The following is a 288,358-nucleotide window of genomic DNA, read 5'->3' on the forward strand; positions in this document are numbered from 1 at the left end:
TTTCCCCCCACCATTTGGGACGTACTGGGGATGTAGGTTAATTGGGTGCAAATTGGGCTCATGGGCCGAAATGGCCTGTTACTGTGCTGTATGTCTAAACTTAAAGATAATAAAGATGGAGTTGGATTATACTTTTATATGCAGATCAAAAGATTAAATTTTGGGGACAGTCTTGTTTGTTGATTGTTTGCTGAAGCCATAGTCCCCTCTTCCATAAAGAAATTCCACAAAATATTAAAAATGGGCACATTAAAGCTGGTCATATCAGAAATTAACTAAACTACTTCTCCTCCCATTATCAAAATGTGATCAGGACATCCAGAATCTGTCCTTCAAAAACTAGTGTTGGCAACTTTTAGTTGCAAGTACATTCGTTCTAAATTGACCATTAACCTTAAACTTTGGGATCCATCTTCATTTCCAACGTCACAGATTAATTTTTTCTTTTCCTTCAAGCGTTTCACTAACCAATCACTAAGCAACTTGTAATGCCCAGATCTCCGCCTTTAAGAAAGTGGACAAAGTTATCCCCAGTTAGTGGGCCCATAGCAAAAAACAACGACCCTCTTTGGTGCACTTAAATGTAAATGGGATTTTGTTTACATGAAATGGGTGCTTACTTGTATCTATTCTCAAGTATTTTCCATGCTCTTTAAGAAAAGACAAATTGGGGTAATTACCAATCAGAATCAGGGCCATTGAGATACTCAGAACAATTTTCCTTCCTGAAGTAGTTTGAATAATGCATTTCATATCTGATAGAAAAGAAACAAGGTATGTTTTGAGAGTTTGTGATATAGCACTCCTTGCACATCTTGCAATAAACCTTGTGATACTCTGGATAAAGCTTCATTGAAAGCTGCTTGAAGATCAAGGCTGGGTCGGTTAAACTTCGGAATGCATGAATAACAGGGATATTGTGACAGTAAGCACACAATACTGCATCTGCTGCAGTCAGCCCTGCACAAATAATGAGAACAGGATCTGATGCTTGATTGACTCTTCAGCTTTTGATGACTGATTCAAAGGCTGAGATGCTGTGAAATACACTGTTTAGCAGGTAAATCATAGGTGCCTGTTGCTAAGACAACATTTTCGACATGAAGGCAAAAAGGCATATGTGAACCATCTCCATTTCTCTGATACCCTCTGACTTCCCAGAGGCCAGGAAGAAATCCATTTAACATAGAAGGGAGCTGATACGTCGTGCTATCTATTTTGACACTCTTTGGCATTTTGGCTTTCACACACTTCTGATTTTGCTGCAACCTTGAGACAGAAGTGACACAAGTATTGTCAATTAAGTTTTTCTGAAGTCCCATAATTTTAACATAGTCTTTATAATTTGAAGCAACTTCTTCAGGAGTTGCTCTATCATTTGTCAGGTTTCTGTGGAAAAAATGTTTTATAAAATATAAATTATTATTAGATCATCAACCATAGCTGCATCTATAATTAGTCCATCAATTGGTACATAATAAAATGAAATTATTTCAGTGATTCATGAACAGTTAATGCAGTCCAATTTATTAACTTCCTTATTTTGTTTTGCAACAATACATTTGGCTATATACTCATTGGTTGCAAATAGCCTGTTTTGGTCATTCAAATACCCAGGAACATAAGGTAGCAAACAAAACCAGATCTACTACAGCCTCTGACCTTCATCCACTTTACGAGAGGTGCCTGCTGCAAGAAAACAGTCGATATCATTAAAAGATCCCATCACCCTGGTCCAGGGTCAGCATCAAGGGGGAGCATCTCCCAGATGAGGTGCTGTCCCATACAGTTTGGCCGTCAGGACCCCCACACCCCCCCCTCCAATTGACAGGTCACCTCCAGCACCACCACCCCCCACCACACTAAACGAGCCCCCCTCAAATAAAATCCCTAATGCCCTCCCTAACATATGTTCTGGCATTGACACTGTCCTGGTCACAATGTCTTCTCACTGCTACTGTTGGGGAGAAGGTACAGAAGCCTGAAAACTAACACCTCTAGGTTCACAAACAGTTTTCCCCCCCTAACAGCTATCAATCTCTTGAACTTAAGTTCACTAATTGTTGATTCCTACGACAGCACAAAAGCACCGTCTACGCTATTGCAAATTCCTTTTTTGTACGAGAATTACTGTGAATACATATCTCTCTATCTTGTGTATTTATTTTCTCATTTAATGTAGTTTACTATCATAATTTTCCTTTGCAAGTACTTATTCAGTTGCAGCAAGGATTTTGGTGCATATGTACATTGTACAATATGTATGACAACAAACTAATTATTACTAGATCCATTATTATTTAAAAAATAAGAGACTTAAAACTTCTGAACATTCAAGGGTATAAGTAGTTAGACAACAGCATTTCCTCTGAATATTTCATGCCTAATTTTAAAAGCATAACCCTATTCAGGATAGAAGAAAAATGCTGAGGGTAAAACAACATTGGAAGTCTCCAATGGTAAAAACACTCTAATTTAGTTAAATTATTGGCATATTTAAACTTATTACAACCTTTTTCCAAATAATGATAGTCCAGTCTTCCTCATCATCACAGGCTATTGGTTCTCAATCTTCTTCTCGTGTGTTGGGCATGAACAGTGACTGCCTAACCAAACAGTTAAAGATTGGCAATGGCATCGAAATCAAAACATTGACCAAGTTGTGGAGGAAATCTCATATTGTGCCAGCTGCTCTTGTTTGGGAGATGCCACTGAAGGAACAGATTGGAGCAATGGGGGACATTGATAAGGGAATGAATTTCATCAATACCTTGTCACTTCTGAGGCATTTTTTTAATGTAATTTCCAAGTCATGCTCATTTAATTTCAATGCATATGGTTTTGCATAAGGTACTGTGAGAGATGGGAAAATTGATCTAAAATTATGAACATGGAAGAAACTAAAGTTCATCAGTAAATGGCTGTAACCAGTACAAACAGGATAAGCTTGGGGGTTAGGATGCAGGAAAGCAGAGTCAGCACGATTAACATAAGAATCTTCTAGTCTTTGTGACAAGACCATAAGACTAAGATAAGGAGTGGTAAGGAACAATAGAATGTAGGAATTTGAGGTAGTCTGGATCAGATAAGGGTCTCCTAGCCCTGGACAGAAGTACCAAGTCCTACATATCTAATTAGCTAACCATACACAGATTTATACATATGAAATTAGCCAACCCTAGATAGAATGAGTCAACTCTGCATATCAAGAGACTGTAGCCCCGAGAATCAGGAAGGTGTGAATAAGGACAATAACATGAAGGGACACCGACAGGATACCCCCTGGTCCTCCAAGTATACTGAAATTGCACGTAGGCAGGCAGGATTGCCTAATGCCAAACCTCTCCAGCAGGAGGCAGAAGAATGTAAGGGGGAGGGTATTCCTATACTGAAATCAACTGTATAAAAGTTGGGTGAGCCCCAGTGTATGTGTGTATTCCCAGGGTAAGGGGAAGCACCCAACTTTGCATTGTTGTAGTAATAAATGTTCTTTGTTCTCAATTTTTGTCTCGAGCAATTTCTTTAAAGGTACTTTAATTTCTAACAGTACCTTCACCAAACTCATAAGTTTAGCTGACAAATCTTGTTCAAATGGATATGGTTGAAAGTCTACACTTCTGTAAACATAACCTAGTATATTGCATGAAAGAGCACATAATAAATATTTTCACCAGAGTTCTGATCACCAGGATGGACAAGGCTTTACAAAAAGCACGGTGAAAAATTACATAACCATTAGTAACAGTAAAGATATTTAGAGTAATAGAGATCAGACCTTTTGGCCCGACACATCCATGCGAATCAAACTGTCCAGCTGAGCTACATTTGGCCAGTATTCCTCCAAAGTTTTCCTATCCATGTATCTGTCTAAATGCCTTTAAACTTTGTATTTCCAGCGGCTCAAAATTCCTATGGCACTCATTCTACAAACCCAACAACCTCTGGATTAAAAAAAAGTTACCCCCTCTGGTGCCTTTTAAATTTTTCCCCTCTGACCTCAACCCAATGGCCTTGCCTACCTTAAACCAGATTCCCCTTTTCTGGGAACAAATGCATTCTCCTTGGTTATGCCTCATGGTTTCATACACCTCCACAAGATCCCTCCTCAGCCTCCTATGCTCCAGAGAAAGAAGTCCCAGCCTCATCCACGTTAACGAGGATGATTCTAGGAATGAAAAGATTATCCTATGAGGTATGTTTGACAGGTTTTGGCCTGTATTTGTTGGAATTTAGGAGAATGGGAGTTGGTGGGGGGGGAGTTGCTGTCGTCTAACTACTTATACCCTTGAATGTTCAGAAGTTTTAAGTCTCTGATTTTTGAAAATAATAATGTGTTGTATAGATGTATGGACTGGCCATTCTGAACCTACCTGACCTTCCCTAACCCCTCCCTTAGCTCCTCCCCAGATTTCCCAATTAAGGCTGGCATGCCCAGACTTGCCCCATCTTGTTTCTGTACCTGGATCCTGGTCAAGTAGTGTATCAGTAATGCTCAGGTTTTTGGTCATTAAAGCCATTTAATTATTGTGTGCACCATAGGGGGAACATCTCATTGAAACATTTCAAATGATGAAAGGCATAGACAGGATAGTGTTAGAAATAGAAGTACCTTTAAAGAAATTGCTCGAGACAAAAATTGAGAACAAAGAACATTTATTACAGCAACAATGCAAAGTTGGGTGCTTCCCCTTAACCTGGGAATACACACATATACTGGGGCTCACCCAACTTTTATACAGTTGATTTCAGTATAGGAATACCCTCCCCCTTACATTCTTCTGCCTCCTGCTGGAGAGGTTTGGCATTAGGCAATCCTGCCTGCCTACGTGCAATTTCAGTATACTTGGAGGACCAGGGGGTATCCTGTCGGTGTCCCTTCATGTTATTGTCCTGATTCACACCTTCCTGATTCTCGGGGCTACAGTCTCTTGATATGCAGAGTTGGCTCATCCTGTCTAGGGTTGGCTAATTTAATATGTATAAATCTGTGTAAGGTTAGCTAACTAGATATGTAGGACTTGGTACTTCTGTCCAGGGCTAGGAGACTCTTATCTGATCCAGACTACCTCAACTTCCTACATTCTATTGTTCCTTACCACTCCTTATCTTAGTCTTATGGTCTTGTCACAAAGACTAGAAGATTCTTATGTTAATCGTGCTGACTCTGCTTTCCTGCATCCTAATCCCCAAGTTCATCCTGTTTGTACTGGCTACAGCCATTAACTGATGTATGAATTTTAGTTTCCTTCATGTTCATAATTTTAGATCAGTTTTCCCATCTCTCACAATAGAAAGGTATTTTCCTTTGGTGGTAGAGTTTAAGACAAAAGGACACAACTTCAGGATTGAAAGGCATCCGCTTAGAACAGAAATGCATAGGAATTTCTTCAGCAGAATGTGGTAAATCTGTGGAATTTGTTACCACAGGCTGTTGTGGAGGCCAGATCATTGGGAGTATTTAAGACAGCGATTGTTAGGTTCATGATTAGCCAGGGCATCAAAGGTTATGGGGAGGAGGCCAGGCAGTCAGGCTGAGTGGGAGAATGGACCATCTCATGATTGAATGGTGGGGCAGACTCGATGGCTTAATAGCCTTTTTCTGCTCCTATGTTTTATGGTCTTAATTAGCCTATCCTTATAAATCAAGCCCTCCAGTCCTGATAACATACTCATGAATATTTCCTGCACCTTTTCCAGCTTATTGACATCTTTCCTATGGTTGAGGGATCAGAACTGAACATAATAGTTTTTTTTATTTTATTTTTCACACTATAAACCACATTGATCAAGATACACACATTTTCCCTCTTGAACATATACAATGTCGTTTTCTCCCCCCCCCACTCCCCTCCCTCCCTCCCCTCCCATTCATTTAAAGTTCAGAAAATAAGATACATTAAACCCATCAAACAATGTTCACTCAATAAAAACAAACAAGAAATTCCACTGAGTCAGTTCTTTTCATTCTCTTCTCCTTCTGTCATTTTAGGTGGTAGATGTCCCCGGTAGGTTTTCTCTATTATGTTTCATGTATGGCTCCCATATTTGTTCAAATATTGTAATGTTATTTCTTAAATTATATGTTATTTTTTCTAATGGAATACATTTATTCATTTCTATATACCATTGTTGTATTCTCAAGTTATCTTCTAATTTCCAGGCTGACATAATACATTTTTTTGCTACAGCTAGGGCTATCATAACAAATCTTTTTTGTGCACCATCCAAACAAATCCAAATTCTTTGTTTTTTTATGTTACTTAGGAGGAAGATCTCTGGGTTTTTTGGTATATTGCTTTTTGTGATTTAATTTAATATCTGGTTTAGATCTTCCCAAAATTTTTTCACTTTCTCACATGTCCATATTGCATGAATTGATGTTCCCATTTCCTTTTTATGGTTGTTAGAAATTAAAGTACCTTTAAAGAAATTGCTCGAGACAAAAATTGAGAACAAAGAACATTTATTACTACAACAATGCAAAGTTGGGTGCTTCCCCTTACCCTGGGAATACCCACACATACTGGGGCTCACCCAACTTTTATACAGTCAATTTCAGTATCAGAATGCCCTCCCCCTTACATTCTTCTGCCCCCCTGGATGGGTTTGGCATAGGTAATCTTTCCTGCCTACGTGCAGTTTCAGTACACTTGGAGGACCAGGGGGTATCCTGTGGGTGCCCCATCATGTCATTGTCCTTATTCACACCTTCCTGATTCTCTGGGCTACAGTCTCTTGATATGCAGAGTTGACTCATTCTATCTAGGGTTGGCTAATTTCATATGTATAAATCTGTGTATGGTTAGCTAATTAGAAATGTATGACTTGGTACTTCTGTCCAGGGCTAGGAGACCCTTATCTGATCCAGACTACCTCAACTTCCTACATTCTATTGTACCTTACCATTCCTTATCTTAGTCCTATGGTCTTGTCACAAAGACTAGAAGATTCTTATGTTAATCGTGCTGACTCTGCTTTCCTGCATCCTAAGCCCCAAGCTTATCCTGTTTGAACTGGTTACAGCCATTTTACTGATGAACTTTAGTTTCTTCCATGTTCATAATTTTAGGTCAATTTTCCCATCTCTCACAATCCTCACTTTTCTTTTAGATCAGTAATACTGATCTTTCACCATGATCAGTGTTACTGATCTTTGGTTACTAGTGTCAGTGTGACTGATCCCCCCCCCTTTCCTCACTTCTTTTAGATCAGTAACACTGATCTTTCAAGTGTAAGGTGTAGCTTTACCCAGCTGGTCAATAACCGAATTGTAATGTCTGTGTAAAGTCTTTAGGTAGGGGAGCACCATGAAGGTCAGAATAGCGAGTCCAGCTGCTTATTAGGGTTTCGAGTATCAGGCTCCAGTTCTCAGTAAAGAGTCTAGTCCATCCCATACGTTGAAATATTGAAGCAGTGTCTTTGAAGCACACGACTTTTGTAAGCGTTGTCCCGACGAAGTCTGTGAGAGACGCTGCCTTCAGCAGCGAACGAGTAGTAGTCTGTGAGAAGCGCTGCCTTCAGCAGCGAACGAGTAGCAGTCTGTGAGAAGCGCTGCCTTCAGCAGCGAACGAGTAGCAGTCTGTGAGAAGCGCTGCCTTCAGCAGCGAACGAGTAGCAGTAGTCAGGCGGTTCCGTTGAATTGTGGCTAGTATCTAATGTCCTCTTCAGCCCCGAACCCTAGGGCCACCGATCTCCGAAGGCTGTTTGGAGCCTGATATTAAAGTGTCAAGCAGCTCACGTTGTTGGAAACTGGTGCTCCCCTTCACGGGGTGATGAAAAGTGACCAAGCTGGGGGGGGATTGTTTCTTGTGAGTTAACTGTGTGTTGCAGCTTGTCTGCTAACATTAGCATATGTATCATTGAACTTGGGAGTTGCAGCCTGTCTGTGTACATTAGCATATGTATTAACTCTCTCTCTCTCTGTTACATGTACAATCCTGACTACCATTCTGTCTGTCTTTGTCCCACCATGTCCTTTGTGCTATCGCTTCAAAACTCCTGTCTTTAATACCTGTGTAGGCTAAGATACAAATTAGATGTACTCCACTAAAGCTGTTCAGTTCCCCTGGTCCGTATTGGAATCCCTTGTTAACCCATATCCCACTATGACTATACATTAAATCTATGCCCTGTCTACATTCTAAAGGAGCACAATTGTAACCTCTGCTGCCCCTATTCCAGGGGGACTTAAAACATTAACGAACAATATTCCAAAAAATGAGTAAAACAACAATGAAAGTAAAACCCATTGAAAGCAGCAATAAAATATAACAATAACTGAATAAACAACAATAAATGTAAAGCTCATTGAAAACAGCAATAAAATACAACAATAACTGAATAAACCACAAAAAATGTAAAGCTCATTGAAAACAGCAATAAAATACAACAATAACTGAATAAACCACAATAAATGTAAAGCTCATTGAAAACAGCAATAAAATACAACAATAACTGAATAAACCACAATAAATGTAAAGCTCATTGAAAACAGCAATAAAATACAACAATAACTGAATAAACCACAAAAAATGTAAAGCTCATTTGAATCTGTGTGTCGTGATGTTGTGGTTCAGAAGCTGGTTCAATTCTTTGAATGTGGGTCCAGCCTTTCTCTCTTGTTCTTACTGCGGTGTCTGTAATTAAAAGTACACAGAAGGGACCATCCCAGGCAGGTTTTGGTTGATCCTCTTGCCATGCTTTTACATATAACCAATCACTAGATTTTAATAAAATGAATAACAATCTGACTTTCCTTTGTGTTAGTGTAAAAATTGTAAAATGAAACACAAACCATATTTGCATGGGTTTTGAATATGTTAGACCTTATTAAAATGCAGTTGGAGCTGCTTGTCTGTATGGGGCACAACCCTCCAATTTGTTAGAGTGAATAAATAACAGACATTGCAGCACAAGAGCCCCTGCAAAGAACTTGAAACATATTCAACCTTTAGTTCTGCCTTAAGTAAAATGCCTTGTGCCACAGCTCACAGGAGCTGGCCTTATTTAAAACAGTCTGTAAAACAGGCACCAAAAAAAGTTAAAAGATGTTCTTATGAAGATTGCACACACAATCATTTAAGTACAGGCTAGTTTCTATTATATTCCACTTAAAAGTTCTGCTGCATGAATCCTGGAGCTTGTGGAGTCATTATTGAATCAAGAAATATTGGTGCCATGCCAATCTCATTCTAACATGCCAATTTCTCCAGTCCTTAAGTCAAGATGTACTGAATAGCATCTGGTACAAGATCTGTGAGTTCTTAATGATATTATTATTCCTATGCGCCCAATTGTTCTGAACGATGCCACCAATTTAAATCATATTCCACCTATTGCAGTACTCACACACCACCATAGACCAGTTCGCAGGTTTATTTCTCCATTAAGCTGAATCCACTCGCGCAGGGTTTACCTCCGTGATCATTTACAATGTAACTTCCGCACTACCGGATTTAAATATAAACCTGATGAATGGGGGAAAGTTATCATGAATTAAATAACAGCGGCAATACAGAGAAATTGTGCTGAGGCATTAATTTCACTCCAGAGGAAAATGCACCAGAGAAATGATTAAACTTATAGGAATCCCCATAGGAATCCCCAGAGGTATCTTTATTCTCCAGAGGTGGGTGATCTTTAAACTCACGGACCTTGACTGCTGAATGTGTAGAAGAAATGTATTAAATGTGTTGATAGGGCTCCATACCTCTAACTGCAAGACAAGAGCCTGAAGCCTCAATTTCAAGTGCCACAGTGCACTTAAAGGGACATGCACACTCCCCCTTCAACTGGCTGATCCAGCCACTTTACACATCAGATCCTTTCTTTATCTCACATACACTTAAAGTTAAGATGTATAGAACTCACCCTATTTGCGCAAACATTTCTCCCTGCAAATGTTATAACATCACTCAACTCTCAGGTACTCCCTGTGCAAAATCACATTTAAATACAATTTATTTCATAAATTGGAATTAACTGGTAGTTAAATTCGCTAATTCTACAGTATTGAAAAATGATCCTTTATGACATTTAAATTTTAGCATGAATTTTAATCAATATTGGTCAGTGACTGAAGTGGGAAGTCGTGATTTATGAAATTATCTCTGGTCTCTACTCTCCCACTCCCTGCACTTCTCCCAACATTCAGGAGCTGGCACACAGTCCCTGCCTTTTTTCATGTTACTCATCTACTATTCCTTTAACTGCTTGCATCAAAATGTTAGCCTTTGCTTTCTGCTTATCCTCAGATGTCTGGACAAATGCTTTTTGTGTGATCTGTAGAAGCTGGGTTATTCCCTGCTCATGCCAATTTTCTGTCTTTTGTAATTTTCTCCTAATGTCTGGGGCTGAGTTGGTAACAAAACCTGTTAGTACCAATTGTTCCCCTGCTGGGGATTCTATGTCGAGACCCCCATATTGTATATATATTTGGTCCCAAAAATTGGTCTAACTGTTCGGCACATCCCTGGGGATCTTCTATCAGGGAGGTCAGTTCTTTCTTAAAGTTACACACTTCAGTACTGGTCAGGGGCACATTTACGAAACCGAGACCCTCTCCCATGGGAACTTCCCGCAGTGGTCTCATCCAATTGGTTTCTGGCTTATTAGGTCTGGGTTCCTGCTCCCTGGGAAATGAATCAAAGGGTTCTGCCCTTTCTTCCTGAAGAGTCTCACGCTGTTCTGAATTAAAGTTACCTCTCTCTCCTGCCAACAGAGGTGGTAATCGAGTGCTTTGTGAGCAAGTTATCATACCACTCCTGCTCTCTTCTCTCTTCTCTAGTGGTGGGGGAGGTGGGGAAGGTGCAGAAGGGTAGGTCATAGGAGGGGAAGGAAAGATAGGAGCCGGCATAGGAGTAACATAGGGTGGAGGGAGGGAATGTAACACATCCCAACCCTGTGATTCAGGGACAAAAGGTTCCTCCTCTCTCTTATCCCTGGATTCTTTCTCATTCAAAACCAGCTGTTCAATGGATCCCTTGAGCCAGCAGGCTGCATATTCCCTGCTCTCAACATTGTCTTTCTGGTTTTGATAGAGCCATAGGTTCAAAGCTTTACACATCCATTCATCCTCGGATCCGAATTTTGGCCAGTACACGGAGCTCCCTTTAACCGGGTATTTAACCCATTCATTACAACAATACCTGACCATCGTCAGTTTGTCTTTACCGCGGGTCTTTCCTGTGCCCCACTCAGATAACATCAACCCAAGCGGGCTGTACGTAGCTATCTGGTGGTCACGTCCTGTGTCAGGACTCTCATCTTTACTGCCCGCCATTCCCATGCTTAGGAACAAGTAAAATACTCTTACCGAGTTCTAGCAGTACTGCTCTAGCGCGCGTCCTTCCGCCGTTTGTTCTCAATGCCTCTTCTCGGATATCACTCGCTTCTTCCACTGACCAGCCACCCGTCGCCCGTGAGTCCAGCTGAATCAGCCGGGGTGCACCTACTCTCGTCGTCGGGGCACTCTGTCAGTGGAGGGAGTGTGATCCCGGACAAACCCCCATTTGTTAGAAATTAAAGTACCTTTAAAGAAATTGCTCGAGACAAAAATTGAGAACAAAGAACATTTATTACTACAACAATGCAAAGTTGGGTGCTTCCCCTTACCCTGGGAATACCCACACATACTGGGGCTCACCCAACTTTTATACAGTCAATTTCAGTATCAGAATGCCCTCCCCCTTACATTCTTCTGCCCCCCTGGATGGGTTTGGCATAGGTAATCCTTCCTGCCTACGTGCAGTTTCAGTACACTTGGAGGACCAGGGGGTATCCTGTGGGTGCCCCATCATGTCATTGTCCTTATTCACACCTTCCTGATTCTCTGGGCTACAGTCTCTTGATATGCAGAGTTGACTCATTCTATCTAGGGTTGGCTAATTTCATATGTATAAATCTGTGTATGGTTAGCTAATTAGAAATGTATGACTTGGTACTTCTGTCCAGGGCTAGGAGACCCTTATCTGATCCAGACTACCTCAACTTCCTACATTCTATTGTACCTTACCATTCCTTATCTTAGTCCTATGGTCTTGTCACAAAGACTAGAAGATTCTTATGTTAATCGTGCTGACTCTGCTTTCCTGCATCCTAAGCCCCAAGCTTATCCTGTTTGAACTGGTTACAGCCATTTTACTGATGAACTTTAGTTTCTTCCATGTTCATAATTTTAGGTCAATTTTCCCATCTCTCACATGGTGAAAACATCTGTCAGATACTGTTGGGTCCCATTTATTTAACTTTTGAGGTGTAATATATAGCCTATGTATCCAGTTATATTGTATCATACGTAACCTCGTATTTATTGTATTTCTCATAGTTCCTGAGCATAACTTCTCCCATGTTTCCTTCTTTATCTTTATGTTTAGATCTTGTTCCCATTTTTGTTTAGTTTTACCATTTGTTTCCTCATTCTCCTTTTCTTGTAGTTTAATATGCATGTTTGTTACAAATTTTTTGATTATCATTGTGTCTGTAATCACATATTCAAAATTACTTCCCTCTGGTAACCTCAGACTGCTTCCCAATTTGTCCTTCAAGTAGGATTTCAGTTGGTAGTATGCCAACACTGTATCGTGAGTTACACTTATCCTTCATTTGTTCAAAGGATAATAATTTATTTCCCGAAAAGCAATTTTCTATTCCTTTGATCCCTTTTTTCTCCCATTCTCTAAAGGAAAGGTTATCTATTGTAAAAGGGATTAGCTGATTTTGCATCAGTATTAGTTTTGGTAGTTGGTAATTTGTTTTATTCCTTTCTACATGAATCTTCTTCCAAATATTGAGCAGATGATGTAATACTGGAGAATTCCTACGTTGTACCAGTTTTTCATCCCATTTATATAATATATGTTCAGGTATCTTCTCCCCTATTTTATCTAGTTCTAATCTAGTCCAATCTGGCTTTTCCCTTGTTTGATAAAAATCTGATAGCTATCTTAATTATGCGGCTCTATAATAATTTTTAAAGTTTGGCAGTTGTAAGCCTCCTTGTTTATACCATTCTGTTAATTTATCTAGTGCTATCCTCGGTTTCCCCCCTTTCCATAAAAATTTCCTTATTATTTTCTTTAACTCCTTGAAGAATTTCTCTGTCAAGTGTATTGGCAATGCCTGAAATAGGTATTGTATCCTTGGGAAAATGTTCATTTTAATACAGTTTATCCTTCCTATTAGTGTTAGTGGTAAGTCTTTCCAATGCTCTAAGTCGTCCTGTAATTTTTTCATTAGTGGATAATAATTGAGTTTATATAGATGGCCGAGGTTTTTATTTATTTGTATACCTAGGTATCACATTGCTTGCGTTTGCCATCTGAATGGTGATTCTTTCTTAAATTTTGGGAAATCCGCATTATTCATTGGCATTGCTTCACTTTTATTTGCGTTAATCTTGTACCCCGACACTTCTCCATATTCCTTCAATTTCTTATGTAATTCTTTTATTGATATTTCTGGTTCTGTTAAGTATACTATAACTTCATCTGCAAATAAACTGATTTTATATTCCTTGTCTTTTATTTTTATCCATTTTATTTTATTTTCTGTTCTTATCAGTTCTGCCAGTGGTTCTATGGCTAACATGAACAATAAGGGCGATAGTGGGCATCCCTGCCTTGTTGATCTGCTTAAGTTAAACTGTTTTGATGTATATCCATTTACTGCCACTTTCGCCATGGCCCCTTATATAATGCTTTAATCCAATTAATATATTTCTCTGGTAAGCTGAATTTTTGTAGTACTTTGAATAAATAATTCCATTCTACTCTGTCAAAGGCCTTCTCTGCGTCTAAAGCAACCGCTACTGTTGGAGCTTTATTTCCTTCTACTGCATGAATTAAGTTAATAAATTTACAAATATTGTCTGTTGTTCGTCTTTTTTTAATAAATCCAGTTTGGTCTAGATTTACTATTTTTGGTACATAGTCGGCTAATCTGTTTGCTAATAGTTTAGCTATTATCTTATAATCTGTGTTAGGTAAAGATATTGGTCTATATGACGCTGGTGCGAGTGGATCTTTCCCTGTCTTTGGTATTACTGTAATTATTGCTGTTTTGCATGGCTCTGGTAAGCTTTGTGTTTTATCAATCTGGTTGATTACTTCCAGAGGGGAGGAATTAATAAATCTTTAAATGTTTTATAGAATTCTATTGGGAATCCATCCTCTCCTGGTGTTTTATTATTCGGTAGTTTTTTTTATTATCTCTTGTATTTCTACTATTTCAAATGGTTCTGTTAATTTATTTTGTTCCTCTGTTTATAATTTCGGTAGTTCAATTTTAGTTAAAAATTAATCTATTTTGTCTTCTTTCCCTTCGTTTTCAGTTTGAATTCTCTGAAGTTTTCATTAATCTCCGTTGGATTATATGTGATTTGCTTGTCTTTTTTCCTTGATGCCAATACCATTCTCTTAGTTTGTTCTGTCTTAAGCTGCCACGCTAGAATTTTGTGCGTTTTTTCTCCTAGTTCATAATATTTCTGTTTTGTCTTCATTATGTTCTTCTCCACCTTATATGTTTGTAGTGTTTCATATTTTATTTTTTAATCTGCCAATTCTCTTCTTTTAGTTGTGTCTTCCTTCATTGCTAATTCTTTTTCTATATTTGCTATTTCCCTTTCCAACTGCTCTACTTCCTGATTGTAGTCCTTCTTCATCTTGGTTACATAACTTATTATTTGCCCTCTGATGAACGCTTTCATTGCGTCCCATAGTATAAACTTATCTTTCACTGATTCCGTATTTATTTCAAAGTACATTTTAATTTGTCGTTCATGAATTCTCTAAAATCCTGCCTTTTAAGTAGCATGGAGTTTAATCTCCATCTATACATTCTTGGAGGGATGTCCTCTAACTCTATTGTCAATATCAGGAGTGAGTGGTCCGATAATATTCTAGCTTTCTATTCTGTTTTCCTAACTCTGTCTTGCATGCGAGCTGATAACAGGAATAGGTCTATTCTTGAGTATGTTTTATGTCTACCCGAATAATATGAATATTCCTTTTCCTTTGGGTGTTGTTTCCTCCATATATCCAAAAGTTGCATTTCTTGCATCGATATAATTATAAATTTGGTTACTTTGTTCTTTCTGTTAATTTTTTTCCCAGTTTTATCCATGTTTGAATCCAAATTAAGGTTGAAATCCCCTCCTATTAGTATGTTCCCTTGCGTGTCTGCTATCTTCAAAAAAATATCTTGCATAAATTTTTGATCTTCTTCGTTTGGTGAATATACATTGAGTAAATTCCAAAACTCCGAATATATCTGACATTTTATCATTACATATCTCCCTGCTGGATCTATTATTTCCTCTTCTATTTTAATTGGTACATTTTTACTGATTAATATAGCTACTCCTCTAGCTTTTGAATTATATGACGCTGCTGTTACATGTCCTATACAATCTCTCTTTAATTTCTTGCGCTCCACTTCAGTTAAGTGTGTTTCTTGTACGAATGCTATATCAATTTTTTCTTTTTTCAGTAAATTTAGCAGTTTCTTCCTTTTGATTTGGTTATGTATTCCATTAATATTTCTTCTTCTTTGGCTTGGTTTCGCGGACGAAGATTTATGGAGGGGGTAAAAGTCCACGTCAGCTGCAGGCTCGTTTGTGGCTGACAAGTCCGATGCGGGACAGGCAGACACGGTTGCAGCGGTTGCAGGGGAAAATTGGTGGGTTGGGGTTGGGTGTTTGGTTTTTCCTCCTTTGCCTTTTGTCAGTGAGGTGGGCTCTGTGGTCTTCTTCAAAGGAGGTTGCTGCCCGCCAAACTGTGAGGCGCCAAGATGCACGGTTTGAGGCGATATCAGCCCACTGGCGGTTGTCAATGTGGCAGGCACCAAGAGATTTCTTTAGGCAGTCCTTGTACCTTTTCTTTGGTGCACCTCTGTCACGATGGCCAGTGGAGAGCTCGCCATATAACACGATCTTGGGAAGGCGATGGTCCTCCATTCTGGAGACGTGACCCACCCAGCGCAGCTGGATCTTCAGCAGCGTGGACTCGATGCTGTCGACCTCTGCCATCTCGAGTACTTCGACGTTAGGGATGAAAGCGCTCCAATGAATGTTGAGGATGGAGCGGAGACAACGCTGGTGGAAGCGTTCTAGGAGCCATAGGTGATGCTGGTAGAGGACCCATGATTCGGAGCCGAACAGGAGTGTGGGTATGACAACGGCTTTGTATACGCTTATCTTTGTGAGGTTTTTCAGTTGGTTGTTTTTCCAGACTCTTTTGTGTAGTCTTCCAAAGGCACTATTTGCCTTGGCGAGTCTGTTGTCTATCTCGTTGTCGATCCTTGCATCTGATGAAATGGTGCAGCTGAGATAGGTAAACTGGTTGACCGTTTTGAGTTTTGTGTGCCCGATGGAGATGTGGGGGGGCTGGTAGTCATGGTGGGGAACTGGCTGATGGAGGACTTCAGTTTTAAAGTCATATAGTTCAACATAGCCATTTCATACTTTGTTTATCTTTCCTTTCCGTTTCCTCATCATCACTTTTCCTTCTTATCCATTTCTGCTTTCTTTTTTTGAACATTTTATAAGATAACATTTCTAAAACTTCAAACATTTCCCTTATTCTCCTATCTAAAATTTCTTTAACCCCACTATCCCATCCCCTTCCTGAGTTGCCCTTTATCCCTTGTCGGGCAACCATATCTCCCCTCTCCATTTGGATTTGCGAATTCACTTGCAAGCGTCAACTGATTTCGCAGTGACCGTAACTCTTCCCCACCCAGCCTCCCCCAGAAAAGATTTTAATTTTCATATACGACAAAGGTCACTCTCTTAATACCCCCATACTTCCTTTCTTCCCTTTCTTTCCCTTCTTAGTTCTTACCTATATTCTATTTTATATATATATATATATATATATATATATATATACCTACATACACACCTACATATAGATGTGGTCATTTTTGTTCTTGTTACATATCTTCCTCTCTCTGTCTGTTTTGTAGTTGTTCTGCAAATTTTCTTGCTTCCTCCGGATCCAGAATATTCTATTTTGCTGCCCTGGAATAACTATTTTAAGTACCGCTGGATACTTTAGCATAAATTTATATCCTTTTTTCCATAGGATCGTTTTTGCTGCATTAAACTCCTTCCTCTTCTTCAGGAGTTCAAAACTTATATCTGGATAGAAAAAAATTTTTTGACATTTGTATTCCAGTGGTTTTTTGTCTTCTATTTTCCTCATTGCTTTCTCCAATATATTTTCTCTTGTTGTATATCTTAAGAATTTTACTAGAATGGATCTTGGTTTTTGTTGTGGTTGTGGTTTAGGGGCTAATGTTCTGTGTGCCCTTTCTATTTCCATTTCTTCCTGTAGTTCTGGTCTTCCTAGGACCCTGGGGATCCATTCTTTTATAAATTCTCTCATATTCTTGCCTTCTTCATCTTCCTTAAGGCCCACTATCTTTATATTGTTTCTTCTACTATAATTTTCCATTATATCTATCTTCTGAGCTAACAGCTCTTGTGTCTCTTTAACTTTTTTATCAGATTCTTCTAATTTCTTTTTTAAGTCCTCTACTTCCATTTCTACGGCTGTTTCTCGTTCTTCCACCTAGTCCACTCTTTTTCCTATATCTGACATGATCATCTCTAATCTATTCATTTTTTCTTCTGTACTTTTTACTCTCACTGAATTCTTGTAATTGCCATTCTTTTACTGATTCCATATATTCTTTAAACAAAAATATATCCATTGTCTTGCCCTTCCCTTCATCTTCCATTTCTCTGTGTTCTTCCTCTTCTTCTTCTGAGTCCATTCCAGGATCTGTGACCTTTGCCTCTGTCTCTTCTGGTTTTCTTGTTGGTTTGTTTGTTTTATTTTGTTGGGTATTTTTGGTCTTCTTATTTTTATTTGAAGTGTCTAGCTGCTGGTCTTCTTCCTCTGGGTTGGTCATCTGTTGTTTCTTTGATTTCTTTTTACTCTCTTCTTTCTTGCTCTCGTTATTTTCTGTGTCTTCCTCTTGCTGTTTTGTTGTGGCTGTCATTCTCAGCTGTGGAGATCGACTCCTCAGCTGGTCCCCCCTCCCGTCAGTGTTATTTTTGTCTTGCGCATCGCGCATGCGCGACTCCTCGTGCATGCGCGGTTGCGCACTTTTGCTTGGCTCCGTGAGCCATTTTTGTAGTCCCGAGTTCAGGGTTTCAACTGACGTTAGGGAGCAGGCTTCTCTCTCCGCGGTGGGCCTCCTCGGACACGTAAGGCCTTCACCTTCTTCTTCTCTTCTTCCCGTTGCTTTTGACTTTTCTTTTTTCTCTGCCATTTTCTCCACACCTTTACTTTCACTTTATTTTGGTTTTTGTGTTTGTGCCATCGTTTTTTCACTGTCTTTATTTTACTTTTCTGGGGAGGGCTGGAGTTCCCCGACCAGCCACTATTCCATCACGTGACTCCTCGAACATAATAGTTGAAGTGTGGTTTCACATCTTCTCTCGCAGCTTAACATGACATCCCAATACTGCATTCAATGCCCTGAATGATGCCTTCTTCATTACTTTGCCTGTGTTAACATTTTAGGGTACTATGTAGCTGTACCCTACCTCCTTCTATAATGCTCTCCGCAGCCTCCCCATTTACTATGTATTCATGCCCTAGTTTAACTTAACAAAATGCACTACCTCACACTTCTCAGAGTTAAATTCCGTAATTTTTAAGTTTCATAGTTAAAATTTCATAAACAAAAGATTTGTAAAGTGTATCTATGGAAGTTAATCCTTTCCATTGCCACATTTGATTGAATGCAGGAGGAAATAAAGCAAGGTAATTCATTTCACATGAGTTGAAAAATGATCTACCCTCTGGGAGTATTAGCATGCCAAGGGCATCACAAAGTTACTGCAAATTGGGAAAGAATATACTGTATTGTTTCTTTGATGCAGCTACCATTAAATGAACCAATAGTTGGAAGGGCTTTGACCACGGATCTTTCCCCATTCAAAATTACACGGCTCCTGCAGACAGAAGATTCAACTAGTAGTGGAAAAGGGAGAACAGTTCCATGGTGACAGATTTTCTGAAACATTTTGGCCCCTGGTGTTGAATGAAAGCAGTACCCATGAACTGAACTTCACTCACCAGGCCTAGACATGTCAACATCTCCTTTCTATCAACCCATTTTCCAGAGTCCTTGAGCCATAGTGAGACCAGGTTCCCTTTACCTATCTAAGCCAGTTATGATATTGTATACCTATCAAATCTGCTCTCAACCTTTCTTTGCATCAACGAGTCCCCGGATGCGCTGTCCAGAGGCACTTGTGCCATCCTTAACCACACATCCCAGTTGCGGAGCATGCACAATGAGCTGGGCCACCCAGGGGTTGCTTGACTGTTTCACTTCATTAAAACCCAAAACCTCCCATTTTCGGTAGAGGAAGTGAGGTCAGTGAACAAGAGCTGCCCCATCTGTGCGGAATGCAAACCGCAATTTTACCGACCAGACAAAGCCACCCTGATAAAAGCTACCAAACCTTTTGAGAACCTCAGTCTCGATTTTGAAGGCCCGCTCCTGTCCAATAATAGAAATGTCGATTTCCTAAACCTGATAGATGAATATTCCCGTTTCCCCTTCGCAATCCCGTGTTCTGATGTATCAGCAGCCAATGATATAAATTGCCTCCATCCCATCTTCAGCATATTTGGGTACCCGAACTACATACACACAGACAGGGGAGCTGCATTCATGAGCGCGGAAGTACAGCAGTACCTGCATGAGAGAGGGATTCAGGGGGAATGGACGTCGAAAGGGAAAATGCCACTATCTGTAAAACTGTCCTCTTGACTTTAAAACCAAAAGACCTGCCAGTTACTAGATGGCAAGAAGTGTTGCCAGAAGCTCTACACTCTATACGTTCTTTGTTGTGTGCTGCCACTAACATGACCCCACATGACCAAATCTTTTCTTTCACAAGGAAAGCCACGACGGGCACAGTGCTGCCTAAATGGATGATGACACTGGGACTGATTCTCCTCCGGAAGCACTGCAGACCCCACAAAGCGGACCCGCTGGTGGATCAAGTGGAGTTGAGGCACACGAACCCTCAGTATGCCTTCGTCACATTCCCAGATGGAAGAAAAGACTCGGTGACCACCAGGGATCTCACACCAGCTGGATGTGTGAACAACGTGGAGGAAACACAGATGTCTACGGATCAACAGGGAGCGCAGCAGGAGTCACTAGAACAGTCATCCATCAAGTCACCCCAGAGGACTATACCACCCACCTGGAAATCAGGACCCTGGGTACACCCACCCCACAAAATATCACCACCCTAGACTTGATGGCAGGACCTAATCCCATACAAGAGGATCCCCAGCCCACACGGCCATCTAGTACTTCCCACTCTCACACCTCCACCAAGAAAAGACCGCACTCCCCCACCCCTATCCACTATCGAGGAGGTCCAGAAGGGCACGGAAGCCATGTAAAATGTTGGACTTATGAACTTACAAACAAGGGAAGGAGGACAGGGCGGGGCAGGGGGAATAACAATTTTTTTAAAGGGGGGGTGAATATGGTGATATGTAATTACACCACTAGGTCACCAGGGGTCATCCCGGTGACCTTGTCTATAAAGCAGTCCAGAGCTACAGTCTCGCCTTCCGGGTTCGTCTTGCAGAGAGACAAGACCTCTCAGTGCACATATTAGTTTATTAAAGCTGTCTTATACTCACACTGCTGGTGTGATTATTGTCAGTACACCGTCAATGATCATAGGCACCGCCATCTTAGGCCCAGACCCTGCGGATTCACTTTTTAAAAAATAAACCACTGTCAGCTTTTTTAACACGCCACTTAAAGCTTGAACGGTGGTGGGACTGAGAGGTAGAACCCTGCAGAGGAGTGCTGTGTCTCCTCAATCTCCGCTCCAATGGCAGTGCTGCCATTTCAGCGCCTCCGACACAGCCTCCATTTTTTATTTGCATCTTCACCTTGCAACTGACAAACCTACCTCTATTTTACAATCATTAATTGTCACTATTTTGGCTCAAAATATAACTGGATAGCTTTTTATAAATGTGTGGGGGTGTGGGCAGTGGAAGAAACACAGCCACCATGTTGAGGGTCGTTAACGACTGTTTTTATTCAAATTCCGCGCGTCCCTATAAGGGCAGCATGAGCTCAGTCACCTGGTGCATTGTGACATCACAATCACTGCCCAGGGTGGGCGCTGGAAGGGATGCCGGAGTCAGAGAGAAACCTCTGATGACGCCATTTCCCCACGGCTGCCCCGCCACATGGCGATACAAGCGGGGTCACTTCACCATGAGGATGTGTACCGCCACAAAGGTACCTTTATTTCAATCTTTTCTTTCAAATTAACAGCACATTAACAGGCCCTTTCAGCCCAGGGGCCCGTGCCACCCAATTATACCCAAATGACCAACAATCCCATATGTTTTGAATGGTGGGAGGAAACTACAGCACAGGGGGAAATCCCACGCAGACATAGGGAGAATGTACAAACTCATTATAGATAGCATGGGCTATGAACCCTGATCCTGGTTGCTGGAACTGTAACAGCGTTGCGCTAACCGCTACGCTAATGATGGCGCTTTTTTTTAAAAAAAACATTGCCGTACCTTACTTTTCCTTCTAACAACATAGACCATGAAGAAAAATGACAAAAGTGGAAATATTACAATCTGGCTTTAAACATTTGCAGTCAGAAGGAATTTTCTTTTATATCTATGTTTCCAAGAAGTAATATCCTCATCAAATTCTGGAATATGGATCATCCAGAGACCTGGAAGAACCTTTAAATTAAATATTTGTATTTTTGTTTAAAGTTAACAGCAAGTTCATTTCCTGAAAAGGGTACATTTTGCCATCTACAGAATTATCTAGAGAAATACTATTATCAATCATAAAAATAAAATTTGCCAGTAATATTTAGTAGGTCAGGATGTATCTGTGGAGAAAGAAACTGTTATATTCCAGAGTGATAAGACTTCAAGCAGTTACTTTGAAATGAGGAACAATACTTGAAGTGAGAACAGGAAACAATATGGAAATTCTGGCATACTTGAGTTTTAATTAGTTTCATTGATGAGAAAGTTAAAGATGGACTGAAAGCAAAAGTTCTTCGACAAATGAAATCACATATTCCTCCTGAATAGTCTTAAACCTCAGGATACGAACATTTGTTTTTCCAACTTGAGGTAACTTCCCCACTCCATTCTGATTCCACTATTTCCATCTCTTCTTTACCTATTGTAAAAAAAAATCACCCCTCTAATTGTTAAAATCACACCCCCCCCTCCCCCCACCCCAGTAAAGAGTTCAGACCTAATATGTTGACTGACCTCTTCTACTCTACCTGATCCTGTCTCACCAGCCGAGTTCCTCTGGCAATTCTTTGTCCTCCAATAAAAGTTTCGATGCCAGAGTATCAAATTCAATTGTTAACTTTCTTTCTGACTTTGGAGAAGCTGCTGACCTACTGAATATGTCAGACATTTTGTGTTTTTATTTCAAATTTCCATCATTTGCAATGATTTGCTTTTGTGCTCGCTCTTCTTGGCAAATATTTTACAACTTATTTATTCCTCCATTTACCATTGGTCCAGTCTTTCATCTTCAAACCTGGTAACTCCGTTCAATTGTTCAGACTAATTGTTAGCATGGATCCTTTCATCATCTAAAAACACAGAAAACAGATGTAAAATGTTGATGTCCTTCCACTGCATGAACATAACTTTCTCTATAACACCTTACTCTGCACGTGTTTTATTTTGGATTTAGGTATGGGTTGACTTGCCTGCATAGTTTTTTCACCCAACTGTATGTCAATAGAGGTAACAATAAACAATTAAATCAAAACAACAAAAAAAGTAGATCAAATAAATTATGCAAATATTCATTCTGATTCCAAGCCTGAGTTTTAGAAGCCTAGTTGAAAGATGAAGGAGGCAAGGACATGTACTGAACATTAAGAAGTTATGAGTGTTACAATAGGAGACTATTTTATGGAAAATATAGGGAAAACGATGAGAAAGAGGAGTGGGGGTAACACTAAAATTTTGTCGCTTTCTGATGTTCCAAAGACAGCATGGTCACAAATGTTAATAGATGAAGAACCATTTCAGTATTGAACCACTAAAGGGAGAAACTAATAGCTGCTAAAGGTATCAGGGATGGAAGGAAATCAAGGAGCTATATTCAGTATCCCTTCTGACATACTCCCTCGTATATGCAATGGAAATGTAACAGAATGTTAGTAACTTTGAGTCCTGGAATTTCTCAGCAGTTTCAATTCATCAGAGTGGAGCATTCACTTTTCTAAAACATAGGATTCAATCTTGGATAAAAGGACTGCATATTTCTGCTTTAATTTTCATTGTCTGATTGTAGAACATCATAATGCAATGATTGTAACATTCTATTGCAAGGGAGCATAATGTAACGCTCAGAGCAGCAGCAATTCCACATGTGTACATTCTCCATACATGATTACGACTGCAAGCACATAAAGAACTTGAGGATTTATAGATCATAAATCAATGAAATTGTAGAATAGATGTTGAAAGATTGATGAGGAAAGAGGATATATTCAAACAAAAAAACTAAACAACCATCTGTTAACCACTTAAATCTGTATTGATGTTTTAGTTGCTCATAGTCTCCTCATTTAATGAAATGGGTGTGTGAGAACCAGTGTTAGTCAATCTAAGATTATTTTCCATATTTTCTAATCCCTACTTCTGTGCCATTCTCCTGGCTTGGATCTCCAAACTGATCAAGATGCATCATTTCAGCTATTTAGTATTTTAGACATTCCAAGGTTATGAAAAACACTATTATATGAAGCTTTTTTTTTAATCAATGCTGTTCAAACAGAATCATCAAACTTGTGGATGGTACAACAAGAGTTGGCCTCATTGGCAACAATGAGGAGTCGGCTTACAGAGAGGAGGTTGGGAGGCTTGACAAATGGTACAAAAGCAACAATCTGGACAAGGCAAAGGAGATGATGGACTTCAGGAGGATTAAGATCTATCACTCTCCACTGCACATCAATAGCTCCTTGGTGTGCATGTAATTAATAACTTATTCTGGACCTACCACACCTTGTCATTACTCCAAAATGTGCTGCAGTGCCTACATTTCCTAAGGAGGTTGAAGAGGGCAAGGCCTCCATCTTAACAACAATTTATAGGACTACATTTGTCCAATTTTGCTGCAGTATTGTGGCATGGTAGCTACAAAGCATCAAACCAGAGTCAATGCAGAGGATCGTCAAAATGAATGATAAGATCTCTTGGATCTCCCTTTCAATTATTGACAATATTAACCAGGATCAGAGCTTAAATAGGGCCCCTTGAGGAGGCCCACTATCCATCACAAATGATCTTTGCCTTGTCTCCATCAGGAAGGAGGTCAATTAAAATCAGGACTACCAGGCTGAGAAATAGCACCTTCCCACAAGCTGTGAGATTGATGCAACGTAGGTCTTATTTCAATGAAATGAGTGAATTATAACAAAATATTTATTCTTTTTTATTTGTATTATGTGTGTATGCTTCTGGACTATGGTCCAGAGAAGTGCGGTTTTGTCTGGTTGTTTATGTACAGTCAGATGATAATGAAATTGAACTTGACAAAGCCTTCAGTTAACACAGAAATGATGGATGAACTCAGCTGTTCTTTTCAGCATTTATAAGAAACCACAATATTTTGTTGATGTTTTGGCCCTGAGCCTTTCTTCAAGGAAAAATCAAAAAAAGGCAGAAGCAGGATACAGCAGAAAGTCTCAAAATTCAAACAATGGGTGAGGAATCCAGACCAATAAAGGTGTTAATTGGATACGATAAAGGACTAGGTAGAATTTATCATGTCTGTGCAAAAGGAGACCCTTCAGCTACCCTCTGGAATTTTATCCTCAAGTATACCTGCACTCTATTTATGTGACCTCTGTATGAAGTTCTCGAGGTGTTTTAATTCATAAAATTTTATTTACATTTGCCCCCACTCCAATCTAAGCAGGATCTTCCTCATTCACATTAATAACAAAAGTATATCTAATTATCTTTGAAAGGCCACAAAATATTATGGTATTTACACAAGTTACTTACATGCATGCACCACCAGATGGTCCTTTACCCAGTACAAGATGAGGAATACTGTTGTGCTTTTCCAGCTTCCACTGTAGGACTGAAGCGTAATCAAACATAAAGTCTGCTTCAGGATGAAGGAGGGTATCAAAGAGAAGTGCCACAGGATTCGATGACCTGTCTTGAAGACCTTCAGAAAGATATTCCAAATCCTGAAAAAAGTAAAGAAATATCACGAACATGTAAAGATTCTTCTTGCACAACAGCATTTTAATTCAGACAGTAATAGATCTTTATCCTATTACATTTGATAAATATGGACTATTCTCATGAATCTTAAATTTTTCCTTCTTTGAGGATTGGTTTACAGACCTGCTTCAGCCATCAAGGAATGTATTATGGGATAACTAATGTTATGAAATAAGTTAATAAAAATATATCTTAAAAAGAGTCAAATTGAACTTTAGTTATCAGGTCACATTTCACAAACAAAAATCTCATTTTCCATGCAAGGATTGACTGTGTTTACAGTTGGCTTTGCAGAGACAATAGTATTAAGTTAAATATTGAGAGTTTCACAAGTAGGTGTTAATGGACCAGCATGTTTGAACAGTGTCCAGGCTAAAGAATGGAGAACACTTTTGCTTTTAAACTGGTGTCAGAGTTTTAAATGTCTGGCTGAAAGTTGCTGTCCTAAGAGGGGCCACGTGGTTTTGCAAACAGAGAGAAAACATCCATTGTTTTTGGAGAGTATTCTGCAACAGTTTGTGTGAAGGCTGCAAGTTGGCAGATCTGCTGCATGACCCCATTTCAAAACAGGTTTTGAGTTCAGAGTTCAGCCTATTCTAAATCTCTGTAGTCAATTGCAGAGGTTGTGGCTGGTTATTGTGTTCCTCCTGAAATAAGGAGAAAGAACTCCTTGTGGTAACCTGGAAGAAGTGGTTATTTTTTGGAAAAACCCAAGGAAGGGAAAGTTTCTTCAGTAAGACACTTCAGTTGCTGATTGAAGGAGATAAGTTTGCGTGTCCAACAAACAACAAAAAGCTCTCTGAAACCAACAAAGACCTTCCTGGGTGGTAACAACTTAAGTTAAAGCACCAGAGCCTGGTGAATATAATAAATGTTTAATTCTGTGCTCAGTATGGAAGATTGCCTGATTCCAGTGAACTTGGAGAAGTGAAAAGTGAATGATTGGTCAGTGAAAAAAAATTTTCCTGAACACAAATATCACATAGTGAAGAGCACCTCTGTGGCCTTTCCCCTCAATAAGTGTACTGTTTTGGATACTGTTGGGCAGAGGAGGGAGTGCAGTGGGGAGTCAATCTACCAGGAGATGGCAAGAATAGGAAGTTCTGGCAGATGAATGTGTGGCAGAAGAGTTGGTGCTGGGGCAGGGGGTTCAGATTTTGGATCATTCTAATCTCTTCTGGGGAAGGTGTGATCTATACAAAAAAGGCTGGCTGCATCCAAACTGGAGAGAGACCAATATCCAGGGGTGCAGTGCTGCCAGACGGAGCGCTGTTCCGACACCTCATGGGGCAGCTCCAGGCACCTCCTTGTCACCATTTCTGGTGAGCTCTGGCACACAAAAAATTAGCACTACACCCCTGACAATATAGTGGCAGAGAAGTTTACTGGAGCAGTTGGGGAGAATTTAAATTATTTGCTGGGAGATGAGAGCCAAAGTGTGAGTGCAGAGAATAGAGCAGAAGGGGGAAAGAATGGTGCAATGTGTTGTGGTTTTGTGAGGAGGGACAGGCAGGGGAGGAAGTACAAATATATACAGTTGGACAGTTTGATAGGTGTCTATTTCAATGCAAGGAATATTAGGTCAGGATGTGGAATTATGATGTTGTGGCCATTACAGACTTGGGTGGCAGAAGGACAGGATTGAGAGATTTTAAAAGGGATAGGAGGAGAGATAAAAAAGGGGGAGGAGAAGCATTCCTGGTCAGGGATAGTATCATAGCCATAGATAGGGAGGGCACTCTGGAGGGAATGTCTCCAGAATTAGTGAGGGTGGCAGTCAGAAATAGGAAGGGAGCAATCACTATATTGGAAGTGGTCTTTAGGCCCCAAAATAGCTCTCGGGATATTGAGAAACAGATAAGTAGCCAGATTTTGGAATGCTGCAGAGACAACAGGGTTGTTGTTATGGGAGACTTCAACTTCTCAAATATTGACTGGCCCCTCCTGACTGCAAGAGGGATAGATGGGGCATAATTTGTCAGCCATATTCAAGTAGGATTCTGACACAGTATGTGGACAAGTCGTGAGAAGAGATGCCATACCGGATATAGTACTAGATAAAGAACCTGGTCAGGTGACAGATCTCTTGGTGGGAGAGCATTTCAGTGACCACAACTCCCTGAGCTTTAGTATAGCCATGAAGGAGGATAAAAGCAGACAAAAATCAGAAAGTTTTTGAATTAATTATGATGGGATGAGGCAGAAACTATAAAATGAGGAACAGATATTCATGGGAGAAAGCACAGAAGTAATGTGGAGGATGTTTAGGGACCACTGCGTGGGGTTCAGGGTAGGTTTGTTCCACAGAGACAGAAAAGATAGTAGGAAAAGGGGACTGTGGTTGACAAAACAGGTGAGGCAGCTAATTAGGAGGAAGAAGAAAGGATACTTTAGATTTAGGAAGCAAAAAAAAAGCAGGAAGGGCTCATGAGAATTATATCGCAGCTAGGAAGGAACTTAAGGATGTAAGAGAGCTTGAAGGGAGCACAAGACCACCTTGGAAATGAGAATCAGAATTTATTGTCATGAACAAGTCATGAAATTTGGTGTTTTGCGGCAGCATCTTAGAGCAGGGGTGTCAAACTCAAATTCAAGGAGGGCCAAAATTAAAAACTTGGACTAAGTCGAGGGCCGAACTAAATATTTATTGAAAATTTTCAACAACATCTGCATGTTTTCTCTTCTTTCAACATATGTAATGTTAAACTTTAGGATATAACTTTAGGAGGATAATGTTACAGATCAGGAGTAGGTAGCTCAAGTTCACCCTTTGCTTGACCTGAGGGAAACATATTTGGTCCCTGTGGAGATGTAGTCAGCATTCACAGGCTGTGTCCATTTTGGCCTGCATCAGGACTCAGCATTTCCTGCTCACTCCTCAGGCTCTAGGCCTCTATTCACCCTCGACCCACCATCCCTCTACCTGACCAGTCCTTTACCCAACCTCTACTCACCCCTCACTCAACTCGCTCTGCCTCTACCCACCCCATGCTATACACACCCCTCTACTGCCTCTCCCCTCAACCTGTTCCTCCCTCTACCCGTCTCTCACCCTCTAATCACCCCTCCCCTACTCGCCCTGCCCCTCCCCTTTTACCTCTTCCCTATCCATCCCTCCTTCCATTCATCCCTCCCTCTAACTGCCCCTCGCACCACCATAACTTCCCCTGCCCATTACTCCTCACCTACACCCTCTGCCCACCCCGGCTTACCCACCCACTCAGGCCCAGCGCGCTGCTGATCAGCCTTTGCGGACAGCCACCATCTCTCTCTTCACATGCAGGGCCAAACCAGCCGTCCCTGGGGTCCGCGCGGGTGCAAGCGCTGAAGGCCGTGGCGACCGGGAGAAGTGAGCTCGCGCTGTGGAAGGGCCGTCCGGTGCCAGTCGCGCGGGGCTCGCGCTGCCCGGGGGCCGTGCACAGCCTGCCATGTCCGTCGCGCCAACAGGAAATCACAGGCACTCGCCCATCCGCCGCACCGCTTGACAGGTGGGAGAAGTGACTGGTTATGCGGGGAGCCTTCCAGCCGGCTTGCCGGCTGATGACATCGACAGACTTCTCATGTTACAATTTCTCGTGTTACAATGGGGAAGGATGTGCAATGAAGGGGGAGGATGGTGGGGGTGACATTACCAAAAAACAGCATCGGCTCTCGCTGCAGGGAGGGCCACCTCTAATACATTTTTGAAATGATCTTGCTGGGCCAGAGTTTGACATGTGTGTCTTAGAGCAAACATTAGGAGTCCTCATGCAAGATGTGTTAAAGATCAAACTCCAGGTTGAGACAATAGGGAAGAAGGCAAATGTAATGTTGGCATTCATATCTAGAGGAATACGAGACAAGAGCAGGGATGAGATGTTGAGATTTTATAGTGCAACACAGAATATTGTGAGCAGTTTTGGTCTCCTCATTTAATAAAGGGAGTCCTTGCGTTAGAGAAAGTTCAGAGGTGGTTCACAAGGGTGATCAGCTCATGACGAAATGTTATGACAAAATAACCGGATGGGCCAAATGGCCACCTTCTGCTCCAATATCTTATGGTCTAAACTAATTTAATTAAACCTATTACTGTAATAAGTGACTTGCAATAGTGCAGGCTGTCCATGTTTTGTGTACTGTGCAAGGGAAAATTGAAATTCTGATAGATATCAGAAAGAAATGGTTCTTGAACCCAAAAGTCAAGGTTTTCAGGCTTCTGCCCTTCTGCCATAGATAGCGGCCAGGGTGGTAGGGATCCTTTATGATTTTTTAACTACTAACCAAGTCTCTTCAATAGTTAAATTTCTGTGAATACTGTGAGAGTATATAAAGGTGTTTGGGAGATAAATTGGGAAAGGTTTGTTAGAGCAGGTCACACACAAACACTTTAAAACAGAATTTTTGCAGGAGCTTTTGCAAGAGAGCTCAGACTCATGATGGACTATTATTTGCAAAAGGCAACAAATGTAACAACAGGCAGTAGCAGCTCTGTTTGGAAAAGAGCATTTACTGACTGGAAAGTTATGTGATCTTTGCAGGCAGAGAGGAGAAAAAAACAGGCCCTGCTCTCAGAAAGGAAAAGAGAGAGGGAGAGAAAATAGACACAAGAAGCTTTCAGGTGCATTCTCCGCCAAGAAAGCACCTGCAGAAGCAAATGCAGACCTGTGGAATGGTTGTTCAGGTGGCAGTCCTGAAAGTGCTGCGCTGCCATCTGAAAGGGACAGCTGCAGGAGAGGCATCTCAGAGCACACTCCAGCTCCTGTCCCGTGCCAGCTGCCCCAGCCCCAATGTCCTGCATCAGGGGGTAGGAGTAGCGGGGAGGGGGGTTGTCAGGCGCTCACCAGCTGATTGTTATTAGCCCACCCCTTAGCAGCCGCTTTCAGGCAGCTGCATTTAGGTGCCTGGGGGGGACTTCAATGCTCTGGCGATTATCCCTCTTGGAGGAGAGTTTGGAAAATGCACCTCTTGCTCTTTCAGGTGGCCTCCCGACAGCCACATAGGGGTAGAATATGAGGCTTTACGTCGGGGTATTCTGGCCACCTGAAAGAGCCTACAGACTTCAGTTCCAGAGGGACAAACTGGCAAGCTTTGGAAGACACCTGGTCAAAGGAGAGGACTGGCTGTCCGGTATTTCCCTTGGAATAAGAGAAACAGAAAGGCACTCTGTGGTGACCTGAAACAAGAAAAACTCTCTCTGAAAACCAACAAGAACCCTTCTGAGTGGTAACCATTTACCTGTTAAGCACCAAAGCCTGGTGAACTTTGTTAATGTTAACTTCTGTGCACAGTACAAGAATTGCCTCCAACCAGTGAGATTGGACTGTGCACCAAAGAACTTTGCTGAACTTACACACATGTGTGCTTAACATTAGAAGGGGCTTAAGTAGATTAAGTGAGTAAATAGAGATGAGTTTAAGTTTGATTTTATTTTCATGTTCAAAGATAATTAAAAGCATCTTTTGTTTAAGTAACCCTTTGTCATGGTGCATATCTATTACTGCTGGGTTTTGGGGTCCTCTGGACTCGTAACAATATCCAATATACCAGCGCTTGTAATTCCCCGCCCCCCAAAATCGCTTTCCCTGTTCTGATGAATTAGCTTTAACCTCAAAATATGAATTACTTCTCCTTCTATAAATTCTGCCAGTCTTACTGACTATTTCTAGTGATTTCTGCATTTATCCCCACGTGAAATTGAATAGTGCAGATTGACCTTTTTGAAATCAATATATTTAAAATCCAGTAATCTAAGACAAAATCATATGTCAAGCTGGTTAGGTTAAAATTAATCTTACAATATTTATCATTAAGAGTTACTTAGCAAATTAAACAGAAAACCTCATTCCTAAATTTACTGTGTTTAAAGACAAAAACCATATGAAAAGTTTCCAGGTCTAAAAATAATGGATTTGAAACAATGGCCCAGGTCATTCTTAATCCAACTGATTCCCCATATTCAGTCTTCATGTCCAGCCCATACTCAGCCTTGGGACAAAGCTGCTGACAACCTGTCCTACACACATGTCCTGCACAGCAACATATAGTTAGCCATTCAGGGAACCCATTGTGATGCACTGCTCTGATGACTCATGGTCAAAAACATTTCTTCTTCTTTGGCTTGGCTTCGCGGACGAAGATTTATGGAGGGGTTAAAAGTCCACGTCAGCTGCAGGCTCGTTTGTGGCTGACAAGTCCGATGCGGGACAGGCAGACACGATTGCAGCGGTTGCAAGGGAAAATTGGTTGGTTGGGGTTGGGTGTTGGGTTTTTCCTCCTTTGCCTTTTGTCAGTGAGGTGGGCTCTGCGGTCTTCTTCAAAGGAGGTTGCTGCCCGCCAAACTGTGAGGCGCCAAGATGCACGGTTTGAGGCGTTATCAGCCCACTGGCGGTGGTCAATGTGGCAGGCACCAAGAGATTTCTTTAGGCAGTCCTTGTACCTTTTCTTTGGTGCACCTCTGTCACGGTGGCCAGTGGAAAGCTCGCCATATAACACGATCTTGGGAAGGCGATGGTCCTCCATTCTGGAGACGTGACCCATCCAGCGCAGCTGGATCTTCAGCAGCGTGGACTCGAAAACATTTAAAAACAATTAAAATTGCCTTCTCACTACTTCTGCAGAAGGCTGGCAGAGCTATTTCTATGCTTTGGGTTCTGGACCAGGATTGGAAAACCAATGTTTTAACAAAGTGTAATTATGTTAACACTGATCCAAAGCCAACTCTCTTGATTGCAAGCACACAGAGATCATACAGTTCTTTTTTCACTTTAAAATGATTCATAGCTAGTGAATGACTTTACATTTACAGGGAGCAAAACGGATTAGCTAATTAATTACACCTCACAAGGACCCACAAGCAACAATGATATAAATAGCTTGGTAATGTTTCACGATAAAGACATTATGCTTCAACGAAATGTCATATGTCAGAATCAAAATCTATTGTCATGAACATGTCATAAAATTTGTTGTTTTGTGGCAGCATCACCGATACAAATATTCATTACAGGTGCAAATGTTAAATCTGCAAATTACATTTAAAAATAAATAAATCAGTGCCAAAAAAGGAGAAAGTGAGGTAGTGTCTGTGGGTCATTGTCCATTCAGAAATCTGATGGTAAAGTGGAAGTAGCTGATCCTGTGCCATTGGGTGTTTGTCTTTAGGCTCATGTATCTCCTTGCTGATGGTAGCAGAGTGAAGAGGGCATCCATCCTGTACCATATAAACTAGAGGTCCACAATATGGCAATCTTGAAACCAAGGTGTTTAACATAAAGGATAAAGAGAGCCCGTTGCAATCGTTGTACTAAATAACAGCTTTCTCTTCATTTGCACAATATGGGCATTGCAACCTACATTTACATCCAAACTCTCATTGATCTGGTGTAGGTGGTATTGAACAAATCATTCTCTCCTTTACACCAGTACCTTCTTGCATGTGAACAATGCTTCTGGCAGGATTAAAATGATAGTACATGTGCAAAAGGCAAAGAAAAAAAACTTACCAATAATGATAACAGGTACATTAAGTAAAAGATCTCCAAGGAGAGTGGTTTCTTCCAGTAGTGGCTCTGTCCCCTGGCTGGAGCAATAATGGAGCCATAGTTCTTCCACCACTTGCACAATCAAGCTTCACAAGTTGTAATTCTGTAACAATTCAAACCAAATGAAGTTTTTTAAAAAAAACGACACAGTAAATTGGTGTAATTTTTTTCTTACATTATATTTTAAATACACTTGTGAACTGTGTTTCAAAAAGTGCACCATTAAGTGAAATTAATTTATATTTTCAACATATACTTTTCTCAAAGGTTACTGCTTATAGATTTATATCAGCAGAGGTGATGAACGAACCAGAGTAAAAGTAAATCTCCTGAACTTAAAAGAAGGAAGTCACATGACTTGTGAAGCTTGATTGTGCAAATGGGAGAAGAACTATGGCTCCATTATTGCCCCAGCCAGAGGACCGTGCCACTATTGGAAGAAGCCACTCTCCTTGGAGATCTTTCACTTAATGTACCTGTCATCATTATTCATACTTTTTTCTTTGCCTTTTGAACATGTACTATCATTTTAATTCTGCCAGAAGCATTGTTCACAAGCAAGAAAGTACTGGTGTAGGGGAGAGGATGATTTGTTCAATACTACCTACTCAAGGTAAATGAGAATTGGGATATAAATGTAGGTTGCAATGGCCATATTGTGCAAATGAAGTCAACATATTGAATGTGCCTGAACCCAAATCCTAGCTTCTGATTTTTCTAATCATATAACTTGCTTCATTGTTCACTTGCATTAATCAGTTTCATTGAGCTGTGACAGGAAGAGAGAGTCAATATTATATCTTTTGAGACAAAGGATTGAATTTCTAAATTTACAGCACAAAATTATATTAGTATGTCTTTTTAGTGATGAAAGGCTAAAGAAAACATTAAAAGAGGCCATATTTCACTGTTAATTACTTCCCTCACTTTTCCTTGCCAGTAACCATTCAGTAATCTGCCATTGGATTCAATGGTGATGTGGATGACAGTTTTCTGGAACCATCTTGCTAATGTGATCATGGATAATATATGCAGTGCTTGTTTGTATCAGATCAACTATTAAGGTTGTTAAAAGAACCAGTGGATCTTTTATTGAAAACTGCAAGATCATATTTATCTGTGCTGCTGTTCTACAAGGACAGGAAATAGTAAAGTAGCTTTTAAATTTACTTTAATTTTCAAACACATTTTGGAAATATAGATAGAAAATAGTTAGTTATTCAGATACAACCTCCAATTGTCAACAATTTTCCATTCATTTTGCATTTATCAAGTTCTCATTTCTCTTTATTTTCAAAGTGTTATCTTCAATTTCCAGTTTGCTTTCTTTCAGTTTCCATTAATAACAATAACTTGTAAAATCATCTTTCACATTAAACCACTATTCGTGCATCAATTCATATGGAAAATTAAGACTTGGTGGTACTTTACCAAGTAGAAGCTGAGTGGTGTCTTGGCCAATATTCTTCCCTCCATAATCAGCACCAAAAATAGCACAACCAAAATATTCTTTTTACTGGTCTTTCACCTTATTCCTTTGTTTGAAGATGCCATGTTTGTCTACACACAATAATCACTGCAGTCCAAGCAGGTTTTTGGTAAAATACCAAGACATTTTTGAGAGATGTGATAAATTATCTAAAATCCAGGTTTTCAAGGGAAAGTATTATGAAGAGAATACAAGGCAAAATATTTGACGTTTCTAAATTGAAAAGCACTGTGAAAAATTTAGACAGCATGGGTTTAATTTATGGGTAATTAAAATAAGATGAAAACACTCAAGATAAAAAATCATGGAGAAAAAATAAATTGAGAATGAGAATAAGCAGATACACTTTTTAAAATATTGAAAACATATTTGTATTTTAGTATATATCCAGTTAGTATACTCATAATTAGAAAGGTCTGTTGATCAAAAACCACTGCACAAAATGTAAAGATCCAAAAATCAATAATTTTTAGAGAATAAATCCATTTATTTTAAAAAGATGACACAAATTTTGGAGAAGCTGAACCTGTTCCTGTGGAGTCTGGTTGCTCCAGTGGTATTCATCTGCTTTTTCTAAAGCGATTCCATGACTACGCCTGGATTCAAATAGCAGCTGGCACCACACCAAGTTTCTTTCTTTGTGCCACGATGTGACCCAATAGAACATTTTTTTTTTGCATTAACTAAAATCACATTTAGAAATAATGAATAAACATCAGCCATGCAAAATAATAAACGAGACAGCTTTGGAAGATTTTAAAGAAATCCAGAAAGAGCGCAGCCAGTAAGAAATGACGTCTGCAATAAGGTGATTAAACTGACCTGATCGATTGGAGTTATTGTGCTACCAAAGCTGAGGCTCTTGGACAACTGTAGCACTTGTACAAAGTGTAATGGGCTGGCGAAGGGTTAAACTCGGCCCCTCCTGCAGTGAAGAATCTTCATTCTTCGCACCGGCTGAGAGATGGTCTGGACCCAGCTGGGTCTGTACAGGGAGAAAGCCGAAACGTTTCTCCGAGTGTTCTGCTTCACCTTTTCATTGTGACATGGTTGGAGGCGGGGCTCGGATGTAATTTGTGCAGAGCCCACTGTTTAAAATATTCAGCCCAAAGTCAAGAAACCACGAATATTCCAATGATTAACAACAGGAGCAATGGGAACGTTGACACCCATTTTTTAAAAAAAAAAGAAACAAGTCATCAGGTATCTGGCTCCCATTTGAGTAACTTTTAAAAGTTCTGGAGAGTAGATTAATATAACCTGTGCCCCAATCCGAATAAGCAATAACAACACTGCATTTATCTGCTGCTTTCAAAGTGTTATGAGATCCCGAAATGGCTCACAGCAAAAGGAAATTAAAGCCCTTTTCACACTTGCATCCCACTAAATTGACCATTCAGTGTCCTGGGATAGGAATGGGGGTTTGGATTTTCACACTTGACCACTCCTAACTGGGATACTGAATGCTTTCACACTTGCAAGGAGACATCCTTGGGGTTAGGACTGTTCTACCTTCTACTGGTGAGGTCATGACGCATGGAGTGATGGTGGTCTTGCCCTAAGTCCTGATCAATGTATTATGATCTTATACTTGAACAAAATTAATCATGCCTAATTATAACATAAGTGCAGTTTAAGCCCTTCAGCCCCTGTAGTTGTTGTGCCAACCTATATAAACCTTTATAAGGAACTGTGGGACAGTGCTAGCAATAAATAGTAATAGCAGAGAATTTTTAATCAGGGTGGGAAAGTTGGTAGCACTATAGCCCTCAATTTATACAGTGTGGGAAAGTTTGTAGCACTATAGCACATAATTTGTATAATGAGGGAAAGTCAGTAGCACTATCCCATACAATTTAAGCAGCGTGGGAAAGTTGGCCGCACTATCGCATACAATTTATAAATACTGTGGGAAAAAGTGATGGTGGACCTGCTCTCCCAGAATTCCATGTGGCAGAGAAAGGGCTGTATGCCCGGCTGCATACATGGAGTATTCATTGAGGGGGTTTCCCCTGCTGCACGGCATTCTGGGAAGTCAGGTCCGCCATTGTTTTTTTCCCATATGCTTTATAAATTGTGCACTATAGCGCAATCAATTTTCCCACACTGTTTTAAAATTGTCCACTATTGCTATTTATTGCTCTTTATTGCTATTTATTTCCTCTCTCTCTCCAACTATTTATTTCCTCCCCACTGCAACTTTCCCATAGAAAAGTTTATACCTTCATTTTTAATTGTTTCTTCCTGCACTCATGCAAAAAACTTGGGTAATTTCAATCCCACAATGCAATTACCCATTTCACAACACTGATTGCAACACTGGTGTCTGCAGGCGCCGGAGATTGTACTAGGGGATGAGGAAAACAATCCCCGGTGTGAAATGATGTCATCTGGTGCCAGCATTGAGCTGATTTTGCTTTCATGGTTGCCAGTTTAAAGGTCGATTGACGTTTGATTCCTGGGATCACTTGCCAGTGTGAAAGGGGCTTAAGATAGCTAACCAAAGCATGTCAGATAAGAATTTATTTTAAAATTATATAGATGAGGGGGTTAAGGAAGCAACACACAAAAGCACTGGAGAAATTTGGCAGGTAAAGTAGCATCTATAGGAAGTAAAGGTTAATGAACATTTCTGGCCCAAGCCCATCGTTCAAGGACCCATCAGTTAACGAAAGGACTTTCAAGATGCAGTGACAAAAACTGAGCCCTGAAGGTGATTCGAATGCTGAATAAGATGGGCATTGGAGTTCATCGTCAGCAATTTATTTATAAGATCATAGAATTGTCCAGCATATGACAAGCCCTTTGGAAATTGTTCCCAAACTGATCTTTATGTTGACCTATACTAATCCCATTTCCATGCATTAACTTCATCTTCCACTGTGTCCTTGCTCATTAAATGCCTGTCCACATGCTGCTTTAATGTTATACCTACCTTTAACATCTCCTCTGGCAATTCGTTCAAGGTACTAACTGCCTCTCAGATGCCCTTTAAATATTCTCCCTTTCATCTTAAACTGATTCTATCTAGTTTTAGTCATCCTCTACCCTGTAATACAGACACTCTATATCTATGCCTTCCATACTGTTATAAAGCTTGATCATGTCATTGCACAGCCTCTTTCATTCCAAGAAAACAAACACAGATGGTCTAATCTCCCCTAACTTAAACCCTCCAATCCAAACAACATTTCTGTGGATCTCTTATGTACACCCTCTATCTTCATCACATCCTCCTATAATGTGGGGATCAGAACTGAATAATATGTAACTAAATCATGTGATTGAGAACTTAATGATGTAATGTGTTGGTATGCCTCATTGGTAGAATAGAACAAAATTCATACCCTTGTTTTGAAATGTGGGTGTCTTACTAAAATTATTATACCAATGGTCCAGTTGGTGTAAAGGGTCCCAAAATACATCACCAGTGGCAACGGGCTGTTTTAAATTACTAATGTGGATTAGGACTTGGAAATGTTATCATAAAGAAAATATTTGTTGTATCTCCAGGGAATAGCTCTTCTGTTATGCTTGTCATAAGGATCTAAGAAAACTTACTGTGAATGAAGGGAAATGGCAGAAAATTATCTTCTTTTCTTTGGCTTGGCTTCGCAGACGAAGATTTATGGAGGGTTAAATGTCCACGTCAGCTACAGGCTCGTTTGTGGCTGACAAGTCCGATGCGGGACAGGCAGACACGGTTGCAGCAGTTGCAGGGGAAAATTTGTTGGTTGGGGTTGGGTGTTGGGTTTTTCCTCCTTTATCTTTTGTCAGTGAGGAAAATTATATATTTGTACAAATACCACAGGTGGTACAAAAAATAAACAGTAAATATTTTGCTGCTGGAGTTGATTGAGTGGCAAAAAGTTGGCCATGATAATAATAATCTCTTATTTGGTGTCATAATATCGATTGCATCCACCCATAGTCATAAGTTGCCAATATGGAAGAGAGTATTCTGACTTGGGTGTCAATGGAAGGTTGGGAGAACATGAGTTAATTTTAGCATGAGTTACACTGGACACCAAATTTTTTTCGAAAGGTTTGCTTCCTAAAAAACTGGGGATTATGATAGACAACTTAAAGATGAACACAAAAATAATTTCAAATTTGCTGTATTACATAGGAAAATGGAAAACATTAACTTTTCTTGAATTTAATTACATAATAATGCTGCCACATTGCATGAGTTCAGTTGACCTAAAAATGTTTTACCACTGATTTTCATTTGTACTGAGTATCTTGTACCATCTCATGTCCCTAAACTCCTTATTTCTGTTACCATCTAATACCCTGGTGAAGGTTGTTGCTTTGCTAAAAGCCAAATTCTTCAAATAAGATTTTAACATGTTGACATGGCAACTCTGTGTTTTATGTCTCAGATCAGGTGTTCAAACTATGTAGTTGACTTCATTCACCTTTGACTCATACAGGCCTGATTAGAATTTGTTGGGAACAGGATTAAACTTTATCCCCTGGTTAAAAAGTTCTCACTCTAGCTTTTTGTTTATCACACCAGTCTTTCATTTTACCTTGAGCCATTTTCAAACGTTTTACAGACATTCTGCAAATGATCTTTAAACTTTGAAGCATAATCTAACAAATTCAACCCCACATCCTCATTAGTCCATTGTTCCTTCATCAACTCTAAAGATCCTCTAACCTGATGTTCAAAACACCAGGTCAAAGAACTCTCTTATTGCAAACAAAAACAAATGAACACCCTCATCCCTGTCCTTCTCATTCTCAAAAGAAAAGGTCCTCATCATAGTCTTTAGGGGCGAATGTAACCTCTCCTTGAGATTCTGGATGATATGCAGATGACGTGATTTGGTTAGCTCCAAATTTATGAACTATCTGCTGAAACAGCCCTAACATGAAATTACTTACCTGGTCTGACTGAATCTCTTTGGGCAAACCAACTAAAGTGAAAAAAATTATAATAATGGACTAAGGGAATTAGAGGAGCAAATTTGTAAGGAGATAGCATATATGAATAATGTGATTATAGAAAAACCCAACACCCAACCCCAACCAACCAATTTTCCCCTGCAACCGCTGCAACCGTGTCTGCCTGTCCCGCATCGGACTTGTCAGCCACAAACGAGCCTGCAGCTGATGTGGACTTTTTACCCCCTCCATAAATCTTCGTCCGCGAAGCCAAGCCAAAGATTATAGGAGATTTTAACTTTCCACACATTGATTGGGATGCACATTGTGTAAAAGGGCTGGATGGATTGGAATTTGTCAAATGTGTTCAGGAAAGTTTTCTAAATCAATACATAGAAGAACTGACTAGAGAGGGGGCTTTATTGGATCTCCTATTTGGGAACGAGGTAGGTCAGGTGACAGAGGTTTGTGTTGGGGAACACTTTGGGTCCTGTGAACATAATACTATTAGTTTTAGGTTAATAATGGAGAAAGATAGGGCTGCATCTAAGGTTGAGATTCTTGATTGGAATAAGGCAAATTTTGAGGAGATGCAAAAGGATTTAGAGGATGTGATTTGGGTCAATTTATTTTCAGGGAATGATGTAACAGATAAATGGAGGCTATTAAAAGGGGAAATTTTCAGAGTAGAGTCGGTATGTCCCTGTGAGGATTAAGGAAAGGTTAGAAAATATAGGGAGCCTTGGTTTTCTGAGAAAATTGAGAATTTGGTTTGGAAGACGAGGGATGTGTCCAACAGGTGTAGACAGCAGGGACTAGATGATGTGCTTAACGAATATAAGGAGTTTTTAAAAAATCTTAAGAGAGAAATTAAGGAGATATGAGGCTGCTTTGGCAGGCAGGGTAAAATTAAACTCAAAGGGTTCCTACAGGTACATTAAAAGTAAAAGAATAGTGAGGGATAAAATTGGGCCCCTTGAGGATCAGAGAGGTAGGCGATGTGAGGAGTCAGAAGAGATGGGAGAAATTTTAAATTATTATTTTTTTTCTTCAGTATTCACTAAGGAAAGAAATATTGAGCCAGGTGAAGTTAAAAAATCTGCTAGTGAAGTCAAGGATAACATACAGATCAATGATGAGGTAGTATTGGGTATTTTACAGAGAATAAAGGAGTATAAATCTCTGGGTCCTGACAAGATATTCCCTAGGACCCTGAGGGAGGTTAGTGTACAAATAGTGGGGGCTTTGACAGAAATATTTAAAATATCACTGACCACGAGGGAGATGCCAGAGGATTGGAGGGTAGCTCATGTTGTTCCATGGTTTAAAAAAAGACTCCAAAGGTAAACCTGATAATTATAGGCCAGTGAGTCTGACCTCAGTGGTGCATAAATTAATGGAGAGTGTACTTCGAGATGGTATTACAATTATTTGAAAAGACATGGAATGATTAAGAGTTAGTCAACATGGTTTTTTATGTGGTAGACCATGTTGAACAAATATAGAGTTTTTTTGAGGTTACTAAGAAGGTTGACAAGGGGAAGGCTGTGGATGTGGTCTATGTGGACTTTAGTAAGGCCTTTGATAAGGTTTGCATAAGAGGTTAGTTAGGAAGGTTCAAACATTAGGTAGAAGAAGAAGTGAAATGAATTCAACAATATTTGGAGGGGAGATGCCAGAGAGTAGTGGTGGAAAATTGTTTGTCCAATTGGAGGCCGGTGACTAGTGGAGTGCCACAGGGATTGGTACTGGGTCCATTGTTGTTTGTCATATATATTAATGATCTAGATGATAGGGTGCTAAATTGCATTAGTAAGTATGCAGATGATATGAAGATTGGTGGTGTTGTGGACAGTGAAGAAGGTTATTAAATCTTGCAGAGGGATATAGGTCAGTGAAAAGGGTGGGCTGAAAGATGGCAGATGGAGTTTAATATTGATAAATGTAAAGTGCCACATTTTGGAAGGACTAATCAGCAATGGTCATACACGTTAGATGGTAGGTAATTGAGGAGTGCAGTAAAACAAATGGATTTAGGAATTCTGGTACATAATTCTCTGAAAGTGGAGTCACATGTAGATTGGGTGGTGAAGAAACCATTTGGCATGTTAGCCTGCATAAATCAGAATATTGAATACAGGAGTTGGAGTGTCATGTTGAAGTTGTATAAGGCATTGGTGAGGCTAAATTTGGAATATTGTGTGCAGTTTTGGTTGCCAAATTATTAAGAAGGATATTAACAGAATAGAGAGAGGGTAATGGAGATTTACAAGAATGTTGCCTGGGTTTCAGGGTTTAAGTTACAGGGAAAGGTTGAGCAGGCTGGGACTTTATTCCCTGGAGAGTAGAAGATTGAGGGATGATTGATAAAGGTATTTAAAATTATGAGGGGGACAGATGAAGTCAATGTGGATGGGCTTTTTCTATTGAAAGTCGGGGAGATTCAAACAAGAGGACATGGATTGAGATTGAAAGGGGAAAAGTTTAGGGGAAATATGAGGGGGAATTTCTTCATTCAGAGGGTGGTGGGAGTGTGGACTGAGCTTCTGGCCAAAATGGTAGATGTGGGTTTGATTTTAATATTTAAGGATAGGTTTATGGACAAGAGAGGTGTGGAGGGTGATGGGCTGGGTGCGGGTCAATAGGAATAGATGGAAGAAGGTGTTCAGCATGGACTAGAAGGGCCGAACTGGCCTGTTTCTGAGCTGTTAATTGTATATGGTTACCCATCTCATTCCCCTTCCCCCCCCCCAACTGCTGGCATATATATATAAGGGATGTTTGAGCATGCCTTCATTAATTAGTCCATATCTTGATCTTCAGGTGTTCAATGCTATTAACCTTACTATATTATTTAAACCTTTTCGGGGCAGTTAATTATATCCTTAAACCAGTATGATTCAAATAATGTTGCCATATTTACAAACACGTCATATTTCTTTCTAAGATTATAAGTTTATCTTTTCTGGGGGAATGTCTTTGCATTTCCACATTGCAGCAAGTAATAAGTAGGGGGGGCGGTGGTCGGACTCCCATGTTACAGCTATACATTTTCTGGCTACTGCTAGTGCAATCCTGATGAACTGTATTTGATATTTTAATCTCTCAGAGCTCTTGATACAGTTTTTAGCTTTAATATTTCTAAGTGATATTGCTTCTGGAAACCTGGAGGCTGTACACATGACAGTTAACAAATATTGATTCCCAGTTTTTGTCTTGGGCAATGGGCCACCACAAACCACAATAACTTTAGGAAAGGGTTTGTTAAAAGCAGGAATGGGTTGTAAAGGAGCCACTGGGGGATCCTAATTACCGACAAACTGACAAAGGAGACAGGTCACACATCTTTTCTTAAACCTGGCCAGTAAAATTGTTTCATAATTTTATACATAGTTTTCCTTACACCAAGATGACTGCCCAAGGGCAAGTTATGGGCCAAGGTTAAAATTTCATCCCTATAGGCTTTAGGAACTGCAGCCTGGTGAACAACTACCCATTCTACACTGGCAAGGATATCAGGTGGTCTCCATGTCCTTATCAACATACCTTCCTTGAAATAATATCCAATTGGCACTTCCTTAATTTTATCATCAGAGAGAGCCTTATCTCTCACATCAATAAGATCAGGATCTCTGTTCTATAAACTCTTTTCAGGATAACGACAAATCCTTACTCTCAGGTTTAACACCAGAACTCTGGTCCAAAAAAAGAAAGATGTAAAGTCTTTGGCAGGTCATTACAACCTGAGTGCTGTTTTGCACTATCACAGATTCCGATCCCTTTTAAATCAGTCTGCACAGCACTATCTGTACTGGTGAGCTTTTACCTCATAGCTCAAGTCACTGCGCAGGCTGGATATATATCAGAATCTTTGTCTCATCAACAACTGGCTTAGCTGTCAACCTCACCGCAGGGACAACTTTACCCTCTGCAAGGACATTTTCTCATAACAGCGAGACATCCTCGACGGGTAAACATGATCAGATCCCTATCGTAACTGGTTCATCAACTAATTCAAATTTCAACATTATCCTATGCAGAGGTATCAACTCTGGATCATCCCCCAAACCTTGAATCAAATTTATTTCACCTGCGGCAATCTTATCGCTAAACTCCAAAACATTGTCCAATACAAGTGTCTGGGCAGCCCCAGCATTTCAAAGGATTTTCATTGTCACTTGAAACCAGACCCTTTGACATCCTTCTACGCTCCAAAGATAAAAAGACCCAGCTCTGCTAATAAGACCTCATAAGACTTATTTTAAAATCCAGGCAATATTCTTGTAAATCTCCTCTGCATCCTCTCCATAGCTTCCACATGATGAGGAGACCAGAACTGAAAACAACACTTTAAGTGTGATCTCACCAGAGATTTGTAGATTTGCAAAATGATCTCTTGACTCTTGAACTCAATCCCCCTATTAATGAAGCCCAACATCCCATAGGCCTTCTAAGCTATCCTATCAACCTGCCTGGTGACTCTGTTAATTAATTGACCATTAACACTGTACTCAGCTTTCTGGTTTGTCTTTCCAAAATGCACCACCTCACATTTACCTGGATTGAACTGAATCTGCCACTTTTCTGCCAATTCTAAATCCTGTCTATATCTTTTTATAATCTATGACAAACTTCAGCACCATCCACAACTCCTCCAACTTTTGTACCATCTGAAAACTTACTGACCCATCCTTCTACTTCTTCATCTAGTCATTTATAAAAATCACAGAGAGCAGGGGTCCCAGAACAGATCCTTGTGGAACTCCACTCATTACTGACCTCCAGGAAGAATATTTTTCTTTCACTACTACTCTCTTCTTTCTACATACAAGCCCATTTTTATCCATACAGCTAAGGTTTCATGGATCCAATGCCTGATGGCTTTCAGAACGGGTCTCTTGTCGAATGCCTTACCAAAAACCATATATAACACATCTACCACCCTATCCTCATCAATTTATTTTGCTCCCTCCTCAAAAAACTCAATTAGGCTTGTGAGATACAACCTTCCCTTCACAAAGCCATGCTGACTTCTTCTCCAAATGCTCATAGATCTAATCCTTAAGAATCCTCTCCAATAGTTTGCACACCACAGAAGTAATACTCCCTGGTCTATAATTCCTCGGATTATGACCTTTTTTAAACAAGTGGACTATATTTAAACCTCTGGCACCTCCACATTGACTAAAAAGGACTCAAAGATCATAGCCACTGCTCCAACTATTTCTTCCTTCACTTCCCACAGCAACCTGGGGTATATCATATCTGGCCCCAGGGACCTATCAAACTTAATGTTTGTAAGAAGATCAAACACTTCCTCTTCATTAATCTCAACATCGTCCAGCATACAAGCCTGTTCTATTCTAACCTCACCCTGATCAAGGTTCTTTTCGCTTATGAATACTAAACGAAATAATTAATTTAGAACCTCCCAACGTGCTCCACCTCCTGGAACATGTTGCCTTCTTTGTCCTTTAACTGCTGCACCTTAAGTCTTGTCATCCTTTTGTTCTTCCCAAATGCATAGCACTCCTTGGGGTTTCCTTAATCCTACATTCCAAGGCCTTCTTGTGCCCCCTTCAACTTCTCCTAAATTCTTTCTTAAGCTCCTTTGTGTCTACCATATACTTCTCATGACCTATTCCTGTTTCCTGTTTCCTATATCTAATGCGTGCTTCTTTCTGCCTCTTGACCAGCTGCCTTATCTATTTCCTCAACCACGGTTCCTTTTTCCTCCCATTTTATCTCTGTCTCAATGGGACAAACCTATCCTGAACCCAGCACAAATGGCCCGTAAACTTCCATCACCACCCTAGAATATCTGTTTCCAATTTACTCTAACTAGTTCCGGCCTCATTCCATCATAATTAGCCCTTCCCCAATTAAGTACATTCCCATTTTATCTGCCTTTATCCTTTTACATTGCTCTGCTAAAGCACAAGGAGTTGTGGTCACTCTCACCAAAATGCTTCCCACTGAGAGGTCTGCCACCTGACCAGATTCACAACTCAGAATTAGATCCAGTATGGACTCTCGTCTTATTGGCTGGTTCACATACAGTGTTAGGAATCCTTCTTGAACACACCTGACAAATTCAATCCCATTTATACTTCTTTCAGCCAGGAAGCGCCAGTCATTACTCTGGAAGTTGAAGTTTCCCATAACAACAACCCTATTATTTCCACACCATTCCAAAATGTGCCTGCTTATCTGCTCCTCAGTGTCCCATGGGCTATTTGGGGGCCTATAGACCACTCCCAGCACAGTGATTGCTCCCTTCCTATTTCTGTCTTCCACCCACATTCTCTCAGTAGACACTCCCTCTGCAGTGTCTTTCCTTTCTATAGACATGATTCTATCCCTGACCAGTAATTCTACTCCCTCCACTCTGTTACTTCCCATACTATTTCTTTTAAAATACCTAAACCCTGGTACCTGCACCAGCCAATCCTACCCTTCCTCCAGCCAAGTCTCTGTAATGGCCATAACATCATGGTTCCACATACTGATCCTTTATTCCTAATATTTCTAGCATTGAATTAGACACATTTCCAACCCTCCAACTGTCTACATTTATGTTTCATCCCCTGCCTGTCTTTCCTCACAAACTCAGAACACATAGTATCATGCTTTTAACTTTCTGTCCTATTCTCTCCACTCACATTCTCATTTCCACCCCCCTGCCAAACTAGTTTAAAGCCTCCCCAACAGCTCTAGCAATCCTGCCCACCAGAATATTGGTCCCTATCCAGTTCAGGTGTTGCCTGTCCTTTTTGTACCGGTCAGACCTTCCCCAGAAGAGATTTCAATGATCCACAAATCTGAACTCCTGTCCCTGCACCAACTCTTCAGCCATTTATTCGGTCACAACTTCCTATTCCTACCCTCTCTGATGCATGGCATTGGCAGCAATCCTGAGATTACCACCCTTGAGGCCCTGCTTTTTAACTCTTTCCTAATTCCCTATTTTCAACTTCAGAATCTCATCTCTACTCCTATTATGTCATTGGTCTGCACGTGGACCATGACATCTTGCTGCTCACCCTCCCCCTCCAGAATGCTGTAAATTTGATCACAGACGTTCCTGACCCTGGTACTTGGGAGGCAACATACCATCTGGGAGCCTCAATCTTTTTCACAGAACCTCTTATCTCCCCCCCCCTTTCCATTCTAGCCGAGGAGCCAGTCTCTGTGACCAGTACAACTTGTCGTATGTAGATCGCCCCCTCCCCCCCCCACAACAGTATCCAAAATGGTATTCATATAGCCTACACCCTCAGTACGCTTTTAAAGGGTGGGAGGAAACTGGAGCCCCCAGAGAAAACCCACGCAGACACGGGAAGAACATACAAACTCCTTACAGATAGCATAGGATTCAAACCCAGGTCCAGTCCCGATCGCTGGTGCTGTAATGGCATTGTGCTAATTGCTGCATTAACAATACAGACAATCATTAATTCTTGGGAATCAGGCAAATCTGAATGATAATCAAAGGTTGTCCTCTTTTGTAGTCTTCACCACCTTCACAGCCCTTGAGCAGAATGCCTTTATTATCCTCCCCTTCATATTGAGGTTTACACTCAGATTGCTATTTTTCTGGTAGATCGTCATGAGTGATCTTGTCAGGAATCCTGAACTCCAGAATATTTCACTTTCATGTTTATTGGTCAAGATACTCTAACATCTCAAATGCAATGCTCATATTCATTTTGAGAGGAATAGAATATAAAAGCAGATATATAATATTGAGGCTTTATAAGGCATTGGTCAGACTGCACAGAATATTGTGAACAGTTGAAGGAAGGTTGTGCTGGCAGAGTGATTTACAAGAATAATCCCTGGAATGAAAGAGTTATCATATGGCCCTTGGAATGCACTTGCTGCAGTTTATAAGAATGAGAGGGGATATGGTAGATGTGGAGAGAATATTGTTATGAGCCCAGAGGACCCCAAAATCCAGCAGCAATAGATATTCACCAAGCCAAATGGTTACTTAAACAAAAGTTGCTTTTAATTATTTTTAAACATGAAAACAGAATCACACTTTAACTTATCACTATTGACCTAACTAACCTAACTTAACCCCCTTCTAATTCTAAGCATAGTGTATGTAAGTTCAGAAAAGTACTTTGATTCACAGTCCAGTCTCACTTCTCATTCCTCCAAGTTGGCTGCAGACAATTCTTATACTGTGCACAGAATTTAACATTTATGAAGTTCACCAGGCTTTGGTGCTTGAAAGGTAAATGGTTACCACTCAGGAAGGTTCATGTCAGTTTTCAGAGAGATTTGTTGTTTGCTGGACACTCACAACTGATTCCATGTAACCAGCCGCTTCAGTCTCTTGCCGAAAAAACTTGCCCCATCAGGGTTTTCCAGATTATAACCTTTCTTTCAGGTCACCACAGAGTTCCTTTTTGTTTCTCTTATTTCAAATGAAACATTAGGCACCAAGTCCTCTCCTGTATGAACCACAAGGGCTTTGACCAGGCTGAACTAAGCACTCACAACCTGTCTTCCAAATGGGGTATTTCCACAAGCTTTCCAGCTTGTCCTGTTCTAGTCCCAGCTGCTGCTGCTGGCTGTAGCACTGAAGAACTGAATTCTCATTCTCTCTCTCTGAGAAAAAGCCTGTTTTTTTCTCTCTACTTACAAATCCACATGAGCCTCTTAGAACAGCAAGTTCCACTCTAGACAGCCTGCGGCTCCGATGAGTTCTTTCATCTGTTGCCTTTTTGTAAACAACAATCCATTAGTAAAGTCTCTTGGGCGCTCTACAAAACTTTTGCAAAGGGTCTCGGACTGTCTAGCATGAGCAGAGCTCCAGTATTTTAAATAAGATCTGTTTTAACGTATTTGTATGTGACCTATACTAAAAAAAAAACCTGCCCCAATTTATCTCCGAAAAACATACCTATAATCTGTCACAATATTCCCTAAGGTAGGGATCAGAGTGTACAGCCTCAGAATACAAAAATGTCCCTTTGGAACAGATATGAGGAGGAATTTTTTTTTTACATAGCTGGTGATGAATCTGGAATTTGTTGCCAGTGACAGCTGAGGAGGCCAAGTGATTGAGTGTATTTAAGATAGAGGGAGATAAATTCATGATTTGGAAGAGAATCAAGATTTATGGGAGCACCAGAGTGAATAGGGTTTAAAAGAATAGTAAATCAGCCATGATAGGAAGCAGGGCAGACTCAGTGGGTCAAATGGCCTAATTCTGCTGCTGTACCACCACCAGTGGGCTGATATTGCCTCCAACCGTGCATCTTGGCGCCTCACAGTTTGGCGGGCAGCAACCTCCTTTGAAGTAGACCGCAGAGCCCACCTCACTGACAAAAGGCAAAGGAGGAAAAACCCAACACCCAACCCCAACCAACCAATTTTCCCCTGCAGCCGCTGCAACCGTGTCTGCCTGTCCCGCATCGGACTTGTCAGCCACAAACGAGCCTGCAGCTGACGTGGACTTTTAACCCCTCCATAAATCTTCGTCCGCGAAGCCAAGCCAAAAGAAGAAGATGTTATGGTCCAACATTGTGAATAGAGAAAGAATGTGGATACAGGCAAATCTAATGAAGGATGCTACCTTCTGCTTGTTAGTGTACTTTGGGATTGATATTATTCACTACAAATGAATTTTGAAGAGGGGAAGAAATCCACATCCATTCGGGCTAAGATTAAAAGTTGTTGTTGATTGTTTTGACATGTCATTGGGAACTATGTCATAGAGTTGAATGTGTGCCTCATGGATTGAGGGACCTTCGGTGTTGAGGGCCAATGGCCATGCCAAGGATTAGGCTTAGAACTTTGTCAGGGACCAAGGCAAGAGAGTGGGATATCAACCAGGGGAACTGGGACAGAGAGAGGAGTACAGATTAGGGCATGGAGTTGAGGACAATGATCAGTAGAGTATTAGGAGGGAACGTGTTTGTAGATCCAGGTTTCATCACTGGAGAAAGGCTGATTTTGGAATTGGCCTGTTTGGATGTCTGGGGAGAGGAGAATATTAATTGCCTGGGAATCAAAACTCAGGGCAAGGGATTCAGTGGTACCTTGCTGCCGTGACCTCAGTGAGACTGCGGGAGAGAGAATGATAGGTGGAGCAGGTTGCTTCAGAATCTATTTGAAGGAAAGTGAAGATAGGAATGGAATCATTACTGTAGGATGAACAGTAAATATGGGGCTTATAAAAGGTACTAATATGGCACCCCATTCTCTTAAATTCCAGTGAATACAGGCCAAGAATTGTCAAAGGTTTTCATATGACAATCCTTTCATTCATTGAATCACCCTCTGAGCGCTCTCTAACATCAGTGCATCCTTTTTTTTTAATTTTTATTTGTAATTTTACAGACTAAAAGTTTACAAACATCACAGGGGATCACTCCTCCCCTTTTACAGATCAGCTTATATCAAGCCCTTATTTCCCCCACTTCGCTTCCTCCCTCCACCACCTCCCAACCTCCTCCCACCCCAACCTTAACAAAGAAAAACATATATCAACTACTAAAGTTGACAATGTAAATACACTTTAAAACAAAAGGGGGCAGGAGGGGTGCTGGTCATGCCTTTGATTTATTTCCTTATTCTTGACATTTCCAGGCTTATCTAGCCTGCTTGTCATTTCTTCAAAGAATTCCAATAGGATTATCAAGGAAAACATGCTGGCTTTGGCCTATCTTGTCATGCGGCTCTACGTAATCTACCTGACAAATCCAATGTCAGGCTAATTGGTCTTTAATTTCCTTTCTGCTGCCTCCCTTCCTTCTTCAAGAGTGGGATGACATTTGTAATTTCTAGTCCTCTGGAACCATACTAGAATTTATGGATTCCTGAGAGAATGCCTCCATGATCTCTAATTCTTTCAGAAACCAAGGGTGCAATCCAACTGGTATGGAAGACCTATCCACCCTTAGACCATTCAGGTTTCTGAGCACCTTCTCTCTTGAAATATTAACTGTACTCACTCCTTCCAGAGATCAGGACAGGTAGAAGACGGTCACAGGAAGCTGAAGAACAGTTACAGGACTTACTCAACAGATTGGGAGGTGTTCAAGGACTTAGTTGAGGATCTGAATGATAGGACCAGTACTGTCACAGACTTTATCATAACAGCTGTGGATGAGTGTGTTCCCCCCAACTTGTTCAGGGTTTTCCCCAACCAAATGCCCTGGATGGACAATGAAATCCAGAACCTGCTGAGAGCCAGATCACAGGGACAGAAGGAGCAGCTATGACCTTAGGAAAGCCATCTTCCAGTCGAAATGGAGTTTCTGGATGAAAGTGGAAAACCTGACAGCTGTGGCAAAGCTTCATTCCCAGATGAACTCAATTCATTCTATGCTCAATTCGACCACAAGAACAGTAAAGAACCATGTCCTCTGATGATCCTCTCCTGTCAATAACCAAGGATGATGTGCGGGCTGTCTTCAGGAAAGTGAATCCGAGGAGTGCATCTGGTTCAGACGAGTACCCGGCTGAGTATTAAAAATCTGTACTGACCAACTGACCAACGTATTCATGGATATCTTCAACATCTCACTCAGCCAGAGCATCGTACCCACCTGTTTCAATCAGGTATCAATCATACTGCTGCACAAGAAGAGCGTGGTATCCTGTCTAAATGATAATCGACCAGTGGAGCTCACAAGAACAGTGATAAAGTGTTTTTAGGCTGGTGATGAAGCATATCAGCTCCTGTCTAAGCAGTAACATTGATCCATTCCAGTTTGCCTATCATAGCAACAGGTCTACGGAGGTTGCCATCTCACTGGCTCTACACAAAACCCTGGAACATCTAGACAGCAAAGGTGCATACATCGGGATGTTCTTTATTGACTAAAGTTGGGCATTTAACAACATCACCCACTCAAAATTGATCAGCAAACTCTAAGACCTGGGACTCAATACCCCACTGTGTAATTGGATCATGGATTCCTCACCTCCAGACCATAATCAGTTGGATTGGTAAGAACATCTCCACAACCTCTTTCAGTAACGGAGCACCACAGGGTTGTGTTCTTTGTCCCCTGCTCTACCCACTTTACATCTACGACTGTATGCTTTGCTATAACAACAACACCATGTACAAATTTGCTGACGATACCACTCTAGTGGTGTTGTATAAAAAGGTGTAATGAGTCAGCATAAAAGAAGGAGATTAAAACCTTGGCTATTTTTGGAATGAGTGGAACAATGGACAATTTTGACTCCATCTCAATCCCACGTGGTGCTTTTGCTTCCCTCATTGCTAAGAGGTTCCTTTTGCTGCAGTGAAAACCATACACGCATATACAATGGTTATTAGATTTGATGGCATCCCTTTCTCTAGAGAAAATCAGATGTTCATCTACTAAAACAAGTATATTTTTTCTTTCTTTGGGGTTCTTTTTTCAATTATTTTCAAAATTTATAGATAAATTATTTTTGGTCTTTATTAATTTTTTTTCTTTTCCATTTCCTTTCTTTTCTGAACATATTAATATTGAAATTAGTAACTGACACCTGACTTTGACAGTAATCACTCATATTGTGGTTCGAAATTTGATTAATTATAGACTTTTTTCTTTTCCTTTTTTTAATCAATAACATGGATCATACGTATCTTGTTCAATGTTATCTGTAATTTTAATTTACTGTTGCCTGAACATAATATTAAATGTATCTATGTATCTGATATTATTTTTTTCAAAAAAGCAATAAAAAGATTGAAAAAAATAACTTGGTTGAATGGTGCACCAGCAATAATATCGCATTCAATATAATCAAAACCAATGAGCCGATTGTTGGCTTCAGGAAGGGAAAGCCAGAGGTGCACAATCCAATGATCATTGGGGGATTAGAGGTGGAGAGGGTGTCTTGGGTAAACTTGTACCTCTCATTTTGTTCGTTTTAGATTGGTCACAGTGTTTGAGCTACCGAAAGAAAATAGACACACACACTCCAAGAGCAGTTCAGTTTATACAAGTCTTTATTACTAAATAGCTAGCTGAATTCACACTACAATATGCAAGCCCTTCCCAATTATACTTATGAACGCGTGGACTGGTCCCAACTGCCAAAGCGAGGCAACGACTGCACACTTGTAGTAGGTTGTCGGGGCGCCGGTAGCAACTTCTCCACCTCCCTCGACCAGGACGTTAGCTGGACTCTTGAAGTTCTTCTTCTTGCTGAGAGATGTTGCCACCTCTTGGAGAGCCTCAAACACAGCAGTGGGACCATGGCTTATATTTCCCAAAAGTTGTTTACTTCAGATCTTATCTCTTTGAACAAATGATTTAATTATCTTCAAGGTCTCCTGACAATCTGTGACCAACAAAAGAAAACTGCATCTCTGGCCCTCATGGTGAAAGTTGGATAATGTCTACTAAATATGCATCCTGGGCCTCATGGTGTAAATTAGATTATGTCTGGTGATTCTAAAAAACAAGCAGGTTCTCAGCCTTGCAGAAGCAAAGGCTGCAAAAGTAAAAAACACGGTTTAAATCTTCCATTACAGAGGGTGGGCAAATTTAATTTCTTGGTAGTCACTATCTTGGAGGTTCTTTCCTGGACCCAACACACTGATGGCATCGTGAAGAAAGCATGTCAGTGCCTCTACCTCCTCTGGAGTTTGTGAAGATTTGGAATAATATCAGAAACCTGGAAAACTTTCTACAGATGTGTGGTGGAAAGTGTGCTAACTGGCTGGATCACAGTCTGGTATGAGGACACCAATACCTCTGAACGTAAAGCCCTACAAAAGGTAATGGACACAGCCCAGGCCATCACAGGCACCATCGAGAACATCAACAGCAGTGGCTTTCAACCTTTTTCTTTCCACTCATATACCACTTTACATAACCCCTATGCCATAAGTGCTCTGTGATTAGTAAGGGTTTGCTTAAGGTGGTATGTGAGTGGAAAGGGAAGGTTGAGAATCACTGCTCAATTGTTACTGAAATATTTTGCTTGAGAAAAATTGTCATTGGTCCATTTCCTTTGGAGTTATGAAACTGTGCACATAACGAGCCAATTAGATACAATTAAAACAGTGGTTTTCAACCTTTTTCTTTCCACTCACATTCAACCTTAAGCAATCCCTTACTTATCACAGAGCACTTATGGCACAAGGAATACTTAAAGTCTTATGTGAGTGGAAATAAAAAGGTTGAGAACCATTGATCTACAGAGAATGCTGCCATCGGAGAGCAGCAGCAATTGTCATGCATCCACATGATCTAGCACACGCTCTGTTCCCAATGCTACCATCAGAAAAGAGGTATAGGTGCCATAAGACTCGCACCACCAGGTTCAGGAACAGCTGCTACCCCTCCTCCATCAGACTCCTCAACAATAAACTCAAACAGGGACTCATTTAAGGACACTTTTTTTGAACTTTATTGTTTTTTTATCAGTTTGTTCGTTGTGTACAATTTTTTTGCACTACCAATATATAGTAATTCTGTCTCACCCGCAGGGAAAAGAATCAGAGTTGTTTGAGATGTACTCTGACAATAAATCTGCAAACTGATACTCTTCAGCATCTGGCACTTGCTAATGTCTTTCAAAGTGAAGACTGATGCAAAATACTTATTTAATTCTTCTGCCATCTCCTTTGCTCCCATTGTTATTTCTCCAGTCATATTCTAGTGGTCCTATTTCAACTCTCACCTCTCTTTTACTCTTTACATACACGAAGAACCTTTTGTATCCTCCTTGATATTATTAGTTAGCCGACTTTCATACTTCATCTTTTCCCTCCTTATGAGATTTTAAATTACCTTCTCCAACTTTTTTAATACTTGCCATTGTCTATCTTCCCACTAACCTTTGCTTCTTTGTATACACTCTCTTTTGCTTTTGCATTGGCTTTGACTTCTCTTGTCAGCCTCTGTTGAGACATTTTTCCATTTGAATATTTCCTTTTTTATGGTATGCAATAACCCTGCACCACCCTGCCATCTCATTTCTTGCTGAAACTCCATCTTTTGCTGTTCTGCCATCTTCCCTCTAATGCCACTTTAATTCCCTTTACTCCACTGAAATACCGATACATCTGACTTTAGTTTCTCCTTGTTAAATCTCCAATTGAACTCATTCATTTAGTGATCACTGCCCCCTATGGTTCTTTTATTCTAAGCTCTCTATTCACCTCTGGTGCATTTCCCAACACCAGATCCAGTAGAACAATTCCCCTTGTGGGCTTGTCAACAAGCTACTCTAAAAAGCCATCTTGTAGACATTTTACAAATTCTCTCTTGAGATTCAGTCCCAACCTGTTTTTCCCAATCTATTTGCATGTTAAAATCCCCCATGACTATCATAACATTGCCCTTCAGACATGCCTTTTTTATTTGCTGTTATAATTTGTTTCCACATCCTGGTTACTGTTTGAAGATCTGTATATAACAGCCAGAAGTGTCTTTTGATCCTTGCTATTTCGTCACTCAATCCACAATGATTCTGTATCTTCTGATCTTATATCAGCCATTTCTAATGATTTAATGTTGTTCCTTGCCAACAGACCCATGCAACACCCTCTGATTACCTGCCTATCCTGTAGACACACTGGTCATTAAGCTCCCAATGACATCTACCCTTTAGCACGACTCCGTGATGACCACAACGTCATACCTGCCAATGTGTAGCAGTTCACAAGGTCATCCATTTTATTTTTTATGCTGCATGCATTTAAATACAAAACCTTATTTGTTACTTTTGACTCTGTGTCTCTGTTGCATTGCAACTCATCCCATTGTCTGCAATTTTTCCCTTTCTCTCTCTCCGTCCACACAATCTCCCAACCAGTTGTCCCTACTTTCTCTGCCTCTTCACTTTGGTTCTCACCCCATTGCAAATCTAGTGTAACTGCCCCCCCTCCCGCATCTGCACAGATGAGGCAACATACTATACTAGAGTCAAACATGAAAGTCTGCAAACACATTGATTGAAGGAAAAAGACTATGTTGCAGAAATTCAGCAGGTCAAACAACGTTCTTTATGTAGCAAAGATAAAGATACATACCCAGTGTTATATAGTCAGAATAATGTGAACTATTTTGTAATCGCGGAAGAATACACTCTTTTCACTGGAGTGCACCACTGTGGGACATATGTATCTGTATATGATTGTGTGTGAACAGTTTTTCTGAGATGGTGGAAGGCATTAGTAAGTAAAGTCTCTTCTGTTATTTGAATCTTGCATCTCTAAGTTATTTAAGGAACCTTCCAAGTAACTCAAAGACATAACACCCAACATTTTGGTTCTGAGCCCTTTGTCAAGGTATGACGAATATGTAGGCAAGTGTCTGTATAAAAAATATAGGTGGAGAGGCAAGGAGAGGAGAACAAGGTCACTAGCAAGAGGTAATAAATGTTTAAGGGAGGGTGGGCACAACAGCAAACAGGGGAGGGGGATGGCTGTGTGAATAGAGTAGGAAGGGGGTAGAGATTTGTAGGATAAGAGACAGAGGGATAGGGACGAGATGCGAGAACAAGGAGTTGTCTTGCAAAATACGGAGAATTCGATGTTAATGACGTCTGATTGGAGAGTGCCCAGATGGAATATTAGGTGTTTCTCCTCCAATTCACGGGTGGCCTTCATTTGGCAGTGCATGAGGCTATAGGCAGATCATTGGCATGGGAATGGGGCACATAACTGAAATGGTTACCCACTGGGAGATCCCTATCATTAATGTGGGCAGACTGAAGGTGCTCAGTGAGGGAGTCTCCCAGTCTGTGTTCAGTCTGTCTGATGTAGAGAAGGCCACAATGGGAGCACCGGATGCAGTAGATCATTCCTCCCGATTCACAAGTGAAATGTTGCTTGGAAGGACTGCTTGGGGTCCTGATTGGTGGTGAGCAAGGAGGTGTGGGTGCATGTAGCCTTTTCTACATCTTTCCACCTCATCATCACTAATGTGGAGTGAAGTCCACCCCTCTTCCAAATGTCAAAAATCACCTCCTTAGTCTTGCTGACATTGAGGGAGATGTTGATGTCCTGGCACTAAGCCACAAGTCCTTCTATCTTCTTCTGTGCTCTGTCTCATCATTGTTAGAGATCCTACATGTGACGGCTATGTCATCTGTAAATTTACAGATGGTATTAAAAGAGTTAGACATTTAGACATACAGGCATATAGCACGGTAAAAGGCCCTATTGGCCCACAAGCCTACGTTACCCAATCACACCCAATTGTCCTGTAATCCCTGAAATGTTTTTGAAGGGTGGGATAAAACTAGAGCACAGAGGAAACCCATGTAGACATGGAATTACATACAAACCCCTTGCAGGCAGGAGAGGATTCGAACCTGGGTCACTGGCACTGGCACTGTAATGTTGCGCTAACTGCTATGCTATCTGTACTGCACAGTCCTGGGTATTCCAAGAGAATGGTAGAGGAATGAGCATACAGCCTTGCAGAACCTTGCCTTTGATAGAGGGGGAATTGTTGACAATCCTCACTGATTGTGGCCTGCGAGATAGAAAGTCGTGCAGAATGGTGCTGATACTAAAATCACATTGTTTGGAGATTAATGTATTTGTCCTATTGTGTTGAAAGCAGAGCTTTAATTGATAAATTATAGTCTGATATAGGGGTCCTTGTCCAAGTGTTTTAGGTCTGAGTGTAGGGCCAAAGAGATGGCATCTGCCATGGACCTGTTGCAGCAATATGTGAATTGGAGTGAGCCAAGGATGGCTGTTAATGAGAGCCATGTGTGACTACTCAAAGCACTTCATGATTAAATAATGGAGTTATTTAAGATTGTGATTCATTCTTCTTGGAGTGTGTGCCTGTGTGTGCATGTGCACATCAGCTGTGATAGTTCCAAGAAGCAGTTTTTAGGACAAGTATTTTTCCTGGCACTGTTTCAAGAAATAGAACAAGTCGGCACTACCTGCCTGCCACTCGTGCTTCACTTCTGCTCCAACAAACCTGCTGTGGAGTTTGTGTCTCGTCCTCCCAACATCATCCACTGTGATGTGAACATCCATGTGTGTAAAGAATAGAGCATGCTCCTTGGTCTGTACTGCCTAGCTATAAGCTACTTCATCAGAGAGAATCTCCACATTCTCAATCAGTGCCACTGTGCCTTAGTAGAACTGGAGCCCTTGTGTCAATTAATGGAGAAATAGATTGGCATCTGATCTGATCAGCATTGCACAAATATTGCCGATGCCTCCTCTTGGCTTCACCCCCGTCAGTCCCAATATAAACCCCGTTTTCCCGCCTTATCTCCGATTTACTTGAAGACTATTGTAGATTCTGGCCATTAGTTGTAAGCTATTAAAAGCAGGTTTGTGTTCCTCACAAGTCTTTGAGTGCTATCGATCACGTTACTATTTTATTAACTTACATTTGAAGATGGGATGAAAGCCCTATTGAAGCCAGGCATGCTCCAGGTTGACTCTCTGTCCCGAAGCATTAGAAGAATTCACCTACTGGTTGGAGTGCTTCCAGTCCTACATAGCAGCCACCCAAGAATTCTTCCACTCCGATGGCCTCCGGAGATGAGCCCTCCTCTCTCGATTTTCCCCCCAAGGGATTCGTGATCATCAGGAACTGCTCGACATACAAAATGGCCATCGAAGGCCTGAAGGTCCACTACATGAGGCCCCAAAATGACATGCTGATGAGAAACCAACTCTCACAATGACGGCAAAGACTGGTTGAATCGCTGGACAACTACATCCTGGAGCTATGAATGCAGATGAGTAAGTGCCACTATGAAGCGGTCTCAGCATAGGTGAGGGAAGAAGAGCAAGTATGCGATACACTCATGGCTGGAGTGAGTTTGAGCCACATGAGGCAATGATGACTAGAATTGGGGAATAAGGACCTTGCCAGTACCCTCAGTCTGGTGAAATCCCTCGAACAGGCCCAACTGGGAATGGACCACCTTGCTAACAAAAGGGGTACCTTCTCGGAAAGCCAGGCCTGTGGAGCACAGCTGTCACAGATACCAACTGCCGTGGCCACATTCCACCGGGAGTGCTACTTCTGTGGACAAGACAAACATCCCCGTGCCAAATGCCCTGTAAAAGACTCCATGTGTTCAGGATGCCATAAGAGGGGACACTGGGCAAAAGTCTGTTTGGCAAAGGGGAACCCTAGGAAGGCTACTGCATGCACAGCCCCCAAACAATCGAAGAGGTGCGGGCCCAGCAATAGCTCATGGAGAGCCCAGGTGGTAGTCATGTGAAGGGGAGAAAAGGCACTCTGAGCTGGTCTGTCTGGCTTCAGCAGAGCTCCAGTATTTTAAATGAGATCTGTTTTGAAGTGTTTGTATGGAACCTACACTAAAAAAAAATCCTGCCACTCTTTAACTCCCAAAATCATATCCATACACAATAATAAAACACAACATATTCTGTCACAGGTGGAGGACGGTGTCATTGGCCCAGACCCCAAGCATATGTACCCTTTCTTAAACCTCCCTATACCAACGACCATGAAAACAATAATGAGGTGCCTGGACTTCTTCTTATACTATGCCCAGTGGGTACCTCATTATGCTGACAAAGTCTGCCCCCTCTTAAAATCCACCTCCTTCCCATTATTAGCAGAAGCCCAGGTGGCTTTTAACTACATCAGGAGCTATATCACGAAAGCCACCATATACGAAAATGCACCATTCCAGGTGGAGACGATGCCTCCGATGTAGCTCTAGCCGCAACCCTTAACCAGGCAGGCAGACTGGTAGCTTACTTTTCCCACACCTTGCAAGGCCATGAGCTGCGAAACCCGTCTGTGGAGAAGGAGGCTCAAGCTATTGAGGAGGCCATCAGGCACTGGAGGCATTACCCGGCCAGCAGGAAATTCACTCTGCTCACTGATCAGCGATCTGTAGCTTTCATGTTCAATAATAGAAACAAGGGCAAAATAAAGAATGACAAGATCACGAGGTGGAGAATCAAACTCTCCACCTATAACTATGAGATAGTGTATAGGTCAGGTACACTCAAAGAACCTCCAGGTGCCCTATCTTGAGGAAGCACCAGCCAGTTGTGGTCACTTCACGATGAGCTCTGCCACCCGGGCATCACCAACATGGCCCACTTCGTCAAGACACGCAATCTGCCCTTCTCTATTGAAGACATCAGGGAGATGATTGGATTATGCCACGTCTGCGTTGAGTGCAAACTGCACTTCTAACACCCTGATAAAGTGCATCTAATAAAAGCTTCCCACCCCTTTGAATGACTCAGCATTGATTTCAAAGGGACCCTACCTTCCACCAACGGAAACGTGTACTTTCTTAACCTTATCGATAAGTACTCGTGTCTTCCGCTAGCCATCCCCTGTCCACTGCCACAGTCATCTGAGCTCTGCACTCCATTTTCATCATGCTCGGATATCCCAGCTCCATTCATAGCGAATGGGCTCATAGGTTATGAGTAAAGAGCTACACTAGTACCTGCTCGCAAGAGACACCGCCTCGAGCAGGATGATTAGCTGCAATCCCCAGGGGAATGGACAAGTTGAAAAGGAGAACACAATGGTTTGGAAGGCAGTAAAATTGGCCCTCCCGTCGAAAGGCATTCCAGACTTACATTGGCAAGAGGTTCTGCACACTGCACTGCATTCCATTAGATTGCTTCTCAGGACCGCAACCGATGCGACTCCTCACGAACTAATGTTTGCATTCCCGAGGAAATTTATGTTGGGGATCATTCTTCCAGTATGGCTAATGACCCCAGGACCTGTCCTACTGAAAAAGCACGCGAGGAGAAACAAACTGGACCTGCTGGTCGAGAAAGTGCACCTACTGCACGCAAATCCAATGGACACTTATGTGGCATACCCGGATGGTAGGGATGACATCAGAGATCTGGCACCTTCAGGAACTGAGGTCCTGAACCTCCAAATACCCCACACAGGGTTCCGGATGACATGGTTCCAATGGAGCTTCCATTGGATCCGGGATCCCTGAGTCCCACTATCCAAGAACCATAGGAGGCACAGGATGTTCTGGAAGAGCAAAGTCCACCAGTACTAAGGTGCTTGACCAGAATAGCCAGGCCCCCTGACAGACTCAACTTGTAAATAATTGTAAAAAGTTGTGTTGCTGAACATGGTCTCTGTTTTCGCACATAGGTTCTTTGCTGTAGGAAGGGATGAATGCAGTGAAATGAAATTCACTGTCTGTGTGTAGAGTAGGCAGCCGACTCCTCCTCTTGGCTCTGCCCTTGTTTGTCCCAATATAAACCCTATTTTCCAGCCTTAACTCTGATTTACCTGTAGAAACCAGCCATTAGTTGTAAGCTAATAAAAGTGCGATTATGCTCCTCTCAAGTCTCCGAGTACCATCGATCATGTTACATAGATTCTTCTTCAACCTGCGTTGTTCTCCATTTTAAGAACAATCTTCCTGCTGATTGAATATTCGTGCTGTATATTGCTCATCAGAATTTTAAAAAAATACATCTTTCAATTTTAACATAACATAACAATTACAGCACGGAAACAGGCCATTAGGCCCTTCTAGTCCGCACCGAACCAAACACCCCTCTCTAGTCCCACCTCCCTGCACAATGCCCATAACCCTCCATCTTCTTCTCATCCATATACCTGTCCAACCTTTTCTTAAATAATACAATTGACTCCGCCGCCACTATTTCTCCCGGAAGCTCATTCCACATGGCTACCACTCTCTGAGTAAAGAAGTTCCCCCTTATGTTACCTCTAAACCTCTGCCCCTTAATTCTTAACTCATGTCCTCTTGTTTTAATCTTTCCTCCTCTTAACGGAAATAGTCTATCCACATCCATTCTGTCTATCGCTTTCATAATCTTAAATACTTCTATCAAATCCCCTCTCAACCTTCTACGCTCCAAAGAATAAAGACCTAATCTGTCCAATCTCTCCCTATACTCTAGATGCTTAAACCCAGGTAACATTCTGGTAAACCTTCTCTGCACTCTCTCCACTCTGTTTATATCCTTCCTATAATTAGGTGACCAGAACTGCACACAGAACTCCAAATTAGGCCGCACCAACGTCTTATACAATCTCAACATCACCTCCCAACTCCTATATTCCATGCAATGATTGATAAAGGCCAGCATACTAAAAGCCTTCTTCACCACCCTATTCACGTGAGTTTCTACCTTCAGGGAACGATATACCATTACTCCTAACTCTTTCTGCTCTTCTGTATTCATCAATGCTCTCCCATTTACCACGTATGTCCTGTTCTGATTCTTCTTACCAAAATAAAGCACCTCACACTTATCAGCATTAAATTCCATCTGCCATTTTTCAGCCCACTTTTCTAAGCAGCCCAAATCCCTCTGCAATCCTTGAAAACCTTCTTCATTATCCACTATTCCACCTATCTTAGTATCGTCTGCATATTTACTAATCCAATTCACCACCCCATCATCTAGATCATTAATGTATATAACGAACAACAATGGGCCCAATACAGATCCTTGAGGCACACCACTAGTCACCGGCCTCCAACCTGACAGACAATTATCCACTACCACTCTCTGGCCTCTCCCTTTCAGCCAATGTTCAATCCATTTGACTATCTCAAAATTTATACCTAAAGACTGCCCCTTCCTGGAGAGTCACGTGATGGAGTAGTGGCCGGACGGTGAACTCCAGCCCTCTCCAGAAAAGTCGGGAAAAACAAGAGAAAATACAAAGGCACAGAAATACAAGTTAAAGAAAAGTGAGTATAAAGGTGGAAAGAAGATGGAGACAAAAGGAGAAAAATCAAAATCAACGGAAAGAAGAGAGGAAGAGAAGACAACGGAGGAAAAAGGTGAAGGCCTTACCTGTCCGAAGAGGCCCGCTGTGGAGAGAAGACCCCACTACCTCAGGTCGGTAGAAAAAGAACTACAACAATGGCTCACATAGCCGAGTAAAAGTGCGCAACCGCGCATGCGCGACTCCTCGCGCATGCGCGATGCGCATGAAAAAAAACACACCGACGGGAGGGGGGACCAGCTGGGGAGTCGATCTCCACAGCCGGCAACGACAGCTGCAGAACACCTGCAGCAAGAAGAGACCACAGAAGACAATGGAAACAAGAAAGAAGAGGAGGAAAGGGCAGCAAAGAAACAACAGATGGCCAACCTAGAGGAAGAAGAAGAGGAAGAATACAGTGAAATAGATAAAGGGAAAGGCAAGGTAAAGGATATACTTGCTCTTGTTAGAGGATACATGGAGTCATTTAAAGAATGGCAAACACAGGAATTCAATGATTTAAGAAGAAGAATAAACAACACAGAAAAGAAAATAAATAAAATGGATATGACCTTAACAGAAATGGGGAAAAAAATGGACAAGATGGAAGAGCGGGCAGTAGCAGCAGAAATGGAGGTAGAAGACTTAAAAAAGAAATTGGAGGAATCTAATAAAAAAACTAAAGAGACACAAGAATTACTAGCCCAAAAAATAGATATAATGGAAAATTATAACAGAAGAAATAACATAAAGATAGTGGGCCTTAAGGAAGATGAAGAAGGCAAGAATATGAGGGAGTTTATAAAAGAATGGATCCCTAAGGCCCTAGGATGTCCAGAACTACAGCAAGAAATGGAAATAGAAAGGGCACATAGAGCATTGGCCCCTAAACCACAACCACAACAAAAACCAAGATCTATTGTAGTAAAATTCCTAAGATATACTACAAGAGAAAAGGTACTGGAGAAGACAATGGAAAAAGTAAGAGAGGGCAACAAACCACTGGAGTATAAAGGGCAAAAAATCTTCATTTATCCAGATATAAGCTTTGAACTCCTAAAGAAGAGAAAAGAGTTCAATACAGCAAAAGCGATTTTATGGAAGAAAGGATATAAATTTACACTGAAGCATCCTGCGGTATTGAAAATATTTATTCCAGGACAACAAAACAGACTATTCTCGGATCCAGAAGAAGCACGAAAATTTGCAGAACAATTACAAAAATAGACTGAGGGATGAAGACGGGTAATGAGAGCAAAAATTATCACGATTGATATGTATGTGGGTAAAGACAAAAATAGACTGAGGGATGAAGACGGGTAAGGAGGGTAAAAATGACCACGATTGATATGTATGCGGGTAAAGAGGTATAAGAGTGAATAGAGACAATGGGCATATGTGAAAGTATCTGTAATTAGAGGAAAACATAGAGAGTATAGACAAGAATTAATAAGGGAAGGTAATGGAATAGAGAGAATAAGGAGGGAATTAAAAGAGTGACCTTTGTGACATATAAAAAGCGAAATCTTTTCTGGGGGGGGCTGGGTGGGGGAAAAGAGCGGTCACTGCAAAATCAGTTGACGCTTGCGAGTGGATTCGCAAATCCAAATGGAGAGGGGAGATGTGGTTGTCCGACAAGGGATAAAGGGCAACTCAGGAGGGGAAGGGGAGATTGGGGATAAAGAAGATAGAAATAGGAGAATAAGGAAAATGTTGGATGTTGTAGGAATGTTGTCTGGTAAAGAGTTGAAAATAAGAAAACAGAAATGGAAAAGGAGGAAAGGTAATGATGGAAAAATGGAAAGAGAAGATAAACAAAATATAAAATGGCTACGCTGAACTATATGACTCTAAATATTAATGGAATACATAACCAAATTAAAAGGAAGAAACTACTAAATTTACTGAAAAAGGAAAAAATAGATATAGCATTTGTCCAAGAAACACACTTAACTGAATTGGAGCACAAGAAATTAAAGAGAGATTGGGTAGGACATGTAACAGCAGCATCGTATAATTCAAAAGCAAGAGGAGTGGCTATATTAATTAGCAAAAATGTGCCATTTAAAATAGAAGAGGAAATAATAGATCCAGCAGGGAGATATGTTATGATAAAATGTCAGATATATTCAGAGCTTTGGAATCTACTTAATATATATTCACCTAACGAAGAAGATCAAAGGTTTATGCAAGATATCTTTTTGAAGGTAGCTAATACGCAAGGGAACATACTAATAGGAGGGGATTTCAATCTGAATTTGGATCCAAATATGGATAAAACGGGGAAAAAAATTAACAGGAAGAACAAAGTAACCAAATTTATAATTAAATCAATGCAAGAAATGAAACTTGTGGACATATGGAGGAAACAAAACCCAAAAGAAAAGGAATACTCACACTACTCGACTAGACATAAAACATACTCAAGGATAGACCTATTCCTGTTATCAGCCCACATTCAAGGGAGAGTTAGGAAAACGGAATATAAAGCTAGACTATTATCGGACCACTCACCCCTGTTATTGGCAATAGAGCTAGAGGACATCCCTCCAAGAATGTATAGATGGAGATTAAACCCCATGCTACTTAAAAGACAGGATTTTAGAGAATTTATTGAAAAACAATTAAAAATGTACTTTGAAGTAAATACGGAATCAGTGGAAGATAAGTTTATACTATGGGACGCAATGAAAGCATTCATTAGAGGGCAAATAATAAGTTATGCAACCAAGATGAAGAAGGACTATAATCAGGAAACAGAGCAGTTGGAAAGGGAAATAATAAACATAGAAAAAAAATTAGCAATAAAGGAAGATACAACCAAAAGAAGAGAATTGGCGGATAAAAAAATAAAATATGAAACATTACAAACATATAAGGTGGAGAAGAATATAATGAAGACAAAACAGAAATATTATGAACTAGGTGAAAAAACACACAAAATCTTAGCATGGCAGCTTAAGACAGAGCAAACTAAGAAAATGGTATTGGCAACAAGGAAAAAAGACAAACAAATTACATATAATCCAAAAGAAATTAAGGAAAACTTCAGAGAATTCTATGAACAATTATACCGAACCGAAAACGAAGGGAAAGAAGGGAAAATAGATGAATTTTTGACTAAAATTGAACTACCAAAACTACAAATAGAGGAACAAAATAAATTAACAGAACCATTTGGAACAGTAGAAATACAAGAGATAATAAAAAATTTACCAAATAATAAGACACCAGGAGAGGATGGACTCCCAATAGAATTCTACAAAACATTTAAAGACCTAATAATACCGCCCCTCCTGGATGTAATCAACCAGATTGATGAGACACAAAACTTACCAGATTCATGTAAAACAGCAATAATTACAGTGATACTAAAACAAGGGAAAGATCCACTCTCACCAGCGTCATATAGACCAATATCTCTGCTAAACACAGATTATAAGATAATAGCTAAACTATTAGTGAACAGATTAGCAGAACAGGTACCGAAAATGGTAAATTTAGACCAAACTGGATTTATCAAAAAAAGACGCACAACAGACAATATTTGTAAATTTATTAACTTAATTCATGCAGTAGAAGGAAATAAAGCACCGGCAGTAGCAGTTGCTTTAGACGCAGAGAAGGCCTTCGACAGAGTAGAATGGAATTACTTGTTCAAAGTATTGCAAAAATTCAGTTTACCGGAGAAGTATATTAATTGGATTAAAGCATTATATAAGGGACCGTTAGCGAAAGTGACAGTAAATGGACATGTATCAAAGCAATTTAACTTAAGCAGGTCAACGCGGCAGGGATGCCCACTATCACCATTATTGTTTGCGCTAGCTATAGAACCACTAGCAGAATCGATAAGAAGAGATAATAATATAAAAGGAATAAAAATAAAAGACAGGGAATATAAAATCAGTCTGTTTGCGGATGATGTGATAGTGTACTTAACAGAACCAGAACTATCAATAAAAGAACTATATAAGAAATTGAAGGAATATGGAGAAGTGTCGGGATACAAGATAAACGTAAATAAAAGTGAAGCAATGCCTATGAATAACGCGGATTTCTCAAAATTTAAGGAGGAATCCCCATTCAGATGGCAAACGCAGGCAATAAGATACCTAGGTGTGCAAATAAACAAAAATCTAGGCCAATTATATAAACTCAATTACAATCCACTAATGAAAAAATTACAGGACGATTTAGAGCATTGGAAAGAGCTACCACTAACACTGATAGGAAGGATAAACTGTATTAAAATGAACATTTTTCCAAGGATACTATACTTATTTCAGGCATTGCCAATACAACTGACAGAAAAATTCTTCAAAGAGTTAAAGAAAATAATAAGGAGATTTTTATGGAGAGGGGGGAAACCGAGGATAGCACTAGATAAATTAACAGAATGGTATAAACAAGGAGGCTTACAATTGCCAAACTTCAAAAATTATTATAGAGCCGCACAATTAAGGTACCTATCAGATTTTTATCAAACAAGGGAAAAACCAGACTGGACGAGACTAGAATTAGATAAAATAGGGGAAAAGATACCTGAACACATATTATATAAATGGGACGAAAAATTGGTACAACATAGAACTTCTCCAGTATTACACCATCTCCTCAATATATGGAAGAAGATTCATGTAGAAAGAAATAAAATAAATTACCAAATACCAAAACTAATATTGACGCAAAATAAGCTACTCCCTTTTACAATAGACAACCTTGCCTTTAGAAAATGGGAAAAAAAACGGATTAAAAGAATAGAAAATTGTTTTTCAGGAAGTAGATTCTTATCCTTTGAACAAATGAGAGATAAGTACAATATAACTGGAGATACAGCGCTGGCATATTACCAACTGAGATCCTACTTGAAAGATAAATTAGGAAGCAACTTGAGTTTACCAGAGGGAAGTAACCTTGAATATGTGATTACAGATACAATGTTAATCAAAAGATTTATAAAAAATATGTATATTAAACTGCAAGAAAAGGAGAATGAGGAAACAAATGGTAAAACTAAACAAAAATGGGAACAAGATTTAAATATAAAGATAAAAAAGGAAACATGGGAGAAGTTATGCTCTGGAACGATGAGAAATACAATAAATACGAGGCTGCGTATGATACAATATAATTGGTTACACAGACTATACATTACACCGCAAAAGTTAAATAAATGGGACCCAACAGTATCTGATAGATGTTTTCGATGTAAAAAAGAAAGGGGAACAACAATTCATGCAATCTGGACATGTGAGAGAGTAGAAAAATTTTGGGATGATCTCAATCAGATATTAAATAAAATAACAGAAAACAATATACCAAAGAATCCAGAGATCTTTCTCCTAAGTAACATAAAAAATAAAGAATTTGGAATTGACTTGGAAGATGCACAAAAAAGATTTGTCAAGATAGCCCTAGCCGTAGCAAAAAAATGTATTATGTCAACCTGGAAATTGGAAGATAATTTGAAAATACAACAATGGTATATAGAAATGAATAAATGTATTCCATTAGAAAAAATAACATATAGTTTAAGAAATAATATTGAAATATTCGAACAAGTATGGGAGCCTTACATTAAATACAATAGCGAAAACCTACCGGGAACAAACATTACCTAAGTTGATGGAAGGAGAAGAAAAGAAAAGAATGGACTCAGTAGAATTTCTGGTGTATTTTTGTTGAATGACAACATTGTCTAACTGAATTAATGCAACCTAGATTGTATACCTAAAATGGATGAGGGGGGGGGTGGGGGGGTGGCTTGGGAGGAGGGAGGGGGGAGGGAGAAAAAGTCACTGTAAATGTGTGGAAAAGAAAAAGTGTATATCATGGCTATTGTGATTTATGGTGTGAAAAATAAAAAAGTTAAAAAAAAAAGACTGCACCTTCCTAACTAACCTTCCATGTGGTACCTTATCGAAGGCCTTACTGAAGTCCATTTTGACAACATCCACTGCGCTACCCTCATCCACATTCCTAGTCACCTCTTCAAAAAATTCAATCAGATTGGTCAAACATGACCTTCCTCCCACAAATCCATGTTGAGTGCTCCTGATCAGACCCTGTCTATCCAGATGCTTATAAGTACTATCTCTAAGAATTTTCTCCATTAATTTACCTACCACAGACATCAAACTTACAGGCCGATAGTTGCCAGGCTTCCTCCTTGAACCCTTTTTAAATAACGGAACCACATGCGCAATGCGCCAATCCTCCGGCACTATCCCCATATCTAATGACATTTGGAAAATTACCGCCAGAGCCTCTGCTATTTCCTCCTTCACTTCTCTCAATGTCCTGGGGAAGATCCCGTCTGGTCCCGGAGACTTATCCACCTTTATATTCTTCAAAAGCCCTAAAACTACATCTTTTGTAATCTCTATATTCCCCATATTTACCCAATTTGCTTTTTTTATCTCACATCTCCCAATATCCTTCTCCTTAGAAACTGTTCAATATCTCCCCCATTTCTCTAGGCTCCACACACAGTTTTCCACTCTGATTCTCTAAGGGACCAATTTTGTCTCTAGCTTTCCTTTTACCATTAACATATTTGTAGAACTCTTTTGGATTAGTTTTCACCCTGCTTGCCATAGTTTCCTCGTACCTTCTTTTAGCTTTCCTAATTCCTCTCTTAAGATTCCTCTTACATTCAATGTATCTTTCAAACGTCTCCTTAACTCCATGCTTCTTATATCTAATGTACGCCTCCCTTTTTCTTCGAACCAAGTTTCCAATATTCCTTGAAAACCACGGCTCTCTCAAACCTTTTGCCCCTCCTTTTAACCTAACAAGAACATAAGGCTTTTGCACTCTCAAAATCTGATCTTTAAAAGACTTCCATCTCTCTACTACATCCTGCCCATAAAACAAATTGTCCCAATGCACACCTTGCAAGTCCTTTCGCATCTCCTCAAATCTAGCTTTTCCCCAATCAAAAACCTCAACACTTGGCCCTGACTTCTCTCTTTCCATAATGACATTGAAACTGATGGCATTATGATCACTGGACCCGAAGTGCTCGCCAACACTAACCTCCGTCACTTGACCCATCCCATTTGCCAACAGTAGATCTAACACTGCTCCTTCTCTGGTTGGCACCTCTACATATTGTTGTAAAAAACTATCTTGCACACATTTCACAAACTCTAACCCATCCAGTCCTTTCACAGAATGTGTTTCCCAATCTATATGTGGAAAATTAAAATCTCCCATAATTACAACCCTGTGCTTATCACAAATATCTACTATCTCCCTACAGATTTGCTCCTCTAGGTCTCAGTCCCCTCCGGTGGTCTATAATACACCCCTACAAGTGTAACCTCTCCTTTCCTACTCCTCAGTTCCACCCAAATAGCCTCCGTGGATGTGCCCTCTAATCTATCCTTCCTAGGCACCGCTGTAATATTTTCCCTGACAAGCAATGCAACCCCACCTCCTCTTGCCCCTCCGACTCTATCACACCTAAAACAACGAAACCCAGGGATATTCAGCTGCCAATCACATCCCTCCTGCAACCATATCTCTCTAATCGCTACCACATCATACTTCCAAGTATCAATCCACACCTTCAGCTCATCCACCTTTTTTACAATACTCCTGGCATTAAAATATATGAATTTCAGAGATTTCCCAATTTTTAATCCCTGTTTTCCCTCATCTTTAATAACAACATTATTTACTTTTCCTGCCAATTGCCCTTCATCTTCTTCCAGAGCATTTCCCTTCTCTATCACCTGCCAATATTCAAATACTTACTACAAACTTTCTTTGTTTGCATTCTAACCTTCTCCTTACTGCTCTACTATTTTGTTCCCTCCCCCCAACCATTCTAGTTTAAAGGATCCTGAGTAGCCCTAGCAAATACCTCTGCCAGGATTCTGGTCCCCCTGGGATTTAAGTGTAACCCGTCCTTACTATACAGGTCACATCTTCCCCAAAAAAGGTCCCAGTGATCCAGAAACTTGAAACCCTGCCCCTTACTCCACCCCTTCAGCCACGTGTTAATCCTCCACCTCATTCTATTTCTATTCACACTGTCACGTGGCACAGGGAGTAATCCAGAGATTACCCCCTTTGTGGTCCTTCTTTTTAACTCCCTACCTAACTGCCTGTACTCACTTTTTAGGACCTCTTCTCTATTTCCCCCTATGTCATTGATACCTACATGTACCACGACCTCTGGCTCCTGTCCCTCCCACTTTAGGATATCCGGGACACGAGCAGCAACATCCCGGACCCTGGCACCAGGGAGGCAAACCACCATCCGGTTCTCCTTGCTGTGTCCGCAGAATCCCCTATCCGTCCTCTTAACTATGGAGTCTCCTTCCATAATTGCCCTCCTCTTCCTTTCCCTCCCTTTCTGAGCTACAGGGGCCGACCTCGTGCCAGAGGCACAGCCACTGTCGCTCCCCCCAACCTTGATGTCCCCCTCAACAGTGCTCAAAGAGGCGTACTTATTGCTGAGGGTTACATTCACAGGGCTCCTCTCTGGCACCTTACGTTTTTTTGTCCCTCTCCTAACAGTTACCCACCTTTCCTCCTCCCGTGGCCCTGGCGTAGCCACCTGGCTGTAACTCCTGTCTATGACTTCCTCTGTTTCCCTAACCAGCCTGAGGTCATCGAGCTGCAGCTCTAGTTCCCTAACACGGTCCCTGAGAATCTGCAGATATGGACATCCGGGAGTCTGGAAGACTCCAGGACCTCCCACATCTGGCACTCCCGACAACACACAGCCCTAACACTCATCCCTTACCCCAATGAAGTAATAATAAAGACTATCTTAGCTTTCTCTCCACCTGCTTTCGCCGAAGCCTGATGAGCCAAAGCCTGGAAGTCCCACTCCTTCACTGGGCCACTCACTCCAAATGAGGGTGCAATTTTCAGGAAGCATTTCAATAAAAGTAGTTTTGCAATGGGCAAAACCCACTGGATGATGGCCCGAATATTTATTCTAATAGTTTAAAAAAATCATAAAAAGCAGAAAACAACTTCACTTTTCTGCATTTGACAAGGAGCAGCAAATTGTAATTATGCAGATTTTCACCATTTCACCATTTCACCTGGGAAGTTGCAAAGTACTCAGTTCCCAGGGGCAGGAAAGAGGAAATGGACACATAAGCTTATGACTGAGGTTTCCTCCACCACAACACTTTCGCAAAATTTTTGGGGCTTCCCAAATCAATCAAACAGCTATGTATTTGCTGTAGATACAAACTCAGTTTAGCTCGGAAATTGTGCTCCACATCAGTGGATGCATAGGTTGGTGCAATTGTGTAAAGAGGAGACAATTTTTGTCATTACCCAAGTGCATCAAATGTTGATCCCTAAAGAGGTCCAAGACCTCAAAACTGAGATACTAGGCCTAATCCTCCACTTCCAGCCTCAGACAAGTCTGGTGGCTTGAAGCATTTGTTAGGGAAGTGCAGTATAATCAGGATTTGCTGGAAGAGATAAAAGGAAGAATATTGCAAACAGTTTTGTGTGAATGGAGAGTGATTTGGTGGTCTGAGAGTAAATGTTACTAAATGGACACTAAATGATGTCTAGCTTGTTGCACAACAAATGGTTCCAAATCTGCAGTGCTCTGCCGGAGGTTGGGATGGTAGAGCGAAGAGAGCTACAAGAGAAACAATCGTGAAATTCAAGAGAACCAGATAAGTACTTGAAATGTTTTTCAAGAATGTGGGTAGCAGTGTGGGATGAGCAGGGTTGATTGAGTACCTGATGCACCATCAATGACTCCAAAAGACTGAAGTTGAACAAACTGATAGGCTTTTATTTGCTATAGAACAAAGGCATATTCACAGGCTGGTTATACCTGTGGCCTCTCCCAGAGGCTCTTGAATAAAGGTGACTATTCCACAGCCCCCTCCCCAGTGCAGGGCAGTCAACCACAAATAAAAGCCTATCAATCTTTTGGAGTCATTGATGGTGCATCAATTTTATTTGGTATAGTTTTATAATGGAGCAGATCCTGAAGCCAGAAAAGCTGGAAATCGATCCTCAATCTCCTGAGGCATCTATCAACTTCAAACTCTGGCTACGCTATTTCGAGGCATTCCTGCAGGCATCTTCAACCATCGTGGAGTCAGAGAATGGCAAATTATAGGTACTGCACTCCTGAGTCAGCTCCTTGGTGTACTCGATGATCAGGAATGCCACATCATATCAGGAAGGGCCAGTACCTGTGAAGCAAAGCCTATGCCAGACACCACCTGGTGACCTGAAAGCAGCAATCCGTGGAGTCAAACACCGAGTGCCTTTGGGCCTTGCGATCCCCTGGAAGAGCCTGTGAATGTAAGGCTGCGAGTCCTGAGGGCCACCATCTTGGGGTGCCATTTTCGGGACTCAGCAGCGCCACATGCAGCCATGGGGACCGCCAGCTTGGACACTATTATCTTTCATATCAGCATGCGATCTCTCCACTGTAGCAACGAGCAACGCTCCGACACTGGCCTCCATCACACTCAACCAGGACAGCCCTCATCAAGTCAATTATAGATATTCAGGTAAACGACCACATGACGAGTTGCCTATTCAATAGTGGGAGCACAGAGAGCTTCTTTCATCCCGCCTTGGAGCAGCACTACTCCCTTATGGTAAAGCCAATAAACCAAAATGTCTCTTTGGCCTCAAAATACATTCGGCTACTGTGTAGTGACTCTAACTGTTAGAATCACTACACAGTAGCTGTTTACCTGAATATTCATAATTGACCTGATGAGGTGATAGTTTGCTGAACCTTTTCAGAGGTTAGTCAGGAATCCAATAACAGGTGGAATAGTAGTACTGTGGTTACAGTTCTGGATTAATAACTCAAAGGCTTGGAATAATGAACAAGCGAAAGAGAATCCTCCCAAAGTCACTGTATGTCCATGGATTCACCTCCAGCACTTCTGCAGTCTCCGCTGCCAAACAGACTTCAGTCCAAACCATCAGCAATCCGAGATCCTGACCTGAACTTTCAGCACAATCAAGAAGTCCTCAGTTATTTGGCACTGTCTCGCATCCCAATTCCGATACCTGGTACCCTTTCAGCCAATCTCCAGCAGTCTGCCACCTGGTACAACTTATTTGACCACCGTTGCCAATAGTACACACCCTGCGTGGGTTCCTCACCTTGAGTCACCAATAGCCTGCCGCCTATGTGTTCTTCAGCCTCAGACAACCTTGCTGGTCAGCCACTGTGGTCAGCATCCTATGGGTCATCTCCTCTGCTTCTCCTTCTCAAAAGGGAAATGATCTCCCCATTTTCTCTTTACCTGCTCCAGTCCTCTGCTTCCCTGGAGTCTAAACTCCTCATGGCCGCTGCTGTATATAGGTGCCACCATCTTGGGCCCAATCATAGACCAGAGTACAGAAGCCAGTACTGTAGCTGTGGAATTTGAATTCAGATTTATTATCTAGAATTTAAAAGGAGATAGCAGTGACTATAAAATTATTGAAATATTTACCAACTTCCTTAAGAGGAGGAAATCTGTAACCCATCCTACTTTGATTTGTACGTGACTCTGGAACCCATTACGGCGTGCATTGATTCTTGAGTGGCCAGGTTTAAGAGTAATCTGGAGTGGGGTGATAAATGCCGGCCTTACGAGGAGAATATAGAATATAGCAGCACACCCTTTGGCCCATGATGTGATGACCTATATAAATGAATTCCACAGGAATTTCATCCTTCTCAATCTCACAACCCGTAACATTCTAGTTCTCTTGCATCCAAGTGCTATCTAACAGTCTTTTAAATTACTTATTTTACCAGTCTCCACTACCATCCCAAGAAATGATTCCAGGCACCCACCACTCTAATTTAAAAAAAAATCTTTACGATTATGTCTCCCCTAAAAATTTTCTCCCCCCCAGCCCACCCCTTCATCCTTTGGTATTTGCTATTTTCACCCCAGGAAAATGATGCTGGCTATCATCCCTATCTATCCCTTTCTTAATCTTCTATATCTCCTTCAAATCACCTCTCATCTTTTGTTGCTTCAACCTTGCCTCATAAAACGTGTTCTCCAATCCAGACAACATTTTCATAAATCTCTAAAGCTTCCACGTCCTTCCACATCATTCAGAAAGGAAGGAAGCATGGAAGCCTTACTTTGTGGACACTTGTGAATTATTTAGAAAGACAGGGATTAATTAGGACTAGTCAACACAGCTTTGTACAAAGTAGACCATGTTTAACAAATCTTATAGAGTTTTTCGAGGAGGTTACTAAGAAGATGAATGAGGGCTGTGGATGTTGTCTCTGTGGACTTTAGTAAGGTCTTTGACAAGGTTCCGCATAAGAGGTTATTTGGGAAGGGTCAAGCATTAGATATTAATGTTGAAGTAGTGAAATAGATTCAACAATGTTTGGATGGGAGATGCCAGAGAGTAGTTGTGGATAATTGTTTGTCCAATTTGGGGCTGGTGACTAGTGGAGTGCTTCAGGGATCGCCACTGGGTCCATTGTCGTTTGTCATATATATTCATGATCTGGATGATAGGGTGGTAAATTGGATTAGAAAATATGCAGATGATAAGAAGATTGGTGGTGTTGTGGACAGTGAAGAAGGCCAGTGAGAAGGGTGGGCTGAAAGATGGTAGATGGAGTTTAATATTGATAAATGTGAGGTGCTACATTTTGGTAAGACTCATCAGCAAAGGTTATACACATTAAATGGTAAGTAATTGAGTGCAGTAGAACAAAGGGGTTTAGGAATTCTGGTACATAATTCTCTCAAAGTGGAGTCACATATAGGTAGGGTGGTGAAGAAAGCATTTGGTGCGTTGAGCTTCATAAATCAGAGTATTGAATACAGGAGTTGGGATGTCATGTTGATGAGGCCAAATTTGGAATACTATGTGCAGTTTTGGTCACAGAATTATAGGAAGGATATAAACAGAATAGAGATAGTGAGGAGGAGATTTACAAAAATGTTTCCTGGGTTTTAGGGTTTGAGATACAGGGAAGGGTTGAGCAGGCTGGGGCTTTATTCCCTGGAGCATAGAAGATTGAGGGGAAATTTGATAGAGGTATTTAAAAGTGTGTGGGGGACATATAGAGTCAATGTGGACAGGCTTTTTCCATTGAGAGTGGGGGAGATTCAAACAAGAGGTCATGGATTGAGATTGAAGGGGGAAAAGTTTAGAAGAAACATGAGGGGGAATTTCTTCACTCAGAGGGTGGGTGGGAGTGTGGAATGACCTTCCGGCCAAAGTGATAGATGCAGGTTCGATTTTAATATTTAATGAAAAGTTGGATGGGTATATGGACAAGAGAGGTGTGGAGAGTTATGGGACAGATGCGGGTCAATGGGACGAGGTGGGTTAGAAGGACTGAACTAGCCTGTTTCAGTCTTGTAATTGTTATATGGTTATATAATTATATGGTTATATAGAACTGGCTTGCCAGAGAAGGCAGATACTGGTTGTAGATGGTTTATATTTTGCATGGAGATTGGTGACCAGTAGTATTCCACAGTGATCTGTTCTGGGCTCCCTCCTCTTGTGATTTTGAGTGAACACATTCTTTTCTCCTCTGAGCGATAAAGGATGATGGGTGACCTGATAGAGGGGTACAAGATGAGAGGCATTGATCATGTGAATGGCCATAGGCTTTTCCTTGGGACTGAAATAGCTAACACGAGGAGTCATAGTTTTAATGTGCTTGGGAATAATTACAGTTGGTAAGAAATAGATTTTTCATATAGAGAGTGGTGTGTGGATGGAATTGTACTGCCAGCAATGATGGTACAGGCAAGTACAATAGGATCTATGAAGAGAAGTTTACATAGATATATAGAACTGAGAAAAAATGGAGGGTTACACAGTAGGAAAATTTTTAGACAGTTGTTGGGGTGGGTTGTTAGGTTAGTACAACACTATGAGCTGAAAGGCCTGTACTGTGCTGTAGATTTCTGCGTTCTATTTTTCCTGTGATGAGGAGACCAGAACTGAACATAATACTCTAACGAAAGTTTTAAAGAGCAGCAACATTATCTTGCAGCTTTTGAACTTAATTTCCTGACTAATGGCATCCAGAATCCCTTATACCTTGTTAAATATACCATCAACTTGTGTGGCAAATTTGAGAGATCTATGAACATGGATTCCAAGATCCCTATATTTCTTCACACTAATAAGAATCTTGTTATTAACCATGAATTCTGCTTTCAAGTTTGACCTTCCAAAGCACATCACTTCACTCTTATCTGGATTGAGCTCTCTACCACTTCTCTGCCCAAGTCAGCATGTTGTAACCTCTGTCAACATTCAGTGCTATCCACAACACCTTCAACCTTAATGACATTTGCAAACTCATTGACTCATCCCTCTTCTTTTTGTTTAAGTCATTTACGAAGATCAGCGGTCTCGGAACATATCCCTGCAGAATGCCACTAGTCACTGACCTCCAAGCAGAAGTGATGCCCATATTTTGAAATATGAGTTCAGCCAAGGTGGTGTGGAGTCAATTATATACCAAACCAGCAGATTTGCTTTCCCGATGAACATTAAGTGGATTTTCAATATTAGCTTTTAAAAGAAGAATCCCTTTTAAGTGTATTAACTGGTATTTGTCTCTCAGCCAATAATCCATATTGTTTGGTGCAGTTTTAGTTACTGAAGCACAGTGCTACTGTACTCTTAAAACATTAACCCTATCCATATTAGCACCATTCCCACTCACTGTAACTTTCTGGTCTCCAGTCCTTCCCAGTAGTAAACAGAAGGTTCCATTGCCTGGTGGCACACCGAAGCTCACAAAAGACTGCAATTATAAGACTGTTTCAACCTCTTCCTCTGCTTTCTATCCAAGGGCATGTCAGAAAATTGGCCTGGAGGTGAACTACAGAGAACTGATTGTTCAGCCAAATTAGCAGCTTTTGACCTCACAGTGGCAGTACACTTCCATGTTTCATAACTGATTTAATTGGACTGAGAAGGACATTGAGAATCTAACTATGGTCGTGTGTTAGATTCAGAGTTAACCTAACCTTTCATAGAGTCTTGCAGAATTAGCATCAATGAGTTATGTGTTTAGTTTCATATTATTCTTTGGAGAATTTAGCAGAGTTTAAGTCACCTTAGCATAGCGAACATAGAACATTGAACATTGCCCTTCACCCTATGATTGTGTGCTAACCTACATAAACCCACTTAACAATCTAAACCTTCGCAACCTCACCGATAACCCTCTATTTTTCTTTCATCCATGTACCTGTCTAAGAGTGTTTTAAATGTCATTATTTTACCAGGAAGAGATGCAGTTGCATCAGTAGACATTATCCAACTTCCACCATGAGGCCAAGAGATGCAGTTGTCTTTTGTTGGTCGCAAACTGGCAGGAGACCTTGAAGATAATTAAATCATTTGTTCAAAGAGATAAGATCTAAAGTAAACAACTTTTGGGTAAGCCATGGTCCCACTGCTGAAATTTGAGACTCTCCAAGAGGTGGCAACATCTCTCAGCAAGAAGAAGAACTTCAAGATTCCAAACCAATGTCCCGGTCCGGGGAGGTGGAGAAGCTGCTACCGGCACCCAGACAACCTACTACAAGTGTGCAGTCGTCGCCTCGCTTTGGCAGTTGGGACCAATCCAGGCATTGATAAGTATAATTGGGAAGGGCTTGCACATTGTAGTGTGAATTCAACTTTAGATTTAGTAATAAAGACTTGTATAAACTGAACTGCTCTCGGTGTGTGTCTATTTTCTTTCGGTAACTCAAACACTGTGACCAATCTAAAACGACAAGACAATTGGCGTAGTCAGCAGGATTGGTTTCAAGATGTTTCGCCGAAAGAAGGAGGTGAGCCCTGAGCAGTTCTTGATTCCGGGATGGACTTCCAAAGACGATGGGTTTGGCATGTTGGCCAATACCCTGTCTTTGTTGGGGCCACCCCTCAGTTGGGATGAGAATTTAGATCTCTCAAATGCGCCTCTGGGAGAGCGGGTTGCTGCTCCCCTTCAAGAAAGTAAATTTCCTGTTAAAAAGGGGATGCTGACGGACGGTTTTTGGCTGCTGGCCACAGCCTTACACCACTCTGTTCAGCGTGAAGCAGAATCAGTTCAGCGAGAAGTAGAATCTCAGCGTAAGAGAGAGCAACTAGTGGAGGAGCTAGAATCCCTGCGACAACGCTGTTCCATGATGAGTGAGATTGTTTGCACCAGTCAGGACCGAGCCAAAGAATGGGAGGATAAGCATGTTCAAATGATCTGTCGTAATATTAAACTCCAGCAGCAGCTCTGTGCAGATAAAGAAAGGCATGGACTAGAGCCCAATCCACATCGTATTCGTGCCATGATAAGGAATGATGACGATCCTGATGTAATTGATGAATGGGACGGGAATAACTGGAAAGATGACCATGGTAATAATGCAGATACTCTTCAGCATGTGCCTAACATACTGCCCTCTCCACCTGCTGTTCACGCCCGCCCCATAAGACAGCAGATTTCCCAAACAGATGAAAGGGGGGATGATGTAAGGGAAGAGATTGAAGGGATAGATATCCCGATCTCCCAAGAGGACCCAGGGAAAATACCCGAACCTCTGCTTATGCTCTATGGCACCCCCCCTCTACGGGATAGCCTAGGCCTCGTCCCGTCCTGGGCCAAAGTGGGAGCAGAGGTCAAGAGCAGTCAATGATCCGTGACTTCTCTATAAAAGAGCTGGCTGCCATTGGAGATCGATTTAGGCAAAAGGCGGGAGAAACTCTGACAGCCTGGCTCCTGCGTGTTTGGGAGCAAGGAGGGGGGTCATGTATATTTAACCCCTGAGGAATTGTTGGGATTAGGAACATTGTCTACTGATATCCGGGTCACTGCTGAGCTGCGGGGTAGAGGGAGAGAGATGGATTACTTACTTGCCACTCTAGGGGATGCCCTGCTATGAGTATACCCATCACCATTAGATTGGGATTTACATTTGCAGAACAATTGGAGAACCCCAGAGGAGGGTATAGCAGTAATTCGTCAACAGGCCCTGGCCTCTGCCTTGTATGCAGGGCGTTTGAGGCTGTGGGTACATGGGGGGAGTCCTGATGAAGAGATATTCGTGCCCGGAATGCATACCAGATTGGTTTGTCCCACCCAACCCACTACACGGGGGCTGGTTCTGTCTGTAACTAGTCCACTAATTGGGCACCCTGTGTCTGAGGCGGTGCACGCCTTATCTGGGCTTCGAGAATTAGAGTTGGGAGGTAAAATCCACTCACGTACAACCCAGGTTAAATCAGACAAGCAGGATGAAAAGAGAGGGGCTGCTACTAATAACGGACCGACAAGAAAGAACCTTTTTCTAAACTTGTTAAAGTTAGGCGTACCTAAAAGTGATATTGATGGGAAACCTACTGTGGTCCTTTATGCCCTTTATAAGAGAAAAGCAGGGGAACATCATCCCCAGCTGTTGAGTCCTCCTGGCCCAGCTGTGCCTTCTGCTCTTACTGCTGCTCCCGTTGAGCCAGCTTCTCTTGCTCCAGTTATCCGTGATGAAATACAAAAATGGTTAAAAAGGCTCTTATGGATAATAGTGGCATGTGGGCCTGGAAGCCCCCGAACCCTACTAAAGCATGAGGATGTGGGCAGGGCCCCCGTGTCAACTCCATTGAGATACGGTGGATACACGGGGACCCACGGCCCTAAATACTGTTAACAGTCCATTGGGGTGGGGATAATGACCGCCAATATTTGGCCTTGGTCGATACCGGTGCAGAGCACTCGGTGATTCCGGGTAACCCTGACCTCTGGACTGGACCAACATTTCGAATAGAGGGGACGGGAGGAGCGATCACCATGGCGAAGGAAATAAAAGTCTGCGCCACGGTGGGTGATGGCCCTTCCCCTATATGGTTACATGCCCTGGTGGCTGCCACTGACGAGTGTATCCTGGGTATTAATATGTTGGCTAGTACGGCCCTTAATGCTAGCCAAGGGGGATTTGCATTTGGAATTCGGACTATTACTAAAAGACTAGTGGTGGGTCGGGCTAAGTGGGATCCTGTGATGGTGCCTCTTCCCCCCCCCCAAAAACCAATATGCATTCCACAATATCACCTCCCTGGGGGGCAGGAAGAGATTACTGCCATCATCGATGCTCTGCAAGAAGAAGGAGTAGTGAGCCCTGTTTGGCCGGTCCAGAAGCCGGATGGCTCCTGGAGAATGACGGTTGACTATCATTTTTTGAACAAACATGCCCCACCACTTGCTTCGGCAGTTCCGGACATTGTTACTCTTATTGAAAACATTGCTACTGGGAACTCAGGAACATGTTATGCTGTCATTGATCTCGCTAATGCCTTCTTCAGTATTCTTATAGCTGAGGTCTCACAGGATCAGTTCACCTTTACCTGGAAGGGGCGCCAGTATACCTTCACCCGCCTCCCTCAGGGCTATGTACACTCTCCTACTATTTGCCACAGCCCAATTGCCCGTGATTTGGAGACGGTTCCAGTATTGCCTTCCCTCTCAATTCACCATTATATTGATGATGTGATGATCCAAGGGGCCATGGAAGAGATGGTAGAGGAGGGTATGGAAAGTGTTCAAAATACCCTGATGCAAAGAGGGTGGTCCATTAACCCCGCCAAGGTACAGGGCCCGTCCCAGACAGTTATCTTCCTTGGAATTCAACGGCATGCTGGAGAACAGGTGGTTCCCGATAAAGTTCGCAATAAGATCGCAGACTTGGCCACTCCTACTAACAAAAAAGAGACCCAGCGTTTCCTGGGGTTATTGGGATACTGGCGACACGATATTCCACACTTGGCATTGCTTTTACGTCCTCTGTATAAGGTTACCCAAAAGAAAACAGACTTTGTATGGGGTGACGATCAGGAAAGGGTGTTCCAGTCTGCCAAACAGGCTATTCTTCAGGCCCTGCCCATTGCTCCCCGCATCCCAGATACCCCTACCAACTACAGGTCTCCGTTACTGATGAGGTGGCATCCTGGAGCCTCTGGCAGAAACAAGAGGGCTGCCGAGTCCCACTGGGATTCTGGTCACGTACCATGCCCGAGGCTGCCACTCATTATTCTGCTTTTGAACAACAGTTACTGGCCTGTTACTGGGCCCTGCTGGAGACGGAAAGAATGACAGGTGATGCAGATGTTCAATTGCGACCTGCACTTCCAATAATGAACTGGGTCCTGGCTAATGATGCTAATCTAAAGATCGGGAGGGCTCAGCAGTCTTCTGTTGATAAAAGGAAGTGGTATACTCAGAGTCATGCAACCAGAGGGCCTGAAAGGGTGGGCCGCATACACAAACAGGTGGCTGATCTTCCATCTCGTCATGAGTGTGATAGTACAGATCTATCACCAATGTACATAGTGTATATAGTTACTGTATCTAGACTGTGCTTACAGCGATTGGCTGAGAGTTAAGCCACACCTATTGTTTGGGCCTTAAAGGGTTGTGTCCCTAGCCAGGTCGGATCATTCCGGACTGGTCGGCCACCTGTGAAGAGCTCCGGTCTTTTGCTAATAAAAGCCTTGGTTTGGATCAACAAGTCTTTGGTTCTTTCGACGAGCTCTACAATTTTATTAGCAAAAAGAATTTTTTTTGAAAGGGATGGAGCGTTTAACTCGGCCAGAAAAACTTGATATCGACCCACAGTCAGCTACAGCCTTCAAAGCCTTTAAGTTCTGGCTGCTGAACTTTGAAAACTTCCTGAGATTCATTCAGGTAGAGGAGGATAACCAGCGTCTAACAGCATTGCTGTCTATGGTGTCCTTGAGAGTCTACGAGAACATCCAGGATGAGACCACTTACACCGCAGCCATAAAGGTACTGAAGGAACTGTATGATCAACCGGTGAACAGAGTTCATGCCCGGCTCATGCTTGCGTCGAGGAAACAACAGCCCGGCGAGTCCAGCAGGGCATATTTACAAGTATTAAAGGCATTGGGCAAGGACTGTAACTGTGTGGACAAAACTGCTGCCGAGATCACTAGCGACCTCGTCCGGGATGCCTATGTGGCCGGGCTCCGATCAAACGAAGTGAGGCTGCGTTTGCTCGAACAAGGGGAAGAAAAACTAGAGGACGTGGCCCGGATTGCAATCACAATGGAGGATGCAGCCTTAAAGTCCACCGAGCTCTCTAGGGACTGGACCCCTCGTTCTGATGTGAGTAAAGTGCCCTTCTACCCTACCCCTGACGGCCTGTCGGCTGCTGCTACCCTGCCCCGTGCGAACCCGAAATGTTATTTCTGCGGGAGGGACAAGCACAGCAGGTCCCAGTGCCCAGCAAGAAAAGCCAGGTGCCAGAAGTGCCTTAAAAAGGGCCACTTTGCTGCAGTCTGTAGGTCTAAAATGGCCGCCAGCAAACACAGTGCCTCGTGTGAAGCTCAACCGCCACTATCCCATTCAAACTCTTCTTCCCCAGAGCTCTCGTCCAATGAGAGCGAGGGCTCCCCTGCACGGCAACGCCTGACGTCACGGAGACGCCGAACCCGGAAGGGGCAACCCACCGTCGCAACCATGGTGATGGCCTGCCTCTCGCCCCCGTGCGGAACACTTGACACTACCGCCGCTGCTGCCGCCGCCACAGCCACCCCCGGGGCCGACGCTACCGCCGCTGCTGCCGCCGCCACGGACACCCCCGGGGCCGACGCTACCGCCGCTGCTGCCGCCGCCACAGCCACCCCCGGGGCCGACGCTATCGCCGCTGCTGCCGCCGCCGCCACAGACACCCCCGGGGCCGACGCTACCGCCGCTGCTGCCGCCGCCACGGACACCTCCGGGGCCGACGCTACAGCCGCTGCTGCCGCCGCCACGGACACCCCCGGGGCCGACGCTACCGCCGCTGCTGCTGCCGCCACAGACACCCCCGGGGCCGACGCTACCGCCGCCGCAGCCACCCCCGCGGCCAACCAGGTGCTCACCCTAGCGTCCATCGCTGACGACCGCCAGGGCCCGACCACCGATCACGAGCAACTACAAACCCCACTACTTACCATTCACCTGCCACAACAGCACTTCCGGGAGGTTCTCCAACCTTCTCCTCGAGCGTTGACTACGTCATCCCGTTGCGTGACGTCATCCCGTTGTGTGACGTCATCCCGTTGCGTGGCGTCATCGCGCAAAACTCGCCTGTCAACTGCTTCAATAACATTAAACCAGCAATGCTCTCATCCCCTCACCAGAGCAATGGAACTGATTAAAGTGCATGGACACTACACCAATTGCTTATTTGACTCTGGGTCAACTGACAGTTTTATCCAGCCAGATCTGGCCCTCCGTTGGGGACTTGACATTATCCCCACTACCCAGAGGATCTCATTAGCGACGAGGTCGCACTCGACTGGGATAAAGGGGTATTGCATCGCCACGCTGGAAGTACAGGGCGTGACGGTCACCCACTTTAAATTATTCGTCCTTCCCCAATTGTGCGCCCCAGTGTTGCTGGGATTAGACTTCCAGTGTCAGTTCCAAACGGTGTCCCTACACTTTGGGGGACCCCACGCCCCCCTCTCGGTCTGCCATCGCCCCACTCCCGAAGCACCCGAGCAACCCGCCCCCGTGCCCCGGGGCCAATCCTGCGGCCTTTCCACACTCCGGATTGCCCCGCCAGCACTCTTCGCAAACCTCACCCCTGGCTGGAAGCCTGTGGCCACCAAAAGTCGGCAATATAGTTACGAAAACAGGCAATTCATTAGGAGTGAGGTGCGTAGATTGCTGGATGAGGGCATCATCGAACCCAGTTCAAGCCCCTGGAGAGCCCAGGTGGTGGTTGTCAAGAATGGGGAAAAACTACGGATGGTGGTCGACTATAGCCAGACCATTAACCGCTTCACACTCCTGGATGCGTACCCCCTGCCACGCATCACGGATGTGGTGAACCAGATCGCCCAGTACCGCATTTTCTCCACTATTGACCTACGTTCGGCCTACCACCAGCTCCCGATCCGCTGCGAGGACCGACCATTCACGGCCTTTGAAGCGAATGGGCGGCTATATCAATTTCTCAGGGTACCATTAGGGGTCACAAATGGTGTCGCGGTCTTCCAGCGGGAAATGGACAGGATGGTGGACCAGAACGGGCTAACCGCTACCTTCCCGTATCTGGACAATATCACCATCTGTGGCCACGACATGCAGGACCATGACGCCAACCTAGACAAATTTCTTCAAACTGCCCGTCAGCTAAACCTGACTTACAATTTGGACAAGTGTGTTTTCCGGACCACACGACTCGCTATTCTAGGTTGTGTGGTGGAAAACGGGATAGTCATGCCAGATCCTGACCGCATGCGTCCCTTAATGGACTTACCCCCCCCACATACCCAGAAAGCTCTCAAACGCTGCCTGGGCCTTTTCTCTTATTACGCCCAATGGGTTCCAAACTACGCCGACAAGGCACGTCCTCTTATCAAGACCACCTCTTTTCCCCTCTCGACCGAAGCCACAGCGGCTTTCGATCGAATCAAATCTGACATCGCTGCTGCGACGCTGCACGCGATCGATGAGTCTGTCCCGTTTCAAGTCGAGAGCGATGCATCCGACTTCGCCCTGGCAGCCACCTTGAACCAGGCCGGTCGGCCTGTAGCCTTCTTCTCCAGAACCCTCCAGGGTCCGGAGAGTAGACACTCCTCGATCGAGAAGGAGGCCCAGGCCATAGTTGAAGCGGTACGTCGTTGGAGACATTACCTCGCTGGGAGGCGCTTTACACTGTTGACTGATCAACGCGCGGTCTCCTTCATGTTCAGCAACACCCAGCGTGGTAAGATAAAAAACGACAAAATCGCCAGATGGAGAATCGAACTCTCCACCTTTAACTATGACATCCTGTACCGGCCTGGTAAGCTCAACGACCCGCCTGACGCGCTCTCCAGGGGGACGTGCGCCAGCATACAGATGGACAGACTACGGAAACTCCATGAGGCGCTCTGTCATCCAGGGGTCACTAGGTTTGCTCACTTTGTCAAGGCGCGCAACTTACCCTACACAGTTGAGGAGATCCGCTCCATGACCCGAGCCTGTTCGGTGTGCGCCGAATGCAAGCCCCACTTCTTCCGTCCGGATAACTCCCACGTCATCAAAGCCACCCGCCCCTTCGAGCGTCTTAGCGTAGACTTTAAGGGACCCCTACCGTCGACCAACCGTAATACCTACATCCTTACGGCCATCGACGAATACTCCCGCTTCCCATTCGCTGTGGCCTGCCCAGACACCACTGCCACCTCAGTGATACAGGCCCTTCACAGTATTTTCACCATCTTCGGGTACCCCAATTCCATCCACAGTGATAGGGGGTCCTCATTCATGAGTGCAGAGCTGCAACAGTACCTTCTGGAGTGTGGTATTGCTTCAAGCAGGACCACGAGCTATAACCCACGCGGTAATGGCCAGGTCGAGAGGGAGAATGCCACCATATGGAGAGCGGTTACACTGGCTCTCCGGTCTAAAGGTCTCCCCACCTCTCACTGGCAGGAGGTTCTCACTAGTGCCTTACACTCCATCCGCTCCCTCCTATGTACTGCAACAAATGCCACCCCCCACGAAAGGATGTTCCTTTTCCCGAGGAAATCCGAATCGGGAACCACTGTACCGGCATGGCTCACCGTCCCTGGCCCCGTCCTTTTGCGACGCCACGTCCGGCACTCAAAGAACGACCCCTTGGTCGACCGAGTGACTCTACTCCACGCGAACCCACATTACGCATACGTGGAGTTCCCAGACGGGCGGGAGGACACTGTTTCGGTGCGGGACCTAGCTCAGGACGCGGTAGACCCAGCAAACCCCCCAACTCCTTATGCTCCAGGCCCCGTGCCGCAACAGAAGGACCAACAGCACCCCAATGACTCAGGCCACCCTGCCGACAAAACGACTGGGGAATTGAGTGACGGAGCAGTCGCACCCGATGAGCCCGCTGGTGACACCACTCCAGCGACCCCAATCCCGGCACCACGGCGGTCACGCCGGATGGTCAGACCCCCTGACCGCTACAGTCCTTGACCTACCCCTTCCTTTTCATTCTCTCCCTCGTTTTTGTTTTTTTTTTCCCGGGTCAATTCTCCAAGAAGGGGTGAATGTGATAGTACAGATCTATCACCAATGTACATAGTGTATATAGTTACTGTATCTAGACTGTGCTTACAGCGATTGGCTGAGAGCTAAGCCACACCTATTGTTTGGGCCTTAAAGGGTTGTGTCCCTAGCCAGGTCGGATCATTCCGGACTGGTCGGCCACCTGTGAAGAGCTCCGGTCTTTTGCTAATAAAAGCCTTGGTTTGGATCAACAAGTCTTTGGTTCTTTCGACGAGCTCTACAATGAGGACGTTAAACCCGCCATGCCTCCTCCTTTACTCCCTTCACCAGTTCAATGGGGTAAACCATATGATTTGCTCACTCCAGCAGAACAAGAGGATGCCTGGTTTACTGATGGTAGCAGCCGGTGGGTGCAAGGAAAGCAGAAGTGGAAGGCAGTGACTTACCATCCCAGGTCGGGAACTCACTTATTGGAGGAGGGGGTTGGTGGCTCCAGTCAGTATGCTGAGTTGAAGGTGGTCACTTTACCACTAGACCCCCATGATCACCCTCTTCGCCTGTTTACCGATTCCTGGGCTGTGGCTAATGGACTAGTGGTATGGATGCCTGATTGGAAAAAGAACAACTGGCTGATACATGACCGCCCAGTATGGGCAAACAGTTGTGGCATCTGTTGTGGGATGCTTCCCATCATCGTGAGATAACCGTATATCACGTTGACGCCCATACCAATGCGTCGACGAACATGGCACAACATAATGCAATAGCAGATCAGCTTGCCACAATCAGCCATGCCGATACTGTCCCCCTGGCTCGATGGGCACATGAACAGAGTGGCCATTTGGGGGAGAAGGGATCAGCTATGTGGGCCCATAAACATGCCGTACCCATCCATCACGTCAATGTCCGCATGGTCGTGCGGACATGCCCAGAATGCCAGCTTGTAAAGTCCCGCACCGTTCCTCCTGGTCCACATGGCCGAATAAGATGGGGAGCTCGCTCAGCTGCAGTCTGGCAAATTGATTACATAGGCTATGCCAGACTGTATGGGTTAACGTTACGTCCTAGTAATGGTTGAGACCTTTTCTGGCCTGGTTTTTTCTTTTCCCACCAAAACAGCTGACCAAGCTAGCACTATCCAAGGACTAAACCATTTAATTTCTCGTTATGATGTACTAGAGGAAATTCAGTCTGATAATGGCTCACACTTCTCCGGGAAGGCAATCTGTGATTGGGCAACTGACAAGAGTATCTTATGGGTCCACCATATTCCTTATTACCCACAGGCTGCCGGGTTAGTTGAACGAATGAATGGCTTACTGAAGGAACAAATTCGTTTGTTAACACCACTGAGGACCCTAAAGGGGTGGTGCCATGTGCTGAAGCAGGCAGTCGACAATTTGAATCATCGCCCTTTGAAGGGAGGTACACCTTTCCACTGACTTCTTCACGCTTCTGAACTACAGCCTATTCCAGAGGAAAAACAGTCATTGCCCCCCATTCCCGAGCCAAAAAATGCCGGACAAAAGGGATGGGTGGCACCACCAGGTAGTGGCCATCCTGTAAAAGGGGTAATAGTGACGCCTGCCCAGGGTAACACTCAGTGGGTAGCTATTGAGGGACAGGATGGTTTAGTTTGTTTAAATACTGAATGCTTATGACATCATGAGTCACATATGTCAGGCTTCTTTGTTCCAGGTCCTCCGTATTGCACTCCTGCTGATCTGGATTAACCACTGCTTTGATGCCAGCAATTGGATTTGTAATGTCGAGGACGTTCCGAGGGAGTTGCCCGTGGGGGACACGGCCCGATGTATCCACTAATATATCTGATATTGTTAAGTATGTTTCAAAATTTGTTGGTGAGCTTCAGTGTCTGGGTATTGTGGCCCACAAGAATAGTTTGAATCCTTTTTCATGGTTAGCTGGTACATTTGGGGGATTGGGCCACTGTGACCAATCTAAAACGAACAAAGTGAGAGGTACAAGTTTACCCAAGACAGATGTCATTGATCTCGCTAATGCCTTCTTCAGTATTCTTATAGCTGAGGTCTCACAGGATCAGTTCACCTTTACCTGGAAGGGGCGCCAGTATACCTTCACCCGCCTCCCTCAGGGTTATGTACACTCTCCCACTATTTGCCACAGCCTAATTGCCCGTGATTTCGAGGCGGTGCCAGTATCGTCTTCTCTCTCGATTCACCATTATATTGATGATGTAATGATCCAAGGAGCCATGGAGGAGATGGTTCAGGAAGGTATGGAGAGTGTCCAAGATACCCTGATGCAAAGAGGGTGGGCTATTAACCCCGCCAAGGTACAGGGCCCGTCCCAGATGGCTATTTTCCTTGGAATTCAGTGGCATGCTGGAGAACAGGTGGTTCCCAATAAAGTTCACAATAAGATCACAGTCTTGGCCACTCCTACTAGCAAAAGAGAGATCCAGCGTTTCCTAGGGTTATCGGGATACTGGCGACGCCATATTCCACACTTGCCATTGCTTTTACTTCCTCTATACAAGATGACCCGAAATAAAGCAGACTTTTTTTGGTTAACAATCAGGAAAGGGCGTTCCAGCCTGCCAAACAGGCTATTCTTTAGGCCCTGCCCATTGCTCCCCACATCCCAGATATCCCCTACGAACTACAGGTCTCCGTTACTGATGATGTAGCCTCCTGGAGCCTCTGGCAGAAACAAGAGGGCCGCCGAGTCCTGCTGGGCTTCTGGTCACGAACCATGCCCAATGCTGCCACTTGTTATTCTGCTTTTGAACAACAGTTACTGGCTTGTTACTGGGCCCTGCTGGAGACTGAAAGAATGACAGGCGATGCAGATGTTCAGTTGTGACCTGCATTTCCAATAATGAACTGGGTCCTGGCTAATGATGCTAATCTAAAGATCGCATGGGCTCAAGTCTTCTATTGTTAAATGGAAGTGGAATATTCAGAGTCGTGCAACCAGAGGGCCTGAAGTGGTTGGCCGCATACACAAACAGGTGGCTGATCTTCCATCTCGTCATGAGGACGTTGAACCCGCCTTGCCTCCTCCCTTAGCCCCTTCACCAGTTCAGTGGGGTAAACCATATGATTTGCTCACTCTAGCAGAACAAGAGGATGCCTGGTTTACTGATGGTAGCAGCCGGTGGGTGCAAGGAAAGCAGAAGTGGAAGGCAGTGGCTTACCATCCCAGGTCGGGAACTCACTTATTGGAGGAGGGGGTTGGTGGCTCCAGTCAGTATGCTGAGTTGAAGGTGGTCACTTTACCACTAGACCCCCATGATCACCCTCTTCGCCTGTTTACCGATTCCTGGGCTGTGGCTAATGGACTAGTGGTATGGATGCCTGATTGGCAAAAGAACAACTGGCTGATACATGACCTCCCAGTATGGGGCAAACAGTTATGGCAGCTGTTGTGGGATGCTTCCCACCATCGTGAGATAACCGTATATCACATTGACGCCCATACCAATGCGATGACGAACATGGCACAACATAAAGCAGTAGCAGATCAGCTTGCTACTATCAGCTGTGCCGATACCGTCCTCCTGGATCAATGGGCACATGAACAGAGTGGCCACTTGGGGGAGAAAGGATCATCTATGTGGGCCAGTACACATGCCTTACCCGTCCATCACGACGATGTCTGCATGGTCGTGCGTACATGCCCAGTATGTCAGCTTGTGAAGTCCCGCATCGTTCCTCCTGGTCCACATGGCCGACTAATATGGGGAGCTCGCTCAGCTGCACTCTGGCAAATTGATTACATAGGCCCCATGCCAGACTGTATGGGTAAACATTATGTCGTAGTAATGGTTGAGACCTTTTCTGGCCTGGTTTTTGCTTTTCCCACCAAGACGGCTGACCAAGCTAGCACTATCCAAGGTCTAAACCATTTAATTTCTCATTATAAATGTAACAGAGGAAATTCAATCTGATAATGGCTCGCACTTCTCCAGAAAGGCAATCTGTGATTGGGCAACTGACAATGGTATCTTATGGGTTCACCATACTCCTTATTACCTGCAGGCTGCCGGGTTAGTTGAACGAATGAACGGCTTACTGAAGGAACAAATTTGATTATTAACACCACTGGGGACCCTGAAGGGGTGGTGCCATGTGCTGCAGCAGGCAGTCGACAATTTGAACCATCGGCCTTTAAAGAGAGATACACCTTTCCACCGACTTCTTCACGCTTCTGAACTATAGCCTATTCCAGACGAAAAACAGTCATTGCCCTCCATTCCCGAGCCAAAGAATGCCGGACAAAAGGTATGGGTGGCACCACCCCTCCTGTAAAAGGGGAAATAGTGACACCTGCCCAGGGTAACACTCCGTGGGTAGCTATTGAGGGACAAGATGGAAATACTGAATGCTTACGGCATCGTGAGTGACATATGTCAGGCTTCTTTGTTCCAGGTCCTCCGTCTTGTACTCCTGCTGATCTGGCTTAACGGCTGCTTTGGTGCCAGCAATTGGATTTGTAATGTCGAGGACATTCCGAGGGAGTTGCCCGTGGGGGACACGGCCCGATGTATCCACTAATATATCTGATATTGTTCAGCATGTTTCAAAATCTGTTGGTGAGCTTCAGTGTCTGGGTATTGTGGCCCACAAGGATAGTTTGAATTCTTTTTCATGGTTAAATGGTCATTTGTGGGATTGGACCACAATATTCTCCGTTGGTTGCTCGCATTAATGCTTATTTTTGTGATTATTGTAGTTTTGGTTTCTCTTTTTCGCTCCTTCTGTACTTAAATGCTTGTTATGTCTCTTAAGTAACAGGCTGCGACCAAGGGGTGGAAGGTAATGGAGGATTTAGACCAGCTTATGCAAGAATATATACATGTGAATCAGATGACATAATCTAAATTCCACCATGGGGCCCAGGTATGCAGTTGTCTTTTGTTGGTTGCAGACTGTCAGGAGACTTGAAGATAAGCGAACCATTTATTCAAAGTGATAAGCTATGAATGAACAATTTTTGGGTAATATAAGCCATGGTCCCGCTGCTGAAGTTTGAGACTCTCTGAGGGGCGGAAACATCTTTCAGCAAGAAGAAGAACTTCTAGAGTCCAACCAACATTCCGGTTGGGGGAGGTGGAGAAGCTGCTACCGGCGCCCAGACAACCTACTACAAGTGTGCGGTCGTTGCCTTGCTTCGGCAGTTGGGACCAGTCCAGGCGTTGATAAGTATAATTGGGAAGGGCTTGCATATTGTAGTTTGAATTCAGATTTAGATTTAGTAATAAAGATTTGTATAAACTGAAGTGCTCTCGGCGTGTGTCTCTGTTTTCTTTCAGTAGCTCCAACACTGAACAAAGTGTGAGGTACAAGTTTACCCAGGACAACTTGTCATCTCACCTCTTTTGTCAACCACAGTTTTCTTATCTATCATCTTTTCCCTGTCTCAGTGGGATAAATCTATTCAGAACCCCATGCAAATAGTATCAAAGCATCCTCCAAATTACTTCTGTGCTTTTCCCCAAGAACATCAATTCCCAATTTACTTTCCCCAGTTCCTGCCAGATCCTTCCCCAATTTATCACTTTACCATTTTGTCTCATCCTCTTTTTGTCCATGGCTATGCTAAAGTCAGGGGGTTGTGGTCACTGTCACCGAAATGCTCCCCGATTGGGTGCTTTATCAAATGACCAGGTTCATTACACAGTACAAGATCTAATATGGCTTCTCCTCTAGTCTGCTTGTCTACATACTGTGTCAGGAATCCTTCTTGGACACACTTATCCAATCCCTCTTGAAGTGAGGAGGCACCAGTCAATATTAGGAAACTTGAAAACTCCTAACAACCCTGTTACTTTTGCACCATTCCACAATCTGTCTACTCTCAAATAACTCTCAATAGAGTGATTGCTCTCTTACTGTTTTTGACTTCTGCAATAATACTTCCTCCAAAACCTCACAAAAAAAAAGTATGTTTAAAAATGGACTCAATCAAACAAGAACAATTGCAAAATAAGAGGAAATTATGTTCATAGAGAGTAAGATTTGGGGAAATATCACCAGGAAAGGATAGCAAAGAATTTGGAGGTCCAAGCATTTAAAGAAATAGTGAAGAAACTGTTAGGGTTGAGGCGCTTGTGGTTGGAACTGAAAGTTTGTTAGAGGTAACTTTATTTTCTAACACACTGGGCGTTGTTTAAAGAATTCATGAGCAAAGGTTTAATCCTCGATTTGCGCGACACTTTTTTCCATTATGAATGTTGAAGCACAACATCAAAATTACAAAAATATTAAAATAGTAAAGACAAACTCAGACTTTTAGAATTAATGAACAAAATTAGTTATGCAAATACCTTTCCTTGTACTACCACACTCCGACAGAGAATCATGATTAATAGGCTTTAATCACCTTAAAGTGTCAGCACAACTTGCATGTTGCTGGCCCAATTCCAAGGCAGGTACTGAGGGAGGGATTTGGGCATAACCAGTCTTAATGGGAATATCTGGGAGGGAGGAGTCACCGGTTCAGGTGGGCAGCGCAGCGAATACAGCACATACATACATCTATAAACATAGTGATAGCACCACACACCTTCTCCTGTTTAAGCTGACTTCCCTCTCCCTGGTTAGGAATAAAAGACCTACTATCTCCAGATGTGTATAGTTATTTAAAGAGATCACTGACGATCTGTAACCAAATTTATATTTCTTTTTGTGGCCCACATCTACTGTAAATTTTGATCAACCCCTCAGTTACATTTGCCAGCACAGCATTTTTAGCATTTGTTGTATCTTGAACCAAAGATAAGTTTTACATAACCGAGAAAAGGAAATTGGTAGAAATTAGCAGTGAAAGACTTGGAAAAAAAAACTTGCAAAGAAGTAGAAAATAGATTTTGAGAGAACATTTGATTGTACTATCAATATAAATGCATGTATATTCAAGAAATGTGAACAGCCTATGGGGCATCAAGAGAATTAAGATGGGGAATTAATATTAGAAAGCAAGGAAGAGGCAGGCACATTAAACATTATTTTTTGCATTGGTCTTCATCAGGGAGAACACTGTATACCTTATGATGACAAAGATGGGCTAATTTCAAATAACATTGAAACACCTCTAAACATCACTGGATCGTACACTATTCCTAAATTCCACAATCACTTCCTTGGTCTTGGTGACATTAAGTATGAGGTTGTTGTTAATTCACCATTTAGCAAATTTTCAGTCTCCCTCCTGTATGTTGATTCAACATTTACTTTTTATAGCCCAGATCAGTGTTATAATTGGCAAATTTGTTGTTGGTTTTGTGCCAAACCAAATAGTCATAAGTGTAAACCAAGTAGAACAGGAAGATAAATATGCAGCCCTGTGCTGCTCCAGTACTAATGGAGATTGTAGAGGAGATGTTCTTACCAATCCTCATTGACTGTGTGAGAGATCAGTAACACTGATCTTTTTGAGAGATCAGTATCACTGATCTAAAAGAGAAGTGAGGATTGTGAGAGGTGAGGAAACTTGACATGAAAATATGAAAGATGGGGAAACTAGTACAGACACATGGAATGATGGATTAAGCCAGTATGAACAGGCTAAGCATGGAAATTAGGATGCAGGAAGCAGAGTCAGCCTATGCAAGATAAGAACCTTCTAGTCTTTTCGACGATCAGTGAGCCCACCGTATGAATAAAATAAGGAGAGCCAAGGAATAATAGAATGTAGGAAGTAGAGGTAGTCTGGGTGAGATAAGGGTCTCCTAGCCCTAGAAAGAAGTACCAAGTTCTACATATATAATTAGCAAGCCTTACACAGATTTATCAAGTTATGTATATTAAATTAGTAAACCCTAGACAGGATTAGCGAACTCTACATATGAAGAGACTGTAGCTCTGAGAGTCAGAAAGGTGTGAATGGGGACAAGGGCAAGGTTGTGAATAAGGACAATGAGGATAATGACATGAGAAGACACCGACAGGATACCCCCTGGTCCTCCAAGTGCACAGAAACAGCACGTAGGCAGGCAGAATGACCTAATGCCAAACCTCTCCAGCAGGCAGAAGAATGTAAGGGGGAGGGTATTCCTATACTGAAATTCACTGTATAAAAGTTGAGTGAGCCCCAGTGTATGTGTGTATTCCCATGGTAAGGGGAAGCACCCAACTTTGCACTGTTGTTTAATAAATGTTCTTTGTTCTCAATTTTTGTCTCGAGCAATTTCTGCGAAGGTACATCTATTTCTAACAACTGGGATCTGGAGGTGAGGTGAGGATCCAATTACACTGTGGGATATTGAGGCCCAGATCTTGGAGTTTGCTGATCAGTTTTGAGGGGGCGATGGTGTTGAATGCCAAAATGTAGTCGATAAAGTGTGTCCTGATATATGCGTCTTTGCTGTCCAGGTGTTCCAAGACTTTGTGTGGAGCTGGTGAGATGGCTACTGTTGTAGACCTGTTGCTGTTTAGATTCATGTCACTGCTTTGACAGGAGCTGATATGCTTCAACACCAGAGTAGTTTGCAGGAAATTAGTTGGGAGAATAAGATTGATGGGATTTTTTGAGAGATGGCCCCCTATGTTAAATGAAATATGTTTGAATTTGGTTGAAATACACAGCTGAAACAAAAAGAGGATGTCCTGTTTTTAATCCAATCTATTATTGATTCTTCTGCATTTGACACTGCCACAGCATGGAGAAACAAATTAAACTGAATATAAAAATGCTTTAAAATATAATGGAAAAGTACAAATAATTTTGTCTTATCTGGTTCCTGCGTCTTTTTTATTCCCTCTCACTCCATTGATCCGTTCTTTTGCTGTTGTTTTATTCTTGTTGTTTTTAATTTTCTCTCCTTTTTTGCTTCTTAACTTAATTGAAAATTATTGTTCTGCATCTGTATTCTGAAATTATCTTGTTGCATTAACGCAGTGGTTTTCAAACTTTTTCTTTCCACCCACATCCCACCTTAAGCAATCCTTTACTAATCACAGAGCACTGATGGCATAGGGAATACTTAAAGTGGGATGTGAGCGGAAAGTAAAAGGTTGGGAACCACTGCATTAATGAGATAAAGCTTTCTTTGTTTTTGACAAGCAAGCTTGCTTTCTACACAAGCCCACAGGATTCTTTAATGCAACATTAATTCTAATTTACAAAAGGCAGTGAAGCAACAATATCAACTGAAATAAGCAGGAGTGATCAAACTGCATTACTGAGGTTCTAAAACAAAAAAACAATGTGATTTAAACGTCAAGGAGTTTAGTTTTTCCTGAGCAAATGAAAATATGATTGACTCAGGTTAGATAGGTGGCTTTTTGTTTGTGATGGCATTACTTATCAGACCACATTCTGGCCCCGGGCACTTTTCATCATAAATATTATAAAAAAACTTCAAACTAATGCTGAATTAGGAGGGAATTAGAAGTGTCCTGATATAATTGAGCATTTTTACCAGGCTCCGTTGAATGAAAAAAACCACACAGTAGAGCAATGGTTCTCAACCTTTTTTTTCGCCTTTTTTTGCGAATCACTGCAGTAGAGTGATCAAGGGTAGTCAGATGGAATCTACATTTTATGTCAAAAGTGCAAGTCATTTAAAAAAAATTTTAAAAGAAATTGAGGTTGATACAGCTACACGCAAAACCTTAAATTCATAGATAGGAACTGAAATATATTTTGTATAAATTGGAATACGGAAGTCTTTAGATGCTGTGATTATAGTAAAAATACAGAAATAATGGAGGAACTTAGCAGGTCTTGCAGTGTCCATAGGAGGCAAAGATATATTACCAATGTTTCAAACCTATGCCCTTCTTCCCATATCTTGAAGAAGACCTCAGGCTCAAAAAGTTGGTAATATATCTTTACCTCCTATGAACGCTGAAAGACCTGCTGAGTTCCTTCAGTATTTCTGTGCTTTTACTCTACACCTGTTATCCAGAATTCAAGCAACCAGCAGCCTCAACCAACTGGCTAAAAAAGAGGAAAATTAAAATAAATAAGAATAAAATAATATGTAAAAAGTATGCAAGTTTAAAATTGAAAAAGTAAATGTTCTCTGAGGTAACTTTGGTGAAGATGTGAGCAAATAATTAGCCTTGGGTCATGCTTTGCTCGCAACATCTGTTTGAAGTTGTGTGAAACACCAATGGAAAAACAGCTGCTTGATACCACTCGCAGTTGGGGTGACACTCTTAAAATGTTTCCTTATCCCTGCTTAGTGAGAGTTGCCCCTGTCAGAGGCTTTATCTGTAAACTTGAGGGAGGGGAACTAATTATCACAAATGTTATTGTTCATCTTTCGGGTGGCTCTGTGGATGGGTGGAACCTGCAGATGCAGCGACAGTGAAATGCTTTCAAAGAATGTGACTGAAAATAAAATAAAATGCTTTAAGTTTTATATATTTATTGAAGTGAAGTTTGTTGAGCCTAAGTACAGTATTATATTTTTGTCTTTTAAACTGTTTATTATTGCAGGTTGCAGTGAACTGAGATTCACTAGTGGTGTGTTATACTGATGACTGGTTCCACCTCCCAACTCCACCTCCATCTATGCAAATATAACTCTGGTTTCTCACCTAAACCCTGAGCCACTCTGAAGACCACTGTATGACCTGCCCTCAGTTATAAGCTAATAAAAGCATATGTTCTCCCTCCAGTCGTGAGAGCTTTTATTCATGCTACACAGGTAATAGCAAGTCTCAAGCAACCAGAAAATGCACATCTTTGACATCTACCAATCTCCAGAGGTGCTGGATACCAGGAATTTTACTGTATTTTCTATAATAGATGCTTTTCTTGCTTGGAGTCTCATGGTTTGATTGACTGTAAACCCTTCGACCAAACAAAACACATTCCCTCTGGGTCTGATAAATGTGAGTAAATACATAATAACTCATCTTTGTTTTTTTCTCCCGTTACAATTGAAGGTATTCTTAAATTTGTACTCCAAAGCTCAGAAATTTAGCCCATTTGTGCACATGCATTTAGGAGTAAATTTCACATAAAAGCTGATTTTTGAGAGATGGTGTCACCGCAGTGATCATTTCCAGGACCATTAGTATCCATCAGAAAATAAGCCCGGACTCATCTTTATGCAACTCCCATGAGCCTGGTTCACATCCTCAGCTAATAATACCATGCATAGCATGACTGTTTTTGTAATTACAGGACTGAATTGCTGCATAAATGGCCTCAAATTGGTGCCTATAGTTTATTAGACTCAAAGAAAACCCATGCAAATCTTCTAACAGATCATCGTGGACTTCACTCATGCCACAAGCCAGACTCGCATCCTGATTTACATCGATGAGGTGGTGATGGAACGTTTACGGGACTTTAAATTCCTTGGCATCCATATATCTGAAGATCTCACTTGTTCCTTGAATTCTTCAAATCTGATTAAAAAGGCGCAACAGCATCTTTATTTCTGAGGATCATGAGGAAGATCCACCTCTGTCCTAGGATATTGTTGGATTTCTATAGATTTACAATTTAGAGTGTGTTAACATATGGTATTTCAAGGTGGTGCAGGAATTGTATGGCACAAGATCACAAGGGCACTCCAGCGGGTAGTGAAAACTGGCCAAAGGTTATTGGAATCCAATTGCCTACCTTCAAAAACATCTATAGTGAAAGATGCAAGAAACATTATCTCAAATGCAACACACCTGAATCACGATTATTTACACTTCTCCCATCAGGCAGATGCTACAGGAGTCTTGGATCGCGCACTAGTGGGCTCAAGAAGAGCGTTTTTTTAATGAAGCTTAGACTATGTGAATCACGGCGCTGAGTGGTACGGCATCATATCACGGCGCTGAGTGGTATGGCACTCATATAACGGCGCTGAATGATACGGCATCATATCACGGCACTGAGTGATACGGCATCATATCATGGTGCTGAGTGGTACGGCACTCATATAACGGCACTGAGTGGTACGGCATCATATCATGGCGCTGAGTGGTACGGCACTCATATTGTAAAATCAGTACTCTTTAAGTTTCTTCTTGGTTTTAATTGAACAGATTTTATTGTATTGCATATAGCACTATTTTTTAACTTCCAGCCAATGCAGATGTATTTCATTGACTGGTTTACTGGCACAATGACTATAAAGTGAATCATCATCATTAAAGAGACATGAATTAAGTCGTTCCAGGTGTAACATCAATAATCAATACAGAGCCTTTGCTCGACCTTGCTTTTCATTGCAGACCAATGGCAATGAGGAATGTAGTACGTCTGTGTCTTGCAACTCTGTGCAAGATGCAATGATGTTTGCCAGACTAACCATATTTCACCGTCACATGGAACTGGATTGTATTCATCCTATGCACATTGGACATTGCTGATTCCACTTTCTCCAACTTTTTTCAATGCTAGACACAGAGCAGCCTTTTCTGCAGCTAGTTTGAAATTATCATGAAGCGTGGCTATTTAAAATGTGGCTATCCTCCCAATGGTCATTTCAACAATGATGTAGAAACGATGAGCTCTGCATACAATACCAATCACACCATTCTTATTTTAGCAAAGGACTGCTTCCAATGCATTTTCAGGAGATTTGTAAGCACTTGCTACAAGATTTATTAACATTTCATGATCAATTTCTGTCGATAAGGAGAACATTCTTTCCACAAAATTGCTGGTCAAACTCAGATCATACAGCATTAATAGAAATATCCAATTTTGCAGTCATTGTTGTCTTTAATACGACTGAAAATGTTTAGCATAATGTAGTTAATTCACAATTACTCATTGTTAAAACATTGTTTAAAGAACATATATTTTGTAAACTTAATTATTCTGTTTTTTTATATAAAAGCTGTAGGTGCATGGAATGCATTGCTAGGGGTGATGGTGGATGCTGGTACACCAGGGACATTTAAAAGATTCTTGGATAGGCACATGGATGTAAGAAAAGTAGAGGGTCATGAGGTAGGGAGGGTTTATTTTTATGGAGTAGGTTCTCATGGATGGGCATGTCATGGGGTGAAGGTTCTAAATATCCATTTAGTTCCTCTGCCATCTGCTTATTAGTCCCAGGGATTTTAGACTATTTTTGGAACTATCCCAACAATAGTGTTTTTCACAAGAAGCTTATAAGTAACCTGAATTGAAGGAATTGGCATTGCAATTCATCCGTTTAAAATCAAATTTCACAATTTACAGCTTCTATGAGTAGTATTTTATTGAACTGATTACAGATATCATATAGTTAACTGGTAACACATGACACAGCAAAGAACAGGTTAATGGACTCTGTAGTGAACTTGGATTCACTAGAAGTGTGCTGTACTGATGACTGGTCCCGCCTCCTGGCTCCTCCCCCTGGGGTCCGTATTTTCTTTTCTTTGGCTTGGCTTCGCGGACGAAGATTTATGGAGGGGGTAAAAAGTCCACGTCAGCTGCAGGCTCGTTTGTGGCTGACAAGTCCGATGCGGGACAGGCAGACACGATTGCAGCGGTTGCAGGGGAAAATTGGTGGGTTGGGGTTGGGTGTTGGGTTTTTCCTCCTTTGCCTTTTGTCAGTGAGGTAGGCTCTGCGGTCTTCTTCAAAGGAGGCTGCTGCCCGCCAAACTGTGAGGCGCCAAGATGCACGGTTTGAGGCGATATCAGCCCACTGGCGGTGGTCAATGTGGCAGGCACCAAGAGATTTCTTTAGGCAGTCCTTGTACCTTTTCTTTGGTGCACCTCTGTCATGGTGGCCAGTGGAGAGCTCGCCATATAACACGATCTTGGGAAGGCGATGGTCCTCCATTCTGGAGACGTGACCCATCCAGCGCAGCTGGATCTTCAGCAGCGTGGACTCGATGCTGTCGACCTCTGCCATCTCGAGTACTTCGACGTTAGGGATGTAAGCGCTCCAATGGATGTTGAGGATGGAGCGGAGACAACGCTGGTGGAAGCGTTCTAGGAGCCGTAGGTGGTGCCAGTAGAGGACCCATGATTCGGAGCCGAACAGGAGTGTGGGTATGACAACGGCTCTGTATACGCTTATCTTTGTGAGGTTTTTCAGTTGGTTGTTTTTCCAGACTCTTTTGTGTAGTCTTCCAAAGGCGCTATTTGCCTTGGCGAGTCTGTTGTCTATCTCATTGTCGATCCTTGCATCTGATGAAATGGTGCAGCCGAGATAGGTAAACTGGTTGACCGTTTTGAGTTTTGTGTGCCCGATGGAGATGTGGGGGGGCTGGTAATCATGGTGGGGAGCTGGCTGATGGAGGACCTCAGTTTTCTTCAGGCTGACTTCCAAGCCAAACATTTTGGCAGTTTCCGCAAAGCAGGACGTCAAGCGCTGAAGAGCTGGCTCTGAATGGGCAACTAAAGCGGCATCGTCTGCAAAGAGTAGTTCACGCACAAGTTTCTCTTGTGTCTTGGTGTGAGCTTGCAGGCGCCTCAGATTGAAGAGATTGCCATCCGTGCGGTACCGGATGTAAACAGCGTCTTAATTGTTGGGGTCTTTCATGGCTTGGTTCAGCATCATGCTGAAGAAGATTGAAAAGAGGGTTGGTGCCAGAACACAGCCTTGCTTCATGCCATTGTTAATGGAGAAGGGTTCAGAGAGCTCATTGCTGTATCTGACCCGACCTTGTTGGTTTTCGTGCAGTTGGATAATCATGTTGAGGAACTTTGGGGGACATCCGATGCGCTCTAGTATTTGCCAAAGCCCTTTCCTGCTCACGGTGTCGAAGGCTTTGGTGAGGTCAACAAAGGTGATGTAGAGTCCTTTGTTTTGTTCTCTGCACTTTTCTTGGAGCTGTCTGAGGGCAAAGACCATGTCAGTGGTTCCTCTGTTTGCGCGAAAGCCGCACTGTGATTCTGGGAGAATATTCTCGGCGACACTAGGTATTATTCTATTTAGTAGAATCCTAGCGAAGATTTTGCCTGCAATGGAGAGCAACGTGATTCCCCTGTAGTTTGAGCAGTCTGATTTCTCGCCTTTGTTTTTGTACAGGGTGATGATGGTGGCATCACGAAGATCCTGAGGCAGTTTACCTTGGTCCCAACAAAGCTTGAAAAACTCATGCAGTTTAGTATAATCCTGGTTTCCCGCCTAAACCCAGAATCCCTCTAAAGCCTGTTCATGAACCCTACATGTGATGTAAGCTAAAAGAAGTGTTTGTTCTCCCACCAGTCGAGTGTGAACTTCTATCTACACTACAATTTTATTAGCTTACAAACAAGGATGGAGGTGTTGCTCAAGTCCAGTATGCTGTTAATAGACCCCCAGTCCTCTGACAAGGCTGAGAAGTTCCATATTGGCTAGGCTGCTTCCAGGCCTACCTGAAGACGACCAGGGATGTCTTCCATACAGACAACCTCTGGAGGTCAGCGCGCATCTCAAGGGTAGGGACAAAAGGGTACAGAGTCGTCCGAGACTGCCCGATGTATGAGGTCGCCATCGAGGGGCTGAAGGCCTGCTATATGAAGACCTTGAACAAGATCCTAGTGAGGCACCGGCTTGCTCTACGCTGCCAACGGCCTGAAGAGTCGATTGATGACCTCATGCTGGATCTGCGAATGCTGGCTAAGAAATGCAGGCATGAGGCCACTTTGGGCCGAGTCCAGGAAGATTAACAGATCTTGGACACTCTGGTCGCAGGGATCCACTCGAGGTATATGAGGCAATGACTGGTCAAGTCAGGAAGGAAGGACTTTGCAAGCCACATCGGGCTGGCCAAATCACTGGAGCAGGCCAGTCTCGAGAACGACGACCTTGAGGCCAGCAAACGCGCACTTGAGTGAGCACCTCCAAGGACCAGCTGCTCCCGCTACAGTGGCCCCCGCTCTAACAGCTACAGCTTCCCAAGCCCCAGAGTGCTTTTTCTGTGGCAAGGGACAGCACCCCAATGCCGCTGCCCAGCCAAAGACTTGGTGTGCTCCAGCTGTGGTAAGAAGGGACATTGGGCAAGGGTCTGCAATGTGAAGGGAGGTCCAGGGAAGCCCACAGCCTGTACTGCTTCTGGATCCGATTCCATCCCCAAGCTTCTGCCCTGGACTTGCCTGAGATTGCCTGCTGTGCAACCCAGCACCTACGTAAATGGCATGAAAAGGCTCGGTGACCATCTTGCAGTGGCCTGATTTTGAATTCGGCGCCATCATCATCAGAGGAGGAAGGAGGGTGGCCATCTTGCTGCGCCATGAGATCGCCACCATCTTACCTGCACAGATCAACTCAGGACAGAGGGCAGCATTCGAGGGAAGTACACAGCATCTCCAGCAACCTGGCATTGTTGGTCTTCAAGCAGAATAGACCTAGATGGCCATGTTGAACTATATGAGTATAAATATTAATGGAATACATAACCAAATCAAAAGGAAGAGGCTATTAAATTTACTGAAAAAGGATAAAATATATATAGCATTCATGCAGGAAATGCATCTAACTGAAGTGGAACATAATACATTAAGGAGAGACTGGGTAGGGCACATAACAGCAGCATCATATAATTCAAAAACCAGAGGTGTAGCTATATTAGAAACATAGAAGATAGGAGCAGGAGTAGGTCATTCGGCCCTTTGTGCCTGCTCCTCCATTCAATGAGATCATGGCTAATCAATAAAAATGTACCAATCAAAATAGAGGAGGAAATAATAGATCCAGCAGGGAGGTATGTAATGATAAAGTGTCAGATATATTCAGAATTCTGGAATTTGCTCAATATATATGCACCTAATGAAGAGGATCAAAAGTTTATGCAAGATTTTTTTGAAGATTGTAGGTACACAGAGGAATATATTGATAGGAGGGGATTTTAATCTTAATTTTGACCCAAAGGTGGATGAAACTGGACAAAAGACTAGCAAAAAGAACAAAGTAGCCAAATTTATGGTTAAATCAATGCAGGAAATGCAACTTTTGGATATATGGAGGAGGAAACACCCAAAGGAGAAGGAATACTCATATTATTTGAGTAGACATAAAACATACTCAAGGATTGACTTGTTCCTGTTGTCAGCCCATATCCAAGGGAGAGTTAGGAAAACAGAATATAAAGCTAGATTGCTATCTGATCATTCACCCCTGTTATTAGCAATAGAACTGGAGGACATCCCACCAAGAACATATAGATGGAGATTAAACTCCATGCTACTTAAAAGACAGGAATTAAGAGAATTTATTGAACGCCAAATTAAAATGTACTTTGAAATAAATACAGAACCAGTGAAAGACAAATTTATACTATGGGATGCAATGAAAGCGTTCATCAGAGGGCAGATAATAAGTTATGTAACTAAGATGAAAAAGGACTACAATCGGGAAATAGAACAGTTCGAAAGGGAAATAGTAAGTACAGAAAAAGAACTAGCAACAAGGGAAGATACAACAAAAAGAAGAGAATTGGCGGACAAAAAAAATAAAATATGAAACTACAAATGTATAAGGTGGAGAAGAACATAATGAAAATAAAGCAGAAGTATTACGAGCTAGGAGAAAAAAAACATACAAAATACTAGCCTGGCAACTTAAAACAGAACAAGCTAAAAGAATTGTATTGGCATCAAGGAAAAAGGACAAACAAATTATATAAAACCCAACAGATATCACTGAAAACTTAAAGGAATTCTATGAACAATTATACCGAACTGAGAATGAAGGGAAATAAGACAAAATAGATGAGTTTTTAGCTAAAATTGAACTACCGAAATTGCAAGAAGAGGAGCAAAACAAATTGATAAAACCATTTGAAATAGAGGAAATACAGGATATATTAAAAAATCTGCTGAACAATTAAATGCCTAGAGAGGATGGACTCCCAATAGAATTCTATAAAGCATTTAAAGAGTTATTAACAACAGAGCCGTTGTCATACCCACACTCCTGTTCGGCTCCGAATCATGGGTCCTCTACCGGCACCACCTACAGCTCCTAGAACGCTTCCACCAGCGTTGTCTCCGCTCCATCCTCAACATCCATTGGAGCGCTTTCATCCCTAACGTCGAAGTACTTGAGATGGCAGAGGTCGACAGCATCGAGTCCACGCTGCTGAAGATCCAGCTGCGCTGGATGGGTAACGTCTCCAGAATGGAGGACCATCGCCTTCCCAAGATCGTGTTATATGGCGAGCTCTCCACTGGCCACTGTGACAGAGGTGCACCAAAGAAAAGGTACAAGGACTGCCTAAAGAAATCTCTTGGTGCCTGCCACATTGACCACCGCCAGTGGGCTGATAACGCCTCAAACCGTGCATCTTGGCGCCTCACAGTTTGGCGGGCACCAACCTCCTTTGAAGAAGACCGCAGAGCCCACCTCACTGACAAAAGGCAAAGGAGGAAAAACCCAACACCCAACCCCAACCAACCAATTTTCCCCTGCAACCGCTGCAACCGTGTCTGCCTGTCCTGCATCGGACTTGTCAGCCACAAACGAGCCTGCAGCTGACGTGGACTTTTTACCCCCTCCATAAATCTTTGTCCGCGAAGCCAAGCCAAAGAAATTCCTCCTCTCCTGGAAGTAATGAACCAGAGAGAAGAAACACAAAACTTTCCAGATTCACATAAAACAGCAATAATTACAGTAATACCAAAGATGGGGAAAGATCCACTAACACCAGCATCATATAGACCAATATCTCTACTTAATTCAGATTATAAGATAATAGCAAAACTATTAGCAAACAGATTGGCCGACTGTGTACCAAAAATAGTAAAACTAGATCAAACTGGATTTATTAAGAAAAGACGAACAACGGACAATGTCTGTAAGTTCATTAATTTAATCCATGCAGAACAAAGAAATAAGATACCAACAGTGGCTGTTGCTTTAGACGCAGAGAAATCCTTTGACAGGGTAGAATGGAATTATTTATTCAAAGTATTACAGAGGTTCAACCTACCAGAAAAATATATTAATTGGATTAAAGCATTATATAAGGGATCATTGGCGAAGGTGACAGTAAATGGATATGTATCGAACCAATTTAAATTAAGTAGGTCAACTAGGCAGGGATGTCCACTATCTCCCTCACTGTTCACTTTAGCAATAGAACCATTGGCAGAACTGATTAGAACAGAAAATAAAAAGGATAAAAATAAAGGAGAAGGAATATAAAATCAGTTTATTTGCAGATGACATCATAGTATACTGAACAGAACCAGAAATAGCAATAAAAGAACTAAATAAGAAATTGAAGGAATATGGAGAAATATCAGGGTACAAGATCAATGCAAATAAAAGTGAAGCGATGCCAATGAATAATGAGGATTACACAGAGTTTAAAAAAGAATCACCATTTAAATGGCAAACATAAGCAATCCAATACCTAGGTATTAGATTAGATAATAATTTAGGCCACCTACACAAATTAAATTATCAGCCATTAATGAAGAAATTACAGGATGACTTAGAACATTGGAAAGAATTCCCACTAACATTGAAGGGGAGGGTAAATTGCATTAAAATGAATGTCTTCCCAAAGATACAATACCTATTTCAATTGTTACAAATTATTTGAAAAAATTTGGGAACCGTACATGGAACACAACAGAGAGGGCTTACCGTGGACCTCCACCCGCTAAAATAATAAAATGAGAAGAAGACAAAATGACCTCACCCAGTGTGTAAAAGTAGATGACACAATTTTCTTGTTTATTTTCATTGTGTGATGACATTGTTTAATGGTTTTATTGTATTGTATATGTTGAATGTTTAATGGGTTTGGGGGGGTGGGAAGGAGGGAGGGAAGGTAGGGGGTGGGGGAAAAGGGGAAGAAAATGCCACTGTGTATATTTAAGAGGGAAATGTTTGTATGTATTTTGATTGATATGGTTCATAGTATGAAAAATAAATTTAAAAAAAAACAGAATAGACCTCACCAGCTCAGCAACTTGATGGTGACAGTGAAGGTAAACAGACATTCGACCAAGTGCCTGATTGACACAGGCTCCACGAAAGTTTCATAGACTCATAGACTGTGCAAAAATATAACTTAAAAATGTACCTATTTAATTATCAAATCTTCCTAGCATCCCAGTCCCATTCGGCACGTATACAGAAACATTGTATAGTTTATCAGTCATTTGAAGGTGGGGAATTTTGAAAATTTCACATGTACATTTTAGATGAATTGTGTGCTCCAGTATTGTTGGGTCTAGACTTCCTGTGTCACCTTTAAAGCGTGACCTTGGAATTTTCTGGTCCCCTTCCCCCAGTAACGGTTCAGAAGAGAGAGCCCTCGAAACCAGGAAACACTTGCAGCCTCTCCACGCTGAACATTGACACCCCCACCCACCCCCATTCCCAAACCTTTCTGCTGACTGTAAACCCATCACCACCAAGAGCAGGAGGTACAGCGTGGTAGATAGGGAATTTATAAAGACAGAGACCCACCTGTGTTGTAAGCTAATAAAAGTGTTTGTTCTCCTTCCTGACGAGTGTGAGCTTTTATCCTCACTACACACTCTGATATTATTCCTGTGGTTTCTCAGACTGCTTGGTAGGATATGATTTTATTGCTGTGTTGTAAATTCATTTTGTTTGCATGCATTGATTCTACCTTTGGAATGTGGTTTTAATAGCTTCAGATGTTATTGACCCACAGTCAAAATGCAAATACCTTGCATTTTTTCAAAATCCATAGAGCTCTGCGTTCGACTTCATTCGTGGTCTAGGTTGGCAGAGGACTTGAAAGTGAACACAGTGCTCCACTACTGTGTAACAAAGGCCTTTCAAATCAGATCTTCCTGAAACCATGGATCCAACCTGTGAATAGTAAATCAGGGAATTTACAACATAAATAAATAAAAAACTACACAGCCATAGTTGGTGTATTATGTACTGATCTGGTTATCACCCTCAAGAAGGATGTGACTGCACAGGAGAGGGTGCAAAGGAGATCTAGAAGGCTGGAGAATTTTAACTACAGCCTGCCAGGCTGTGTTTGTTTTCTTTGGAGCAACAATTGAAAGTAAACAAGACAAGTAGAATTATGACAGGATGAATGAGAATTAAAGAACATTGATTTAAGTTAATTGTCAGGATTATACTGAAAAACATCAAGTACTTGCTGCCTGAACAGGTGCTTAAAACAAAAACTTTCCGTTTTTAACAAGTAACTTTGTGAATTACTGCAGCCTGCAAGACTGTAGAGTGGGAGCGAAGAATGGGTATTAAACAAAAATAATGGCTGCTTTGGACAGAATGGGCCTTATGCCAAAATCACATCTTCTGTGTGTTAAACTTGAATGGTTTGATTTCTATGACTTTCATTTCTAGTGCAAATATAAGGGTAAAACTATTATGAAAAGTGGTCACCAAAATCTGATATAGTTTTATGATCAGTTATTCCAAATGGCACATTAATATTTTAAAGCAAAACAGATGAATTATCAAAGCTATTCCAAGTACTAGTGTAAGAGAATCAATGCAGGTTTGTAAAAATCAGATTCTTTATTACAATATGCACTGGAGATACAGTGAAGAACTTAGTTTTGCATGTTATCCAGGAATCTCAAAAAGTAGCCATGTTTCATCGCCTTTGACAGATATTTCGTTGATGACACCATAGAGAATCTGGATGGATGAATGGTGTACAAAAATATTGTTCATGTGGTTTTTAAAAGAATTTGACTGAAAAACAAAAATTTCCAAACAGAAATTAAAGGAAATGTCTTAAGATCACAAAAGTAAGATGTGGTCATTTTAATTTTAATGTAATTATTTAAATCAAATACAGCATGGTAACAACCACCACCCCCCCCCCCCCACCCCTACTCAACCCATGAGGCCATGCCCTCCAAATACACCTATGTGATTAATTAATTCACTAACTGCATGGGTCTTTGTAATGTGGGAGGAAATCAGTGCTCACTGAGGAAATCCACGTGGACACGGTGATGGTAGAGAGCAGTTTTCTTGAAGGACAGTGTTGGGATAGTTCATGAACTGGATATTGGAATACAGAGGAAAATTTCAAATTGAAGGTATGTTAAAATGAAATTTGAATGTTATGATGTTAGATTAGCATAATGGGTGGGTAGGTGGTAGATGAAACATTTTGGCAGAAAGGATGTGAAGGCCACCGAGATAATGGTATAGGAACAAAGGGATCATAGATGTTTGTCTGCATACATCTTTGTTGGAAGGACAGGATGAGAGAGAAATTAGCATGAACTTCACAGATAGAAGTACACAATTGAACTATTCTGGTCCCCATACTTTGAGAAAGATATAAAGATCGTTGAAAGAGTGCAGAGATTATCTACTAGAATGCTTCTAGGGATGAAATATTTTAGCTGTAAAGTGAAGCCCAAAAAGCTAGCATTGCACTTTCTGAGACGAGGGGAGTTGAGGGAGATGTAATAGTAGAGAACACTATTAAAGATAGTTTAGAAAAGGGAAAGTGGTCATTAGATGTTAATACATCAATTTAGGAGCACTGATTTAAAGCTTTTAGTAAAATCTCGAGGAAATGAAAAGGAACCAAGTAGCAGTTTGATAAAAAAAATGTTGTTTTGGCTATGGTGGAATTGGAGAGAATCAATATTTCTGATAGGAATTGGATAGGCATAAGAGGGAAATAAATGTTTTACCTTATGGGATGAAGCAGGAGAATGGGGCTGACAAGATTGTTTTACAGAGAGGCAATATGGCTTTGATAGGCTGAACGATCTCCTGTGTTGTAAAGAACCCATTGTTTCTCGACAAATATATTCCACAGACATCCAGAAGCCCCATTACCAGAGGATGGAGATTGGAGTTATTTTTAAGGATGTTCGTTCATTATGAGTTTGTGTATGAGAATTTATTGTCATATACTGTACATAAGTACAATGCTCAGAAGTAACAAAATTCTTGCTGCAGCCATGCAGGTATGTAACAAAAACCACCTCCAAACTTCCCTTAGCTTGGGCAAGGGAGACAATCTGTGAACTGAGATTGCTGGCTCTTTCAAAGGGGTGAGGCTTGCCAGCTCTAGTTCAATATATTTCTGGAAATGCCCTGGTGTGGCTTTGTGGTTCCAGCTGGACTGTCCCCACCCACACTCCTGCCTTTAATTTCCCAATCTGTTCATAATTCCCCTGTCAATCTGAAAACCTAATCTAGTTGGATGAATTTTGGCTCCAAGCTGAACAGCCTTTGTTCCCCATTTCCAATACTAAAGTATTTAGAGCAATAAAAGATTCTCTCCTCTCCAATGAATATTTAACAATACTGTGAATTGTCTCCTCAACTACTAAATATGCTCTCCCAATAAATTAGTGAATTGAACAAAATCGCAAAGACCATGCTCTCCTAAAATGGAACTAAGAAGGCTACTTGATCCTTCAGTTCATTCAAATTGCCAGTGAGAGCATTTAGAAAAAGGTTGGTGACTCATAAGCTTCTTAGGAATTAAGAGTGAATAACATTCATGTGAGTATTGGAAACTCCCTACAAACACTCACTGGTAAATGATGCATCAGCTGCTTAAAGGAAGGTAGTTTTATTTTGTGCATATAATCATGCAAATTTTATACAAATATGGTTTTAGTTTTAAACTTTTATCTCAAACATAAATATTGAAAGAAACTACTGTTATAAATAAAATGGTGTAACTCTTAATATTTAAACAGGAAATGCAAGGAATAAGTAACATTTTAGGAATTTATTCATCATCTCACTTGTCAGTCGCCCACACATCAACATGGGCAGCCTAGCAATTAGTGTAACGCCATTACAGCACCAGGGATCAGGACAGGGGTTCAAATCCCACACTGTTTGCAAGGAGCTGGTACTCGTAAGGGTTTTCCCTGGGGGCTCCAATTTCCTCCCACTGTTCAAAATGTACTGAGTGTTAGAACCATAGAACATTACAACACAGAAAACAGGCCATCAATCCCTTTTAGTCTGTTGACCACAACTCCGCTAGTCCCCTTGGCTTGTTCCCATTCCATAACCCTCCAGACCTCTCCCATCCATGTATCTATTCTTAAAACTCAAAATCGAGCCCACATTCACCACATCAGATGGCACACACAATCTCTGAGTGAAGAACTTTCTCCTAATGTCTTCCCTAAACCTTTCCCCTTTCAGTTTAAAATTATGACCTCTTGTATTTATCTCCCCCAATCTAAGTGGAAAAAACCTACTCACATTCACTCTGTCTATACCTCTTGTAAACCTCTATCAAATATCCCCTCATTCTTCTTCTCTCGAAGGAATAAGGTCCTAACCTGTTTAATCTTTCCCTGTAACTCAACTCCTGAAGACCTGGCAACATCCAGTAAATCTTCTCTGCACTCTTTCAATCCTATTAACATCCTTCCTAGGCGATCAGAACTACACACAGTATTACAAATCTGGCCTCACCAATGTCTTAAACAACTTCAACATAACATCCTAACTCCTACACTCAGGACTTTGATTTATAAAGGCCAAGATGCCAAAAGCTTTCTTTACAACCCTGTCCATCTGTGACACCACCTTCAGGGAACAATGTAACAATATTCACAGATCTCTTTGCTCCTCTGCACTCCTCAGCGTCCCATCATTTATTGTGTATGTCTTATTTTGTTTTGCCCTTCCAAAATGCAACACTTCACAATTGTCTGCATTAAGCTCCATTTGCCATTTTTTGGCCCATTCTCCCAGTTGGTTCAGATCTCTCTATAAGCTTTGAAAATCTTCCTCGCTGTGCACAACACCTTCTATCTTTGTGCCATTAGAAAACTTGCTGATCCAATTTACCATGTTATCATCCATATCATTGATAGAGACAACAAAAAAACAATGGTCCCAACACAGATCTCTGAGGCCCACCACTAGTCACAGACCTCCAGTCTGTCTTAACCTTCTGAACTAACTTTCCATATGGGACCTTGTCAAAGGCTTTACAAAAGTCCATGTAGACAACATCCACAACTTTTCCTGCTTGGTAAAAACTCTACAAGATTTGTCAAACATGACCTTCCATGCACAATGCCATGTTGACTGTCCTTAATCAGCCTATGGCTATCCAAATACTTGTATATTCTATCTGTCAGAACTCCTTATGATAATTTACCTACTAGTGACGTCAGGCTCATGGCTTATAATTACCTGGTTTATTTTTTGAGCCAGTATTAAACAATAGGACATGAGCTATCTCCAATCCTCTGACACCTCACCCATGGCTCAGGACATTTTAAATATATCTGCCAGGCCCCCTGCAATTTCTACACTAGTCTCCCTCAAGGTCCAAGGGAATATTGTATCTGGCCCGGGGGATATATCTACCTTTATTCACTGTAAGGCAGCAAGAACCTCCTCCTCCTTAATCTCCATATGTTTCATCATGCCTCTGTTTGTTTCCCTTCCTTCCTTATGCACTATACCTGAGTTTCCTGAGTAAATACTGATGAAAAAAAATACCGTTCAAAATCTCCCCCATTTCATGAGGCTCCACACATAGTTGAAAACTCTGATCCTCTAGGGGACCAATTTTGTCCCTTACTATCTTTTTACTCTTGTAGAAACCCTTTGGATTTACCTTCACATCATCTGCCAAAACAACATCATGACTTCTTTTTGCCTTCCTGATTTCCTTCTTAAGTATTTCCTAGCATTTTCTGTACTCTTCAAGTACCTCACTAGCTCCTTGTTGCCTATACCTGCTGTACACTTCCCTCTTCTGAACCAGATCACCCATATGCCATGAAAACCAGGGTTTCCTATGCTTGTTAACTTTGCCTTAAATCCTAACAGGAACATGCAAACACTGTACTCTAAAACTCACCTTTGAAGGCCTTCCACCTACTTAACATACCCTTGCCAGAAAGCAACATATGCTAATCCACTCTTTATAGATCCTTTCTCATATCCACAAAATTTGTCTTCCTCCAATTTAGAAACCCAACCCAAGGACCATAAATAACTTCAAGCTCATGACATTATGGTCACTGGACCAAAAATATTTGCCTACATCTGTCACCTGACCTGATTGTTCCCTCATAAGAGATCAAGTACTCCATCTTCTCTCATTGTAACCTCTATATATTTATTTAGAATATTTTCCTGAACACATTTGACAAACTCCAAGCCATCTAGCCCTTTTACAGTATGGGAGTCCCAGTCAATATTTGGAAAGATAAAATCTCATACTATCACAACTTTCTGCTTCTTCCATCAATCTACTATCTCTCTACAGGTTTACACCTCCAATTCTGTCTGATTTTTGGCAGTCTATAATACAAATCCATCAGTGTGGTCACACCTTCCCTGTTCAACTCTACCCACATGACCTCTGTAGACAAACCCTCCTGGGGGTCCTGACTTTGCACAGCTGAAATATTTCCCCTGACTAGCAATGCCACCCCTTCCCCTTTCTTTTCTACCCCACTATCATGTCTGAAGCAATGAAACTCCAGAACATTAAAATGCCAGTCCTGCCCCTCCTGTAAACAAGTCTCACTTTTAGCAATAATGTCATAATCACACGTCAATCCATGCCCTAAGCTTGTCAGCCTTTCTAACAATACGCTTTGCGTTAAAATTAAATAGACCTGAGAAAATTTCTATCAAGTACAAACCTTTGATTTCTGTCTATACATGCAGTCCTTGCATGATCTTTACATTAACTGCTCTAACATTCTGGTTCCCCTCCCCCTGCAAATCTAGATTAAACCCATCAGGCCAACATTAACAAACCTACCTGCAAGGATATTAATTCCCTTCCAGGTCAGATGCAATCCGCACCATCGGTACAAATTCCACCTTCCCATGAATAGAGCCCAATGATCTAGAAACATGAAGCCCTCCCTACTACACCATGTTTCCAGCCACATGTTAAGCTGCCTTATCCTCCTATTTCTAACCTCTCCAGCACGTGGCATAGGAAGCAATCCTGAGATCACTACCCTGGAGGGGGCCTCTTCTTCAACCTAGTGCCTAACTCCCTGAACTCTCCTTGCAGGACCTCCTCATCCTTCCTCCCCTAAGTCATTGTTCCCTACATGGACCATGATATCTGGCTGATTACCCTCCCACCTTGACCTGAGATATCCTGGACACCGGCACCAGGGAGGCAACATCCAGGATTCACGATCTCCTCCACAGAACCTCTCATCTGTCTTCCTAACTATGGAATCCCCTATCATTATAGCTTGCCTCTTTCTCCCACTTCCCTTCTTAGCCACAGCACCTGACTCCATGTCAGAGACCTGATTGCCATGACTTGTTCCTGGTAGGTCATCCTCCTCAACAGTATCCAAAATAGTATACTTGTTTTTCAGAGGGGTGCCCACCTAGGTGGAGGGGGGGTGCTGCTCTGTCTGTTCCCTCCCCCTGCATTAACTGTAACCCATCTGCCCTCTTCCTGACTCCTAGGTGTAATAGTGTCCCTGTAACTCCTATCTATCACACCTTCTGCCTCCTGTGACGGGCCCAGAGAACCCCAAAATCCAGCAGCGATAGAAATTCACCAAGACAAATGGTTACTTAAACAAAAGTTATTTTTAATGTTCTTTAAACATTAAAACTTTAACTTATTACTATTACTTATTACTATTACTTATTACTTAACCCCCTTCTAATTCTAAGTGCACGTGTATGCAATGTGTGTACAAGTTCAGAAAAGTTATTTGATTCACAGTCCAATCTCACTTCTCATTCCTCCAAGTTCACTGATATCAGACAATTCTTATACTGTGAACAGAATTTAACATTTATGAATGTTCACCAGGCTTTGGTGCTTGAAAGGTAAATGGTTACCACTCAGGAAGGTTTTTGTTGGTTTTCAGACAGATTTATTGCTCATTGGACAGACACAAACTGATTCCTTCCAATTAGCCATTTTAGGGTCTTGCCAAAGAAACTTGCCGCTCATCAGAGTTTTCCAGATGATAATCTCTTTCTTTCAGGTCACCACAGATTTCCTTTCCTGTTTCCCTTATCTCAGGCGAAACATTATACAACCAGCCATCTCCTCAGGGGGTTTGAACAGGTTGAACTAAGAACTCACAACCCATCTTCAAAATAGGGTTTTCAAACAAGCTTCCAAAAGTCACTGCAGAAAACCAGCACTCTCTTTCTCTCACACTTAGAGAAAAATTTGTTTGACTCTTTCTGCTTGCAAAACCACATAACCTTAAAACAGCAAACTGCCTTCAGACAGATTGTGGCACCGGACCCAATCTTCTGAGTCCGTTCATGTGTTGTTTTCCAAAACAATAATCCATTATTGCACAGCACATCCCATTGTCTTTACAAAGGCACTGGGAGCTGGACTGTCTAGCTTGAGCAGAGCTCTGACATTTTAAATGAAATCTGTGTTTGTGTTTGTTTGTGACCTACACTAAAAAACATAACTCATCTCCTTTAAAACAATATAAAATATAACATAATCCATTACACTCCCAAATGGTCTGGAGTTTTCTCCAACTCTTGTTCCAAAGCCTTAATGCGACGTCAGGAGCACCAGCTGGATACATTTCTCGCATTTGTAGTCATCATGGAAACTACGAATTTCCCTAATAATCCACATCCTACAGGAGGAGCATTCCCCTGCCCTTGGCTCCATACCCACATCTATCCCCTCTCTGTATTCCACTCTCTATCACCACTACACTAGCACTCTCTGCTCACAATGATGGTAGTGTGGCTCCTAGAGGGAGGTGAAAAACCAAAGAAAAAACATCCGGCAAATTTCAGGAAAAACTTTTGGAAAATTTCTTGCCAACTCCCTAGTAGCAATCGAGCAAAGCTCCAGATCACTGAAGATAGTGATCCACCACCATTAAAAACATTTCTAATATTATATAACAATTTAGACTAATAGCAAAAATGAAGAAAAAGAACATTGATCCTTCCTTCACCACTTCTCCCTCTGGGTCTTGCAGGCCTGGACTTCTCTCCATGACTGCCGCTGCTCCAAGCGGGCCTCATTGGGTCTAGGCTCCGTGCTGCTAATTGCTGGGCCTTGCCAGGCCTGGGATCCTTGTCGGGCTTCTTTGCCTAGATAACTTCTTCCCCTTCTCCCATCTGTATTGGGAAGGGCTATGGCTGTCATGTGACAGCCCTGCCCCCTACCTAGTCAGAAGACACACCAGCTACCAATCAAGGTTTAGTTCCACCCCACCCATTAGTGCACACCTTGTCATTGTTAATGGAGAAGGGTTCAGAGAGCTCATTGCTGTATCTGACCCGACCTTGTTGGTTTTCGTGCAGTTGGATAACCATGTTGAGGAACTTTGGGGGGCATCCGAGGCGCTCTAGTATTTGCCAAAGCCCTTTCCTACTCACGGTGTCGAAGGCTTTGGTGAGGTCAACAAAGGTGATGTAGAGTCCTTTGTTTTGTTCTCTGCACTTTTCTTGGAGCTGTCTGACAACAAAGACCATGTCAGTGGTTCCTCTGTTAGCGCGAAAGCTGCACTGTGATTCTGGGAGAACATTTTCGGCGACACTAGATATTATTCTATTTAGGAGAATCCTAGCGAAGATTTTGCCTGCAACGGAGAGCAGCGTGATTCCCCTGTAGTTTGAGCAGTCTGATTTCTCGCCTTTGTTTTTGTACAGGGTGATGATGATGGCATCACGAAGATCCTGAGGCAGCTTTCCTTGGTCCCAGCAGAGCTTGAAAGACTCATGCAGTTTGGCATGCAGAGTTTTGCCGCCAGCCTTCCAGACCTCTGGAGGGATCCATCCATACCTGCTGCTTTGCCACTTTTCAGTTGTTCAATTGCCTTATATGTCTCTTCCCGGGTGAGGACCTCATCCAGCTCTAGCCTTAAGGGCTGTTGAGGGAGCTGGAGCAGGGCGGATTCTTGGACTGAGTGGTTGGCACTGAAAAGAGATTGGAAGTGTTCTGACAATCGGTCATGCCCAGCGCGGAATGCCACACTGACCACCGGCTTATTCGCTGCAAGCTCAACCTTCACTTCAAGCCAAAGTCCAGGAACAGTAAAGCCCCCAGAAAGAGGTTCAATGTTGGAAACTTGCAGTCAGACGAAGTGAGAAGAAACTTCCAGGCAAACCTCAAAGCAAAGCTTGAGGATGCAATCCACCTCACGGACTTGTCCCCTGAAACCCTCTGGGATCAGCTGAAGACTGCCATACTGCAATCCACTGAAGAGATATTGGGCTTCTCCTCCAGGAAAAACAAGGACTGGTTCGACGAAAACAACCAGGAAATCCAGGAGCTGCTGGCAAAGAAGCAAGCTACCCACCAGGCTCACCTTGCAAAACCGTCCTGGCCAGAGAAGAAACGAGCCTTCCATCGCGCATGCAGCCATCTTCAGCGCAAACTCTGGGAGATCCAAAATGAGTGGTGGACTAGCCTCGCCAAATGAACCCAGCTCAGCACGGACATTTGCGACTTCAGGGGTTTTTACGAGGCTCTAAAGGCTGAGTACAGCCCCTCACCCCAAGTCCAAAGCCCGTTGCGCAGCTCAGATGGCAAAGTCCTCCTCAGCGACAAGATCTGCATCCTCAACCGATGGTCAGAACACCTTGCTGTCTTTCTTTGGCTTGGCTTCGCGGACGAAGATTTATGGAGGGGTTAAAAAGTCCACGTCAGCTGCAGGCTCGTTTGTGGCTGACAAGTCCGATGCGGGACAGGCAGACACGATTGCAGCGGTTGCAAGGGAAAATTGGTTGGTTGGGGTTGGGTGTTGGGTTTTTCCTCCTTTGCCTTTTGTCAGTGAGGTGGGCTCTGCGGTCTTCTTCAAAGGAGGTTGCTGCCCGCCAAACTGTGAGGCGCCAAGATGCACGGTTTGAGGCGTTATCAGCCCACTGGCGGTGGTCAATGTGGCAGGCACCAAGAGATTTCTTTAGGCAGTCCTTGTACCTTTTCTTTGGTGCACCTCTGTCACGGTGGCCAGTGGAGAGCTCGCCATATAACACGATCTTGGGAAGGCGATGGTCCTCCATTCTGGAGACGTGACCCATCCAGCGCAGCTGGATCTTCAGCAGCGTGGACTCGATGCTGTCGACCTCTGCCATCTCGAGTACTTCGACGTTAGGGGTGTAAGCGCTCCAATGGATGTTGAGGATGGAGCGGAGACAACGCTGGTGGAAGCGTTCTAGGAGCCGTAGGTGGTGCCGGTAGAGGACCCATGATTCGGAGCCAAACAGGAGTGTGGGTATGACAACGGCTCTGTATACGCTTATCTTTGTGAGGTTTTTCAGTTGGTTGTTTTTCCAGACTCTTTTGTGTAGTCTTCCAAAGGCGCTATTTGCCTTGGCGAGTCTGTTGTCTATCTCATTGTCGATCCTTGCATCTGGTGAAATGGTGCAGCCGAGATAGGTAAACTGGTTGACCGTTTTGAGTTTTGTGTGCCCGATGGAGATGTGGGGGGGCTGGTAGTCATGGTGGGGAGCTGGCTGATGGAGGACCTCAGTTTTCTTCAGGCTGACTTCCAGGCCAAACATTTTGGCAGTTTCCGCAAAGCAGGACGTCAAGCGCTGAAGAGCTGGCTCTGAATGGGCAACTAAAGCGGCATCGTCTGCAAAGAGTAGTTCACGGACAAGTTTCTCTTGTGTCTTGGTGTGAGCTTGCAGGCGCCTCAGATTGAAGAGACTGCCATCCGTGCGGTACCGGATGTAAACAGCGTCTTCATTGTTGGGGTCTTTCATGGCTTGGTTCAGCATCATGCTGAAGAAGATTGAAAAGAGGGTTGGTGCGAGAACACAGCCTTGCTTCACGCCATTGTTAATGGAGAAGGGTTCAGAGAGCTCATTGCTGTATCTGACCCGACCCAATCGAACAACTGAAAAGTGGCAAAGCAGCAGGTATGGATGGAATTCCCCCAGAAGTCTGGAAGGCTGGCGGCAAAACTCTGCATGCCAAACTGCATGAGTTTTTCAAGCTTTGTTGGGACCAAGGTAAACTGCCTCAGGATCTTCGTGATGCCACCATCATCACCCTGTACAAAAACAAAGGCGAGAAATCAGACTGCTCAAACTACAGGGGAATCACGTTGCTCTCCATTGCAGGCAAAATCTTCGCTAGGATTCTACTAAATAGAATAATACCTAGTGTCGCCGAGAATATTCTCCCAGAATCACAGTGCGGCTTTCGCGCAAACAGAGGAACCACTGACATGGTCTTTGCCCTCAGACAGCTCCAAGAAAAGTGCAGAGAACAAAACAAAGGACTCTACATCACCTTTGTTGACCTCACCAAAGCCTTCGACACCGTGAGCAGGAAAGGGCTTTGGCAAATACTAGAGCGCATCGGATGTCCCCCAAAGTTCCTCAACATGATTATCCAACTGCACGAAAACACCTTGCTGTAGGCCACGTGTAAATCACCTGGACTCCACTCTCCAGCCTGCCTGTACTTGGCCTTGGGCCATTGGCTGTTGTAATTAAATTAACTCTCCTGCCACTGAGCTATTGATGTGGGCTTGTCCCTCCAGCCATGTGCTCTTTGTTTTCCCTCTTTTGCCAGCTTGGGACAGCTCTGCTGCACTCCAGGTCTAGAAATGTGGGAGGGTGCTGGAGAAATCATTGGGAAAATATGCACTGTTAAAAGGGTTGCGAGTGTTTAATTAGTGTCCCTTACAGCATAGAGCTGTGCCTGTACTGAGTCGAGGGGTGGTGGGGCATCGTAGAGATTTTTCCCTGATTATTGTATGCATTGTGTGTGTTGTATGTGTTTGTGTTCTGCATCAGTTGCTTTCTGTAAATAAAATCCTTCCCTACATCAAAACTATGTTCAGAGTCCTTGCCTTTGAGACTGTGAGAAACAGAAGTACCTTCACAGAATTTGCTCGAGATAAAAATTGAGAACAAAGAACATTTATTATACAACAATGCAAAGTTGGGTGCTTCCCCTTACCCTGGGAATACACACAAGTACTGGGGCTTACCCAACTTTTAAACAGTTCATTTCAGTGTAGAGGTACCCCCCCCCCCAACATTCTTCTGCCTCCTGCATAAGTTTGGCATTAGCCAGGGGGTATCCTGGTCTGTGTCCCATGTGTCATTGTCCTTATTCACCTGCCTTTGTCCTTCTTCACACCTTCCCAACCCTCAGGGCTTACTAACTCTTATATGCAGAACTTGCTAATTCTGTCTAAGGCTTAGGCTTACTAATTACATATGCGGAACTTACTTGCTGACTCTCTCTAATAGAAGACCCTTATCTTATTCAGACTAATCCTACATTCTATTATCTACCCTTATCCTATTCATACTGGCTTTATTCATTACACATATATCCATACTAGCTTTCTTCATCTCTCATATTTTCATATTAGTTTTACTCATCTCTCACAAGACCTATCAAACCTGTTTCCTCACTCAAAACAATTGGCGCTGCGAGCAATGTCTCAGGGGTCTTGGCTGGACACAGGTGTGGGGAAATGTTTTGGAACAAGGGGAAAAAAGATAGAACTGGCCCCAAAGACAGAATCCCCGGGTGGGCCGATGATAGTGAGGGCTTTGGGAGTCTGGCCAGCATGCTGGCCCGTGGATTGGTCCGAAAACCTGGACCCTCGGGGAGAAGGTATGGGCCACCACGTGCTCGCCCTCCTAACAAAGTCGGGATTTCCCAAAGTGAGGAGTAGTCAGAGGGGAGCTTACTGGCTGTTGGTGTCACTTTGAGACGCCAAGTAGGGATCACACAGCAGCGGATACACAAGCTGCAGTCCCAGGACAGGGAGACGGAAGCCCTGGATCGAACCTGTGGCGGACTGCGAGAGGCACTTCACTCTGCCCAAAGCAGAGCGGACGACCTAGAGACCAGAGGCACCGAGGTCGCCTGCCGACTGATGCAGCTGCAGCAGGCTCAGGCATCTCGCCAGTCGGGCTGGTGACCTGACCCGATCAAAGTTAGAGCCTTGCTCTGGCGAGGCGAGCAGCCGGACACTTGATTAGGGGATGGAGAGTGAAGAGGACGGGACTCTGTTGGACTCTGGCTTTAATTTATTTACTCTTAATTTAGTCTATGTGTGAACTGAGTCCAGCGCGTTCGTTGAATGAAGTGATAGGAGAAGGTATTCGGTTCAACAGTCAGTTTATTACACCACACAGCACAGCACAGCACAAGAATAAAACTTAACAGAGCTCTGGGTCAGTCTGTTAGTTCATAGGTCACCTGCCAGTGAGCTACTCCCCGAGACTGACCCCTATTGTCCAGTTGGCACAGTTTATATAGGTCAATCTTATCACACAGAACAAAAGTTGTTTTCCCTGCTAGATCTTTTTGCATAAGGGTTATCACAAGTCATCTCCTGTTTTGCAGATTTCTGGGGTGTAGCATTCCCATGTTAATCCTCCAGGCCAGACTATCCTGTTGTTTAGATCTGAAATTAATTCATCCCCAGATATTTCTAATCACCATTCGGTCCCTGTCTGGCCAATTTCTGCTGTTCTCTTTAACACCTCCTCGTGCCTTAATCTTCCTCCTAGACTGGTTTTCCATTCCCTTTGATTCTTGCGGGCCATTCTTTGTTCTGATCTGGCCTGTGTCTCCTGTGCTACTTCCCACCTCCTTCAGTTGAGCATTCCTCCTAAATCGTTTTATGCATATCCTCTCCCTGTATCTTGGGAGCAGCCAATTTTGTTCAGCCAACTTTGCTCCATGCTGTGACAGCCACTTAGCCACATTCCTCTTTCCCTGACTCATGCAGTACAAATAAACTTATTGATTAATCATTTATTTCATACTGTTTTAACCCCTAGATTCCAACAACTCCCGGGGAACCAGGTGCCGACACAACTCCCCACCCCCCTCCCACCACTGAGCCCTCACAAGCCCAACCGGTCCCAGGTCCTCCATGGAGGAGAGGGGACTGATGAGGAAGGGATGGCAGGTACATGTAGCAGGGGAACCACTGAGAGCGCTGAGACGCGGGACAACTCCCCCAAGGAGCTCACCCAGCTGGCGGACCACCTCTCCCAGCAGGTGAGCACCTTGCCGCCTGGCTCCTCAGACTGTGGGATGAGGAGGGGGGGGGGGTCCGAGCGGGCACCACAGGAGGGAATCCGCAGCGATCATCCCTGTGGGAGTGCGTAGTGGCAGGCATAGGGACCCAGTACTCCACTCAGCTGGAATGGAACCTTCGGGGGAGACCCCAGTGGACCACGGTGGAAGAAGGCACCGGGTCATCAGGGAGTGGGCACTTATTAATGGGATCTATGAGCGGGTCACCGACAAAGGGTTCACTGAAAACTAGAGGGTGACCAGAGCACTCGCTGGGCACCTCGTAACCACCGCTGACCCCGACCTCAGGGCGATCATTGTGCCACTCATGGGGACCGCCTCGGGGAGAACGATGCGGGATGCCATCGCCGTTCTGGAGGGACTGGAATATCTGCCACTTGAGGCGTCCGTGCTAGTCCACAGCGCCGAAGCCTGACCCCAGAACCCCAGTCCCCCACTACCCTGCAAGTGGCTCTACTTCGACCTGCTTAAGGCAGGAGTAGACCCAACTATCATCGATGGGATCCCCACCCCTGCCCTGTATTCATGCTGGAAGGAGCTGTGTGAAGGGGAACACGGGCGGGGGAAAGTGAGTGGGGGGAGAAAAGGCCAGGGGAAAACCTACAACCACCTTGGGATAAAACCTAGAGCTGCCCCTGCCGACACTGACACTGTCTCTGCTCCTCCCCCATTGGAAACAGTCTCCTCTGCTCAAGGCTGAGCTCAGAGACCTGCTGAAACACGAACTGTCCTATCTGTGCCAGCAGGAATCTTTCCCCCTGGGGTGTCAGAACCCAACCTCCCTCCTATAGGATGAAGGCCAGGGCCTCCAGCACATTTGTTCCGTTGTCTACTGCTGCCCAGGGGACCTGAGGCCACATATTCATGTAACTGTCTTAATGGTGCCTTTCCCTGAATGCATTCTAGGGATCAATGTTTAAAGAACAATCCTTTTATACTAACTGCGACAAGGTTTGCACGGGCTCTAATTATAGATGGGACAGGCAAAGGAGAACAAATTCTTGTCTCCCCCCCACCCCCCTCCAAGATTATCTGTAGCCCACAGTACAGACCCTGCAACAAAAATGCTTTCTTTTCCATTCCTCTCCATTTCAACTCACAAGAGCAATTTGCAACTGTGAGAGATGGGAAAATTGATCTAAAATTATGAACATGGAAGAAACTAAAGTTCATCAGTAAAATGGCTGTAACCAGTTCAAACAGGATAAGCTTGGGGCTTAGGATGCAGGAAAGCAGAGTCAGCACGATTAACATAAGAATCTTCTAGTCTTTGTGACAAGACCATAGGACTAAGATAAGGAATGGTAAGGTACAATAGAATGTAGGAAGTTGAGGTAGTCTGGATCAGATAAGGGTCTCCTAGCCCTGGACAGAAGTACCAAGTCATACATTTCTAATTAGCTAACCATACACAGATTTATACATATGAAATTAGCCAACCCTAGATAGAATGAGTCAACTCTGCATATCAAGAGACTGTAGCCCTGAGAATCAGGAAGGTGTGAATAAGGACAATGACATGATGGGGCACCCACAGGATACCCCCTGGTCCTCCAAGTGTACTGAAACTGCACGTAGGCAGGAAGGATTGCCTATGCCAAACCCATCCAGGGGGCAGAAGAATGTAAGGGGGAGGGCACTCTGATACTGAAATTGACTGTATAAAAGTTGGGTGAGCCCCAGTGTATGTGTGTATTCCCAGGGTAAGGGGAAGCACCCAACTTTGCATTGTTGTAGTAATAAATGTTCTTTGTTCTCAATTTTTGTCTCGAGCAATTTCTTTAAAGGTACTTTAATTCCTAACAAATGGGGGCTCGTCCGGGATCACACTCCCTCCACTGACAGAGTACCCCGACGACGAGAGTAGGTGCACCCCGGCTGATTCAGCTGGACTCACGGGCGACGGGTGGCTGGTCAGTGGAAGAAGCGAGTGATATCCGAGAAGAGGCATTGAGAACAAACGGCGGAAGGACGCGCGCTAGAGCAGTACTGCTAGAACTCGGTAAGAGTATTTTACTTGTTCCTAAGCATGGGAATAGCGGGCAGTAAAGATGAGAGTCCTGACACAGGACGTGACCACCAGATAGCTACGTACAGCCCACTTGGGTTGATGTTATCTGAGTGGGGCACAGGAAAGACCCGCGGTAAAGACAAACTGACGATGGTCAGGTATTGTTGTAATGAATGGGTTAAATACCCGGTTAAAGGGAGCTCCGTGTACTGGCCAAAATTCGGATCCGAGGATGAATGGATGTGTAAAGCTTTGAACCTATGGCTCTATCAAAACCAGAAAGACAATGTTGAGAGCAGGGAATATGCAGCCTGCTGGCTCAAGGGATCCATTGAACAGCTGGTTTTGAATGAGAAAGAATCCAGGGATAAGAGAGAGGAGGAACCTCTTGTCCCTGAATAACAGGGTTGGGATGTGTTACATTCCCTCCCTCCACCCTATGTTCCTCCTATGCCAGCTCCTATCTTTCCTTCCCCTCCTATGACCTACCCTTCTGCACCTTCCCCACCTCCCCCACCACTAGAGAAGAGAGAAGAGAGCAGGAGTGGTATGATAACTTGCTCACAAAGCACTCGATTACCACCTCTGTTGGCAGGAGAGAGAGGTAACTTTAATTCAGAACAGCGTGAGACTCTTCAGGAAGAAAGGGCAGAACCCTTTGATTCATTTCCCAGGGAGCAGGAACCCAGACCTAATAAGCTAGAAACCAATTGGATGATACCACTGCGGGAAGTTCCCATGGGAGAGGGTCTCGGTTTCGTAAATGTGCCCCTGACCAGTACTGAAGTGCGTAACTTTAAGAAAGAACTGACCTCCCTGATAGAAGATCCCCAGGGATGTGCCGAACAGTTAGACCAATTTTTGGGACCAAATATATATACAATATGGGGGTCTCGACATAGAATCCCCAGCAGGGGAACAATTGGTACTAACAGGTTTTGTTACCAACTCAGCCCCAGACATTAGGAGAAAATTACAAAAGACAGAAAATTGGCATGAGCAGGGAATAACCCAGCTTCTACAGATCACACAAAAAGCATTTGTCCAGACATCTGAGGATAAGCAGAAAGCAAAGGCTAACATTTTGATACAAGCAGTTAAAGTAATAGTAGATGAGTAACATGAAAAAGGCAGGGACTGTGTGCCAGCTCCTGAATGTTGGGAGAAGTGCAGGGAGTGGGAGAGTAGAGACCAGAGATAATTTCATAAATCACGACTTCCCACTTCAGTCACTGACCAATATTGATTAAAATTCATGCTAAAAATTAAATGTCATAAATGATCGTTTTTCAATACTGTAGAATTAGCGAATTTAACTACCAGTTAATTCCAATTTATGAAATAAATTGTATTTAAATGTGATTTTGCACAGGGACTACCTGAGAGTTGAGTGATGTTATAACATTTGCAGGGAGAAATGTTTGCGCAAATAGGGTGAGTTCTATACATCTTAACTTTAAGTGTATGTGAGATAAAGAAAGGATCTGATGTGTAAAGTGGCTGGATCAGCCAGTTGAAGGGGGAGTGTGCATGTCCCTTTAAGTGCACTGTGGCACTTGAAATTGAGGCTTCAGGCTCTTGTCTTGCAGTTAGAGGTATGGAGCCCTATCAACACATTTAATACATTTCTTCTACACATTCAGCAGTCAAGGTCCGTGAGTTTAAAGATCACCCACCTCTGGAGAATAAAGATACCTCTGGGGATTCCTATGGGGATTCCTATAAGTTTAATCATTCATTTCTCTGGTGCATTTTCCTCTGGAGTGAAATTAATGCCTCAGCACAATTTCTCTGTATTGCCGCTGTTATTTAATTCATGATAACTTTCCCCATTCATCAGGTTTATATTTAAATCCGGTAGTGCAGAAGTTACATTGTAAATAATCACGGAGGTAAACCCTGCGCGACTGGATTCAGCTTAATGGAGAAATAAACCTGCGAACTGGTCTATGGTGCTGTGTGAGTATTGCAATAGGTGGAATATGATTTAAATTGGTGGCATAGTTCAGAACAATTGGGTGCATAAGAATAATAATATCATTAAGAACTCACAGATCTTGTACCGGATGCTATTCAGTACATCTTGACTTAAGGACTGGAGAAATTGGCATGTTAGAATGAGATTGGCATGGCACCAATATTTCTTGATTCAATAATGACTCCACAAGCTCCAGGATTCATGCAGCAGAACTTTTAAGTGGAATATAATAGAAACTAGCCTGTACTTAAATTATTGTGTGTGCAATCTTCATAAGAACATCTTTTAACTTTTTTTGGTGCCTGTTTTACAGACTGTTTTAAATAAGGCCAGCTCCTGTGAGCTGTGGCACAAGGCATTTTACTTAAGGCAGAACTAAAGGTTGAATATGTTTCAAGTTCTCTTGCAGGGGCTCTTGTGCTGCAATGTCTGTTATGTACTCACTCTAACAAATTGGAGGGTTGTGCCCCATACAGACAAGCAGCTCCAACTGCATTTTAATAAGGTCTAACATATTCAAAACCCATGCAAATATGGTTTGTGTTTCATTTTACAATTTTTACACTAACACAAAGGAAAGTCAGATTGTTATTCATTTTATTAAAATCTAGTGATTGGTTATATGTAAAAGCATGGCAAGAGGATCAACTAAAACCTGCCTGGGATGGTCCCTTCTGTGTACTTTTAATTACAGACACCGCAGTAAGAACAAGAGAGAAAGGCTGGACCCACATTCAAAGAATTAAACCAGCTTCTGAACCACAACATCACGACACACAGATTCAACCCTCAACCTGGCGTGCAGTTCCTCATCCATCAGACCTGAAACTTACACTGCGCCGTGACAAAGTGCCGTAATGTTACATTTATTGTTGTTTCCTATTTTAATGGTTTATACAGTTATTTTTGTATTTTTTATTGCCGTATTTTAATTGGTTTTACATTTATTGTTGTTTCCTATTTTTAATGGTTTATACAGTTACATTTATTGTTGTTTCCTATTTTAATGGTTTATACAGTTATTGTTGTATTTTATTGCTGTTTTCAATGAGCTTTACATTTTTTTGTGGTTTATTCAGTTATTGTTGTATTTTATTGCTGTTTTCAATGAGCTTTACATTTATTGTGGTTTATTCAGCTATTGTTGTATTTTATTGTTGTTTTCAATGAGCTTTACATTTATTGTTGTTTATTCAGTTATTGTTATATTTTATTGCTGCTTTCAATGGGTTTTACTTTCATTGTTGTTTTACTCATTTTTTGGAATATTGTTCGTTAATGTTTTAAGTCCCCCTGGAATAGGGGCAGCAGAGGTTACAATTGTGCTCCTTTAGAATGTAGACAGGGCATAGATTTAATGTATAGTCATAGTGGGATATGGGTTAACAAGGGATTCCAATACGGACCAGGGGAATTGAACAGCTTTAGTGGAGTACATCTAATTTGTATCTTAGCCTACACAGGTATTAAAGACAGGAGTTTTGAGGCGATAGCACAAAAGACATGGTGGGACAAAGACAGACAGAATGGTAGTCAGGATTGTACATGTAACAGAGAGAGAGAGAGTTAATACATATGCTAATGTACACAGACAGGCTGCAACTCACAAGTTCAATGATACACATGCTAATGTTAGCAGACAAGCTGCAACACACAGTTAAATCACAAGAAACAATCCCCCCCCAGCTTGGTCACTTTTCATCACCCCGTGAAGGGGAGCACCAGTTTCCAACAACGTGAGCTGCTTGACACTTTAATATCAGGCTCCAGACAGCCTTCGGAGATCGGTGGCCCTAGGGTTCGGGGCTGAAGAGGACATCAGATACTAGCCACAATTCAATGGAACCGCCTGACTACTGCTACTCGTTCGCTGCTGGAGGCAGCGTTTCTCACAGACTTCGTCAGGACAATGCTTACAAAAGTCGGGTGACACTGCTTCAATGTTTCAACGTGAATCTGCCCATGCCCATGTTCAGACGTGGCAACTTCGGACTGATGTGGGATGGACTAGACTCTTTACTGAGAACTGGAGCCTGATACTCGCAACCCTAATAAGCAGCTGGACTCGCTACTCTGACCTTCATGGTGCTCCCCTACCTAAAAAACTTTACACAGATATTACAATTCGGTTATTGACCAGCTGGGTAAAACTACACCTTACAATTGAAAGATCAGTATTACTGATCTAAAAGAAAAGTGAGGAAGGGGGGGGAATCAGTCACACTGACACTAGTAACCAAAGATCAGTAACACTGATCATGGTGAAAGATCAGTATTACTGATCTAAAAGAAAAGTGAGGGTTGTGAGAGATGGGAAAATTGATCTAAAATTATGAACATGGAAGAAACTAAAGTTCATCAGTAAAATGGCTGTAACCAGTTCAAACAGGATAAGCTTGGGGCTTAGGATGCAGGAAAGCAGAGTCAGCACGATTAACATAAGAATCTTCTAGTCTTTGTGACAAGACCATAGGACTAAGATAAGGAATGGTAAGGTACAATAGAATGTAGGAAGTTGAGGTAGTCTGGATCAGATAAGGGTCTCCTAGCCCTGGACAGAAGTACCAAGTCATACATTTCTAATTAGCTAACCATACACAGATTTATACATATGAAATTAGCCAACCCTAGATAGAATGAGTCAACTCTGCATATCAAGAGACTGTAGCCCTGAGAATCAGGAAGGTGTGAATAAGGACAATGACATGATGGGGCACCCACAGGATACCCCCTGGTCCTCCAAGTGTACTGAAACTGCACGTAGGCAGGAAGGATTGCCTATGCCAAACCCATCCAGGGGGCAGAAGAATGTAAGGGGGAGGGCACTCTGATACTGAAATTGACTGTATAAAGGTTGGGTGAGCCCCAGTGTATGTGTGTATTCCCAGGGTAAGGGGAAGCACCCAACTTTGCATTATTGTAGTAATAAATGTTCTTTGTTCTCAATTTTTGTCTCGAGCAATTTCTTTAAAGGTACTTTAATTCCTAACACAACTACTTGGGACAAGATACATTCCACAGTCACATTCTTTCAACCTCTCCCATAGGTGTCAATTGTCCATTATATCATTAGGAGGCTTCTTCAGGTAGATTCTCCGCGAAGAATGCGCCTGAAGAAGAGAAAGAAGCCTTTTGATTTGCTGTTCAGGTGGTAGCGCTAAAAGCGCAGCGCTGGCCACCTGAAGGGACAGCTACACCGGGACGTGCATCTGAGCACACACCGGCTCCTGTCCCTTGATCTGTCAAGTTAGGATGGCTGGCTGTCACCTGGGACAGCCAGCGCGGGGACATCCCCCATGGAATGTCCCCACACTGATTGCTCTGCCCCCCTGGCGGGGGAGAAGGGGTCTGGGGCGGCCGGCGGGAGAATACGGCACTCGAGTCGGGGACAGACATTGTTTTGGCCAGCCTCCTTCTCCCCCGCCGGCCGCTCTAGCCCCGCAGTCCCTACGCTGACAGCCCAACCGCTTTTAGGCGGCTGCATTCAGAAGGCGAGGGAGGCCTCTGTGTTGCGGCGATTATCCCTCTCGGAGGAGGCTTACAAAGTTTGCCTTGCAAGCGCCTCCTGCACATTCATGTGGCCTCCCAACAGCTGCATAGTGCCAAAATATCCGGCTTTACAAGTGGGGCAATTGGCCACCTGAAAGTGCCTATTGTTTCAGAGACCCTTCATATGCTAATTTCCCCTCATGAAATGGGCCTGGCTCATTGATATTGAAAAGTTGCTGTGCCCCAGCCATAATGTCCTGTTTCTGGGGATCCAATGGAGCACAGTCCAAAGATAGATTTCTGAGACTGTCAGGAATGAAACTTTGAATTTTGCCATCCCCTGTTGGAATATAGGGGTTAATTAATCATAGAAAATATGTAGAATATATGCTAATGTACTATTCATTTTGTATACATGAATCCAGTACTATGTAACAATTTAATATTTACCTCATGGTGAAGGGAAAGAGTAATGTAAGTAAGGGGCAGCCACAGTATGTAGCAAAGTTGGCTGATTACAGTAGGTTTAGAATTCTCTGCTCCCAAAATACAAAAGAGAGAATATGTATGAAACAATTTAGTAGGAAGGTTAAAAGGAGGTGTTGATTAGCACAGGAGACGATGGCCTGACAAGAAGAAAGAATCCTGACAGAGACTGTCAGAAACAAAAAGAATGGAATAACTCAGTAAGAAGGCAGAAGGAGGTATTGAGTAGAACGGAAGAACATGGCCAGTTGAGAACAAAGAAATAATTAGAAATATCTGGGTTATGAATTGATTTCTGATCAAAATAACAGGATATTCTATCCTTTGAGGATTAAGATGGGAGCTCTACACCCCAGATATCTGCAGAGCAGGAAATTACTTGTGATAAATCTTATGCAAGAAATCTAGCAAAGAAAGCCAACTTTTGTTCTGTATGATAATGAGCTCTAGCAAAGGAAGCCAACTTTTGTTCTGTATGATAAGGTTGAGCTATATAAACTGTAGAGACTGGACAGTAGAGGTCAGTCTTGGGGAATAGCTCACTGAGCAGGTGACCTATGAACTAACGACTGAACCTGAGCTCTGTTAAGCTTTATTCTTGTGGTGTGTAATAAACTGATTGTTGAACCGAATACCTTCTCCTATCACTTCATTTTACGAACACGCTGGACTCAGACGACACATAGACTAAATTAAGGGTAGGGTAAAGCCAGAGTCCGACAATTTGGTGACCCCAACGTGATGAAGATGGAGAACTGACGGAAAAGAAAGAGACGAAACAACGGTCGATTGTGGTGTGGTGATAACCAAAAGTGGCCACTCAACAAAAGGAGGTAAGCAGATGCCTGTTTAAACGAAGGTCTGCTATTGGCAATGATAAAATTGTGTGTTGTCACTACTCTGCAAAAGTCCTAGTAGAAGCCAAGGAATAAAGCTTAGAAAACCAGGGGTTAGAGTCCCCTGGAGACCCAGGGGTTAGAGTTCCCTGGAGAAAACGGGGGTAAAAGGCCCCCTAGAGAAACAGGGGTTAGAGTCCCCTGGAGAAAGCGGGGGTTAGAGGCCCCCTAGAAAAACAGGGGTTAGAGGCCCCTGAAAAAACAGGGGTTTGAGTCCCCTGGAATAAAAACGAGGGTTAGAGTCCCCCTAGAGAAATACGGGTTAGAGTCCCCTAGTAGAGACATAGATATAAAAATTAGAGTTCTTGGCCAAATAGATTTAGTGAACATATTGTATAATAGTTATGTTTTTTAGTAGTGAGCTAAGTTTTCCTTGTTCAATATTGTATAATAGTTACGTTTTTTAGTAGTGTGCTAAGTTTTCCTTGTTCAATATTGTATAATAGTTACGTGTTTTAGTAGTGTGCTAAGTTTTCCTTGTTTAATATTGTATAATAGTTACGTTTTTTGTTAGTATTGTGCTAAGTTTTCCTTGTTCAGTATTGTATAATAGTTACTTGTTTTAGTATTGTGATAAGTTTTCCTTTTGTGTTTGTAGGAAAGTGTGAAAGTTCAAGGTAAATTGAAGGGAGGCGAAAAAGGAGGTACAGGAACATGAGAAAGAGGGACAAGGGTCTATCTTGAATAGAAGAAAATTTAAACAACAGAAGGAAGCGAAGGAGCAGAGGAGAACATATTTACATAATATGACATTGGCTTGCATGGCTGTGGAAACAAACCTTCAGCATGCTACTAAAAAGGCATCCCCTATCATAAAGGAGAAAAAGGGGGAGGAGATGACAGGGAAGGTTAAACCATCAGCCCCGCTAGATCCAAAGTTACCAGAGACGTTGCCACCACCTTATCCAATTCCCCAGATGCCAGTGATGCAGATAAATGAGGGAATAGTGAATGTCACTGAATTAGCAGGTCACGAACTCCAGGAGGCAAAGGAGAGACTTAAGAGAGTTATGCAGGAAAGGGTGGAGGAAATGAAGGAGTTAACGAAGGAAATACAGAAAGATGTATGTAAAGTAAGGGAAACTAGTATGTGACTGGAAAAAACAAATGAGAGAGAGCAAGAACAGACACTTGAGAATGCCTTCTCGGTAGGAATGTCAGAGGATCACTCCACCCCCTTTACAGCTTGGGTTGTGGGAAATACAGCAGGTAGAAATGGTCACAGGAACCACTAGGTGCCCTGATGCCGAACCATTTGCTAAACATGCTACGGCACTAGGAGATGCAATGCGGGATAAGTTTCCCGTTCGCCCCGGTGTCATGCAGTCCCTGACCTTTTCCATTAAAGAGGATGAGGAGATCTCGACCTTTTTGAGTCAGTGTAAGGAGAGTTGGACGGATAAAGCAGGAGTACACCCAGCCACAGAACCCTTGCAGACTACACTATTTAGGTCTGCAGTAACGAGCGGGCTGCCAGCTGTAGTCAGGGAGGCGTTAGAGAAGAACCCTGATATTCCTGGTTGCTCGACTGATCAATGGGAAAAACATTTGACCCATCACATGAAGCGTTATAGGGCTAAGGAAAAGGAGGACAAACAAATTACGGAGTCTGCACAAGTGCAACTCCTTAAGCTTCAATTGGAAGAGGCTAGGAAAAAGGCAAATGAGGCAAAAAAGAATCCCTCAAAGGGTGCGAACCAGATGATTCAGCAGCCACTGCAGCCACCACAAGGGAATAATATAAATTGGCACCCGGCCCCAAATTGGGCACCGGGTCCCACCTATGGGGGCAAGACTGGAGGTCCAATGGGGGGATTCCGAGTAAGAGGGAGAGGTTGGGGTGTGCCACGAGTACAGCCAGCTGTATATTTTGGATGTGGTCAACCAGGACACTAGAAGAGAGAGTGCCCCCTAACATGGGGTTCTCAGGACACTGGGGGAAGGGGATATTGACCACCACAATATGAGCCTTGGGTCCAGTCCCAGAGATCATCAGTGCCACCTCCGGTACATCAGGCACTCCATGCGGCTCTAGCTCCGACGAGACAATTCCCATTGCTGACGGAGGAGGAGCAATGTTATCCACAGTGATGGGGCCCGAGCACCCAATAGTAGGCTAGGTTGGCAGACCCCTTCCTGCAGATTAAAGTGATGGACATGGAAGTAGATACGGGTGCCAGATTTTCAACACTTACTGGCGCTGAGTTTCAATCTAAAAAGTCATCCTCTAGCGTCCAGTTGATAGGGTTCTCGGGTACACCAGAAAATCTGCCATTTTCTACACCACTAGTCACTTCTGTGGCAGGACAGACTTTCACACATCAATATATTCTGTCGGCAATGTGCCCTACTAATCTGTTGGGCAGAGATCTGCTGGTCAGGTGTGGAGCATCAATCCTTTGCGGACCTAGCGGAATAGAGGTCACCTTTCCAAATGGATATTCAATGAACTGTTCTTTAACTACGCTTTGTTCCAGTTCTCAGATGTTGGTGTCAGCCGCTGGAGGATCCGCGTCTGAGGGACTATGGGCTGACATTTACTGGGGACTGATCGAACTGTAGAACCCACAGAAGGGAGGGCTGCTAAAGCTTTATAATCAATGGAAGCCGTGGATCCAGACGTTACACCCATATACCCCTCCCTCGGACCCCCTCCACGTTACCCTCTTTTACGATAGAGATAGGGATGAAATTTATCAGCATGCCTTTTATGAAGAGGTAGAGGGCATGCAATGGGAGATTAATTCGGACTACATAGTGGTAGGAAAGGAGGGAGTAGCCGCTATGGTGGCACTGACATCTGAGCAGCTGGAGTGGTATGTGATGGCCGGTGAGTCCATTCCTCATGGCACTCTTGCAATTGGCACTAATGACCAGGCAAAAGATTTGGGACCGATGTGTCAGAACTTGATGTCCTTGAGGGACTGGTCAGACACTCAATTACCGACAGTGCAGTTCTCTCTATCTGGTCAGGCGTACAGGACTTTGTACCCTTCAAATGATCGGGTCCTCCTTGAGCATAGACAGAGTGAACGCTTTCATGGTCGAGAAAGGATGGATCATCCCGACTCTGCCCCTATGTTAGATTCTATCCCTGAGGACCTTTGGTCAGTGGGACCAGCAGACGTGGGTTTTTGTTAGCAGGTTGATCCTATAACATTTGAACTTTCAGATTATACTCCCATTTGGCAGACACAGTATCTCCATAAACCCGAGGCTGAAGTGGGTCTGGCAGATACCATTGATGACCTTATGTATTCAGGGGTGTTGGAACATTCGTGTTCAAGTTGGAATACACCCATCTTACCTGTTCCGAAACAGGACACGGGCAAATATCGGATGGCCCATGACTTAAGGCGCATTAATGGTATTGTGGGAACACCCACAGTTCCAGTACCAAACCCATATACCGCCATGACTGCTTTAACTCCAGACCACAAGTGGTTCTCTTGTATAGATTTAGCGAATGCTTTCTTTTGTTTGCCGCTGGCAGAACAGTTTAGAGATGTGTTTTCCTTTACGTATAGAGATATAAAGTTACATTATACTTGATTCCCGCAGGGCTTTATCTTATCCCCAGGGATTTTCAATCAGGTTTTGAAAGAACAGCTGGGGGGACTAGTACTGCCAGGTGGGTACATAGATGATATCTTATTGGCAGCACCTGAGCCTGTCTCCTGTTTGGAGGCCACAAAACTCCTGCTAGTGCAGCTGTTCAAGGCAGGTTTTAAAGTCTCTCATTTAAAGTTGCAATGTTGTAGACAAGTGGTCTCCTTTTTAGGAAGAACGGTCTCAGCGAAAGGTACAGCGATACTACATCATCCAAAACCTAAGATAGTTAAGGAAATGCTTTCGTTTTTGGGTTTGACAGGTTATAGTAGGCAGTTTATCCCATCATATGGTGAGTTGACACATCCACTGCGAACTTTGGTGAATGAGCAGGGGATGAGGAATCTGGGAGCTACACTTGATTGGACTGCATAGGCTGAGATGAGTTTTATTCTACTTAAGCAAGCTCTTACAACCGCTATAGATTTGGCGATTCCAATTATAGACACCCTTTCTTTTTGGATGTTTCTGAAAAAGCACACACGATTGTTGGTGTCCTTTTTTCAGAAAAAAGTGGGTGGAAGATGTGTGCTCATGTATGTGAGTATAACACTAGATCCGACTGAAGACAGACACCCACCATGCACGAGACATGCAGCGGGGGTAGCAAAGATTTTACAAAAGGTGGCACACATAGTGATGGGACATGCCCTGACGGTATTAACAACACATAGTATTGTAGCATTTGTGAGCTCGACAGCGTTTACAATGACGTCACTGAGGCAGACGAGACTGGAAAAGATCCTGAATGCTCCAAATATTACGTTTACCCATGAAGGCATTAATATGGCAGAAAATATGGGAGAGGGAGAACCACACTGTTGTGAAAAGAGGGTTCTAAGGGATATTAAAATAAGACCTAATTTACAGGCTTCACCCTTGAGAGAACCAGATGAAACCTTATTTACAGATGGTTGTTGTTACAGACATCCCATGGATGGATTAAAAGCCGCCTATGCAGTAGTACGGAGAACCACAGAAGGATTTGAAGAAATTATTACAGGGACAGTGAGAGGAAAGGAGTCAGCACAACTGGCCAAACTACAGGGAATGATAGCAGCATTAGAATGGGCAGAAGGGAAGGAGGTCCATATATATACAGATTCGGCATATGTGGTAGGGACAATTCAGGTTGAGCTTAGTCAATGGATTAGAAGTGGGTTTTTAACAGCAGCAAGGACCCCAATTAAACATGAGAAGGATGTTAGGAAATTGGCTGAGACCCTCTTGAAACCAAAGGCATTAGCAGTTATTAAATGTAAGGGCCATGATAAAACAGATACGATGGTAGCTCGAGGAAATCAGGAAGCAGACACGGCCGCAAAAAGGGCAGCAGGGTACGGCCCTAAGTTTATTATGATGCAGGCAGATAGAATGGCACATGACTTATTGCCACCTTGTGAGGTAGGAGTAATAATTCAGGAACAAGCGCAGGCATCACCCCAGGAAATGATGGTATGGAAAGAAAGGGGGGAAACCGAAGATCAAGGACTGTGGAGATCAATGAACGGTAGGCCAGTATTACAATCTGGACTCATGAAATCCCTCCTGGAGGAGGCGCATGGGTTAACCCACTGTGGGAAGAAACAGATGATAAGGTATTTAGTACATTGGTGGCACCCCTTCCTGCCGGCGATGGTGGAGAATCATATCAGAGAGTGTAAGGTATGTATGACATATAATGTCAAGGCGACTGAAACCTCACGAAGGACAGTTTCCATTGCCTAAGTTACCAGGGCAGGAAATTGTAATTGATTACACGGACATGATAGAGAAGGCAAGGGAATATCGATACCTCTTAGTAGCAGTTGATGTGTTCACAGGTTGGCCTGAGGCAATCCCTGCCAAAAGAGAAGATGCAAAGATGGTAATTAAGTTCCTAATCAACCAGTACATTCCTATACACGGGTTTCCTAGGAAGATCAGGTCAGATAATGGAAGTCATTTTAGGAATGAAGATTTACAGGAGGTAGAAGCGATGTTGGGGTTAAAACGGAATGGCGTATCATTAACAATCCCAAGGAAAAGTGGAGAGAATGAACCAAACAATAAAAGGTAAGATCGGGAAAGTACAGGCACGGACCAAATTATATTGGGTGGATGCGCTGCCCCTGGCATTGATGTCAATAAGGAGTTCGGTAAGTTATGTGACAGGATTTACTCCGTATGAACTACAAACGGGGCACCAGTTTCCAGGACCTGGAGCCGGGATTCATACCACAAAGGAAGAGGTAAGTCCAATGAAATGTAAGCTTTATTATGATAAACTAACGGCTCTGGTATCAGCTTTATCACAACAGGTTACAAGTACTGAGCAGAAAGGTGAAACCCCGATACCATCAGCTGCGGAGTGGGTTCTGCTAAAGGTGATCAAGAGAAAGTGGTCGGAGCCCAGGTGGACAGGGCCCTACAGAGTGGTGGAAAGAACGTCCCACGTGGTTCGACTACTGGGAAAAGGAGAGACGTATTATTGGAGTCAGTGTACAGCAACGGACCCACCTATACGGACACTGGAACAGATTCGAATGGAGGTGACTGAGAACCTGTGAAGCCACTACGGACTAAGAACTTTTTGAATGGGTCCCTTTAAAGAGACATTTGGATTACGGTGACTGTATTTCAGTATTTGAAGTGATATTTCTATATTGAAGTCAACAGAATTTAGGGGGCTGTGACGGACACTATGTGGGGACTATGGGTGATGTTGTTCCTAGCCCTTGAAGCGTCTGGAGAAGGAAACAACTGTACAAAGTGTTTGCGGTCAGCCTGGGAGGCCCATAACGAACCGAAACAGTACTTTGCGGATTGGATTGACTTTCCTGAACACTGTGTTGGGGCCCCCACTGGACTGAAGTGTGTTCATAATGGCCAAGTTTATGAGGTTAAGTTTAATAAGGGGTCGTGGATGCCAGTCTTTGCCAAAACTCCTGATGTCCCACAAGTTAACGGGTGGTTTGGTTGGTCTCATTTTCATGAGACCAAAAGGGGGACTGTTGGAATACAGGGGTTAATTAATCATAAAAAATATGTAGAATATATGCTTATGTACTATTCATTTTGTATACATGAATCCAGTACTATGTAACAATTTAATATTTACCTCATGGTGAAGGGAAAGAGTAATGTAAGTAAGGGGCAGCCACAGTATGTAGCAAAGTTGGCTGATTACAGTAGGTTTAGAATTGCCTGCTCCCCAAATACAAAAGAGAGAATATGTATGAAACAATTTAGGAAGGTTAAAAGGAGGTGTTGATTAGCACAGGGGACGATGGCCTGACAAGAAGAAGAATCCTGACAGAGACTGTCAGAAACAAAGAGAATGGAATAACTCAGTAAGAAGGCAGAAGGAGGTGTTGAGTAGAACGGAAGAACATGGTCAGTTGAGAACAAAGAAATAATTAGAAATATCTGGGGTATGAATTGATTTCTGATCAAAATAACAGGATATTCTGGCCTTGAGAATTAAGATGGGAGCTCTACACCCCAGATATCTGCAGAGCAGGAAATTACTTGTGATAAATCTTATGCAAGAAATCTAGCAAAGAAAGCCAACTTTTGTTCTGTATGATAAGGTTGAGCTATATAAACTGTAGAGACTGGACAGTAGAGGTCAGTCTTGGGGAATAGCTCACTGAGCAGGTGACCTATGAACTAACGACTGAACCTGAGCTCTGTTAAGCTTTATTCTTGTGGTGTGTAATAAACTGATTGTTGAACCGAATACCTTCTCCTATCGCTTCATTTAACGAACACGCTGGACTCAGATGACACATAGACTAAATTAAGGGTAGGGTAAAGCCAGAGTCCGACACCCCTCAAACAAAACAGACTCCCAGATCCTCGTGGGCCTCCTAAGTTATTGGCAGCAGAACATACTCAACCTTATCATGCTCTTTGAACCACCCTATAGGGTCTCCCATAAGAAAGCCACATTCCTATGGGGACCAGAACAACAGGCTGCTTTTGACAAGCTGTTGAACAAGCATTGCCCCTTGCCCCCTTGCCCCCTGCCAGGCCAGTGTTCCTTTTAAATTACAGATTTCGGCCAGTAAGGCAGGTGTTGAATGGAAGCTCCAGCAGAAGATCCAAGGGTGCAGAGTCCTGCTGGTCTTCTGGACAAAATCTCCACCTGGCGCTGCCGCTTGCTACAACCTATTTGATACCGAGACATCGGCCAACACTTCGTTCATGATTTTGTGACCACCTGTACAGTGACCGAACTGACCAATAAGACAATTTGTTATGTATTCTGCAAAAAAAGCCAGCAAGAGAACAGCTGTTGCTCTGGAAACCATCACTGGACATTCTATGTCTTACCAAGCCTTTAACTGTTTTAAAACTGCATATTTAGCAGTGGTTATTTTTACAATACACAATGTCTCTAAGCACACTCATAGAAACTGCAGTTTGTGAGCTGACCAGTCAATGATCAGAGCATGGTAGGAAACATTGTATTTATTTTGTTTTGCAATGACAGCATCACCCCAGACTCCCACTAACAGAAAAACCCCATGGGGTGGGGGTGGTGGGAGTCTTTATTTAAAAATACTAAATTGGCTAACTTTCTGTCCTGACTCCTGGCTATCATTACAGGGATCTAACACAGGCACTTGGGGCACCCGTTGAAAGAGAACATCAGCAGGAATGCCATCCTGGTGTCAAACGTCAGCCCAGAACAGGTGCCCCAGGTACATCCTGGATTGTATACCTGCTGGCCTGCCCCCTGCCTCACCATGGGGTAGCACGGTGACAGGCATCTGGGCTCTGTGCCTAAGGAGTGCTCAAGCATGAGGCCAATGCGCGGGATGCGCAAGCCAAGAGAAGGCTCTGGCACCTGATGGATGACCTTGCACTGCCTGCTCACAGACATTGGTGCTCACATTTGCCAGCTAAGCCGGAGAACCCAGGCACAGGAGCTGTGACCAAACAACTTCCTTTTTCTATCCTCCCCTCTAACACTGGGGAGCAGCTCCCACAGGACCCTGCCCCATTGGTAACACAACAACCCTATTTGGTCAGGGGTGATGAGGCGTTGTCATTGAATTTGACTGTGCCTTGTCCAGCATTCGGACAGCATTAGTGACTAAATTGACCCACTTGATCAGTATTGTTTTTTGTACATGCTTTGACTTGTAACGTACATAGTTGTTGTCTCATGATTGGCGAGTGGTGTGACCTCCAAGGGATGGATTGTATTGGGAAGGGCTGTGGCTGTCATGTGACAGCCCTACCCTGCCCCCTACCTAGTCGGAGGACACACCAGCTGCCAATCAAGGTTGGGTTCTGCCCCACCCATTAGTGCACACCTTGCTATTGGCCACATGTAAATAACCTGGACCACTCTCTAGCCTGCCTGTACTTAGCCTTGGGCCATTGGCTGTTGTAATTAAATTCACCCTTCGGCCACTGAGCTATTGGTCCCCAGTCAATGATGTGGGCTTGTCCCTCCAGGACTATAAAGGTGCCATGTCCTCTTTCTTCTCTCTCTTTTGCAGCTTGGGACCATCCTGTTTCACTCCAGGCCTAGAAATGTGGAAGGGCGCTGGAGAAATCGTTGGCAAGATGTGCACTGTAAAGAAGGTTGGGAGCGTTTAATTAGTGTCCCTTGTAGCATAGAGCCGTGCCTGCACTGAGTCGAGGGGTGGTGGGGCGTCATAGTGATTTTTCCCTGATCATTGTATGTACCAGTTCATTGTGTGTGTGCTCTGCATCAGTTGCCTTCTGTAAATAAAATCCTTCCCACATCAAAAGTGTGTTCAGAGTCCTTGCCTTTGAGACCTACCAAACCTATTTCCTCACTCACAACACCATCATCGGACCTCTCTCCCTCATCAAAATCGTCTCTGCTCACTCCTTCCACTCTCTGTATGCAGGTCACTCGCTGCCTCGCCAGAACTCCCAACTTGACTCACTGGAGCTCCTGCCTCGTGTTCTTGCCGGGACTCGCGCTCGTGTTGTAGGTCAATTGGGTGGCATGGGCTTGTGGGCCGAAATGGCCTGTTCTGTTCTGTAGGTCTGCATTTAAAATTAATAAATACAGCACAAAAAGACTCAAAAGTTTCATTACAATGTGTCATTTACACTCATAGAAATTTGATTCTGATTAAAAGCAGTGGCATGGACAGGAATTTAAATTTGCTGCATTTTGGAAGGGCTTAGATATTGTGCTTAAGCATGTATCTTTGATGTGCTCCTCTCCATTATCCACTGTACTTTGGTTGACTTATTTGGGTGCTTCTGCTCATTTTCTGTCTCATTTCCTCGACTGACATTTAATCAAGTCCAGGAAGCATTGGGATCTCTGCCAGGAGATAGCATTTTCAATCAGACTGAAACATCCAAGAGATAAAGTTTAGGATAATGCCAATTTCACAAAATTAAAAAACACATGAAGAGCAGCATTCTATTTAACATCATATATTATGCATTGAAGAAAGATTTTTATTTTTCTGAAATGACACATCGTAATGAACATTTCTGAATCTTTTTCTGCTGTTGAAAACTTCATGTGGGCACTTCCTGGTTGCAATCACAATAGCTTTTCTTATTGCTTCAGACTCTGGAGTACGATTTCTGTTGGGTCAGAGCAAAGTCTGCAACTAAAATCCCTTCTGCTACTCCCTGAAGGAAATGAGCATGTTGGTGATGTTGTCTTTATTGGCTATTTAGTCTTTACATTAAAATATTTGCAACCTACTGAGGGTGAGATTGAGGATGTTTAAGGCTGGTGATCCTGATCTCTGCATGAAATCCAGGTATGACCTGCAGAAGATTATCTCAGCACCAAAGACACAATTCTAAAGTATGCTAGAGCAGAATCAGACACTTGCCAGCTACGGCAGGGATTGCAGACTGTTATATCCTACAAGATCAGGATGAGCACCGCAAATGGCTGTGATCCTTCATTAGCCAATGAGCTAAAAACCCTTTATGCTCACTTTGAGAAGGAGAACTCAACCACACCTATGTGAATCCCTGCAAGGGCTGTTGACACTGTGATATCTGTCTCTGAGGTTACCGGCAGAACATCATTCAAGATTACAGTTCAGCTTTCAACACCATCATTCTCTCATTGCTAGTCGACATGGTCCAAAACCTGGGCCTCCACACCCCATTCTGCTACTGGATCATTAACTTCCTCATTGGAAAACCAGTCAATACAAATTGGAAACAGCATCTCCTCCTCATTGATGGTCAATGCAGGCATACTCAAGGACGTACACTTAATCCATTGACTGCATGGCTAAATCTAATTCAAATGCTGTCTATAAATTTACTGATGACACCATGGTCGACGACAGAATCACAGATGGCATTGAGGAAGCATATAGGAGGAAGGTAGATCAGCTGGTTATTTAGTGACACAACAATCTTGCACTAAATGTTAGTAAAAAACCAGGAACTTATTGTGGATTTCAGAAGGAAATCAGGAGAATATGAACCAGACCTTATTGAGAGGTCAGTGGTGAAAAGAGTTAAGAATTCAATTTCTTGGGTGTCAACATTGAGAATCCATCCTGGGGTCTCCATGTCGATGCAATCATGAAGAAGGCTCACCAGTGGCTGTTCTTCTTGTGAAGCTTTAGAAGATTTGATATGCCTCCAAAGACTCACAGAAATTTCTACAGATGTACCGTGGAGAGAATGTTGTCCGGTTGTATCACTGTCTGGCATGGAGGTGCAAATGCTGAGGACGGGAAAAAACTCCACAGAGTTGTTAACTCCACAGTGATATCACAGGCACCAGTCCTCACTCCAACGAGGAAATCTACAAGAGGCAGTGTCTTATGAAAGCAGCCTCTATCCTCAATGACCTCCACCACCCAGGTCACGCCCTCTTCTCACTGCTATCATCAAGGAGGTCCAAGAGCCTGAGCCTGAAGAAGAGCACCTAATAGCACAAGGACAGTTTCCCCCCCTCTGCCATCAAATTTCTGAATGGACAATGAACCACAGAAACGACCTCACTTTCTATTTTGAAATATAATTTATAGCAATATTTGCAATGCAATGCTGCTGCAAAACAATGAATTTCATGACATGTTCATGAAAATAAATTCTGATGATGTCCATTGAAAAGGAGATCTTGAAATGCTGTCATCTTCTGTTTACACATTCAGCTTGGAAACAGGCCCTTCCAGCCCACAAGCCCTTGCTGCCAAAATACACTAACTAGCCTGCAAACCTCCTACGTTTTTGAAGAATGGGAGGAAATTGGAGCACTTGGCGAAAACCCATGCAGACATAGGGAGAGCATACAAACTCCTTTTAGACAGCACTCGATTTGAACCCAGTCACTGGTGCTGTAATGGCGTTGTGCTAATCGACCAATTTGTCAAGTGGAGATTTTCAAAACTCTGGAGTGATGAAAGAACTGCATTATGTGTCCACAAGTGGATGTTGTGATTCCAAGAGTTCAATTTTATTGTCACAGGTACCAAGATGCAGTAAGAAAAATTGTTTTGTGTGCAGACCAGGAGACATCTCTAACATAGTACAACAGGTAAAACACAGTACAAGTGTAAATTTACAGAAAGAGATTAGTTGATACAGCAAATCTATATACACTGGTGTTCCAACTTGCCTTCTCTGAATACAAGACTTACAGAGTGGACTTTAACCAATTCCTTCAAAGATTGGCATCAGTGTTCAAAGGGTTTGTCGAGACTGATCATAGAATCAGCACAGTACAGCCATTAAGGCCCATGATTATGTGCTGACCCATGTAAAACATTCTACCTCAAACCCACAACCCTCTTTTAAAAAAAACATCCATGTGCCTGTTTAAGTTGTTTAAATGTCCCTATTATATTGGCCCCACCCCCAGCAATGCATTTCTGGCCCCCACCATCCTGTGGAAATAAAAACCTACCTCTGTCATCTCCCTTTTCTTCATTCACCTTAAATAAATATTTAAACTGCTGACAGTAAATACGAGGAGACTACCTTCCGATATAGATGGAGTTCAATCCAGTGAAGTAATACACTTTGGTAAATCGAACTTGAAGGGAGAGAATATGGTTAATGGCAGGATTTTTAACAATGTGGAGAAACAGTAGGATCTTGGGGTCCATCCTTAATCCCTCAAGGCTCCTGCACAAGTTGATGAGTGCATAAGAAGGCATATGGTGTGCTGGCGTTCATTGGTTGAGCCATGAGGTAATGTTGCAACTCTATAAAACAGTGGTTAGTCTACATTTGGATATTGCATTCAGTTCTGGTTACTTTAATATAGGAAGGATGTGGAAGCTTTAGAGAGGGTGCAGAAAAGATTTACAAAGATGCTATCCAGATTGCAGAACATGTCTTTTGAAGACAAAGTCTTTTCTTTTTGGAGTGACAGAGGATGAGAGGTGACTTAATAGAGATAGATAAGATTGTAAAAGGCATAGATAGGAAGAGCAGCCAACACCTTTATCCTAGGGCTGCAATGACCAATACCAAAGGACATCTGTTTAAGTTAACTGAAGGAAACATCAGGGGTGATATAAGAGTGGTAAATGCAAGGAATGCATTGGAGGTTTGTATAAAAGGATATTTAAAAGACTTTTAGATAGGGAGTTGGATGTGAGAAAAAAAGGAGAACTGTGGGCTGCAAGGGAGGAAAGGATTAGATTGTTGTGGAGTAAGTTTACATAAAGTAGTATGGCACAATATCAAGGGCTGAAGGGTCCAAACTGTTTTATAGCTATAATGTACATTTGTACTGTCATGGTGAGTGCATTTTTGAGAGTTGATTCTGTTCATTAATTATGACACAGATAATTGGTGGTAGATGTGTTCAATTGAGAATGAGTCACTTGGGAACCACAGTGTTTTACTAAGAATTTCTGGGTGTAGATCACCCTAACTTAGTTTTCAATGTAATTTGGCCAGCTCTGCAATTTTTTTTTTTAGTTGGATCTGATTAGATGTTCATGCAAAATGGAGATTTTACAGTACCAAAAATAGATGAAACCCAATGCTAGACAAATATGTGTGTGCCCTTTATCCATTGGGAATAAGTTTGTTGCTAAGAACATTTGTATCAGATGAGTTTACCTTACAAAAAAAACTTTCATTTTTCTAGAATGAATCATCATCTGTTAAAATGAACACATTTAAAAAAAGTTGATAAGCTTTCCACTGACATATATTACAAACACACATCAACCTTGAACACTATTCACACCTCCAACCTTCATATCATTTCGCAAATTTACTGACCCATCTCTCTATATCTTCGTCCAGTTCATTTATGAAAATCACAAAGTGCAGTGGACCCAGAACGTATCCCTGTGGAACTCCACCAGCCACAATACTTCCTGTCCACTACCACTCTCTGCTTTCTACAAGCAAGCCAATTCTGAATCCACAGAGCTGAGGTTCCATAGATGCCATGCCTTATGACTTTCTGAGCAACTCCTCATTGGTTTTTTCTGCAGGTATACTGGAAAAAAAGTATCCTTCATCTGAGATTTTACTTCTAATAATTAGAACATATTCATACAGAAGAAATAAAAATATATTGATTATTTGAAATAAAGCAACCTGATTTTTTTTTGCCTTGAATCTGATCCTTGACCTACTCAAACTTTTAATTGGCCAGAGATGCCAAAGACCAAGTTTTGTCAACGATGGCTTGTATTTCAAGGACATAATGTTGCAATTGTGGTAGGATTGTATAAACAACTTGGATACGGAATGGACCTCAGTCTGACAGTTGTTAAAAGTTGGAATACTGTGTATCAACAATTTCACCCACCTCTCTGAATTTTGTTCATGAAATAACCCAGATTTTGAGAGCCTTTTCACACTCCTGCAGGCAGACATTTCTGCTTGTTAAAAATGAAGGCTGAGCAAAATTTATCGAAAAGTTGGATAATTCTATTGAATGCCAGAGAAAGCATGAGATTTTACAGGCTGAAAAATGGTTTACTCCAACATTTTTGTTTAATATTGTAATGTCATGTTCTCTAACTGGAAGGTCAGGAATATTATGCCATTGAGGCAAATGGAGGAAAAAATAATCAAATAAATACAGAGTTGTGGGTTCCATCCTACGTTAATTAAATCTCAGTTTTGCAGAGAATAAAATTTATTTATTCTGACTTCCTGGATATTATTGTTGTTCATCTCAGTGTCACTAAATAAAAGGTGCATTCTAGATTTGAAGCCCCATGCACTCTGCTTTGGTAGATGATTCAATATTATTGGAGTTACGAAAATGACACTCTTTTGGTGGGATCTACAGAATTAACAATATTCACGTTATTTTAAATACAAACAAGGTCAAAGAGTATTTGTGGAGGAAAAAACAACTTTATCATTTCAACATCAATAATCCTTCAAGAACTGAATAGCCTCTCAGCTTGACATGATGCCAGTTGGTATTGGAAAGGGAAAAAAGTACTTGATCAGCTTTGATCATAAAGCTGAATGAAGAGGAATGCCATCTGCTGCAAGGCCCATCCAGCTACTGCTTTTCACCAAATAGCATATTCAGTGACTGTAAGATTAGCTGTGGTTGAAGCTTGGAGTAAATAACTATAGTTGTGCCAATAGGAGTATCATCCTGAAGTAACAACAAAGCCTATATCCTCCTATCCACCACATGTCCACAGCTAAATTTAGATGTTCGGAGTTTGACAGGAAGGATATTAACTCAGAAGATGCGGAATCTATATGGGTAGAACTGAGGAATAGCAAGGGGCGGAAAACGTTAGTGGGGGTGGTATATAGGCCTCCAAATAGTAGTGTAGAGGTGAGGGAAGGCATTAAAAGAGAAATTAGAAAAGCGTGCAATAAAGGAACAGCTGTCATCATGGGAGACTTTAATTTGCATATAGATTGGAATAGCCAAATTGGTAAAAATACAGAGGAGGAGGAATTCCTTGAATGTTTACGGGACAGTTATCTAGACCAATATGTCGAGGAACCAACTCGGGAGCAGGCCATTTTAGACTGGGTATTATGCAATGATAAGGGGCTAATCAGCAATCTTGTTGTGCGAGGCCCTTTGGGTAGGAGCGATCACAATATGATCGAATTCTCACTCGACATGGAGAGTGATGAAATTAAAACCGAGACTAAGGTCCTGAATTTAAATAAAGGGAATTATGATGGTATGAGACGGGAGTTGAGTAAGATTGATTGGGTGATGTTTATGGGGGAGTTGACTGTGGATAGACAATGGAAAGCATTCACAGATCTAATGGAGAAATTGCAAAAATTGTTTATACCGGTTTGGCATAAAAATAAACCAAAAAAGGTGACGCAACTGTGGATAACAAGGGAAATTAGAGACAGCATTAGGTCCAAAGAGAGAGCATATCAATTGGCCAAAAAAAGTACCGCAAACGAAGACTGGGAACAGTTCAAGATGCAGCAAAGGAGGACAAAGGGATTAATCAAGAGAGCAAAAATAAATTACGAAAGTAAGCTTGCGGCAAATATAAAAACCGACTGCAAAAGCTTTTATAAATATGTCAAGAGGAAAAGATTAGTGAAATCCAGAGTAGGTCCTTTGCAGTCAGAATCAGGGGAATATATAATGGGGAATAAGGAAATGGCAGACCAATTAAATTCTTACTTTAGTTCTGTTTTTACAAGAGAGGATACAAATAACCTCCCAAGGATGTTGGGAAACAGAGACTAATGCAAGGGAGGAACTGAAAGAAATCAGTATCTCTAAGGACATGGTCTTGGGGAAATTGATGGGATTGAAGGCAGATAAATCCCAAGGGCCTGATAATCTACATCCTAGGGTACTCAAGGAAGTGGCCATTCAGATAGCAGATGCTTTAAGAATTATTTTCCAGAACTCGATAGACTCAGGATCAGTACCCATGGATTGGAGGGTAGCTAATGTTACCCCACTATTTAAAAAGGGGGGTAGAGAAAAAGCGGGGAATTAGCGGCCAGTGAGCCTTACATCAGTAGTGGGCAAAATGATGGAATCCATTATTAAGGATGTAATAGCGGAGCATATGACTAGCAGAGAAGGGATCGGACGGAGTCAACATGGATTTACAAAAGGTAAATCGTGCTTGACAAATCTATTGGAATTCTTTGAGATGGTGACAGGTAAAATAGATGGGGGAGAGCCAGTGGATGTGGTGTACCTGGACTTCCAAAAGGCCTTCGATAAGGTTCCGCATAAATGACTGGCTTCCAAAATCAAGGCTCATGGGATTGGGGGCAAAGTATTGATGTGGATTGAGAACTGGCTGGCAGGTAGAAGACAGAGAGTTGGGATAAATGGCTCGTTTTCTGAGTGGCAGGCGGTAACCAGTGGGGTACCACAGGGATCTGTACTGGGACCCCAGTTGTTCACAATTTACATTAATGATCTGGATGAGGGGATTGGATGTAATATCTCCAAATTTGCAGATGACACTAAGCTAGGAGGGGTTGTGTGCACGGAAGAGGGGGTCAGGAAGCTCCAGTGTGATTTGGATAAATTGAGGGACTGGGCAGATACATGGCAAATGCACTACAATGTGGATAAATGTGAGGTTATCCACTTTGGTAATACAAACCGGAGGGCAGATTAGTATTTGAATGGCAATAGATTAAGAGATGGGGAAGTGCGGAGAGACCTAGGGGTACTTGTACATCAGTCTCTGAAGGCGAGCATGCAGGTACAGCAGGCGGTTAAAAAGGCAAATGGTATGTTGGCCTTCATATCAAGAGGGTTTGAGTATAGGAACAAGGATACCTTACTGCAGCTGTACAGGGCCTTGGTGAGACCCCACCTGGAGTATGGTGTGCAGTTTTGGTCACCTTATCTAAGGATGTTCTTGCAATGGAGGGAGTGCAGAGGCGATTCACCAGGCTGATACCTGGAATGGCAGGAATGACTTATGAGGAAAGATTGCACAAATTGGGATTGTACTCCCTGGAGTTTAGAAGATTGAGAGGGGATCTCATAGAGACCTATAAAATTCTGGCAGGACTGGACAGAATGGATGCAGATGGGATGTTTCCAATGATGGGAAAATCCAGAACCCGGGGCCATGGTTTGAGGATAATAGGCAAACCATTTAGGACCGAGATGAGGAGGAATTTCTTGGCCCAGAGGGTGGTGAATCTGTGGAATTCACTGCCACAGAGGGCAGTAGAGGCAGGTTCATTAAATCTATTTAAGAGGGAATTAGATCTATTTCTTCAGTATAAGGGTATTAAAGGTTACGGAGAGAAGGCGGGGACGGGGTACTGAACTTTAAGGTCAGCCATGATCTCGTTGAATGGCGGAGCAGGCTCGAAGGGTCGAATGACCTACTCCTGCTCCTATCTTCTATGTTTCTATGTTAAAAGATTTATCTACTTTTGCAGATTTATTCTTGCATCTTGATTTCATCTGCTTTCACTTTTGTTCTTAAATCATTTCTCAGTTTCTCTTAAGAATAATGACATTGTAAAGTGGATTTGAATGGCCTTTTGAGGATTTCCTGAAGCTCTTTTGAGATTGCGTTGCCCTCTTGTAATTTGTTTATTTTTTCTGAGTTTTTTGTAAAACCCCAAATTTTCAATTGGAACTACGAACATTTGTGGGAATAATGTTTCATCTTTCACTCAAACTTAGTGAAAATTGCACTTCCATTTAAGTCCTGCTAAAATTGATTTTGAAAGTTCAGAAGTAAGTTTCACTTGTATTGTCGTCCTAACATAAGATGACAAAGTGATTTCTTTTTCAGAAATGCACAATAAACAGTTTCATAAAAGTGTAATACTATTATATCATAATTCCATATCTTGTAACATCTGGGCAAGACTATTTCAGAATTTTTCTTTTTGAAGAGCCATCAATTCTGAAGACTTGATAAAATTAGTTAACAGAGTCTGTTCATGATAAAATTCTAATTCTAACTTTTAAAATCATGCACCAATGCTAGGTACAATCCACAGTTCAATAAAAAAAAACATTGCAATTTCAGTTTATGGGATTAAGGTAACAGTAGATCCAAATAAAAAAATCTGAATAAAAGTTACTTGTATTTGGGGTGGATTGACATCAGGCTTATGAGAGAGACTGGACTGGATAGTGTACATAGTTCTGGGTAAGGTTGAAGACCCATTTGCTTATTGTCTTTTAACTTCTGAACAATGACTCTGGCAAAGTCTTCTCCTTGGTTGTCACTAGTGTCTAGGAGTTGTCGGACTTTGGCTGTTCTTGTGGGTTTGGTGCTGATGAGCTCATAGTCTTCTTTCATTATTAGATCACGAGAAATGAGGGCATCCAATGTTTGATTCAGGCATGCTTCTGTCATTTGATTAATAATATCCTCTCTTTTGCTTTGAATCCACTGGTCAGCTGCACCTTGATAAATTGATTCTGTAAAGAAACCTGCATATGCAACTTTCATCAGTAATTGGAGATCAACTCTAACCACAAGAGGTTGAACAATCATCTATCAATCTTATTTAACATGTGAGTACAAGTATAATTAGGCCAAACAATGAGAAGCTGGAGGAATGCAAGAGATTAGGCGGCATCCATGAATAAAAATGGCATTCAGGATTTTGGATTGAAAGTCTGGATAAAAGATCCCAACACAAAAGGTTGACGAGCCATTTTTATACATGGAAGTTGCCTGAACTGTTGAATTCCTTGTTCAAGATTCCATTTGAAGTCTTTGTACTTCTGAAATGTAATGCATTGTTTGACTGTATTTTGGGGCTGATCTGACTACAGTAAAACTTCAATACGCTGCCGTCCTATTGGTCACAAATCCTGATGGTTTAGTGTGCGGCACTCCCTTGAAACTTGCTGGGTCTCCAGTTCCCTGCTCTCCTTTGAAACACTCTGGGTACACTAGAAAAGTTAATATACTACAGTGTAACAGTCCAAAATAATCAATGTGCTGTAGTGTTAATATGAATTACATTCTATAGTTAAAAAAAAATCTACCATTCTTGCACTACATCATCTTGAGAATAACAAATGTTTTACAGAAAGTACTTTGCAACAGGGCAGCACAGTTGTACAATGCTATTATGGTGTCAGTGACCCAAGTTCAAATCCTTCACTAGGCCCTTTCAAACTGCCATGAAAAATGGGGTTAACCAGGCAATTTGCCTGGTTAGTATCCCACTCATGTGGCAGTTAGAGAGCGTCCAACCTGGCTAGCGTGGTCCAGATCCAACCGGGTCCCTGACCTACCTCAGAGTCCGCAGGCAATTTGAACAGGAAAATGGCTGAACTGGTTACTCTGGTGACGTCAGTGCTTGCGCTCTGGTGTCACAGGGAAACTCCTGGCTAAAGTGCCTGCCACGACCTGGTGGGGGGGGAATGCGAACGCCATTCCAGTTTGCAGTGATGACTCAACGTTCACGGCAGTGGGACGTTGCTGGGGGAGGGGGCACACGATTGACAGGTGGAGGTGGCGACTGATGGTGGGGAGGGTGACTAACTGGGGAGGTGGTAATTGGTAGTGGATGTTGACTAACAGGGTGGTGTCTGACAGCCAGTGGTGGGGGGGAGGGGGTAAGACTTGCCCGTAGTTCCAGTGAGTGCGTGATGCATCATTTACTGAATCATCGCCAGGTTGGCGAATTAATGGGTCGATCCCCCTGCAGTTTAAAAGGTGCTTCCAGCACCTTTGCCCCAGTAATCGTACCTGGGTCCCAGGAGGGCTACCCAGGTGACACAGTTTAAAAGAGCCTACTGTCTGTAAGGAGTATGTACATTGTACCTATGACCTTGTGGGTTTCCTCCCACATTCTGAAGACATATGGGTTCATAGGTCAATTGGTCACGAGGGTGTAACAGGGTGGTATGTGTTGGAAGGGCCGCATAGCTAATTAAAAACTGGAGAATAAGTGCAGATGGGAACAGTGATCAATGAGTGAAGACCTACAAAGGCTACATGAGGCCGGGGATGAAACTTAAGATGAGAATGGAAATCCAATTCTGTATTCTATTTGCCCTATACACAATTTCCTATGGATTTAGTGCTGGACAAATGTGTAGGTTTCTGTAAAATATGGAATTTCATTGGCTTCCATCTTTTTTGATGACGTGAAAGGAAGGGGTTCATTTTGAGGTCTATTTTTTGATAAAGCAAAACAAAAACAATATGCAGTCTTCACTTTGGGACAGAAATGCTTGCACCTGCCAACCAATCTCAGTTGTTAAATCTCACCTCAAGGTGAGTAAGGTACCCAAGATGGCAAGATGACAAATACATCTGATCCTGGGATTTCAAATATACAAATGGATAGATGCACCTGATGGAATTGCAGTCAGATTTCAAAACCAATTACTTTCTCATTACTTAGTGGAGGGTAATAATATATTTTCAGATGGCAGTTATATCCATGCAAATTTTGCCTGACATTCAGCTCATCAATGAACATTTCACTGACTATTTAGAACTCAATCAAAGAAAGTACCACAGATATGCCATTTCAGGACTTTTTTTTGCAGCAAGCAATGTGGCAAAAGTATTTGAATACCAGGAATAGGAATATCTCCAAATTGTCAATTCTCTCACCATCCACCCATATCTAATAGCCTTTCAAACAACTCTAATTATACAGTACATAGTTTTATGTTTTCATTGTCTGATGAAGCAGGTATGAACATCACATCTCCAGTAATCTAGACCTATGGATATCATCAAAGTACAAAATGGTTTATTTGGCTAGAATTTTCCAAGTATAAAAATGTGGTCTTCATAATATAACTGTACTCACCAGAAGAAGTTATTAGTCCTCGTCCAGAGTCTGGTTCACTTTCAGGAATGCCACTTCGTGGGGTAAAGTTGTTCTCTGGTTGACATACTGCAGTCTGAGGCAAACTGCCTTCATCATGGAGCCCAGCTATAAATGATGAGTACAAGTCTTCTTCACATTTTCTACTAGAAAGAACATTTTTGTCTTCTATGTCACCTAAGCAGAGAGATCCATAATGAGAGGTTAAACACTGATTTAATATGATACTATTTATCACAACAAACATAATAGATATTTTCAAAAAATGGGATACATTCATGAAAATGTAACCATTTAATAAATATTGGAATGAGACTGCATATGGTATTTTAAAGTGGCCATTCTCAACCTTTTATTTAGCAGTGGCCACCTGCTCAAAGTTCATAAGGCCCCTTCCCTTTGAAGCAGTCAAGTTACAAGAAGTGCAAAGAAAACAATGCTTTTATTTAAATGTGCAGTGGTGGGGAGAGAGAAGGGGGCAACACGTAAGGCTGCTGCTGAGAATGGCTGTTTTAAAGTGCGAGTAATGCTAAGTGGATCTAAAACACAGAATAATTTACATTTGAAAGGCAACCAATTTTACCAACCCAGATATGTGCCATCTTGCAATAACTGAATTTATTATATTTCCATATCTTACTACAATTTTCCTTGTCTACAATTTAATTGAATCTTACACATGGTCCTCATAAAATAGTTGTATTTGGGCTTTCCCCCCCCCCTTGTATAACCATAACATTGCAATCAGTGTACAAGGTTATTATATGACATTACTGATGTTTCAGAGTACTTACAGGTATTTAGTGATTCTCAATGTGAAAAGACCTTTAAATTTGAGATTGAATTCCTCTACATTATAAAGGCCAATGTTCATATCTACGATTCTCATTCACAAATTCATTATTCCTACATTTGACTATAGTGTTTTTCTTGCTGGTGTTCAACCCTTTAACAAATGAGTTCATATCACATCTTAAAATTAGTTCAGTCTTTGCCTCTCTTTTTGACCTGTAACACTTTAAAGTTCATGTCCTCATGTTTCAGTGTTCCAGAGCATACTTTTGATCTGCATTTAAAAGAGCTATCAATCCTACTTTTCCAATCTCGAGGTGTATCTCCTCCTTTTCACCATTAGCTGAATCCCACTTCCCTATCTTGCAAAATGCATTCCCACTTCACCTCGTTCCTCTTTGTATTTTGTACAGAAATCATGCTTATTTTCAAGCTCCTTTCATATCTGTTACTAGTGTTCAGTGATTAAAACTTTTCCTGCAAGATTGGCTCTGGCACCTGCTATTCTGCTTTCAAAATGCCACTCAAATTTATAAATTTTTATCAAAGAATGAAAAAGCTGGTGTTCTTTTTTGTTTTATTTCTCTGTTATCCCTTTAGCTTTAATTCTTCAGCCCTTTAAATGTCACCAGTAATTCCAACGGTTCTCCGCTCTTGCACTTCATGCATCTTACCACCCCTCATGAACTTGGCCAATTTCTGCCTCTGTCTTTCATTTCTCCAACAAACAACTTGCATGGGCACATCTGCTGAATCAAATACCAGACATACAACATCAAATTCACACTTACTTATATCCTTGTGCATATCAACAGAAGGGAGAGCTGATGTAGGAATTTGGTTGCATGGCGATAATGATATCTGGTTACATGTTGTTGATTGCTGATAAGAGGCAGTTTCTTGTTTGGAAGATAAGCTATGTGGCTCTGCATTCACTGCCTGTCACACAATAGAATTCATTCAAAGAAAGTGAATTAAATAGTGATTTGTCAGTCTCAAATTATTGCAAAATGAACTTGGATGGTTCCAAACAAGACAATTACTGCTATTTTATATGATAATGCTGGTACATTTGGTATCTCTTTATTTGACTTTTTTCTTTGGCTTGGCTTCGCGGACGAAGATTTATGGAGGGGTACTGTCCACATCAGCTGCAGGCTCATTGGTGACTGACAAGTCCGATGCGGGACAGGCAGACACGGTTGCAGCGGTTGCAAGGGAAAATTGGTTGGTTGGGTTTGGGTGTTGGGTTTTTCCTCCTTGGTCTTTTGTCAGTGAGGTGGGCTCTGCGGTCTTCTTCAAAGGAGGTTGCTGCCCGCTGAACTGTGAGGCACCAAGATGCACGGTTTGAGGCGAGATCAGCCCACTGGCGGTGGTCAATGTGGCAGGCACCAAGAGATTTCTTTAGGCAGTCATTGTATCTCTTCTTTGGTGCACCTCTGTATCGGTGGCCAGTGGAGAGCTCGCCATATAACATGATCTTGGGAAGGCGATGGTCCTCCATTCTGGAGATGTGACCTACCCAGCGCAGTCAAGCTAAATATTCCTCTGACAATCACAAGTACAGTTCACCTCATTGGCTTCTTTATTATTCCAAAATCCATGTTAAAAAAGGATTCAATCCACAGCACAGGAAACCAAAGATGCCACACAAATTTCAAAAATATACTGTGATTATAGAAGCCCTGATATTCACTAATATGTAGCAAAGCAATAGTTTCAAGGTAAAATACCAATAACAAATTGGCATTCAATATGTGCTACATATGGTAAACATAGAAAATAGGTGTAGGAGTGGGCCATTTGGCCCTTCAAGCCTACACTGCCATTCATTATGATCATGGCTGATCAGTACCTGGTTCCTGCCTTCTCCCCATAGCCCTTAATCCCCTTGGCCACAAGGGTCAAATCTAATTGACACTTAAATATTGACAGAGAACTGGCCTCAACTACTTCCTGTGGCAAAGAATTCCACACATTTACCACTCTCTGAGAGAAGAAATTTTTCCTCATCTCAGTCCTAAAAAAATTCCCCCATCCTTAAACTATGGCCCCTGGTTTTGCTTTTTCCCAGCATTGTAAACAACCTTCCTGCATCTACTCTGTCTAAACCCTTAAGAATTTTATGTTTCTATAAGATCCCCCCTCAATCTTCTAAATTCCAGAGAATACAAGCCTAGTCTATCCAACCTTTCTTCATATGCGAGTCCCTCCATCCCCGGTATCAGCCTAGTGAACCTTCTCTGCACCCCCTCCAAGGCAAGGACATCCTTTCTCAGATAAGGAGACTAAAACTGCATGCAGTACTCCAGGTGTGGTCTCACCAAGGCCCTGTACAGCCTCAGCAGGATCTCCCTACTCCTGTACTCAAATCCTCTCGCTGTGAACGCCAACATACCATTCGCCCTCTTCACTGCCTGCTGCACCTACACGCCCACTTTCAATGACTGATGCACAGCAACACCCAAGTCTCGATGCATCTCCCCTTTTCCTAACCAGATACCATTTAAATAATAATTCTCTTTCCTGTTCTTATCTCCAAAGTGGATAACATCACATTTATCCACATTAAACTAATAATTAATTGGATTCCCTTTTAAGAAAAAAGTGAAATAAGCCAATAATACACAAGAATCAATGTTGGGCTAGTTTAAATCCAGAATTATAGGCTAAGACAGCAAATGGATGAGTCCATTGATAGGAAAAGCTCTCAAATGCAATGGGTTTGATATGCTGATCATGTCAGACGTTAAAGAAATTGATGTGATTACTATAGAATGGAGTATAAGAGATTCAACAGAAGAAACTTGCAGCAAATGAGAGTTGGTGTTCCTATACTCACACAGATAATTCCCACATTATCATCTGCTCTGATCAAATTCTGTGTTGTGAGTGGCTCCCTTTCACTGTGAGGTGTAGGATGACCAATGAGGCAGAGAATACATTATATAATTTTACTGTGTGCAATATATTAATACCAGATTTAGTGGCAATGTTTTAAATATTTTGATTATTAAAGATTGAGGCTACCAAATGCATCAGAGCTTTCCCTTTTCCTTTGGAAGCATGACCCTGTTGCATCCTTTGTCTCACTTCTTTTTCCTTTTTAACAATAACAAGGTCCCTCTGGTCTTCATTAGTATTTATGACATCTTTATTTATACTCATTTATAATTTTATTCACTGCCAATCACTTAGTTCACTGTCCCTCCTTTAACTTTTCCCAAGAGCTTCTCTGTAACATTTCCCCTGTACAACTGGAAGACTACTTCTTTTTCATCCAACACTAACAGTGTACTAATGATAGAGACTTTCCTGGAGATAACCATTTCAACTGTTCTTTACCTTACTTTCCTGTCCTGTTGGGGTGGCATGGTTGGTGTAGTGGTCAGCATAATGCCTTTGCAGCGCCAGCGATTAGGTCCAGTGTTCAAATTCCACACATCTGTGAATAGTTTACATATTCTCCAAGTGTCTGCATGGGTTTTCCCCATGGGCTCTGGTTTCCATTATTCAAATAAAATGTACTGGGGGTGTAGGTTAATTGGGTGTAAATTGGACAGGACCGACTCATGAGCAAAAATGGCCTGCCACCATGCTGAATGTGTAAATTTAAAATTAAAATTAAATCTCTAGTGAAAACAATGCTGGGGAAACTCAGCAGGTCAAACAGTGTACTTTATATATCAAAAAGATACATAGCCAACGTTTAGGGCTTGAGTCCTTCATCAAGGTATGAGGAAAATGTAGCCAGGCACTTGAATAAAATGGTGGGGTGCAGGGGAAGGAACACAGGTCCACAGGAAATAGATAGATAAGGAAGAGAGGGTACAATAGTAAACAAGGGGGAGGGGGGGTTGGCTCTGTGAATGGAGATAAAAGGGGATGGAAAACTGGAGGAAAGGAGACAGCGTGATAGGCAAAAGAGGGAGACTGTGGAGTGGTCTAGCAGAAAGTGGAGAAATCAGTGTTAATGCCATCTGGTTGGAGAGTGCCCAGACATAATATGGGGTGTTGCTTCTCCAATTTATGGGTGGCCTTGGTTTGGCAGTGGATGAGGCCATGGACAGACATATCAGCATGGGAGTGGGGTGCAGAATTGAAAGAATTGGTCATTGAGAGAACCCTATAATTGATGTGGACTGAGCAAAAGTGCTCAGCAAGTGATCTCCTAGACTAGGCCAAGTCTTTCCAATGTAGAGAAGGACACAACAGGCGCACCAAATGCAGTAGATGACTACCGCATATTCACAGATGACGTGTTGCTTTACTTGGAAGGACTATTTGGGGCCCCGATGGAGGAAATGTGAGCGCACGTGTGGCACTTCCTGTGGTCACAAAGGAAGGCACCAAGGGGGAGATTTAAGATTTCTTTTTTGTCATGTAACAAAGACAGTGCAAAATTACATGGCACTTCCTTTAGTCTGCTAAAAGCAGGCAGACTCACCATCAGCAGAAATTGCCTGAAGCACTTCTAATAATCAGAGAGAGAGAGAGAGAGAGGGGCAAAAGTCCTCAGCTTCCCTGGAGTTTGCAACCCCTTGTGGCTGCTGCAGACCCCGCGTTCGCAGAATTTTTAAATAAAACCACCGTCAGCTCCATTAATAGGCCGCTTAAAGGCTGTCTGGAGCTGACGGCAGTCAGACTGGGTGGTTGGACCCTGCAGGAGTGATTGGTGTCTTAGTCAACTTCCCCCACCAGCACATTTTCTTTTCATTAGCCACTTTCAGGTGCATTCTCCACCAAGAATGCACCCGCAGAAGCAGATTCAGACCTGTGGAATGATCGTTCAGGTGGCAGCACTGAAAGCGCAGCGCTGGCCACCTGTAAGGGATGGCTGCACGGGGGCACCTCGCACTCCAGCTCCTGTCCCTTCGGGCTGTCAGGGTTGGGGACAGCCAGTGCAGGGTGTCAGAAATGGGGCTGCCGGCCCTCACTTCCCCACTCTCTCCCCAGTCCCGTGTTGATCCCCACACTGATCCCACTGCTCCGCTCTCTCCCCACAGCCTTGAGTTGGTCCCCACACTGATCCCACTTCCCGCTCTCCCCCCACAGCCCCGTGTCAGTCCCCACACTGCGGGGGGGGGGGGGTGGGGGGGCAGGGAGAGGGGATGTCAGGTGCTCGCCAGCTGATTGTCATCCCCTTAGCGGCTGCATTCAGGTGCCGGGGGGTGGGGGAACCTCAGAACTCTGGCAATTATCCCTCCCAGAGGAAGGTTACCAAGTGCCCTTCACAGGCGCCTCCTGCGCTTTCAGGAGGTCAAATATACGGCTTTACATCGGGGTATTTTGGCCACCTGAAAGTGCCTATTGAAATCATCTTCTGTTATGATGCCATTTTATGTCCAGTCTCCTTTTTCCTGCCGATTCAACAACCTATTTACATTCCACTGACTGCCTTGCAGTTTGTAATTCTAATAAATTTTCAGTCCCTGATTCCACCTTGATCCTGTATTTGTCTAATTCTTCAATCAATTGGGTTATTGAAATTTAATCATAAATTTGCAACCCCAATGGAGCATTTTTCTGCTGAATCTTTGAGATTTGAGTGGAGTTTTCTCAATGATCATCAGCACATCAACTTTTTGCAAAAGCACATTTCTAATTGTGGGAGGGAATCTCCAGATTAACCTCTTTTTAACCAAGGCTTAATCAAACAAAGAATATTACAAGGTTTGGAAGGCATGAGCTGGTGAGTGCTGTTTTCCCCTAGCTCCTCACTCTCACAATCTTAGAAACGACATCCTTGGTCTGGAGCAGCCATTTCTTACCTGCACTGGAATATTAAGTGTCTTCAAATCTCCATTTAGCTTTTCATATGATGCCAAGAAAAAGTCAGAGGCACAATTTCCCTGCAATAAATAACAATTTTATTTACTTTTCGCTTTCTTTATATGTGAGTGACTCTTTCATTTATGTAAATGTACACAAGTGCTTTTAACCTACTCCAGTGTATTCCCAGGTTCTCTTGCTCTTGACGTAAAAGAGAACTTCCTAATAACTATCCAAAATTTGGCTTGTACAAATTTAAATTTCTCTCCTCCAATTTAGTCTGAAGGGATTTTTTTCCAGATTTCCCTTCCCCATTCACTTCACTTAGGAAAAAACCCACAAAAATTAGGAACAGAAGACCCTTCATGCCTTCTACTGTTTAATTAAGGATCAGGGGTGATCAAGCTGTGGATTCAGCTATACCTAGCTGCTTTTTTTCCACTATAACCCTCACTTTCCCTACTATGCAAATATCTATCTAACTGTACTGCAAATATCTTTAATGAGGTAGCCTCTACTGGGTTCTAGCTTACCTACCATTTAAAACAACTTTTCTGCATCCATCTGGTGTATTCCTTTCATAATTTTGCGTTTCTTTGAGATCCTATTGCATTCTTGTAAATTAGTGTTGTTACGAGCCCAGAGGACCCCAAAACCCAGCAGCAATAGATATTCACCAAGACAAATGGTTCCTTAAACAAAAGTTGCTTTTTAATTATCTTTAAACATTAAAATTGGACCACACTTTAACTTATCACTATTGACTTAACTAACCTAACAACCCCTTTCTAATTCTAAATGCACATGTATGTAATGTGTGTGTATAAGTTCAGAAAAGTTCTTTGATTCACAGTCCAATCTCACTTCTCATTCCTCCAAGTTTACTAGTTACAGGCAATTCTTATGCTGTGCACAGAATTTAACATTTATGAAGTTCACCAAGCTTTGGTGCTTGAAAGGTAAATGGTTACTGCTCAGGAAGGTTCTTGTCACTTTTGTTGTTCCTGGACACAAACTGATTCCTTTTAATCAGCCACGTCAGTGTCTTGCCGAAGAAACTTACTCCATCAGGGTGTGGTGGTGCACATTGCGATGCAGGCGAACCGGCTCCGTGTTTGCCATGGCCACGGCAGCAGAGCAGCTGCGTCAAGATGGCACTGCTGGGGTTTGCTTCCCTCGTGAGCAGAGGGGCCACGCACGCACCTATGTCATCGCGTAACCACTAACGCAGGGACAGGACTTGATGGCCATCTTATTAGGCACAGGCAAGCTTTTTGAATAAACCGTTGGAAACAAAACTGACTCTAGCATGCAGTTTCGATTCTTGTTTCCACCCCCCCTTAAAGCTACCGCTAAAATTGGTGACCCCAATGAGCCCAGACGATTCTGGACTCTATATCATGGACACGGCAGCAGTTAACGCAGTGGCTATGAAACTACCGACCCGCTGAACGCTTCGCCCATGCACTTGGTTCGGACAAGTGGAAGCACAATTCCACCTCCGGCAGATCACCTCTGACTTGACAATGTTCTATTATGTCGTTAGCACCCTCCACCAAGTGACGCCAGAATGGACGATCTGAATCACAATGCCCCCCCACCCCGCCCGGAGGAAAGTAAATACCCAGCTCTCAAGAATCTCTCTTAAGTACCTTCGGCCTGTCCAGGCACCAGCACGCCGCCAGGCTCATGCACCTGGATGGCCTAGGAGACAGAGCACCATCCGCCCTCATGAATGAAATGCTCGCACTGGCAGAGCACCACAAGGCATGCCTCATGTTTGAGCAGGCTTTCCTGGAGCAGATGCCAGACAACATACAGCTGCTGTTAGAAAATGAGGATTTCTTGGACCACGCAGGGTCGCGGCCAGAGCAGATGTCCTGTGATGCACAAATCGCGAAAACTAGTCTGCCATGAACTAGGTGTCGCACCCCAACTCCGACCGGGCACAACCGCACCTCAGCAAGCCAGCAGAGGCACCAAACACTATCTGGTGCTTTTATCACCAACACTGGGGGTCACAGGCACGTAAATGCAGGTAAACCTGCTTGTTTCCAGAAAATGGCCAGGCCAGCCGCCGCTAATGGCTGTAGCAGCTGGCCACATCAAAAGCCTTCTGCATGTTACGGATAAAGCTAGTGGCCAATGGTTCCTGGTCGATATGGGTGCTGAACTTAGTGTCATCCCCTCAACCACACTGGAGACACGAATGCGACCATGAGGCCCCACACTCCGGTAGGCAAAGAAAACCACCATCAAAACCTTGGGTATGAGCAACGTGCAAATACAGCTCGAGAATGAGAAGTTCCAGTGGAATTTCACACTAGCTGCTGTGGGCACATCGCTCCTCGGCGCTGATTTCTTTTGGGTGCACAGCCTGCTGGTGGATGTGAAAGCCAAGCGCCTAGTGTATGCCCGGAACTTCAAAATCAAAGCAACCATCACCTGCAACCCAGGCATGGCCATGGTGAGTATCCCTAAGGACGAGTATAGCCACATCCAGGGTGAATTCCTGGATATCCTAAGACCATAATTCACTTCCACCATGCCACAGAATGGGATGCTACACCACATACCTACCCAGGGGCTCCACGCCAAAGCCAGGAGATTTCCCCCAGACAAACTGCAGTTGGCCAAAGAGGAATTTTCCCAGATGCAAGAGTTGGGCATAGTCCGCAGGTCCAACAGTCCGTGGGCATCCCAATTATACATGGTTCCCAAGTCCTTGGGCAGTTGGCAGCCTTGTGGAGATTACCACCACCTTAATGACTCCACCACATCCAACCACTACCCAGTCCCACACATACAGAACTTTATGGTGCAAAGGTGTTCTCCAAAGTCAATTTGGTGTGTAGTTATAACCAAATCGTAGTCCACCTGGATGACAATGGCAAGACAGCTATTATTACCCCCTTCAGACTTTTCAAATTCTTCCGCATGCCTTTTGGTCTCAAGAATGCGGCGCAAACCTTTCAGCGCTTGATGGAAATGGTGGGCAGAAATTTGAACTTGTTCATCTACCTGGATGACACGCTCATTGCAAACAAGGAGCACAAGGACCATATCTGCAGGCTTTTCACTCGCCTGTCAGAGTTTGGCTCACGGTCAACGTGGTGAAGTGCCAATTCCGGAAAGATTCCATGCAGTTCTTGGGCCACACTATCACCACGAACGGGGCAGTACCATCGGCAGAGAAAGTCACAGCCATACACCAGTTCACCTGCCCCGACACCCTCAAAGGCCTCTAGGAATTCATAGGAATGGTTAACTTCTACAACTAATTCATCCCGGGAGCAGCTCACATCATGAGACCACTGTTCAGCGTCATATCAGCCAAAAGCAAGACCCTAGTATGGATGGAGGAGGCCGATGCAGCTTTCACCGTAACAACGAATACCCTGGCCAATGCCACCTTGCTGATTCATCCCAGATCCAATGTACCCACAGCACTCACCGTAGATGCATCGGCGACAGCCATCGGGGGTGTCCTTAATCAATCCTTTGAAGGTCAGTGGAGACTGCTAGCCTTTTTCAGCCGCCACCTGCGTCCCCCCAAACTCAAATGTAGTGCTTTCGATAGGGAACTCCTGGCGTTCTACCTGGCTATCAGGCACTTTTGGTATTTCCTGCAGGGCAGGCTGTTCACCGTGTTTACGGACCGCAAGCCCCTCACCCATGCCTTTGCCATGGCCAAGGACCCCTGGTTAGTGCACCAACATTGCTACCTATCCTTCATATCTGAGTTCACCACCGCCATCCGGCACCTCTCTGGCAAGAACAACATCGTGGCCGACACAGTCTCCCGGCCTGCCATCCAGTCCTTATCCCCGGGCTGGATTACATCCAGCTGGCACAGGCCCAAAATGAGGACGAGGAGACGCAGGGTTTCTGCACAGCCGGCCTCCGCTATGAAGACCTCAGTCTGCCAGACAGCCTGACACACTCCTGTGTGATGTCTCAACTGGCGTACCGCGTCCAGTAGTGCCTCAGCAATGGAGACAACAAGTCTTCAAGGCCGTTCACAACCTTGCACACCCGTCCATTAAAACCACGACCCATATGGAAGCAAAGAGGTTCACGTGGCATGACCTGAGAAAACAAGTTATGCAGATAGCGCGCAATTGCACCCAATATCAGGTGTCCAAAGTTCACCGTCATGTCAAGACTCCAGTCCACCAGTTTGACCCTCTGAAGAAACAGTTCTAACATATACATGTTGACATCGTGGGCCCATTGCCCGTCTCTCAGGATGCCCAGAATCTCTTCAGTAATAGACCACTCCATAAGATGGCCGGAGGCCATTCCTCTAAAGGACACCTCAACCGATTCCTGTGCCAGGGCACTGCTCACATATTGGATCGCGAGGTTTGGGGTACCAGCCCACATAACCACCAACAGAGGGGTGCAGTTTACGTCAGCACTGTGGATGCAGCTCTGGGCATCAAGCTGCATTACACCGCCGGCTATCACCCACAGTTCAACGGACTTGTCAAGCGTTTCCACCACCACATGAAGTCAGCCCTCTTGGCCCCAATTGGGTGGATAAGCTCCCCTGGGTCCTACTGGGCATCAAGACACCACCTAAAGAGGATTTACAGGCATCCTCAGCTGAAATGGTTTATGGCGCCCCACTAACCCTGCCAGGCGAATTCATCCCACCATCCCAAGATTCAGGCACTGAGGGGAAAGCATCATTACAGGACCTATGGGACAGGTTAACCTCATTTGCACCACCCCCCACCCCCCACTCTCACACCATGGATGCCGACCAGCGTCCATCCCTAAAGACATCAACTGCAGACTTTGTATTCGTCTGCTGCAGCCTGCGTTCCGTCCCCTCCCCAACGACCTTATGAAGGCCCCGTACAAGGTCCTGTGTAACTCAGGCAAAACTTTCACACTGGACATTGGGGATAGGGAGAAACTGTTCACAGCAGACAGGCTGGACTTCAGTCAGCAGATCGTACCAGCACAGCCCAAGCACCAGGGGCGACCGCCTAAGGGCACGATCCCACAGCACCCAAGGGCAGCAGGACACTAGATTCTGGTGTGGGGGAGGGGGGGTTGTGTGGAGGCGCACATTGCGATGAAGGCAAACCGGCTCAGTGTTTGTCATGGGCGCGGCAGTGGAGCATCCACGTCAAGATGGCCTGTCGGGTTTTGCTTACCTCGTAGGCCGAGCACGCATACTTGGCTGTGTCGTCACGTCACTACCAGTACAAGGGCGGGACTTGAAGGCCGCCTTGTAAGGTGCAGCATGGGGTTTTTCGAATAAACTGTTGGAAACAAAACTGACTCCAGCTTGTAGTTCTGTTCTTGTTTTCCCCTCGTAGCTACCGCTACAAGGGTTTTCCAGATGTTAACCTTCCCTTCGGGTCACCACAAAGTTCCTTTTTGTTTCTCTTATTTCAAATGAAACATTAGGCAGCCAGTCCTCTCCTCTTGCATGAACCACAAGGGCTTTGACCAGGCTGAACTAAGCACTCACTACCTGTCTTCCAAATGGGGTTTTTCCATAAGCTTTCTAGCTTGTCCTGTTCCAGTCCCAGCTCCTGCTGACTGTAGCACTGAAGAACTGAACTCTCTCTCTCTCCCAGAGAAAAAAGCTGTTCAACTCTCTCTGCTTGCAAAACCATACGACCCTCTTAGAACAGCAAACTGCACTCCCAGTCAGTCTGCGGCTCCAAACAACTCCTCTAATCTCTTTCATCTGTTGCTTTTCAAAACAACAACCCATTAGTGAAGTCTCTTGGGCACTCAAAGGCCCCCCAGGAGCCGCCCTGTCTGGCTTGAGCAGAGCTCCAGTATTTTAAATGAGATCTGTTTTGAAGTGTTTGTATGTGACCTACACTAAAAAACCTACCCCAATTTATCTCCCAAAACATATCAATATACAATACAAACATGATATAATTTGTCACCATGTGAATAAAGACCCATCTCTGGTCCCCTCATCACCAGATTCAACCTGGCAAACCTCCTTTGCACTGCCTCCAAAGCCAGTGTATCCTTTCTCAAGCAAGGAGATCAGAACTGCAGACCTCACCAATACAGCTGTAGTGGCACCCCACCCAGCTTTTAAATTCAATCACTCCAGCAACAAGGTCTAACATCCAGTTTGCTGCCCTACAAGCCAAAATGTTATAATTTATGTTCAAGCATTTCCAAGTCATTCTGAAGAACACCATGTTGCAATCCTATCCAATTTAAATAATTTAATCTACTGCTTTTCTCTCCAAAATGGATGACTTCACATTTACCAACACTGTACTCCATCTGCCAGACCCTTACCCTTAATCTAACTATGTCTCTGCAGATTCTCTGCATCTTCTAAACAATGTTCTTTTCCACTGCTGTCATTAGCAAACTTAGATCCACCATCTTCTTCTCCAAATCGTTAATCTGACCCCTGCAGCACTCTGCTCGCCACCGATTATTAACCACAGAATCAGAATTTATTGTCATGAAATGTCACAAAATTCGATGTTTTGTAGCAGCCTCATGGAGCAAACATTCATATAAACCACCTGTAATGGAGGATTTAGACTAGCTTATGAAAGGATGCAGGTGCATCAGAAGACATAATCTCAATTCTACTATGAGGCCCAGGATGCATATTTAGACACACCTAAATTCCACTATGGGGTCCAGAATGTAGTTGAATATATAACCATATAACAAGTACAGTACGGAAACAGGCCATCTCGGCCCTTCTAGTCCGCACCGATTTATGTGAAACTCCACTAATTCCACCTACCTGCTCCCTGCCCATAACCCTCCTACCCCCTCACATCCATGTACTCATCCAACCTCCTCTTAAATGACAAAACTGACCCTGCTGCAACCACCTTCTTCTGGAAGGTCATTCCACTCAGCCACCCCTCTCTGAGTGAAGAAGCTTCCTCTCATGTTACTTCTAAAGTTTTGCCCCCTAACCCTTAACTCATGACCCCTTGTTCCAATCGGAAGACATTATCTAAATTTACACTATGGGGTCCAGGGATGCATATGAATCAGTAGACATTATCCAACTTCCACCACCATGAGGCCAAGAGATGCAGTTGTCTTTTGTTGGTCGCAGACTGTCAGGAGACCTTGAAGATAATTAAATCATTTGTTCAAAGAGATAAGATCTGAACTAAACAAATTTTGGGTAATATAAGCCATGGTCCCACTGCTGAAGTTTGAGACTCTCCAAGAGGTGAGAACATCTCTCAGCAAGAAGAAGAACTTCAAGATTCCAAACCAACGTCCCAGTCCGGGGAGGTGGAGAAGCTGCTACCGGCACCCAGACAACCTACTACAAGTGTGCAGTCGTCGCCTCGCTTTGGCAGTTGGGACCAGTCCAGGCATTGATAAGTATAATTGGGAAGGGCTTGCATATTGTAGTGTGAATTCAGCTTTAGATTTAGTAATAAAGACTTGTATAAACTGAACTGCTCTCAGTGTGTGTGTGTATTTTCTTTCGGTAGCTTGAACACTGTGACCAATCTAAAACAAACAAAGTGAGAGGTACAAGTTTACCCAAGACACCACCTTACAACAATAAACTTTTTTAAAAAATGCACAAAAAGTAAGGTAGTGCCTTTGGTTCATTGATTTTTCAGGAATCTGATGGCAGTGGGGAAGAAGCCGTCCTTGTGCCACTGTGTGCTCATCTTTAGGCTCCTGTACTTTTTTCCCCATTGGTAGCAGTAAAGAGGCCATGGCCTTTGAGGATAGAAGCATCCATCTATTTCAATTGGCTAACCAATTTCTATCCATTCTAATACCTTACGCCAACTCCAGGCATCTTTATTTCATGATAAATCTTTTATGCAGGACCTTATCAAATGTCCTCTGCAAATCCACGTATAAAACATCCACCTGTTCCCCTCTATATACTGTGCTTGTTATACCCTCAAAGGTCTCCAGTAAAATTGTCAAACATGACCTGGCTTGCTGAATCTATACTACAAGATATTTTTCTATTTCTTCCTTCATTTAAAAAGAATATTTTCCATTTGCGTCAAAACATGTACAGTATTAATCCATTACATCAAAATAATAAAAACTAGGACACAAAAGTAATACAGTTTTTATATATTTTCTCCCCCCCTATCCACCCCCTCCCCAAAAAAGTAGTAAAAAAAGAAAAACCCTGTCTAATAAACCTATATCTTTTAATTAATTAATTGCAGTTTACATAACAATCTTAAGCCGTAATTAATCAGGGTGGGTTCGATGGGGACGTGGTGGATGCTGCAGGTAAAGTTGCAGCAATAAAATCCAGGTACAGTTTCCAAATCTTATCAAATTGTTCTGGTTGATTTCATAAATTATACATTATTCTCTCTAATGGTATACAATTTATTAATTCCATTTGCCATCTATTCAACCCCACAATATCACCAGATTTTCATGTTACAGCTATAGGTTTATTTGCTATTGCTACCTTAAAAACTTCTTCTGATAAATATCTAATTTCAACTGGGAAATATTTCCTAATAAAAATACTCTGGGGATCCTTCAAAATTTGTACCTTTAAAACTCGTTCCAATAAAATGTTTGTATCCTTCCAAAACATCTAATTTTTTTCACATTGCCAGACTGCATGCAGGAAAGATCCTACTTCTTTATTACATCTAAAACATTGGTCAGAACAATTTGAATGAAGTGCATGCAATTTATGTGGAGAATAATATAATTGATGTAAACAATGAAATTGTACCATTTGATATCTAACATTAATTGTATTAGTTACACTTTCATAGCATAATTTTGACTATACTTCTTGAATCTGTATATTTAAATCTTTTTCCCATCTGGATTTAGATTTGAATAGATCCTTTTTCTGAATAGTCTCTTGTAATGCATATTAGTAATAAATCTTTCAATAAATGTATCCATTATTAGATATTCAAATAATAATTTTTAAAATCAGGCAATTGAAGTCCCCCTTGATCAAATTTCCAGGTTAATTTTTCCAATGCCATCCGAGGCATTTTATTCTTCCAAATAAATCTTCTTACACTTTTATTGAAATCCTGAGAAAACATTATTGGTATAAAAATTTGTAAAGATTGAAAAAGGTATTGTATTCTAGGAAAGATGTTCATTTTCACACAATTAATCTTTCCTATTAAAGAAATTGGCAAATATTTCCATCTTAATAAATCTTCTTTAATTTTCTTCAATAGAAGTATGTAGTTTAATTTAAATAAATTATTTAAATTCTTATCAATGTTAATTCCTAAATATTTAATTGCACCAATCTGCCATTTAAATTTTGTCCTTTTCTTAATTTGAACTAAGTCTGTCTCAATCATTGGCATCACTTCACTTTTATCAATATTTACTTTGTAACCTGATACTAACCCATACTCTACCAATCATTCATTTACTTTTTCTAATGAGCTTTCAAGTTCAGATATATTATATAATCTGCAAAAAGACTAATTTTATGTTCTTTATCATGTATCTTAAGGCCCTCAATCTCATTATCACTTCTAATCACCTCAGTTCAACTTTCTATAGCTAATGCAAATAAAAAAGGAGATAATGGACATCCTTGTCTAGATGATCTTTTCAACAAAAAAGATTTTAATATTTGCCTATTTGTAATCACTTTAGGATTCTCCTTAATAGACTAATACCTAGTGTCGCCGAAAATGTCCTCCCAGAATCACAGTGTGGCTTTCGCACAAACAGAGGAACTACTGACATGGTCTTTGCCCTCAGACAGCTCCAAGAAAAGTGCAGAGACCAAAACAAAAGACTCTACATCACCTTTTTTGACCTCACCAAAGCCTTTGACACCGTGAGCAGGAAAGGGCTTTGGCCTTGGATGCCCCCCAAATTTCCTCAACATGGTTATCCAACTGCACGAAAACCAACAAGGTTGGGTCAGATACAGCAATGAGCTCTCCGAACCCTTCTCCATTGACAACAGCGTGAAGCAAGGCTGTGTCCTCACACCAACCCTCTTTACTATCTTCTTCAGCATGATGCTGAAACAAGCCATGAAAGACCTCAACAATTAAGACGCTGTTTACATCCGGTACCGCACGGATGGCAGTCTCTTCAATCTGAGGCGCCTACAAGCTCACACCAAGACACAAGAGAAACTTGTCCGTGAACTACTCTTTGCAGATGATGCCACTTTAGTTGCCCATTCAGAGCCAGCTCTCCAGCGCATGACGTCCTGTTTTGCGGAAACTGCCAAAATGTTTGGCCTGGAAGTCAGCCTGAAGAAAACTGAGGTCCTCCATCAGCCAGCTCCCCACCATGACTACCAGCCCCCTCACATCTCCATTGGGCACACAGAACTCAAAACGGTCAACCAGTTTACCTACCTTGGCTGCACCATTTCATCTGATGCAAAGACCGACAAAGAGATAGACAACAGACTCGCCAAGGCAAATAGCGCCTTTGGAAGACTACACAAAAGAGTCTGGAAAAACAACCACCTGAAGAAACACACAAAGATCAGTGTGTACAGAGCCGTTGTCATACCCACGCTCCTGTTCAGCTCCGAATCATGGGTCCTCTACCGGCATCACCTACGGCTCCTAGAACGCTTCCATCAGCGCTGTCTCCGCTCCATCCTTAACATTCATTGGAATGACTTCATCACCAACATCAAAGTACTCGAGCTGGCAGAGTCCGCAAGCATCGAATCCATGCTGCTAAAGACCCAACTGCGCTGGGTGGGTCACGTCTCCAGAATGGAGGACCATCACCTTCCCAAGATCGTAGTATATGGCGAGCTCTCCACTGGCCACCGAGACAGAGAAGAGGTACAAGGACTGCTTAAAGAAATCTCTTGGTGCCTGCCACATTGACCACCGCCAGTGGGCTGATCTCGCCTCAAACCGTGCATCTTGGCGCCTCACAGTTCGGCGGGCAGCAACCTCCTTTGAAGAAAACCACAGAGCCCACCTCACTGACAAAAGACAAAGGAGGAAAAACCCAACACTCAACCCCAACCAACCAATTTTCCCTTGGAACTGCTGCAACCATGCCTGCTTGTCCCGCATCGGACTTGTCAGTCACCAACGAGCCTGCATCAGAAGCTTTTGGAGAATTATATAATGCTCTTATCCAGTTTATAAAATTTGTGAGAATTCCAAAAACCTTCAGTACTTTAAATAAGTAATCCCATTCTAATCTATCGCCTTTTCTGCATCTATATCTAAAGCCACTGATGGTATTTTTCTTTTCTGAGCCATATCTATTAAACTTAAAATTCTAACAACATTATCTGTTGATCTTCTATTTTTAATAAAACCCGTTTGGTCCATATTAATCGATTTAAGTAAACATTTAGCTAATCTATTAGGTATTAGTTTGGACAAAATTTTATAATCAGTATTCAATAGTGAAATTGGACTATATGAAGATGGAAGCAAAAGGTCCTTCCCTTTTTTTGGAATAGATGTTATTAATGCAGTTTTAAACGACTCAGGTAAGCCCCAAAGATCTTCCATTTGATCTGAAAACCCCATAAATATTGGAATTATTAACTCTTTAAATTCTTTATAAAACTCCAGAGAGAAACCATCCTCCCCTGGAGCCTTATTGTTTGATAAAGACATTAATATATCATATAATTCTCTTACTGGAAATGGATTTGTTAATTCTGTCTTCTCTTCTATGCTTAACTGTGGTAAAGTAATTTTGGACAAATATTCATCTATTTTATCTTCATCCTTCAAAGATTCCAATTTATATAATTTCTTATAGAATTTCATAAACACATCATCAATACCTTGTGTTTTGTAAGTAAGGTGACCTGAATCTTCTTTTACAGGTACTATTGTTCTCGATATTTGTTGTTTTCAATTGCCATGCTAAAACCTTATGTGCTCTATCTCCCAATTCATAATATTTTTGTTGGGTTCATCTTATATCCCTCTCTATTTTATGTTTGTATTGTATTAAGCTTGAATTTCTTTAAATCCAATATTTGCATTTGTTCATCATTCCCTTCATTTTGAAATTCTTTTTTCATCTTTATTATTTCCTTTTCCAAAGAATTAACTTCAGACATATATTCTTTTTTAACCGTACCCATATAACTTGTTATTTGTCCTCTTAAATAAGCCTTCAAAGAATCCCATATACCACAAACTTATTAGTTACAGAACGTTCATTCAGGTCCATAAAAAGTTTTACCTGTAGCCTTAAAAAATCAAAAAATCTTTCCTATCCAGCAATGCGGCACTAAACCTTCATCTATAACCTATATTTTGCTCCTCCTCCAGTAAAACTGACATAACTAAAGATGAATGGTCAGAGAATATCCTCACTTGATATTCAATACTATGAACTTTTGTCTGGAGTTGAGAGATTAAAAACATATCTATACAGGAATATGTCTTATGCCTATAAGAATAAAATGAATAATCTCTAATATCAGGATGGATCTTCATCCAACTATCAACATTTCATTTCATTCATAAAGTTTTACACATCCTTTGTCACCTTAATTCCTCCTGATCTATCCAACTTGAGATCAAAGGTAAAATTAAAGTCTCTTCACATAATTATTTTCCCTTTTGCATTAGCTAACTGCATAAAAATATCTTGTATAAATTTTCCATCATCTAATTTCTTCCTTCATGATGGTTTCCAGCATTTCCCTGATTACGGACATTCATCTAACTAGCCTATAGCTTTGCCTATGTCATTTTTAAACAGTGATGTGATATTTGCTGTCTCCCAATCCACCAGGACTTTTCTCGAGATCAGAGAATTTTGATAATTTGCCACAAACTATTCTGCAATTCCTTTCAGTACCCTGGGATTCATTCCATTAGGACCAGGGGGTCTTAGCTACCTTTAAGACCCATGTTTGTCCAGCTCTACCTCTTTAGTGAAAGTAATTGTACCAAGATCCCAATGCATCCTCAGCTTCACTCTTTGGCGTATTCCACTGTAAATATTAATTCCCTTCTCATCTTTCAAGGAACACAATTTTACTTTTGCCTCCCTTTTCTGATTTATCTACACTAAAAGCTTTTATTATCTGTTTTTATATTTTGTGCTAGTTTATTTTCAAAAACCATCATTCCTTTATTGCTTTATAATGGTCTTTGTTGCTTTATAGTAGTGGTTTTCAAATTTTCTTTCCACTCACATACCACTTCAAGCAATCCCTATGTCACAGGTGCACTGTGAGTGGAAAGAAAAAGTTTGAAAACCAGTTTTTAATCATACCTAATTGATTCGTTATGTGCAGTTTCATAACTCCAAAGGAAATGGGTCAATGACAATTTTTCTCAAGCAAAATATTTCAGCAACAATTGGGGCCAGAGCAGTGATTCTCAACCTTCCCTTCCCAATCATAGATCACTTATGGGATAGGGATTACTTAAGTTGGAATGTGAGTTTAGGGAGGCAGTTTGCAAAGATGTACACATCTATCTTTAAAAAAAGCGCAGGATACAAAGAATAATAAGATAAAATAGTGTAAAGGTATCTTTTGTGATGTAAGGTCCATTTAAGAGTCTAATAACAGCAGGAAGGAATCTGTCCTTGAATCTGGAGGTTTGTCTTTTTAAGCTTGTATCTTCTATCTAATGGAAGGGAGTAGAAAAGATTGTACAACTGGGATGGGATGAGTCCTGTAATATGTTGGTAGATTTGAAGACAACAGGCAATATAGACAGAGTTGAGGAAGGGAATGTTTACTTGCATAATGACCTGAGCTACATGATGGACCTCTTAGATGATGGAATTACTAAATAAGAGTAAAATCACACTTGAAATATTGTACAATACTTAATACTGACAAAAATGCATGGATTTGCCTTGGTATTTAGTGTTGACTTGTGGAAAAAGACTTGGGGTGGGGGGGAGCTTTTCTTGACCTTGGAAAAGATATCCCTTGGGTGATTTTGTAGAGGAACATTCAAGAAGCCTTGGATAAATAAGTAAATAAAGACATCAATTTATAATCTCATTATAAGCACCAAAAGTAGCAGGAATCTGGAAGACTGGGGAAACTATAAAGCAGTGGTTTTCAAACTTTTTATTTCTACTCACATACTACTTTAAGCACCGTGTTCTGTAATATACTGGCTTAATCAAAATATGGCATTGCCCAGGTGACTGAGAAATTGCGCATGGTGTTCTCTGTAAAAAGTAATCAATCAATAGTTGCTCATCTCTGACACTTGTATAGAACTTCATCATAATGTTATCTCATGGAATCAAATTAAGGTTCACTTACTTTGGCTCGTTTGAGATACAAAACGTCTTCAAGTATGGTCTGTTCATTAAATGCTCGAATCACCGGTTCCAATTCTATGAGGCACTCTTTGCAAATAAACACATATTAGATCAAATATTATTCATTTTATCTCCAAAATTTCTAACTCTACCAACTACACATTTTCCTCATTATATATTTTGACAAATGTAGGACTGAAAGTTCTGCAATGTTTTGTTGCTTTATTTAAACATAATTTACACAAAATCAGCCAATCAAGCGCTACATATTTTAGAATTTTAAACAAAAGAAAAGATGAAGGATGTAACAGGCACATTTTAAAAGTTTTTAGATATTATTCCTGTAATGTATTAAAACAGAATTCTATACAAAAGCAAATGAACTGTCTGTACAGTAATTATTTCAAGTAAATGCTCAGTTATTTAAAATTGGGTTACCAAGATAATGTGTCAGACATCTTGAAATTCTGTGATGAATCTACTAATCTTGCTTGCAAACCCCTCACAGTTCATAGAATATTATATTGATGCAATTGCATCAAGCTGACAAATACTATAGGAATTATTTGCCATGTATTTTTAAATTATTGTTAAGAAAGAGCTTATGATATTAATTTCAGATGGATTAATTTCACTTCTATGAAATTCACTAAATTCAAACTGTAATTTGTGCTTTTCTCATTGAATGTGCCTTGAGTGGAAACTATTAGTCACAATAATTTTATCATCACTGTGTTCCATCTGAATGATTCACTTTGAAGTTGAGGCTTTTCTGGACCACGAGGGAAAACTCACTGAGCACTGGTGGGACAAGTGAGTGGATTTATATTTGTTAGCTTGTTGAGCAAGGACAGCTTAGTACAGATGTCACAAAAGTGATGAAAATCTGACTACTAGTAATTCAGACAGTGGATGGGAAACTGAAATAAGGGAGTTAAATAAAAAAGAATAACAAGTTGACCATTCAGTGGGAAAGTGTGTTTTGCTTGTATTCAGAAATTCCCAGCCTCTGGTGTGAAAACTAAAGTGTGTTGGGCTACAATACTTGTGCTGGAGAAGTAGCTTTTGAAGGAATTATTTTCTGTTCTTATCAGCACATTCCAGTCAAGTAACTAAAGAGTTAATCTTAATCAATGGGTTAAAGCAAATAAATCCCACCAAATTGACTTTTGAAAGCCTGAGATTACTGAGTCAGGGTTATAGATAAAAAATAAACATGGATCCTTTTTAAATTCTTTGGATTACTGGTTTTCCTTTCATTCCATAATTATGTGGCACATTTATAACTTACTAATAAAGGAAGGCCGTTCATTCGGGGTTTGAGACCAGCCACTTGTCATCAGCTCAAGCAAAATTTCACGACTGGGGATATCCAATGGTAAACTCTCCTCACTGGTGTCCGGTCTTGTTCCCCGCAATACACTAAACATGACCTGTACTGGGTTTGTGGCATCTAAATAGAGGATGCAAATGAGAAACTACAGAATCTACAAAATTTAAACAAGGGAAAATATTTTTCATAGAAGTTACAAGAACATTTAAATTACAAGAACATTTAAAGAAAAAGTTATGAGGCACTCTTTGCAAACAAACACTTATTAGATCAATGATTATTCACTGTACTATAATCTGTCACAGTATTGATCAATGTTAAACAATCAGTTTAAGCTGCTCATTGTCTAAATTTAGTTGATGCAAAATATAATTTACCAAGATAAATTATTCATAAAAAGAGTATTAAATTCAATCAATTTTGTTGAAAGCAATTTGAGTGCACCATAGTTTTTCAAATCACATTTTTTACTTTTGGCCCAATTTACAACTCTTTAATCAGCAAGAAAGTTTTCAAAAATGGTCAGACACAGTATGCCTGGTATTTATGTAATGCCTTCACATCGTTTTAAAACACTTATCTTCTAAACTTTTAAGTGGTTAAGAATTTGCTGTTATAAAGTAATTTAGCAGCTAATTAATGAACAGAAATAAAACCAGAAAATGCTGCAAGCATTCTAGAAGGACAGGTACAAACAAGTGACTGAATTAAAATTGCATCTGCACACTTTCACTTCTGTTTTCAATAATCTCAGTAGTCTCCATTTACCCCTACAAGATGCCACAGAGAGAATTTAAATAAATTATCACTTGGTTCTCATAGCAATTAGCACAACCCTATTAAAGCGCCAGTGGCCCAGGTTCGAATCTGGTGCTGTCTGGTTTCTTTCCATGTTCCCCAAAGGCTTACAGATTTGTTTAATTGCATGTATTTTGGGTCGTGTGGGCTCATGGACTGAAGGTACTACACTGTATCTCTAAATTTAAAAAAAAATTAAAAATTAAATTTGTATTGCTGAAGCTAATTGAAGGGAAACATTAGCCTAATCACTGAGCTAACCCCACTGTCATCTTAAAATAATACATTAGGATATTTATCTTCACCTGGGCACAATAGAGCTGTGGTAAACACCACTGCACACTATTACTTGGTTACTGGCACTCTGTACATGTTTGGTTCATATGTATGGCTGGCTAGTCTTCCCTCAGTGACTCCACCTCCTGGAATCCCCTAATAAAGGCAGTTAAGCCAAGTTCCTCCCTCAGTACAAGTCCTGGGATTGAGCCAGTACAGGAGCATGATCCAAGTTTTATGGTATTAAAAGCCTGTTGTCCTGCAACTCCAGCCTTTTGGTATTATTGATAGTGCATCAATAGCCACAAATTAATCTCTCTTTCAAAAGCTGTCATTTTTGCCCTGCATTCTTCCTTACTGCTGCACCATTGTACCATTTAGCTCATGCACCTGATTCTCTGGAGTGTGTCTTGAACTCAGACACTCAGAAGTGTTTCAGTATTGAACCATCGCTGAGGTTTTTAAAAAGTTAGACATACAGGATGGTAACAAGCCCTTTCGGCCAATCAGCCTGTGCCGACCAATTACATCCAACTGACCTACAACCCCTGTGCGATATGAAAGGCTGGGAAGAAACTGGAGTACCCAGAGGAAACCCATGCAGACATGGGGAGAACATACAAATTCCTCACAGACAGCACAGGATTCAAACACTGGTCCTGATCGCTGACACTGTAACAGTGTTGCACTAACGATGCCAACATGTTTTCGGCATTGAAATGGATGTTAGAACTTATCATTTCTATTTTATTGAAAAATACAACATAAATTCTGAAATTAAAACTTAATGGAACCTACCCTCAAATGGTTGTTTTCTTGAGAGAACTTCCCACATTATTATTGCATAGCTATGATGGAAACAAAACACATTTAAAACACACAATTTACATTCTATGAACAAAAATGTACTGGGGGTGCAAATTAAGCAGCACGGACTTGTGGGCCGAAATTGCCTGTTACTGTGCTGTATGTCTAAATTTAAAATTTAAAACATTACAAACAACACTGTTGAAGTCTCAAGGTTGGTCTGCTTGAATCAACATAAAGCTTAACTGTAGAATACCTCTGCAAATATCTTCAGTAATTATTTCTTGGAAAATCTAGAATAATTTAACATAATTCAGATATATTTAACTGGATAACAGAAATTGCAACTACTTCTAGTTCTTTTAAAACAGGAAACTTAAATTCTGAAGTCTGCACTTCCTGTTACATAATGAGGATGATGTTATATTGCTCAGACGGGAAAATAGGTTCAGGAAACTGCAATAAATGCAGTTAATTCACTCCAGATGGGCACTAAACATGTCATTCATGACTAAGTGCTTCAGCAGGGGTCAAATTCCACTGTGAGCCTTCCTTAATTGAAGCTGACCTACCCATCCTAAAATTGTGGTGCTCTGTGGCTGGAACTCTTCTGGTCTGCACTCTGTAATTGATATTGATCTGGAAAAGACTAGAGCAGGAAAGAGTGGACTCCAAGATTTTCAAGTGGAGGAAGGATAGCACAGATACCCTGCATCATCTGGGGAATAGAAGGTAATCTCTAACATGGTCTCAAAGGTTCAATGTCAGAATTATGGCTTAAGAATGTAGATTCAGTGGCAGCAGAAACTGACTGGCCTCGTGGGATACTGATCAATTCACTGCACCCCTCTCATTTGTCATCAACAATCTCTAATTAATTAGGTTACTTATCCATTGATCACAAACAGCACTGTATCCACACACATTTAGCGCCACGTAAAATTCACACTCCCAACTGACTTCCTGCATATGTAAATGCCCTCCCTCACTAAAAGCAATGTGCACAAGTGCCATGGATTCCATTTTCACATATGAATGGTATTGAGAGCAAACGAGAGATTTCCACCAAAGATGGACCGCAATATATTCTCCACTGGCTGGCAGTTGCACAACAGTGGCATTTTGGTCACAAATTAGTTCGTCTCATATTTGTTGTATGTTTCAACAAGGAAGTCAGAAACAAACTGGTGAGATGTTTACCACTCCATCACTTTATGTGAGGTTGGGATTTGAATGAGGTAGCTAACCTTACTTAAAAAGGTAAGTTGCTTTATAAGTTGGTTGAGTGAACTTGGTCTTTCTCTATTGGAGAGATGGAGGATAAGGGGTGACCTGGTAGAGGCACTGATCATGTGGATGGCCAGAGGATTTTTCTCAGGGCTGAAATGGCTAACATCCAGGGCCATAATTTCCAACTGCTTGGGGGAAAGTTTAAGGGGTGTGGTAAACCATTGTTATGCTAGAATTGGCTGCTGCCAGCTGGACATGGCTCCTGAGACCAATCCTATACATTGCCTTTTGCATGCTCCCCATTTCACTCTGCCTTGATCAGTCAATGAGGTTGACGGCTGTTCCAGTCTATAGTTAACAAAAGCCCACCAGTTTCACAATTTCAGTCTGTTGTGATTATTGATGGTGCATCAGGGGGGATGCAAGATGAAAGTTTCTCACACAGATATTGGAGGGTGCATGCAATGAGCTACTGACTACGGTGGTAGAGGTAGGCAAAATAGGATCTTTTAAGAGACTATTAGATAAGTAAATGGAACTGATAAAAATAGAGGGTTATGCAGTAGGGAAATTCTAAACATTAGGTTATTAGGTAGGCACAACTCTGTGGGCTGAAGGACCTGTATTCTGATTTAGATTTTCATGTTGAATCAAGTTACAGTATTCAATTATAATTGTTTAAATTTGACTTGTTCCTCAATTTTCATGTAACATTTTTAATAAGTGAAAGGCCTTGACAGTAAAAGGCAATCAGAGTATTCTGGAGTTATGGGCTCAGATCAAGCATTATCCAGTCTGATCATCCTGTGGAAACAACAAAATATTTCTTACTTAATGTTTCACCTTCTAAAGAGGTTAGGAACACAAGAAAAAAATAGGAACAGGAATAGGCACATGACTCCATCAAGCCTATTTAACATGACCATGACTGATCTTGCATCACAGGTCTGTGGTCATGATGGCGACACCTATCGGCAGTGACCACAAGGGGTTGCAGACTTCAGGCAACAGCAGACCAGCACAGGTCACTAGAAGCAAGAAGAACACCCCTTATTTGGGAGGAGAAGCAGAGGAGACGAGTCTACAGGACGGATCCTGCAGCCACCTAGCCCTTCGGTGGTTCATTACCATGGTCACCGTCCTGTAGATTAATTTCCTCTGCTTCATCATCATCATCATGAGCGCAGACCTGTGATGCAAGATTTTATTTACAAACACTGTCAGTGCCTTATTGTCTGTTTAAGGCCTGTATGGGGCCACTGGCATTAGGACCGGGCAGTGGAACCATTCGGGGCTGCGCTATGTCTCCGCTCTCCTGGGTCTGCACCAGTGGCAGTGCTATCATTACAGCAGCTCTGGCAGCACAGCTAATTTTTCTTTCGGATCACGCTTTAGCCTTCTAGAAGCCAAATCCAACTTCTTTAACTGGTGTGTTCATTATATCTGTATAGGTGATGACACTTTAATCAGGCTAATTGATTTTTCATTTTTTCTTTTCATGAGTGACAAGCTTCGTTCAACAATGTCTACTTTTGCCAATTTCCTTTCCCCTGAAACTATATCTGTTGAATTTATCAAGCAGCCCACTATTGACAACTTTACTTTTCTCTATTTATTGGAAGATAAGCAAGTTCCAGTCTGAAGCTGAGAAATGTGTGCAGTCAAGTATTAGAATATAGGGTGAATTATGGAAACTTGGAAGAATTGATTACAGGGAAAATCAGTGGGTGAAATTAAGATTGCCTACTGTGCCAGCATTGACTCAAGGAGCTGAATGCCATAGTTTGGTCATAAAATATATAGAATTATTCATAATAATTGAGATTAAGTCAGAGCAGGCCTTGTCTGGCTGGTGCATTTATCTCCTATCTCATCAAACCTGTACTTCAGCCCTTTGGATATAGAAGCCAGGGTGATATTTGGCTTTTTAATCATTAACTTCTAAATTTTGCATTCTGATGATGCATGGACCTGTATTTCATGATCACCATTGCCTCTAGCTTTTCTCCTAGAAATACATGACTGGTTGGAGAGCCTATCGATTCCACAAGGGGAGAGGGCAGTGCAAAGAGGGGAGAGTGGAGAATAACTGTTTCTCCTGGCCTCTAAGGAATGCTAAAGTAAAAATATGTTTAGGAATTGACTTGGTTATTCTATTTCAGTGATTCTCAACCTTTTTCTTTCCATTCACTTTAAATAATCCCTATGCATCAGTGCTCTGTGATTAGTAAGGCTCAAATGTTTTGCTTGAGAAAAACTGTCATTGGCCCATTTCCTTTGGAGTTATGAAACTGTGCACAAAGCGAGTCAATTAGGTACGAATAAAACAGTGGTTTTCAAACTTTCTTTCCACCTACACACCACCTTAGGCAATCCCTTACTAATCACAGAGCATCTATGGCATAGGGAATATTTAAAGTAATATGTGAGTGGAAAGAAAAAGGTAGAGAACCACTGACCTACTTAGTTCATTCTCTGCCACAACTGTAAAGATCTTCTCCAATTTGAGTGGAATATTATAGGCACGGACAAAGACATTTTCTTCTGTTTAAACAGATGATTAATTTATTGAAATACCTTGTCAACTTTAAGGGAAAGGAGCCATGTTGATGTCACACAGGATGGAAACTAAATTGAGTTGTTGGCATGGTGATCAAATTTAGATAGTTATGTCTTCGACAAATATACACACCTCTTTCAGAGATCTTAAGAAAAGGAGAAGGGAAGATTTTGTGCATCTCCACAAAGCACATTTGGCACCACTGAATTCTTCAAAGTAGAGCATCTCTGAAAACTGAATATAGCCACAGCAAAATAATGATCAAGTTGTGGTGGCATGCCATCAGGCAGGCGAACCATGTCACGCACGCGGCGGGGCAGCCGGCCAAAATGGCGCTGTCGGGGATTTCTTCCCGACCTCGGCACCAATCTTAGAAGCCTGCGCTCTGCGGCCTACGTGACGCCCTGGCGACGTCGGGGCCCACGGCGCAGATCTCAGCCAGGTCTGGGCTGGGAGCACAAGACCAGCCAGGCAGACCTCAATAAATCAGTTTTGCTCACTGAACTCAACCTGTTTAGTTGTGGAGTTTTTCAGTAAGCAGAGTGGCCGTTGCTACATTGGTGACCCTGACAGGTTCAAACACCTTTGAATATCGGGATATGAACGACTCTTCGATCAATGCTATAGCCATCAAGCTTCTTGATTTCTGGGTTCAGGAGCCTGAGACCTGGTTCAGCCATGCAGAGGCTCAGTTTCACCTCCGGCATATTGCATCAGATACGACCAAGTTTTATCATGTGGTCGCTGCCCTGGACCAGGCCACCGCCAAACGAGTGCTGCACCTTGTTCAGCACCCTCCCGTGGAAGATAAGTACGGGACCATCAAGCAGGTGCTTACTGGCTCCCTCGGCCTCTCCAGGTGCCAGTGTGCCGCTCGGATGCTGCACCTCGATGCCTTGGGAGACAGAACTCCAATCGCGTTGATGGATGAGATGCTCGTGCTCATGGGCGATCACACCCGACTGCCCACTCTTCGAGCGCATCTTCCTCGACCATATGCCTGAAGACAACCAGCCATTACTGTCCCAGGAGAGCTTTGACAACCCCAGGAAGGTCGCTCAAAGAGCTCAGGAGCTATGGCTTGAATGATTCCTGGAGGGCTCAACAGTCCAACTGGTTACGAGTCCCGGGCATGACCACGCCAAGCCTTCCTCTAGCGCTGCGGAGGAACACTAGGTCCCTGCAGGGGCCTCAAAGATCATAGCCAGTAGCAAGCCATCCACTTCAGGCCTCTGTTTTTTTCCACCAGCGCAGGGGAGCCAAGGCTCGAAAGTGTCGTCAGCCCTGCTCATTCCAGGGAAACGAGCAGATCGGCCGCTGTTAATGGCTGTGGCGGCTGGCCAAGAACACAGCCTTCTCTACCTGCGAGATGCAATCAGCAGCCGACATTTCCTTGTCGGTATTGGGGCCCAGATCAGAGTCATCCCAGCTACAGCCATTGAGTCCCGGATCCAGCCTTGAGGACCTCCACTCTGTGCGCCAATTCGATGGAGATCTGAACGTATGGTTACAAGACCATCCACTTCCAGCTCAGCCAGTGGAAGTTCTCATGGAGGTTCACCTTTTCGTCCCTCCCAACCTTCATTCTGTGTCGACCTCCTCCTCGCCCACGGGCTCCTGGTCAACCCCCGAGGTAGGCGACCAATCCGTTCGCCTCAACACCTCCTGCACAAGGCAGCCGCAGATGGCCACAGTCAGTGCACCCAAGGACAAGTTTCAGTGCATCCTGGATGAGTTTCCGTTCCTCCTCAGGCCACAGTTCTCCGCTGCCTCACCATGCCACGGGGTGTTTCATTATATCCCCACCCAAGGCCCGCCTTTCCATGTCAAGGCACACTGGCTCCCGCTCCCGCTGGACAAACTCCAGATAGCAAAAGAGGAGTTCTCTCATCTGTAGGAAGTGGGGATCATTCAACACTCCGACAGTCCCTGGGCCTTGCAGCTCCACCTGGTCCTGAAAGCTTCCGGTGGCTGGCGTCCCTGCGGAAATTATCGACGGCTTAATGACGCGATAGTACCTGACTGTTACCTGATCCCTCACATTCAGGACCTGCACCCATTGCCAGCTTTCCAAGGTACACAAGCACACCAGAGCGCCCGTGCAGGATTTCGAACCTGTCAGAGAACGGTTCAGCCACATACATGTGGACATTGTCGGCCCCTTACCCATTTCCTGAGGTAACCTTTACCTTTTCACGGTGGTAGACTGCACCACTCGTTGGCCCGAGGCGTTCCTATGCTATCCACGGACTCCTGCTCCCGAGCACTTTTGACTGGTTGGGTTGCCCGGTTCGGCGCCCCGACACACCTCACCAGAGACCGAGGCGCGCAGTTCACTTCTACGCTCTGGGCACAGCTAGCCAACAGGCTGGGAATCGAGCTGCATCACACAACGGCCTATCACCCATGACCCAATGGTCTGGTCGAGCGATTGCACTGCCACCTTAAGTTGGCACTTATGGCCCGTCTCACCAGCCCCGACTGGGTGGATGAGCTGCCTTGGGTACTTTTGGGCATCCGCTCAACACCCAAAGAAGACCTGCAGGCGTCATTGGCTGAGCTGGTCTACTGTGCACCGCTAGCCCTGCCCGATGATTTTATCAATGCACCTCACAACCCTCAACAGTCACTGCACAGTTTACTTCCCTGCGTCTGGGCCCAGTTGGACTCCTTCACACCCCCAGCACCGCCCAGACACGGCACACGGGCCTCTATCATCCCCAGCGAGCTGTATTCTGCAGAATACGTTTTTATCAGGCGAGGCCCATCCATAGCACCCCTTCAAAGACTGTAAGAAGGGCCGTACAGAGTCATCCAGCGTTCAGGATCCACCTTCACACTGGACATCGGTGATAAGAGGGAAATATTTACCATGGACAGATCAAAGCCAGCACATCTCGACCCCAATGAGCCAGTGGTCATGGCTCAGCCCAAGAAGCGAAGCCGCCCGGCAAAGAGGGATATTGGCACCGGTTCTGGCGGGGGGGGGGGGGGGGCTGTGTGGTGGCACGCCATCAGATAGGCGAACCGGCCCCGCATGTCACGCTCTCACGGCGGGGCAGCCGGCCAAAATAGCACCTTCGGGGGCTTCTTCCTGACCTTGGCACCAGGCTTAGAAGCCCGCGCTCTGCGGCCCATGTAATGCCCTGGCAGTGTCGGGGCCCAAGGCGTGGTTTTCAGCCAGGTCCGGGCTGGGAGCATAAGACCAGCCAGGCAGGCCTCAATGAATCAGTTTTGCTCACTGAACTCAACCCGTTTGGTTGTGGAGTTTTTCAGTAAGCAGAATAGCCGTTGCAACAAAGTGCTAATATTGCAAAACTATGCTCATTAAATGGGTTTGACCAAACCCAATTGCTTGACCTAGTCAACAAATAGCAGGTCAAATTTCATCACATGTCTTATGCAAGCAATAGTGTTGAGAAATTATTCAAAAGACTTTGCTTCTAATTACCTGTACATGTCATGCTTTACGTCTGCTCGTTTCACTTTGCTTGGCTCATACTGCTCTGGGGCCATGTAGATAACTGTTCCTCCAGCTGTGGGAGATTTAAGGCCTGATGATTTACTCATAGTTAAGCGACGCCATTTTGAAAGTCCAAAATCTGCAATCTTAACAAATAGTAACTTCCATGACTAAACTCAGTTAAACAAACAATAATTATTTTCATGAGCACATAATTCAATTATATGTTTAAACTGAAGAAAATCACATTGTTTCCTTGTGATGAGAACACTGAGATTGTGCAAGCATCAAAGTGTCCAAATATCCACATGAAATGGAATTAATACAGACTACTTGATTGAATTGCATTTGGAAATAATTTCATGGCATTAAAAATAATCAAAGGTAAAGATCATTGACCTTTTCATGAAAGGTCATCAACCTGAAACTTTAAACTTTTCTTTACCAAAAAAATGCTGCCTGACCTGTTCACCATCTCTATAAATTTTCGATAGTCCTTTTTACACAGAGATCCTGCAATATACTGCTGTATTGTCATTAAGCTTGCTTTGCTTTTTTTTACACTGAACTAAACAATGGCAGCATATTGCGATTCGACACTGCGACTACCTCACCTGGTGGCTTAAAGGTGGGACTACAATGTACCTTTTACACATAAAGGCATAATATTCCCACATTGAAGAAGTTGTGTAAAAGAATTAGCTCATGGTTGAAAGTAGAGGGTGATGGTGAAACATTGTTTTTCTATACTAGAGGTTTGTGACTAGTGGAGTGTCACAGGTTTGGTGCTGAACCCATTGCTGTTTGTCATCTAGATCAATAATTTAGATGAAAATGTATATAGCATGATTAGCAAGTTTGTGGATGACACTAAATTGTCTCATATTGTAGACAGTGAAAAAAGTTACCAAGATTACAGCAGGATCTTGATCGATTGGACAGGACAGCAGAGGAATGGTAGAGTTTAATACAGAAAAATGTGAGGTGCATTTTGGAAGATCTAAAATGGGTAGGATCTATACACTGACCCCTTTAAATACATACTTCCAGTCAAGCACAGATTATACCAATATAAACGGCAAAAGGAAGCGTTGAATGAGAGTTTGCATGAGAGAGGTACTCTCATCAAAGACTGGTGAAAACACCCCAACATCTAATCTTCGATGTCCTCTTAGTATCTTCTGCATTGCAATAAGATCATCCCTCACTTGTCAATTCCAAAGAGCACAGGCCCACTTTGCACAAGTTCTTTTGATAGGTCAATCCTTTCATTCCAGAAATTTGTCTGGGGACTTCATTTGGACTGCCTCCACTCTGACTATCTTTTCTTAATTAAAATGACTAAAACAGTTGCTACGAGCCCAGGAGCAATAGATATTCACCAACACTTAAACGAAAGTGCACTTCTGATTATCTTTAAACATAAAAACGGGTTCAAACTTTAACTTAATACTATGAACTTAACCCCCTTCTAATTCTAAGCGCAGGTGTATGTAATGTGTGTGTAAGTTTAGAAAAGTTCTTTAATTCACAGTTCAATCTCATTTCTCCACGTTCACTGGTTACAGGCAATTCTTATACTGTGCACATAATTCAACATTTATGAATTCCACCTGGTTTGGTGCTTGAAAGGTAAATGGTTACTGCTCAGGAAGGTTCTTGAGATTTTCAGAGAGAGATTGGTTGTTCGCTGAACACCCACAAAACGGATTCCTTCTGATCAGCCACATCAGTGTCTTGCCGAAGAAACTTGCCCCATCAGGGCAAGTTTCCACATGATAACCTCTTTCTTTCAGGTCACCAGAGTTCATTTTTGTTTTTCTTATATCAAGTGTAACATTAGGCAGCCAGTCCTCTCCTCTTGTATGGGCTACAAGGGCTTTGAGCAGGCTGAACTAAGCACTCACAACCAAAATGAGGTTTTTCCACAAGCTTGCCAGCTTGTCCTGTTTGAATTCCAGCTGTTGCTGCTGAACTCAATTTTCTCTCTCTCTCTCACTCTGAGAGAAAAGCTTGTTTGACTCTCTTGCAAAACTACATGACCCTTTTAAAAGAGCAAACTGCACTCAGACTGCCTGTGGCTGCAAACCTAATCCTCCGAGTTCTTTCATCTGTGGCTTTTCAAATCAACAATCCATTAGTGGAGTCTCTACATGCACTCTCCAAAGCTTTTGCAAAGGCACTCTGAGCCAGACTGTCTGGCTTGAGCAGAACGCCAGTATTTTAAATGAGATCTGTTTTGAAGCGTTTGTATGTGACCTACACTAAAAAAAACTTGCCATAATTTATCTCCCAAAAACATATCTATTTACAATATAAAATACATAATCTGTCACACAGATCTGTGGCCCCGTACAGCAAGAACACCATTCCCAACATATAAACTCCAATGGCCTTTGTAATAAAGGCAATCTGCCACTTTAACTACTTGCTGCATCTGCCTGTCAACTTTCATATATAACACTTGAATCCCTCGGTACTTCATTCAATTGTGGTCTCTTTCAGTTTGGATAATAATCTGCATTTTGGCTCTTCCCACCAAATTGCATGATCTCCAAATTTCCCACAGTGAACTCCATTTAGTAGGTATTTACCCACTCTCTCAATCTATCCAGATTCCACTGTTGAATCACAATATCCTTTTCACTCCTTGCCATTCCAACTTTTCATTTTCTATCCTCCTTAGGTCAATGGTATAAATTGTAAATAGAGTACAGATCTGATTATTTAAAAAACAGAATCTCTGAAATTCTCATTTATCTTAATTTAAAAAAAAATTCAGATGAATGAGGATATCCGAAACAAATCCTTATTTAGAATCCTTATAAACAATCCTTATTTATCCAAAAATTTTTGGAACCGAACTGACTTCACAGATTGAAAAAAAAAATTCACTTGTCATGAAATTAGAACGACGATTGTCATGGTTTCAGTTAACTCCTTCCCTTCTCTCTTTCCATTCCTTCTTTACCTTCCCCTATTGACTTTTCACTCCAACTCTCCCCCTCAAACTGTGTGCCACTGTCTCTCAGTCATAAGCAGGTCAAAAGAGTCCCGACGTCATCAAGGAGAAAGGCCTACCGGACAGGAGTGGGACCTCGGGCTTAGTAGCGTTCCCTCCCCTTTCCTCCTATCCCCTTCCCTCCTCGGCACACCAGATTCTGAACCCTCCCTGGTGTGTGTGTGTGTGTGTGTGTGTGTGTGTGTGTGTGTGTGTGTGTGTGTGTGTGTGTGTGTGTGTGTGTGTGTGTGTGTGTGTGTGTGTGTGTGTGTGTGTGTGTGTGTGTGGTAGGCTTAGGGAAAGATTTGGAAACGGGACTTGGGTGTCGGGAGCTCCAGTGACCGGGGAGACAGGAGTCTGCCAACTCGCCAGTGAGTGTTCCACTGGCCCAGGAAGTCTCCCAGGGGATCAGTGGCATGGATGTGTCAGGGATTGGCAGCGGTGATTGGTAGGTCTCAGTGATTGGAGCCGGCGTTACAGCCAGCATTTTTTTGGGTGAGAATTAAACATTATTTTAATGCTTAAAAAGCCTTCCCTTGTGGTTTGTTGTTTAAACACTGATACAAATGATTTGCTGTTACTACTTGGTTGTTTTTTTAAAAAATGACCAGTTATTCAAAAAAAGCATTTTCCGACATAGGCCCGGTCGGTCCTGACCGTTTTGGATAATTGGAGTTGTACTGTAAATGAAGCCATAGAACTGATTGCTATGATATTCAATGAGTTATATCCTGGAAACATGAAAAAGACCCACTTATTTCAACAACTTTCTCAATCCATAACCATGGTGTCATTGGCTATCAGTCCTTTAACGAGTGGTCTGCCGCGCAGGCTAAGAATGTTGTTTCTAACTCTTAAGTGAACAAAATGTTTCTTGGCGGAACAGCCCCTCAGGCAGTACTTTCACTTGTGCCCCTTGAACAGCAAACCCAGACTGCTTCCTCATCTGGTTGAGGGCAGCAGGAATAAGCCGACTCCTCTGAGAACTCTCACGAGGTCTCCAAGACCATCACCTTGTAGTCAAAATCATAGTGAGTGCTAAACAAAAGGCAGACAGCATTACGCAGTTGAAGAATGGTAAACACATTGTTATGGACCTTGGACAATTTTATTTTTGACTGAGGACAGGATTGAACCTACTGAGGGGCATTTGACTGCTGCTAGGTGCTGTAGTAGCACTGGGCTACTGCTAGGGAACTGTGACAACTGTGAAAATACTGAACCTACTGTTTGATTTGACAGCAGCTCGGAGCTGTAATAGCACTAGGCTATCACTAGAGGACTGACAGCTACCAAGGCATGGGAACCATGTGCTGAAGTCTCTGTGGGCTTGCAGGAAAGCAAGCTTGCGGCTGTTAACCTTTCTCTCCACCATTGGGGAGAGGTGGAGGCACGCACTGGACAATTTACAAAGCCCAGAGTGCTGGTTTTGAGGAGATTAGTAGGTGGATTGGACTGCAGGCAGTCAGACGGTCAGTCTGACTGTGCGTGCTTACCCAATAGCTTCAGCAAGCTACACACTGAGTTGCTTTGTTCATGGGTGCTAGCACTGCTGTCTGGAGCTGTATGTCAGTGAGTTTCCCCAGTAGTTTCAGTAGGAAAAGGAAGACTGAGCTACTTTGTCCACAGGTGTCAGTACTGTTGTTCCGACAGCACTTTGGGGAACTTTGACACCCAGAGTGTGTGTGGGACTGACCAGTGCCTCTCCTGTCCCCTTTCAAGAGGAGGACGTCATGTGACAGGAGTCACGGGATTACTCAAGCCAGGGTGTCCAAAGGAGAGGACTTGTGTGACAGAAGGCCATTTGAAACCCTAAGGAGGGCTTCGGAGGAGTGAACTTCGTGTGGTGACCAGGAGGTCACTGTGAAAATTCGCAGGTGAAGGCAGTAAAGGTGATTGCTGCCACATTCGAAACTCAAAGCAGTCTGGTGTTCTACTGACAGGGGTTGAAACCCTATAGGGACCATGGTCATCTGGATACAGCCTCAAACAAAAAGACCAGTGGGCAAGGAAACAAATAATCCCAAACTTGGAGACCAGACCTGTGAGCTGTTCCTTCTTGACTGACAGACTTGACATGACTGACTTGGTTTTGTTTTGGGAATCTTCTTGATTTTTCAGGCCATTTGCGCTTGGAATGTCATAATCTGGGTTCCCCCCACAAACGCCATATAATAATCTGTTGTTTGTATAGAGTTGTCACTAAGGCTTGTGTTTGGGTGGTATGTTTATTGGGTTAATTCTATTATTGTTAGTGGTTAATAAATTTTGTGCTATAACTCATTCTTTTATGTGTCTCTCAATTCCTGCTGGGTAGCGTAACAACATGTTTAACAAGAAATAGTCTGGACTGCAATGAACAGAACACATCCATTTAACAACCTTCCCAGATGAGAAACAACATATGCCACAACATTAAGAGTCAAGGATTACCAGGCTGTTCAGTGTTATATACATTAATGCAAGTAATTGTAAATTACTGTTAAATATTACGCACATATAAAACCCTTGTTAATTTTTCATCCATAATGAACATCTAGGGGTCTGGGTCATTGAATTTAGAGACACAACCTGAAGTTGCATTGTGGTAATTGTGCAATTTAAATTCAAGTAATTAAATAAATTTTAAAATAATATCAGTACGAGGGACCCAAAATTATAAGATTATTATTTTAAAAATCTGGTTCACTAACGTCTTTTACGGAAAGAAATCTATCATCCTTGAATAGTCTGGCCTTTTATGTGCCTACAGAATCACCTGCATGATTGACTCACAGCTTAACTAGATTGACTCATCAGGTGTGGTTGGGGATGAAGGAATAAAATCAAAATCAGATTAAAGTATGGTAACATATTTAATATGCAGTTACCATATATTATTCACTTCAAAATCCCATCTAATGCATATTTTGAATTAGATGGGAGTCTGTTATTTAAGATTAAAGCAGAAGAGTTTGTACACCATTAACACATAGCAGTTTAAAATTATGAAGTCGCTGTGACATTATTAAACTTTTGAATTATGGACATGACTAACATGCTCAAAGGACAGTCTGAGCATCTTTCAGCAAAAGTACCTACTTACTTACTTTAATCAAGCAATGCTTGCTGGAAAGTACATGATGGAAGTCGATAGGATCATCTCTGAAGGCCTCAAGGCCAACATATCTGGGTGACAAGCTCACACATCACAAAACAATAATAAAATAAACAGAAATAATGGAGGAACTCAACTGGTCTTACAGCATCCAGAGGAGGTCAAGATATATTACTGACATTTTGGGCCTGAGCCCTTCAAGGTACAAGAAAAAGCAGACAGGTTTCTTAATTAAAGGCTGGGCAGAGAAATGGGAAAGAATGAGAGGGGAGGAGTCCAGATCAACAGACAAAAGGTGTCAACTGGATATGATAAGAGGAAAGGTGAGAATTGATTTTGGCTGGGGGAGAGGGGAGAGGGGAGAGGGGAGAGGGGAGAGGGGAGAGGGGAGAGGGGAGAGGGGAGAGGGGAGAGGGGAGAGGGGAGAGGGGAGAGGGGAGAGGGGAGAGGGGAGAGGGGAGAGGGGAGAGGGGAGAGGGGAGAGGGGAGAGGGGAGAGGGGAGAGGGGAGAGGGGAGAGGGGAGAGGGGAGAGGGGAGAGGGGAGAGGGGAGAGGGGGAGAGGGGGAGAGGGGGAGAGGGGGAGAGGGGGAGAGGGGGAGAGGGGAGAGGGGAGAGGGGAGAGGGTCCGGGTAGTGTTAGGGAGGAGGTTTTGGAAGCTGGAGGTTGATGTTAATGCTATCTGGTAGGAGGGTGCCCAGACAGAATATGGGGTGTTGTTCCTCCAATTTGCAAGTGGTCTTTATCTGGCAGTGCATGAGACCACACACTTCTAAGTCATGTTTTTCTATTTTTAGTTCTTTCACAGTAATTCTTGAATATATTAAATTTAATTGATCAGACTTTCTATTTTCACTAACTAGTGAGAAAAAAGAATTCATTTAGTGATTCTAAAAACAAAATAATTACATTAACATCCCAGAAACCAATTAATAATCCAAAATAACTATACTGGGGAGTATTAATTGCTGCCAATGTTGCCAATAATGTACTGTTCAAAAATATCAGACATTACAACTTTTAGTAGTCAATGCAGTAGTGCAATACCAAATTCATACACAGCAAATTATTTCTTACCTTCACGTGGAATTCACCATCCAGCAGAATGTTTTGTGCCTTCAGGTCATGATGCAGCAATGGCGGCTTCAAGTTGTGCAGAAAATTTACTCCAAGGGCAATTTCATACAGTATACGAAGTCGTAGTGCCCAAGGAAGTATTGGATACATCTCTTTCTATAATTAGAAAAACATAGGTCCGATTTTAGAAAAAAATATATCTCAAACAATAAATAATTAAGTGTCTGAAACCTCTACTGAGTTTAAGATTATTCAACAAGAAAGTTATTTAGTCTTTCGCAGTAAGACCAGATAGAGAAAACTGTGATGAAGCAGTTTAGCTAAATACTACACCATCCAGTACTTGGACTCCAACAAATGAGTGAATGCACTGTCTCCACCATCGTTTAACTTACTGGGACAAAATAAGGCACATTTTTAGACGTCTAATGAAATTGTCAGGGCTATGTATTCTACTTCTACTAAATTTCAACCACTGCCTGTATTAGAAGAGCCACCTAGTGAGATTCCTGCAAGTGGAAATTCATTCCTCTAATGAAGATCCTACAAAGTATAAATGGATACTCATCATTAATGGTATTAACAGATCTCAAACCAGGAGTGTTTCAGAGGGGCTTGATAGAATAAAACCAACAACCTACTGGTTTAGTGTGGAATAGCCGTAATTTGAATCATACGAGTAAAAGAAGCAAAAATAAACTGCATTGGTGCATCTGTCCAGCCACTCCTTAGAATTCAAGCCAAACTGTCCCATAACATTCTTGTGAATCTTTTCTGCACCCTATCCAGCTACATGATATTTTTTCCTATAGCTGGGTGACCAAAACTGTGCACAATACTCCAAGTGCAGTCTCACCAACAGCTTACACAGTCCTCTGCTCCCAATACTCAGATCAATGGAGCCAAGCCTGCTCATCTGTGCTGTCATTTTTATAGAACTATGTACCTGTACTCCCCAAATCTCTGATTTACAAGTTGTTATCCTGTTGTAATTTTGCACAAACTTCTTCACTGTCCACTATACCACCAATTTTGATACCATCCATAAATTTACCAAGCATGGTAACTAAATTGTTATCCAAGTCACTAATTTTGATGTGGTAACTTAGGTGAACTCGGAATGATGATGCTGTGGCCATTACTGATACATGACCGCAAGAGGAACAAGATTGGCAGCTCAATGTTCCTGGTTTTTTTTTTATACATTTATATAAAAAAGAGGTGGAGGTGTAGCATTACTAATTAGAGAGAGTATCATAGCTGTACTCAGAGAGGTCAAAATGATGGGTTCAATTATTGAAGCGGTAGAGGTAGAGATCAGAAACAGGAAAGATGTAATCACTCTGTTAGGGCTATACTAAAGGCCTCTTAATGGTCAGAGTGAGGCGGAGGAACAGGTATGTGGACAGATTATGGATATTGCAAAAGCAACAGTGTTGTCAAAACAGTGATATTTTAATTTCCCCAATATTGAATGGGACATCATTAAAGCCATGGATTTAAATGGGATGGGATTTGTTAAGTGAGTCTAATAGTTTATTGGAGCAGTAGGCATAGCCCAACCAGCAAAGGGATCACCTGTGGGCTGGTATTGGCCAATGTGCCCGCTCAGGGGATCATTTTGGGAATAGTGAGCACTCCCTCAATATTTAAGTTAATTATGGACAAGGATAGGCTTGGGACCTGAAGAAAAGTCTAAATGGGGAGGATAATTATGACGATTACACAGAATAAACTGGGAGAGATTATAGAAAGCTGCAAAATCAACAGGCTTGTCATAGTGGGAGATTTTCATTTCTCCAACATTGACTTGGATGTCCTTTGAGCCAGAAGCTTAGATGGGATAGAATTTGTGAGTCCAAATCCAGGAAGGGGCCACATACTGGATCCATCTTGACCAGAGCCTCAATATCACTGGTAATCCAGGGTTTCCTAATCCTGCAAGACTTCTCCTTTGCTCCAACAGGTACAAGCTTTTCCTGTATATTTCTATCACTCTTTTAAAAGCCTCTCTCTTGCCAAATGCCCCTTATGTGCAAATAGCTTCTTCCAATTAATCATTGCAAGTTCCAGTATTAAAATTTGCCTTGGTCCCAGTTTAGGGCTTTAACTTGTGAACCAGTCATATTCTTCTCCATAACCATTTTAAAACTCATGGAACCATGGTCACTGGTCCCAAAGCACCCTCCTACTAACACATCAGTCACTTGCTCTGCCACCATCTCTAGTCTGGCTATCTACATATTGTTTGAGAAAATTCACTGGATATATTTAATAATTCCCCCCCCCCGCCCTCACCCCACCCTCAATCCATCTAAGATCTTGGGACTATGAGAATCCCAGTCAATATGAGGGAAGTTAAAATCATCTTTTATTCTGACCCTGTTATTCCTACAACTGGCTGCAACCTCTTTAAATTTTAAAATAGACAGTAACAAGCCATTTTGGCCCACAAGTTCATGCTGCCCAATTTACACCCAATTAACCTACACCCCCAGAATGTTTTTAATGGAGGGAGGAAAGCAGAGTCCCTGGGGAAAACCCAAGAAGACACGATGAGAACATACAAATTCCTTGCAGACAACACTGGATTCGAACCTCTGTCCCGATCGCTGGCATTGCACAAACTGTCACACCAACTGTACCTCCCTTTACATTGATGACTGGATGGCCTATAACACAATCCCATCAAAATGGTCATCGCCTTCTTACTTCCAGGATCCATCCATATTGGCTCACTGGATGATTTCCTAAGAAAATCTTTGCTTAGTACTACCATAATAGAACACTAGAGCATAGTACATGCTCCTCAGCCCTCGATGTTGTACTGACCTATATATTCCCACAAATATGTACCCCTGAAGTTTCTTCCCCTCACTTTGTACAGTTTTCCTCTGGTGTTTGCTATTCCCACCCTGGGAAATGGTGCTGGCTATTTACCTTATCTATGCCTCTCAGAATCTTGGAGACACCTATTAAGTCACCTCTTATCCTTCATTGGTCCAAAGAGAAAAGTCCTAGCTCCACAAACCTTGCCTTATAAAACTTGTTTTTCAATATCAGGCAACATCATGGCAAATCTCCTCTGAACCTTCTCCATAGTTTCCACATCCTTCCTGTGATGATGAGGTGACCAAAACTGAACACTATATGCTAAATATGATCTCACCAGAGATTTGTAGAGTTGCAACATGACATCTTGACTCCTGAACTCCTGAACTAATGAAGCCCAGTATCCTATAGGTCTTCTTACTTATCCTATCAACTTATGCAGCAAACTTGAGAGATGTATGGATTTGGTCTTTCTGTTATTCCACACTGTTAATGCTCCAACCATTAACCCTGTAATCAGCCTTCAGGTTTGACCTTCCAAAATGCATCTCCTCACACTTATCCAGATTGAACTCCATCTGCCTCTTTTCCACCCAACTCTGCATCTTGTCTATATCCTTTTGTAATCTATGACAACCTTCAACACTATCCACAACTCCTCCAACCTCATATCATCTGCAAACTTACTGACTCATCCTTCCACTTCTTCATCTAGGTTATTTATGAAAATCATAAAGAGGTCCCAGAACAGATCTCTGTGGAATTCCACTAGGCATGGGCCTCCAGACAAGAATATGTTCTGTCCACTGCTACTTTCTGCTTTGTACAGACAAGCCAATTCTGAATCCACACAGCCAAGGTTCCATGGATCCTATACCTCATGACTTTCTGAATGAGTTTCTCATGGAGGACCTCGTTAAGTGCTTTGATATACACATCTACCACCCTACCTTCAATTTCTTTTGTTACCCCCTCAAAAAACTCAATTAGGCATGTCCTTCACCTCACAAAGCCATGCTGACTATCTCTGAGAAGACTGCACTTGCAAATCCTCGCTCATCAATCTTGTCCTTAAGAATCCTCTCCAATAGTTGTACACACCACTAACAAAACGCTCACTGGCTTATAACTCCCAGGATCCTCCCTATTACTTTAAAAAAAACCAAGGTTAACAGATTTCCGATTCTCCTATCCTCCAGCACCTCCCATGCGGTCAAGGAGGATGCAAAGATCATCGACAATGCCACAGACATCTCTTTCCTTTATTTCCACAGCAATCTAGGGTATTTTTTGTCTGCCCCCAGTTCATGTTTTTAAGAAGCTGCAGCACTTTCTCTTTCCTAATCTCAACGTGGTCCATCAGACAAGCATGTTCTATTCTGACTTCACCTTGATCACCTTCTCCCTGGTCAAAACACAACAATCCATCTCTATTACCTCCACTTCTGGCTTGCCTGTAGCATGTGGATGAAGGAACATTGAGCTGCCAATCCTGGCCATCCCTCACATATGTTTCAGTTGTGACTTTCATATCTGAGTCAAATGTACCTAACTATGCCTTAAGTTCATCCTCATTGCTTGTCAAAATTCTTGCATTAAAATAAATGCAGTTAAGTGTGTCAGACATTCTGTGTCAAAACACAGAAATGCTGGAGGAACTCCGCCAGTCCACAACATCCATAACAGGTAAAGATATACAGTAGTACCAATGTTTCAGGTCTGAGCCCTTACTCAAGGTATGAATGAAAAAAGACAGACAATCCATGCTCTTTAACATCCGTGTCTGACCACCAAACTTCAACTTCATCCCAAATTCCGTTACATCAATGCTTTGTGTTCCCCCCACTCCTGCCTATTTAAAAGCCCCTTGAAGAACACCAACTAATCTCCCCACTGGGATACTGGGCCAGTCCTGTTCAGATTCCACTTATTCCCCCCCTCCCACTCACCCTTGCCAAGGCCACACCATCCCTGGAAACGAACCAACGTGAAGCAACTACACATCTGCAAATCTTGAAATTAAAGTAAATGATTTGGATGTATTCACAATATAATTATTACAATAGAGATCTTGATTGTGTATTTTAAAGTTAGGTTTCTCTATTGATCAGTTTTCTAACAATGACATAATTCAGGATTTCATATTTTTCAATTTTACAACAATAATTACAATGTCTACATTTTTTATATTAACAATACAAAATGGAAGAAGTCCCTTCTAGCTCTTGAAATCTGTGCTGCCCAATAACACCCAACTAACCTACTAACCCCATCCTTTTTGGAGGATGGGCAGAAAGCAGAGCATCCAGAGAAAACCATGTGGACATGGAAAATGGATAAACTTCTGATAGGCAGCCGCAGATTCTAACCTGGGTTGTTGGTGCTGTAATAGCATTGTCCTAACTGCTATGCTGACCATGTCTGCCTCTATGTTAACCATGTCTTGAGTTCATGGAAAAATAACTATATAATGCAAGCCATTCTTGCAATTTTTATTACAAGAATGTACCAATATGCAGGGAAAACCACTTTTTATTGTGTGCATTACCTGATGAAGGAGTTGGTCCAAAGATCCATTGGTCATATATTCTGTCACAATGCCCATGAATTCAGGTTCATTGCAAATACCATAAATTTGGATTATGTGGGTAAACCTGGCTCTATGCAGCACCTCTGCTTCCTTCAACAGAGTGTTCCTTTCTCTTGGGGGATAAAAAAAGAGAAAGAAATAAGGTAACCATTCATAGAATTCACTTGTTTGTCACCTAGAGGACAACTATGAGGAAAGGGGAAAAGTCAGTGGATTGAAATACAATCCTTGCACTAACATTCTGCTCTTCAGCACAAAGGGATATTTGTAATAAAATGGAATCATCATAAAAATGTTGGTCTTGAAATGAGAAATGACGTTTAAAGATATCGAAGATATATTTTTCACACATATTTATTAGAACAAATTAAAAATATCCTGCTAATATTAAATTTCCATAAAAATACAACAAATGGGATTTGGATTATGCCCTTTGTCCTTTTGAACCTGTTCTACCATTTATCAAAGTCATGGCTGATGACTTGATTTGATTCTCCTGCACTATCCTCTTATTTCATTAGTTCCTTAATATCCAGAAACATATCACTCTCTAGTTTGAACAAGCTCAATGATTGTGCCTTGTAGCCCTTTCATACAGAGAATCTCAATGGTTCAACATGGACAACTGAAAACATTTCTCCTTGTTTCAACTATAGAAGACTGAACCTGGTTCTAGTTTTGAGCATTCATTCGAGAGATGTGAGCATTTCATAAGCTTCAAAAATAACCCACTAATTTTTCTGAACTCCAGTGAATGCTGGCCTCATCTGCTTGAAATCTCCATGCACATCAATCCCACTATCCCAGCAACCATTCTATTGAATCTTTGGTACACTACCACTTTTATTTTAAGGTGAGATAAGGAAAATTGTACACAATATGCTTTGGTGTGTTCTCCTTTTTCAATCTTTTTTACTGGTTTCTAATAATAAATAGAGTACAATAAAGAAAAGGGAACAAAATTGAAAATACAAGATAAAACTTCAAACAGTATAAACATGATTCCCCCCCCCCCCCACCCACCCCCCCGCTCCCCACAGTGTACCAGGTGAAGATAGAAAAGAAAAACACACATACACATATAAATAAAAAAACCCACGTGACCTACTCTGTTGAAGAAAGAAAACTAACCAGAAAAAAATCTGAACACTTTATCCTGAGGGTTACTTATATTTTGTAGCTTTTGATTCATACTGTGAATCATAAAACAAAAGTAAGACTATATCTCATCTGGAAGAGTGAGTACATCTAATCACATTAAAAACATTTACATCAAATAAAAATAAGACATAAAAGGTCACCATGTATCTTCAAATTTCATCAATTAATCTGTGACAGATTATGTTATATTTTATATGTTTTAAAGGAGATAAATTGTGGATTTTTTTTAGTGTAGGACACAAACAAATACAAACATTTCAAAACAGATCTCATTTAAAATGTAAGAGCTTGGCTCAAGCCAGACAATCCAGGCTCTGAGTACCTTTGCAGAAACTTTGAAGAATGCCTTTAAGGACTTCACAAGATATTAACTGGAATGCTGTGGAGTAATGGATTATTGTTTTAGAAAGCAACAGGTGAATAAACTAAGAAGATTGAGTCCGGTACTGCAGTGAGTGCAGTTTGCTGTTCTAAGAGGGTTATGTGGTTTTGCAAGCAGAGAGAGTCAAATAGTTTTTTTCTCAGAGAGGGAGAGAGGGAGGGAATTCATTTCTGAGGTTCAGCAGCAGCAGATGAGACTAGAATATGACAAGCTGGCAAGCTTGTGGAAAAACCTCATTTAGAAGACAGGTTGTGAGTTCTTAGTTCAGCCTGGTCAAAGCCCTTGTGTTCCATAGAAGAGGAGAAGACTGGCTGTAAAATGTTTCACTTGAAATAAGGGGAACAAAAGGAACTCTGTGATGACCTGAAAGAAAGAGGTTATCACCTGGAAAACCTTGATGGGGCAAGTTTCTTTGGCAAGACACTGAAGTGGCTCATCGGAAGGAATCAGTTTGTGTGTGTCCAACGAGCAACAAATCTCTCTGAAAACCAACAAGATCTTTCTGAGCGGTAACCTTTTACCTTTCAAGCACCAAAGCCTGGTGAAGATTCATAAATGTTAAATTCTGTGCACGGTATTAAGAATTGTCTGATACCGGTGAACTTGGAGGAGTGAGAAGTGAGATTGGATTGTGAATCAAAGAACTTTTCTGAACTTACACAAACATCACATACACGTGTGCTTAGAATAAGAAGGGGGTTAAGTTAGGTTAGGTTAAGTTAATATAATAAATTAAATTTGATCCTGTTCTCATGTTTAAAGAAAATTAAAACTTTTGTTTAAGTAACTATTTGTCTTAGTGACTTTCTATTGCAGCTGAGTCTTGGGGTCCTCTGGGCCTGATACAAATCAAATACATGATATCTAATTTTTTCTGAACTTAAAAAGGGCATGAGAGAACCATTGAAATACTGTTGGAATCTTTGCGTTTGAATAAAATGGCTCTTCTAGCAAACAATGTAGAGAAGGCCACAATCCATTGAACCCTATGTCTAGTTCAATAACCCCATAAAGAGCAGTTATTGAATTGGGTCATAGCTCCATCTGAAATATAGTTGAAAAGATATTAAAAATTTCTTTCCAATAGATTTTACGGATGGACAAGACCAAACATTATGTCAATGTAACAATATCAGATTTACATTTGTCACAAGTAGGGTTAATATTAGAAAAGTTACAAGCTATTTTATATTTGGACATGTGAACACAATGCACCACTTTGAATTGAATTAATGAATGTCGGGCACATATTGAAGATGTAGTCACCAGTTTAAGAATCTTGTCCCACAGATAAGGGTCTTGAAAGTTCCAATTCCCAAGCCTTTTTAATCTTTTCGTGAAGTTCTAGTTGTAAGTTCAATAATCTGTCGTATATAATTCCAATTAATGCTTTCTGAGAAGGATTCAATTGAAAAATATTATCAACTAGATCTGGTGGATAGACAAATGGAAAGTCCAGTAATATGGTATTTAAGAAATTTATAATCTGTAAATATTTAAAAAAATGAAGTAAATCATATTTACTTGCCAGCTATTCAAAAGATATTAAACACCTTCTTTAAATAAATTTGCAGAAGAAGTAATACCTTTGATTTTCCATAAGATTGATCAATTATTGTTGGTTGAAAAAAGTTATGAGAGATGGCTCTAGATAAAACAAAGTTTTTTTAAAAATTAAACAAAATCCTAAATTTGAACCATATTTTCAATGTAGATATATCCTTATTGATCTTGGAAAAACTAAACTTACATTCCTGGGAGTCACCATCTCGACGGACCTTTCCTGGATGTATCATACATCCCATTTCTTCCCATTAGGAAGAAAGCACATCAGTACCTCTATTTTCTCAAGAATTTGCAGAGGATTGGCAAAATATCAAAAACCTTGGCAAACTTCTACAGTTGTGTAGAGGAAAGGGTGTTGACTGGCTGCATCATGCCCCAGTATGGAGGCACCAACAGCTCTGAGTGGAATGACCTACAAAAGGTCATGAACACAGCCCAATGCATCACAGGCAAAACTCTCCCCGCCATTGAGAATATCTATATGGAACACTGCTGTCAGAGAGCAGCAGCAATTAAGGATCCATACCATCCATGGCATATTTTCTTTTCTCATTGCTGTCATCAGGAAAGATAATAGAGGTGCCAAAAGTCTCGTATCTCCAGGTTCAGGAATATCTGCTACCCCTCAACTTTCAGACTCCTGAACAACAGGTTCATTCAGAGACTAATTTAAGGACTCTTACTCTGTATATTATTTATTACTTAATATTTGTCTTCTGTATTTGCAGTTTGTTGATGTCTTTATTTTGTTTACATTTCTTTCTTCTTGAGTGCAGTTTACAGTTAGAAATTCTTCCTTGGTCCGCAGGAATAAAAGAACCTCAGGGTTGTATGTGATGTCATGTATGTACTTTGACAATAAATTTGAAGTATTTGAACTTGTAGACTGAGAGACATAAAATTATAAAACAAATAAATAGAGGCAGGAAAATATTTTGCACTAGTAGATGAGACTACAATTAGGGGTCATAGTTTCAAGATTCAGCGGAGTAGATTTAGAATGAAGGTGAGGAGGAACTGCTTTTTCCAGAGAGTATTTAATCTGCCCAAGGAAGAAGTAGAGACTACCTCATTAAATATATTTGAGAGTTTGGGAGGGGGCATGGTGCGATGGCATAGGTGGAAGATGTGAGGAGACACCTCTCCCGACAGAACTGCTAAAAACTCGATTTTAAAAGTTTTGTTAATTTTTTTAAAAATCAAGTATTTTTATAAAGCACTGTTAACTGCAATAATGAGAAAAACAAAGTTAAAAATAAACGATCCAGAAGCAACCATCAACTACTGAAGAATTTGGGCCTACCTTCGAGATGGAGCATAGAGAGTCGATTTCTCACCATCCACGTCCACAGAGATCATCTTCAGCGAAGATAAAGTTGACTCCAGCGCTGACTCCTCGGAGCGCCGGCGAAGGTGGCGCCGGAGCCTGGAGACAACTTCCTCCGGACTACAAAAAACAACCACGCACGCACGAAACTTTGCACATGCGCTTTTACATCAAGCTCGGCCCGTGCTGTGAAGGTGATCGATCTCTCGTTGCCCAATGATGCTGGACCATTGAAAGAGAGGACTAGACCCCGCGGACGGGTAGAGATGCCATCAATTTCTACAGAGGAGGAAGAAGGTGAAGTTGTCGATGGAATTGAATAAGAAGAGGTTTATCCAGGCACAGAAGAAGAGGAAACAGTGATATACAAGAGTAGGCCCTCATCTAAATATATTCAGGAGAAGTCTGAAATTTCTCATTATCCAGACCCTGCAGTTCAGTTAGATACTCTGTCTAAACAAAATCAAATTATGTCAAAGCAAATGAATCAAGGTTTTGCATCTTTGAATAATCAATTTACAGGCATAAAGGAGGAAATGTTAACTATTAAGACAGATGTGGCAAAGTGTGTGAAGCAGGTGGATAAAGTACACGATAAAGTGAAGAAGATTGATTGTTATGATGGTGTTGTGCAATGTAAAGAAAGGATGGGACAGATGGAGGATTCTTTTACTGGATGGGAAATACAATGAAATAACTTATTAAAGAAGATCGATACTTTGGAGAATCAGAGTCGAAGAAATAACTTTAAAATTGTTGAGTTACCTGAAGATTTTGAAGAGGTGGACCCGGTGCGATTTTTTCAGAAATGGATGTCTGATGTCTTGGGAAAGGATTATTTTCCAAATGGTTTAGAACTGGACAGACCTCAGAGCAATTAGGAAAAGGCCTTTTCCGGACAACCACCACGCTCTGTATTAATCAGGTGTTTGGTGTTTGCGTTACCAAGGTAGAGAACTGATTTTGCAGGGAGCAGTTCAAAATGCAAGGAAAAAAACATTCAGGGTCTTTGGTGGTCAAGAATAATAGTTTTCTTCTACGCAGATTTGAGTCAAGCTGTTATTAAACATCTTAAAGAGTTTAATTCTGCCAAAACTGTTTTTTGGAAGAAAGGATATAAATTTGCTTTTTGATATCCTGCTATTCTTAAAAGTTTTTTTATGATTTTTTTTTTAGTGATGATACTGAAGCTCTTACTTTGCTAATTCTTTACCTGATAATAAACAGAAGTCAAGAAGGTTTTTCTCAACAATTGAAACCAGCTCAAGAAGAACGGTGTGCAAGAGAGGAAATGCCATCAGTTGGTTGAAATTGACATTGATGATGATCAAGTTAACAGAGATTTGGAGGAAATTTATCATACTTGAAATTATTTACTTGTTTTTTTATTGATTGTTCTGTTCGGGGGTGGGGGGGCTTGTTTGTTTCTCCTTCCGAAGTCGTTGACTACCTTGTGGCATTAGTCACTTCCCATATAATTGAGGGAGGTAGTACTGTGGTACAGTAGTTTTATTTGTTGTTACAGGGTTTGTTTTTCTTTCTATTGAGGAGATGTATAATTTTTTGCAGATTGATCATGGATTGGAATTCCGCTACATGGGGCATGGAGGTTTTTAATAATATAAATTATGATGTCTAATCTAAATTTTGCTACTTTTAATGTTAATGGGTTTAATAATCCAATTAAGAGAAAAAGAGTTCTGGCTTATAAAGTTGAAAGATGATATTGCTTTTTTTTGTTGCAAGAAACACATTTAACTGAGAAGGAACATCAGAAACTAAAAAGAGATTGGGTTGGTCAGGTTATAGCTTTTTTTTAATTCTAAAGCATGAGGTGTAGCTATTTTGATTAAATAAAAAAATACCATTCAAGTTGGAATCAGTAAATGAATCAGTTGGTAGACTTCTGGTTGTGAATTGTAAAATTTATTTGGAATCATAGAGTTTAATGAATATTTATGCTCCTAATGTAGAAATTAGAAATTTATGTTAGATTCTTTTCAGAATTTGACTCAGGCATATGAAAAAGTTATGACTGGGGTGACTTTAATTGTTTAGATCCATTATTGGATAAATCTCCGAAAACAGTAATTAGGACTAAACTGGCAAAACAGTTGTTAATGTTAATGAAAGATGAATTTAGTCGATATATGAAGGAGATTAAATCCTAAAGAAAAAGATTTTTTTTTGTTTTATTCATTTTGATGCGATTTTTATACTAAAATAGATTTATTTTTAATATCGGCGCAATTATAAGATCGTGTAATATTTATTGAATATAAGAGTAGAACATTTTCAGACCATTCTCTTTTATTAATAACATAGAGGATCAGAAAAGATTGATACTATGTATCGATGGAAATTTAATTCTGTTGTTAAAATTGCTGAATTTTGTAATTTTATAAGGGATCAAATATAGCAATTTTTAAAAATAAATACAGATTCAGTTAATAGTAAGTTTGATTTATGGGATGCTTTAAAGGCATATTTAAGAGGACAAATTATTAGCTTTACATCTAAAATTAAGAAACAATATTCATCTGAAGTTAATAATTTGGAAAAGGAGAGAAATTTTAGAATATGATTTACAACAGAATTCAATGAAGATTATAAAGTACTTTTGATTAATATAACAATATAATTCATTACAAACATAAATTTGAGAAGTTGTTATAGAGGACTAAACAAAGATATTATGAATTAGGGGAAAGAGCTCAATAGGTTTTAGCTTGGCAATTAAAGACGGAACAAGTTTCAAGAACAATAAATGCTATGAGAAAGGATTCAGTAATTACATATTCGCTTCAGGAGATTAATGATGCTTTTAGGAAATGTTATGTAAAATTATATACATCTGAATCAGAAAAAGAAGCTAAAATTGAATTTTTTTATCTGACCTTCATTTGCCTCCTTTGAGTAGTCGATATATCAATGAATTGGATTCTCCCTTTGCTTGTAGAGAGATTATAGATGCATTTCAATCCTAATGGGAAGTCTCCAGGTGAAGATGGTTTTTCTTCTGAGTTTCATTAAAAATTTCAAGATTTATTAATTCATCTAATGATGGAAGTATTGAAACAGATGACAGAAGTTTACTCTTTTCCAGATTCTTTTTCTCAGGCAATTATTACAGTTATTCTTAAAAAGGATCGGGACCCTTTGAAAACTGGATCTTCTAGTGTTAAATGTTGATTAAATGAAGGTTCTACCTAATAGATTGGCAAAATATTTACCAGTTTTGATTAATTTGGACCAGGCTGGATTTATTCGTTATTCGGCGGCCAATATTGTGAAATTGGTTTCTTTGATTCAAATTTCTCAGGAGGAATCCAACCTACCAATGGTTATATCATTGGATGCAGAAAAGGCACTTGCTAGAGTAGAATAGAGTTTTTTTAAATTTAAAATATTTGAAAAATTTTAATTTGGACCAATATTTATTGGTTGGATTAAGACTTTATATAAATATCCTATTGCTAAAGTTGTGACGAATAGGCAGACATCTTTGCCTTTTACATTGGAAAAATCTTCTGGACAAGGCTACCCTTTGTCACCAGCTCTTTTTGCATTAGTTATTGAACCTTTGGCTCTGATGATAAGCCAATATAATAATATTATGGATGTTAAAGTGAAGACTGATCAATTTAAAATTTATTTATTTGCAGACGATGTTTTGATATACCTAACAGAACCTCAGAATTCTTTAAAACAGTTTCATGACGGGTTGAAACAGTATGGAGAAATATCTGGTTATAAAATTAAATTTGGGAAAAAAGTGAGATTATGCCATTAGTTGAAGCATATTATACTTCATGTAAACATTTTGTAAAATATTTAGATATTAAACTAGATAGTAATTTTAGTCCTTTGTATGATTTAAATTATTTACCATTGTTATATAAAATTAAAAATGATTTGAATTGATGGAAAAAATTACCGATAATATTAATAGGTAGAGTTAATTATATTAAGATGGAAATTTTTCCTAGGATTCAATAGTTTTCAATCTATTCCTTGTCAGGTTCCTCAAAAATTTTTATTAAAGATTTGAATTCTATTGTGAAGAAGTTTTTAATAGAAAGATAAAATGATAAGGGTATCTTTACAAAAATTAACTTGGAAATATGAATTAGGAGGTTTACAGCTTCTGAATTTTCAAAATTATTGGGCAAATATTGAATTATCTCAAATTGGTGAGAAGATAGATCTTTTTATTTATAAATGGAATTCTAAGTTATTACATAATTATAATTCACTTATTTTGATGCATTTAATGGAATTATGGAATAAAATAAATGATGTAATAGGTACATAAGGGAAAATTTTAAGTAAGTCACCTTTATATCAGAATAAGCTTTTTCCTTTTATGCTTAATAATCAGTCTTTGAAATTATGGGATCAAAAGGGAATTAAATTTGTACAAGTTGTTGCAAAGCAGGTTATTTTATTTCCTTTCAAAGAATGGAAAAAAAAATGAAATATCATTAAATACTCTTTTTGTTTTTATCAAATTAAAGCTTTATTTTTGGATAGTTTTCGACATACTTTATGGTTACCAAGACATTCTAAATTTGAAATTTTACTTACGGATGGTGGGAAGAAGGGATTTATATCTGAAATGTATTCATTATTACAGAATAAAATGCCTAAGTTAGATTTGTATAAATCTAGGTTAAAGTGGGAAAAAGATTTAGGAATAGTAAGTAATCAAGATGATTGGGGAAATTTATGTAAAAATAATATGACTAAAATTGTTAATGTGAGATATTGGTTAGTTCATTATAATTTTATACATCAATTATATTTAACTCCATAAAAATTAAAGAGATACAATTTAATTTCTTCAGATTTATGTTTTAGATGTCAGAAGGAAGTAGGTTCCTTTTCACATTCTAATTGGTCATGTGAAATGGTAAAATCTTTTTGGAAGTGACTTTAAAAATTATTTAGAAGTTATTTTTAAAGTTAAATTTACATTGGATCTATCAGTATTTTTGTTAGGTAATATTAAGAAGTTGAGTTTAGAATTAAGACTAACTAGATTTCAAATTACATTTTTGAGATTAGCATTGGCTGTAGCCAGAAAATTTTTAGTGATTACTTGGAAAAATGAGACTGATTTGAGTATATATAGATGGCATATGGAATTGAGATCTTCTATTCCATTGCAAAAAAAAACATAATTTACATGATAATTATTTTTTTCCTCCCTCCAGTTTAGATTTCTGTAAATATTTTTTTCCCAATCTAGGATTCTTGTTTTGCCAGATATATGAAGACAATTTAGAATCGACCTTATCAAAAAAAGATTTAGGAACAAAAATAGGTATAGCTTGGAATATATATAAAAATTTAGGTAAGATCATCATCTTAATAGCATTAATTCGGCCTATCATAGATAGGGATAATGGTGACCAATTGGTAAGTAAACTACCGATCAGGTCCAATAGAGGGAAAAAATTAGTCCTAAACAAATCTTTATGTTTTTTAGTAATCTTAATCCCTAAATATATAAAATAGTCTCTAGCTATTTTAAAAGGCAAACTATCATAAATAGGAACCCATCCATTAAAAGGGAATAATTCACTTTTATTTAAGTTCAGTTTATATCCCGAAAAATTACTAAATTGGGCTAATAAAGATAAAACTGCAGAAATAGAATTTTCAGGATTGGAAATATATAGCAATAAATCATCTGCATTTAGTGATACTTTATGAATATCCCTGCAACGAATAATACCAGTAATATTGGGTGCTTCTCTGATAGCAATTGCCAAGCTAAGTTAAATAATAAAGGGCTAAGGGGGCACCCTTGCCTGGTGCCCCGAAATAATCGAAGATATGGCGATCTTTGGGTATTAGTAAAAACCGAGGCAACTGGGGAATTATAAAGAAGTTTAATCCAAGATATAAATATTGGACTAAAATTAAATTTTTCAAGAACTGTAAATAAATAAGGCCATTCTACTCTATCGAAGGCCCTCTCAGCATCTAATGAAATAACACATTCTGAGGACTTATGTGAAGGGGTGTAAATAATATTCATCAATCTTCTAATATTAAAGGAGGAATAACGATTTTTAATGAATCCAGTCTGGTCTTCAGAGATAATATATGGTAATATCTTCTCTAGCCTTGTCGCTAGAATTTTAGAGAAGATCTTAGAATCAACATTCAACAAAGAAATTGGTCTATAAGAAGAACATTCGATCGGGTCTTTATTTTTTTTCAAGATTAGAGAAATCGTAGCTCTGTAAAATGATTGTGGTAGTTTACCCAATGTGATAGATTCATCAAACATAGTCCCAGAATTTATTTTTGTAATTATATTACATAATTTAGATATCACACCTTTTGGAGGGAATTTTGAATATAGTATATCCCCTAAAACAGTAGTCTCCTGATTGGGAAAAGAGGGTAAAGTCGAAACTAAGAAACTCCTAATCTGCAAATATCGAAAGAAATGAGATCTAGGTAAATCATATTTCATGGATAATTGTTCAAATGACATGAAAGAGTTATCCAAGAATAAATCCGAAAAGCATGTTATACCTTTAACTTTCCAGAGTAAATAAGCTTGATCAATTAGAGAGGGATGAAAAAAGAAATTTAGTACAATAGGGGTTTCCAAGATAAAATGACTTAGGCCAAAAAATCTCCGGAATTGAAACCATATACATAGTGTATGTTTAACCACTGGATTATCAATTAGTTTATATAGTTTAGTAAGAGTAAAAGGGAGAGCAGCTCCCAAAATAGAACTAATTGAGAAATTTTGTACCAGTTTAATTTCTAAATTTACCCAATGGGGATTTAGAGATAATTCTGAATAATTCAACCAATACCTTAAGTAACTAATATTAATTGCCCAATAATAAATTCTAAAGTTGGGTAATGCCAACTTATTTATCTCTTCCTGCGGATCGTATGATTGCTTTTCTTACACTAATGGCTAGAAGATCTATACTATTGAATTGGAAAGAGGTTAATCCTCCCACTGTTTTCCAATGGTTTACCCAAACTATACTATGTTGAAATTTAGAGAAAATTAGAAACTCTGTCTATGAATCCCCTTCTAAGTTTGAGTTAACCTGGCGACCATTTATTCAATATTTTCATTTGTGGTGAGTTGATCTGGCTGTGTTTTCTTTTTATGAGTATGTATGATAATTGGGCTGTTAGATGAGATCGGAGTGATCGGCGTGATTTAGCTATGTCGGTAGGTTTTTTTTAAAAGTTTTTAATTCAGATTTGTTTTTTCTTCCTTTTTGGGTTTTTTTTTTCTCTTTTTTATATATTTTTATTAATTATATCATTTTTTTTTAGAGATAGTTCATACTCTAAACTGATCTAAAAATTTTTTATGATATATTTTTATTCTGCAATATTATTGTTTAATATCTCTGTATTAATTCATTATTTACTACGTATTTTTCATATCTCTTTGAACTGTATGTGTTTATAAATTATAATAATAATAAGATTGGAAAAGAAAAGAAAGATAATTATTTTTTATTGCAAAACATGGAGCCATTATTTGGATTATATGGGTTTAAAATTTTGAATTCTCCAGCAGTATGGTGGTGGTGTTTCTCTAATCCATGTTAATTAATTAATTATGTTATTATGGTTTACATCTCCTTTCTTTTCTTTTTTTCTTTCTTCCTTCCTTCCTTGGGGTTTAGGTTAGTTGGATATTGGGGGAATAGGGCAGGTGGGAGGGGTTACATGGAAAGTGGGGGGTAGTCGTGGGAATAGTTTGTTATATATACACGATGTTTTTGATTATATGTATTAATCAGTTTTTTTTAATGTATGTATCATGGTTTATAATCAAATAAATAAAATATTCAAAAAAAGAAAGCTGGATAGATTTTTGCATAGTAATTAAAGGTTATGGGGAAAAGGCAGGTAGGTGGAGCTGAGTTTATAGACAGATCAACCATAATCTTTATGAATGGTAGAGTAAGCTTGACAGGCCAGATGGCTTACTCATGCTCCTATTTCACAAGTTCTTAGAGTTGTGCTCAGTGCAGACTTCATGAGCCAAAGGGCCTTCTGGTATCCGTATGTTGTATCTCACAATGGTTCTACAAATGAAACATTGTAACAGGATTTGCTTTGGGAAAATAAAGGGACTTGCTATGGTTTGGAGAACTAGCAAAATATGCCAAAGGTCATGACTGAGAACTTCTCAAAACAAAAAAACCATTTCTGATGCTGGAATTCATATATTGAAATTTAAGGAGCAAGATAAAAACTTAGAATCCATAACTGATTATTTCACGCAATACAAATTGAGCTTATTCCCTGATTAAACAACAACTATAAAACAACTCTACCAATAAATAAAACTCCAAAACTTAAATTACATCTATGTCAATTCCAAATCCCACCAAGACATCACACTCTCCTTCTCAGCGGACTATATCAACTCACTCTTTTAGTTTATACAGACTCTTCGAGTTCTGTCATTGTGAATGTCTGATTTTAATTGCTCCAAAATTGGATGCTATACTTTCAGCTTTCAATCATCTCTACTACCTTTCCAGAAATATATTCTAAAACTGTCCTATTCTGCTTTTGTGTCACCCAATTGTCTACAGAGTTGCATTTTATTTGATGACATCCCCATGCAGTACCTTATGATCTTAAAAGCATGACATAAATAAGAGTTTGTGTTGATCTAAAATTTAAAAAAAACTGCATTCCCACCATGTTTAAAATATCACAATTGAAATCTTGACAACAACCTACACAAACAGACATAGAAAGCTAGGCTGCAGGGATAGATTTTAAACCAACTGCAGGGTAAGTGGATGGAAGGGTGTCACTGGGTAGAAATGAAAAAAGTTAAAAATAAAGGAAAAAATTCAGCAATATAGAGTAGGAAAATGGGTAGTGATCTCCAGAGTCTGTCTGGAAAGGACAGTGCACATAAACAAATGAATACAACTCTGAGTAGAGTTAGAGCACGGCAAAATGACGCAAGAATTCAAGGATCTGTCATAAAAACTGCAACCTGTAATAAGTATGGTGAATCAATGGCACAAATGGAGAGAGATTGTCACAGAGTAATAGCCATTACTGAGCTGCTGTTGCATAACAACCTAAGCCAATTACAGGATAGTCAACTTAGAGAAGAAATAAGCAAAACTGAAAATGAGGCATTGTGGTCCTTATTGGAAGGAATGGATGCAGTGATGGCGGTGCTTAAAAAATGCATGAGTCTGATTAGCACTTACAATCCCCAAATGGAAGTGGCATGTATAAAAAATTATATCAGGAAATTAGAGGGGCTCAAGACAAGAATATCAAGATAATCATGGGGAACTTAATCCAGACAGATCCTGGGAAGATAGTGTGGAGGTTGAATTCATGGTGTAACAAATAGTTTTCTACACCATTCTATTCCAGAACCAGCAAAGGAAGGCTATGGTCTATTTTTAAAAGGCATTGAGGGGACAGTGAACATAATTTTACTTTTAAAAAAATTAAAGTTATTTAGTTGAAGCTAAATTCAAGATTTTAAACAAAATGAAACAAACTTCAAAGATGTGAATAATGAATCAGCTATGGCAGACAGTGAAATTATATTCAAAATAAATAAGTAAAAGGCAATGCCCAAATTTAAAAAAAAAACATTATTTGCAAGTATTATATAGCTTTATAGGCACAAGAATACAAAGGAAAAGTGTATGGCTGTGGCTATCAAGTCAAAGGAAGTGGTTTGTGGCAAAGAACACATCTGGGATTACAGGAAATTTCACAATACAGAAAATAAAATATAAAGTAGTCTAATAAGACACCCAAAAATGGAGTATTTTTTAAATAGGTGAAGAGAAAGAGATGAACAAATGTAAATGCATGAAACAGGAGACATTATACTGGAGAACAAGAAATTGACAATTAATTAAAAAATTTTGTGTTCTCCTGCAGAGAAGGCACACAAACTACTTTTTAAAAAGTGTAGATCTTAGGTCAAGAGCAGTGGTTTTCGAATGTTTTATTTCCACTCACATACCATCTTAAGGAATCCCTATCCCATAGGTGCTTTGTGATTAAGGGATTCCTTAAGGTGGTATGTGAGAGGAAAAAAGGTTAAGAACCACACCCAATTGTTACTGAAATAATTTGCTTGAGAAAAATTGTCATTGGTCCATTTCCTTTGGAGTTATGAAATAGTGGACATAATGAGTCAAATAGGTACGATTAAAAGAGTGGTCTTCAAACTTATTCTTTCCACACACATACCACCTTAAGTAATCCCTTTACTATTCACCATAGAGCACCTATGGCAAAGGGATTACTTAAGGTGGTATGTGCGTGGAAAGAAAAAGTTTGAAAACCACTGGTCTAGAGTGAATGAGGGGTTCAATCAAATTATTAAAAATAAGTAGAGAAGTATTATGAAATACACTACAGATGGAGACCTAATGCTTCATTTATTGTTTAATACAAATCTATATGGTTCCTTGCAGCACACAGTATACATTAATGATGACATCATCACGCCGCGCATGCAGACATATATACATTACACTTCCCCCCCCCCCCCCCCACAAAATAAATGCTTTGTGAAAATAACATATGGGCAGCACTTATACTAAACTAATAACTACGTGGTGTCCCTATACTAATGGTGAGGATTAAAATTACACTATAACGTTAAACATGAAATGATAATCCGCCAAGCCCCTGTACATAGTCCTTCAGAAGGACTTCTTCCCCTTTATGATCATGTCAGAGAGGTAAAATACGTTGGGATACTTTGCGATTTTTCCGGATTCTTTGCCTTCTGGTATAGTACTTTGGTTGGTGCCAAGGACTGTGAACTTTGTCTTTGGCGAACTCTATTTGGACTGTGTTGTTGAACAGGACATAGTATGGGACCGTTCTGTTGAGATGTAGGACTGCTCAGTTGAGGACTATTTAGTTGAGAATGGGCCTCATTGCTTGAAGATATTTCTGGAACATCGACAATGGAATGAGCCCAGGGAATCTCATTTGGGATTTCATTGGGTTTAATCATAGTATCATCCACCGCTCTCAAATGGTCGATGTACCATCTCCATATTTTATTTCCACCAATACAGAATAAGAGCAGGAACTTAATTTTTTTTTTAAAAGAATAACCCCTCTCACCCACAGCCCGCTATTGTCTCGGCTCTCCTACTTCTAGAGATCTGGTAGATTTACTTGGAGGCGTGGATGTTTACATTCAAAGGCTAATGTTCAGTTTTACTGTGGGAAGTCTTGTTCTTAAGTTAAGTCCAAATATCAATTCAGCTGGTGTTCATTTGGCCTTTTTAAAATCTGTACAAGGTGTTCTGCTATGGCGGCTCTTCGCAGCTCTCCCACCGGACCTCACAAAACGAAGGACGAACACGACAATCCAGTAGGCTGCACGAGGCCTGCAACACTGACCTCCAATTGACCACAACCAAAAGAGCTTAACTAGCCTATCAGGGAAAGCGGATCACACACACCAATCAGTGCTGAGAGGGTTTTGACCACACCCTTCAGTTTGAGAATAAAAGCAGGGCTGTGAGCCCAATAAAGCTTCTCTCCGTTCTTTCTCAGCTAACCTGCATACACCTAGAACCTATCCTGCGCTATAGGCCCTGTAGAGCCATAGTTTGTAGTAGCTAGCTACACTGTTTCCCCATTAGTGCTTGAGTGGTAGGGTATTGACAAGATGTGTTGTATACTGTCATTGCGTTGGAATACCTTAAAGGCCTCCGATACAAACTGTGGACCATTATTGGAAACCAGTTCAATAGATAATCCATATAATGCAAATATACTTCGTAGTCTTTCAATTGTCTGGACTGATGTTGTTTTTCTTATGTCTGATACTACAGGCCATTTAGAGTGTTCATTGACAACAATGAGAAAGTTTTCTTCCATAAAAAAAAAATCAGTGAAATCAATGTGAATCCTGTTCCATGGCCTTGATGGCCATTTCCATGGGTTAGCTTCAGTTTGAGGAGCTTTGGGTTGTATATCTTGACAAATACCACATCTTTTTACCATATGTTCAATATATCAATGCCTATTGAGGGCCATAAGACATGCATACGTGCCAACACCTTCATCCAAACAATCTCTGGGTGGTTATTGTGGAGCTGCGATATCATGGCTGTCTGTCATTTTGTAGGAATGATTGTCCTGGTCCCTCACAATAAACAACCTTCTTCAATTGATAGCTCATGGTGTCGTGTATAAGGTTTTAGTTCTTCAGAGATGGCTTTTGCCTCTGGCCACCCATTTAATGTAAAATATTGGACTTTTGACAATGAAGCTTCTTTTTGTATTTCTTTGCTGATTGTTTTTGCCTTAATGGGTAAGTGGTTAAATTGTTCTTGATTAATAGCTGTAGCCTCTGCCATTCATTTAATTATCTTGCCTTCCTGTTCAGTTTCCGGTAGAGGTAAGCATGGTGGTTTTGTGTGGCTGGTTTGTTTCAAATTGTAATCATATGTGGTGAGAAGCATGGCCCATCTTTGAATTCTTGTTGTAGCTAGCACTGGCATCCCCTTTTTTGGGCCTTAAATCAAATTCAGTAGTTTGTTATTTGTTACTAAGATAACCTTTCTACCATTGGTATTAGTGGAATCATTCAACACCAAATATTATGGCAAACCCTTCTTTTTCTAGTTGTGCATAATTATGTTCATAAGCTATTAAAGACTGGGAGGCATAAGCCACCATTTGTCCACCTTTTTCTGTTACCTTTGACAACACTGCTCCTAATCCTATTGGCAAAGCATCCACTCAGGGCCTGGAATAATTCTTCTGCTTTGGCCATAGGATGTTCTGGTATCTGCAAAGCCTAGTTAATGTTGACTTTGTAATCATCACAAATTTGGATTTCTTCATTGGCCTTTCACACTGGCATGATGAGAGCTTTCCAATCACTGTATTGGATTCTTTTTTGTATTCCCTTGTCTTTCAATCTGTTAAGTTCTGATTCAATCTTTCCTTTTATTGCAAATGGTACTGTCCATTTGCAGGAACTTGGGCTCAATACCTGATTTCAGGTGTAATTTCACCTGGACTCTTTGGATTTTTCCCAGGCCTTTTTCAAAAAAGTACTTCTTGAGAACTGGCTTGAGTTTTGGCTTGGCTTTGTTTTCCAAGTTCATTATGGATCCAATTTCCATCCAATATTGATGAATCTGTGATGCACCATCAATCACTTGAAAGATTATTGTAGAGAAACCAATAGGCTTTTATTCACTTGAGAACTTAACATATCCCTACTGTTCAGTTGTCCTTCACTGAGTAACAGGGGGCTGTGGAACAGTCACCTTTATACAGGGAGGGGCCACAGATACAACCGGCCAATAGATGTGCTTGACTAGTTAATTATGCATGACAGTGGTTACCACAATGTGTGATACCCAATTTCTTTCGAACATTGCCAGTCCCTTGATGTCAACGATATAGAAGGGAAATTTTTTTGATGTTTGTTCTTTATATTTCACACTTGTATTGCATTTTTCAAACACCTTGACTTTGTCCCCTGTGATTTTTTTGGAATATTTTATTTTAGTTTTCAGATTTACAAAATACAATAAACAAAGGCATTCATACATATACATACATACACTTATTTATACATAAATGTATGTATGTATGTATATATCTCTACCAAAAGTCCGTATTTGTCTCAACACCCTCCCCCTGCCCACCCCACCTGCCACAGTAAACATTCCAATAACTTATCTCACCTCCCACTCATCAAGGACCACGACCCCTATCAAGATTTGTAATGAAAATAAATCATAATGGCAATGCCATTCAAAGAAAACACTAAAGAAAGAAACGCAAAAGGAAAAGAAAACTGAGGACCTGAAAAGGGTAGGTGCATCATCTGTGCCAAGTCCTATTTCAATAATCACACCTCTGGCTTTACTGGGATAATTTAACCTTATCTCTATTTAAAAGAGGTGGTGGGGTGGGGGGGAGGAAGAAAATCAATCTATCTGAGAACCAATGTACTGCAAATAAGGTTCCCAGACTCTAACGGATGTGTCATGTTTCCTAGGTAGGTTATGATTTCCTCCAGGCGAATGCAACTCCATCGTGTGGTATTTAGCTGGGAGTCAGACTTCCACGAGACCGCTATACATTTCCTGGCTACCGCCAAAGTGACCTTCACAAACAAAATTTAGAATTTCGTCAGTCTAAACTGCACTTCTCCAATATCCCACAAGAGGAACAGTTCCAGGTCCCATGGAAAAACCATTCTTATAAATTATTTTTTAGAATATCACCTAGGTCTTCCCAAAAAGATCTCATCTTTGAGCACAACCAGGTAGAGTGGATCCAAGTTTCCACCTCCACACCACATCTACAACACGTTTCTGAAATCTCAGACTTTCATCTGTGTAGTTTCTGAGGTTTAAGGTACAACTGGTGCAGGAAGTTATACTGCACCATCCTGTATCTGGCATTGACAATCCCCATCACACTGTCCAGACACAACTGTTATATCCAAGTCCAATTCTCATCTCTCCCTTGACCTTTGTAGGCCTGGTTTTGGACGCTCACTTTGGAATATATAATATATCTTAGAGATAAATTTACACACATTCCCCTTTCGAATTAGAATCTCTATGTTGCTACATTCAGGTAGGGTATTGCTGGTCCCAATTTTTCCCTCAAAAAAAAATCTTATTTGCAGATAGCAGAAGAATGTTCTGTTGGACAAATTAAACTTGCATTTCAATTGCTCAAATGACATAAGATGCTCCTCTTCATTACAATCCTCGATACACCCGATCCCCCTCTGGCATCAGGTGTCCAGGATTTTATTACCTAGAGTCAAGGGTATTAAATTATTCTGAGTCAGTGAAATTTTGGGGGATATCCCCACCTTCCATCCAGTACCTTGTTTTATCCTTTTCCATATCTGAAGTACATGTTTTTAAAAAAAGTTTTATACCCTATTTATAAATAAATTCTTCGGCCACACAAATGCGTCTATGCTGGGCTCCCTCTCCCTCAAGTAGCGAGGCAATAAATCTTGCTTGGATACCCAATAATACTTTTTAAAGTTAGGTAATTTTAAACCCCCAAATTTATAATCCCATGTTAACTTTTCCATGGAGATTGGAGCCACTTTCCCATTCCACAAAAACTTACTGACACACTCTTTAAGCACCTTAAAAAAAACCCCCAAGGCAATGTAATGGGTAATGTCTGGAAAAGATATTGGAGCCTTGGCATCAGCTTCCTTTTGACACAGTTGACTCTGCCCATCAATGTAATGGGTAGAGTCCTCCATCTGACCAGGTCTTCCTCAACCTTCCGGAGGAAAGGGATATAATTAAGCTTATACAAATTAAACAAGTCCTTAACTACTTTGACCTCCAAGTACTTTATGCCTTCCCTCAGCCACTCAAATTCACTGTCATGTTGATACTGATCATAATCCCTATTTTTCAGAGGCATAACCTCACTCTTGATCAAATTTACTCTGTACCTCAAAACCTTCCCATAATCCACCAGTATGGTCCTCAGCACAGCCAACGACCCCCCCAGAAATCATTAAATATACTAACACATCAGCAAAAAGGCTGATTTTGTGTTCCACCTGGCCCACCTTGAATCCACCCCCCCCTTAATGTCTGGATCCAGCTGAATGGCCTCTGCCAGCGGCTCCATAGCTGGTATGAATAGCACCAGGGACAAAGGGAAATCCTATCTACTTGACCTGTTCAAGGAAAGCACCAGAGATATCTGCGTGTTTGTAATAATTTTGGCTCTGTTTATGGTAAAAAGCCTTAACCCAATGATGCATGTCCATCCCAGTTCAAATTTCTCTAGCACCATTCCCATTCCAGTCTGTTGAAGCTCTTCTCTGCATCCAAAGCTACAGCCATTCCTGGGTCTGCCTTTGACTGTGCTAGATGTACAACACTTAGCAGTCTAGCTATGTTTTTCACCGATTGCCTCTTTTTTTACGAAGCCCACCTAATCTGAGTTTGTTAATTTCAATAGATGTTTCTCCAGCCTGTTTGTCAATGCTTTTGCAATTATTTTGTAATCGAATTCAGCAATGAGATAGGCCTATACCATGCAGGTTTCAGGGGATCCCTTTTTTGGTATTGTTGCAATGATTGCTCTTGAGAAAGGTTCTGGGAGGGTATGCATCTCCGCCACCTGATCCACCACCTTCATAAAAATGGCAATAACAGGTCCTTGAACTCCTTGTAAAATTTGGCAGGGAAACCATCTTCCCCCAGGGACTTGCTTGCCTGTAAAAAGCCCAGACCCTGTTCCATTTCATCCTTAGTAAATGGGGCACTCAGCCCCTCTTACTCCTCTTGTCCTAAATTTGGAAAGTCCAATGGATGCAAGAACTGCGCTATTTTGGTAGTGTTTCCCCCTGCTCCGATTTATAAAGTTATTTATAGAATTATTAAATATGTCATTTATTTATTTTGGCTTGCATGACATCTTGGCTTCCGCTGTCTGAATCCTGTTGACTGTTCTGGAAGCCTCTTCCACCCTCACTTGCCAGGACAAGACTTCTCCCCCAGCTCATAGTACTGCTGTCTAGATCTTATAATCAACTTTTTCATCCTACATGTTTGCAGCGTATTGTACTTGAGCTTCTTATTCACTAAGTTTCTACACTTCTCTTCGTGCCCAACCTCTGATAATCCTTTAACATTTGTGTTATGTCCAATTCCAGATCATTAACCTTTTTTATATACTGTTTTTTGACATTCTTAGTGTACCCAATTATCTGGCCCCTTAAATAAGCCTTCAATGTGAGCCATATCAGGAAGTTATCCTCAGTAGAGGGGCAGTTTGTCTCAGAACAAATCTATCTGAGCTCTCACAAAGTGACAAAATTCCGGTTTTCCCAACAACATCTTGAAGCTGGGGCCTGCTTATCAGGCATTAAAATTGATACCATTAAAGGCAAATGGTCCAACAGCAGCCCAGCCTTGTATTCAGCTTCCACCATCCTACCCTCCAGTTGGGCTGATGCCAAGAAAAAAAATCAATTATATTGCCACTCTCAGATTCAGCCTCCCCCAGACCTCCAAGATTCAGCTCCTTCATGAAGTCCAGGGTGGACTTAGCCACCCTAGCCCTCGTGACCTTCTATGCTGATTTATCCTTGGCTGGATCCAGACAAAAATTGACATCCTCTCCAATTGGCACCTTCTCCTTCCATCTCCACCCCCCCACCAGATACTTTCAAAAAATATATTCTGTATAAACTTTTCATCATCGTAATTTGGGGTGTATATATTCATCATCGTCCACGATTCCAAGTATATTTGAAAATGCATCATCACAAATCTCCCCGCAGAATCAGTGACCACCCCCTGGACCACCACTGGAACATTTTTCCCTCTCAGAATAGTCATTCCCCTGGCACTGGAACCAAAGGAGGACCACGCTATTTGACACTCACCCCCCACCCTCTTTAAAACTTCCCCTGCGAGGTTTGTAACCTTAACGAAACTGCTGCCTATGTTTAACTCCATTTGAAGAGGTTCATTGTTGATTTTCACCTTGACATAGAATTCTGATTTTCTATCCTTTAATTCACGAACATGCATGACTTCCACTGTTTGTCTTCCTCAGAGTCGTTTGTTTCAGCGCTGGGGTTTTCATCTTTCTCCTCCACCATATTTTGGCCCTTTTTACCTTTGTTTATTGGACACTTGGCTCAGATGTGCCCCTCCTTATTACATAGCTGACATCTAGATCTTCTGAAATAACAATTATCAGGTCTGTGGTTGGTTTTTCTGCAGTGAAAGCATTCTTGGCGGGAAAATTTGCCCACGACTCGAGGTTCGCCTTGGTAGATGTCCAAGTTATTATCGGCCATCTTGAAACCCAAGGCTGTATTATATGCTGAGTTAAGTGTTTCCTCTTTTTTTTTTACTTAGTAATCGCTGTCTGGCACTGCGATCTGTTAAACCCATTACTAATTGGTCACTTAATGCTTTGTTTAAGAATTCACCAAACTCCATGTTGTGATGGTTTATGTAATTCAGCCAAAAATTTGCTTACTGATTCGCCCGTTCTTTGATAATTTTTGTAATAAAATCTTTGTCCTTCTACCATAACAGGTGGTTTGGGACTTAGATGTGCCCCAATTGTAGCACACAACTCTACATAAGTTTTTGTTCCTGGTCTTTCAGGTGCTATCAGAGATTTTATCAGTTGAAAAGTCTCACTTCCCATTTGGCTTAAAAAAAGCAGTGTCAGTAATATTATGGGCAAGATGATCAAATCTTTCTACGTAGTCATACCAGTTTTCTTCAGAGTCCATGAACTTTCCAAACGGTGCTTCTGCCATTTTGAGTCTTTGCTTTGCTCTCTGTGATTAAGCTTGTGGAGTCCACTGAAGGGATAATCTTGCATTTCCTTTTTAAATCTTCACTCCAACATTTGGTGCATAGGGGAGGTCCATTTCGATCCTTGTCACCAATCTGTTATGTATTCTAGATTTAGAAATACACTGCACTCTACAACCAAACGAACACCAGCTGAATTGATGCTTGGACATAATTGAAGAACAAGACTTACCACAGTATACCCGAACATCAGCCTTCAAGTAGAACAATCCATATCTCCAAGTAAATCTACCAAATCTCTAAAGGTGGGAAAGCTGGTACTGGCATGGGACTACTGGGGCAATAGGGAGCAGTGGGTTAGAGGAGTTATTTTTCTATACATAACATGATGGAATCAGTAAGAGTGAAGGGCAGTAAATTTCCCAGTGCCTGATGACTATTTTAAAACAGGCAACTATGGAGATAGTGGATGCTCTGCTTGCTATCTTCCAAAATTCTACATACATTCTGGAACAATTACCAGTTGGGAGAAAGCAAGTGTAGTTGGTTAGTTACAGGATTCTATTACTGATCAATATAGGACATTTGGGCAATAAAAGAATTGACTAATCAATAATGATGAATTTATTACCATATAAATTGTACAAGACGCAAATGCTGCAGCTGAACAGGTACTTCATAAAAACTGCAATAGCATATATTCAATTGAATTAAAAAGAGACAATAAATACAAAAGATAGATTGATAATAACTTTCACAGTTACCATAGAGCATTTAAGAGTGACTATGCAACAGTGCAGAGCCATGGCTCCAGAACATTTAAATTCAAGTTTTATTTATCTTCTGATTGTACAAATACACCCTGATGAGGTTTTCGGTGTAGCACACAGCAAAGACACATACAGACATAACACACATAGAGACAAACAATATAAATGATATTTGGTCTGTTCTTCAGGCTTCTGTACTATCTGTCTGCAGATCTGTGACCAGGGAAATGGGGGCCCTTTATGATGTTGGCTGCCTTCTAGATGCAGCACTTCACTTAGATGCACTCAATCAGAGCCTGTAATGCCATGTTTGCCACTTTCAGAATTCCTGGGCACACAAATGACCAAGCCAGGTCATTCAACCTGTCAATATACTTGCCACAATGAACCTGTAGAAATTTGATAGAGTATTCAAAAATACGGCAATCTCCTTTGGCAGTAGAGGCATCGGTGTGCCTTCTTCACAGTTGTCTCATCAATGTGCTAGCAACAGGAGAGGTCTTCTAAAATAAGGACTCTCTGAAATTTGAAGGTACTAACACTCTCAATCTCTGTCCCATCAATGCAGACAGGTGCGTAGTTCCTTAGCCTCTCTTTCATAAAAATCAATAACTAGTTCCTTGATCTTGGCAATGTTGAGAGCAAGATTGTTGTTCTGACACCACCCAACCAGATTCTCGATTTCCATCCTGTACTCTGACTCAATTTCCAGTTTTCAGCTAAAAAGGCAGTGTTGTCAGTGAATTTGGAAACTGAGTTAGATACAAAATTGTCTACTCAATCATGAATGCACAGGTAATAGAGTAGGGGACTAAACATTTAGCTTTGGGGTTCCCCTATATTTTTGGTCATTCAGGGGGTGGAGATTTTCCTCATCCACACTGATTGGGGTCTGCTGATGTAGAAGTCGAGAATCCAGGTTCAGAGGGACAAACCAGGACCCAGATCATTTATCTTGGTCATGGGTTTTACTGGAATGTTGGTGCCGAATGCCAAGCTGTAGTCAGTGAATAACAACTTGATGTTCCAGGTGATCTAATGCAGTGTGGCAGCCCACAAGATGATGTTGCCATTGACCTCTTGTAATGATAGGCGAACTGAATTGGGTTTAGGTCCTTCCTGAGACAGGAGTTGATCTGCTCCATTACCATCCTCTCAAAGCACTTCTTCACATTAGACACAGGGCCACTGTCTGATAGTGGTTGAGACAAGTCATCTTGCTCTTGTGCACCAGGGTAATAAATGTCCTTTTTAAGCAGTGGGGGCCTCTGACTATTGTAGTGAGAGGTTGAAAATGTCTGCAAAAACTCCAGCTACTTAGTTCTCACGGGTTTCATTACTTAGCTATGTACACTGTCTGGAGCAGAGCTCCTCTGAGGATTCACCCTCCTGAAGGTTCTGTTCATATCAGTCTGAGAAACTGAGAGCACAGAGTCACCGGATGCTTTAAGGACTCATGAAGGTGCTTCATTGTTGCCCTTTCTGAAGCAAGCAGAGAAAGCATTCACATTCGGAAGGGATGTATTGCAGTTAATACTTCCTTGTTTCTCCCTATAGAATGTGATGACACAGCTGTTAAGGGTCTGTCAGAGATTCTAGCTTGGTTCAGAATTGCCTCCTTCTATTAGTGATGGCTTTTTGGAGCTTGTGCCTGGTTTTTCTCAATCTCCCGACGAACCCCATATGAAAAGTTATGAAAAGGAGCTCCTTTAGACAAATCTTTTGGATCAAATCTGTTGATATAGTGTCTTTGGCTTTCAAACAGCCCTTGATAAGGTGCTGTACAAAAAATAAATAAAGTAACAGCACACAGTACTGGGGATTACATTCAGGAGCAGATTGAGGATTGGTTAATGGACAGAGTACAAATAAATGAATCCGTTTAGAGTTTGAGATTGGTGTGGGGGGCTCAGCCATACATTATTAATATCAGCCATACATTATCAATATCAGTGATTTGTACAAGGATGCTAACTGCAATGTACACAACTAGGTGGCAAGAGGCTATGAAGAGAATGCAGAGGGTGCAGGAAGATACAGACAGATTAAGTGAAAGTGCAAGGACATGGCAAGTGGAATATAAAGTTGAAAATGGGAACAGTCAAGTTTTTTTTCTGATATCATGGATATGAGGTGATGTTCCCTCTGGCTAGCATGAATAGAACAAGGAAGCAATCTCTCAACAAATGGGTTGCCCACTCTGAACTTAGATGAGAGGAAATTTCTCCATTAAGAAGAAATCTGGAATTTTAATGTAAGTGGATTGTGGAGGCTCAATTGGCATATACATTCAAGAAATAGATAGGGGTTTTGGATACAGCAGCAGAGCCACACACTACAAGTCACAGTTTCAGCAATCTCTTGTTCTGTTTATGGATTTACCTTGGGTTTGGTCATGTGGATTTATCTTGGGTTTTTTTGTTTCCTTTTACATTCCACTGGATGGAAAGGTAATTGATTAGTATAACTTTCATCTAGTATAGGTGGCTGTTAGGAGATTCAAGGGAAATTGTTCCATATCAGCTTACAGGGAAATTGGCAGCGAATAGGATTGATGAGATAGTGCTGAGAGCTGAGAGATGGATTCCTTTCATCTGTCATCAAAATGAGAAAAGGGGGAAAAAATAGGAAGTAGCATTGGAAAGTTGCTGATATGGAGATCAGCTATCATCTTATTGAATGACAGAGCACGCATAATGGAATGAATGGCTTAGCTCTACTTAGAACCATAGAACATTACAGCACATAATCAGGCCCCTTCAGCCCATGTAATCTGTGCAGAACCATTTTGTTTGCCTTGTCCCACTGACCTGCACCCAGTCCATAGCCCTCCATACATCTCCCATCCAGGTATCTGTCCAAATTCCTCTTAAATGTTAAAATTCAACCCGCATTCAAAACTTCAGCTGGCAGCTCATTCCACACTCACACCACTCTCTGTGTGAAGAGGTTCCCCCTAATGTTCCCACTAAACTTTTTTTGGCCTTTCTCCAATTTAGAATCTCAACCCGAGGCCCAGACATATCTTTCTCCATAATTCTTCTTTCTTTGGCTTGGCTTCGCGGACGAAGATTTATGGAGGGGGTAAAAAGTCCACGTCAGCTACAGGCTCGTTTGTGGCTGACAAGTCCGATGCGGGACAGGCAGACACGATTGCAGCGGTTGCAAGGGAAAATTGGTTGGTTGGGTGTTGGGTTTTTCCTCCTTTGCCTTTTGTCAGTGAGGTGGGCTCTGCGGTCTTCTTCAAAGGAGGTTGCTGCCCGCCAAACTGTGAGGCGCCCCAAAATGTTGCCCTACTTATTCTTAATCTTGCATGTTCTTGAAGAATAAAAGAGAAGAAAAGATCAGGAAGTTCAGAGCTTCAAATCTTGTGAGCCAGTGGGAGAATATCTAAATTCATGGTGTTCAAGAGGCAAGATTTTGATGATTCCTAATATCTTGGAGGCTTGCACAGCCAGAGGGTATTGAGATGAAGCTATGAATGGAAACAAAACCAAAATGGGAATTTTAAAGTCAAGCATGACTGCAAGCAAATGATAATCTAAGGCACACATGTCAAACTCTGGCCCGCGGGCCAAATTTGGCCCGCGATATAATTATATTTGGCCCGCAAGATCATTTAAAAAATGTATTAGAGGTGGCCCGCCCTGCAGCGAGAGCCGATGCTGTTTTTTGGTAATGTCACCCCCACCATCCTACCCCTTCAATGCACATCCTTCACCATTGTAACACGAGAAATTGTAACACGAGAAGTCTGTCGATGTCATCAGCCGGCAAGCCAGTTGGAAGGCCCCCGCACAACCAGTCACTTCTCCCACCTGTCGAGCAGTGCGGCGGATGGGCGAGCGCCTGTGATTTCCTGTCGGCGCGACGGGCATGGCAGGCTGCGCACGGCCCCCGGGCAGCGCGAGCCCCGCGCGACTGGCACCGGACAGCCCTTCCACAGCGCAAGCGCACTTCTCCCGGTCGCCACGGCCTTCAGAGCTTGCACCCGCGCGGACCCCTGGGACGGCTGGTTCGGCCCTGCACATGAAGAGAGAGATGGTGGCTGTCCGCAAAGGCTGATCGGCAGCACGCTGGGCCTGAGTGGGTGGGTAAGCAGGGGTGGGCAGAGGGTGTAGGTGAGGAGTAATGGGCAGGGGAAGTTATGGTGGTGCGAGGGGCAGTTAGAGGGAGGGATGAGTAGAAGGAGGGGTGGATAGGGAAGAGGTAAAAGGGGAGGGGCAGGGCGAGTAAGGGAGGGGTGATTAGAGGGTGAGAGACGGGTAGAGGGAGGAACAGGTTGAGGGGAGAGGCAGTAGAGGGGTGTGTATAGCATGGGGTGGGTAGAGGCAGAGCGAGTGGAGTGAGGGGTGAGTAGAGGTTGGGTAAAGAACTGGTCAGGTAGAGGGATGGTGGGTCGACGGTGAATAGAGGCCTAGAGCCTGAGGAGTGAGCAGGAAATGCTGAGTCCTGATGCAGGCCAAAATGTACACAGCCTGTGAATGCTGACTACATCTCGACAGGGACCAAATGTGTTTCCCTCAGGTCAAGCAAAGGGTGAACTTGAGCTACCTACTCCTGACCTGTAACATTATCCTCCTAAAGTTATATCCTAAAGTTTAACATTACATATGTTGAAAGAAGAGAAAACATGCAGATATTGTTGAAAAATTTCAATAAATATTTAGTTTGGCCCTCGACTTAGTCCAAGTTTTTAATTTTGGCCCTCCGTGAATTTGAGTTTGACACCCCTGATCTAAGGTAATGAGTGAGTAGAGCTCTTGGATAGCAATGATTGGATCATTTCAAATTTTGGGAGGGGAGACTGGAAAAGGTAGCCAGAAGTGCATTGTAATTATCAAGTCAAGTGGGAGCATGGTTTGGGGGAGGTGTAACATGATGGAAAACTAAGTGAGTGTGTCACCAACAGCTCTGAGGAAAATTTCTGTATTTTTAGGAGTTTTTTTTTCTTCAAAACATTCCTTTTCTATTTACCAAAAAGTGGTAAAAAGAAACCAATGACATCTCCTGTGGCTTTGGAAGGAGGGAAAACTAAGGAGTCGACTTGGTTCGACTCTGCTCCTGACTCAAGGACAAGCCTTGGGACAGAGGTCTGAGCCACCCCTGAGGAAAGTGCCTCTCCCGTTCATGGGAGAGAGGCAATTCCCCAGCTGTTGGTGCAAGGAGACCCTTGCACCAGTGGTGAGAGCAAGGGTTGGCAGCTCTTCTCTCCTGGCTTGCAGGCTGCAGAACTGCTTGGAAAATCTGTTAGTGGACTCCTCGAAGTGCAGGAGCTGGAGTTATTTCTTTCTATTTATTTATTTATTTGTTTAAATCGAAAATCCTCTGAAGGAGAGGAAGAGAAGGAATTGCAACTATCCAAAACTTGTGCAAGAAAGAAGGAAGTAAAGGCAAGAGTTTTACCCACAGATGAGTAAAAGAATATCAGCCAATAATAGACATTAATATTAAGCTGGATAAGCTTAATGATATACAGGAGGGTATGATTATGTTTCAAAATGCCCTTCTGGAAATGACAAATAGGCTCAGTGATACTGAGGATTAGTTGGCAAATAATGGACTCAAGACTGAATAAAGATGAGGCTGAAGTTAAAGCCTGGCATAAAGAAAAAGAACAGACATGACAGAAATTGAATGTTTTGAGAACTACAGTAGATGTAACAAAAGAATAGACAAGGGAGATGGAAAAATTGGAAAAGGAGATTACAGTTTTGGAAAAGGACTTTCAATGAGTGGGCTCTGAGGATAAACAGGCAGTTAATTAATAAAAAGCTAAAGTATAATACAATATATACACATAAAATGGAAAAAAAAATGTTAAGATCTAAAAAGATACACTATGAAACTAGGGGAAAGAGCCCACAAGGTCCTCTCCTGGCAGTTGAAAATAGAAAAAGCCTCCAGAACAATAAATGCGATTAAGGTAGATTCAGACAGGATATCTTACAAAGCGGAGGATATGAATGAAGCTTTCAAGCAATATTATGTTAATTTATATAAATCTCAATCAGTGGTGGGGGGGGGGGATTTGAATAAAATTGCAAATTTCCTGTCAGAACTGGATCTCAAAGAAAAGGAGGGGTTAAATGCTCCTTTTACTCAAATTGAGATAGCGGAAGCATTGGCCATCTTGCAAATTAATAAATCCCCAGAAGAGGATGGAGTTTCACTGGAAATTTATAAGGAATTTAAAGATTTATTAATACCTCTGTTTATAGAGGTATTAGATTAGGCAGTGTTGACCCACACTCTTCTAGAGTTTATTTCAAAAGCAGTTATTATGGTGATTCCAAAAATAGATAGGAATCCATTGAAACCATCATCTTATAGACCCATATCACTTTTGAATACAGATTATAAAATTATTGCCCAAAGCCTTGGCAAATAGATTGGCAACTTCTTTGCCTAAATTAATAAATGCTGATTAAAGTGGCTTTGTGCAGGGGATGCAATTGGCAAACAATGTATGTAGATTCCTCAGTATTATATATTTGACACAATCAAGAGATGACTTGAGTGTCACCATAGCTACAGATGCAGAGAAAGCATGTCAGACAGGAGTGGGACTTTCTAATGAAAGTGATGGAAAAATTTGGAATAGGACAAACATTTATTAATTGGGTTAGAGCTCTATATTCTGAGCCTAAAGCTAATATAATAACAAATAGTCAAATTTCATCATCATTCCCACCATCCAGATCGAGCAGACAAGGTTGTCCATCATCTCCAGCTCATTTTCTTCTGGCTACTGAATCCATTCATCTAGATCCAGACATAAAGGGCATCAGGAAGAACAAAATCAATTTATTTGCTGAGGATGTTCTGATATATCTGACAGAACCAGTTAACTCATTATAAAAATTGCAGTCTAAATTGGAAGATTTTGGGGTTATATCAGATAATAAAGTAAATTGGGACAAGAGCGAAGATATGCCACTTACAGTTGTGAATTATGAACAAATTAAGAGAAATTCTCAATTTAAGTTGCCGCTCCATGGGATTAAATATTTAGGTATCAAGGTAGATAACAACCTGAAGAATTTATCAAATTGAATCATTTTCCCTTGCTTCAGAAAACTAAGGATGATCTTAATAAATGGATGACCCTCCCAATAACTTTGTTTGGAAGGGTCAACAGTATTAAAATAAATGTGCTCCCTAGAGTACAATATTTTTTTCAAAGTTTGCCTGTTCCTATACCTCAGAGATTCTTTCAAAACCTTAATAAATGCATCAGGAAGTTTCTGTGGAAAGGTGAGCCTTCCAAAAGTCCCTACTGATAAATTACCTTGGAATTATGAATTAGGAGGATTAACACTTGGGGTTTAAAAATAAAAAATAAAAATTGGGGAACCCAAATGAAGTTTGTCACCTTCCTCTTTGACGGTGGAGACAAGTCTTAATGTAAAATTGATAAAATTGGAGTTGCACAAGCTTGGTGAGAGGATAGCAGAAAACCTATATCTGGCCCTAGCATATAATTACAATATGGAATAAAGTTAAAGGTCAAATTGGGGATAAAGGTGTTGGGGGGGGGGGGGCGGGGGTTTCACCCAAAATACCAAAGCTCAAAATATGTTATTGGATATAAGCCCACCCTCTGCTGGACATGACGCCCACGTCATGATGCCACTCTTCCACCTATTTAACCCTATGGCTCAGTAGCCATGTTAGAAGTAAAGGATGAGAAAGCATCACGTCTCTGAGTCTTAATTGTGTGAGTGCATACACAACAGTGGCGATGAGGATGGGATGTGAAATGAACCCCACATATATTCTTTTCCATGCACCAACCGAGAGAAGGAAAACAACTGAAGGTAGAAAACGACTACCTAACAACCCCAACAAGTTCCCGCCAAAAGATCAGGCAAAACCACACCATGATGGCAGAGGGAAAGTTCGGTGAATTCAACAAAGCAGAAGAAAGTGGGGAATAACCATGTAGAATGGTTTAACCACTATTGTGTAACCCACAATATTGTGGAAGGTCCAGTAAACTGCAAACGTGCCCTCTTCCTTAGTATAATAGGCAGCAAAGCATTTGACCTTTTTAAGACCTTGCTGGCCCTGGAAGATCCAGGGATGAAGACATTCAACGAATTATGCACAGCTCTAAGAAACCATCTAAGCCCTAGACCACCAGTTATGGCAGAAAGGAGACAAGAACCAGGAGAAACAGTAAATGAATACCTGGCATCATCGTGCAAACTGGTGGAGTACTGTAATTTTGAGCAGTTTCTAAATCAGGCACTGTGAGACAAATTAGTAATGGGGCTGGCAAATCGCCAAGCAAGGCAAAAATTGTTAGCCATGAATGAAGACGTTACACTACAAATTGCATACAGAACTGCTTGCAGCTCTGAAATGGCAGATAAAAACTTGGATGGGGTCAATCAGACCTACAGGTTGGGAGGTCTTCCCACCAACAATGCTTCAGTTGCGGGAAATATAACCACCAACCAGAAAACTGTTTCTTCAAAATTTCTAAATGCAACTATTGCAATACAGAAGGACATATCAATGCTAAATGTTCTCTTCTAAAGTGCAGGTGGCCTGCAAATAAACAGGCAGCTAAAGTCAAAACAACTGCAGAGAGAGGCAACCTAGCAAAGAAAATGATAACAGCCTTCAGGACTTTCAAGCTCCTGAAATTTCAGCTCCTGAGATATTACACATCCGAGGAATAACGGAGGAAACACAGCAATCATACAACTAAAAATAAATGGACACCCCTGAAGATAGAGTTAGACATAGGGACAGAGTTGTCCCTAATGCCGTTACATGTAAAGGAATGCTTTCTACCACGCCTTACAGTAAAAACAACTGAAATAACTCTGATTCTGTCTCCTGTAACAGATCTTAAAAAGTGTTTGGAAAATGTATGGTCCAAGTACAATACAAACAGCAGGATTCAAAAACATTCTCTCTACGTCGTAGATACCCAGGGACCAGCAATTTTCAGAAGAAACTGGCTGGAAATTGGTTCAATACTAAATGTAAACCTCCAAGCCAGAACTCAACCAAATCCTCAACAACCACGCAGTGGTTTTCCAACAAGAGTTGGGGAAAAATTAAAGGTGTTCAAGCCAAAATGCAGTTAAAATATATGCAGAACCAAAATTCTTCAAAGCCAGAACAGTCTCATTTGCTATGAAAGGGAACATTGAGGCTGAATTAAACAGACTAAAAAATGAAGGCATATTGGAATCAATAGAATACAATGATTGGGCAGCGCCCATCATGCCATATGAAAAGCAAACTGGGAGATTCGCATTTGCGGCGATTACCAAGTCACTATCAGTCCATCACTCAAAATACCCAAACACCCCATGCCCAAGACAGAAGAATTGTTCCAAACACTAAACGGAGGGGAAAAATTCACAAAACTAGATTTGTCACAAGCATATCAACAGATGGAATAGACAAAAAAAAAAATCAAGGGAATATGTGACAATCAATCCCCATCTAGGATTATTCACCTGACGGAACTTCAGCAGCACCTGTGATTTTTCAAGCAACGATGGACAAATTATTACATGGACTCTCAGTTGGGGGTTACCTAGATGATATCATCATCACGGGCCAAAATGACAGTGAACACTTACAAAGCATTGAAAAGGTTTTAACCCAGATTGCAACAGGCTAATATATGATTACAAAAACGACAAATGTGCCTTCTGGCTGCCCTCAGTGACATACTTGGGATTTACAATCAACAACGAGGGGTACAAATGAATCCAGCAGGAACAGAAGCCATTTACAAGGCCCCATATTGTACGGTAAAAACATCATGAGATGGGACCAGAGAAGGAGTCACCCAGTACTAAGGAGTAACAGAATGCAGATGTGACTTGTACACTCAAGATAAGCTTTGCACTAACAAGAATGATGTGCAGCAGACTAACAGAGAAGGATAGCAACAGTTTATTCATTGGACAATGTAATGGTATGATAATTTACTAAGTACGTATCCTGAGGTATAAAAAAAACACTACTTGCTGATAACGGCAGAATGCGCCTTCTCCAACTAACACTGTTAGTTGCAAGTGTTACAATCCGGTAATAAAGAACAAAGAACCTTGATTTCGACTCAGTCTGGTGTCTGACTCACTCATTCATGAACAAAGCAGATCTAACAATACCCAACCAACAAATCGGAATTACAGTCCTTCCTAGGACTTGTTTAATCACTACCGAAAACATATCCCTAATATGTCAACACTATGCAGCCCGCTGAACCAATTACTCAAGAAAGATCAAACATGGTATTGGAACAAAGAAACTATAAACACAGTCGATTAACTAAAGGAAATACTAACATCAAAAAAATGCGCGCAGTGAACTGAGATTCACTGGTGGTGTGTTATACTGATGGCTGACTCTGCCCCATCTACCCATATATAACCATTTCCCCGTCTAAACCCTGAGCCCTTGTGAAGAACACTTTAAGACCCTACCCTCCATTATAAGCTAATAGAAGCATATGTTCTCCCTCTAGTTATGAGAGCTTTTATTCACGTTACAATGTTCTGATCCACTACGACACTAGTAAAGAAGTTACACTAGCCGTGGATGCTTCACCAGTGGGATGAGGAGCGGTACTATCCCAAAATCACAGAAAAAGGTAAGCAACCAGTAGTGTATGCTTCCCAAACATTAACCACAACTAGAAAAAGAAGGATTTGCAATAATTTTTGGTGTAAAAAAAAATTCCATCAATATCTTTACAGAAGAAATTTCACCCTGATCACAGGCAAGAAGCTTCTTAGTTTACTCCTGGGGCCACACAAAAGTATACCAGTATTAGCTGCAGCCAGAATTCAAAGATGGATCATGCTACTAGTGATGTATAACAATGATACAAAACAAACCAGGAACACTCAACAGCCATTCAGATGCCTTATCACGCATGCTGCTACCCGAGACAGAACAACGAGAAAAAAATATTAAAACGGACAGTAGAGGCAGCAGCCATCAACCACGAACAACTCAACAACTGCCCATTACAGCCCAGATGATTTGAAAGGAAACCCGAAAAGAGGCAACATGAAGCAAGGTCCTATGCTTCACCCTTAATGGGTGGCCCGAATCTGAAGTCATCCCAGGAGATCTAAAACCTTACCACACACATCGCCATGAACTATCAGTCGAAGAAGTATGTTTACTATGCAATTATTCCAGCCAAAATGGCAAACTACCATTTTATCAGAACTGCACCACAACCATCTAGGAATGGTATGAAAGAAGGCACTGGCCCGGATGCATGTCTGGTGGCCCTCCATAAACAGAGACATTGAAACAACAGTAAGAGAATGCAAAGTATGCCAGTCAATGCAGCCAAAAATGCCGCAAGCCGAAACTAGCTAACCCATGGAAATGGCCATCTAAGCACTGGCATCGGATTCACATAGACTTCGTTGGACCATTCATGGGTGAGACTTTCCTTATAGCTGTGGACGCACACTCCAAATGGCCAGTAGTTTCACAGCTGAAAAACATCAAAGTAGATCATATGATTGACCGTCTACGAGCTATCTTTGCCACTTACGGATTGCCTCATGAAGTCATTACGGACAATGGGCCCCAATTTAAATCAGAATATTTTTTAAAGATTTATGCGTGACAACAACGTCAGACATATTTTGTTCTCACCCTATCACCCAAGTACTAATAGGGAGGCAGTGCGTTTTGTACAAACATTCAAAAAAGCAATGAAAATCATGAAACTTCTCAATGCTTCCTGGACACACAAAATTGCAGATTTCCTATTGGGATACAGAAACACGCAGCATTCTACCACAAAACGCACCCCAGCAGAACTAACGTTTGGCCACAACCTGCAGACCAGGCTATCAACACTTCTTCCAGATCTGGGTCTCTAATTGCAAAAAACAGTACCTCACCTAGAGCATTGGAAGTGGGCGAGAGAGTTCTAGTACAAAATTATATACAATATAAAGACCCATGGACGGTAGGAATAATCTTACAAAAATTGAGCCCCTGCTCATACTCTGTTCTAGTGGGGGACAGATTGTGGAAGTGACACACTGATTAATTATGAGCATTGACTGACTAAAGTCCATGAACTGCTTCATAAACTGGAGGAGTTGGAACTAGATATGCCATGGCCTGCCCCGACCATCCCACCCCTCAGGCCAAGTGAGGGGGGGCAGAGACGGTCACTGAGCCAAGGAGTCCAGTGAGGAGTCCAGCAACTGAGACACGCAGTGAGGAGGGTACTGAAGACAGGCAGTTGCCGCTGAAGGTCAGTGAAGGTGGCAGTCGCCAACAACTTGACTATCTACAGATCCCGAGCAAAATCCAGCACTGCAAACCACGCCAAAGCAGACCAAAAGAGAAAGACCACCAGAATGCTTTAAGGACCTTGTGCTCTGATTATTATTAAGTATTTTCCCTTTTATAATTATAATTACTCATGAGATGTATTCTAATTTTCACTTGTAGTCCTGAGCCCAATGTAATCTTATTAGTTAGAAGGGGCCCAGTAGGCATTCACACGGGGGGGTGGAGGGGGAATGAGGAAGAAAGAGTGTTGGGTATAAGCCCACCCTCTGCTGGACATCATGATGCTTTCATCATGATATCACCCTTCCATATAGATAACCCTGTGTTTCAGTAGCCATGTTAGTCTAATAGAAGTAAAGCATCAGTTCTCAGAGTCTTAATTGTGTGAGTATATACACAACACATGTTAATTCCATTAATGATTGATAATAAAAACCATGGACGCTTGGTCCCAGAAAAGGGTCAAGTGTTTTGAGGAATGTTATGAGCAGCGACAATTTATGACATTTGAGCAAATTAGGTAAAAATATGGAGTTTTAAATACATCTTTTTTTCTGCTATCTTCAGTAAAGATCTTATTTAAGGGACAAATTAGGTCTAGCACTAACCTTACTGTAGTGTAGCAAAGTAAAGACTGGTTCAAAAGGAAACAAAAAAAATTGATTTCAAAAATGTATTCCTTAATTCAGGTGGGAACATCTAAACGAGGGCTTAATAAATCAAGGAAAAGGTGGGAATCAGATTTGAGTATTTCAAATAGAGAAATTGATCCATTTTGTTGGAATGACTTAACACGATTAATGGAAGGTATTGGCTAGAGCAGTAGAACCTCTTGCATCAGCTATACCTTACTCCACAAGTTTCATAAATTGAAGTCAGATATATCAGACCATGTATTAGATATGGTGAAGAAATAGGTACTTTCTTGCATTAAACCTGGTCATGCCCTAAAGTGAGGCCTTTCTGGGAAGATTTGGGTAATCCCCTGGAAATAATTTTCTGGAATTAGATACCCTCAGGTACGTGAATTACTTTTATTGGGGTATTTATAGAAGACACAGACCTGAAATGAAGCTGTCAAAATATCAATTAAAATTAATTAAGCTCACTTTACCAATGGCCAGGAAATGCATAGAAGTTGCTTGGAAATCTGATTCCTAACTAGATTTAGCCTACTGGAAGAGAGAAATTCATAATTGTGTTCCCCTGGAGAAGATCACTTAAAACCTCAGAATGTACTTTTAAGAATATGGAATTCATACCCAAGGTACATTGGGGTAAATCTTAACGATTCCCCCGTCCTGTCTCTTCCCCCTGGTGTTCGCAGCACTGAGGACCCTGGATAAGTAAGGTTATTTGTCCAAGGAGAAGCCAAGCTTTTCTTTTTCTTATTCTTTCTCTTCTTACTTTTTATTCTTTTTTCTTGTTTCTTGGGGAGGGGGTTGGGTGGGAGGGTTCCTCTTATTTTGTTCTTCTTTCTCTATTTTCTTTCTATTATTCTATTCTCCCTTTAGTTCAACATGGACATTGAATTTGCATTTTTGTAGTATTATTGTAATTTTTCTTTCTTTATGATAATTGAATCACATGTTGACTTTTTTTCTCACTTTAATATCATCATGTGGATCGCTATTTGTATGATTTTGTTAACATTATGGATATTGATGTATTACTTTTTGATTATTCTTCGCTTTGACTGCATGTTGAGTGAAAATTATCAAAATAACATAATCAAAAAGGGGGAACATGGTTCATGCAGATAATTTCTTTTAATCACAAAATTAATACCAGTCTTGCATCATTCATCAGAATCAGAATTTATTCTCATGAACAAGTCACAAAATTTGTTGTTTTGTGGCAGCATCACAGGGCAAACATTCATATAAACCAACTTACAACAATAAATAAAAATAGTGCAAGAAAAGTTGAAGTAAGGCAGTGTCTTTGATTCATTGATCATTCAGGAATCTGATGGCAGCGGAGAAGAAGCTCTTCATGACTCTTCATTTGATTAAAATGATCGATTAGCGAACAATCATTTGATGGGTAAAGAAGAAGATATAGTTGAGCTTGTGATGTACCCAGAGTAAAGGGGAGGATGATAGGATGAGTGCAACGGAAAGTTACCACAATTTTTTTTAAAAGCAGTTACCCAATCATATTTCTCACAATTTAGGTCATTCACCTCATAAATGCTATACCAATTCTCAGAGCAATCCTATTCCCCTACTTATTTCCCTGTAACCATCATCTTTCATGTGTCCATCAAAACTCCTCCCAGTTCAATTTAAAGAAGAAGATGAAATAAAGTATAAACCAAAACAAAGTTGGGAAAAAGATTTAAACACAGAGATAAAGAATGAAACATGGGAGAAGTTATGTATAGGAACAATGAGGAACATGCTAAATAGTAGATTATGTGTGATTCAATTTAACTGGCTGCACAGATTATATATTCCTCCTTAGAAATTAAAAGAATGGTTCCCAAAAGCATCGGATAGATGTTTTTGTGGCAAAAAAAGAGATTGGAACAATATTACATGCAATTTGGACATGCTCAAAAGTAAAAACTTTCTGGGAAGATCTAAACCTAATATTAAACAAAAAAAAAAAAAATCACAAAAAAATTACACCAAAAGATCCAAAAAAATTTCTGTTAAATAATATAAAAGACAAAAAAATTAGGACTAAAAATAGACAAAGCCCAAATAAAATGTATTATGATGGCACTAGCAGTCACCAAAAAATGTATTATGACAACCTGGAAATTGAAACAAACCTTAAAATACAACAGCGGTACAGAAATAAACAAGTATATTCCATTAGAAAAAATTACATACAATCTGAAAGACAAGTGTACATTATTCGAACAAATTTGGGAACCATTCATAAAATATGTCAGAGAATGCCGACCACAAACCTCCATCTCGTAAAACAACATAATTATAAGCACAATAAGATTTAAGTATGTGAAAGTAGACGATACAATTTTTTCCCCTTTTTTTTTGATTATTTCTTTGTTTTAAGTGTTTTATCATTTATTGATTTTTGATGAGGGTGTGGAAGGGGAGAGAGGAAGTGGGAAGGAAAAAATGTCACTATGTATATATTGTTGATCATTTGTGGATGTTGTTATTGATATGACAATGCAAAAATTAAAAATTTTAAAAATCTTCTCCCGGTTCACTTACCACTCACCTACCACGAATGTTTATTTATATTGGCCAATGGCCTACCAAACAGCCCGACTTAGGGACATGTGATGAAACTGGAAAATCCGAGAGAAATCCACATACAGCATGGAGCAGGCCCTTTCACTGAACTTGTCCACACCAATTGACTTCATTCTATGCTTATCAAATTTGTCCGCATTTGGTCCATATTTCTCCAAGCTGTTCCTATCCATACACCTGCCCAAATGTCTTTTAAACATTGTAATTGTACCCACTTCTATAACTTCTTCCGGCAGCTTATTCCAGAGACGGGCATGGATTACCCATAGAGTAGAGAAGTTGCCTCTCAAGACCCTCTTAATTCTCTACCCTCATACTTTAAACCTGTATTCTCTTGTTCTAGGATCACCTACCCTGGAAAAATACAACTGCACAGCCCCTCCTTCATTAATCCATCAACTCTTAAAAAAAATCAGATTTATAAGACACAATCCCTCCTCCCAATACATACAAAGCCATGTTGACTTCCTTTAATTAATCCTTGATTATCCAAATGTTGGTAGATACAATTCCTCAAAATTCCCTCCAGCAATCTTCCTACTAACGTCAGATTCATTGGCAGGTAGTTGCCTGGCTTGTTCCTTGTTACTATTTATAAATAACAGAATATTAATTACCATCACTTCACTCAAAGTCAAAAAGCGGCTGCTAAGGGGATGACAATCAGCTTGCTAGCGCCTGACAGCCCCCCTCCCCGCTGCTCCTGCCCCCCGGCGCAGATGTCAAGGCTGGGGCGGCCGGCGAGGGGTGGCCGGCCTAGACGTCCCACGCCGGCTACCCCAGCCCTGACGTCCCGAAGTGACAGGAGCCGGAGTGCGCTCCGAGGCACCTCCCATGCAGCTGTCCCTTTCAGGTGGCCAGTGCTGCACTTTTAGCGCTGCCATCTGAACGACCATTCCACAGGTCTGAATCCGCTTCTGCAGGCACATTCTTGGCAGAGAATGCACCTGAAGGCAGTTTATATTGCCAAATGGGCTCTCAGTAATGTCTCAAGAACCTGGGGCTTGTTCTGTTAAAGATTTGCCCTTCTCAGTGTGGCCTGCACTGTTTGCAGCCAAAACATACTTGTATCAAAATCAGAGGAAATTATATCCATGTTTCAGTTACATGTCAATGCACACCTCAAAGTTCCTCTGCAAATCAGAAGCATGTGAAACAATGGAACTCACAAAAGGCTATGAATTTCTATTGGAATTCAACATGTAAACAATTCAACTTCAAGAACACGTGGAGCTCAGTTATTTCATATGCAGCATGCTAAATCATCTTTGTGTGTGCAACAATAGATTTGAACGTGAATGACAGGCAACAATCTAAGCATTAAATGATGCCTTTAAATTCTCAATATACCTCCACTAATTTATTCAGGAAACTGAATAGGTTCATAAAATCCAGGAACAGAAGTAAGCCATTCAGCCCATCAAGTCCGCTCCACAAATCCACCCTGAGCTGAACTGTTCTCACATCTACCATATATTCCAGCAGATAGGTCAACCCCCTCCCTTTTTAGCCTCATTTTAATGGTTTTATGATATATCCGGCATACAAGTCAACTCCTATTTTCTGTCTGTCTGGGCCTCCCAGCAACAACCCAATTTTTTTTTTTTTTTAAATACACACCAAATCGCCAAGTAACAAAGCTGTAAATTAAGTTAAAAAAGTTTTTAAAAACCCTTGGCCTACTGGGCTGGAGCGGCGAACTCATTCTCCTGAATAGGAGCGACGACATCGTTCTCCCGGCAGGAGCCTCGGACCTACATGGCAGGAGCAGCAACTTTATTCTCTAGAGCAGGAGTGGGAACCTCCCTCCGGGAATAACGAGGTCACCGCTCTTGCTCCAGAGAATGAGGTCACCGCTTCTGCCACATAGAAGAAGCAGTGACCTCATTCTCCCAAGCAGGAGTGGCGACCTCGGCTTGTGTGGAAGGAGCAGGGACCTTAGGCTCTATAATTATAGAATGCCTGGGTGGGTTATAGTGGCACCTGGCAGTGGGGAGGTTTCAGGGAATGGCAGCTCCAGGAGTGGGGATGTGCTTCCAAGGTTGACTAATATGCTGAATGGGCACTTCTAGGGTTGACTTATATGCCAGATCGGCATAGATTGGATTGAGCTGAATTTAAGGTCTCAAAAGTTGATCCAGCGTACAAGTCGACCCCCCCCCCCCCCCCCATTTTTTGAGTGATTTTTGAGGGTTTTACAACTTGATTTATACGCCAAAATATACGATAGTTCCAAATTCTGACCTTTTCCCCAAATCCCTTGATACCCTGACTAATTAGATACCTATTAATCTCTTTCTTAAACTTCTCCAATGATCAGGCTTCCACATCTGTATGTGGCAATGAATTCCACAAATTCACAACCCTCTAATGAAATTTCTCCTTATCTCGGTTTTAAATGGGTACCTTCTCTGTGACTGTGCCCTCTTGTCCTGGATTCACTCACCAAGGGAAACATCTTATTTCCATATACTATGTCCAAACCTTTCAACATTCAAAAGATTTCTATGAGATCCCCTCTCATTCTTCTATACTCCAATATATTCCAAGAGCCACTAAACGTTCCTTATATTTTAGCCCTTGTATTCCAGGAATCATTCAAATCTTCTCTGTCCTCTCTCCAACATCATTACATCCCTTCTAAGATAAGGGGCTTACATTGCACAGTACTCAAAATGAGGTTTCACCAGTGCCCTCTACACCACTTTACTTTTTTTTATATACACTATTCCTCATGAAATGAATGCCAACATGGCATTCGCTTTATTTACTGCCAATCCAACCTGATGGTTAATCTTTAGATTATCCTGCACAAGAACCCCCAAGTCCCTTTTGCATTTCTGAATTTTGAATTTTCTCCCCATCCAAACATCTGCCTGTTTATTTTCTCTTCCAAAATGTACATTTCTCAACATAGTATCTCATCTGCCATTTCTTTGCCCCTTCTCCTAAGCTGTCCAAGTCTCTGCAATCTTCTGGTTCCTTCAACACTTCCTACTCCACCACCCATCTTCACCACAAAACCATTCAATCCATAATCTAAATCATCAATATACATTGTAAAAAGTTGCGATCTCTTGGAAAGATGAAGTTGAGATAAAAGTAAATCGTTGGCATAATAAATTGAGGTCTTGTATTTATATGGAGAAAATAACATATAATTTGTATGATAATTATGATTTTTTTTGTTAAGATGTGGTCGCCTTATTTGAAATGTATGAATTTAGTAATATCTTAAACTTCTGTATGTATTTTTTTCAATGCTTCCCTTGTGGGGTCTGTTGAAGGTGGGGGCAATGGGATGGGATAGTTGTAGTTCTATTAACCATCAACCAACCACAAATTTCTTTATTTCCACCCTTTGCTTTTTGCTTATCAGCCAATACTCCACCCAATCTAATATCTTTCCTGTAATTACATGGGCTCTTGTCTTATTAAACAGGCTCTTATATGGCACCTTATTGAAGGCCTTTTGAAAATCCAAACACACAATATCCACACCCTCTCCCTAGTCCATCCTACTTGAAATTTACTCAAAAAATTCCAATAGGTTGGTCAGGTAGGATCTTCTGATCATAAAACCATGTTGGCTGGCTTGGACCTATCATGTCATGTATCTGGAGTATTTTTCTTGGAATACATCTATCCTGCACTGAACTTTCTTTATTTCTTGTGGAAATATCCTACAATTCTGCTCTGCCATCCCTCCATCTTGTTTACTTTTCCAGTCAACTTGGGCCAGTACCTCTCTCATACCATTGTAATTTCCTCTGTTCCACTGAAATATTGACACACCTAATATCAGCTTTTCCTTTTCAAATTTGAAAATGAAGTCAATCATATTACAATCACTACTTTCTTAAGGTTCCATTACCTTAATTCCCTAATCACCTCAGGTTCATCACACATCACCCAATCCAAAACCACTGATCCGCTGGTGGGTTAATGGATAAACTGCTCCAAAAAGTCATCACATAGGCATTCTACAAACTCTCTCTCCAAGATCCAATACCTTCCTGACTTTCCTAATCCTCTTTCGTGTTAAAAATCCCCCATAATTATTTTGACATTTTCCTTCTGAAACACTTTTTCTATTTCCAGCTGTCCAGCAGCACTTCCCAGCAGCTGTTTTGGGGCCTGTACATAACTGCTAATAGGGTCTTTTACCATTGCCATTTCTTAACTCAACCCATAAGAATTCTACCACTTCTGACTCTATGTCCCTTCTTTCTAGTGATTTAATACCATCAGAGCCACGCCACCCACTCTACCTACCTGCCCATCTTTCCTATACAGTGTGTACTCTTGGACATTCAGCTCCCAATCTTGGACATTAAGCCATGTCTTGGTGATGGCCTTAATGTCATATCTTTCAATCTGTAGCTGTACAACAAGATCACCTACTTTATTCCCAATGTTCTGGACATTTAAGTTCAGTACCCTTAGACCAGTATCTGCTACAGATTTTGCTGTATTTCTATTGTATAGCAAATTATCTTCTCTTTTCACCTGCCTGTCCTTTTTGTCTTCTTTGCTGCACATTATGCCTAATGAAGCACCTAATCTCAGAAATAATCCATGAAGAAAATACCAACTGGTCCCCATTTCAGGCAAGTCAAAACACTATAGAAATATCAGAACCATTCTACCAGTTAGAATAAGTTAAATAGCTTTCTGATATTTAAAATGAGACCATTATCTCTTTCTTGCAGTGGAATGACAACTTGGAGCTCAAATATTGCATCATGACATTAGTGCTGGAATGAAAGTATTCAGCAGGGCAGGCATGCAAAGAGAACGAAGAGAGTATTTCAGCTCAATGGTCTACAAATGTTGCATGGGCAGTTATAATTTCAGCACTTTGTTTTTGTTTCAAGATTTTCAACATCTGTAGATTTTTTTACATTTTTAAACCTTAGACCAACTTTTTGGATCTATCATTCTTTCCCCCATAACTGTGAGAATATGTGCTTCATTGAATAAAACTTGATTCATTGAAGGAAAAAGATAATTGTGATTGCAAACAACTAAATAAAGTTTCAGAAGATATCACTGTACTAGGAATCTTCACAAGGATTGGAACATTGAACAGCACAGGAACAGGCAATATCTGTGCTAAACACAATGTCCAAATCAAACGAAAAATCTGCTTCTTGCACCTGATAGACACCTTCCAATACCCTTCATGTTCATGTGTCTTTCTGGAAGCTCCCTAATCAATACTATTGTACTGTTTATACAGAACTTCCACCGCTAATCCTGCTAGCCTGTTTCAGGCACCTATCACATCTTTTGTAAAATATTTGCTCACACATTTCCCTTAAACTTCCTCCTCTATCCTTAAATGCATGTCGTCTAGTGTGTGATGCTTTTGCTCTGGGGCAAAGATGCTGACTGTCCACCCCATCAATGCCTCATAATTTTAAACTCCTCAATGTCACCCCATAGCCTCCTACACTCCAGAGAAAACGACCCAAGTTTGTCCAATATCTCTCAATGATTTACTTTCTAAACCAGACAACAATTCGGTAAACCTCTTCTGTACCATTTCCAATGTCTCCATATCCTTCATGTCGTGGGGCAACCGGAATTGCATGCAGAATTCCAAGTTCAGATTTATTGTCAGAGTACATACATGACATCACTAACAGCCCTGAGATTCTTTTTCCTGTGGGCTAGGGAGAATTTCTACTTATCGGTAACTGTAAATTATTCTTCTTTGGCTTGGCTTCGCAGACGAAGATTTATGGAGGGGTAAAGTCCACGTCAGCTGCAGGCTCATTTGTGGCTGACAAGTCCGATGCGGGACAGGCAGACACGATTGCAGCGGTTGCAAGGGAGGGGGGGGGGGGGGGGATCCTTTTATGAAGTTGCCGACTTTCTTGAGCCAATGCCTCAAATAGGTAGGTGTCTGACTGGTTGCATCACCGCCAGGTTTGGTAATCCAAGCACTCGAAAACACAGAAGGTAGCAAACATGATTCTGACCACCCCTCCATTGCAGACACCTACCTATTTGAGGCATTGGCTCAAGAAAGTCGGCAACTTCATAAAAGGACCCCCCCCCCCCACCCCCACCATTACCCTGGTCATAACTTCTTCTCACCGCTACCTTCAGAGACAAGGTACAGAAACCTGAAGTCCAGCACCTCCGTGTTCAAGAATAGTTGCCTTCGAGTAGAAGGTCCAGAAGCATGAAATCCAGTACCTCTATGTTCAAGGACAGTTTCTTTTTCTAGCAGCTATCTTCACCTTGTTGCATTTATCATGGACTGCTCCGCCAACACTGTTTGCATCTTTGTAACCCCACTTTTTGTTTCTTGCACTATTGTGAATATTTATTAACTCTATCTTTTGTATTTATTTCTCTTTAATTTAAGATGTACTCTTTGTAGTTATTATAACAAAGGTATCTGTTCAGCAGTAGCAAGCAAATTCGGTGCATATGCACATATACAATGTGTATGACAATAAAGATTATTTGACACCTATCCTGTTGCCTAAGCAAATTATCAGTGCATTGAAGAACTAGGACTGTCAACAACCTTCTCCTGGTGGGACAAGCCCTATTTGATCTTACCCTTCCTCCATTGGAGTGTCAAGCTGCAAACACTTGACAGCCACATTGATCCTCCAGTCGCTGTGCCGTGCTCGGAACACTACGCCATAGCCTCCCCTGCTGATGTAGTGAAGGTCCACCAACTTCTGGTAGGGAACCACGTCGAGGGTGGACGAGATGGGAGAGAAGCTGCTCCCTCCTGAGCACTCCATGACTCCCGTCCGTCACTGCCGACGCGCGCTCATCCTTCGAGGTCAGGCTCACCCCGCCCAACCCACCAGGACACGTCACGGCAGGCGCGAGCTGCGAATGAACCGTTGAGAGTCACGCTCCGAGGCGGAAGGCTGATCACGAGGCTGGAACGGGAAGAAGGAGCAGCTGCCGCTCTTTCGGCCCTTCGTGAACAGGAATTCCCCCGCCCGCCCCCAATTCATAGTCCTTCCGCCTTTTCACCGTCAGCTCCTGCGCAGTCAGCCAGAGGCCACACCTTTTACGGGAACCAAAAGCAACTTTGGTGAGAGGACTTTCCAATTGATCCTTTTTTTGGGGGGGGGAACATATCGTTTGGTGGCCCCTCCCTCAATCCAAGCTACGAAGCGCTTCCGCCTGAATCCGGATCGCACATAATGCACGTAAAGTAATAAAGGCGATGCAATTGCAGCCCTTGGAAATGGATGCCCCGCCCCGCCCAGTCAGCCGTAAATGCCGCTTCGCGCCCACACGGAGAATGGAAGTAGAATCTACGGATTGCAGAATAGGTGATCCGCCATCGGAATGTCATCACTCGACAAGTCCATTTAACTCATTCGGAGGAACAGCCGCATCAGAAATGAGCTTCCCACGCCTTAGACTCAAATTCACAGGCACCTCCCCTCTGGCCGGAGGACTCAGATCACAGCTACTACCCCAGCTATCTCTTTCCTCACTTCCCACAGCAACATGGGGACAGCTCTGGGGACTTATCAATATCCAACACTTCCTCTTCCTTAACCTCAACACTGGAGAATGGCAAATGTAGTCCCCTGTTTAAAAAAAGTTAATAGGGAGAATCCTGGGAATTATAGCACAATGAGTCTTACATCAGTGGTGTGTAAACTATTGGAGAGGATTCTTAAGGATAGGATCTATGAGGATTTGGAGAAGTACAGTCTACTCAAGGATAGACAGCATGGCTTTGTAAAGGGAAGGTTGTACCTCACGAGTCTAATTGAGTATTTTGAGAAGATAACAAAAGAAATTGATGAGGATAAAGGCAGTAGATGTGGTCTACATGGATTTTAGTAAATGTTCCATTATTGTCATGTAATACTACATTTAGAATGTAACAAACGTGAAATTCTTTAATTTTTCTCTACCATAAGGCAGACAGGAAGGATGTCATTCGGTTGGAAAAGGTGGAGAGAAGATTCACAGGGATGTTACTGGAATTGAAGAGCTTGAATGATAAGGAGATGCTGGATAGACTGGAATTTGTTTCCCAGGAGTGTTGACAGCTGCAGAGTAACTTTATGCAGTGCTCCTGGTGCTGCTGTAATGACAGCGTTGCCACTGGTGTGGACCTGGGAGACCAGAGGTCAGAGGCACAGCTCTGAGGGGTTCAACTCCCCAGTCCTAATGCCAATGTTTCCATACAGGATTTAAAAGGGCTGTTAAAGGAGCTGATGATGTTTTATTAAAATCCTGCAACCACAGGGTCTCTGCCTAAGGTGACAGCACCTATGCTTGGCAGCGGCCATAAGGGTTGCATGCTCTGGTAAGTAGTGGACTAATGCAGGGCACCAGAAACAGGAAGAAAAACTCTCCCCCAACCCCAAGAAAGAAAAGCAGAGAAGATGACCCAACAGGACTGTGACCATGGCAGCAGACCAGCTAGAGGCTCAGCAGCTGGAGGAGAGGCTGCAGGTGACATGTGATCGAAGCACTCTATAACAGCTCATTGCCTCTGTTAGGAATTAAAGTACCTTTAAAGAAATTGCTCGAGACAAAAATTGAGAACAAAGAACATTTATTACTACAACAATGCAAAGTTGGGTGCTTCCCCTTACCCTGGGAATACACACACATACTGGGGCTCACCCAACTTTTATACAGTCAATTTCAGTATCAGAATGCCCTCCCCCTTACATTCTTCTGCCCCCTGGATGGGTTTGGCATAGGTAATCCTTCCTGCCTATGTGCAGTTTCAGTACACTTGGAGGACCAGGGGGGGTATCCTGTCGGTGTCCCTTCATGTCATTGTCCTTATTCACACCTTCCTGATTCTCAGGGCTACAGTCTCTTGATATGCAGAGTTGACTCATTCTATCTAGGGTTGGCTAATTTCATATGTATAAATCTGTGTATGGTTAGCTAATTAGAAATGTATGACTTGGTACTTCTGTCCAGGGCTAGGAGACCCTTATCTGATCCAGACTACCTCAACTTCCTACATTCTATTGTACCTTACCATTCCTTATCTTAGTGCTATGGTCTTGTCACAAAGACTAGAAGATTCTTATGTTAATCGTGCTGACTCTGCTTTCCTGCATCCTAAGCCCCAAACTTATCCTGTTTGAACTGGTTTCAGCCATTTTACTGATGAACTTCAGTTTCTTCCATGTTCATAATTTTAGGTCAATTTTCCCATCTCTCACAATCCTCACTTTTCTTTTAGATCAGTAATACTGATCTTTCACCATGATCAGTGTTACTGATCTTTGGTTACTAGTGTCAGTGTGACTGATCCCCCCCCCCCCCCTCCTCACTTTTCTTTTAGATCAGTAATACTGATCTTTCAAGTGTAAGGTGTAGTTTTACCCAGCTGGTCAATAACTGAATTTTAATGTCTGTGTAAAGTCTTTAGGTAGGGGAGCACCATGAAGGTCAGAGTAGCGAGTCCAGCTGCTTATTAGGGTTGCGAGTATCAGGCTCCAGTTCTCAGTAAAGAGTCTAGTCCAGCCCACACGTTGAAACATTGAAGCAGTGTCTTTGAACCACCCGACTTTTGTAAGCGTTGTCCTGACGAAGTCTGTGAGAGACGCTGCCTTCAGCAGCGAACGAGTAGCAGTCTGTGAGAGACGCTGCCTTCAGCAGCGAACGAGTAGTCAGGCGGTTCCGTTGAATTGTGGCTAGTATCTGATGTCCTCTTCAGCCCCGAACCCTAGGACCACCGATCTCCGAAGGCTGTTTGGAGCCTGATATTAAAGTGTCAAGCAGCTCACGTTGTTGGAAACTGGTGCTCCCCTTCACGGGGTGATGAAAAGTGACCAAGCTGGGGGGGGATTGTTTCTTGTGATTTAACTGTGTGTTGCAGCTTGTCTGCTAACATTAGCATATGTATCATTGAACTTGTGAGTTGCAGCCTGTCTGTGTACATTAGCATATGTATTAACTCTCTCTCTCTCTGTTACATGTACATTCCTGACTACCATTCTGTCTGTCTTTGTCCCACCATGTCCTTTGTGCTATCGCTTCAAAACTCTTGACTTTAATACCTGTGTAGGCTAAGATACAAATTAAATGTACTCCACTAAAGCTGTTCAGTTCCCCTGGTCCGTATTGGAATCCCTTGTTAACCCATATTCCACTATGACTATACATTAAATCTATGCCCTGTCTACATTCTAAAGGAGCACAATTGTAACCTCTGCTGCCCCTATTCCAGGGGGACTTAAAACATTAACGAACAATATTCCAAAAAATGAGTAAACAACAATGAAAGTAAAACCCATTGAAAGCAGCAAAAAAAAAACAACAATAACTGAATAAACCACCATAAATGTAAAGCTCATTGAAAACAGCAATAAAATAGAACAATAACTGAATAAACCACGATAAATGTAAAGCTCATTGAAAACAGCAATAAAATACAACAATAACTGAATAAACCACGATAAATGTAAAGCTCATTGAAAACAGCAATAAAATACACAAAAACTGAATAAACCACGATAAATGTAAAGCTCATTGAAAACAGCAATAAAATACACAAAACTGAATAAACCATTAAAAAAACGAATAAAATTGTAACATTACGGCACTTTGTCATTAATTCTTTGAATGTGGGTCCAGCCTTTCTCTCTTGTTCTTACTGCGGTGTCTGTAATTAAAAGTACACAGCAGGGACCATCCCAGGCAGGTTTTAGTTGATCCTCTTGCCATGCTTTTACATATAACCAATCACTAGATTTTAATAAAATGAATAACAATCTGACTTTCCTTTGTGTTAGTGTAAAAATTGTAAAATGAAACACAAACCATATTTGCATGGGTTTTGAATATGTTAGACCTTATTAAAATGCAGTTGGAGCTGCTTGTCTGTATGGGGCACAACCCTCCAATTTGTTAGAGTGAGTACATAACAGACATTGCAGCACAAGAGCCCCTGCAAGAGAACTTGAAACATATTCAACCTTTAGTTCTGCCTTAAGTAAAATGCCTTGTGCCACAGCTCACAGGAGCTGGCCTTATTTAAAACAGTCTGTAAAACAGGCACCAAAAAAAAGTTAAAGATGTTCTTATGAAGATTGCACACACAATAATTTAAGTACAGGCTAGTTTCTATTATATTCCACTTAAAAGTTCTGCTGCATGAATCCTGGAGCTTGTGGAGTCATTATTGAATCAAGAAATATTGGTGCCATGCCAATCTCATTCTAACATGCCAATTTCTCCAGTCCTTAAGTCAAGATGTACTGAATAGCATCCGGTACAAGATCTGTGAGTTCTTAATGATATTATTATTCTTATGCACCCAATTGTTCTGAACGATGCCACCAATTTAAATCATATTCCACCTATTGCAGTACTCACACAGCACCATAGACCAGTTCGCAGGTTTATTTCTCCATTAAGCTGAATCCAGTTGCGCAGGGTTTACCTCCGTGATTATTTACAATGTAACTTCCGCACTACCGGATTTAAATATAAACCTGATGAATGGGGGAAAGTTATCATGAATTAAATAACAGCGGCAATACAGAGAAATTGTGCTGAGGCATTAATTTCACTCCGGAGGAAAATGCACCAGAGAAATGAATGATTAAACTTATAGGAATCCCCATAGGAATCCCCAGAGGTATCTTTATTCTCCAGAGGTGGGTGATCTTTAAACTCACGGACCTTGACTGCTGAATGTGTAGAAGAAATGTATTAAATGTGTTGATAGGGCTCCATACCTCTAACTGCAAGACAAGAGCCTGAAGCCTCAATTTCAAGTGCCACAGTGCACTTAAAGGGACATGCACACTCCTGCTTCAACTGGCTGAACCAGCCACTTTACACATCAGATCCTTTCTTTATCTTACATACACTTAAAATAAGACGTGTAGAACTCACCCTATTTGCGCAAACATTTCTCCCTGCAAATGTTATAACATCACTATTCTCAGGTAGTCCCTGTGCAAAATCACATTTAAATACAATTTATTTCATAAATTGGAATTAACTGGTAGTTAAATTCGCTAATTCTACAGTATTGAAAAACGATCATTTATGACATTTAATTTTTAGCATGAATTTTAATCAATATTGGTCAGTGACTGAAGTGGGAAGTCGTGATTTATGAAATTATCTCTGGTCTCTACTCTCCCACTCCCTGCACTTCTCCCAACATTCAGGAGCTGGCACACAGTCCCTGCCTTTTTTCATGTTACTCATCTACTATTCCTTTAACTGCTTGCATCAAAATGTTAGCCTTTGCTTTCTGCTTATCCTCAGATGTCTGGACAAATGCTTTTTGTGTGATCTGTAGAAGCTGGGTTATTCCCTGCTCATGCCAATTTTCTGTCTTTTGTAATTTTCTCTTAATGTCTGGGGCTGAGTTGGTAACAAAACCTGTTAGTACCAATTGTTCCCCTGCTGGGGATTCTATGTCGAGACCCCCATATTGTATATATATATATGGTCCCAAAAATTGGTCTAACTGTTCAGCACATCCCTGGGGATCTTCTATCAGGGAGGTCAGTTCTTTCTTAAAGTTACACACTTCAGTACTGGTCAGGGGCACATTTACGAAAACGAGACCCTCTCCCATGGGAACTTCCCGCAGTGGTCTCATCCAATTGGTTTCTGGCTTATTAGGTCTGGGTTCCTGCTCCCTGGGAAATGAATCAAAGGGTTCTGCCCTTTCTTCCTGAAGAGTCTCACGCTGTTCTGAATTAAAGTTACCTCTCTCTCCTGCCAACAGAGGTGGTAATCGAGTGCTTTGTGAGCAAGTTATCATACCACTCCTGCTCTCTTCTCTCTTCTCTAGTGGTGGGGGAGGTGGGGAAGGTGCAGAAGGGTAGGTCATAGGAGGGGAAGGAAAGATAGGAGCTGGCATAGGAGGAACATAGGGTGGAGGGAGGGAATGTAACACATCCCAACCCTGTGATTCAGGGACAAGAGGTTCCTCCTCTCTCTTATCCCTGGATTCTTTCTCATTCAAAACCAGCTGTTCAATGGATCCCTTGAGCCAGCAGGCTGCATATTCCCTGCTCTCAACATTGTCTTTCTGGTTTTGATAGAGCCATAGGTTCAAAGCTTTACACATCTATTCATCCTCGGATCCGAATTTTGGCCAGTACACGGAGCTCCCTTTAACCGGGTATTTAACCCATTCAATACAACAATACCTGACCATTGTCAGTTTGTCTTTACCACGGGTCTTTCCTGTGCCCCACTCAGATAACATCAACCCAAGCGGGCTGTACGTAGCTATCTAGTGGTCACGTCCTGTGTCAGGACTCTCTTCTTTACTGCCCGTTATTCCCATGCTTAGAAACAAGTAAAATACCTGTCCGTCGTCAGTTTCTCTTTACCACGGGTCTTTCCTGTGCCCCACTCAGATAACATCAACCCAAGCGGGCTGTACGTAGCTATCTGGTGGTCACGTCCTGTGTCAGGACTCTCATCTCTACTGCCCGCTATTCCCATGCTTAGGAACAAGTAAAATACTCTTACCGAGTTCTGGCAGTACTGCTCTAGCGCGCGTCCTTCCGCCGTTTGTTCTCAATGCCTCTTCTCGGATATCACTCGCTTCTTCCACTGACCAGCCACCCGTCGCCCGTGAGTCCAGCTGAATCAGCCGGGGTGCACCTACTCTCGTCGTCGGGGTACTCTGTCAGTGGAGGGAGTGTGATCCCGGACGAGCCCCCATTTGTTAGGAATTAAAGTACCTTTAAAGAAATTGCTCGAGACAAAAATTGAGAACAAAGAACATTTATTACTACAACAATTCAAAGTTGGGTGCTTCCCCTTACCCTGGGAATACACACACATACTGGGGCTCACCCAACTTTTATACAGTCAATTTCAGTATCAGAATGCCCTCCCCCTTACATTCTTCTGCCCCCTGGATGGGTTTGGCATAGGTAATCCTTCCTGCCTACGTGCAGTTTCAGTACACTTGGAGGACCAGGAGGGGTATCCTGTCGGTGTCCCTTCATGTCATTGTCCTTATTCACACCTTCCTGATTCTCGGGGCTACAGTCTCTTGATATGCAGAGTTGACTCATTCTATCTAGGGTTGGCTAATTTCATATGTATAAATCTGTGTATGGTTAGCTAATTAGAAATGTATGACTTGGTACTTCTGTCCAGGGCTAGGAGACCCTTATCTGATCCAGACTACCTCAACTTCCTACATTCTATTGTACCTTACCATTCCTTATCTTAGTGCTATGGTCTTGTCACAAAGACTAGAAGATTCTTATGTTAATCGTGCTGACTCTGCTTTCCTGCATCCTAAGCCCCAAGCTTATCCTGTTTGAACTGGTTTCAGCCATTTTACTGATGAACTTCAGTTTCTTCCATGTTCATAATTTTAGGTCAATTTTCCCATCTCTCACACCTCTGTTACATCTTTTTTGTAAAAACAAAAATCCTTTCGTAAAAATGAACACAGGTTTCTTCATAAAGGGGAATTTTCGCAAAGTGAGTATTCATAAAGTGGGGTATACCTGTAGTCCCAGCATAAAAGCAGCACTCTGGTTACTTCAAGGAAAATCTTGTGTATAACAGCCACTGTGTTTACACAGCAAGACTTAGATTAGATAAGCAACAAACAATTTTATTTGGAGTTGATATGAGATAAACATTAGTAGAATTATCTTCCTTGTGATGTGTTTGTACAATTAATATAACTTTTCTCATATCAGAAAGTAATAACCATGGATGACCTTGTCAAACATTGCCTTCTTGATTACCTGCAATCTAACCTTTTGCGATTTATGTGGCCTTAATGCCAAAGGCTTCAAACAGGCTTCAAAATGCCTGTTAAAGGAGCTGATGCTGTTTATAAGTAAAATGCTGAAACCTCAGAGGTCTGTGCCCAAGATGGCAGCATCTGTGCTCAGGGATGAGGGCACCAGCAATAGGAAGAACACCCCTAGTCAAGAAGGAGAAGCAGAGGAGAAGATCCTTCAGAAAGGTGACAATGGCAGTGAACCAGCGAGGGGCTCCACTACTGAGGGATCCACACAGACTGCTGGCAATTTGTGGTCGGGGAAGCCGCAAGGGCTATGATCTGTTAGACACTGACTCATGGGAATCAGTATTGGAGCCAGAATTCGAGATGGTGCTGAGGGTAAGAAAGGCTGTCATAGGGCCTCAGGCACTGAAGACTTCCTGATCGTGTTAGATCTGGAGCTCGGGAATCTAATGGGAGTCGGTGCAGCTGCAGAGGCTGTAAGAGAGTTGGAGGCGAATCCATGGACACTCAAAGTCTCTGAAAGGACTTTCTTTTGTTTTACTTTCTTTCTGTAAATAATACCAGGTGACACTAATGGCAACTCTTTGTGTGCCTTACGGCAGGTAGAAGGCAATTTTGTGTTATATTGTATTTTCTCCATTATTACATGACAATAAAGGAATCTTGAACGAGCACTTCCAACTCACACAACAGCAAACATATATGAATAACATATGCATATTGAACTTTCCTGAAATTCAATCCCATTGAATTTCTACTAAGTACATAGCTCACATGAGCGGCACACACTGAGAAATTCATCCTTAATTGGCAGTGCCAAATGAGCCACAAAGTGCTATCAACATGTCATATACTAATTGAAGGTATTTAAATGAAAATTTCAAGTGCAACCCAATATATGGCTGCTCAGACTACAGTCATGGTTTCTGTTATCAGGCCTTGGATGATGTCACTGGTCCTCCAACAAAATGAATGCAATAGCACAATAATCACAACATGGCTGAAAGAATAGAAACCTAAGTAGAAACTGAAATGTTGGAAATATTCAGGAGCTGTGGCAAAAGAAATAAGGCTCATATTTCAGGCTGATGGACTTGTGTTCCAATAGTCATACTAAAAAGTTAACGAGTTGAAGTGTTAACTTGGATTTTTCTATGCAGAATATGATGATTGATCAAGCTGTATCCTATGGATTTGTAGCAGCTTCATGAAGCACAAACATGTTGTGCTCAGGAAGATGAAGTGTGTACTCTCCTCCCTGCATCTACCAATGCATTTGAAAAACCTGTCAATCACACTGCTACAATAAGGAATGGTAGCTAGATTTAAAGATCTTTCACATAATATAAAAGGCCCAAAAGTAATGTCTAATGGAATACGTTTACTTATCTATGGCTCCAATACTTAGGAATGAATATATAGGAAAATATAAGACATCTTACCAGGTAATCAGCATCCCCTTCTTAAAGTCCACAATAAGATTTTTGGGCTTGCTGACATTGAGAGCAACATTGTTGTTCTGGCATCCCAAACCAGATTCTCTTGTTATATTCTATTGTCACGTGGCAGACCAGCAACAATGAAAATTCACCAAGACAGTGTTAATTTTCTTTTAAAACAATATATTTATTAATAAAGGGGGTGAGAGAGACTGAGTGACCGGACTGCTGAAAACTCATGAATCCTTGTCGAGTTTCTTGCTGAGAAATATCCTTTCAGACAAACGGTTGTCACCACTTCCCTTTTCCTTACGTAGGAGAAACAAACATGTGACTTCCACAGTGCTTCCCCAACCCAGGTACAGGTAAGTCAAAGTTGCCTTTCCTTTTGTTTTGGTGTGGATCAATAATTTCCCTGACAACCATGTCAACTACATACCCATCCAAATTGTTAATATATATGACAAACAACAGTGGATCCATCACTGACCCCTATAATACACCACTGATTACAGGCCTGCATAAGCAATCCTGGCACCATATGACTCCTTTTGCCAAGCCTATTTTGAATCAAATTGGCTAGCTTGCCCTGGATCCTATGTAATCTTACCTTCCGGTTGAGCCTGCTATATGCGACCTTGTCAAGGGCCTTGCAGATAACCTCCGCTGTCCTGCCCTCAACAATCTTTTTGATCACCTGCTCAAAAAATCTATATTAAGTTTGGAAGGCACGATTTACCATGCACAAAGCCACACCGACCATGTCAAATCAGTCCTTTCAAATGCTTACAACTTTTATCCCTCAAAATCACCTCCAGCAACTGATGTTGGGTTCACTGGCTTGTAGTTTTCTGGCTTGTCTCTTCATCCCTTCTTAAATGGCATAATATTAACTTCCCTCCAGTCTTCTGATACCTTATCCATGACTAAAGATAATGCAAATATCTCTGCTAGGATCCCAGTAATTTCTTCCCTTGCTTCCAACAATGTCCTTGCATATACTTGGTCAGGCTCTGGGGATTTTTCGACCTTAAAATGCTTTAGGGCTTCCAGCACTGCCTCTTGTGCAATGTTGGTATGTTCTGAGATGCTATTTATTTGTTAATTACTTTGTTTGCCTATATTTCAGAGTTAGGTGTCAGCACATCCTCTTTGAAACTGGATTCTGTACTACTTTGACCTGCAGATTACAAGTAGTGAAGATTGATAACAACAATGATCCTGAACACTGGTGCTCACAAGGCTGTGTACACAGCCCATTACTGTAGTCCCCATACACTCATGGCCATGTGGCCAAACAGTCTGCCCCAGACTACAGAAAACTTTAGAGAAAGGTAAATACAGCTTAAGCCATCATGGAAACCAATCTCCCCTCCATTGACTCCCTCTACATCTCCCACTGTCTCAGAAGAGCTCTTCAACATGAAAGGACACATTCAGCCCAGTAATCCTCTCTTTCATTGGGCAAAAGATTTATATGCTTAACAACTCAGACTTCTAGATTTGAAGACAGTTATCTCGTCTCCTGTTTTTGTCCTGATTTTCCACTTAAGTGTACTTCAATATCCCTTGTGAATCTCAAGGTGTTTGCTTGATCCTCACTGTCCATGCCTGACCATTGCCTCAAAATTTCTTGTGAATGAGGGTTTTCTAATTATGCCAACCCGACTCTTCATTTGGAGCAGGAACATGCTGTTCCAGTACTCTCCCTATCTCATTGTTAAAAGTCTCCCTGTTGCTGCAAATCTCTTTGCCAAAAAATAGCCAACCTAAATTTATGAGAAAAATTCTACAACCTGAAGCATTAAGTCTGTTTCTTAGTCCATAAACATTGCTTGATGGCTGAATATTTCCTGAATTTTCTGTTCTTATTTCAGTTTTCCAAGTTTTTAAATGAAGTATGTTTGTACTCCACTTAAGCCTCTTCTCACATGACATTTAAATATGCTATCTTAACTCTGAAATCAACAACATTTTTCTTCTGGCTCCAAACATACATCTATTGTGCATGCCCTCTCAGCCATAAAGCCTCAAATTGTTTAGAGTAATTATCCTGGAATGCTGACATCTCCACATTTTCAACAGCTTGTTAAAGGAACCAGTGGTGTTTGGAAGTAAAATCCTGCAACAGTGAGGCCTATGCCCAAGATGGCAGTGCCTGTGCTTGACAGTGGCCACAAGCGGTTGCAGACTCCAGAGAAACAGCAGACTGGCACAGGGTGTCAGAAATGGGGAGAAACACCCCCTCCACCCCCATTCTCCTGTTGAAAAGAAGGATGGAACAGTGACCATGGTGACAGACCAGCAAGGGGCTCAGCAGCTGAGGGTCCCACAGGCTGTGGGCAACTTTTGATCTGGGGATTCACACAGGCTGGGGCTGCAGGCTGCTGGAGACTAGCTCATGGAAACCAGGATTTGAGAGGGTACTGAGTGTAAGAAGAGCTCCAAAAGGCCTTGGGTGATGAAGGCTGCCTGATGATGTCGGAGGGTTGGATCTTGAACTTGGGTTGCCGATAAATCAAACAGGAGTAAGTGCTGGTGCAGGGGGATAAGGAAGTGCTGGAGGTGAACTTACAGACATTCATTGTCTCTGAAGGGATTCTCTTTTGCTTCTCTTACTGTAAGGGGTGCCGACACACTAATGGCGACTCTCCCTTGTGGCAGAAGGTAATTATGTGTAACATTACATGTTCTCTACTATTGCATGACGATAAATGAATCTTGAATCTTTAACTTGCACTATACATCTTTACCTCTTTCTCCTCTTTAAAACCCCCCCTTTTTGATCAAGATTTGTATATAATCTCATGTTTTGGGTTACTTTTTCAAAACCATGCTGTGGTAAAATCTCTTCCACTTTAAAGCATCATGTTAGGATGGGATCCTATTGTAGGAAAGTCAAGTGTCAGTGTGGCAGATACAATTTGTAAAAGAATATTGTAAAAGAATACAATAAAATGATCCCCTGTTGAGCATTAAACATGTCACATCAATGCCTGCCATTTGGATATCAAAGGAAAGTGTGAGAGATGGGAAAATTGATCTAAAATTATGAACATGGAAGAAACTAAAGTTCATCAGTAAAATGGCTGAAACCAGTTCAAACAGGATAAGTTTGGGGCTTAGGATGCAGGAAAGCAGAGTCAGCACGATTAACATAAGAATCTTCTAGTCTTTGTGACAAGACCATAGGACTAAGATAAGGAATGGTAAGGTACAATAGAATGTAGGAAGTTGAGGTAGTCTGGATCAGATAAGGGTCTCCTAGCCCTGGACAGAAGTACCAAGTCATACATTTCTAATTAGCTAACCATACACAGATTTATACATATGAAATTAGCCAACCCTAGATAGAATGAGTCAACTCTGCATATCAAGAGACTGTAGCCCTGAGAATCAGGAAGGTGTGAATAAGGACAATAACATGAAGGGACACCGACAGGATACCCCCCCTGGTCCTCCAAGTATTCTGAAATTGCACGTAGGCAGGCAGGATTGCCTAATGCCAAACCTCTCCAGCAGGAGGCAGAAGAATGTAAGGGGGAGGGTATTCCTACACTGAAATCAACTGTATAAAAGTTGGGTGAGCCCCAGTGTCTGTGTGTATTTCCAGGGTAAGGGGAAGCACCCAACTTTGCATTGTTGTAGTAATAAATGTTCTTTGTTCTCAATTTTTGTCTCGAGCAATTTCTTTAAAGGTACTTTAATTCCTAACAAATGGGGGCTCGTCCGGGATCACACTCCCTCCACTGACAGAGTACCCCGACGACGAGAGTAGGTGCACCCCGGCTGATTCAGCTGGACTCACGGGCGACGGGTGGCTGGTCAGTGGAAGAAGCGAGTGATATCCGAGAAGAGGCATTGAGAACAAACGGCGGAAGGACGCGCGCTAGAGCAGTACTGCCAGAACTCGGTAAGAGTATTTTACTTGTTCCTAAGTATGGGAATAGCGGGCAGTAGAGATGAGAGTCCTGACACAGGACGTGACCACCAGATAGCTACGTACAGCCCGCTTGGGATGATGTTATCTGAGTGGGGCACAGGAAAGACCCGCGGTAAAGACAAACTGACGACGGTCAGGTATTGTTGTAATGAATGGGTGAGATACCCGGTTAAAGGGAGCTCCGTGTACTGGCCAAAATTCGGATCCGAGGATGAATGGATGTGTGAAGCTTTGAACTTATGGCTCTATCAAAACCAGAAAGACAATGTTGAGAGCAGGGAATATGCAGCCTGCTGGCTCAAGGGATCCATTGAACAGCTGGTTTTGAATGAGAAAGAATCCAGGGATAAGAGAGAGGAGGAACCTCTTGTCCCTGAATCACAGGGTTGGGATGTGTTACATTCCCTCCCTCCACCCTATGTTCCTCCTATGCCAGCTCCTATCTTTCCTTCCCCTCCTATGACCTACCCTTCTGCACCTTCCCCACCTCCCCCACCACTAGAGAAGAGAGAAGAGAGCAGGAGTGGTATGATAACTTGCTCACAAAGCACTCGATTACCACCTCTGTTGGCAGGAGAGAGAGGTAACTTTAATTCAGAACAGCGTGAGACTCTTCAGGAAGAAAGGGCAGAACCCTTTGATTCATTTCCCAGGGAGCAGGAACCCAGACCTAATAAGCCAGAAACCAATTGGATGAGACCACTGCGGGAAGTTCCCATGAGAGAGGGTCTCGGTTTCGTAAATGTGCCCCTGACCAGTACTGAAGTGTGTAACTTTAAGAAAGAACTGACCTCCCTGATAGAAGATCCCCAGGGATGTGCCGAACAGTTAGACCAATTTTTGGGACCAAATATATATACAATATGGGGGTCTCGACATAGAATCCCCAGCAGGGGAACAATTGGTACTAACAGGTTTTGTTACCAACTCAGCCCCAGACATTAAGAAAAAATTACAAAAGACAGAAAATTGGCATGAGCAGGGAATAACCCAGCTTCTACAGATCACACAAAAAGCATTTGTCCAGACATCTGAGGATAAGCAGAAAGCAAAGGCTAACATTTTGATGCAAGCAGTTAAAGGAATAGTAGATGAGTAACATGAAAAAAAAAGGCAGGGACTGTGTGCCAGCTCCTGAATGTTGGGAGAAGTGCAGGGAGTGGGAGAGTAGAGACCAGAGATAATTTCATAAATCACGACTTCCCACTTCAGTCACTGACCAATATTGATTAAAATTCATGCTAAAAATTAAATGTCATAAATGATCGTTTTTCAATACTGTAGAATTAGCGAATTTAACTACCAGTTAATTCCAATTTATGAAATAAATTGTATTTAAATGTGATTTTGCACAGGGAGTACCTGAGAGTTGAGTGATGTTATAACATTTGCAGGGAGAAATGTTTGCGCAAATAGGGTGAGTTCTATACATCTTAACTTTAAGTGTATGTGAGATAAAGAAAGGATCTGATGTGTAAAGTGGCTGGATCAGCCAGTTGAAGGGGGAGTGTGCATGTCCCTTTAAGTGCACTGTGGCACTTGAAATTGAGGCTTCAGGCTCTTGTCTTGCAGTTAGAGGTATGGAGCCCTATCAACACATTTAATACATTTCTTCTACACATTCAGCAGTCAAGGTCCGTGAGTTTAAAGATCACCCACCTCTGGAGAATAAAGATACCTCTGGGGATTCCTATGGGGATTCCTATAAGTTTAATCATTCATTTCTCTGGTGCATTTTCCTCTGGAGTGAAATTAATGCCTCAGCACAATTTCTCTGTATTGCCGCTGTTATTTAATTCATGATAACTTTCCCCCATTCATCAGATTTATATTTAAATCCGGTAGTGCGGAAGTTACATTGTAAATAATCATGGAGGTAAACCCTGCGCGACTGGATTCAGCTTAATGGAGAAATAAACCTGCGAACTGGTCTATGGTGCTGTGTGAGTATTGCAATAGGTGGAATATGATTTAAATTGGTGGCATAGTTCAGAACAATTGGGTGCATAAGAATAATAATATCATTAAGAACTCACAGATCTTGTACCGGATGCTATTCAGTACATCTTGACTTAAGGACTGGAGAAATTGGCATGTTAGAAAGAGATTGGCATGGTACCAATATTTCTTGATTCAATAATGACTCCACAAGCTCCAGGATTCATGCAGCAGAACTTTTAAGTGGAATATAATAGAAACTAGCCTGTACTTAAATTATTGTGTGTGCAATCTTCATAAGAACATCTTTAACTTTTTTTTGGTGCCTGTTTTACAGACTGTTTTAAATAAGGCCAGCTCCTGTGAGCTGTGGCACAAGGCATTTTACTTAAGGCAGAACTAAAGGTTGAATATGTTTCAAGTTCTCTTGCAGGGGCTCTTGTGCTGCAATGTCTGTTATGTACTCACTCTAACAAATTGGAGGGTTGTGCCCCATACAGACAAGCAGCTCCAACTGCATTTTAATAAGGTCTAACATATTCAAAACCCATGCAAATATGGTTTGTGTTTCATTTTACAATTTTTACACTAACACAAAGGAAAGTCAGATTGTTACAAAGTGCCGTAATTTAACATTTTTTTTCGTTTCTTTAATGGTTTATTCATTTATTGTTGTATTTTACTTGTCTTTTGATTATTCAGTTATTGTTGTATTTTATTGCAGTTTTCAATGAGCTTGACATTTATTGTGGTTTTATTCAGTTCTTATTGTATTTTATTGCAGTTTTCAATGAGCTTTACATTTATTGTGTTTTATTCAGTTCTTATTGTATTTTATTGCAGTTTTCAATGAGCTTTACATTTATTGTGTTTTATTCAGTTCTTATTGTATTTTATTGCAGTTTTCAATGAGCTTTACATTTATTGTGCTTTATTCAGTTCTTATTGTATTTTAATGCTGTTTTTAACGAGCTTTACATGTATTGTTCATTGTTGTTTACTAATTTCTTTGGAATATTGTTCGTTAATGTTTTAAGCCCCCCTGGAATAGGGGCAGCAGAGGTTACAATTCAGCTCCTTTAGAATGTAGACAGGGCATAGATTTAATGTATAATCATAATGGGATATAAGGGATCCCAATACGGACCAGGGGAATTAAACAGCTTTAGTGGAGTACATCTAATTTGTATCATAGCCTACACAGGTATTAAAGACAGGAGTTTTGAAGCGATAGCACAAAGGACATGGTGGGACAAAGACAGACAGAATGGTAGTCAGCATTGTACATGTAACAGAGAGAGAGAGAGTTAATACATATGCTAATGTACACAGACAGGCTGCAACTCACAAGTTCAATGATACATATGCTAATGTTAGCAGACAAGCTGCAACACACAGTTAAATCACAAGAAACAATCCCCCCCCTGCTTGGTCACTTTTCATCACCCCATGAAAGGGAGCACCAGTTTCCAACAACGTGAGCTGCTTGACACTTTAATATCAGGCTCCAAACAGCCTTCGGAGATCGGTGGCCCTAGGGTTCGGGGCTGAAGAGGACATCAGATACGAGCCACAATCAAACGGAACCGCCTGACTACTGCTACTCGTTCGCTGCTGAAGGCAGCGCTTCTCATAGACTGCTACTCGTTCGCTGCTGAAGGCAGCGCTTCTCATAGACTGCTACTCGTTCGCTGCTGAAGGCAGCGCTTCTCATAGACTGCTACTTGTTCGCTGCTGAAGGCAGCGCCTCTCACAGACTTCGTCGGGACAACACTTACAAAGGTCGTGTGCTTCAAAGACATTGCTTCAATATTTCAACGTATGGGATGGACTAGACTCTTTACTGAGAACTGGAGCCTGATACTCCAAACCCTAATAAGCAGCTGGACTCACTCCCCTGACCTTCATGGTGCTCCCCTACCTAAAGACTTTACACAGACATTACAATTCGGTTATTGACCAGCTGGGTAAAACTACACCTTACACTTGAAAGATCAGTGTTACTGATCTAAAAGAAAAGTGAGGAGAGGGGGGGGGGGGGGGGGATCAGTCACACTGACACTAGTAACCAAAGATCAGTAACACTGATCATGGTGAAAGATCAGTATTACTGATCTAAAAGAAAAGTGAGGATTGTGAGAGATGGGAAAATTGATCTAAAATTATGAACATGGAAGAAACTAAAGTTCATTAGTAAAATGGCTGAAACCAGTTCAAACAGGATAAGTTTGGGGCTTAGGATGCAGGAAAGCAGAGTCAGCACGATTAACATAAGAATCTTCTAGTCTTTGTGACAAGACCATAGGACTAAGATAAGGAATGGTAAGGTACAATAGAATGTAGGAAGTTGAGGTAGTCTGGATCAGATAAGGGTCTCCTAGCCCTGGACAGAAGTACCAAGTCATACATTTCTAATTAGCTAACCATACACAGATTTATACATATGAAATTAGCCAACCCTAGATAGAATGAGTCAACTCTGCATATCAAGAGACTGTAGCCCTGAGAATCAGGAAGGTGTGAATAAGGACAATAACATGAAGGGACACCGACAGGATACCCCCCCTGGTCCTCCAAGTATTCTGAAATTGCACGTAGGCAGGCAGGATTGCCTAATGCCAAACCTCTCCAGCAGGAGGCAAAAGAATGTAAGGGGGAGGGTATTCCTACACTGAAATCAACTGTATAAAAGTTGGGTGAGCCCCAGTGTCTGTGTGTATTCCCAGGGTAAGGGGAAGCACCCAACTTTGCATTGTTGTAGTAATAAATGTTCTTTGTTCTCAATTTTTGTCTCGAGCAATTTCTTTAAAGGTACTTTAATTCCTAACAAAAGGATTCGGAGGCAGAGTAGAATGTGATGACACGAATACATATCTCAATAATTATTCTGTAAGAAATGAATATAATGCACACAAAGCAACAGACAAATTATTATTCCCTCCTCTAACTTTAAAAAAAAATATTTTGGATGGCCATATGTCAACTGCTGAGCTGATGAATAGTCAAGCTGTTCCTTTCCCTCTGTTGTTGCTATTCCCTTATAGTCCATTTGACACTGCAGAAGTGTGATACAAGTTGATTGGTCTTCTGATTTCTCATCTTTCCCTGTGGAGAGTTGCCTCTCTTGTACACAATGTATTTCCAGATGGTCTTGCTGAGATTGGCGACTTGCCATTGGGACAGAGGTAAAGAAATTACAGCCATAAGCATCATCCGTCACTATGCCACCAAAATACTTTTGGTCACTCATTTCCTTTATAGCATGTCTTTCTTAATAACTACTGATGTGCCAATGGAAATTTCCACATTTATGTTTGCCACAGATAAACTACTTGTGTACAGGCATCCATGATCACCAAGAAAATAAAGCACTAATTGCTTAAGGCAGATGGGAAAAGTGACAATTATCTTTAATTGCATTGTAATGTAAGAAGGGAGCAGCCTGTAATAGCCTGTGGACAGTCATCTGCAAGGATGATCCAAAGTCTGAATGCTCACAGTAGTCCCTGAGCTGTTTACTGGCAGCATCCCCGCAGCAAAATGGCATAAGCTCAGCAATGCATGGTCATTGGTTGCCAAAATAAAATACCGATCAAGCTGGTTTTCTATTAGTTTGAATGACAATTGAAGTTCAATGATACTCAGTAACTTCAGCCATTTTATTTAGGAGGGGTGAATCTGGGAATAATGAATTGACTGCTGCAGCTTGAGATAGATATTTTACATGAACCATCTAAAGAAGTTTTGACCTTTAAATTCCTCAGGCAGGTTCAAGCTTAATATCCACTTAATTTGAATATCAATCTGGACTAATTAAAAACTTGCATATGGTACACATAGGGCAATGAGTCAAAAATCAAAAGTTTATGGCTGTGTACTTGAAGAAAACCATTCCATCTTCTAAAATTGACAAGTCTTATGAGTATCAAATGGTGACCTCGTGGTACCTTTTATTGAGCAGAACCCCAAAAGACAATTTGCAAAGATAGCATTTAAAGATAAGGTAGATTTCAAAATTTGATCACTTAAATAATGAATTGCTGCAAATGTAACAAGTTCAAATGTATTATAATAATTTTTAATTCCCAATTCTGTATTTGTGAATTTTATCTCAATGAGTTATTTGTATTTACTGTTATTTTTATAATGTTTCTGTGGGAACAATTTTTGTGGTGCAACAACTCTTCTGTACCTCCTAAGCATCTCCCTTCTGTTCCTCACATTGTTAGTTGCACCATGAAGGTAAACGTGGGGAAAATTACTGCTGGGCTATTTTATTGGTTTCGTTGGAAAATGAATTGTTTATGCTGTCAGTTTTGATGTATCTTGTTTACTGCTAATATTATGTGTTACTGTTTTGACCATTAATGTAAGTTTTATGGACGTTTTTATTTAACTTGTGTTTGGCGCAAATGCTATGTGTTGGTCATGTGACCAACGTAGCATTGCTGAGATTTCATAGTGTGGTTTCTGTTATTTTGCTTGCTTAGGAGTAAAGATGCAGAAAGGAAGAAAACCCAGAAGGAAAATGATGTGCTATATTGTCTTTTGCAGGTATGAGTTTTCATTGTTAAATGTATAATCCTGCTTAGTCATTTATCCCTATGCAGTTTTTAACTAGCCCACTGGGTGTCACTATTTTCACTTTTGTACATACTTTTTCATAGTTTGAGAAAACTTTATAATTTGAAATGCTTTCCTGCCAATCTAAATATCTCTTGGCCTATCAATATGTACACTAAGTTGAGTACATATTGAAATGTTAAAATAAAGTATGGCTGTGTAGTTTGAGGAAAAGAATGGAAAGACATAAGGCCCTTTCATGCAAAGAAAAAGCCCGACTGTAAAGGCGGAGATTCTCCGTCCTGATGTCGGGAGACTTACCTTCTTGAGTGTGCTGTATCTGGCTCCAAGGCGCCGACTACGACCCCTCTAGGGGAAGGATAATCAGTGAAGTGCTGCACTCTGCCACCTCACATGAACGTACAGCTGTTGCAAGTGGCTAGTTAGGGACGGGATGATGATGCCGTCAGCCTGCAATCTATCTCTCCGCTCACCCATCTCCCTCCATGACCCCCTCAAGGCAGGGTGGTCGGCAGGAGCAGTCAGGGTGGGGGGTGGGGTGGGGTGGGGTGGGGGGTCGGCAGGAACCGTCAGAACAGGTGGGTCGATGCGAGTGGTCAGGGCAGGGGGGGTCAGCAGGATCTGTCAGGGCAGGGACAGTCAGCAGGAGCCATCAGGGCAGGGGTGGGCAGCGGGAGCCGTCAGGGCAGGGGTGGCTGGTGGGAACCATCGGGCAGCGGCGGGGCTGTTGGAGGAGGGGCAACCGGCAGGGCCATCGGGGGAGGGGTCAGCCGGTACGGGCTGTTTCAGCCCTACTGGCTGTTCCAGCACCACTTTGGGCTTTGGGGCACTCACTGTGGTTCCAAATGTGGCAGAGCAATGGCCATCTTCCCTACCCATAATCCCCCATGCAGCTGGAACTATTCTGGGAAACACAGCGGTTCCAGCTGCGTGGGGGATTATGGGTAGGGATGACAGCCATTGCTTTGCTGTGTATTTATGGTGGGTGGCACTACGGCACCAGTCGCCCCGCCTCCATCGGCTCCGGAGGGTGCTATGAGGCACAGCTCTACATAAAAGCAGCGCCGGAGTAGCCTTTTAGGGCTGCTCCATGAAAGATAAGTTTTATCTTTTCCCTCTGGACTTGTAGCTGGCCTCCAGGCAGAGGCCTGGCATGAAAGAGCCTATTGTTAGTTGCAATGTGAGTGAGCAAAGGTACAGAAAGGAATTAAAACCAGAAGGCATTTGTTGTATTATATTGCCTTCTGCAGGGAGCAAATAAATGCTGGAAAACAATTCCATGAGTTGTCTCTTTTTCCATGCGCTATGCAAGTCGTTACACGGAGACGGGTGAATATAGGTAGAACTTGCTTTGCAAAGTTTTGAATGAACATTTTTTGTGTGTGGCAGAGTGGCTGTGATAAGGGAGATTTTTTGGGAGCTTGGAAGAGGAGGTGACCCTCGCAAGAGAGATTTTAGGAATTTTGTTATGGTATTTCTGAAGAAGATAAATGTATGGTTGGACAGGTAAAAATATGGAATTTTTGAAACTGATTAAAGTGTGGACCTTGAAGATGAAGTCAAACAAGAGACTAAAGCTCTGTGCAGTCTGGAATAACTGAAGTGGTAAAAGACTTAAAATCCAAGTAAAAATACTGTTTACATGGAAAATATGATTTTTTTTCACTGTATAAATTATTAATTCATGGAACTGTGAAATGATATATTCATAAAATGTTATTCACAAAATCATCTGTTAAATTATATTGTGTGTAGAATCATAGGCAAGTTGATTGTTATTGGAAAATGACCACATAAAGACAGTTGAAAAATTCTGATTAGGGTTATGCAAGCCTTTTATGGACAATTTTGTAACTTTCACAGATGCTCTTAGTTTATTATATTAAGCAGCCATGTGCAAAATTAGTTTAAAATCTTAAATGCCCAAAGTTGATTTCAAGTTTTCAAATATGTCTTTATTATAAGAAATCCAAAATTAAATTCTGCAATGTAATGATAGATGTTCCAAACTGAGCTTCTGTGAATATGGCAGAAGCCAGCAGGGAGCAGTAATGATTTGCAAGTGTGGATATAACAACAGAGAGACCTTGTTCTTTTCGTACATTCCGAAGGTATGTGTAATGAAAATCTGAGAGATCCTGTAGCATTCACTTTGCATACTGAGTGAATACTTAAATCTTGGGAAGATTTTGAAGTAAAATTAATATGGACATTTTGTTGATCCTCTACTGACTGATTCTGTTGATCATAGATAAAACATCTTTTATCTAGACTTAAAATTGGGATGATGTGGAAGTCTTCAGCTTGATCATTATTAAAGGTTTCTAATATTGGAATAAAATGGTGTTGAAACTTGATTTGGAAAATGTATAATGCTGCATGTAACCAAAAGATTTTAGACAAAATATGTACTAAATCATTTGTGCAGTGTTAGTGGCATTGGGACAGGACTGTTGTTTGCAAAGTGAATCCCTGCCAAAGATTACCACATTAAATTTTCATCCTGATACTTCAAACCAAATTTCATGCAATTTAAAAAAAATTTAAAAAATGCCAATGCCAGAAATTTGAAGTAAAGGCAAATAATGCTGGGAATACTGATTGCAGTATTTTTTGCATTTATATCCTGCATTTTTGTTGGTGTTCAGTAATTGAATAATCTATCATCATATTTGATCTATAATCTCAATTCAATATTGTGAGAAACAGAAGTACCTTCACAGAATTTGCTCGAGACAAAAATTGAGAACAAAGAACATTTATTATACAACAATGCAAAGTTGGGTGCTTCCTCTTACCCTGGGAATACACACACATACTGGGGCTCACCCAACTTTTATACAGTTCATTTCAATGTAGAGGTACCCTCCCCCCCCCCCCAACATTCTTCTGCCTCCTGGATAAGTTTGGCATTAGGCAATCCTGTCTGCCTACGTGCTGTTTCTGTGAACTTGGAGGACTAACTTTACTTCCTACATTCTATTATCTATCTTATCCTATTCATACTGGCTTTATTCATTACACATATATCCATACTAGCTTTCTTCATATCTCATATTTTCATATTAGTTTTACTCATCTCTCACAATCCTCACTTTTCTTTTAGCTACGCTTCGTGAATTCTCAACTGGAATGTATTACTTGTAAACTTGGTCTTTTTCCCAGCGAGTCAGTAAACGGACTGCAGTCTCAGCATCATCAGACAGAATTTGGGAAACATACATCCTTTAGGTTATAGTGATCTGACGAGGGGTCCGTTGAATTAAATACTGCACACAAGTCTTTAGGCAGGGGAGCACCATAATGGCCAGAATAGCGAGTCCAGCTGCTATAAGGGCTGTGGGTATCAGACTCCAGTTACCAATAAAAAGTCTAGTCCATCCCACACCGGACTAAGGTTGCCAAGTCTGAACCTTGGCATGGGAAGATTTTCGAACTCCTGAAGAAGTGTCTTTAACCGCCTGACCGTTGTGAGTATTGTCATCAACTAGTCTTTCACAAATGCTGCCTTCAGCTGCCAACGAGTAATCGAGAGTGAGGCGGTTTTGTTGAACTGTGGCTCGTATCTGTCGTCGTTATTCAGCCCATAAATCCAGGGCCATCGCTGTCTGTTCGGTGATGATCTCCAAGGCTGCCTGGAGTCTGATTAAACGATTTAAATGCCAAGCAGCTGTGGTGTTCTGGAGCAGCTTACATCGTTTACAACTCCCCTTACAGTGGTGGTTTTTAACATTCCAAATGTCTGTGTGACCCAAAGGATGATTTACAGGACACCAAGTTGGGGAGGGGTGTTTCTTGTCACTTAACCTGTGAGTTGCAGCTTGTCTGCGAACATTAGCATAAGTATCACTGAACCTGTGAGTTGCAGCCTGTCTGCGAACATTAGCATATGTCTTCACTCTATCCCTGCTTCATGTACAATCCTGACTAACATTCTGTCTATCATTGTCCCACCATCTTCTTTGTGCTATCCCTTTAAAACTCCTCTTTTTAATACCTGTAGAGGCCAAAATACAAATCAAATCTACTCCCCTAGGGCCGTTCTGTCCCCTGGTCCATGTTGGGATCCTATATTAACCCATACTAAATAAGGTACCCCACTATGACTATACTCTATACCTGCGCCCTGTCTGCATTCTAAAGGTAAATAATTGTCACCTCTGCTGCCCCTATTCCAGGAGGACTTAATACATTGTGAGCAATTTGGTGATTTCCCAAAAATTGGGAACCAACAAGTAAACAAAACAGCAAATGGTAAAAATAACATTACAGCACTTTTTCCCAGCGTAGTGTAACTTTCAGATCAGAAGGATGAAGGACTGCACGCCAGGTGGAGGGTAGATTATCAATGTCTTTAGTCCGTGGATCAGCAGCTTGTTTAATTCGTTCTATGTGAGTCCACCCCTTTTCTTTCGTTCGCACTGCAGTGTCTGTAATCAAAAGTACACAATAGGGGCCGTCCCAAACAGGTTTTAGTTGGTGATCTTGCCATGCTTTTACATATACCCAATCACCAGATTTAATAAAATGAATAGGATGCTCCAGGGGTGGGTTTTGAGCTAATAAACCCTTCCATTTTAATTTGTATTGAGAGGCAGAAAGTCCCTTTAAATATTTGGATATGTACTGGTCGTTAGCCTCAGGGGTAGGGGTATTAAAAGGTGACATACAAGGTTCGAGTATACCATCTTTCACCAACTGGTCAATTACTGGCTGCAGCCCCTTTCAGCCAGCCATCGGAATTGGATGCTGCTTTCGTCTAATTACTTGCTCAGGATCTTTTAAAGTAACTTGCAGAGGAGGAATATCTAACACCCCTCTATTGCTTCAGGATTTATTAGTTCCCGATCCTCCTCGGTTAATAAATACAATTGAACCCCGATACCTGATTCCTGTCGTCTGGTGCCGATAGCCAATTGGTCCTGTAAATCTCGTCCTAACAAACAAACTCCAGCTTGGGGAACTAGTAGATTGTCCTCCGTTACTATCTTCTCTCCCATTTGTATTCTTACATCCCTTAATACAGGGACCGTAAAATCTCTTTCTCCTACTCCCAAAATCATCACTGTCCCCTCTATCTTAACACCCTCGGGTGGTTGTAAAATACTAGACCGGGCTGCTCCAGAATCTACTAAAAAGGTTATCTTGTCACTGTGGGGTCCTATGCTTAAATTTACCAATGGTTCTCCGTGCAGCCCCACGGTGTGTATTGACTGAGAACCGTGACTCCCCCTATTCGTAATCTGCTTTCATCAGTGCGTAAGATCGCGTCTCCCTGGCTCGCATTGGGCATTCTCTCTTAAAATGTCCCTCCTTTTTACAATGGTAGCAAACTAATGCTCCCGTTTCCCAAACCGGGATTACCTCGAGGTCCCGGGAACGGTCGTCGTCCCCGGAATTCCCCTCTACCCTTGCCCCTGGTCTGGTCTCTACTCTCCCACTCCCGGAGCTCCTCCCAATGTCCAGGAGCTGGCACACAGCCCCTACCCTTTCCTTGCTGTCCCTCCATGATTTCTATGACTGCCTGCATCAAAATCTTAGCCTTTCCTTTCTGTTTATTGGGCATTCTCTCTTAAAATTACGCACCTCCGTACTAGTCAGGGGCACATTTATGAAACCGAGATCCCCTCCCATGGGAACTTCCCATAAAGGTCTCATCCAGTTAATTTCTGGCTTATCCTCTCCTTTATAATGTCTAGATTCCTGTTCTCCGGGAAATGAATCGAAGGGTTCTGCCCTTCCCTCCCGGAGGATCTCACACTGTTTTGAATCAAAGTCTCCTCCCTCTCTTATCAATTGAGGTGGTAATCTAGTACTTTGTGAATGGGTCATCATACCACCCCTACTTCTCTTTTCTTTAGCTATGGGGGAGGAGGGGAAGGTGAAGAAGGGTAGAGCATAGGAGAGAGGGGAAAGATAGGAGCCAGCATAGGAGGAGCATAAGGTAGAGGAAGGGAATGTAACACATCCCATCCTTGTGTTTCAGGGACAAAAGGTTCCTCATCCTGCTTGTCCTTACATTCCTTTTCATTCAAAACCACTGAGCCAGCAGGCTGCATATTTTGATAGAGCCAGATGTTCAATGCCTGACACATCCAGTCCTCATCGGATCCGAACTTTGGCCAATATACCGTATACCCTTTTATCGGGTTTTTAACCCATTCTAGACAGCAATAACCGACCATGGTCTGTTTATCTTTCCCGCGGGTTCTCCCCGCACCCCAATCAGATAACATTAATCCTAATGGACTCTGTTTAGTTATCTGATTGTCCCGTCCTTCTTTAGGACTGTTTCCCTTGCTACTCACTCCTCCCATACTAACAGGTAAGTAAAATTCCTCTTACCAGGATCCAGTAGCTATTCCTAGCGCGCTTCCTTAACGTCTTCCCGTCGTTTGTTCTCAATGCCTCTTCTCAGATATCACTCGCTTCATCCACTGACAAGTCACCTGCTGTCCGTGAGTCCAGCTGAATCAGCCGGGGTGCACCTACCCTCGTCGTCGGGCACTCTGTCAGTGGATGAAGTGGGATCCCGGACGAGTCCCCATTTGTGAGAAACAGAAGTACCTTCACAGAATTTGCTTGAGACAAAAATTGAGAACAAAGAACATTTATTATACAACAATGCAAAGTTGGGTTCTTCCCCTTACCCTGGGAATACACACACATACTGGGGCTCACCCAACTTTTATACAGTTCATTTCAGTGTAGAGGTACCCTCCACCCCCCACCCCCCCAACATTCTTCTGCTCCCTGGATAAGTTTGGCATTAGGCAATCCTGTCTGCCTACGTGCTGTTTCTGTGAACTTTGAGGACCAGGGGGTATCCTGTCTGTGTCCCATCATGTCATTGTCCTTATTCACCTGCCTTTGTCCTTATTCACACCTTCCCAATCCTCAGGGCTTACTAACTCTTATATGCAGAACTTGCTAATTCTGTCTAAGGGTACTAATTACATATGCGGAACTTGCTGACTCTCTCTAGGCTAGAAGACCCTTATCTGAGCACTAACTTTACTTCCTACATTCTATTATCTACCCTTATCCTATTCATACTGGCTTTATTCATTACACATATATCCATATTAGCTTTCTTCATCTCTCATATTTTCATATTAGTTTTACTCATCTCTCACAATTTAAACATTTTTTTAATTTGTCTTTATTGAATATGTTTAAATTGGTTGTTTCCTCTAACAAAATAATGTCTGGCCACTTTTTAATGTTTAAGCCATCCTTAAATTTGCAGCACCTCACAAAAAGAGACTAATGTCAGCAGCTCATTGGGGAGCTGCTATGCAGTTCTTCAGGATTGAGAATGACTGGCTTCCATGCTAGGTTCTGAGGTAACTAAAGAGAGGCAAATTAGGGAATTGCAGACTATTACAAATGGGGATATAAGATGCACGATGGGGCAGGCTGGTGGGTAGTTTGAGGTGGTGTGTTTCTTCTGTTCCTTGGTCAGAGCTTCTGCATGCTTCAGATGCATGAGGTTTTCAATACCATCCTACAAGCTCCTCCATTTTATTATATATACATACATACAGCACGGTAACAGGCAAATTCGGCCCACGAGTCTGTGCCAACCAATTTAAACCCAATTAACCTACACCCCGGTATATTTCAAATGGTGGTGCGAAACCGGAGCCCCCGGGAAAAACCCATGTAGACACGGAGAGAATGTGCAAACTCCTTACAGACAATGTGGGGATTCGAATCCTGATCGCTGGCATTGTAAAGGTGTTGCAGTAACCACTGCACCAACTGTATTAGTCTAAGGCTAATTTCCCAGCAGTCAGTGGGGATGTTAAATTTCTTCAACAGTGCATTGAGCACATCCTTTAATCTTTTCCTCTAACCAATTTATAATCCCATCCCAAGATAGCAGGAAATAGAGCAAGTTTTAAGTTCAAGTTTATCATCGATTTTACCAGTACAACCCAATGAAACATCATTCTCTGGTCCACGCTGCATAACAGTGCAAACACACATACAAACATTGCACACATATGGACATAACACACCTACAGACAAATGATACATATACAGTGTGCATTTATGAAAATATAATTAATAAATAGTGGAGTCTCAGTGAGTTGTTTTGCATTCAACAGTTATTCAGTCCATAGGAAGAAGCTGTTCCTTAGCCTGTTGGTTCGAGATCTAATATTTCTTTATCTCTTACTGACAGGAGTAGGTGAAAGATACAGCATACATGTTGGCAGGGGTCCTCCCTAATTTTACTAGCCCTCTTTAAACAATGATCCTGGTAAATCACATTGATGGGGAGGAGGGAGCCCCAGATATCCTCACTGCTGCTTTTATGGTCTTGTGGATTGGCCTCCGATCCAATGTTCTACAGCAACTTTGATGCAGCCAGCCAGGATGCTCTTGATAGAGCTCCTGTAGAAAGTTGACAGAATAGTGGCCGGTAGCCTTGCCCACCTCAATTCTAACAAAGTGCATCACTGTTGTTCCTTCCTGGCAAGTGAGATGATGTGTATCCAGGCTAAGTCACTTGTTAAGCGGATTCTGAGGAACTTGATGCTCTTCACCACCAAGCTAGTTCAGGGAGGTTGTCCCTGGTCCTGCTAAAGTCCACAATCATCTCCTTTGACTTGTCCACACTGAGACTCAGGTTGTTATTCTTATATCATTTCAGTACACTTTCCACTCTTCTATGTAGCGTGACCAAAATTAAATTGTCGCTGATGAGACCAACTAATGTTGTGTTTGGCATGAAAATAACTGCCTACTATAGTTAAAGGTAACTGAAGTCTTTACTCTGGAAATATTAGCCTGGGGGAAGACTGTAATAGTTATCCTTTGAGTGAATTTTGAGAATTTTGCAATGGACATGCAGGTGGTATTTTACCAATGCCTACTTTGTAAGTATCCAGTTCTCAGAAAGATAGGAGAGCAGGAATCATCAGGTCGACTAGTTACAAGGTCTTAATCTTCAAAATTTATTTTCTTCAATTTGACCATTGATGACAATGATGAATTCCACATCCAACTTTGTACAGAGGTAGCTCCTGAGGTGGTCCATATTCTTCTGGATCATGTTGGGAAAATATTATTCATAGATTATCATGCTTTCATTAAAACAGCATGGGAGTAGAAGCACCTGCCGGCCAATCATTTGCATTTATTTGCACTTCTATAGACCATGACACTCCAAGCAATGACCAATGGGAAATGTTTTCATTGTCAAAGCAGCTGTTGCACAGATTCATTTAATAGTCACATTGCTGGAATATTCAGTGGCAATCATAATCAAGAGTAGCCTCATAATCATTCAATTTCCTTTCAGCCAATCTTTGTATATGAATGATGATTTGCAGAGGCAGAAAGACTGAGTGGAATTCACCTTTCATCCAGCTATCCCTTGTCAATGTTACCATTTTAAGGTGGGGTTTCAAGGACAATTAGGGATTGGTCAGCTTGCAAAGTCTTTGAATGGATTTTTAAAAATCTTACTTGCAGACCCCTATTCATTACTTGCCAGTAGACCCACAGGTGGACCTTTAGTTTGCAAGATTTTCCAATTTTTACCTCCATAATGTGATGTCCTTTAATTTTCTCATCCCTTCAATTATATCCAATAAAAGTTGTGTTTCCCACATCCACTCTAAAATGTATTTAAAGTTCAGTGAGATCGTGATATTGTGCTGGCCTAGTTAAATTGGAAGAAAATTTCATTCATGTCATGGGAAAACTCAGTTTTAACTATTCAGCTGTGAATTAGACTTATCATAATGGCTCACATTAGCTTACTCAAACACACACTCTGAAAATCTACTAATCATGGGATTTATAATTTTCCCTCAATTGCTTGCAAATAATTTGAGCCTTGACATTATTTTGTGGCTAGAGAAGCTGCCAAATAAATCTGAGTCTGAGAGGGCGAATGGAGCGGTTATTGGGTCCTGCTTATAAAAGAAAGTTGTTACCCTTGGCAACTTCTCGGGTGGGTATTCATATCACGATCAAATTAACTGATATATTGTGGCAACCAATGCATTTGGTGTTCAGGTGAACCGGCTCTGATTGTAACATGCGCACGCAGTCAAAGCAGCCTACACCAAGATGGTGTCGGACATCTTCCCCTTCTCCTCAAGGAAAGGGCCTGCATGTGCAAAGTATGAAAAGCTGCCAGTTGGCGACGCAACTTCTGATTCCCAATGGCGGGAACAGGGAATGCCTTTAAAACATTCAGTGAGCAAACAATAAAGCAGAGAGTTTTGGAACAAACCTTTCGACTGCCGGTCTTGTTATTCGCTCCATAGCGCAAACGCTACATTGGCAGCAGTGAACAACCATTGCGTTAAAACTTCCTATTTTCTGGACGCTGTGATCCTGCACTTGGTTCAGTCAAGTGGAGGCACAGTTTCAGATCAGACAAATAACATTGGACTCCACAAAGTACTTCCACGTGGTGAGCTCCTTGGACTAGAAACTGCTGTCTGGGTAGATGACTTCATCCATGCCCCAGGAGAGGAAGGCAAATATGCTGAAAGCTCTGCTGCTCAGCACCTTTGGACTCTCCAGACGTGAAAGAGCAGCCAAGCTGATGCACCTGGACAGTCTTGGTGACAGGACATTGTCAGCTTTAATGGATGAAATGCTAGTAGCACTGGCAGAGGGACACAAGCCCTGTCTCATGTTTGAACAGGCATTCCTCGAACAACTGCCTGATGACATCCGTAGGCTTCAGCAATCCCTGGAATGTAGCAGCCAGAGCAGACATTCTCTGGAGAACTAGGAGAGGGAATGAAACTGCCAGCAGTCCAGAACAAAGACCCTGCAGCCAGCCAATCCTAGTGGGACACAGGAGTGTCAGCAACCCTATCAGAAGACAGAGGACACAGATGTCCCATGGTGCTTCTATCAGCAGAGATGGGGTACAGAAGCCCGCGGCTGCTAACTACTCTGCTCATTTCAAGGAAATGCCAAGGCCAGCCGGCACTGATGGCTTCAGCAGCTGGCCACCCAGACAGCCTGCTGCATATGTGGGACAAAAGGTTTGGGCGAAGTTTCCTCATGGACTTTGGGGTAGAAATCAGTGTCATTCCACCCACCGCTCTATAGACAAAGACCAGACAGCATGGACCCATCTTGAGAGCTGCAAACAACAGTTTCATATGAACCTATGACAAACGCAAGCTCCAACTACAACTCGGCACCAGCACATTTAAATGGGACTTCACGTTAGCCATCATGGACAAACTGCCTCTGGGGGCAGACTTCCTTGGGGCCCATGATTTGCTGGTCGACCTCAAGGGTCGTAGGCTGGTCCACGCCAAAACCTTTCAAACATTCCTTCTCGGGGAAGCTAGACTACCTACACCGCACCTGGACTCAGATGCATTGTCAACCGACAAGTACAGCAGACTTCTTGCCGAACTCCTGTCAGTACTCAAACTGCATTTCACCTCGACCATGCCGAAGCACAGAGTGCGGCACCACATCATCTTTTAAGGGCCACCCCAACTCGCAAGGGCTAGAAGATTATCCCCAGACAAACTCCACCTAGTCAAAGAGGAGTTCAGGTGCATGGGAGAGTTTGGGATCATCTGCAATTCTGACAGCCTCTGGGCCTAACCGCTACACATGGTGCCAAAGACAGCCAGGGGTTGGCGGCTGTGTGGGGACTATAGATGGCTAAATGAAGCCATCACGCTGGACCGCTACCCCCGACCACACATCCAAGACTTTGCAGCCAACCTACATGGAGCTCGCATCTTCTCAAAAGTTGACCTGGTACTTGGCTACCATCAAATCCCGGGGCAGCCAAAAGATATACAGAAAACTGCTTTGATCACCCTCAATCAAATGGCCTGGTGGAGCGCTTCCATGACACTTGAAATAGGCACTTAGGGCCAGACTGTAAGGACAAAATTGGGTGGATGAGCTTCTCTGGGTCCTACTCTGGATCTGCACAGTGCCCAAAGAAGACCTGCAAGCTTCTTCAGCTAAACTGGTCTATGGAATCCCCCTGGCAGTCCCCACTGAGTCCTACTTACCCCAAGGGGGTAAGAAGCAGACATCATGATGGCCCTGAGCAAGCTTTGTGAAAGGCTGGGTAACCTGGCACCCATCCCGACCTCCCGACATGGACAAACACTGACCTCTGTTCCCAGACAATTAAAGGACTGTGAATATGTCTTTGTAAGAAGGGGCACACAACAGCCACTGCTGCAGTAGCCATATGAAGGGCCATTTAGAGTAGTAAAAAACAATGGGTCTACATTTGTTTTGGACGTGGGGGGGCTGAAGAGGAGGTATTCATGATTAACCGATTAAAGCCAGCAAATGTGGACTTGGAAGAGCCAGTTGAAGGGCAAGCACCCAAGTGTAAAGGTAGGCCGCCAAAACAGAAGAAAGTGCAGACTTTGGGTTGTGGGGGGTGAGATTGCCAATTCACTGGAGGGTTGTGTGACGAACAATGCATTTGGTGTTCAGGTGAACCGGATCCAATTGTAATGTGTATGGTCAGAGTAGCCTACACCAAGATGGCACTGGGCATCGTCCTCTTCCTCTCAAGGAAAGGGCCCAAATGCGCAAAGTATGAATAGCTGCCAGTCAGCGAGGCAACTTTCTGGTTCTCAGCGGTGGGAACAGGGAGTGCCTTTAAAACGCTCAGTGTCCAAACAATAAAGCAGCAAGTTTTGGAACGAACCTGTCGACTGCTGATCTTGTGATTCACTCCATAGCGTGAATGCTACAATATCTTATTTATGGAAGTATCTGTGATAATATGTTAGGTTGCACTGAAGGATGTAGAAAGAAAGATGTGCAAGGCTACTCACCCTATCATTGCTTTTGTTTGAGAACAAAGTCTCTTTCCTGCCATATTTGTATTAGAACATTTCAAAGAAAGGTGGCAGACTTTCAGGATCATTGGGTTCAGACTTAACTATTTCTCTAATGCTGATCTTTGATTTTGCCATTTTGCTGACCATGATCTAATACAGGTAAGTTCAGCCCTCAGATAGTATCTAAAACTTCTGTTCTCCAAAGTATAGTTGAAGGTGACAGATGGAATTTCACAGTGGATCATTGTCTTCCCTCTCTTCCAAGAATTCCAGCTGTCTTTGAGAAAATTGATCCTACCCAATCTTTCAAACATTTCAGAACCAGAACCAGGTTTATTGTTATCTCATGTGTCATGAAATTTGTTGTTTTGCAGTAGCAGTATTGTGCAAAAATTTCAAAAATATTACAAACATTAACTTAATTCTAAAGCAAAGAAACAGGGCCACAGATCCAGCTTGTCAGTGTTGAACAATGCGCCTCTTACTCTGGACCCACTTGCCTGGTCCATTCTCCTCCAATCCATGTAGTTATACAAGTGTTTTTTAAGAAACTAACACTTGCCTCCACCATTTTTGTCTGGAAGCTCATTCCATATGCCCACCAACCTCTGAATGGAAAAACTGTCCCTTCATGTGTCTTCTAAATTCCAGTCCCCTCTCACAGTTCGGCGGGCAGCAACCTCCTTTAAAGAAGACCGCAGAGCCCACCTCACTGTCAAAAGACAAAGGAGGAAAAACCCAACACCCAACCCCAACCAACCAATTTTCCCTTGCAACCGCTGCAACCGTGTCTGCCTGTCCCGCATCGGACTTGTCAGCTACAAACGAGCCTGGAGCTGATGTGGACATTACCCCTCCATAAATCTTCTTCCGCGAAGCCAAGCCAAAGTAAGTAAAAGTATATTTAACTAACTGTCTGGGCATGCTGTGGCTCCTCCCACAGACTCCTGAATGAAGGTGTTCCACAGCCCCCTCCCCAGTTCAGGACAGTTGACCAGCATGGATGTGACTTTATTCTATTGTGAATAAAAGCCTATCCATTTTACATAACTTCCAGTCTTTTGGAGTTTTGGTGTATCAATTTTATGTTGACAATGGAGCAGATCCTGAAGCGGAGAAGTTGGAAATTGACCTTCAATCAGCTAAAACCTCCACCATCTTCGAACACTGGCTGTGTTGCTTTGAAGTGTTCCTGCAGGCATCATCTTCCATCGTTCTATCACAGAATGACAAGCTACAGATACTACACTCTTGGATTGGGCCCCTGGAATATTCAATGATCAGGGACGACATATTGTACTCAGAGGCGATGGACATTCTTAAAGGCTGGTACCTTAAGAAGGTGAATGAGGTCTATGTGAGACACCTCCTGGCCACCCGAAAACAGCAACCCAGGGAATCGAGCGCCAAGTACCTCCAGGCCTTGTGACCTCTTGGACGGGCCTGCGACTGCAGGGCATTGATGGTTGTGGAGAACACAGAGGACCTGATTAGAGATGCATACGTCACAGGCATCAGGTCCAACTACATTCGTCAGAGACTGTTGGAGCAAGGTGAGCTCAATTTGTGGAGGACGGTCAAAGTGGCAGGCACACTGGAGGAGGCCCTCCAAAATATGGAACCCTACTTGGGTGACAACGCAGCTGTCTCGTGGTTGGCCCAGGTTCCACCACCTTGGGACACACCGATATTGCCATATACCACCAGCAATCTGTTCTTTGTGAAGACTCAAAGTGCTACTTCTGCAGCTTGAGCAAGCACCTGAGGAAATGCTGCCCGGCGAAAGACGTGGTCTGCTCCAACTGTGAGAAGAAAGGGCATTACGCAAAAGTGTGCAGGTCCAAGTCACCCCAACCTAGTAGCACTGTGTGCAGACTGTGGGAGCTGCTATCTTGCGACTGAAACACCAACTCTCCACTGCAGCTAAAGGCAGCGACCCGACGCTGTCCTCACCAGATCGATGATGAACGTCCAGGTAAATGACTATGTAACAAACTGTCTGTTCAATAGTGGGAGCACAGGGTGCTTCATTCACCCAGACATGGTGCAACATTTCTCCCTCATAGTTAGCCCAGTGAGTCACAAAGTCTCCTTGGTCTCGAAGTCCCATATGGCTGATGTCCACGGCTACCACATAGTGACTGAACATGCGGGCACTGACTACAAAGATTTTAAACTCCTGGGGATGTCACAGCTATGCACTGCCATTCTACTGGGACTGGATTTCCAATGCCATCTTAAAAGCGTGACGAAAGAGTATGATGGGCCTCACCACCCCTTCACTCACTGTAACCAGCAGTTCTTTAATCGCCTACTGTACTCTACCAGTGAAACCCCCCCCCCAACCTCTTCCCCCACTGTTCCCAGTCAACAACCCAAAGATGGTACATGACCTACAGACTCTTAACTCTCAAGATCACCCCTCCACTGCTGTTGACTAACCTCACCCCGACTGTAAACCCATTGCCACCAAAAGTAAGTGGTATAGTGTCAAGGACAGGGCCTTTATTAAGTCGGAGGTACAGCGGCTACTCAAGGAGGGGATTATTGAAGCCAGTACCAGCCCTTGGAGAGCCGAAGGGGTGGTGGTGAGGAATGGGGAGAAAAACAGGATGGTCATTGACTACAGTAAGACCATTAACAGATTATTGCAGCTGGACGTACTCTCTTCCCCGCATATACGATATGGTAAACCAAATCACGCAATATCGGTTTTATCCATCGACCAAAAGTCAGCTTATCATCTGCTCCCCATCTACCTGGAGGACCGCCAATATACTGGTTTTGAGGCAGATGGCTGCCTTAACTATTTTCTGAGGGTTCCCTTCAGCGTCACCAACGGGTTCAGGGTCTTCCAGTGGGAGATGGACTGAATAGTAAACCATTATGAGCTGCAGACCACATTCCCATATCTGGACAGTGTCACAATTTGCAGCCATGACCTGCAGGACCATGAATCCCAACCTCCAAAAATTTCTTCAGACCACGCTCCAGAGGTCTGTGCAGCTTTCAGCTGCATCAATGCAAAAATTCCCAAGACAGTGATGCACGTTGTGGATAAGTCTATCCCGTTCCAGCTGGAGAACAATGCATATAATTTCACTCTGGCTGCCACATTTAATCAGGTGGGCAGACCTGACGCCTTTACCTGCACCCTGCAGGGCCCCAAAATTCAACACTTCCTTGTCAAGAAAGAGGCCCAAGCCATTGTGGCTTTCATGTTCAACAATCCAGCAGTGAGGTAAAATTAAAAATGACAAGATATTGAGGTGGAGAATTGAACTTTTCACCTCTAATTATGATATTTTATACCATCCCGGGAAACTCAATGAGCCCCCAAATGCTCCATCCCACGGAATCCATGCCAGTGCACAAGTAGACTGATTGCAAACCCTCCACAATGATCTCTGCCACCCTCGAATCACCAGGTTCTTCCACTTTGACAAAGCCCACAATCTGCCTTACTCCATCAAGGAGATCAGAACAATGACCAGAAACTGCCAGGTCTGAGTGCCATGAATGCTGCACTTCTATCAACAAGCCAAAGTACACTGATAAAGGCCACCCATCCTTTTGAATGTCTGAGCATCGAATTCAAAGGACCGTCCCCCCCCCCCCCCCGCAATCTGACTGCAACGTGTACTTCCTCAAGTATTCATGTTTTCCATTCACCATTCCCCTGACTGAACATGACAGCTGCCACAGTCATCAAGGACCCACACAGTCTCTTCATGCTGTTTGGGTTCCCTTCCTCCGTCCATAGCAAATGGGGGCCCTCGATTATGGATGAAGAGCTGCAGCAGTACCTGTTGGCTAGGGGCATCACCACGAGCAGAACCACCAGCTACAGGTGGAAAGGGAGAGCACTACCATCTGGAAGGCCATCTCCTAGCCCTGCAGTCTAGAGGCCTTATAGTCTCCCGCTGGCAAGATGTCCTCCCGGATGCACTCCTATGTTCTGCCACCAATGCCACTCCACATGAAAGAATGTTTTCCTTCTCCAGGAAGTCTGCAACAGGGACCATGCTGGATGCCTAGCTGACATCCCCAGGGCTGGTCCTACTCCGGAAACGTGCAAAGAGCCACAGGTCCAATCCACTGATCGAAAAGGTTCACCTCCTTCACGCTAACCCCCAAATATGCTTATGTAGCATACCCTGAAGGGGATGAAGGCGCAGTATCTGTTAGGGACCTGGCACCGTCAGAGGTTCTGGAGACCATTAATGATCACCCTGCACCCCTTCACCTATCATCGCCCATGATGCACCAGAGCTATGGTATCTTACCCAAGCCCCAATGGATGGCATGCCAGACTCGTCACCACGCATCCATCCAACCAACACTGATGACTGCATACAGGTGTCCCAGACTGTCCAGGACTCCATTGCTGTGATGCAGCCAGCACTACAATGGTCTCCGTGGCAGATTAGATCACCCAAAATATTTAATTTATGATAACATCGGAGACACTTCACCCTGCTGAACTCTTTTAAAAACAAGGGGTGAATGTGGTTAACTGCCTGGGCACACCCATTGGCTTACTGTACCTGTGGCTCCTCCCACAGACTCCTGAATAAATGTGACTGTTCTACAGTCCTCTCCCCAGTTCAGGACAGTTGACCAGTATGGACGTGCCTCCATTCTATTGCTAATAAAAGCCTATCAGTATTACATAACTTCTAGTCTTTTGGAGTGTTGATGGTGCATCACTCTCATCTTATGTATTCCTGTTTTTTGTTCTAAATTTTATTTAAGATTTTCAAAATACATAAAAACAATACATAAAGATAATATCAAAATAATCTAAAACAAACCCATCCCACCCTCCCCCCTCCCACCCTCAGCATACCCCGCAAGGGGAGCCAAAAAAAATATAACCACCAAATACAGAAATAAACTATATAGTATCTTAAGACATTTCTAAACCCATACATTTCAAATAAGGTGACCATCTTTGAACAAAAAAAGTATAATTATCATACAAATTATTTGTTATTTTTTTCCATGTAAATACAGGATCTCAATTCATTGTGCCAACAAACTATATTTACTTCGACATCATCTTTCCAAGTAATCGCAATACACTTCCGCGCTACCACCAATGCTAGACAAACAAAAGCTATCTGAAACTTATCCAACTCCAAACTAGTCAACGAGACAATATAACCCAATAAAATTTTTTTTGGATCTAATGGCAATTTAATTTTAAATAATTTTTCAAAAAATACTCTAATTTTTTCCCAAAATGATTGGATGGACCTTATCACAAAACCAAACTGAATGTAAAAGTGTTCGAATATGTTGTCCACATCTAAAACATAAATCTAAATGACTAAATCCATATTATTTCAATTTCTCAGGGGTCAAATACAACTGATCCAAAAAATTGTAATTATATCTTTCATTAAGTAATTTAGTCACCCCCATCTTGGCACATAGTTTCCCAGTCTTCCTGAGGTATATCAGAAAATAAATCCCCTTCGCATTTATTTCTAGATTTATTTAAATTTGGTTTATTCATACTATTCTGCAACAAAGCATACATATCAGAAATAAAGCCCTTTTTTAATGAATGCAAAATCAAAAATTCAAATTTCGTTAATTTAGGTATTTTCAATTCTCTTCCAAAATGATCTCTTACCAATGCGCTAACTTGATAATACAGAAATAAAGAATTTATTGATATCCCAAATTTTTCTCTAAGTTGTTTAAAAGAAAGAAATCATCCCTCTTCAAAACAATCCTCCATCACCTTTATACCTTCAAGATCCCATTCCTTTAAATACCTATCATTCAACGAAAAAGGAATGTTTATTTTGATATAATGGAATTTGAATTGATATCTTACATTTCGTACCTATAATAGAATTCCTTTTAGTCCAAATCCCTAATAAATGTTTTAAAACCGGCCCATTATATCCCTGTAGTAAACCAGAATTGCACTTAAATATAAACTGATGAACCTGAAACTCAGAAATACTAGCTAATTCCATTTTAGCCCAACTGGGGTGGGTATGTAACATCCGGCATCCTATTAATAAATTTTAATTGTGCGGCTTCATAATAGTTTTGAAAATGAGGCAATTGTAGTCCTCCTAAAGCAAACTTCCACGTCAATTTTTGCAATGCTATTCTCGCTAGCTTCCCCTTCCATAAAAATTTCTGTACTGCCGTATTCAAATCTTGGAAAAATACTTTTGGAAGTAAACAAGGAATCGACTGAAAAAGATATTGAATATAAGGAAAAATATTCATCTTGATACAATTTACCTGACCTATTAATGACAACGGTAAATCTTTCCATTTAATCAAATTTGACGTAATCTTTCTCATTGTTCTGTCAGATATATCAATACATCATCAGCAAACAAATTGATCTTATATTCATCATCTGCAATCTTTATTCCTTTAATATTATCATTTTGTCTTATTGCTTGAGCTAACGGTTCTATGACCAATGCAAACAGGGCTGGTGACATGCTGATCGCGTTAATTTAAATGATGAAGAGGTTTGACCATTTGTCACCATCCCAGCAACTGTATTTTATATAATGCCTTAACCCAACCAGTAAAAAATGGTCCAAATTTAAATTTTTCTCGCACTTTAAATAAAGAATTCCACTCAACTTGATCAAATGCTTTTTCCGTGTCAAGCGCGACCACGTACAATCGCTACACCAACCGTGCTTAGATATATGGAAGTATACAATTACCGATAATCCTCTGCGGTATTGTTGAACTTTTGCAAAAATCTGAATGATTACAAAGTTGATCCCAAGTATAGAAGAAATGCCTTATGATGATTCATAGGGGTTATTACAGATGAAGAAGATGGCAGAGCACCTTAAACCAAGATAAAGAAGACTGGATCCTTTTTCATAATGATTGGCTATGTGCATCAGTAAGTTTAGCCATGTCAGACAAATAACTAAAAGCTGTTTGTTTAAATGAACAATAATATTTCCATAAATGGCTTAATCAGCATATTTGAGATTCTAACATCTACTGATGCCTCAACCATGCATTTAATCAGACAAGTCTGCCTTGTCCTTCAAAACTGAATGCTGATGAAGAACAAGTAAGCATGATTGAACAGTAATTGTGCATTTGCACCAAGATGTTTGTGTTAAATTTAGGACATTGAGTAAAACACAGAAATTTAGTTTTGAGTGAGCAAGCTAGTCTTCATCTCAGCACAATATATTTCTAAGCATATTTATGCATCAGTATTATTCAGCAGCAAACTCAAAAGATTATCAGACATAATGTACCTGGATTTGAATGATGTTGATCAAAGTAGGCTTGAAAGTAGGTTTTTTCCAGAAGAATGTTTTTTGAGACAATACGTTAAATTTCTATGATGAAAATTTGATTCATGAGAAGCTACTGTATAGGCAGTGGGAGAATTTTTCTTTTTAAATTTGATTTTGTTGATCAATATCAATTTAAAAAAACAATTAAGATTAGTTTATAATCAAGTAAAAATGTATCCAGAAAAATAAAGCAAATGAATAGATTGCTCTGCACTGAGACCATTTATTAAAAAAAACTTTACGTTTAAAAGTAACTAGAGGTATCACATTTTCTACACCTGTGGACCATGTGAAATGTACAGGAAGATTCCATAAATAATGAAATAATGGAAACGGAACTAAATAGGTCCTGAAGCTGGGCATGAGAATCAATGTGCAATTACCTTGGACCTACTGAATGGAGAGCTGGCAGACCAGTACTTCTGAGCTGTCTGCTCATTATCTTCATTTTAGCTTGAAGCCAGGTTTAAGCACATTGAAAAGCCAAGTTCTGATAACACTGGTTAAAATCATCTTACACTCTTTAATGGTGGTTTGTTTTACCTGAAGCCATACTTGTATAACAACATTAAAAAGAGATGCCATTTTGGCCATCTTGTATGTGCTACCTCATGCAACAATCCCAATTATGAATGTACAGTGGCCAATTATTCCACCAACCCACTTGCTTTTTGGATTGGAAGGAAACCATGATGTTGAGATTGAGCAAACTCCATGTCGTCAGCACTGGAGTTGAGAATTGTGTCTGGTTGGCTGGGGCTGTGAGACAACATTGCACCAGTTGTGAGATTCAACTGATAAAAGAAAGAGAGAAAAATGTTTAACAGAGGGATAGACCAAGTATCCACATTTTCCGATTGGAGATTGCAGTGGAAAAGGTGTCCTTTAGCCTTAGAAATTGTGAATAAAATAGTCAATGTTGAAGTCCAGCCGTCGGGCTCTGCGTGGAACATTATTTTGAACATTCAGGGTTAATAAATGTAACAAAGGCCCAAATCACATGAACTGTGCCACTAGCCTCAGAGATAATGCTCAATTCACCAAAGCTGGATGAATCCAGCAACAGCCCAAAAACTAAAATTCGTCACACATTTCCTCATACTTAAGTTTGTTCTTACTGCCAGCTATTGAACAATAACAGCCACATCATTGTAAAATGTTACAAAATACTTAAAAGCACACTTACCTGCCTCTTTCAGTAGGGCGAGCAAAATAATTAGAGATGACTGGAGCAAGGCGGATGAAAGCAAGTAAATCTGCTTCATTGAACCATTCTGGTAGAAATATCATGCCTATTGTCAGGGGCTACATATCTGGCCAAAGTTTCTGCATTGAAAGTTAACTTACTAAAGCAATGATCTTCAAGGAAGACATTGGCTACATCTCCAAAATGGCATCACCAACATCAAATCACTATTACAAGCTTACTGATTTTTCAACTCTTCACAAACACTGGATTTCCTGCTGAATCAATTCTCCATGTTGAGCCCACTTGTAGGGTTCACTAAATATAACAAAGACACAGAATTCACTCTAAATATGGGACTTCAATTTTGTTGTCATAATTAAGTTGGAAGCAGGACCTTTTTCTTCTCAAATTGGAGGCCCGTGAATAGTTGGGTGCCTCAGGAATCCATGTTGGGGCCATTGTTGTTGTATATATCAATGATCAGGATGATAATGTGGTGAATTGGATCAGCACGTTTGCTGATGACACTAAGATAGGAGGCGTAGTGGACAGCAAGGAAGATTTTCAAAGCTTTCAGAGAGATCTGGACCAACTGGGAGAATGGGCCAAAAAATGGCAGATGAAGTTTCATGCAGAGAAGTGCGAGGTGATGAATTTTGGTGGACAAACCAAGGTAAGAGATAGACAGTTAATGATAGGGCACTGATGAGTGCAGAGGAGCTGAGAGATCTGGGAATAAAAATACATTATTCTCTGAAGGTGGCATTGCATGTGGACAAGGTTGCAAAGAAAGCTTTTGGCATCTTAGCCTTTATAAATCAAAGTATTGAGTATGGTGGTTAGGAGGTTATATGGAAGTTGTTTAAGACATTGGTTGATGCCAAATTTGGAATATTGTGTGCATATCTGTGACCTAACTACAGGAAGGATATCAATAAGATTGAAAGAGTGCAGAGAAGATTTAATAGGATGCTGAGAGATCTTTATGAGTTGAGTTTCAGGGAAAGATTAATCAGGTTAGTACTTTATTCCTCTGAGCAAAGAGGAATGAAGGAAGATTTGATGGAGGTTTACAAGATTTTGAGAGGTATAGACAGTAGATGCGAATAGGCTTTTTCCACTTAGATTGTGGGAAATATATACGAGAGGTCATAGTTTTAAACTGAAGGTGAAAGTTTAGGGGGAAGTTCTTCACTGAGAGAGTGGTTGCACAGACTGGAGGGGTTGTAGCATTCTATGGTTCTATTGATTGTCACTGAATTTTGATGGATTTACCAGCAAGCTGGATCTGAGGATGGTGAAAGAAGCAGCTTGAGGAAGAAGACTGATTGACCTCAATTTCACTGAGCTTCCTGGGGTAGATTCATCAATCTAAGACAGCATTAGTGTGAAAGACAACCACAGAGACCTTTTAGAGATGAAATCCTGAATTCACATCTGTGACCACCTTCCATTGTGTGTTTGGCATTTTTATTCTGCTAAAAGGATGGAGTAAAGGCTGATCTGGCAATTCAAAATCAGGCAACCACGAGATATTGTTGGTCATCAGCAGCAAAATTATAATGTGACAAAGTCTAAACCTGTGGCCCAGTATATCACCCACTTCATCACCATCAAGCCAGGAGACCTACTCTGGTTTAATTAAGCAAGTAAAAGACCATTTCATGAAAAGCAACGGGCGTACCTATAAATAAAGGACAGTGCCATATTATATGACTACATCTTAAAGTGACACAGAAAAAAATCTAGAAGAAGGACCTCCAACATTATGAAAAGCTTTGAGCATCCGTTGATGGAACACATCGAAGCACACCTTGCAGAGACACTGGATCCATTTCAACTCGCCTAAAGAAAAAAAAACTCTTCCACGTGCCTTCTCACTTCACTTCGCCATGGCCCACCTGGAGAACGATGCCTCATACGTCAGGCTGCTGTTGATTGACTTCAGCTCAGTTTAATACAATCATTTGCAAGAGGATGGTGGAGAAGTTGTCCTCGGTGGGACTTGCGGTAGTAAAACTGTTGATGAGAAAGGAAGAGATCAAGAGAGTTATTAGCAGTGGGGAAGTTTGGAGAGGAGGAGTTAGAATAAATTCCCAAGAGTAAATCCCTTAAGCAATGGGTAAAGTTGGAAGAGATTGAGATAGAAAAATGTAGATTTGAAGCAGAAAGGAAAAGACAATTTGAGAGAGGACAAAAGCATTTTGAGCTAGAGTTAGGAAAACATAGATTGGAGGAAGCAGAGAAGTAATGGCAGTTTGAAGGGTGAAGTTTGTGACCAGTAGGGAGGTTAGGTTAGTTCCTCCATTTGATGAGGCTAAGATTGACAAATACTTCTAGTATTTCGAGAAAATCACACGAGTTTAAAGTGGCTAAAAGATCATTACAAAGCATGATTAAAGGGAAAGCCCAACAGACTTACTCTGCTCTTACAACCCAACAAGTTGCTCCTGATGAGATTGTGGAGCAAGCTGTGCTTAAGGCTTATGAATTGGTTCCAGAAGGTTATAGACATAAATTCAGGTATTTGAGAAAATCGGTGAAATAGTCTTATATAGATGTTGCATATGACAAAGTTGTGTGCTTTGATCGATGGTTCTCGTTAAAAGATATAAATGGTGACTATAACAGATTGAGAGCAGTGGTGTTAGTTGAGGAGATTAAAATGTGCTTTCTGAATGATATAAAAGCATATTTAGATGAAAAGGGAGTGGCAACTTGGCAGGAGTATGGTAAATTAGTGGATGAGTATGCTTAACCCACAATGTTAAATTTCTACCAAGTAGAACCTTCCAAAGGGGTAATATGGACTATCCAAGTAAGTTAGCAAATAAATCAGGAAGTAGTGCTAGGGGTAAAAAAATACTTTGGGTCCCCTTTGCCACTATTATAACAAACCTGGTCACATGATAGCAAATTATTCCATGCTGAGGAGAGAAAAGGAGGCAGCACCAGATGCCTATTCAAAGAGATTAAAAAAACATAGAAACCAAAAGGGTTCCAGACCTGCTGGTAACATTAGGGATGAATTCAAATATTTTATGTCAGAGGGTTTGGTTTCGGTAAAGGAAGGGTCACCACAAGTGACAGTGAAAATCGTTTGAGATACTGGGGCCACCCAATCACTCGTGTTTTACAGTGTTTTGGAGTTTGGTGATGAGACTGCCATGGGTGAAATAAATTTGATTTGAAGTTGGCGGGGCGGGGGGGGGGGGGGGGAGATCTGGAGTCGATACCTCTCCACAGGATAATATTGTAATCAGAATTAATTGATGGACCTGTTACAATAGGGATCCGATTAGTGTACCAGTGGAGGGAGTTTTGTTGTTATTGGGAAATGACTTTGCAGAGGGTAAAGTTGTCCCTGCAGCGAGGTTGACAGCTAAGCCAATTGTTGATGAGACAAAGACAAATTCCGATATATATCCAGTCTGTGCAGTGACTCGAGCTATGGCTAAAAAGCTTGCCAATGCAAACGGTGCTGTGCAGACTGATTTAAAAGGGACCAGAATCTGTGGTAGTGCAAAACGGCACTCAGGTTGTAATGACCTGCCAAAGACTTTACCCTTTATTGGACCAAAGCTTTTGTGTTAAACCTGAGTATAAAGATTTGTCATTATCCTGAAAAGAGTTGATAGTGGCGCAGAACAGAGATCCTAATCTTACTGAAGTGAGAGACAAGGCTCACTCTAATGATGAAATTAAGAATATGCAGTTACTTTTATTATTTCAAGGAAGGCATGGTTTTTTAAAACTTTATTTAGTATTTTTTCAATAAAAATAAACAGACTTTTACAGAATAAGTAGTCTAATAATAAAAAAACCCATCCCCTCCCACAACAGATCTCTAAAGGGAAGCATTAAAAATAAACAAAAACATTCAGTAATTTACAATATTACTAAATTCATATTCTTCATATATGGTGTCCACATCTTAACAAAAATAACCATAATTATTATGTAAATTATATGTTATTTTCTCCATATAGATACACGACTTCAACTCATTATGCCATTGAACTACATTTAACTCTGCTTCATCTTTCCAAGACATAGCAATATATTTACGAGCAACTGTCAATGTTAAACGATAAACACTCTCTGAAACTTATCCAACCCCAAGTCCACTGACGGAGTAAAATAAGCTAACAAGAATTTTTTTTAGATCTAAAGGAAATTGAATTTTAAATAAATTTTGAAGAAAAATCCTAATTTTAAACCAGAAAAGGATGAACTTTATCACAAAACCAAACAGAATGTAGAAATGTTCCGACACATCATCGACACCTAAAACACAAATCTGAATTACTAAATTCATATTTTTTCAATTTTTCAGGGGTTAAATATAACTGATGCAAAAAATTATAATTAACCATACTATATCTCACATTAATTAATTTAGACAACCCATCATAACACATATTTTCCCAATCCACCTAACTAATCTCACAACTTAAATCATCCTCCCATTTAATCCTAGATGTATCTAAAATAAATTTAACCATTGTATCTTGTAATAATGCATACATTTCTGATATAAAACCTTTATCTGAAAAATATGAAACCAGAAATTCAAATTTAGTTAACCTAGAAATTTTCATTTCACTTCCAAAATTATCTTTCACTAATGCCCTAATTTGATAATAATCAAACAGAGAATTCTCTAAAATCCCAAATTTATCTTTAAGCTGATTAAATGATAAAAATTTACCTTCTTCAAAACAATCCTGCAATCTTTTTATTCCTTTAATCCACAATCTTTTAAAACTCTATTATTCAATGAAAAAGAAATCAATTTATTTTGATATATTGGGATTTGAACTGATAAACTACCTTTTGATCCTATTAATAAATTCCTTTTAGCCCAAATTTCTAATAAATGTTTCAAAATTGGTACATTATATTTCTGTAGTAAGACAAAAGAAATGCAAGTTGATGAGGAAGTGGAGATCACCTGATATCCCTGCCAGTGAAAAATGGTAATTTGTTCACCAGACTGTAGCAAAAGTATTAGTGAATAGGATTAATGAATATCTTCCTGACTTAATAAACATAGACCAGTTGAGTTTTGTTAAAAATAGACAAACTTCAGAGAATATAATAAGGTTATTAGGTATAATTCAATTAGCCAAGAAAAAAAAGATTTGAGCCTCATTATAGCTTTAGATGTGGAAAAAGCTATTGATAAGTTAGAATGGGACTTTTTACCTAAGGTGCTAAGTAAATTTGGTTTTGGTGTAATTTTAAAAAAAACTTTATTTATTTGAAAGATCATTCATACATTCCATAAAGACAATTTTATATAAGTATATATATTAAAAAAAACAGAAAAAAATATTTAAAAAATGAGTCCACACCCACCCTCCCACCCCACCAGCCAGCTCTTGGAGAGCCAAAAATATATAAACAGAAACTAAGAATATATAATAAATCAAAATACATCTAAATCCATATATTCCAAATATGGTAACCACATATTAACAAAAAAAGAATAATTATCATGCAGATTATATGTAATTTTTTCCATAACAATATAAGCTTTCAATTCATTATGCCACCGCATTATATTAATCACTATGTTTTCTTTCCATGTACTTGCTACACATTTTCGAGCTACAGACAATGCTAAGGGAACAAATGCAATTTGAAATTTATCCAACCCTAATCCCTTTAAAGGAATCATATAACCCATTAAAAATATAGATGGATCTAATGGTAACTTAATGCCATATCATTTTTCCAAAGTTAACCTAATTTCTTCCCAAAATGGTTGTACATGAACACAAGACCAAACAGCATTTAAAAAAGTACAAGTACATACACCACATCTAAAACAAGAGTCCGAATTACTAAAACCATATTTTTTCAATTTCTCTGGAGTTAAATACAACTGATGTAAAAAGTTATAATTAACTATTGCATACCGCACATTCGTCAATTTAGTAACACTATCATGACACATATCTGCCCAATAGTCTTCAGGAAAAACAAAGGCTAAATCATTTTCCCATTTAAGCTTAGACTTCTCCCATTTTGGTTTATCCATATTGTCTTGTAATACTTGGTACATAACAGAAATATAACCCTTTTTTGGTACAGAAGAAATCAAAGACTCAAATTCTGTCAATACAGGTGAAATCATCTCTCTACCATACATATATTTCATCAAAGCTCGAAGTTGATAATAAACAAAGAACTTTCAGCAATATCAAAACGGCCTTTCAATTGATTGAAAGAAAGAAAGTGTCTTTCTACAAAACATTTCTGTAACATCTTTATACCCTTAGAGTCCAACTCTTTAAATGATTATTAAACACTGAAAAAGGAATAGGCTGATTGTTATATAATGGGGTTAAAATTGACAATTTACCTTTTGATCCTAAAATCTTTTTTTTTAGTCGATACCTTTAATAGATGTTTTAATATTGGCATATTATATTCCCACAACAAATCTATATTCCATCGAAATATAAATTGATGCACCTCAACTTCAGAAATATGAGCCATCTCAACTTTAGCCCAACTTGGGGGTTGGTCCAAATCCATCAGTCTACTAATAAATTTCAACTGGGCTGCTTCATAATAATTTTGAAAATAGAGCAATTGAAGCCCACCTAACACATACTTCC

At 41.6% G+C, this 288,358-nt stretch overlaps 1 protein-coding gene and 1 pseudogene across 6 annotated transcripts; both read right to left on the reverse strand.

Moving 5' to 3' along the window:
* Positions 1 to 332: 332 nt before the first annotated feature.
* On the reverse strand, positions 333 to 59,574 carry LOC138753120 (oxidative stress-induced growth inhibitor 2-like; annotated as a pseudogene).
* Positions 59,575 to 106,327: 46,753 nt separating this feature from the next.
* Positions 106,328 to 240,864, reverse strand: ripk2 (receptor-interacting serine-threonine kinase 2). 6 transcript variants are annotated; one of them, XM_069921976.1, is made up of 12 exons: positions 240,357 to 240,864; positions 194,653 to 194,806; positions 189,273 to 189,428; positions 182,088 to 182,245; positions 174,838 to 174,887; positions 172,924 to 173,085; positions 171,634 to 171,719; positions 157,418 to 157,498; positions 152,438 to 152,585; positions 150,837 to 151,031; positions 134,953 to 134,998; positions 107,214 to 107,412 (listed from the first exon to the last, which is right to left on the reverse strand). In XM_069921976.1, the coding sequence occupies exons 1-12, from the start codon at positions 240,545 to 240,547 to the stop codon at positions 107,388 to 107,390; spliced, it is 1,452 nt and encodes a 483-aa protein (XP_069778077.1). In that variant the 5' UTR covers positions 240,548 to 240,864; the 3' UTR covers positions 107,214 to 107,387. The 6 variants fall into 6 exon arrangements, with proteins under 6 accessions (XP_069778078.1, XP_069778077.1, XP_069778079.1 ...); XM_069921975.1 differs by lacking the exons at positions 107,214 to 107,412; positions 134,953 to 134,998 and adding exons at positions 141,558 to 148,485; positions 199,107 to 199,409 and having other exon boundaries at positions 240,357 to 240,445; XM_069921977.1 differs by lacking the exons at positions 107,214 to 107,412; positions 134,953 to 134,998 and adding an exon at positions 106,328 to 106,545 and having other exon boundaries at positions 240,357 to 240,861.
* Between the last annotated feature and the right edge of the window lie 47,494 nt (positions 240,865 to 288,358).

Source organism: Narcine bancroftii, chromosome 2 (assembly GCF_036971445.1).
Source record: "Narcine bancroftii isolate sNarBan1 chromosome 2, sNarBan1.hap1, whole genome shotgun sequence".
In the NCBI taxonomy this organism is placed as follows: domain Eukaryota; kingdom Metazoa; phylum Chordata; class Chondrichthyes; order Torpediniformes; family Narcinidae; genus Narcine; species Narcine bancroftii.

Excerpts from the sequence above, each read along its gene's own strand:
- ripk2 (XM_069921974.1), bottom strand. The coding sequence starts at position 240,547 with ATGGAGTGCTCAGGAGGGAGCAGCTTCTCTCCCATCTCGTCCACCCTC. Across the intron at positions 194,807-240,356 it reads GACACTCCAATGGAGGAAGG|AGAAAGGAACACTCTGTTGA; the intron begins GTAAGATCAAAT and ends TTATCCCCCAAG. Across the intron at positions 151,032-152,437 it reads TGATATGCACAAGGATATAA|GTGACATAGAAGACAAAAAT; the intron begins GTAAGTGTGAAT and ends CTCTCTGCTTAG.